At 43.4% G+C, this 288,358-nt stretch overlaps 3 protein-coding genes across 4 annotated transcripts; 1 reads left to right on the top strand and 2 right to left on the bottom strand.

Moving 5' to 3' along the window:
* Positions 1–60,160: 60,160 nt before the first annotated feature.
* ARSB (arylsulfatase B) lies at positions 60,161–112,490 on the bottom strand. The gene is made up of 8 exons (XM_073623807.1): positions 112,146–112,490; positions 102,999–103,185; positions 98,088–98,278; positions 83,476–83,683; positions 75,740–75,983; positions 66,102–66,172; positions 65,126–65,254; positions 60,161–62,311 (listed from the first exon to the last, which is right to left on the bottom strand). Exons 1-8 carry the CDS (start codon positions 112,395–112,397, stop codon positions 62,055–62,057), a joined length of 1,539 nt encoding a protein of 512 aa, XP_073479908.1. The 5' UTR covers positions 112,398–112,490; the 3' UTR covers positions 60,161–62,054.
* Positions 112,491–128,017: 15,527 nt separating this feature from the next.
* DMGDH (dimethylglycine dehydrogenase) lies at positions 128,018–230,678 on the bottom strand. Of its 2 annotated transcripts, none has more exons than XM_073623765.1 (16): positions 230,445–230,678; positions 205,559–205,733; positions 202,998–203,096; positions 200,968–201,132; positions 195,512–195,716; positions 152,405–152,653; positions 150,989–151,187; positions 150,125–150,294; positions 147,510–147,663; positions 146,140–146,305; positions 141,514–141,644; positions 140,106–140,323; positions 139,873–140,030; positions 137,919–137,978; positions 134,348–134,482; positions 128,018–130,302 (listed from the first exon to the last, which is right to left on the bottom strand). In XM_073623765.1, the coding sequence occupies exons 1-16, from the start codon at positions 230,606–230,608 to the stop codon at positions 130,084–130,086; spliced, it is 2,667 nt and encodes an 888-aa protein (XP_073479866.1). In that variant the 5' UTR covers positions 230,609–230,678; the 3' UTR covers positions 128,018–130,083. The 2 variants fall into 2 exon arrangements, with proteins under 2 accessions (XP_073479866.1, XP_073479859.1); XM_073623758.1 differs by having other exon boundaries at positions 205,559–205,736; positions 230,445–230,677.
* Positions 230,679–231,098: 420 nt separating this feature from the next.
* LOC141134188 (betaine--homocysteine S-methyltransferase 1) lies at positions 231,099–251,636 on the top strand. Its single transcript, XM_073623773.1, has 8 exons — positions 231,099–231,252; positions 238,051–238,183; positions 239,489–239,607; positions 240,783–240,974; positions 243,253–243,400; positions 244,269–244,451; positions 246,999–247,227; positions 251,325–251,636. The coding sequence occupies exons 1-8, from the start codon at positions 231,229–231,231 to the stop codon at positions 251,506–251,508; spliced, it is 1,212 nt and encodes a 403-aa protein (XP_073479874.1). The 5' UTR covers positions 231,099–231,228; the 3' UTR covers positions 251,509–251,636.
* Positions 251,637–288,358: the final 36,722 nt, after the last annotated feature.

The raw sequence follows: 288,358 nt of genomic DNA, 5'->3' as shown, positions 1-288,358 counted from the left end.
TGGTGTGGCGGTGAATAGAGACACTGTGACTGGCTTCACTGGTCTGATGACATAGTACTGCTGTGGTGGGGATCAGAGACAATAGCTGGCTGCACTGATATACAGTAATATCAGAGCAGCCAACCACTGTACATGATCACTGCCACAGCATAGTGACACTGCACTGCTCAGGGGTAGATGATCTTTTTTTTATTTTTGTTTTACATTTTGAATGCTTACTATAGTTCTGGTGACTCTGGTAAGCACTCAGTTGCCCCTCAGACAGCTGATTGTAAGTAAAATTAATTCCCCGCACCACTATCCTGTTTTTCCCTGGCAACTTAAGTCCAGGTTCACACTTGTGTGATGCGGGAAACCCTGCGATTCCTGTGCGGGTTCTCGTACCTCACCTGAATCGCAGGCAGTTCACACTGACATCTGTGAACCACTGCGGGTGTCAATGTAAAGTTAATGATACCCCCCTTCTACCTTCTGTCATTGATTTAGGAATTATTATTATTATTATTATACAGGATTTATATAGTGCCAACAGTTTGTGCTTTACAACATCGGGGAAGACAGTACAATTACAATACAATTCAATACAGGAAGGTTCAGAGGGCCCTGCTTGTTAAAGCTTACAATCTAGAAGGGAGGGTCAAGTGGAACAAAGGGTAGTAGCTGTGGGGGATGATCAGATGGACAAAATGAAAATACAGTTGTTAGGTGTGGGTAGGATAGGCTTCTCTGAAGAGGAGGGTTTTCAGGGATCGTCTAACAGCCAATAGAGTGGGAGATAGACGGACAGATTGGGTAAGGAGTTCCATAGGCTTAGGAGTTCCATAGGCTTAGAGAGGCATCTTTGATGACGCCCTGGAGGAGGGACGAAACACACCGACGCAATATCCGGCTCACGTTACTAACCAGTGATGCTGCTTCCTGTCTCCCGTGGAACGCACGCTAATAGCGGCGATTGCAGAAGTTTTTCTGAATGCCTGTTTGCAAGCCTGATTTCGTGAGTAGCGCTGTTATGCGCATTTGAATCTTTCCCCACAGTACTTCACCAAAGTATCTTCTTTTGTTTTTTGGGTGGAACATGATGTCCAAGCACTTATCCCATTGACCACGATCCAGGGCCATCCTCTTTGCCTTTTTGAACTGCAGTATATCAGGTGACTGACTGTTATCATAGGCTGAAGGGTTGATATCCTACTATTGCTGACCATCGGGACTGTTCTTGGGAATTTGCACAGCATTTCAGCTTATGTCACACATGTGTGTATATTTACTGTCACTCTGTTCATAACAACATCATGTTTTTTCTTGCTAACATATTCAATTTTATGTCACTCATTTATGTCTAGCACTTATGCAATAGGTGTTATTTATTTATGATCACATTGTCATACCATAGTGTTTTTCCTCACCAATTATCTCATCTACTTTTATAGTGTTTTTTCTATTGCCAGCGCTGTATTCACACGTTTTATATAGGATTTATATAGCGCCAACAGTTTGCGCAGCACTTTACGTCATGAGTTCAATACAATTAAATACAGGAGGAATCAGAGGGTCCTGCTCGTTAGAGCTTACAATCTAAGCATATTTTATCTTAGGTTCAATGAGAGTATTGCCACACTCGACACTGCCAGGTGTCACATAGAGTTGCTGAGGGGCCCCATTGAAGTTTTACATTAAGACCCTGTGATCTCTAGTTACACTGCTTTTAGTTGGTATGGTTTTCTAAAATCCTGCAACATAGGAACCAATTAATAAGCTTGCACTGTATAAAAATATAATACTGGTACAACTGAAATTAGAATAATGTATGCACATACTGTAGATGAAATAAAACACTCTATAGTTGATCTTTCCCAGACATCCACGAAGAAGGGCTGAAAATTCTCAGGCTAAAAATATGTTTCTACCAGCCGAACATAAAAAGAGAGAGTGAAACATATGGTGAGATAATTGGGTAACAAAGCAAATAAGAGAGCGCAAGCAGAGACAACCTGTAATTACCATGTTGTGAGGTGAACGTTGACCAAGATTTTGAACCTGGGGGAGAAAGTCGAGGCATGAAAGTTATAAGTGTACAACCTGGATGGAAGAGAATAGTTCCAGAAGGTCCCATAAAGAGCAGCGAAAACAGATGCACAGACCAAGCTATCAACATTCTTAACCAGCTAAAGGTATAATTTGATGACACATATACAATATTTGAAGATACACATAGTGGGAAAAAGCTTGAAAACCAGCTGTGCAACTTTTCCAGTCCGCTCATTTACTGTAAGTTGTTGCATTTTGCCTTACACAGATTTATTTAATAAGGCAAAGAACAATGTACAGATGTGCCTTTAACCTATTTAGCAATTAGCAATTAAACTTCCATATTCTGCCTATATTAACCCTTATGAATGGTGGAATTTAAATGATCAAAGATACTGGTAAATGACATCTGGTAAACTAAATACAATTTCACAAACTTCTGAGTCATTATTAAACATCAATGAAAAGTATCTTGTTGTCTTGCTTACAAAAAAAAAATGTGCAGAGCCGGATATTCATTCCAAAATTCAATCATCAAAGCCTTGTACCCAAAAGATACCCCATAAGTTTAATTTAACGTAGTGTAACATAATTGTAAATCTCAAAGCTAAAGTTTGCATTTTACTAAATTAGACTTTTTCCCTCTTAATGTTACTTTGCAATGCAAATATGACAAAATTGACCCGTAAGGAGAGACAAATACAAATGCCCAAAGCTGCAATTATATTGCAATCTGTAGCCTTTGTGGTGCTCCACAATTGTAAAGAAAAAATCCAAATGTCAACCAAAATTCCTATTTCATGTGTGTATTATTGACTCACTGCTTCACCTGAGAGTCTACACTGAGCTACAAGTCAAATTACCAGCATTCCCTGCAGTTTCATTTTTGGATAGTTGCTTTCTTCCATGCCTAACAGGACGTGGACACTACTGCTTTTTTTACTACACTTGAATTGTTCAGGTGGTTATACAATGGGGAAAAAAAATGATTTGATCCCCTGCAGATTTTGTAAGTTTGCCTACTTACAAAGAAAGGGTCTATAATTTTTATCATAGGTGTATGTTAAATTATACAGACAGAATATAAACAACAAACCCAGAAAAAAACACATGATATAAATATCATAAATTGAATTGCAGTTCAGTGAGTAAAACAAGTATTTGATCCCCAAGCAAAACATGATTTAGTACTTGGTGGAGAAACCCTTGTTGGCAAGTACAGAGATAAGACATTTGTTGTAGTTACAAAATTTGTACACATCTCAGGAGTGATTTTGGTCCACTCTTCTTTACAGATCTTCTCTAAATCCTTGTGGTTCCTTGCCTGTCACTTGGCAACTCAGAGTTTCAGCTCCTTCCATACATTTTGTATAGGATTAAGGTCTGCAGACTAGCTAGGCCACTCCATGACCTTAAAGTGCTTCTTCTTGAGCCACTCCTTTGTTGCCTTGGCAGTATGTTTTGGGTCATTGTTATGCTGGAAGAACCATCTACGATCCATCTTTAGTGTTCTGGCTGAGGGAAGAAGGTTCTCATCCAAGATTTTACAATATGTGGCCCCGTCCATTGGCCCCTCAATGGGGTAAAGTCGGCAAAGTCAGCCTGTACCTTTAGCAGAGAAATGGCCCCAAAGCATAATGTTTTCACCTCCGTGCTTGACTGTAGGGATAGTGTTCTTAGGATCATAGCATTTTTCTTCCTCTAAACATGGTGAGTCGAGTTATTGCCAAAGAGTTAAATTTTGGTCTCATCTGACCACAGCACCTTCTCTCAAACCTTCTCTGAATCATTTAGATGTTCATTGGCAAGCTTCAGAGACAAAAATTAAGCTCTTTGGCTTTAACTTGACTCGCCCAGTTTGGAGGAAGAAAAATGCTGACTATGACCCTAAGAACACCATCCCTACAGTCAAGCACGGTGGAGGAAACATTATGCTCCAGTCTCCAAACCTTAATCCTATAGAAAATTTATTGAGGGAACTGAAACTAAGGATTTAGAGAAGATTTGTAAAGAAGAGTGGACCAAATCCCTCCTGAGATGTGTGCAAACCTGGTAACCAACTTCAAGAAACGTCCTTTCTCTGTTCTTGCAAACAAGAGTTTCTCCACCAAGTATTAAGTCTTGTTTTGCTTGGGGATCAAATACTTATTTTACTCACTGAACTGCAACTCAATGTATAACATTTATATCATATGTTTTTTTCTGGATTTTTGGTTTATATTCTGTCTCTATCATTTAATATACATTAAAATACATTATATGATAAATATTAGAAACCCTTCATTTCTTTGTAAGTGGGCAAACTTACAAAATCTTCAGCAGGGCTAGACTGGGACAAAAATTTGGCCCTGGACTTCATCCAGACTGGCCCACTTTGACAGGTCTCTCCCATGACGGCTTGCCACCCAAGCCCCCCCCCCCACTAGCCATTAGCCGTTCTACATTATTTCTCTTATAGGCAGTACCAGTGGGGAAGCTAGACATTATTTCACCTGGGGCAAAGAATCAGTTTGGCGCCCTCCCCCCCCCAATGGGACAAGATTAGGCAGGAAAGTGAGGCCGCCCTCCTTCCAGATCGTATGATGAGCTTCTCAGTGTTGACTCCTGAGCATCATGTCTGAATTCAGGCGCGCTGCATAACTAGCCAGGGAGAGGAGGTGAGCACTGCGGGGGGGGGGGGGACAGAGGACCGGAGGGAGGCAGCGGTCCACTGTCACTGAAATCGGCCCACTGAGCCATCGGCCCACCGGGAAACTCCCTGTAGTCCCAATGGCCAGTACATGCCTGATCTTCAGTATAAGAAAGGACATGATAAAGCAAACAGGACTGACAGCTGAAGTGAGGGAGGGGTAATGAACTATAGTGCCCTCTAGCTAAGGCCCCTTTCACACTGGGGCGGTTTTCAGGCGCTATTGCGCTAAAAATAGCGCCTGCAAACCGACCTGAAACTGCCGCTGCTATTTCTCCAGTGTGAAAGCCCTCGGGCTTTTACACTGGAGCGGTGCGCTGGCAGGAGAAAAAAAAAACTCCTGCAAATAGCATCTTTGGAGCGGTGAAGGAGTGGTGTATTCACCGCTCCTTCACCGTTCCTGCCCATTGAAATCAATGGGACAGCGCGGCTATACCGCCGACATAGCGCCACTGTAGCGCCGCTTTGTGGGCGGTTTTAAGCCTTTTTCGGCCGCTAGCGGGGGTTAAAACCGCCCCGTTAGCGGCCGAATACCGCTGCTAAAACGACGGTAAAGCGGCGCTAAAAATAGCGCTGTTTTACCGCCGACGCCCGCACCGCCCCAGTGTGAAAGGGTGCTTACAGTATAATTGCAAGGAAATGCTATTAACCCTTTTGAGTTTTTTGGATTATTTGTGATCTGAGATTATTAAAGACATTCCTGTTAACAGTCAACAAATGTTTACACCAGGTGTTACCAAAGTATTTAGTGTCAGGACCCAAATAAGAAAATCATTAGTGTAATTTAATTTACTATTTATTTATATATTACAGGTTCTTATATAGCAGTGTCAATTCCGCAGCACTTTACACATAAACATTGTACATTCACATCTGTCCCTGCCATCAAGGTGTTTACAATCTAAGGTCCCTAACTCACATTCATACATACACATACTAGGGCCAATTTAGACAGGAGCCAATGAACCTACCCAGCATGTCTTTGGAGTGTGGGAGGAAACTGGAGTGCCCAGAGGAAACCTACTACCAAAATGTCAGCAAAGCCATACAAAGTCAAAGAAAAATGGCTGTATTTGTTTCTATTCAAGTATAGATCTCAACATTTTCCTATTCGTAAGGCCCCTCTCACACTTGCGGACAGTATGTCCGTATTTCATCCATCCGTTTTCGGATGAAATACGGACATACATGCATCCCTATAGGATAGCGAGTGTCAGAGGGTGAAGATCCGCTGACACCCGGTATCATCCGTCCCCGCTATGGTCCGATTCTGCAGACGGAGGAAAATCCTATTTTTCTATCCGTCTGCAGAGCAGATCGGATGAACACAGACAGACGGTCCGTGTTCATCCGATCCCCCATAGGGGAGAGCAGAGATCTGACAGGGCGGTCCCTGCACAGTTTGCAGGGACCACCCTGTCATCCGCCAGCTCAGCGGGGATCAACGGAGTGATCCCCGCTGAGCAAGCGGATGTTAAAGCAGAAAAGCTAACATATTATTAATAACGCAAAAATTATAATTCAAACCAGAGAAAAGATTCCTAAGTATCATTCCAATGTTAATGCTGGCAAGAAATATTTAAGGAGGTACATCAAACAGATATATCATACATAAATAAATGTAGCTTCATTTTTATAATAGAGAAGGATTTTTTTTTTTTTTATGCAAGCAGTGTAAGTGCTCAAATTTGACCTGGTATTAGCCTCCTGTGGACCCTGTGCAAAAGATCTCAGAACTGGTCTATGTAATTCCTTATACCACACACACACACACACACACACACACACACACACACACATGCACCTATTACACAGTGCTCTTGTTGCCTATACGTCTCTGTGCTCTTGGATAAGCAAGGCTACACAGTCATGTTGTGACCCATAATAAACATGTCCGCAACTCAGTTTGGGTCCCAAATAGTTTAACCACTTGCCGACCTCTGCACGCCGATATACGTCGGCTCAATGGCAGCAGTGGGCAAATGGACGTAACTGTACGTCCCCCTTTAATTGGCGGGGCTAGCGGGCGTGCCCGCTGTGTACAGCATGACAGTGCCCATGGGACCCGCAGACTTGATGTCCGCCGGTATCCTGGCAATCATGTCACGAAGCTGCAGAACGGGGAGATAAACAAGGCATTTCCACATACTGCCTTGTGACATGACAGAGATCACTGTTCCCTGTCATCAGGAGCAGTGATCGCTCTCATGTGAGTTGAAGCCAACCCCCCCCCCACAGTTATAATCACGCCCTAGGACACATTTAACCCCTTGATCGCCCCCTAGTGTTTAACACCCTTCCCTGCCAGTATCATTTACACAGTAATCAGTGCATTTTTATAGCACTGATCACTGTATAAATGACAATGGTCCCAAAATAGTGTCAAAAGTGTCCGACGCATCTGCCCAAATAAGGTCGCAGTCATGATAAAAATCGCAGATCGCTGCCATTACTAATAAAAAAAAAAGAATAATAAAAGGGCCATAAAACTATACCCTATTTTGTAGACACTATAACTTTTGCACAAACCAGTCAATATACGCTTATTGCGATTTTTTTTTAATCAAAAATATGTAGAAGAATACATATCGGCCTAAACTGAGGAAAAAAATTGTTTTTTTACATATTTTTGTGGGATATTTAATATAGCAAAAAGTAAAAAAATATTGTTTTTTTTTTTCAAATTGTCGCTCTTTTTTTGTTTATAGCGCAAAAAATAAAAATCGCAGAGGTGATCAAATACAACCAAAAGAAAGCTCTATTTGTGGGAAGAAAAAGTATGTCAATTTTGTTTGGGTGCAACATCGCATGGCCGCGCAATTGTCAGTTAAAGCGACGCAGTGCTGAACCGCAAAAAGTGCTTTGGTCAGGAAGGGGGTAAAATCTTCCAGGGCTGAAGCGGTTAAGAAGGACTGGTTAAAACTATTGTATTTTTGTCAAATGGTCTTGGACTAAAAAATGATGTAATACCTTGAATAGAGACTAATTGAGTCAGAATGAATGAGAACAGCATCCAAGTTGAAGAATTAAAGCGGGGGTTCACCCACACCGCCAAAAAAAAAAAATATTAAAAGCCAGCAGCTACAAATACTGCAGCTGCTGACTTTTAATACATGGCCACTTACCTGTCCCAGGGTCCAACGACGTCGGCAGGGGACGCCGAGAACCCGCTCGGTTCTCAGCAGCTGCCGCCGCCATCCTAGGTGAGGGAATCAGGAAGTGAAGCGTTGCGGCTTCACTTCCCGGTTCCCTACTGCGCATGCGCGAGTCGTGCTGTGCGTCCCAAGTGGTCCCCGCTCTCTCCTGGGACATGTGTGTTCCAAGGAGACAGCGCGGTGGGGACGGGAAGAGGCGTAGACTCCCATGGGAGTCTATGCCGGAAGTGGGTGCAAATACCTGTCTTAGACAGGTATCTGCACCCCCCTCCCCCCTGAAAGGTGCCAAATGTGACACCGGAGGGGGGAAGGGTTCCGAAAAGCGGAAGTTCCATTTTTGTGTGGAACTCCGCTTTAAGTAGGGCATGCCCTGCCATATTAAAAAAAGAAACACAATTTACAGTATGTTACCTGTTCTGTATAACAACATTCAATTGAAGTACAATAAGGCCCACTTGAAGAATCTCAGTCCTTCAGGACTGTATGAGGTTCAGAATAATTTCCAAAGGTTTCAGCAGTCGACAACTAGTAAACTTCAGGAGAAATTCAACACTTTGCTTCTCTTCCGAGAATCAGGTATACTACAAGCATTAGAGCAAGGGCATGCTAGAAAAGGAAAGAATTTTTAGGCATGTCTTGAAAATGTAATAACGTTAAGGGACGTAGTATAGGACTGTGGTGGAGAACTTTGTCACATGCTGTGAGGATAATCATCCGTATCTAAATGTGACAAAGATAAAGGCACTGGTTGTGGATTTGAGATGGAAGAAGGCACCAGTGACCCCTGTCTCCATCCGAGGAGTAGATATAGATGTAGTAGAGACGTTTAGGTACACATAGATAATAAGCTGAACTGGAGCAAGAACACTGAGGTGCTCTATAGGAAGGGCCAGAGCTCCCTCTAAATTTTGAGGAGACTGAGGTCTTTTAACATCTGCCAGAAGATGCTGAAAATGCTTTATAAGTCTGTGGTGGCCAGTGCTCTCCTGTATGCAGTGGCATGCTGGGGAAGCAGGCTTAGGGTGACCAACTCCGACAACCTCAACAAACTGATTTTCAAGGCCAGTGAAATCGGATTGTAGTTTGAGTCTTTAACAACAGTGTTGGAGAGGGAAATGCTCAAAGTATGTTCCATCTTGGACAACTCCTCCCACCCACTCCACAATATGCTGGTCAGTCTGCAGAATACAATCAGTGACAGATTGTTACAACCAGGCTACACCACATAGTGACACAAGAAATCACTTTTGCCTGTGGCTATCAAATTATGTCTGTCTTCTCTGTGAGTGCTGGATGTGAGGATTTCATCTGGTTTATGATCTAAATGTTTATGTATTTTTTTATAGTATATTGGTATTAGGTTAATTATGAATTTGGGTAATGCTTGAGAAAGTGGTGTACTATTTTCATTTCGGTAAATTGATTTTCTGTTATTTTTTCAACCTGTGTTATTTATTCTTTATTGTATTTTAAAAGTATGGATGGTTTATTAGAGTATGGTTTTTAATTTAGTTTTATTTGGTACTAATTGCTGTTATTGGTAATGTTATTGTGTCATTGAGGCTGATGTACTATAAATAAGGTAAAGCAATAGACGTTAGACTCCTAATTGCACCTAATTAAAACAATTAAGACTTTGACATGGTGAATGGAGAAGCACCATCAAAGAGGTGAACGCCTATTAGTAAATGTCAAGTATTGTGTCTTGTTTTGTTGGTTATTGTGATCTTGTGTTGTCTTTGTTGAATGTAACTGTATCTTGATAATTTCCCTTTGGGATTAATAAGGTATTCTGAATCTGAATCTGAACCTTTTGTGCTCATTCATTTACCTACTATATAAAGGACTGAAAACGCCTGATGTTTGTTATAGGTTACTGCATAGAAAACTACTGCTTTAAAAAAAAGAAATGCCTGCTTTGCTGGAAGTGCAATTTTTAGGCAATCTGAACCACCTGTTATAACTGCAAAAATAACTGAATGGCTAATAGTAACCTACCACCAACATTTTCCTTGATTCAAGTTTGGTTTGATACATTCAGTTTTTAAAAAAAGGTTGGTTTTAACTATTTAAAATTGCCTTGAACACTGTTATATGCATATACAGTTTACAATCATTGAGCAACCAATGAATTTCATGTTTTGTCAGGAAACTCTACACAGAAAGTGAGCACTAGGGATGATTCTGACTGGTTTGCTCTGAGCCAGTTTGGCAACTTTGCTGTTCAACCTGATTCCTTAAAGTGAGCTGGTTAAGTGGTCCAAAGTCACATTGGAGTCGCAGCAGGCCCTGTTCCCATCAATTGAATAGTTCCCAAATTAATTCAATAGGAATTGTGCTTTTAACATTGCAAGGGGTTTGGGTGTGAAAATCCCCGACACATACAGTATTTTGTACAGTAAGTAATTCATCAATGATCTAAAAACACAACAATATACTAAACACAATCCACAACCTGAACTGAAAATGTTCTGGGAAGAGGGATGGCCCAACATCCTTACTAACTGCTGAACAGATCTGATCATTAGCCTTAAGGAAGTGATTAGTTGAGGTTATTGCCAATAAGGAAGTTTCCATCAGTTATCAAATATGCAAGTTGCCATATTTTTTTAAATAATTCTTTGTTTGTTTAAACCATTTTCCAGTAAAGATATGTAAAACATGTCTTGTTTGTTACACTGGGCTGGCCATACATGGTTCAAATGTCGGCCAGTTCAGCAGGAACTGGCTGAGATTGGAACTGTTAATGGGCAGGCTGAATGTAGCAAGTTGATCAACTTGGGTACAACGAGCCTACCAGATTCTTTTACTATTATCAATAGAGGCTGCTATAGCCGTTAGCAATATTCACTGTCTTCTCCCGGCAGGGATGGCTTCCCCCCGCTCTCACCTGCCCTCAACCGCCACCCCCTAGGAGAACACAATTGCTGATTCCCCTGTCAGCACTGTCTGTGTTGATGGGGGAATTGTGTGTGTAGCGCTACCCCGGAGGAGCCACTTGAGTATGTTTGGCTCCATACCCTGACTCTCAACTCCAAGAACAGTCTCAGCCCCTCTGGCACGCCTTGCAAAAGTGTACACAGAAATTGTCTTTTACTGTAAGGTTTCTGTGGAAAAGTGACAGATAGTAACAGTATATTTTCAAATGAATTACCTGAAGAGCAATAACGGAGATCAAGAGCAATATACAGTAACTCAATATATTATATCAGGCTGCTTTCAGGGCATTCCACAACTGCGAATAACCCCAAGAGCAGAGGTAAACATTTTAACAGCAATAAATCACAATATGGCAACTCTATACAGGATTGGTTACCTCTACTCAAATTGACTCTAAGAGTCCAGGCAGGAGGAGAGCAGAAGAATGACCCTCTCTTATGTCAGACTTCTCTCTTCAGTCCGCTAACACCACAGGCCCAACTACAAATACTGCACCCAATCCAGTATTCAGTGGTGTAACTCCCAAGTCAGACTATCCCGCAGATACACTACATATACAGAGCCCTGAGTATATGTGTGTGTGCCCGTATGGCCCCAGTAACTTCAGTCCCTTGGAAGAAGAATGAGGCCTTGTATCTTCGGCTAGCCAGTTTAGTTAATTCACTTAAATTCCTGCTTGACAAAGTGTAACTATGGTATGCTGACAGTATCTGGATAGCAAGGCGGATACTGTGACTGCTTAACAAGGCGTCAATGAGACCCAGGTTCTGGCAAGTGTGGGCAAAGTGAAGTAACTCTGTCTGTGTGTGGTGTCCTCATTTCCTGCAAATGGGCAAGTGCCCTCTCACCAATCCTGTGGTCGAGGCCGAAAACAAAAGCCCTGGAACAGGCAGGCTCTTCTGGTAACCCGACTGGTCACTTCACACTGGAACGCTTCATGCCGTTGGTGCAGGTCGCCTGGATATGCACCTGGGATACCCTCTCAGGCTGGATGTCCCTGACCGGCCGTGGATTGCTGGAAAGAAGCGGTGGACTGACCCAGGAGGCAACACCTCTCCCCTGGGTGCAGTATCTTCTCCTGCCTTGTGGTAACTAACTTCTCCTCAGCAGACAAGATGGTGTCCTTGATTCTTTCCTTGCCAGAGAATGCTGGGGTGTGTAGTCCTGTCACCATACAAGGCTATGGGGCCATTTTTGGTGGGGACTACATGTCCCAGAATGCTTTGTTGCTGATGATGTTTGGCTCCCTCCCCCCCTGCCAATGAGGATGCAGGGGAAGGAGCAGAACAAACGGAGTCAGTGTCAGTGAGGAGAGGGAGAAATTTCCCGCAGGGGCTAACAGCCACACTGTCCCTCAGTGAGAGCCTCGGCCAGCTTGACAGTGTTGCAGAAAATGTGGGCCTCGGTCAGCTTGGCATAGTTGTGGGAGATGCGGGGCACCCGCTACATGCGTGTATGGCCAGCCTTAGACTGTCTTTGTTATTATGACTTACAGTATCTCACAAAAATGAGTACACCCCTCACATATTTGTTAAAATTTGATTATATCTTTTCATGTGAAAACACTGAAGAAATTACACTTTGCTACAATGTAAATTAGTGAGTGTACAGCTAGTATAACAGTGTCAATTTGCTGTCCCCTCAAAATAACTCAACACACAGCCATTAATGTCTAAACCGCTGGCAACAAAAGTGAGTACACCCTTAAGTGAAAATGTACCAGTTGGGATGAAAGTGTCAATATTTGTGTGGCCACCATTATTTTCCAGCACTGCCTTAACCCTCTTGGGCATGGAGTTAACCAGAGTTTCACAGGTTGCCACTGGAGTGCTCTTCCACTCCTCCATGATGACATCACAGAGCTGGTGGATGGTAGAGACCTTGCGCTTCTCCACCTTTGAGGATGCCCCACAGATGCTCAATAGGGTTTAGGTCTGGAGACATGCTTGGCCAGTCCATCACTTTTACCCTCAGCTTCTTTAGCAAGGCAGTGGTTGTCTTGGAGGTGTGTTTGGGGTCGTTATCATGTTTGAATACTCCCCTACGGCCCAGTCTCCGAAGGGAGGGGATCATGCTCTGCTTCAGTATGTCAAAGTGCATGTTGGCAGTCATGGTTCCCTCAATGAACTGTAGCTCCCCAGTGCTGGCAGCACTCATGCAGCCCCAGACCATGACACTCCCACCATCATGCTTGACTGTAGGCAAGACACACTTGTCTTTGTACTCCTCACCTGGTTGCTGCCACATGTGCTTGACACCATCTGAACCAAATAAATTTATCTTGGTCTCATTAGACCACAGGACATGATTCCAGTCATCCATGTCCTTAGTCTGCTTGTCTTCAGCAAGCTGTTTGCGGGCTTTCTTGTGCATCGTTTTTAGAAGAGGCAGTGTGCAGCGTATGGTCTGAGCACTGACAGGCTGACCCCCCACCCCTTCAACCTCTGCAGCATTGCTGGTAGCACTCATGCGTCTATTTCCCAAAGACAACCTCTGGATATGACGCTGAGCATGTGCACTCAACTACTTTGTTCGTCTATGCCGAGGCCTGTTTTGAGTGGAACCTGTCCTGTTAAACCGCTGTATGGTCTTGGCCACTGTGCTGCAGCTCAGTTTCAGGGTCTTGGCAATCTTCTTATAGCCTAGGCCATCTTTATGTAGAGCAACAATTCTTTTTTTCAGATCCTCAGAAAGTTCTTTGCCATGAGGTGCTATGTTAAACTTCCAGTGACCAGTATGAGAGAGTGAGAGCGATAACACTAAATTCAACACACCTCCTCCCCATTCACACCTGAGACCTTGTAACACTAATGAGTCACATGACACAGGAGAGGGAAAATGGCTAATTGGGCCTAATTTGGACATTTTCACTTAGGGGTGTACTCACTTTTGTTGCCAGCGGTTTAAATAATATAAGAAGTGCTGCGCAAATAAAAAAGTCCTTAAATCGACATATGAAAAATGTAGTGACAGGATCAGAAGACAGGGACCACCAGTGACAATATGCACGCTGAGATCAATATCTGGATAGTGACTATTATCCCTCCACCGGGCATGGATGGCCCCTCACCTCAGATATTCGACCTGAAACAGGTCACACCGCTTAAAAACATAGATGGATCAATCTGTATGGTTGGTGATTCCTCCTTCACTTCCCAGCACTCAGTACAGTAACGAATGGTACATATAAAATAAAAGGCAAAACATAGTGCTCTCCGTAGCTAGTTTATTGAATAGTAGAATAGTAGAAAAGCAAGTAGATAAAACACTCACAGAGACCGGCACTCCGATCCGAGTGCCGGCTGACAGGCTTGTGATCGTGTCTAACGAATGACCGCGGGTGACGTCATGCGCTCCTTCCCCCGTACGCGTTACGTCCTATGGGCAGGACTTCATCGGCGTGGGACGGGATGCGCAGTGACGGCCCGCACTGTTTATAATCTGTGCCATGGTGACGGTAGCACCAATCAAAAGATCAGGAGCAATACTCAGGGAGTCTGGCACCTCCCACCACTGCATCTTAACTCATGGTTGCTATTACACTTCCCTTACAAATGGGAAACAAGAAATTCAACGCCACCAGCGGCAAACAGGTGATAAAAAATAATAAAATCATAAGTATAAAAAACTTTACCTGCAATACCCGGATGACAAATCTCATTAAATGCAGTAGAATATATTCATCTTGAATTTAAAAATTAGCAGTATTTACTCTTAAACACGCATAAACTCATGCTATAAAATCGCATGTAGAAAAGTCGCATATAAAAAATCGCATATATAAAATATATGGAACATATAAAACAATATATAAAAAAAAAATTTTTTTATATAAAAAAGAAAAGACATCAGGCCACGGGCATCGACTAAACACGATCACATGTACAAAATAAAATAAAAATAATAAAAAATAATAAAAAATAATAAAAAGTATTATCTATTAGAAATAAAACAATTCAAATCAAAATCGACATTCATTCCAAAGGGGGAGAGAACTTTTGTCTCATAGGGGTGTACTCACTTTTCATAGGGGTGTACTCACTTTTGTTGCCAGCGGTTTAGACAAATTGACACTGTTATACAAGCTGTACACTCACTACTTTACATTGTAGCAAAGTGTCATTTCCTCAGTGTTGTCAGATGAAAGATATAATAAAATATTTACAAAAATGTGAGGGGTGTACTCACTTTTGTGAGATACTGTATATGAGGATCTGATTACATTTGGAAGTCATTCATGTAAAATTCCAGCAACTGCGCAGAAAGCATGAGCAGAGTAATTATCAATTTTTTTTTCGCCAAAGCCGCTATTATCAATTTTGCACACATTGGTGAAATTTGTTATTAAATTAAATGTAATTAAATGTATTTGTTTTGAAACAATGCATTTTGCAAAAATTTACCAATTTCCGCCAAAAGTGCAAGGAAATTAAAACTCTTTAATTTAACTCCCTTTTTTTAAGGGTTCATGAATTTCCATACAACTTGACATCTTTCTTAACAAACCTTTATGCAAGCATGCCTGTGTTATTTACTTGCCAGAAAAAGCCTGATAACCCAAAATAGGAATAAAAACATAATGTTGGTGGAATTTTTCTTCCAGTGATACTCTAGGACCGCTCATCAGACACGTAACTGTCACATTCTTTCAATGAGTGAAACTTGATAGGTCTGAAAGGAGACCAGATATGATGTCATATCTCACGATTTAAGGCACCACACCATTACAAAGCACAATATATGCCAAGAAGAATGAGCTGCATTTTCCCCAGCAAGAAAATATCTTTATAACGCCAAAAAAAACCTTCTGCAGCAGAGCACTGCTTTTGAGAATAACTTTGTAGCCAAAAAAAGCTTATTTTAAGATCCATTGGGGTAAAGAAAATAAACAAATGAATTTATAATTACATGAACCTTAAAAAGAAAACATGACTATGATCACACAAAAAGACATGAAATAAATTCATGAAAAATGTTGGTGCTTTCTATGAAAATTAAACTTTGAAATACATTGAAGGGATGCACAGGCCAAAAAATGTCCGAAAATGGTGGGTTTAGCAGTTAAAGTTCTCTTGTTGCTAGTTATCTCGTAGAGGTCAAGTATTCTCAACATTGCATATTCAGACTTCTTGCTGGTTCTCAGACAGAAAAGTGGATAGCGCAGCACTATATCATATAACAAGCCCAGCCATATGTGAGAGCTTGCTGCATTTGACCTCAGTATACTGTATAACACAAAACTCAATTTAAATTTGAAAGCCTATCTTTACCCTCAGATTAAAAAAAAAGGTTCCCTTTATGGTAAACATATGTTTGTTGTTTACCTCTTCATTGTACAGAAATCATTGAAAAATATTTTTTTGTGAATTTGACCCCCATACTTTTGCTGATAGGAATACAATATTGCCTTTGCATACACTGTATAGAGGGGCAGTGTTGTCACCCTTCTATGCATACTTCTACATGGCCAACAGCCACCATGATCTGCTGTTGGGAGATCTTGCCATGCACAAATGCCTGGCACAGGAAGTCTTTGGAACTCTGCTGTGGCAAGGTTCACTATTCTGGAGATAGGAAAGTTTGCTCTTGCAATTTGGATATGGGGAATTATAATTTGGGTCATTTACTTGTGCGAGTTGGGGAGTGCTTTAAGGAATTTCTAAGTATACTACAGTCGTCATGTTCCATTACAGCTGTAAGAGTCTACAGATTGACTTCACTTGTTGCCCATTTAGTCTTTAAAGTGTTGCCCAGTTACAAGGCAAAGCAAGAAGTTTACTTTAATCGCCCTTCCATGCTAACACATACTCACTTTTTCTTCGATTCCCTACCCCTCTGTTAAACTGCTGAGAGTGAAGAGAGTACTTACAGGTATGGAGGGGCATGTAACACCACTGGGCCAATCACCATGCATCAGCTCTGCCCCAAGGAAAAGTCCACAGCCCTTTGTTAACTACAACTTGAGAGGCTCACAACCACTCCTACGCCTAACAGCTGGTGGTTCTGGAGAGGAGTCTTTAAAGGAATGACTTCTATGCATTAAGATAAAAAACCTTCTGTGTGTAGCAGCCTCCTCAGCACCCCCCAATTACTTACCTGAGGTCCATCTCTCTCCAGCGATGTCCACCAGTGTCTTAGCCATCTGGGACTCTCCTCCTGATTGGCTGAGATACAGCAGCAGTGCCATTGGCTCCCACGGCTGTCAATCAAAGTCAGTTAGCCAATCAGGGGAGAGAGGGGACGGGGTCGGGTCAGGGCTCCGTGTCTGAATGGACACACGGAGCTGTGCCTTGGCTTGGGTGCCCCCATAGCAAGCTGCTTGCTGTGGGGGCACATGACAGGGGGAAGGGGCCAGGAGCACAGGCAAGGGACCAAAAAAGAGGAGGATCCAGGCTGCTCTGTGCAAAACCAACTACCCAAGCAGGTAAGTATGACATGTTTGTTATTTATTTTTGCTGTGCTGGGATGGGATTGGGGTAGTGGATGGAGTCGGGAGGGGGATCTGGGTGGTGGATGAAGCTGGGATGGGATCGGGGTGGTGGATGGAGCCGGGATGGGAACAGGGTGTTGGATGGAGCCGGGATGGGATCAGGGGGGGTGGATGGAGCCAGGATGGGATAGGGGGGATGGATGTAGCTGGGATGGGATCTTTGATTTGGGGGGTTAGAGGATATGTGCTAGGGGGTTCTTAGGAAGGGGAGAGGAATTGTGCTGGGGGGCTAAACTTCAAAGCTGGGCCCCTCCTTTTACTTCTAGCACAAGTCATTTCTGGTTACATTACGTTATGTTCCCCAGTGTATGTGCTTTAGAAAAAACATGTAGGTTTATACCTTATTTCAGAGCACTGCTCGGCGCTCACGTGACCGCTAGACATGTGTAATTAGTTTAGTTCCAAATTCGTTTTTTAACGAATTTCATCAAATTTGTCAATTCGGAAATATCCGAATTAACGAAAAACCATTTAACGAATCTTTCCAAAGATTCGTAAATTCTAATATTCGAAAATGTGTAAATTCGTAAATTTGAATATTCGGAAATTCAGAAATTCAAAAATTCAGTAGTTGTTGTTGTTTCAGTTGTAAGTGTTGTTGTTGTAGTTGTTGTTTCAGTTGTTTTTGTTGTATTCAGTTGTTGTTGTTGTAGTTGTTGTTCTTTTCAGTTGTTGTTGTTATTTCAGTAGTTGTTTTCAGTTGTTGTAGTTGTTTTCAGTTGTTGTATTCAGTTGCTGTTGTTTCAGTTTCTGTTGTTGTTTCTGTTGTTGTTTCAGTAGTTGTTGTTTCAGTGCTTGTTGATTCAGTGGTTGTTGTTGTAGTTGTTTTCAGTTGTAGTTGTTTCAGCTGTAGTTCTTTCAGTTGTTGTTTGTTTCAGTTATACCTTAACTATTGCTAGCTATTAAATTATAGGTATTGGAATTTCCTTTCAAATTTGGCTGTTAGAGAACGTAACGAATACGTATTTATCCGAAGTTACGGATTATCCAAAATAATGAATGCCGTATGTAAACAAATGGAACGTAACAAATTATAATAATAAATAATAATAACTTTTTATTATTATTATTATTATTATTATTATTATTATTAATAATAATAATAATAATAATAATAATTCATTCTGTTTCTTTTGTTTAGATGCGGCATTCTTTATTTTGGATAATCTGTAACTTCGAATAAATTCGCATTCGTTACGTTGACTAACAGCCAAAAGTTGACAGTAAATTCCAATACCTATAATTTAATAGTTAGTTATTATTAGTTAGTTATTATTTAGAATGTTCAGATTTTTGTTCTTTTGACTTTTTGAATCTTCTTTCTTATTTTGGATTTTCACATTTTTTGATTTTCAAATTTCTGAATTTTCAAATTTTATGAATTTACAAACTTTCGAATTTTCGAGTTTTCAAATTTTTGAATTTACAAATTTCTGGTTTTTTGAATTTTCAAATTTTTTCATTTACAAATTTTCAAATTAACGAGTTTACAAATTTTGATCATAACGAATGACCGGAAAAAAAAAAAAAAAAATGAAACGAAAATGAAAATGAACACATTGTTTAGTCTTTTTTTTACATGCAAGAAATGTTCCTATGGAGATGTTCTTCATAAAATTTTATTAGCGAAAATATATGTCTAAAGAAAGGATTTCGCTCCAAATTCACTCTGAAATCCTGCCCACTTCAAAGTGTAATTGGAACTAAAGTATCTTTACATAACAGAACAACATAAAATACATTCCTTGGGGTAACATAACAAACCTTTTGTTATCACTTCATAGAAAATTCTGAAGTTATCATCTATGATCTCATTGGACATATGTGTCATATCAGTGAAATATGGACATACTATTTCTTCAGGTTCCTAGATTTGTACAAAGAAGATCTAGTTTAGTGTTCTTATATGGAAAACTTTCAAATAGTTCTTTTGTTGGCCACAATCATAGGTTATTTTTAATCTGACAAAAAGCCCAGTTCCACAAATGTTTTTGTTCTCTATTTAAAGTTAATCGGCTCAATCACAAAGCTTTTTCACAGCCACACTATTTTTAGCCACGAGACTAATTTTCAAATTTCTTTGGACTGAACTGAAAATAACTGTCACGCACCCATACAGGATAGGTGTGAGTGAGGCCTTAGTTTATTGCCCTACCTATGTGCACCTAGCCTTTGCTAGTTGTAGGATGATTTGAGCAATTGACATTTTTTGCTTTATGTAGAATAGCTTACTTCCCTACCCACATGCACGTTGCCTGTGCTAGTTATTTGATGTGAGTGGCTGCCATTTTTTGCATTAATATAGAATAGCCTTCTTTCCTACTCAAGTGCATACTTCATTACTGCACATCCTCTTTGGCACCTGACAAGCCAGATAGCTTGGTGCTTTGAGAAAGGTGGCCCCTTTTTGCCCACCTCCTTTGACACACCCTACATATTCGACTTTCAATCTCTTTATTATTTTTGAACAAGCAGAGTACAAGGATACATACAAAAGTGGGGCCAGAACACTGGCAGAACATAGCAAAAACACAGCATGATGCAATACCAGCACAAAAAATGTATAAACCTGAAAAATGCCCAAGTAACACATTGTCGGTGAAAAACCATATAATCAGCAAAGAACAATCCATCCCAAGTAGAAAAACATTAGTACCAATAGTTGAGATTAAAACCTGGATACAAAACAGTACTCTGTGCTCTCACAAAATATACCATAACAAAAGAGTATCTGAAAGGATATATGCAAAGAGAAAGAAGAAAGGAAGAGAAGGAGCAGAAGGTAAAAAAAAAGGAAAAAATGGTGAATAGAGCCTGGAGGAAAAATTACAAAGCATATTAAGTGAGAAAGAAAAGCTAACTACACTGCATACTGTATCTCTAAAGATCAATGTGAACATAGCTGGCTCATGGGCTCCAGACCCTTTCAAAGCGTTTAGAAGCATCATTGATTTTGCTGGCAAGATGCTCATTTCCTATGATCCAAGACACCTTGCGCCTAAATAGAAATTTAAACAGAAGGTCATTTCCATGAGTGAGCTATGGCACCCTACAAATTCTATAAGGCATGTGGGCCAAAAAAATAATAACGAGAGATCTACTTTGGAGTCCCCAGCCATTGGGTTACATATTTTGTTTACCAAGTTGATGTTTTTAGGTGGAGACCTCATTTTTTAAAAACACATAAAAAACCAAAAACAAAAGTGTATTCGCAGAGCAACAAAAAAAACAAACTATGAGAAATACCAGGGGATTGACGAATATCCTATTTCAGTAAAGTAGATCACTGGAATGGACGTTTGGACCAGAGCTGTCTTAATGAGAGGGCCCACCTGGGCACTGACCAGGGGTCCCAGCTGCATGGGGGGCCCCTGCAGTTTCCCCAAAGAAGCTGCTCCTTGAGCCCACACTGCCTGGAAATTGGGGGCCCCATGATGGCACTGAGAGTGATGGATACACAGGGGAGACAGGCTGGCAGAACCATACCTATTATTTCACAGCGAGCAGGAAGGGGTAGGGCCAGAGCGCCAGTGATGCTCTGACCCCGCCCTATGCAGCTTGAATGCTCGGGACTCGGAGGCCACGGGGTAGGAGCTGGAGTGGGAGCTGCTGAGTCAGCAGCACTGAGAGCCCACCTTGCAAGGTGGACTTCCCCAATAACATGGGGCTGTTTATCGGTGTGGGACAGAATGAATAGAACTGGCAAATATGCCCCTTGGGTATCTCCGCTGGCACCATTAGGAGGGTATCCTTGGTTCCCCCCAGGAGAAGAGGTGGGGGCATGGGTCTCATGGGGATCGGAGGGCAATACAATCTGTGCCCAGTATGCCCTGCAAGGAACCCTATCTCCCTTTGAGGAGGTGGTGGCATCCCTGGGGAACATACCTATGGCAAGGTGGAGATATTGTCAAATATCTAATTTATTTGTGAAAAACCAACTAAGGCCTTTGAGTTCTCCTACTATATTTGAGAAGATGTGTGTGAAAAATACAGAGACTAATCATTTGTTGTCGAGAATGTATAAGATTGTATTTAGTGGTGAAAATAGCCCAATTCCCTATTTTATTAGGGAATGGGAAAAAAGAACTAAATTATATGTTTACCTCGTCACAGGTGAAGTTATTGGAGGCAACACATTATACCTCAATAAACTCTTCGACACAAGAAATGTCATATAAGTTTATGGCCAGGTGGTATAGAACACCAACACGATTGGCACAAATATATCGGACATCAAATGATAACTGTTGGAGAGGCTGTGGTCAGAGGTTCACGTATATTCAAATATGGTGGGATTGCCCAAGAATTCGATCTGTCTGGGATCAGGCTGGCAGAACTATACTTATTATTTCACAGCCAGCAGGGAGGGGCAGGGCTGGAGCGCCAGTGATGGTCTGACCCCACTCCATGCAGCTTGAATGCTCGGGACTTGGAGGCTGCAGGGTAGGAGCTGGAGTGGGAGCTACTGAGTCGGCAGCACTGAGAGCCTACCTGCGGAAGTGGCATTGTGGATCGTGTCATGGTGAGCCCAGCTGTTCAGCACTGTTTGCACCAAAGGGCTTGGAATGCCCAGAGGGATGCTCCCTCCTCCACCCCTCCTTCTGCCTGCATGAGTTGATTGGTATAGGTAAGTCCTTGTCCCAGTGCTGGAAGTGGGCACATAGCCAAAAGTTCACATGCACTGTATATCCACTGGAAAAGGGGGTACTACATGGATGAAATGATGGTTCTGGGTGATATCAAGGGTGTATGAGGCGAAACAATGCTGAGGGTGGATCTGGGGTGTATAGGGGGTAGCAATGCTTGGGGTATATTTGGTGGCGATAGTGCTAGAGGTATCAGGTGGTAGAGAGGCCACGGTGTAGGGGGTATCAGGGATGTAGTGGGGTCACAATACAGGGGGTATCTTATGATATATGGTAACAGTGCTGGGGGAATATCCAAGGTGCAGAGAGGGATCAGAGTGATGGGGGAATATCTAGGGTGCAGAGAGAAATCAGAGTGCTGGGGGGTATATCTGGGGTGTAGAGGGGTCAGAGTGCTGGGGGGGATATGTGGGGTGCAAAGAGGGATCAGAGTTCTGGGGAAATATCTAGGTGAAGAGAGGAATCAGAGCGCTGGGGGGGGGATTTATGGGGTGTAGAGGGGTCTGAGTGCTGGGGGGGATATCTGGGGTGCAGAGAGGGATCAAAGTGCTGGGGTGGATATTTGGGATGTAGAGGGGTCTGAGTGCTGGGGGGATATCTGGGGTGTAGAGAGGGATCGGAGTGCTGGGGGAATATCTAGGGTGCAGAGAGGGATCAAAGTGCTGGGGGAGATATTTGGGGTGTAGAGGGGTCTGAGTGCTGGGGGGATATCTGGGGTGTAGAGGGGTCAGAGTTCTAGGGGGATATCTGGGGAGTAGAGGGGTCAGAGTGCTGGAGGATATCTAGGTTGTAGAGGGGTCAGAGTGCTGGGGGGGATATCTAGGGTGTAGAGGGGTCAGAGTGCTTGGGGGATATCTGGGGTGTAGAGGGGTCAGAGTGCTCAGGGGATATCTAACGTGTAGAGGGGTCAGAGTGCTGGGGGGATAGCTGTGATGTAGAGGGATCAGAGTGAGGGGGGGATATCTGGGGTGTAGAGGAGTCAGAGTGCTGGGGGGATATCTGGGATGTAGAGGGGACAGAGCGCTGGGGGGATATCTGGGATGTAGAAGGGTCACAGTACTGGGGGGGATATCTAGGGTGTAGAGCGGTCAGAGTGCTGTGGGGATATCTGGGGTGTAGAGGGGTCACAGTGCTGGGGGGGATATCTGGGATGTAGAGGGGTCACAGTGCTGGGGGGATACCTAGGGTGTAAAGGGGTACAAGGTGCTGGGGGGATATCTGGGGTGTAGAGGGGTTACAGTGCTGGGGGATATCTAGGGTGTAGAGGGGTCAGAGTGCTAGGGGGATATCTAGGGTGTTGTCAGGGCTGGGCTCAGCCATTCCTTCTCTGAGCTGGCCACTCAGCTGTCGGCTAATTGCCAGCTCCTATCTCTCCACAGGTACCCAGCTGTTGATCATATCCTGCTCGTCAGTCCTGCCCACTTAAGCCGTCCAGCCCAGAGGATCTCTGCCTTCGCCTTAGTCAACATCACAGAGACGCTTTCCTGTATTCCTGTTAAAAGACTTGTTTGGTTGACATCCCTTCTGGCTCCAGATCCTGCTTACTGTTTTACTACGCTCAGCTCCGGCTCCCTGACATTTGGCTTGTCTGACTATCCGTTCCGGTTCCTGAACTCTGGCTATGTTTTGACTAAGTTTGTTCTATTTACTTTTATTATTAAACAAGTGTGATTTAACTGTACTTTTGTATCGGTCTGATTTCATGGTTTCTGACAGGTGTAGAGGGGTCAGAGTGCTGGGGAGTTATTTATTTGGAGTTGAGAATCCAGGGGTGTGGAGGTGGTAACAGGATAACAATGGTAGGGGGAAACCTGGTGTGTGTGTGTGTGTGTGTGTGTGTGTGTGTGTGTGTGTGTGTGGGGGGGGGGGTTGGTTGATTGGAGTTAGGAGTGCTGAATGTATATAAGATGAAGAGGTGTTACAATGTTGGGGGTATGTGAGGCCCTGAAAGGCTGGATGGTGCCTCATGATTTTTATTGGCGCCCGTGTCTATACTTGTTACAACTGTCCTGAGCATCATTCTAGCAGATATATTATATGCACAGGACAGCTTTGTTACTTTATGTATGTAGTATTTTCCCACTGTTTCTTTGCTGTACAGAATGATTGTTCATGTAGTTAAAGCGGAGCTCCACCCAAAAGGGGAAGCTCCGTTTGTCTGCCTCCTACCTACTTGATGTCTGTTTACCTGCACTGTCTCCATTGTAGGGGCCCCAGAGCATTACTTTGCCCAGGGGCCAATGATGCTATCAAGACGGGCCTGGTTCGGACTGCCAGAAGAGTACATTTTAAAAGACTCACTCATCTCTTCTTTGTTAATGGCTTTACCTACATAGAAGCTTTTTCTAATACAGATTCCTGCATTTCAAATGACCTGATTTTAATCTGTTTGGCCATGACCTCTCCGCCACCATAAATAGTGTCATCTCTCAATTTTCTGCATATCAGCCAGAGCAACAGTTAATTTGTTATCACAGTGGACGTGGTCAGGCTGAATTTTCTAGAGCTACCTGTGGAGCTTCTAAGAAAGCTCTGACACAGAGGCTACGGTCCGCGCTCAGCATGCAGACATAGAGAACTCCGGCCTTCTCATTGTTTCCAGAATATCAGAGCGGAACATCGTGTGTCAGTGACTCTCAATACTTTCCACCTGGTGAGAGTCACAATACGTCCGCTGCTCAGCAGGTGACATTGTGTTCTGACAATTATTAGAGCCCAGCGCCAAGCTACTATTAGAAAATGCATTGTGTGTCATAGATTACTAAAATAAGAGCAGAGGTATATTTGACTATACACATATGAACACAAGATAGGCTTACATTTACTAATTATTATAATGAATTTTGGTCAAGTTATTCCTCGTTAAATGTATACAGATGTATAAACCTTTTTAACCACTTGCCTACTGGGCATTTTCACCCCCTTCCTGCCCAGGACAATTTTCAGCTTTCAGTGCTGTCACATTTTGAATGACAATTGTACAGTCATGCAACACTGTACCCAAATGACATTTTTATAATTTTCTTCACACAAATAGAACTTTCTTTTGGCTGTATTTAATCACCACTGGGTTTTTTATTTTTTGCTAAAAAGAAAACAAAAAAAGATCAAAAATTTAAAAAAAAGAAAAGTTTTTCTTAGTTTCTGTCAGTAAATTTTTTAAATAAGTAGTTTTTCTCCTACACTGATGTGCGCTGTTGAGGCTGCACTGATGGGCACTGATGAGGAGGCACTGAAGGAAGGACACTGATGGGGTGGCAATGATGAGGAGGCACTAATATGCAGCACTGATGGGCACTGATATACAGCACTGATGGGAACTGATGGGCGGCATTGATGGGCGACACTGATGGGCCCTGAAAGGTAGCACTGATTGGCATAACTGATGGGCACAGACTGGTGTCATAGATGGGCACAGACTGGTGTCACCGATGGGCACAGAGTAGCATCTGATTACCTTTACATATTTTTCCTGTGAGGAGATGCTGCTTATCTGCTCTCTTCACCTCACACTCTGTCAGTGTGAAAGAGGAAAAGGCGATAAACGGCACTTCTTTGTTTATCAGCTGTGTTTGGGCACTCTTTGCCGAGATCCCAGGAACACGTCACGCCCGTGATCGCCGCGGCAACTGGGCACCGTCATATGACATCATCCCAGAACAAGATCCGTTCCACCGTCATTTGACGGTGGGCGGGAAGTAGTTTTTTATATTTTAGTTACTTAGTTACACTGAGCAAAATTATAAATCCAACACTTTTGTGTTTCCCCATATTTCTCTCAAATATTATCCACAAATCTGTCTAAATCTGTGTTAGTGAGCACTTCTCCTTTGCCGAGATAATCCATCCACCTCACAGGTGTGGCATATCCAGATACTGATTAGACAGCATGATTATTGCACAGGTGTGCCTTAGGCTGGCCACAATAAAAGAACAATCTAAAATGTGCAGTTTTACTGTATTGGGGGTCGGGGGGGGGGGGGGGGGGTCCAAAGACCAGTCAGTATCTGGTGTGACCACCATTTGATCCAAAGCATCCCAAACATGCTCAATGGGTGACATGTCTGGTGAGTATGCTGGCCATGCAAGAACTGTAATGTTTTCAGCTTCCAGGAATTGTGTACAGATCCCCAACATGGGGCAGTGCATTATCATGCTTCAACATGAGGTGATGGTCGTGGATGAATGGCACAACAATGGGCCTCAGGATCTCGTCACGGTATCTCTGTGCATTCAAAATGCCATCAATAAAATGCACCTTTGTTCATTGTCCATAGCATACACCTGCCCATATCATAACCCTACTGCCACCATGGGCCACTCGATCCACAACATTGACATCAGCAAACTGCTCACCTACACAACGCCATACACGCTGTCTGCCATCTGCCCTGTACAGTGAAAACCGGGAGTCATCCGCAAAGAGAACACCTCTCCAAACTGCCAGACGCCATTAAATGTGAGCATTTGCCCACTCAAGTCGGTTATGATGACAAACTGCAGTCAGGTCGAGACCCCGATGAGGATGACGAGCATGCAGATGAGCTTCCCTGGGACGATTTCTGACAGTTTGTGCAGAAATTCTTTGGTTATGCATACCGATGGTTGCAGCAGCTGTCCAGGTGACTGGTCTCAGACGATCTTGGAGGTGAGGATGCCGTGTGGTTACACGTGGTCTGCAGTTGTGAGACCGATTGGATGTACGGCCAAATTCTCTGAAACGCCTTTGGAGACGGCTTATGGTAGAGAAATGAACATTCAAATCAAGGGCAACAGCTCTGGTGGACATTCCTGCAGTCAGCATGCCAACGCTCCCTCAAAACTTGTGACATCTGTGACATTGTGCTGTGTGATAAAACTACACATTTTAGAGTGGCCTTTTATTGTGGCCAGCCTAAGGCACACATGTGCAATAATCATGCTGTCTAATCAGCATCTTGATATGCCACACCTGTGAGGTGGATGGATTATCTCGGCAAAAGTGCACACTAACACAGATTTTGACAGATTTGTGAACAATATTTGAAAGAAATAGGCCTTTTGTGTACATAGAAAAAGTCGTAGATCTCAGCTCATGACAAATAGGGGCAAACACAAAAGTGCTGCATTTATAATTTTGATCAGTGTATATACAGTCTTTATTTTACTAATAAGTGCTTATCACAAGGTGCATTCACTTTTATTTTATTTTTGTAGAGGATTCTTAAAAAAAATGACTTACTGAGCCTGCTCACTTTTTGACTGTCCCTCTCTAACTTAGAATCCACGGAACTCCAGGGACAGGAAGGGGCTGTGTGCTTCCTCTGAATCATTCAGCTGTGTATGAATAGAGATGAAAAATAGGAGATCAAATTATAGGTATAAAATACACAGCATAGTAAAAGGGAGCAGAGAAGAGAACTTCCTCAGGTACAGCACCTGCTGGCTGCAAGTTGTAAGTATGAAATAATAAAATGCAACAATCGTATTTTTCTGACCCAAAACAAATATTTTTATTTTAAATACATTAATTAAAGTAATAAAGAATAGACGTATATATACAAAAACATTATATGTACCTTTTTTTCACAATATATTTGCACTTATCACTAGAATATAGGTGTATATGACAGTGAAGGTCAACTTACAGAGGTAGTCAGTGGCAGTGTTTTTCAACACCCCTCCCCACCACCCACATTGGTGGTCAATGACAGTGAAATTTACCCCCTTACTACTTGCTACCTACCCTACTGATTTCTCGCTCTCTCACCAAAAAGGACAGTACTTTACTTGTAGATGTAGCACCCTCCTAGGTAGGTGCTAGGTATTGGATAGGTCAATTTAGTTGCCACACTGTAGGCAGTGTGACTAATTTGTGTTAGGCAAAAGCAAATTTTGGGCGCAACTACATTCTGCTAGTTAGGTCTGATCCATGTGCTCTGCTTCTGCCAATCTGCATAAGCTTCCTCTGTATCCAGGAGACTGGAGAAGTTTTTAGATAGGAGGTGTGAAGCTATGTAGATGGTGGCATTAATATGGATACAGTCCTGGCCTTCCAGACAGGCAGGCTCTTAAGCCGGGCTGGGTGACTGTATTTATTCTTTGAGCACACAGAGCCCTGGGTCCTGTCCCAGAGTGGAAGAGTCCAGCCTGGGGGAGGCACGATGCCTCCCCAGGCACATGCTGCTGAAGAAGGTTATTAGGTGGGCAACCTGAGGGGAGGAATGCAGAGTGATTAGACCTAGATAGCAAGCAATTGTGCTGCAAGTTTGAAAATGACTTGCTAAGCTATTGCTAGACTTGCTAGACTTCACAAGTTTGTTGCACAATTGCAGCAAGTCCGCATTGCACGACTCCAGATCAACGTTCTTTGCAAACATTCTGCAAGTCCGCTGCAAGTTCTATTTTAGTTATGTTGTGCAATAGTCATCCCACCACAGGCAAAAATGTATATATAATTATTCCTGCGCTATCATGTGTGTTAAAACAGAGCTATAGGGAAAAGCTGCCTGCACCGAGTAGGGTACAGCCAGACCCTGCCAACCCACCACAGGGGTCACTGTGACTTGAAGAGCTCTTGCTGTAGACTCACCACTGTAACTTGGCTCTTGCTATAGACCTGCCATGCAAATTTGCTACAAATTGGAAAAGTGTCAACTAGAACTTGTGCTTCAAGTGCTCCGCAAGTATACAACTTACTAGTGAAGAAAAAGGGGGAACGAGGAAATGGGACTTTGTATGAAGCACATGGAAGCGAGAAGATAATTGAGTGGAACAACGGGATTTATTCATGTCACAATAAATTGTACACATAATGCTGATACACAATAACAACAGTAATATAATGATAACGAATTAGAACACTAATGTCAGAGATAAAACAGATAAGCACGGTAATAAAATATAGACAATAAAGTGGTAACACTATCTCAATAAAGAGCGTTGTAAATTCCATGATACAATCCAAAGTTCCACCCGAACATAATTGGGTAAAATAATAATTACAAGGTAAAACCTGCAGGACCTATGGCCTCACTGTACATGTAGGGGAAATTATAGTATGTAGACTTGAAACAGGTATAGATAGGTAGAAACACGGCATCATGTAGCTCTACGCGTTTGGTGGCTGATGCACAACTCGTCAGGATTGTCTGCCGGATTGTCTGCCGGTGGGCCTTCCACCACGGCTCCCGTTTGGAGGCTTTCCGGACGCCTAGGCACTTCGCCACCGCACCATTAGCCCGCAGACCTCAATTAGTAAGTATGCACTCATGTGCTGCTAGTGGTGTCACCACACCCCTATTCATGGTTTTAATAATTACTGATTACCTCTCTATCAACTCTATCTTAGATTACCACACGCATGCTCCTGACGAGTGGCGCATCAGCCACGAAACGCGTAGAGCTACATGATGCCGTGTTTCTACCTATCTATACCTGTTTCAAGTCTACATACTATAATTACCCCTACAGGTTCAGTGAGGCCATAGGTCCTGCAGGTTTTACCTTGTAATTATTATTTTACCCAGTTATGTTCGGGTGGAACTTTGGATTATATCATGGAATTTACAACGCTCTTTATTGAGCGTGTTTCCACTTTATTGTCTATATTGTATTACCATGCTTATCTGTTTTATCTCTGACATTAGTGTTCTAATTCATGACACTTTCGTTATCATTATATTACTATTATTATTATTGTGTATTAACATTATGTGTACAATTTATTGTAACATGAATAAATCCCGTTGTTCCACTCAATTATCTTCTCGCTTCCATGTGCTTCATACAAAGTCCCATTTCCTTGTTCCCCCTTTTTTTTTGACTCAATAGGGATGGAAATATGTGACCTTACCGGGCCACAATTTCATTTAAAGTCCCATAGGGATGGAAATACTTACCTTACCAGGTTTAGGCTTCCTGAAAGTCCCTAAAAATCCCCTTCCTTTCAAATCAACATACTAGTGAAAATGTGCAGCAAGTTAACAGACTTTTAACAGACAATTCAACACTGCCACATATTTGTGGCAAGTTATTCTTGCTATCTGGGAAGAATCTGACTGAGGGTAGCTGTCTGCCAAAGATCTGTCTGGTATCACTGGAAGACATCACTTGGAATATTGGAAGGCTGCATTCATCTGTCCTTGGGCCTTGAGAGTACAAACATTGCTGGATCTTGGGGACCTTGTGCTCTAGCCAGTGGTGTATTTAGGTTTTGTGCTACCCTAGGCCTGACTGAACTCGTGCACCTCCTAATTTAAATATGACCCACCCCTTCCTGTTTAAGACCAACCCTATAATCTGTAAACCACACCCCCTCCTCCGCCGCACCATTCCGAAAGCGCAGCGTGCTTTGCCTGTCTGTCACTTTTTCAGGACCTGATCGGACCCTTTATTCACTCCTATGGAGCGGTGGATGTCAGCAGTGACATGTCTGCTGACACCCGCTGCTATCCAATCCGATCCTGTCTGCAAAATGCAGACAGATGGAGACCTGATTTTCCATCCGTCTAGCGGATCGGATTGGATGAAAATGGACAGGCGGATCCATTTTCATCCGATCTCCCAATAGAGGACAGCGGGGCTCTGACAGGTCCGTCTCTGCACAGTGAGCGGAGACGGACCCGTCATCTGCCTGCTCAGCGGGGATCAATGGATCGATCCCCTACTGAGAAGAGCTGAGTCCAACGGGAGGACCGGTCGCATGAAAGAGACCTTTTAATTTTTTTCACGGGGGGGGGGCCCAACTCCTCTTTAATGAGTTTGCATTTATTTCAGCATGCATGGGGCACTTTGCACATGCTGAAATCAATGCAAACTCATTAAACAGTCCACATTCAGTGAACGTTCATGCAATGCAAATTTTGCAGTACCTGAACTTTCACTGAATGTGAACTGTTTAATGCGTTTGTAGCATGGTTCACTTTGCAATTTCATGATCTGTATATTTACATATTGAGCACTATGTGATTGGCTGCTTGGCACACACACATTACAATAGTAATATAAATTAATTGAAATAAATGTGAACAAAATGTGGCCCGCACACTCAATCGCTTTAGAAAATAGTGGAAATAATAAGGATTAAACGTATCAAATGAGTATGAATCAAATAAACATCCAGTCTATATGCAGCTGCTAAAAAAATCCAGATGAGATCCAAACATTAAAATATAGCAGAAATGAGCACTGCTCATTTCTGCTATAGTAATAGAAATTAATTTCACCTGCTGTCCTGGCCGCTGCCTGGGGTTCCCCCCATGCTCCTCTCTCTCTACTCCTCCTCCTCCTATCATCACAGACACACCCGAGCCGGGGGAAGATGCAGCCAGTGAACGAAAGCCGCACGGAGGAGGGTAGGCGGAGCATTAGGCTCCACCTCTGCCAGTCAAATGGAATGCAGCCAGTCACCGGCCGCTTATGGGGACACCAGTCGCTCCACCCCCCTCGGCCAAGCATGCCAAAACTACTGCTGCCCATAATATTTACTAGTGCTGCACTACAGCAAGACGGGAGGCGGGGGGAGGCTGCGGGAGCCTGGACTCGGTAGGACGGGTCGGGGGGCTTTTTCTCGTACTGGGGCGGCTTTCTTGCAGCCCCCCACATAGTGCCGCCCTAGGCCTGGGCCTTGTTGGCCTAGGCCAAAAGACAGCACTGGCTCTAGCTACCCCACTGGTGCCTAGTTATAGTTAGTTGTGAGTCTGCTAAAGGGGACACCAGCTGGTGAATGTCCAGCGGTGGACTGTTCCTGCTGTCCTCACATCCAGAGCAGGACATGATGACGTCAGGAATAGTCCACTGCACAAGACCGCTAGACCACCGGGGGCAGGAGCATCATGGACCGCTCTTGCACTGGGAGGATCAGCAGATTAGGTAAGTATATCTCCGTTCTCCTATGAGCAATTAACCCATGGAGTGCGGGCACAGCCCCACTGCATGGGAAATTTTTTTTTACCTGGAATTCTTTTTTAATATTGCTTTGACCTCCTTTTGCAGCTACAACAGCCTCCACTCATCTGGGAAGGCTTTCCACAGGAATTTGTGCATTGTGTTAAGTGCTAATGTTTCAGTTTATCCCAAAGACATTAAGTAGGGTTAAAGTCAGTGTTCTCTGCATGACGATTCAGTTTCTCCACATAAAACTTGTCAAACCATGTCTTTGTGGATTGTGCACCTGAAATCAATAATTTGGGGGCATGTCATGATGTCCACATATTTTTGGACATATATGGTAGATGTTATTAATAAGGGTAGAGATGTTATATGGACAGTATAGTAATCTGTATGGTAGTGTATTGGATAACATGGGAAGTGGATGTATTGGAAGTATTCTAACATAAAGCAAATCTAGCAGTATAGAAATATGGAAACCTCTAATTCTGATTGCCTTTGCAGGTTTATGTTCTGAAAAAGGGATGAGCTTGCATTTGTTGTTGACCTAATATAGCCAAATTGCCATATTAGGTCAATAATGTCAGGAGCATCCCTGCCCCTTTGTAACAAATCCAGCTCATTGGAGTGACAGCTGATCTCAGGGGCCCAAAACTGGTTCTGAACAAACACAAGCTCATCCCTATTCCAAAGAACCCATCTTTGTCTTTCCTCAATTCACTACTTTGTGAGTCACTGACCTGGAATACTCATTCACCTATTAAATGACCCAGCACCCAATAGCCTCATGACTGCTCAATGTCTGCAAAATGAAAGAACAGAGATGACAGCTTGAAAACCTGTGCCTTCAGAAACAAGTCAGCATGTGTAGCTCCTATATTTCTGTTCTGACAGGTTGACTTTTAAGCAGCAATGGAAAGATGTAACTGGATTAAAAATGGTTAATGTGATCTCAGCATTCTAGAGGATATGACTTGGCTCTTCCACTGAACTTTCCAAACTACAAGAAAAGTCCTTTATTTTCCAGAAATGTTTGGAGGGATCATTACCTCTTTGTCAGGAATAATTGAAACCATTAACCGCAGAAAATCTCAAAATATCCATACTGCTCTTGACCGATTTCATTAATACTGGAGTAAATTTCACAGGGAACCTAATTTACTGACAACATGGTATTAAGCTATTAAAAGCAGCTACCAGCCAGATTGTCTTTGATGCACTTCATTCTGTCTGTGCGTCCACATAATGCTACTGAAGAAGTCTCTACTCCCACACATCCAGCTGCAATATGATAAATGCCAAAATGAGAACACACATGATTATACTTTTGCCATCTGGCTTTGCTGTGCAAGTAAATAACCCGCTGTGTGCTGGGGAGTCGAGTAATTAGGGTGGACGGGTCAGAGATCGTATCCGGGACAAAAACACATCTTTTTTTTTTTCTCGGGGTGAACGTGTTTAGGCTGCTGCCGGATCTTTGGAAGCAGGCCAGAAAATACTGCCAGATAGATGTCTTCCAAAATATATTTTTTGAAGCCTGCATTTCCTCTGGCTACACTATAGGCTGTAAAATATTGGCAAGAAAGCGTGGTTTCCCTTATAAACGGCCATTGTTACATGAGCCAATAGAACCTTTTGATGTAGCTATAGCAGAAATTACTACACAAGATATACAAATACTGTGTATATATATATATAGATATATATATATATATCTATATATATATATATATATAGATATATATATATATCTATATATTTTTTTTTTTTTCCCCCTGTAATACCATAGTCACAAATATGTATGTAATAGTATAAATAACTACACAGAAAAAGACACATTAGATATGCATTAAAGTGGACCCATGATGAAATATTAACTTACAGTGATACTAAAGACTTTATTTTTTTATTTAAAAATAACAAACATGTTATACTTACCTGCTCTTTGTAATGGTTTTGCACAGAGCAGCTCAGATCCTCTTCTTCTCGGGTCCCTCATCGGCACTCCTGGACCCTCCCTCCTGCCCCCACAGCAAGCTGCTTGCTATGAGGGCACCCAAGCTGAGTCGCTGCTCTGTGTGTCCATTCAGACACAGAGACGCGGGGAGGCCAGCCCTGCCCCCCTCTCTTCTCTGATTGGCTCACTGACTTTTTTTTTAATTTCAATTATAGTTTTATTTCAAGAGAGGGTAAAGCTCCAACAGAATAACATAGGCATACAGATATAGAAAAATTTGAGGTCGCAGCCTCCATCAATGCAGTATCATGGAATTAAGGTAATAGAATTACCATCATATTAGTTATTCATTATTAATACATAACAACGAAGCCTTATATTGTAATATTACACAATCGAATAGGGTCAATCCCCCCTATTTCCCATTTTCAAATCCAGAAGAGTCAAGATTATGTGATTTAAGAGGAAAGAAAAGGAAAAGAAAAGGAGGAATGTAGAAAAGAAGGCAAGAAAGGAAATGTTAATAAGAGAGAAGGAGAGAAGAGAGGAGACTGGAGGATCTAGAAGAGTGAAAAGAAGGACGCAAGGGAAAAAAGAGGGAAAAAGGATTCAGCAGGGAAGAAAAGGCTCATGGAGGCGGTGAACGCGCACGGCACGTGTCGTCAGTACCTGTGAGCACAATTATACAGCGCCAACCAACGTTCCAAATCAACATCTCTTCATGAAAGATCTATACTAGACAGGTGAGCTCCCTCTCAGGAGCGCCTGACCCTCATCTGAGAATATAAACATATTCCACCTGGTCCATGTTTTGATGAACAATTTGTTTTGGTGTCGGGCTGTCAGAACCAGATCTTCCATTTTTTTTGCTATCCTCCACCTTACTAACCCATGCGCCCACGGTCGGAGCCTGTGTAGACTTCCACAACAGGGGGATGCATGCTTTAGCAGCATCCAGCAAGTGGCAAATTAATGATTTTTTATAAACTTTACTGGATGTGTGGGCAGCATGGAGCAGAAAGAAGGCTGGATCGTTCGCGATGGGGCATTCAGTAAACTTCTGTATCGTATTTTGGATAGTCTTCCAGAACTGCCCCAAAACGGGGCAGGTCCAAAAGATGTGAAGAATTGTTCCACGATCACTCTGGCATCTCCAGCAGTGGTCTGAGGAAGATGGGAATATCCTCTGTAATTTCATATTGTACCACCTAGTAACTAGTTTATAGTTAGTTTCCTGCATTTTTGTACATATCGAGGATCTGTATGTGAAATGGATGATATTTTTCTTTTGACGTGTCGTGAGGGTGCATTGTAAATCCTGTTCCCAGGCATCTAGGCAATGGAGATGGAAGCCATCTGGTGGTGTAATCAGCAATTTATAAGTAGCAGATAAAGCATGTGGAATAGTACCCTCTTCAGAGCAGTAAGTTTCAAACGTGGTCAGAGTTTGGTCAAAATTTCTGGGAGGAGGTAGAGTTTTAAGAAAATGGTTGGGCTGGAAAGCTCTCCAAAAGTCTAAATGGAACCATCTGGTCGGGCTCATGAGTTCGGATATAGTAGGCCACTGGTCAGTTAGAAGAAAGTGGGAGGCTTGAAAATAATTTGAATGTCGCAGAGAATGAAATATGGAGTCTGTGTAACCTGGGGTGAACTCTGGTGTTCCTAGGATCGGACGGAGTGGGGAATCTAGTGACATAAGACGGTGACGTGTGAAGAAAGACGTGCATGTGCGCGCGGTCACATCTATCAGGGGATGATTTTTTATGATCCTCGGCAGTACATCATAACACCAAGGTGATCTGTTCAAGGGTATTTCACACTGAGTCTGTTCTAATTGAGTCCATAATTTAATGGATTGGTGTCGTTTCCAGTCTATGAGCCTGGTCAAATGGGTTGCATAATAATATTTGCGGAGGTCTGGAACTGCCAATCCTCCATATAATTTAGGTAGTGTAAGTTGGCGTCTATTAAGTCTGGGCCTCCTATGAGCCCATATGAAGTCAAAGAACAGAGCACTGGTCTGGTCAAAATAGGAAGAGGGAATTTGGATCGGCAGGGCTTGTAGAAGGTATAAAAATTTTGGGAGAATACACATCTTAAGGATATTGCATGTACCAAACCATGAATGTAGTCCTGTATGCCATTTGGTCAGCAGGTCACGGACAGTTGTCAGTAACGGAGGGAAGTTTAGTGCAAATATCTGAGACATTTTGGGGGGAATATGTGTACCCAAGTACTTCAAGTCCGTGGTGGTCCATTTGAATTGAAAACTAAATTCAGTTCTGTAAAAAGACGTGGAGGCAAACCTATGCCCATCGCTTCAGATTTATTGAAGTTGATTTGCATATTAGATATACCACCATATGTTCTAAATTCCTGTAGAAGATTTGGAAGGGAGACCACCGGATTGGTAAATGAGAACAGCATGTCATCCGCGTATGCGGCGATCTTCTGCTGTGAATCTCCCATAGCAACACCAGTTATGTCAGGATTGGATCGTATAGTACACAGGAAGGGTTCCAATGACAGGGCGGGGATAAAGGACATCCCTGACGTGTTCTGTTCCTAATCTCAATTGAGTCAGACAGGACACTGTTAGCTTGGACCCGAGCTGTGGGGTCGGAGTAAATTGAATTTATCCAATTTAGCATCGTGTTGCCCAGTCCTATGTGACTCAGAACGGAAGTCATAAATTGCCAATTCACCCTTTCAAAGACCTTCTCTGCGTCCGTATTTAAGAAAACACAGGATCTTATTCTGGTTGACTACATGTAGGAGGTTCAGAACTTTAATTGTATTGTCCCTTGCCTCCCTGGTTGGGACAAACCCCCCTTGATCCAGGTGGATCAGGGACGGAAGATATAGTTGGATCCTGGTGGCCAATATTTTGGTAATGATTTTTAGGTCTACATTTAGAAGTGAGATTGGCCTGTAGTTCCCACAAGCAGTAGAATCCTTCCCATCCTTGGGGATCACCGCAATATGTGCAGAAAGAGTGTCCCGCGGGATAGTCGCGCCGAGGCCCAGTGAGTTGAAGAATTTGTGCATGGATTCCCCCAGGGATGGTAACAAAATTTTGTAATATTGTGCAGTTAACCCATCCGGACCCGGGCCTTCCCTAATTTAATGGCACCCACCGCCGACTGTATTTCTTCAATGGTTATGGGTTCATCCAACAATTTGCCGGCTTCAGCAGGCAAAGTGGGTAAGCCTGATTTGTACAAATATTCCTCAATTTGATTTTGTGAGGAAGGTGGTTTCTGTAGATTGTAAAGGGACGCATAGAAATCCTTAAATTCTCGTGCAATGTTGTGAGGAAGCGTAATCTTCTGACCCAAAGATGTTTTAACGTGTGGGATGTAATTCGCTAGTACCTGTTCTCTCAGGGAATTGGCCAAAAATTTACCGCATTTGTTCCCCGATTCATAGGAGATGCGTCGGCAAATCTGGATCGCAGCTTTAGCGCGAAACTGCAGTAGGTCAGTAATTTTGTTAAGCAGAAGCAGAATTTCTGCCTCTGCGGAGGGTGTTTGGGCATGTTTGTGTCTAGCTTCAGCTCTATGTAAGTCATCAAGGAGCGACGTCATCTGTGCCGAGCGCTGTTTCTTAATACGTGCCCCATGTTTGATTAAAACTCCACGAATCACCGCCTTATGGGCTTCCCATACCATTCCTGGGCTACTGTCAGTTGTGTGGTTGGTCGTAAAGTAGCATTTTAACTCCCTTACAAATCTCTTCATCTTATAAGAGACTTTCATTTAGTCTCCAGGTCCATGTTTTAGAAGTGAGATTGTCAGTCAAAGCATACAACAGTATAACAGGGGCATGGTCAGACCACCTGATACATCCAATCGAGGAGATACGTACAGCGTGCAATTGAGCGTGAGGGATTAGGAAGTAATCAATCCTTGAATACAGCTTATGTGGAGTAAAAGGTTTAATCCCTCTCGGTTGGGTGAAGGAGCCTCCACGCATCAACCAGTTGCGCTTTGTGTAAAGAGCGCGTTATATGTTTCCTAGCTGTTGGTGTAACTGAGGAATGTCCCAAAGAAGTATCCTCGGTGGGGATCAACGGGACATTGAAGTCCCCCCCGAGGATCAGCTGACCTCAGTGAATTCAACCAGAGCATCTAATGGCTTGGTTATGAAGTGATCTTGTTGGCTGTTAGGAGCATAGATATTTGGCAGAGTCACCTCGACACCTCCAATATCTCCCCTGAGGAACAGAAATCATCCCTCTAGGTCAGTTTTCACGTCTGCGCATTTCCAAGGAACAGAGCGAGAGATAAGTATGGATACTCCCCGCGACTTAGCAGATCCGAATGTAGAGTGGTACACCGTCGGAAAAAAATTGTTTTTCTGGATCGGAGGAGATTACCTCCCCTAAAATGAGTCTCCTGAATGAACCCCAAGTTAGCTTTATGACGGCGGAGGTCATTAATCCACATACGCCTTTTTTCAGGCACATTTAGGCCCTTTGCATTTAGTGAGAACACGTTCACCACCTCCATGACCCCCAACTGTAGATAGTGAGCCTTGTATAAGGGTAAATGTAGGGAAGGAGTAAAGCTTAGCGTAAGGGGAGAGAAAGATGAGAGAGAAGTAACAGAGGACAGCGAAATAAGAGGAAGAAAAAGGCGAAGTGTCAAGATCGCACTTAGAGAATGCGATAAGAGAAATCTAAATAGGTAGAACACTAGTGCTAGGATGCTCACCAGTACAAAGCTGGTAACTGAGCGCAGACCTAGGTGGAAGCGTGAGAAGAAACAGCCAGTGGTGAGCCCACTAACCCCCCCTCCCACCCCATGGTGTAATAATACATGACATAACTGGGATGACAAGGGCTATAATTCGTGATTGAGGAAGAAAGGATTGAAGAGGAAACATCTAAACTTCCTTCATTGGATTAGTACACAAAATTATAACATACTTATAACGATCAACCAGTCCCCAATCTTAATCATATCAACAACTGTACCCATATGAACCTTGTTAAACTGCAGACCTGAACTAGAGATTTAGGACCGTATTCTCAACATCCGGTATGTGACCATAAATCATACCCACTATGGAGGAGGAGGATACTCTTGAGGTCAGGGACTATGACCCCTTTCAGTTACCCATTCGTACCTCTCCCAGGAGACATCTCCCCAGACTGGTTGAATATAGTGCAGTAAGTTTCTATTTATTCGATCCTCTCAGCACCACATAGTGTGTCAGAAATACAGGACATCAGCACAATCTGTGTTCTGGGCTGTTGGCATGGATCGGTCCGTTCCCCCAGGGTCCACCCATCTAAATTTCCTCCCCCCGTAACGTCAGCTCAGGGAGAGACAACTCTAGGATCCATTTTGTCATCCTCCTGGGACCATCTTGCTTGTGAAGATAAGGTATCAGGGGAGGTAATACTCCTGTCACCCCCTCCCCAAGCCCCCATTCAGCAAGCCCAACCAGTATAACCAGTATGATCAGGTAGAAAAGGGGGCCAGAACCACAGCCCCAACCATCCCACCCTGCCGCACTAAGAGCGACACATCCATCCCACATCATCACTTATTAAAGGCTGTTACAACCTACATAATCTGAGAGTACCCATTACCTCATCACAGTAAACCTAGTCCTCTGTGGGAGCATTGATCTTTTGTAAATTGGCATAGTGAGCTCGTGTTGATACTTGCGAGCATAAGAGGGCGGTGAATACTAACCCCGTCTATGTGCGGTAATGGTGTATGGCTTCTCCCAGCAAGTTCCAGTCATGCCCCCAGAATACATTTGCGGTACCATTTAACTGGGAGCAATCCCACCAGGTCACCCCAGATCATAGGGCCAGCAGCATAGCAAGTTCCATCTCTCCTTGCCGAGCACCTAAGATTGGCGACGTTCAACAAATGTGGCGGTAAATCCAGAACACATAACAGTACTACTCTAGCCGTCAGGAGGGTGAGGATGGTATGGACATACCGGCATAGGAGAACGATCAGGTATTAGTAATTGAAAGGATAAAACTGATGATCAGGCTACAACAAAGGCTAGTGACAGGCTTGAAAGTCAAGACTCACGTGTGCCCTCAGCGGAGGATGCACGGGGTCTCCTTCTGGAACGCTGCTGGCGGGGAGGTTGATAGTTCTGTTGAGAGGAGGGTCTCGGGCATCCCGAGGGTTGAGGGACCAGAGCAAGCCAATTTGGGACCGGGACCGGTTCCACTCCTAGGAAGGTGAAAAAGTCTGGTAACTCCAACGGGGTACGTAAATTAAAGGAGACAGCACCGTTGCGAAAATTCACCGCCAGGGGAGACCCCCAGCGATATGTGCAGCCTTGACGTCTAGCAAGATCCAGGATCGGTTGCAGTATTGCTCTTCTCTGTAACATGGCCCTGGACAAATCCGGTAAGATTTTTATAGCCGCACCATCAAATTCCACCGTTCCGTGATCCCACGCCTTGCGGAGGATGATTTCCTCCTGAGTGTAGCGGTGCATCCTGCAGATCACATCACAAGGCCTGTCTGGATCTGATGATCTAGGGCCCAGGGATCTGTGAACCCGGTCTAACTCAATTGATGGTGGGGGAGTAGCCAGAACCTTCTGAAAGATAGCCACCACCGTCGCCTCCAGGTCCTCAGCTCCAGTGGCTTCAGGGAGACCCCGCAGTCGCAAGTTATTGCGACAACTCCAAATCCTCAAGACGTAGCTGGAAATCCACGGCTGTGACCGCCTGGGATCCCTGGGAATGTTCCAAAGCAGAGACCCGCTGTGTGAGTGATGTAATCGAGCCTTCCCCGACTTCCACCCGATCCGAGATTGTCTGTATCTCTGCCTCTACACGGAGTATAAGGGCCTCGATATCCGACTTGAAGGGCAAAGCCTCAATGTCTGCTTTAGTAGGAAGGGCCTGCAGGATGGCGCGGAGCTCATCGTGCATGCCGCTTTGCCGCTGTGATGAGCCCGCCATAACAGAACAAGAGATAGCTGGGGATTCCGAGAGGCAATCCGACGCCATAGATGGATCTGGGGAGACAGGTAAGTCCAGCGGGTCAGTCTCTGCCATGAATCGTCCACGTGGTGCTGTCACAATGGCGCCCGGCGAACCCCGCTGTGAGTAGCGGAAATATCTCCTAATACCGCTCCTTGGGGAATCCCTTGGGGCTCCCCAGGTCACGAAAACTAGTGTCCCTATTGGAAGATTTCCCCTCTATCACAGGCATGAATAGGATCTTAGGGATGGGGAGGGTCCTTTTGATTTTGTATATGCCCTGCCACTGGTTAGGGGAACATTTCCCAGGTAACATGCAGATATACCAAGGTTGATGGCTTCAGGATTATCATGAGCTTGGTACAGTGGTTTAGGTTGTATGCACATTTGCCCACCTGCTTACTGTGAATAATTGTTGTTATTCAGTCCTTCCCTTCCATATTTTTTAATTTTCTCTCTTCTCCTTGTCTGTCCCTCTGTTCATTTATTATGTTTTTGTTATTTGTGGGTCTGTATACCTCTTTGTACTGCCATAACAATGGTCTACTATTCTATTGCACTTTGGAACAGGTGGGCTATTTGGTTATTTTGGTGCAATTCCACTGCAGTATATGTCTCAGTGCATCCCTGAAACTGTACCTTTTGGAATCTTTGTCTTTTTGTAATGCTTTAGACCTTCTACTATTGTAAACTGAGGTTATCAGACCACTGTATGTTAATTTGAAAATTTTCAAAAAAAAACTAATAGGTGTTTTAATCCAGCTTCATTCTGTTCAAAACTCAAGTTTTTTCTTTAGTTATACTTTAAGTATATATAGGTAACTCATATCTGATGGGTTGCTGGGAAAGCTGGCATTCACTGTCATAGCTGGTGCTACTACAGCAATCTTCTGGTTCCTCTGCTCCTTTGGCACCGGTGCCAGTCACTCAGCACCCTGTATTCTTTTAACCGCTTAAGGACCAGAAGATTTGCCACCTTAATGACCAGGCCATTTTCTGCGACATGACGTTGTACCCAAACAAAATTTACGTCCTTTTTTCCCACAAATAGAGCTTTGTTTTGGTGGTATTTGATCACCTCTGCGGTTTTTATTTTTTGCGCTATAAACAAAAAAAATTTTTTTTTACTTTCTGCTATAATAAATATCCCAAAAAATAAATGAAAAAAACAATTATTCATCAGTTTAGGCCAATATACAGTATCTCACAAAAGTGAGTACACCCCTCACATTTTTGTAAACATTTTATTATATCTTTTCATGTGACAACACTGAAGAAATGACACTTTGCTACAATGTAAAATAGTAAGTTTTAATGTCTAAACCACTGGCAACAAAAGTGAGTACACCCCTAAGTGAAAATGTCCAAATTGGGCCCAATTAGCCATTTTCCCTCCCCAGTGTCATGTGACTCGTTAGTGTTACAAGGTCTCCAGTGTGAATGGGGAGCAGGTGTATTAAATTTGGTGTTATCACTCTCATTCTCTCATACTGGTCACTGGATGTTCAACATGGCACCTCATGGCAAAGAACTCTCTGAGGATCTGAAAAAAAGAATTGTTGCTCTACATAAAGATGGCCTAGGCTATAAGAAGATTGCCTAGACCCTGAAACTGAGCTGCAGCACGGTGGCTAAGAACATACAGCGGTTTAACAGGACAGGTTCCACTCAGAACAGGCCTTGCCATGGTTGACCAAAAAAGTTGAGTGTATGTGCTCAGCATCATATCCAGAGGTTGTCTTTGGAAAATAGACGTATGAGTGCTGCCAGCATTGCTGCAGAGGTTGAAGGGTCCGCCTGCCAGTGCTCAGACCACACACTGCATCAAATTGGTCTGTGTGGCTGTCGTCCCAGAAGGAAGAATACAAGAAAAAGAACCACTGCTCCAGGTGTATAAAGATAAGGCTGATTGGAGTATCTTGCAGAGTGCTAGCCACAGCCCGCCTACATGCGAAACTTGGAAATTAGAAAGAAATGGCTGCGCATCCAGAACTTCTGATTGCCTTTTATTTTGTTTCACAAAGGTAACGCCAAAGACACCAAACTGTGGTCACATAGACCTGTTTCACACATACATCTTGTGCTTGATCATTGGAAGGAAGTCTCTTCTAAAGATGAACAAGAAAGCCCTCAAACAGTTTGCTGAAGACAAGCAGACTAAGGACATGGATTACCAGAACCACGTCCTGTGGTCTGATGAAACCAAGATAAACTTTTTTGGTTCGGATGGTGTCAAATTTGTGTGGCGGCAACCAGGTGAGGAGCACAAAGACAAGTGTGTCTTGCCCACAGTCAAGCATGGTGGTGGGAGTTTCATTGCCTTGGGCTGCATGAGTGCTGCCAACACTGGGGAGCTACAGTTCATTGAGGGAACCATGAATGCCAACATGTACTGTGACATACTGAAGCGGAGCATGATCCCCTCCCTTCGGAGACTGGGCTGCAGGGCAGTATTCCAACATAACGACCCCACACACTCCAAGATGAACCACAGAATGGAGTTTAACAAGACTCGTGGCCACTCATTAAAATTAGAAGAAAAGAGGTTTAACCTTAAACTACGTAGAGGGTTCTTTACTGTAAGAGCGGTGTGGTCTCAGCAGGGGGCATTGATAGTTTCAAGGAGCTATTAGATAAGCACCTGAACGAACAACATAGAGAGCTATACAATGTAATACTGACATATAATCACACACATAGGTTGGACTTGATGGACTTGTGTCTTTTTTCAACCTCACCTACTATGTAACTATGTAACTGCCTTGCTAAAGAAGCTGAAGGTAAAGGTGATGGACTGGCCAAGCATGTCTCCAGACCTAAACCCTATTGAGCATCTGTGGGGCATCCTCAAACGGAAGGTGGAGGAGCGCAAGGTCTCTAACATCCACCAGCTCAATGATGTTGTCATGGAGGATTGGAAGAGGACTCCAGTGGCAACCTGTGAAGCTCTGGTGAACTCCATGCCCAAGAGGGTTAAGGCAGTGCTGGAAAATAATGGTGGCCACACAAAGTATTGACACTTTGGGCCCAAATTGGACATTTTCACTTAGGGGTTTACTCACTTTTGTTGCCAGCAGTTTAGACATTAATGGCTGTGTGTTGAGTTATTTTGAGGGGTCAGCGAATTTACACTGTTATACAAGCTGTACACTCACTACTTTACATTGTAGCAAAGTGTCATTTCTTCAGTGTTGTCACATAAAAAGATTGAATAAAATATTTACAAAAATGTGAAGGGTGTACTCACTTTTGTGAGATACTGTATATTCTTCTACATATTTTTGGTAAAAAAATTGCAATAGACATATATTGATTGGTTGGTGCAAAAGTTATCGCGTTTACAAACTACGGGATAAATTTCGGGACTTTTTTTTAAATTGTTTTTACTGGTAATGGCGGCAATCCGCAATTTTTTTTTGCCGCGGACAAATCTGACCCCAAACTACTCTTTTTGAGGACCAGTGACATTATTACATTGATCAGTGCTATAAAAAGCACTGATCAATGTAAAAATGTCACTGGCAGGGAAGGGGCTAACACTAGGGGGCGATCAAGGGGTTAAGTGTGTTTCCTCAGTGCGTTCTAACTGTAGGGGAGATGGGCTTACTGAAACATGACAGAGATCCCTGCTCCCGATCACTGGGAACAGTAGATCTCTGTCATGTCACAAGGCAGAACAGGGAAATGCCTTGTTCACATAGGCAGTTCCCCGTTCTGCTCTCCTCACATCGATCGCGGGCCACCGGTAGACACCGATTCCCGTACGTACAGGTACGCCCATTTGTATATCGGCGTGCGCTAGTCTGCAAATGTTTAATGAATACAACACGTTCTTTGATTGGACGAGGTAAAGATCATGACATCGCCACCCCTCCTCTCCACCTTGTTCAATCAGAGAATGTCTTGTATTACAAATGTCTGGTAATACGAATGCCCCGTACACACGGTCGGACTTTGTTCGGACATTCCGACAATAAAATCCTAGGATTTTTTCCAACGGATGTTGGCTCAAACTTGTCTTGCATACACACGGTCACACAAAGTTGTCAGAAAATCCGATCGTTCTAAACGCGGTGACGTAAAACACGTACGTCGGGACTATAAACTGGGCAGTGGCCAATAGCTTTCATCTCTTTATTTATTCTGAGCATGCGTGGCACTTTGTCCGTCGGATTTGTGTACACACGATCGGAATTTCAACAACGGATTTTGTTGTCGGAAAATTTTATATCCTGCTCTCAAACATTGTGTGTCGGAAAATCCGATGGAAAATGTGTGATGGAGCCTACACACGGTCGGAATTTCCGACAACAAGGTCCTATCACACATTTTCCGTCGGAAAATCCGACCGTGTGTATGGGGCATAAGAGTTCTATGAATGGCAGCCATGCTGAATTAGCAACCCCTGTGGTCAGTGTGCAGAGGGAAAGATGCTTGTACAGAACCCAATAAGGACCTGGAAGACTGCAATCACTACTGTAGTAATGCTGACTACTACAATGATTTCCCAGCAACCCATCAGCTGGACTTCTGTTTTATGTTAATGAGGGGAGACGCAATGTTTCCCTATTTCTTTGTCTGAGGACAGATTCACTTTGTAATTGTTCAGAGCAGCTTCCAGTCTGCCCAAAGACCTACTAGAAAAGAAACATCTACTAAGTAGGAAATATAGATAAAAAGTATGCTGTGTAAATGGAAACACATAACAAACATATAGCAGGGTTTTCTTAAATTTTCACTGCAAAAGTAGAAATACAATTCAAAGTATGTCTAAACTCAAGCACAAAATCATATGCATTGAAACTTACCAGTCCTTAAATGTGGTAGCTGCATTAGTTTGCTTATTTCATTTTTTTTTCCTTTATTATGACCTGGTGAACCTCCCAATAATACACTTTGTGCCCTAGGGTGACAACGCTAACTCATAATACTGTATGTACTGTAAGAGTTTATTACCCTAGGATAGGACTATAAAACATTTCCCCTCTCATCCTCTTTATAACATAGGGGGAAGGTGTTTTGTAAGCCACTAAGAAAACTAAGAACAGTGCTAACTGATAACAGGGTAAAAGGGAACGTGTAAGAGAAGTTCATTGTTTGGGATTTTATATATCATTTAAAGCAGAACTTCAGACAATATTTTCTGTATTGGATTGAGTTGGGAAAGGTAAGACTTTTTTTTATAAATCTTATAGCCAATCACCAGCACGTGCTCTAAATTACAATTATTTACAGCAGGAGCCTCCAAACTTTTCAGTACGAGGGCCACATTGTACATTTTACAAATTTTAAAAATATTCATAAAATGTAAAGTAATTAATACATTTTACTTGGAGTTTTTACTGTAATCAACTGTCCCCTTCAAAGTCCTCCTTACATCAGAGTCCCCCTTTACATGAGAGGCCCACCAAAGTCCCCCCCCCCCCCCCCCCCCGCACATTATAGTCCCTCTTACATCAAAGGGCCAGATAAAATCTTGCAGCAGGAATTATTTGGCTGATGGGCCATGGGTTGGAACCCCTTCATTACAGAAACATCAAGCTTGTCACATTATATGCTTTGAAAGCCACGATACTGATGAATTACATAAGCACGGTGGAGTCAGAACCTACCTAATAGGTGGAAACAGCATGCTAATGGTTACAGGTCACATAACGTGAAGCAGACATGGTGTGATTTACTAAAACTGAAGAGTGCAAAATCTGGTGCAGCTCTGCACAGAAACCAATCAGCTTCCAGATGTATCGTCAAAGTTTAATCATTTCCCATCCAGGCCAATTCTGGCACTTCGCTCCTACATGTAAAAATCATCATTTTGTTTTCTATAAAATTACTCAGAACCCCCCAAACATTATATATGTTTTTTAGTAGAGACCCTAGGGAATAAAATGGCAGTCGTTGCAACTTTTTACTTCACACAATATTTGCGCAATGATTTTTCAAACGTGTTTTTAAAAAAAACCTGTTTCATGAATTAAAAAAAACTAAACAGTAAAGTTAGCCCGATCTTTTTATATAATGTGAAAGATGGTGTTACGCCGAGTAAATAGATACCTCACATGTCATGCTTTAAAATTGCGCACACTCGTGGAATGGTGCCAAACTTTGGTACTTAAAAATCTCCATAGGCGACGCTTTAAAACATTTTTACAGGTTACCTGTTTAGAGTTATAGAGGAGGCCTTGGGCTAAAATGGTTGCTCTTGCTCTAACACACGCAGCGATACCTCACATTTGTGATTTGAATGCCATTTACATATGTGGGCGCGACTTACGCATGCGTTCGCTTCTGTGCGCGAGCATGCGGGAACAGGGGCGCTTTCAGTTTTTTTTAGATTATACTTTATTTTACTTTTATTTTATTATTTTTACACTTTCTCTTTAAAAAAATATTTTTATAATTTTTATTCCTTTTACAAGGAATGTAAACATCCTTGTAATAGAAATAGTGAGTGACAGGTCCTCTTTACGGAGAGATGTGGGGTCTATAATACCTCTCACCTCTCCTTCAAGCTGGAAAGAGATAAAAAAAAAATAAGTAAACTGTCTTGGCCTTTCCAGCGGCATCCCCGGCATTGTTTACTTCCACCGACCTGGACGTGATGTCATAACGTGCCCCCCCCCCGCTGACCTCCGAGGGTCATAAAGATGATTGGGGAAATCTCTATGCTCAACTTCCGGCGGTGACCGATTAGTTCTCCAGCTCACCGATCGCACAAGCCAGTCAGTAGAAGTATTGGAGGGTGGCGGGAGGGGAACTGCCGCTATGATTGTTCTTACAGTGCACAGAATCGCAGGCTGAAAAAGATGATATCTGAATGATGCCTGCAGCTGCACCCATCATTTAGATATCCCCACTAAAAATCCAGGAAGTCATATGACGTACCTTGGGTGGGAAGTGGTTAATTGAACAAGTAGAAGCTGTTTGGCTATCATGCACAGCTGCACCAGATTCTGAGTGCTCCAGTTTTAGTAAATCTCCCCTATTGGGTCATGAATCGTAGCAGCTCTCCAACATGGATGTTGATATCAAAAGAACTCTGCTGAGGGTACACTGTTGCTGAAACCACCAAGTCACACCAGCTAAACTCCTCCTTTTACTGGTATCATTTTAAGCACTTGCCAACCGTGCTATAGCCGAATAACGGCTACAGTGCGGACGGCTAGTTCAGGGAGGCCGTCATATAATGGCCTCTCATGATCACGCCTGCTGTGGGGCATGGGCAGAGGGGTCCGGAGGACACTGCTGTTCACAGATTGAGTGGCTCTTTACCACGTGATCAGCTGTCTCCAATCACAGCTGATCACGGATGTAAATAGAAGCCAGTTATCGGCACTCCTGTCAGCATGAGAAGAGAACAAAGTCGATAACCGGCTTCTCTAAAAGGGACATGTACACTTATAATCAGGGCACTGATTATCAGTGTCCTGATTATCACTGCAGTCCCAACAGTGCCCACCAGTGCTGCCAATCTGTGCCCACCAGTTCTGCCAATCTGTGCCCACCATTGCTGCCAATAAGCACCCATCAGTGCCTCCTCATCAGTGTCGCCCATCAGTGCCATCTATTAGTGGCCATCAGTGCCGCCTATCAGTGCTGCCTCATCAGTGCCCACCAGTGCCGCCTCATCAGTGCCCATTTGTGCCGCCTATCAGTGCCCATTAGTGCCACCTATCAGTGCATCCTCATCAGTGCCGCCTCATCAGTGCCCATTAGTGCTGCCTATCAGTGCCCATCAGTACAGCCTCATTAGTGCACATCAGTGACGGAGGAAAACTAAGTTTGCAAAATCTTATAACAAACTATGAAAAAGTTCTATGAAAAGTTTTTTTTTTTTTTTTGTTTCTTTTATGTTCTGTAATTTTTCATTTGTTTAGCAAAAAAAAAAACCAAAAAAAAAAAAAACAGTGGTGAATAAATACCACCAAAAGAAAGCTCTATTTGTGTGAAAAAAAATTATAAAAATTTCATTTGGGTACAGTGTTGTATGACCGCGCAATTGTCACTCAAAGTGCGACAGCGCTGAAAGCTGAAAATTGGCCTGGTCAGGAAGGTGGTGAAAGTGCCCAGTAGGTAGGTTGTTAAAGTGGTCCATTTGTAAGAAAATTATTGAGGCTGCCATTGCTGACTTCTTTCTGGAAATGTTAGCTGTCCATCTGCTGTGATAAACCACTGCATTCAATACTTTCTGATTCCTTTTCCTGTAAAAAGGATGCATATTAGGAAAGTGGGAATAAAGCTAAAGTCCTTAGCTGCATATTTGATCACTAACTTAAAGTGTTTGTAACCCTAAAATAAATTTTAAAAGACATCCCGTTCCCTTATAGCACATTAAACAACACAGTGCTTGTGCTGTCTATTTTACCCCTCTCTAAACTGTAAAAAAAACCCTGGCTGATCCTGCCACTTCCTGTGTGCTGACCACGGTAATCAGGGCTCCTGAGCCCTGATCACTGTGGTCAGTTTACCTGCCTCTATCATCCGCCGCTCTACTCTGTTCCCCCCCTCTTCCCTCCATGCCTGTCAGTTTAAAATTATCACTGCCAGCCCTTCTGTTTTATCCAGGCATACCACACTGTGTAAGTGTTTTTAAAAACAAAGCCACTAAATACCTTTTTCAGATATCTTCCGGCTGCTTACGTGACTCCCGGCTGCTCTGCTACTCCAATCCACGTGCGCGGAAGGGGTTGAGCAGCCAGCATTGTGGTCACGTGACCTTCCCGGCTGACATCAGAGGGAGATCTCGGTCCCTCCCACTATAGCCCTGGATCCAGGGCCGTCTTTACTATTGATTGGGCCCTGGGCAAAAAAAATTCTTGGGCCCCCCCCCATGCAAATTGTCTCTCCACCCCAACATTCTAAAAAACAAAACACACACGTAAACTTATGTATTGTATTGTAACTGTACTGTCTGCCCTCATGTTGTAAAGCGCTGCACAAACTGTTGACACCATATAAATCCTGTATAATAATAATAATAATGATGGGGGGAAGAGATAGAGAAGTCCAGGATTATGGGTGTGGGGGGGGGGGATACGGGAGTCCAGGATGATTGGGGGGGAGAGATGGGGGAGTTCAAGATGATGGCGGGAAGGGGGAGATAGGAGTCCAGGATGACACACGGGGATTGGGGGTGTGTACTTTGAGGTGTTTGTATCATGCAGGGCACAGAAAAAAATCAGCACAAGGGGCAGTACTTGCATATCCTCCTCCCTCCCGCAAAGTTACCATCTATTGGTCACCTCTGCACATCACTTTGCTTACCTCTGCTCCCTCATCCACAGCTCATCTCTGTACCCCCCTCCACCCACAGCTCACCTCTGTATTCCACGTTCACGTCTGTACCCCTCCATCCACAGCTCACTTCTGTATTCCCTGTCTACCTCTTTCTCCCCCCCCATACACAGCTCACCTCTGTACCCCTCTATCCATAGCTCACTTCTGTATCCCCCATCCACCTCTGTACCCCCCCCATGTTCACCTCTATATCTTTCCGTCCACCTTTGTACCCCTCATCCAACTCTGTGTTCACCTCTGTACCTCCCCATGTCCACCTATGTACCCCCCATCCATGTTCACCTCTATATCTTTCTGTCCACCTCTGTACCCCCCCATGTCCACCTTTGTACCCCTCATCCACAGCTCACTTCTGTATCCCCATCCACCTCTTTATCCCCCCATCCATGTTCATCTCTATATCCTTCCGTCCACTTCTGTACCCCCCCATCCCCCTCTGTACATCCCCATGTCCACCTTTGTACCCCCGTCCACCTCTGGGTTCATCTCTGTAACCCCCCTCCACCTCTGTACCCCCCATGTCCACCTTTGTACCCCTCATCCACCTGTGTTCTCTACTCTGTACCCCCCTCCACAGCTCACTTCTGTATCCCCCATCCACCTCTGCATCCCCCATCCACGTTCATCTCTATACCCTTCTGTCCACCTCTGTACCCCCCCCCGTCCACCTCTGTACATCCCCATGTCCACCTTTGTACTCCCGTCCACCTCTGGGTTCATTTCTGTATCCCCCCCATGTCCACCTCTGTACCCCCCCATGTCCATCTTTGTACCCCCGTCCACCTATGTTCACCTCTGTACCCCCTCATGTCCACCTCTGTACCCCCTCACCACCTCTGTTCCCCCGTCCACCTGTGTTCACCTCTGTACCCCCCATGTCCACCTTTGTACCCCTTCCACCTCTGTACCCCCCATGTTCATCTCTGTACCCCTCCCATGTCCACCTCTGTACCCCTTCCACCTCTGTACCCCCCATGTCCATCTCTGTACCCCTTCCACCTCTGTACCCCCCATGTCCATCTCTGTACCTCTTCCATCTCTGTACCCCCCCATGTCCACCTCTGTACCCCCCATGTCCATCTCTGTACCTCTTCCATCTCTGTACCCCCCCATGTCCACCTCTGTACCCCTTCCACCTCTGTACCCCCCATGTCCATCTCTGTACCTCTTCCATCTCTGTACCCCCCCATGTCCACCTCTGTACGCCCCATGTCCATCTCTGTACCCCTTCCACCTCTGTACCCCCCCCCCCGTCCACCTCTGTACATCCCCATGTCCACCTTTGTACTCCCGTCCACCTCTGGGTTCATCTCTGTATCCCCCCCATGTCCACCTCTGTACCCCCCCATGTCCATCTTTGTACCCCCATCCACCTATGTTCATCTCTGTACCCCCTCATGTCCACCTCTGTACCCCCTCACCACCTCTGTTCCCCCGTCCACCTGTGTTCACCTCTGTACCCCCCCATGTCCACCTTTGTACCCCTTCCACCTCTGTACCCCCCATGTTCATCTCTGTACCCCCCCATGTCCACCTCTGTACCCCTTCCACCTCTGTACCCCCCATGTCCATCTCTGTACCCCCCCCCCATGTCCACCTCTGTACCCCTTCCACCTCTGTACCCCCCATGTCCATCTCTGTACCCCCCATGTCCATCTCTGTACCCCTTCCACCTCTGTACCCCCCATGTCCATCTCTGTACCCCTTCCACCTCTGTACCCCCCATGTCCATCTCTGTACCCCTTCCACCTCTGTACCCCCCATGTCCATCTCTGTACCCCTTCCTCCTCTGTACCCCCCATGTCCATCTCTGTACCCCTTCCATCTCTGTACCCCCCATGTCCACCTCTGTACCCCCCATGTCCACCTCTGTACCCCTTCCACCTCTGTACCCCCCATGTCCATCTCTGTACCCCTTCCATCTCTGTACCCCCCATGTCCACCTCTGTACCCCCCATGTCCATCCCTCACTTCTGTACCCCCCCCCCATGTCCACCTTTGTGCCAGCAATTCTCTGCAGTCTGCACATATGGATCCCCTGCCCCTTCTCTCCACGTTGTTATTTTTTACCTGGTCACACGGCGGTGCAACACAGTCTCCGCCTATCAGACCCAGCACACAGCCAGAAAACTTCACTCGGCTGTGTGCTACACAGGTCTGCCAGGCGAGGGTGGGGGCGGGAGGAAAACAGAGTGCCGCTCTCGCTCTGTCATTGACTCTGGTGCTCAGCTCCTGACAGAGGGAGAAGCGGGACGAGCAGGCTCAAACACATGAAGCCCGCAGCTGTCCCGCTCTCCTGTATAATTAATGTAGCCGCTTGGGAGAGCAGGGGGGGGGATCGGCTCCCCCCGCTACTCCGCAAAAACTGCGGGCAGCGCAGGGCTTAAGTGGCAGCTGCTTTGGGCCCCACAGCAATGACAGGGCCCAGGGCAACTGCCCCTTTTGCCCTGCGTTAAAGACGGCCCTGCCTGGATCGGAGTAGCAGAACAGCCGGGAGTCACGTAACCTGGCTAAATATAGCTGAAAAAGGTATTTACATGCTTCATTAAAAAAACAAAACACTTATACAGGGTGTTATGCCTGGATACAAGAGAGGGTCTGGCAGTGATTTAATGTTTAAAGTTACAAACATTTTAATGCTGAAGTTTAATCCACTTATATTTTGTGTTCCGTGTTCCTTGTTTCCCCCCTGATCAACGAGCTAAAAACATTTAAAGAAAAAAAAAGGTTTTCTATTTCCAATACACACCTTATGCCAGACCCAGTGATGTCATCATTGGGTTTCTGTGCTTCTCTATGCCCTTCAGGTAGATCATGGCTGGTGGAAGGGGTTTGCCTCAGTAGTCCTCTCAAGAGACCTCAGCCATGATTCTAGCAGTGGGCTGAGTCTTGGGAGAAGTTATGCAACATCAATTACCTTGATAGATGGATGTCAGTCTGGAGAAGTGGGCTTTCCTAAGTAGGCTGCATTTGCAAGCAGACCACCCTAGGTAGCACCCACGTGTCATGTTGAGCTTCCATGGAGAGTTTGGCTGGGGAGAAAAGAACTAAATGATGCTGCAGGCCCTCAAGCCAGGAAATAAGGTTGGCTCTATCTGACTTGCTGCAGTAAACATTTTGAATACAGGAGAGGAGCCTGTGCACAACACTGAATGTAAGGGTGAAGCTCAGGTTTAAAGCCAGGGGGTCAGTATGGCAGCCAGGAAATGACTGTAGCTTTTGCAGAATAAGGAGTCAGCAATGGTAGCCTCCACATTTTTCCCATAAATTTAGTCTGGAGATGGGCTTTAAGCTTAACACTAATTAATGTTGAATATACAATAAAACTCACCAGAATGTGTGTAGTAAAATACAGTATACTTAATAACCATTTTAAACGGGTTTCTATGATTCCATTGTGTATTGACTGCTTTTAAGACATGCTGCATTGTCAACCCTTACTGACCATGTGACCACTTCTAAACTGTGTACAACTCCTAACATGCATTGCACCAGTCCCATGTTGAGGGAAATGTAAGAGGGGGTTAAGAGGGTGTTGATATACTGTATTTATTGGCGTATAACACTCACTTTTTCACCAAGAAAATCAGGTGCAAATAGTGTGTGCGTGTTATACGCCAATACTTCAATTTTAGCTGCCTCGGAGGGGACAGGGAGGGAGCGGGAGGAGCGCCATCAGATTACATACAGTGAGAATCTCCTGTTTACTTGGTGTCCTCTGTAATAGGAAGTCCCGTCTCCTGGGCCGCCATTGGACCACTGTTCTGTCTATTATAGGAGATTCTCACTGTATGTAATCTGTCGGTGCTTGTCCCGCCCCCCCTCCCCCATCCCCTCTAGGCTGTAGATGGGCATCGATCAGACAGCACTGATGGCAATGGTGAGGCTTCTGCATTGAAGGCAACGGTGAGGCTGCTGCATTGAAGGCATTGGTGAGGCTGCTGCATTGATGGCAATGGTGAGGTTACTGCATTGATGGTGAGGCTACTGCATTGAAGGCATTGGTGAGGCTACTGCATTGAAGGCATTGGTGAAGCTGCTGCATTGATGGCAATGGTGAGGCTGCTGCATTGATGGCAATGGTGAGGCTGCTGCATTGATGGCAATGGTGAGGCTGCTGCATTGATGGCAATGGTGAGGCTGCAGATGGGCATTGATCAGGCTGCATTGATGGCAATGGTGAGGCTGCAGATGGGCATTAATCAGGCTGCATTGATGGCACTGGTGAGCCTGCAGATGGGCACTGACCCTTATTTTGTTTCAAAGTTCCTTATTTAAAATGTAAGATTTTTTCCTGAAACTTCTCTCTTAAAATGAATGTGCGTGTTATACCCCTGTGCGTGTTATACGCCGATAAATACGATAGTTAGAGATTGCATGTGCTCCCTTTGTAAATGTAGGTGAGTATCTCACAAGCAGATAGACAAGATATTGATGGTGGGAGACAAGAGGGTTGATCCTGTAACCAAGGAGGTTATTCAGTGTATGAGATTTCTAGTGTGCACAAGCAATGAATATGTAATAGGGCAGGGCTGTTGTTACAAATCAGGAGGCCCAACAGCCTACATGGCAGCGCCCCGACCCCCAGCCTGGGGCTGCGATTAGAAATAATGGTGCCTGTACAGTGTGAATCAGCATTTCATTAATTTGGCTGGAGCTGTGTGTATGCAACGTATGTTATGCTATGGAGATGCAGCAGCTGTATGAACAAAGGTCCTAATTTGACAGACATCTGGATGCAGGTATATGGCTCCAAACATAGACATTGTACATTTGGGGCCACTCACCTGCACCTGCATACCTGACAGCTGCATGAACAAACCACTTAATCGTATGATTCCTTAGGACCCTTTCTGCTCTCTGCTCCCACCCCCTGGGCCCCTCTGTCAAACTGATAGGGCCCAGGCAAATGTAATTGAAGTCCTGGCAAGCCTAGTGGAAGCAGTGGTCATCTATTTATAACTGCTGCACTATATGTTCTTGAATGCACAATAAAGCTGCCTGGGCCTCCCTGTTGAGCTGATAGGGCCTGAGCCTGGTACAGAAGGGCTCCTCCCAACCTAGTTTATATGTGGGCACTTACTCACCCATTATTACATCATTCTCTATCTAAAAGGAACCTAGCACCTGATGACACTATTCTCTGTAACCAGGACACTATTCTGGAACCCAGTGGCAGAATGGCTACTGCACCTGCTTACAGGGCTGTATAGCCTTAGGGGCAGCCCTGAAAAGAGGTCAAATGTTTGAAACACCTGCAGCAAAGGGTCACTACTACAAAGGTAGTGTAATCTTTTAACTCATAGTTTATGCAAATTAGACTACTTTATGTATGCTGGGAATCTACCATTGCAGTAAAGAGGCTTCTCCAGTAACATTTAGTTTCAGACTTTAAAACTTAAAATGATGACATATAGGAAAGAGATATTACTATATACACTTTTCCATCCTTGTTCCACTAACCATTATTTGGTGGTGTAACCCTTTAATCAGCAGCATACCTACAGGGGTTGCAGGGGTCACAATTGTGACCCAATCCCATGCTGCAGGGGACCTGTGTGACCCCCCTGTACACCTGGATAGGAGGAGCGGTGGGGGTGGCGGCATATAGGAAAACCAATCTCTCCATTTGGAGAAAATGGAGAGATTGATTCCTCTATATGCAGCCACCCCCACCGCTCCTCCTATCCAGCTTCTTTCTGCTGCCCCCTGTGTGCGCTCTTTCCTGCCCCCCCCCCCTCGCCCCCTCCCCTCTCGGGCGATCTGTCAGGATGGAGAGTGGGGAAGGGGTAGGTAAATGTGTCATTTACCAGCCCTTTCCTTTTCTGAATGGAGAGTCAATGATCCATACTGATCACTGACTCTGTCCATTCATAACTGAAACATATGCTTCAGTTCGTGAATGAACGGGAAGCTCTGTATAGAGCTATTCCAGTCCATTAAATCAGTGCAGCTGAGCCTGCAGAGAAGGAGATTGAGGGCTGTGTCCTCAATCTCCTTTCTCTGTCTCATAGGTAAAACATCAGAGGTATGTTTAGACCCCTAATATCTTACCAAAGCCTGTCAATGGGACGCCTAAAAAAATGATGAAAAGTAATAAAAAAAAATAATGTGAAAAAAAAAAAAATAATAAAAAATAATAAAAAATAAAATAACAAAAATAAAAAAACTACTGACACCTGTGGCAGAACTACCAGGGTCACAAAAGTCGCACTTGCTACTGGGCCCTGGCGTTCCACCACCAGGCTCGGAGGGAAGGGCCCCGGCCGATGGTCAGGGGGCCCTTCATGGTTTTTTGCACCAGGGCCCTGAAGGGCCTAGTTAGGCCACTGTCATTGATCTGCACACTGCAAAGTACAATAGCTCCATCTTGATTCCCAAATAAGTACTATAGAAGAAAATACATAGAACCACACTTTTTAAAGCAGTCCATTACTTGTATCAGCTAATGGGAGAGTATAATCATACAGATTAGGCCCCATGCACATGGGGCTCCAGCTTTTACCTGCAGCCATGAGAGGCTGACAGTTGCTTCGGCTGGACGGGTCAACTAGTAGTACTTACATTTAGAGCAGTATGCACCCAGAGATGAATGCCCAAAATGCAAGAAGTCTTGGTGCATACTGCGCTAAACATTTGTAACATTTAGTGGACATTCCAGCCCTGTCCAGCCTAGACAGCTGTCAGCCTCTCAGAGGTTTACAGGCTGCTTGCAGCGACACTAGATGACTTACCTGTGCCCTCCACCTGCAGTTAAATGGCAAAATCTCATGCACCAGGGCTAAACGCCCAAAAAGTACTAAAGCGATCAAAAAGCTTTCACTCTAATAAGTGCGTAGCACAATAAAGTCTTCTTAGAAGACATGGTATTCGCATGTCTCTTTCTATCACATATCCCAAAAATAAGAGGATTTTATTTTTCACGACAGTGGGTGGAACTATATAAATCATTCCTTTGCACCCTATTGGCCAGATGCACATCCAGAGCCACTGGTGTGTAGTGGAAATATAACCTGAGCAATTTATTCTAAACTGCATACAGCCAAAAAATGATGGGAAATTCTACTTCGGTGCGTATTACATTCAGATTGTGGTTTGATGGTGACCTCTAGGGGTTAGCAAGGAACATAACAACCCAGCTTGAGACACTTGATCTGGACTTGATTTTATTTAAAAATATTCACTTTTCTTTTCCTTACACACAAAGTTTAAATGTGAATTATGCATTAGTGCCTATGCTGGTTTTGTACCATATCCCTGATGTGCTGAACTGGATCCGGGGGATTAACATAGGCTGGGAATCATTTTTCAAGCTGCCATGGCACTGGTCATGTGACAAGCCATCAGAGAAAACCTATAGACTTCTTATTTGGAGAAGTGGTTTTAGTACATATGGCTATAGGGCTGCAGTGAACAGCAAAGAGTTAGGTATCATATTATATGACAACTCCGGTTTTGCTGTGAAAAAAGCAATCCCTCTAGATAAATGGTAAATTTGCAAGGATGTTTGCAAACCTTTTTTCAAATTCATATCTTTCTCAGTTCTAAAGTCATTTGTGCTTGCTTTGCCATGTCCTATCTCAAACAGGTTTCTGAATGGGAGGGCCAGCACTCATTATCGTCAGATGAACAGTTTTAGTGTTGTAATAAAAAAAACTGCAGTGTCAGCATTCCTTTAGGCAAGCCTAATGCCCTGTACACACGATCGGACATTGATTGGACATTCCGACAACAAAATCCGTCTGATTTTTTCCGACGGATTTTGGGCCAAACTTGTCTGGCATACACACGGTCGCACAAAGTTGTTGGAAAATCCGATCATTCTGAACACGGTGACGTAAAACACGTACGTCGGGTCTATAAACGGGGCAGTAGCCAATAGCTTTCGTCTCTTAATTTATTCTGAGCATGCGTGGCACTTTGTGCGTCGGATTTGTGTACACACGATCAGAATTTTATATCCTGCTCTCAAACTTTGTGTGTCGGAAATGCCGACGGAAAAAGTCCGATGGAGCCCACACACAATCGGAATTTCCGACGACACAATCCGATCGCACTTTTTCCATCGGAAAATCTGACCGTGTGTACAGGGCATTAGAGGTATATGACATGCAATGGAGAAAGAGCGGCCTCACCATCCTTTTATTCTAAAGCTGGCTATACACTAGTGGAATTTTGCTTGAAATTTTACTTTAAGGAATGCTCATTAGCGGGGTCAAATCGACATTTGTTTTCGACTGAAGTGATATGAAAATTTGAAGAATCTCAAACAAACAAATTCCTAATGCCGCGTACACACGGTCGGACTTTTCGTCTACAAAAGTCCAACGGACGCTGACGGACTAAAGTTGGCTGGTAATCCGATTGTGTGTGGGCTTCTCCGGACTTTCAACGGACTTTTTCAGCCTCAAATCCGACGGACTTTAGATTTGAAACATGCTTCAAATCTTTCCGACGGACTCGAGTCCGGTCGAAAAATCCGCTCGTCTGTATGCTAGTCTGACGGACAAAAACCCACGCTAGGGCAGCTATTGGCTACTGGCTATCAACTTCCTTATTTTAGTCCGGTGTACGTCATCACGTAAGAATTCGACGGACTTTTGTGTGATCGTGTGTAGGCAAGTCTGTTCGTTAGAAAGTCCGCCGCAAGTCCGTCGAAAGTCCGTCGAAAGTCTGTCGGACAGGCTGTCGGACTTTTGTAGCTGAAAAGTCCGACCGTGTGTACGCCCCATTACAGTTAACATGGTTTCCATTTGGAAAAGTCCATTCCCTTCAAAATTAAAGTTAAACTAAGCACACACGATTTAATGTACATTGTCCATTCTTTTTATGTATGTGGATGATGGCACTGTAATTATTTTAATATATTAAAAAAAAATCTAAGTACCTTTTTCCTAATCGATATACAGCTGTCACATGACCCAGATCTTTCCCAGCCTGTATGCAGGGAAACATAAGCAGGAGGAGCTTCTAGTCCTCTGCTACTGGTCATAAAATAAAAATAAAAAAACAGCCTTTGGAATACGAGAATGGAGTAAAAATAAATAAATATTATCAATAAACTGTTTTAAATTGGTATGCAAATATATATTTGAAATCAAATTTTTAATATTTCGTGGAAATAACATGGTGTGAGTGAATTTCTGCCAGTCCTAAAATAAGAGGTAGGCGAAACCTCCATCAAACTACATGTGATATCCTGCCCCCATTGTGTTTAGCTGGTTTGTGGACACATGTGTGACTCTATAGTCACATGGGCTGCTCATATGCGATAGGGAGGAAATACTCAGCATACAAACTCACTTAAAACGGAGCACGAAGCACGAGTTGCCACTGCTGCAAAATCCCTAGCTGAATTGGGGACATGAACAGAAGGTGGAGATAGAGAGCATCAGGATCAACCAGGTTTTTTGCAGAATGCAGAAAACAAATCTCATAGTGACTAAGTGAGTATGAACAGCATGCAATACGCCATTTATTGATATTTTTTATGATGTGGGTTTAAAGACACTTTACATGTTAAGCAAACTGGATTTTGAAGTACTTTCAAATGACATTTGTCAAGGCATCAAATGTACTGAGCATACGTATACAAATTTTTGTACAAAAATCTACTATTGTATCGCCAGCTTAATTCTCCCACATATGTATGACTTTTTGAGTAATTTTTTCATAAAAAGGGTTATTTTTGAGCTTCTAAATTTGCACTTTTTTGTGTTAAGTGGTCCATTTAGATGCAACCAATGCTAAGAACAGTTTGTTGAAGCTGAAGTAAACCAAAAAACAGTGTATACTTCCCTCCTTTCATGCTATGTGCCGGCAATGATGTAACCCCTGTGGGCATATGCAGGAGTTACATTAGGGGCCATTCAATGGGCAAAGAAGATGGCGGGCGACCTGGAAGTAGCAGCAAAGGAGATGGCGGAAGTGAGGGATTGAGCAGCGACTGACAGCACAGATTGATCAGCACTGGAGGAGGGCACACTCATATGGTAAGTGTGCCATAATGTGGAAGTATGCTGCGCTCACTCACCTTACTTCCGCTTTAAGGTGTTAAGGGTTAGTAAAGCTAAAGAACACAATATCCTGGACTTTGCAAATCCATTCTATGCACTGTGTTACGTACAATAAGTTGTGGCACTTTTTATTGCAATGTATCAATACAAACATCAAATGGGCATGGACAACACATCTGCATTGACTGTTTCCCATATACTCATTTAAAAATTGACAGAGAAAAATCTATTCTATCTGAGGTAGAAAATACAAATATTACTTCATTTCCAAGGAGATATTCATTCATATTATACAATACGTTACATTATATTTTCAATCTATTTCCAACAAGCAGAGCCAAAAGGGGCCATCCTTCCTTGCAAGACATTGTTGAAATTCAAGTCTTCAAGTAGAATGTTGATATCTGAAGAAAAATGGAAGTGTAGCCTCTAGCAACCAATTAAGTGTTACCTTTTCTTTCTAATGTGCTTTAGCAACATTTTAGCTGTATACTGATTGGTTGTTAAAGAGGCTCTGTAATTTCAAGAATACTGAAGGCTGCTGATAGGCATGGAGATCTGCACGTAACTGTAGAAGCTTTCAGTTAGGGGATTTACTAAAACTGGAGCCCACAGAAGCTGGTGCAGCTGTGCATGGTAACCAACTAGCTGCTAAGTTTTCCTATTTAAATATTTTATTAAATCGAGTATCACAATACCTATCACATGAAATATAACAGCCATCATAAATAGGGAATGCTTCCATGTAGAGAGTGGTACATTAACACAGTGGTTTTTAGCCCTGTCCTCAAGTACCCCCAACAGGCTATGTTTGCAGGTTTTCCTTTATCATGCTTTAAATCAGAGTCAATGGCTTGGTATTTTGGACAGCTATTTTATCGAAGACAAATTCACAAACAATGGCTTGTTGGGGGTACTAGAGGACAGGGTTGAGAACCGCTGCATTAACAGGTTCCATTAACATGTCAAAACAAGCGACAACTGTACACAATAGGCCAATCAACTTATGGACAAATATTTTTCGTCAAATGATGGCTTGTAGCAACCTAATAGCTAAAGTAGAGGTAGAAAAAGATAAAAGAGCTGACATTTGGGTGGCCCACCCCAACCTTGGAAACCTAGGACCAGCTTATAAGTTTTATTGTCCAATTGTCCAAACTAAAGCTGAAGTTAGAAGCCGATTGTTACTGTGCACAGCTGTACCAAATTTTGTTTACTTCAGTTTTAGTAAATCCCCTTAGAATGTGCTTCTTCGCCCAAATTTTAAGCAGTCGGTCAGGCTTATTTTTGACACTTAAAGGTAATGTCGGAGCTCGCTGCTAAGTCCTGCCCCCACATATTCCTATTAGTCCTTCACTATGATGGATTGCTTCAATGGCCAGTAGGAATGTCTGGAAGAATGGTGGACACTATTATGCAGACATGCAGAAGCTTTGTCTGATCAAAACTGCCTGGCATTTGGGTGAAGCAGAGGATACTGAAAGCTGCTGGCCATAATGCACAACCACCTCTGGGTTTCTGCGCTTCATACTGTCAACAGTTCTCAGTATTCTTAAAGTGAAAGAGTCTCTTTAAGTGCAAAACCACCCCTTTCTTTTCCTCCAGTTACAGTACAGTTACGTTTTGGAGACATCTGATAGAGTAGCCCCAAAATCACTTGTAAAAGAGATAGTAAAAAAATGGTAGAGCTACAGAAAAATGGATAGTGTGAGCTACCAGAGAATCACTAAGTTGTTGACAAATATTTTGCTATAAACTTTTTTTTTTCATTCAATATAAAACCCAGCAAAGCCTCATGTAGGCTCTTCTTCCAGCTGTGAGACAGTAGGCAAATATGGCAGGAAAGAATTTTCTTTTGTTATAGTAGTCCAACATATCTGGTTCTCACAGAGCTCCTATCTGTGAAAAGATATTTTATCAGATATCATTCTTCAGTCTTATTCCAAAGACTTTGCTTAAAATCATAATCAAGTAAAATTTTTCCTGTAAGAAGCCATTATTCCCAGGGCCCCCAGACACCAGAGGCTCCGGGGTCACACCTCGGATCATCATCTGGATAGTAAATAGAAACCGAATTGTTGTAGTAATACTCCAGACGGGAAAGAAGTTTCTTCACCACACCAGGGTGTTTGTCCGATAAATCACGAGTCTCTTTGGGATCACTGATGATATCAAACAGCCAGAGAGATTTTTTCCAAGAATCCAGAGAGGGAATGTCTGTGGCATTTGGTGGAGGAAACCAATGGTCACAACCTTTTCAGACAGAAGGTAGAAATAGAGAAAAATAAAACTATAGTACTAAAATGACACAATTGTGGATGTCACAAACATCTACTGTATTAAATCACAAGACTTGATGAACACATTGACTAATACATGCAACTCTGTGCAAAACTCTGTCAAGTTCCCTTTTCCCATAGCTTGGAACAAATATGTAAATTCTCCCTAACATGGCACATAAAATGTATGAAATACAAAGTGGAGACCAAGTGTAGGTACACAGCGATTATAACCAGTAAATGTCACCTCCATCTACAACCAAGCTCCTAGTTTATTGTGTACAATATATACAGTTAGAGCCATGGTGTGGGCACTCCTGACAACAATCCACCAAATCACCCTGCTGCCAGACCCCCATCTATCACTTCTTAGACCATGAGCAGTCATTTGCGTAGTTTTGTTGCGTTTATTGCAGGATGCAACATGGTTGGGGTAAAGGAAGATATGGGATGCCCATAGCACTCACTGAATTGTCATCACATTTGTAGAACATTGATTAGCAGCTTTAGCCCTGAAAAGTATGCACTTCTAACATTCACAGTCTGTCTCCCCTGCATATCTCCAATGCAGACTATTGCTCCTCTTCCTCTGCACTCACTCCTGCAGACTATCGCTCCTCTTGTACAAATCCTCTACTGCAAAAATGTTAGATTCCTGTTGCTTCACTTCCAGTATTACAAAAAGGGACCACTCTGAATAATCCCAGCTTGCTAGCTGTACTTGAATGGTGTTGCTTCAACAAATCAATAAGCCAGAGGCATGCAATTAACTCTTCCCAGTGGATCAGTGAATTTGGTAGCTACACAGTCTTTTGGAAGGTATCACCGGAGTGCTTTACCAGGCCAGAGATACTTGGTACCTCTCCCCGACAGCGTAGCACACAGTAATAAGCGAACTACTGTTCCCAGCCAGTCCATAACTGCAAACACTGCGTTCCCTGGCCACAGCATTCTGCACTACTCTCAACACTTCTCTTATTGCTTCTTGTACACTGACCTTCTCCAAAGGGCAAGCTCAGTGTTCCCTGGTCACAGAAATCTGCTCTTCTCAGTCCTACTGTTACTTCTCCTTCACCGATCTTCTCCTGTGTGAAAGTCCTGTGTTCCCTGGTCACAGCAGCCTGACACCAACTCCATAATGAAGATCTTTTTTCCAGGAATACATCCTAGCAGCTCCTCCATCCCTCCTCCGCGCTTGGCACGCCCCCCTCGTGGGGACGTCCTGTGGCAGCTACCTAATACTCCATTCTCCTTTTCTCTTGCACCATTCGAACTCCCGGGCAGCATGTGACCCCAGCTTACCAGCTTATATGGGAGGCCTGCCCCCTGCCAATACCGAATGGTAATTGGTCAGAGCTCCTCACATGAGCTGCCTGCCACTCAAACCTTAGGTCCAACCTCTGTTCCAGAACAATCTTCCTGAAAGCAGGGGAGGTGCTTCTGAGTCAGAGCACAGGTGGTCATACCCACCACTACACTAAATACTCCCAATCTCAAATCAAAACAAACAGGCCTAACCTACAGCACAGGCCTGTATAAATTTGCCTACACTGTTATCTTAAACCCTGAAATTCCTATTCTAGCACCTACCTTCTGGTAGAAGGTGCTACACAGTATATAGCTTTAACACAGCAAAATATTGTAGGACTTCTCATAGCTCCCAACTATCACTGATTTAAAGGGAATGTCCCTGATTTGGAACACAGTCCCTCTGCTCCTCTTTCCTCCTCATTTCTCCCTCATTTTAGTCTGATCTATATAGTTGTATATAAAATGCACTACTTATCTTTCAAAACGTGCAGGAGAGAGGAGTATGTTAAAAAATGCAGAAAGGAGGAGTATAGTTAAAAAATGCAGGAAGGAGGGGTATGGATTTTAAAGAAGGTGTGAGAGGTATGGATGTTAAATGCAGGAGTGAGGAGTATGGATATTAAATGCAGAAGAGAGGGATATGGATGCTAAATGCAGGAGTGAGGGGTCTGAATGTTAAAGCAGGGGGAGGGATATGGATATTAAATGCAGGGGGGGGGGGGTGTATGGTTAAAATATGTAGGAGGGAGGAGTATGTTAAAAAATGCAGAAAGGAGGAGTATAGTTAAAAAATGCAGGAAGGAGGGGTATGGATTTTAAAGAAGGTGTGAGAGGTATGGATGTTAAATGCAGGAGTGAGGGTTATGGATGGTAAATGCAGGAGTGAGGAGTATGGATATTAAATGCAGGAGAGAGGGATATAAATGTTAAATGCAGGAATGAGGGGTCTGAATGTTAAAACAGGAGGGAGGGATATGGATATTAAATGCAGGAGGGGGGTTTATGGTTACAAAATGCAGGAGGGAGGAGGATAGATATTAAATGCAGCAAGGAAGAGCATGGATATTAAGTGCAGGAATGAGGAGAATAGATATTAATTGCAGGAGTGAGGGGTATGGATGTTAAATGCACGAGGGAGGGATATGGCTGATAAAGCAGAAGGGAGGGATATGAAGGTTAAAGCAGAAGGGAGGGGATGTATGGATGTTGCATGCAGGGAGTTTGTGTATTGAAGGTCTATAGGGAGATTGTATATATTGATGCTTTTCGAAGCTACAGGGAGGTGGCAGAGGACAGGGTCCTGATGCACTTCTTGGGTGTACATTATGGCTCAGAAACTACAAGCCATACCAAAGCAATTCAATTCCATAGACATTGAAAGCAAAGAATTTTAGTGCATGAAACCACAGTCCTTATAGTTGAATGTTTTGTGTAAATACTTCCTAGTGAAGCCCACCGCCCACTGCCAAAATGATACCTGGATATCCAGTCAGTAGTTTCCATTTCCCATGTCGAATAGCAGCATGAACTGATATATTGAACAGTGAATAATCATAATCAGGAATGGTGCTGGACAAGGGCATCCTGGTTTCATTATTTGCAGAACCTAAGAAAGAATAAGTATGTAAAGAGCTTTCAGCATGTTATCCTTATATTTGCTGTCAATGACAAGGTTAAGCTATCAAACCATCCCCAGCTAATCACGGTTTACATTTCAGTTGTGTATATACACTGAACAATACTAATTAGATACACATAGTACCCCCATAACCACAGTCAGGGCTGGACTGGGATAAAAATTTGGCCCTGGACTTCATCCAGACCGGCCCACTTTATTTGTGCAAACAAGCACAAAAACAGTATATAAACTATACGCAATTGTGCAAAAAAACATAAGTAGCATAACATAAGGAGTCCTCACTAACCTCTTGTACTATTTCACTTATTCTCCTCTGTATTTTTCTCATCTTTCTCACATCACTGTGTGAAGTTGAGGGTGAACCAAGAAAGCCATTACTTTGACAGGCTGTCACTGAAACCAGCCCACTGAGCCATCGGCCCACCGGGAAACTCCCCGTAGTCCCAATGGCCAGTACAGGCCTGACCACAGTTGGGCCCCAGGACTATTTTTTATAATTTGAATGTCACTACTGGCATCAAGCACTATGTGCCCATAGTAGGCCTCTCTAAGGCTGCCCAAATGGCTTCCACACCCAATATATATTGTTGTTCCCACCTGTCATTAAGCAGGAGCCAAAGTGGTGCCAATGAATTCCATTAGCTGCTTCTAGCACAAGGAGTATGATCAGATGACTGCAGACTGTATCACATGCAGGGGTGCTTGACCAGTGCTTATCACAGCAGCTTATTAGCGCAGGGCATCCAGAAAAGACCCTGACGCAGCATTCAAGAAATGTTCACAGACCACTGAATGGAAAGAGTGTGTTACTTACATGGGGAAGTGTCCACAAATAAAGGGTCTATATTATGCAGCAGCTCTTTTCTCGGGGATGGTCTTCCTTCACTAATGACAAATGCAGAACGGGAAAAAACATTACTTGATTAATGTATGCTAGCAGTATTATATTCTATGTATGTACTCTACCACAATTGGGGATTTCTTTTGACAAGAAACTAGTTAAAGAGACAAACATCACAGTGACTATATACTATACAAGACACATAATCTACATCTATATGAGCTGTAAGATTTCTGCAGGATCATTTCAAGTTGGTACAAAATACATTATTAATGCTCTGTTGTCAAAATCAGATAGGGGATTTCCAATGAAACGTAAAATCCTCAGGTATTAAAATCATGCTACATTAGTGCTACCCATAGGTGCGTGCATGGGGATGTGCCTGGGTACACCCTAATCACCCTGTGTGGTGCAGATTCCCCCTGCTGATATTTCACCAAAGCCCCCCAATGGAGCTCCTGAAAATTTTTTAAAAAATAATACAAATAAAAAACTACTGACACATCAATCTCTGCCCTACTTACACATCCACTGCTCTACTGACACTGTCTATGTTTTAATACATTTATTTATAAGTGTGTGTGTGTGTGTTTGTGTGTATATATACTCTATATTGTCAAATGTATTGGGACACCTGCCTTTACACGCACTTTACACAAACTTTAACCACTTCAGCCCCTGAAGGATTTGCCCCCTTAATGACCAAGCCATTTTTCTGAAAAGGCACTGCGTCGATTTAACTGACAATTGCACAGTCGCAATACCCAACAAAACTGACGTCCTTTTTTACCCACAAATAGAGCTTTTGTTTGGTGGTATTTGATCACCTCTGTGATTTTTAATTTTTGCGCTATAAACAGAAAAAGACCGACAATTTGGGGAAAAAACAATTGTTTTTACTTTCTGCTAAAATACATATCCAAAAAAATAAAATATAAAAAACAAATGTATTCATAAGTTTAGGGCGATATATATTCTTCTACATATTTTTGGTAAAAAAGAAATAGGCGTATATTGATTGGTTTGCGCAAAGGTTATCGTGTCTACAAACTATGGGATAGATTAAGGGATTTTTATCTATTTTTTTATTGTTTTTACTGGTAATGGCGGCAATCTGCGATTTTTAGTGGGACTGCGACATTGTGGCTCACAAATCTGACCCTAAATTACACTTTTTGGGGACCAGTGACATTATTACATTGATCGGTGCTATAAAAATGCACTGATCAATGGAAAAATGTCACTGGCAGGGAATGGGTTAACACTAGGGGGCGATCAAGGGGTTAAGTGTGTTCCCTGGGTGTGTTCTAACTGTAGAGGGGATGGGCTTACTGGAACATGACAGAGATCACAGTTCCCGATCACTGGGAACAGTAGATCTCTGTCATGTCATCTGGCAGAACGGGGAATCGTCTTGTTTACATAGGCAGTTCCCCGTTCTGCCTCTCCTGACCGCGATCGCGGGTCGCTGACAGACATCGAGTCAGCGGGACCCGCGGGCACACTCCCGTGGCGCCCATCAGGCTCGCACATGCCCGCTATCCTCCTTGCAAAAACCAACGTACAGGTACGTTGGTTCGCGCACGAGAGCCGACCTGCCGCAGTATAGCTGCGTGAACTGGTCGGCTAGTGGTTAATGGCATCCCAGTCTTAGTCAGTAAGGTTCAATATTGGGTTGGCCCACCCTTTGCAGCTATAACAGCTTCAACTCTTCTGGTTAGGCTGTCCACAAGGTTTAGGAGTGTGTCTATGGGAATTTTTGACCATTCTTTCAGAAGCGCATTTGTGAGGTCAGTCACTGATGTTGCATGAGAAGGCCACGCTCGCAGTCTTCACTCTAGTTCATCCCAAAAATGTTCTAATCGGGTTGAGGTCAGGCCTCTGTGCAGGCCAGTCAAGTTCCTCCACCCCAAACTCGCTCATCCATGTCTTTATGGAACTTGCTTTGTGCACTGGTGCGCAGTCATGTTGGAACAGGAAGGGGCCATCCCCAAACTGTTCCCACAAAGTTGGGAGTGTGAAATTGGAGTGTGACGCCTTAAGAGCTCCCTTCACTGGAACTAAGGGGCCAAGCTCAACCCCTGAAAAACAACCCCACACCATAATCCCCCTATACCAAATAATTTGGACCGGTGCACAAAGCAAGGTCCATAAAAACATGGATTAGCGAGTTTGGGGATGGAGGAACTTGACTGGCCTGCACAGAGTCCTGACCTCAACCGGATAGAGCACATCTTTGGGATGAATTAGAGCGGAGACTGCGAGCAAGGTCTTCTTGTTTAACATCAGTGCCGGACCTCACAAATGTGCTTCTGGACGAACGGTCAAACATTCTCATAGACACACTCCTAAACCTTGTGGACAGCCTAACCAGAAGAGTTGAAGCTGTTATAGCTGCAAAGAGTGGGCCGAATCAATATTGAACCCTACGGACTAAGACTGGGATGACATTAAAGTTCATGTGCGTGTATACTTTTGGTAATATAGTTTATGTCTCTTGGGGAGATCCCCTTTACTTCCTGTACTCAAAAAGAATCAAGAGAAAAATTCCTTCGTAGACAGTTGTCCTTGGAACAGGAAGTTTCCCTCACCTCAAAACTCAAAAATTTCAGCCTCTATGACAGTGGTCACCAGGACAAATACAAGTAGTACGTCTACCTTGCAAGGACACAAAGAGCAATAAAAATACCACAGGGGCTCTTAAAGCAGAACTTAACTGTATCTAAGCACCACAAACCAAAAACGTTATTTAATACATTTTTGATATTCAAAGCAAACTCACTCGTCCATTAATGTTTCCATGCTTTTTTTCGTTGAGAAATCACTTTGAAAAAACCCCCCTGCCATTTGTAGCTGTGGCCATCTTGAGTGAGGGCAGATGATTCAAGTAGCACTTCCGGGAATCCATCTGCCCTTAGCTTAGCCTTTAGGCAAGCAGGCAGGAGGGTGTGCTTAGCTGAGAAAGCCCCTCCTCCAGATGAAAGAAAAAAACGCCCATGAAGACTCCTGGGATGTATTACATCATTTTGGTCTAAGCCAGAACCAGAAAACAACTGAAGATGTAAAAAAATGAAATGTAAAAAAAAAAAAAATCTATATACTAATGCTAACAGCATAATAATTAAAAAATAGCTAATGTTGATTGAAAGAACAACATTCCGGGGGGGCAGGAGGCGGAGCCTAGCAGAGCAGACATGCATTGTTAGAGCTCCACACCGCTGAGGAGAGAAGAGAAGGACAAAGCGGAGCCTGCAGGCTCAAAAGGTATCCATTTGAACCTTTTTGCCCCAGGGAACAAACTGTGAAAGTTTGGGCAGGAAATATGGTACTGGGAGGAAACCGTGGCAGAAATAAAAATCACCTCACAAAGAGCTCACAGGCACTCACTGCAGCTGAAGCAGCTCCAGTCACCTCACAATATACAGCACCAGGGCGCTCTCACAGACAGAAAATGTCACAGCAAGACTCTCCATTTGAGTCAGATACAGAACAAATCCTCTCACAAACTTCTCCACAAGACTCCTCAGCATCCCCAATAATATTATTACAATTTGAAAAGATGCTTCATAAGGCTTTAAAACAAACCTCAGACCAAATAACAAAAAGCCTAACCAAAGAAATAAGAGAGCTGGGAAACCGCACCGCAGCCTTAGAAATAAAAATGGATGAAATTGAAATTACAACCCAAGAAAATATAACAGAATTGGAACAATTAAAAAAAGAGAATTTAATACTTCAAACTAAGCTCGAAGATTACGAAAATAGAGCCAGACGTTCAAACTTGCGCATAAGGGGAATACCTGAAACTGTGGCAGACCTGCAATCTACTATTACTGCTCTATTACAAGAACTAAAGCCAGATATCCCTATTGAACATTTAGAACTGGACAGAGTACACAGAGCCCTCACAGCCAAAAAGAAAGATGGACCCCCACGTGATATAATCACAAAATTTCATTATTACAGAACGAAAGAACAAATACTAATTGCTGCAAGAGAAAAAAAGGAACTTAATTTTCAAGGACACAATTATCAAATTTTTGCTGACCTATCCCAACTTACTATTACTAAAAGACAATCCATGAAACCCCAACTAATGGAACTGCAACGCCACAACATTATGTATCAATGGGGCTTCCCCTTTTCAGTCAGATTTAACTACCAAGGTACAATTTACAGAAGCAGATCAGCAGATGAACTACAACAAACCCTTTTAAAATTAAATCTGACAGAACCCACAAGCAGCAACACTCCCACACGCAGAAGAATAGCATCATCTTCACCTTCAGGCAGCACCCAGAAAATTTCAGAACAAAATGGGAAGCATCACAAAAGAGGCCGTTATGCCACATCATCCATGGACCAAGAAGATTCAATGGACTGACATCCTAATTCCTGATATCTCTTCATTTATTATACTAAGAGATGGTTCTCTATAAAAAACCTATATTTATAACTGAATGTAACTGCATTCTGATAGTCACACACTGTGTGGGATCATGTTACATTCCAGTTATATTTCTTATTACTTCTGATTCATATAGCCTTAGAATATATAAGTGAAATACGGAAATTCTTGTTCAGTTATATATTATCAGGTAATAACAATAGATTTATTACTTTTTAAGACAAATATGTTCAATAACCCAGAAGTAATGGAAGCTTTTTCTTTCTTTTCTTAAAACAAATATATTATTACCTAACTAGTTCCTAGAATTATGTTTTTGTTTATTCTAATCTGAAGCAATACAACCTCAATTTTATGAGTTAACATATCTAAACAGTTACATATGAATAAAATATGTAATTGTTTACTCTAAAAGGGTTAAAATCCCAAAATAATTCAAACTATCTTCATCAATACCAAAGTTATTAACAGTACCTTTCTAACTGAATTATTTAGCCTAGGGCAAGACTAACCATATACAACCACCCTGGAATAAATAATTTCAACAAAAACTATATTCTGCACTCCAATTAATGAAACATCATTTTGATGTCTTTTGACATAGCACTTCTCTCCTGTAAGCGGCAGATCCGTGTACCCCCATTAGCCCTTCTCATTCTCCCAACCATATTATGTGGGAGTGTGACGAAGGCACTTATTCCCCTGAGAGAGATATTTATTCTCTTTCACGGGTAAATTGTGATTACTTGCAAAAAATAATTTATACAATGTATCATCTAATCTCATATGTTTTTTGTTTACTCTTTACTCCAGAATTCACTGGTTTCTTTTCTATCTATTCATCTCTTCAGTCCACACAGGTTGATCTACGCAGTCAGCTCTGCAGAACAAAAAGTAAGTCAAAACTATTTGATCTGTTGCCATGGCACCACTGAATATACTTTCCCTGAATGTTCAGGGAATAAATGTCCCTCAAAAAAGGACCAAAGCCTTCCGTACTTTTCATAACAAGAAGGCTCACATAGTATGTCTCCAAGAAACACACTTCACCAAAGATTCTACTCCAAAATATATTTCTCCTTTTTATCAACAAATTTACACAGCTTCTGCCTGTACCAAGCAAAGGGGAACTCTAATTGCATTTCACCGATCCACACCATTCACCTTATCATCAGAAATTAAAGACCCAGAAGGTAGATACCTGATACTCATGGGTTATATAATGGATACAGCAATCACGGTGATTTCCTACTACGCTCCTAACAAACAACCTACACCATTCCTCTCACATATATTACAAGTGATTAATACACACAAAATAGGAACAGTGATAATGTGTGGGGATTCGAACCAGGTCCTCCTCCCATTTCTAGATAAATCACCTTTTACACCATCCAAAATAACCTCTAGATTACCTTTTTCTCAACTTCTTTCCAAATACAATCTGGTAGATTCGTGGAGAGAAAGTAACCCAATGAAAAAGAAATTCACTTATTTCTCGCACCCTCATCAAACCTTCACCAGAATAGATCATATTTTTCTAACAATAGGAATGATACCAGAAATTATTGCATCAGATATAATTCCGATTCCGTGGTCTGACCATAATGCAGTATACACTACTATAGCCTCAGCCATACCAAAAGCGCATGACCCAACGTGGTACTTACCGGACATAATGCTCAAACACCCACTACATCAGATGGCCATTGAACAAGCTTTAAAGGAATACATATCAATTAATAATACAACAGACATCTCCCCAATAACACTGTGGGAAGCTCATAAGCCTGTCTTGCGTGGTACAATACAAAGACAAATGGCACTATTTAAACGGGAACGCAAAAATCTAGCAAAAAAACTAGAACTCAATTTTAATGCAGCCTACATATCATTTCAAGATAATCCATCTCAGAGTACAAAATCTCATCTGGAAAAATCTAGATTGGAATACGATCTATTTCTCACTGAGTCAGTTGATAAATCCCTCAAACGCTCCAAACACAATTTCTACATGAATACAAACAAACCAGGTACATATTTGGCTCGGGCATTAAATTCAACTAACAAATCTTTCAAACCAATACGTTTGAAATTATCAAAAAATGTTTACACTTGTAATCCAGTTAAAATAGTCCATAAATTTCACTCACATCTCGCAACTTTATACAAGACAAACAATGAATTTAATCCTACAGAGGCTGAATCCTTCTTCTCAAAAATAACCTTACCTGAGTTATCTCAGAATCAAAAAAGCAGTTTGGATGAGCCTATAACTATAGATGAAGTTGCTAACGCCATAAAAGACCTAAAACTTAACAAAAGACCAGGCCCAGACGGCTACTCGGCTTTATACTATAAAACATTCTCAGAAATACTCTCTCCCATTCTCACTGAAACTTTTAACAAACTTCTAGATGGACATTCTTTTCGGCAAGAAACACTAATGGCAATTGTTTGTATGATCCCAAAACCCCTTTCTGATGATACTTCCTGTGTGAATTATCGGCCTATCTCTCTGTTAAACCTCGATATTAAATTATTAGCAAAAATAATAGCAAAACGCCTCAATAGCATTATAGGAAAATTAATACATAGAGATCAAGTAGGCTTCATGCCAAATAGACAGGCAGGCGATAATATACGCAGGGCAGTGTTATTGGCACATATTGCTAAAAAACGGAAAATCCCTTTATGTTTTCTATCTCTCGATATTAAGAGGGCATTTGACACAGTATCCTGGCAATATATGCAATATTCATTACAAAAATGGGGTTTTGGACCCCACTTTTTAACATGGATCAAAGCATTATATAATCAACCCAAAGCCTATATAAAATATGCTGGATACAAATCTGAAGCCTTTAATATCGAAAGAGGTACCCGACAGGGTTGCCCATTATCTCCCTTATTATTTGCCCTTATACTCGAACCCATGGCCCAATACATCAGAACAAACCAAACTATAACTGGCATTGAAGTAGGAGGTATTACACACAAATTATGTATATTTGCAGACGATATATTACTTTTTCTATCATCACCACAGGTCTCTGGTCCTAACTTAATACCAGCTCTTGATGGATTTGCAGCCCTATCCGGCCTTATGATTAATCCTAAGAAATGCCTAGTGCTTAATATTTCACTCACAAACATGGAATTGATCCCGGCTAGGGCTGCACTCCCATTCACATGGGCAGAAAAATCAATCCCATATCTTGGAATTCATTTAACAGCATCTCATTCTGACTTATTCTCAACCAATTATCCTCCTGTATTAAGACAGATCACAAATCTAATAAAACAATGGTCGCAACTTCCTTTATCCTGGATAGGGAAGATTAATGCAATCAAAATGACTATTCTACCCAAATTGCTTTATCTATTCAGAGTCCTCCCTATTCCAATTCCTTCCTATTTTTTGAGAATAGTACAAAAAAGAGCAACTTCGTTTATATGGGGCTCTTCTAAACCACGTATACCTATACACACACTACATCTTCCCAAAAATAAAGGAGGCCTAGGATACCCTAATTTTACTAACTACTACAGAGCAGCACATTTGGCTAGTCTGTCCAAATACCATGCAAAACAGGAAATCCCATTATGGATATTTATAGAGGCTTCAGAAAATGACCCTCTATTAATATCAAATTTATTATGGCTTGATCCTAAAGACCGCTTTAAAATTCATAATCCCATAACTAAACACTTCTTATCTCTCTGGGATAAACTAAAAACCAAATATCAGTTACAATCTCCACACAATCCTCTCCTTTCTTTTATCAGAAATCCGGCCTTTTATCCGGCATGGATCTACCCAAATTCTTTTAAAGCTTGGACAACATCAGGCATTCAGACACTAAATGACTTCATAGCATCTAAATCATTCCTTTCATTCCCATCGCTTAGAGAAAAATATGATCTACCAAACTCTGAGATATTTAGATATCTCCAAATCAAAAATTTCTATACACCATTCCTAAAGGGGGATACACCATTATCCCAATTATCCATTTTTGAATCAATCTGTACAAAAGATCCATTTGCTAAAGGTACAATTTCATCACTTTATAATCAATTATATGGAGTAGCAAATCTTAATAGACCCTCTTACGTTCAGAGGTGGGAGGAGGACCTGGGACGAACTTTAGAAGAAACGGACTGGTCTAACATATGGCTCACATCTAAGTCATCTTCACCCAACATCTTAGCACTGGAGACAAATTATAAAGTCCTAACTCGCTGGTACCTTGTACCCGCTAGAGTGGCAAAATATTCACCTAATACCTCAGCTCTTTGTTTTCGAGGATGCCCAGAAATAGGCACATATTTACACATATGGTGGACGTGCCCAGTAATCCAAACCTTCTGGAAGGAAGTCTTCGTGATTGCATCTAAAATATTTAAAAAAATAATACAACCAGATCCATATTTAACTTTACTTAATCTAAAACCGGAATGGTTAACACTCTCTCAATTCAAACTTATGATCCAACTAATAACGGCTGCAAAACAAACAGTGGCCAAGGCATGGAAATCTCCTACTTTGGTACTAGCAGAAACAATTCACAGAATGAATAATACAATGTCCCATGCTAAGATGGTTGCCATCGATCAAAATCAAATTCCAAAATTTGAAAAACTTTGGCATCCTTGGATAAAACAACAGTTCCTGTCAAACTTCAATGACTCTGTCCTGTTGCCATGGTAACAGATTAAATGACTTACAGAGACACCCATTCTAAGGCTTCAAAGAGAACTAAAAAGAATAATAAACTGACGAGCGGGACAACCTTGTGGACCATACCTCTACCTTTCAACCCTTTTTCTTCTTTCTCTTTCCTTTTCTCCACCTTACGATTAAAGCTCAGTATCAGAATTTATTTGACCTATATACACTCTACTTGTAAACAATATGTATAGTAGGTATAAATCATTTAAATACCTACAAAAGTAACTAAGGAAATGATATATATCTTTAATTTAGGTTTACGTGAACCCAATGTTTAATATTTGAAATTTCATGATATTTACCTATATAAACCCTACTGTAAAACAATGAGCTTACTTTATAGATCCTTGTAAACTTACTTTATGTATCTTTATAACATTGTATACTCAATAAACTTCTTTTGACAAGGAAAGAACAACATTCCACTTTAATGTTCACCACTGTATCTGCTTTGTAAAGAAAAAATACCTGATTGTCTCCCATACATCAAACCCATCAAGGGGCTTCGTCCCATTGGTAGATCCTCCTGCTAGGTGCACTAATGTGGGCAACCAATCTGAAATATGGATCAGCTCTGGGCTTGTGACTCCAGTCTGTTTCAACAAGGGGCTTGTAACAAAGCCCACTCCTCGCACTCCTCCTTCCCAGAGCGTCCACTTCCTCCCACGCAGAGGCCAGTTGTTTCCCCCTTCTAAGGTCTGACCACCGTTATCTGTAAGCAAAATGTTATCCATCAACCAGGATGCTGAGACATAAATGCAATTAAAAAAAATATCTAATTTTGGCAATATTTGACACAAAATAGGCTATGGAATTTACAGTCACTGGGACACTCTTAGCCATTTCTTGTTAAATATTGTTAAGGGGTAGGTGGTCGGAGTAGCGGAAATTGGGATCTATTTAGCCATTGTGGCTGCCCTGCAGCTCCAAAAGTCGGTGGGAGGGCAGAGGAGGGAAGCCAACAGCTGCAGGGCATCGGGTTTGCGAGGGGGATTAGTGCAGTGGGGTGAAGTGGCAGGGAGAGGGAGCTGGGGGCGTCACCCCCCTGAAAAATGCCACCCAAGGCAAATGCCTTGTTTGCCTCATGATAGCATCGCCCTGCCTATGCTAATGGGATTATTTTATAAGTTGGTGTAAAGCTGAAATTCAGCCACCCCTAGAAATCATAAAGCAGTGAAAAATGTAGAAATAAATGATCTGAAGTTTATTTTAGCAGTTTAACTAGCCTCTCAATGTCTGTGTCACAAGAAAAAAGCTCCAAAATTGAAACTCTTGGAAAAATCTTAAAACATTGCAAGCAAACAGCTCTTCCTTGCTGTTACTAAACCTGGCTTCAGGTATCTGCCTCTCCTTCTAACTCTCACTCTGCTTCTCCAGCTGCCCTCTCTCATGGTGACCTCCACTGGACTCATACACTCGGAGGGATGTGGATTCGGAATCCTTCTATCCCCACAAAGCAATTTGAAGATTTTATTACATCTCCCTCGCTATGCCACTCCTTTTTTGAAGCTCATTGCATTTCTGCTTTTTTCTCCAGTTTCTCTCAGGATTTCCCTGTCTGCAACAGCTCACTCTCATCCTCATTGGACAAACGTGTCCTCTCACTACACACAGAATTAGGCCCCGACCACTACAACTTTGGCAAACAGATGACAGCAGAAGTCTCAAAAGACATAACCATGCTCTTGTGGTGTAAATCTAAGTCCCTGCAAGATATAAATCTGGCCCCCAAAAATAAAATTCCTACCAAACAGACCTATTCACCACTCCCATCTAGTCCTGGTTAAAACTCTTTTCTACCTTCTAAAGCAAGGTATACATGCAGTTTTTTTTCTTTAAACCACTGACCCAGACGATTTTCAGGGCACATGTGTACCCAGTTTAACTCACCACTTCCCCACCCACTGTGTCCACCCACTAACTCATTCAAGGAGATTTCTAGTCATTTCAAAAACAAGACTGGTGCGTAATGAGATCTCCACTGTCCAGATATCTCCCCCACCTAACATAACATGTCTCTCACCATATTCATTACTTTCTTCTTTGACCTCTTCAACGCATACTTTTATTTGATGCCGACCTAACCACCTGCCCCCTTGGACCCCACTCTCTTACACCTACTAAGGTCACTCTTTTGCTCTAGTTTTCAACACGCATCTTCAATCTCTCCCTTTCTACCGGCATCTTTCCCTGACCTCTAAAACATGCACTAGTCTGTCCCATACTTAAAAAGTGCTCCATGGACCCCTCCAGTCTGAAGCCCATCTCCTTGCTCTCCTCTCTTTGCACCTCCAAACCTTTAGAATACCCAGTCTACAATTGTCTGAGATGTCACTGCACTGTTAACAAGCTTCTCGACCCCTTACAATCTGGCTTACAGATGCAACAACACACCACAGAATATGCCCTACCAAAACTTGACAACGACTAACTACTAAAACCAATGGCCACTATTATTATTATTATTATTATTCAGGATTTATATAGCGCCAACAGTTTACGCAGCGCTTTACAATACTCTGTACTTATAATCTTAGACCTTTTTGCTGCCTTTGCTACAGTTGACCACCTGCTTCTCCTAAAAAAAAAACACTCCCTTGACCTCCAAGACTCTGCATTTTCCTGGTTCTCCTTCTACTAATCTCAGAGCACAGTGTCACCTACAACTGTATTGTCTCACCATCTCCATTCTGATGACACCCAAATCTATTTCTCTAATCCTCTTCTTAACAAATGACACAATAAAGCCACTTATGCACTTCCTTGTTATCTCTCTCCTATATTATTGCAACTCCCTCCCTGTTGGCCTACCTCTGCATAGGCTCAGTCTATCTTGAAGGCTGCTGCAGGACCTGTTCACCCTACCGTTCGGTGGTCGCCGCCCCGCTCTGTCAAAGCATCATAGAAGCTGCACACAGAGTGCAAACACTCTATTAATGGAGGAGACTGGTCTTTCATTCATTCACCTATCCTCAATTCATAGAGTGCTTTTCAGTGTCCATGAATGGAGGAAGGGGGGAGAAAGGGTGAGCATGGTCAGCACTCTTGACAAGTTATATGACAGGTCCCTTGGTTTATGTTAGCCCCTGCTGCACCAGAAGATTATGGTTGCAGGGGAAAAGGGAATCAGTGGACACAGGATTTCAACTAAAACCACAGCCAGCAGCAAAAGGAACACTTTACTTTGATTGAAAATATTGTCCCTTGAGCTGATTTTTTATTTTAATTTTGACTAAACTTAGGCTTTAGCTCACTTTGGGGCAAAAGTACTTCAAGGGTGCAGGTTAAATGAAAACCTCCATACACACCATCCACTGACAACGCTATATTTATGTGTTCTTGATCATGATGCCACTCACCTGGTCTAGGTAGGTTATATTCCCTTTTCCCTCTGGACTTATCTTCTTCCCCTCCTTCCTCTCTACCCCAGCCCTTTCCTTGCCTTCATTAAACTTAGTTGCACTATGCTCATTATGCCTGTTTAGATTATGGTTTTGCCTCATAAACTACACTGTACTTTTCTGTTTATCAGAATATAAACCCTCCTATATAATTACCCCTGATGAAAGGACTTTGAACCTGAAACGCTTTGGGTACCGCTAAGACTTATCCCAAATGTTGGGCACCGGAAAGTACTATCGGACATTGGAGTGAAACCACTTTGTATATGTATCGTCACAATTCTATTGCAAGATACCATTGTTTTTCATGTGCAATTGTGTTATTGTTAGTGTTTGTTTTATCAATCATCATGTGCAGATGTTTTTTTTAGCATAGTCTTCTTGTCTTTCTTGTGTAATAAATCAAAAAAATTTTTAAACAAACTTACTAGTGTCTTTGTCAATTTAAAGTCCCATTTTTCTCACTTTGTATATGTATCGTCACAATTCTATTGCAAGATACCATTGTTTTTCATGTGCAATTGTGTTATTGTTAGTGTTTGTTTTATCAATCATCATGTGCAGATGTTTTTTTTAGCATAGTCTTCTTGTCTTTCTTGTGTAATAAATCAAAAAAAATTTTAAACGAACTTACTAGTGTCTTTGTCAATTTAAAGTCCCATTTTTCTCGGGGGAGTTGCAAATCACCTTTTCTAGGCTTTAGCTCATGTCAGAGCATTAAAATATAAATCCAGATTTGCTACGAGTTACTATAATTTGCACATTGTTCTTTGCTGATAAATAAATTGTTTATTCAAGGAAAAAACTTTTAGATAGTTATCTTCCATTAAAAGTAATTTTACCTGTATCTACAACCCAGCATCCTACAAATAAAATATCCTTATTTACAGGCACATTTAGCTGTGACCTCTCTGCCACCTGTACCTTCAATAGAGTCTTTACATCATCTGCACAAATTCCTGCATATTTTTAAAAACTAAAAATTATCTATTGTCACACTGAACGTGGCCAGGCTTAAATTACTTGCGCTGCCTGTGGAGCTTTAAAGACAGCTCCAACACAGAGGCTGCGGTCCATTCTCAGCGGGCAGACATAGAGAGCTCCGGCCTCCTTAATGTTTCCAGAACATCAGAGCGGAACACCGTGTGTCAGTGACTCTCAATACTTTCCACCTGGTGAGAGTCACAATACGTCTGCTGCTCAGCAGGTGACATTGTGTTCTGACAATTATCAGAGCCCAGCGCCAAGCTACTATATGTTTTGTGTGTCAAGATATTATTAATAAAAGAGTCTTGTGTGGGCTAAGTTAGATGTGACAGATTGTCACTGACTTTATAATGTACCTCTCATCTTTACAAAACCATTTTATGGGCTGAATCTAGACCCTCAGTGATGTCACCCTAGACCCTCAGTGATCTCAGCAATTCTGTTCTGCAGATCTGCCCTAGGGTGACATCATTGCTCTTCCATTAATTCAGTATGTAAACAGGGCATTAATATACCTTTGTGGAAATTCCTACCTCTAGGAGTGATTGAGGGTTGAGTCTTCTTCTCCCTATATAATGCCACTGTAGGATTGGAGTGGCAGAGGATAATGGAAGATGTGACCCCGAAGCAATGAAAATGTGAGCTAAAAGGAAGTTTGAGAAACACTCCTCTAGGGTAGACTCCAGGCATAAATGGGATTGGGAGTAAGGAAGAGCTGGACTGCTCCCCTTTATCCAATACATTACCTGCCAAATACATTATATCTGGAGAGAGACTGAAAGTGAATGTGATAGAACTGCTCTGTATAATGTTCCAAGTTTATAAGTAATGCAATGAAAGGCTGACAATCGCTTATTGGGAACAAGTTCCAAATTATCCTGTAAGAGAGGGTCTCCAACTGGGAGTGTATGAGTAGTCAATATGACAGAGTTTTTTTTTAGCAAGGTGTGTCAAAAACCCTAATCCATTAATGTCACATCAAGATGAAGGGAGGTGCACTGGGCCAGCATGGTCATTGCTGCTAGTCAGCCTGGGGCCTGTTTACATTTGGCATAGTCAGCAGGATGGGGTATGTGACCACATGTGGAAAAGGTGTCAGCTTTGCCAGTTGGGCCTTGAGCAGAAGGCGGAGCTAAAGAAAGAGTAGAACTCCAGCATCAATTGTTAGATGTGTTGGTGTTCGGCCATATATTGTGGTACCAATAAGTCTGGGATCAACGGTGGATACTGGGTTATGGTTTGTGCCCAGGAACAGACTGGCTTTGTGCTGCTATGATATCAGCAAAACGTTGGTGGCGATAAGCCCATGTGGTAACCGGCTCTGAGCTTACGGGTGGGACGGGAGAGCTCAGGACCCCTTCTGCTGCTTGTAGTAAACAAGCAGCTGTTTAGCTTGCTTTTACCAGAAAGGGCATGACTGTATCTAAAGAATGGTATCTGGATGATGACTGTAACTGCAGCCATCATCCATATATCACCACCAATTTCCGAGGACGCACATATGCGCGCGTCCAGAAGTGGTTAACGTTTATGCTGTCACACAACAGATAAGGCTGACTCTAAAGTAAGCTGGCAGAGGTTGTTTGCTCAACGTGATTCTTCCTGCCAATAAAATGCCAATAACCCACCAATAAGTATATTAAATAACAAAAACATTTTTGTACTCAGTAATCTGCATAGCTATTTAAGCACCTGCAGATATTAGATGATTGTATATATATATATATATATATATATATATCTATCTATCATGTGCATGTTTTCAGATTTTCTCAATCTTATACATAAAAAAAATATTTATTATTTTGTTTTTTTGTTTTAGAAGCACATATCGGGTTTCTTTGGGTGAACAATTCTCAAACAAATGCCATTGGAGACAATTTACAAGTTGTCCTCTAATACAATGGGGAAAAGATACTACTGTTGTATGTTGGGCATTCAGGTGACCAAGGTCAACAATAGCTTGACCTTTTGGCATATATGACTTATAGCATGTATGATACAATAGTGCCATCTAGGGATTGAATTGGGAAATGTTTCACTCATAAAAGACTAATATAAAGAAAGAAGTGGGAAAGAATATGCCTGTGTGGGATTGTCTACCTAAATATTCCAAATAAAAGCCCAACAGCATAAGCTGACAGGAGGACTCCATGATGACATAACAACAAAAAATGTTTGTGCCAGACGAAACATCACCTGGGGATGATGCTAGCACCCAATATCTGCAATCACTTGAATAGCTGGGAATCCTGGTTGCCTATAGAGATCGTAAAGCCGCTATAACCTGAGCTAAGTAATGTTTAGCGTATTTCTATTGTATAGATAGATAGTGTGTGTTTTATGTATAGCTCTCAGTATTGTATTGTATTCCTATAACTGAAAATAGTTTGTATGTAATAATGCACATTAATATACCACAGAAGTTTTAATGCTTCCTTGTGTTTAATGAAAAGAATCTTAAAAGACACAAAGCAAAACAGTTGGGAAATTATCTGAATATTGATTATTCCTTATATGCCACACCTCCTCCCATTTTTCCTATAATGTATGCTGTGAAGAGCAAAGTTGGACTTTGACAATTTTAGATGCAGCTTTTCACAGATTGGTGAACCTCTGCCCATCTATATTTCTGAGACTCTTTTTATACCCAATCATGTTACTGACCTGTTGCCAATTAACCTAATTAGCTGCAAATAGTTTTTTCCAGCTCTTCCTTGTTAGTACCACTTACTTTGCAATCTTATTGTTACCGTGTCCTAACTTGACATTTTGCTGCCATCATTTTCAAAATGTCCCTATTTATTTTCCTAAAATTATACATTTTTTTTCATTTTAAACATTTGATATGTTTTCTATTTTCTATTGTGAATAAAATATGGGTTTATGAGATCTGCAAATCATTGCATTCTGTTTATATGTAGATTTTACACAGCCTCCCAACTTTTTGGGAATTGGGGTTGTACTTAATAATTGTTAAGCTCAAGCATATTTCACTCATCACAGTAAGTTGTATGCCACTGTGTGTAATATGTGAACGCTGTACAGTGATTTCTGTAGCTCACACCTACAATGGTGCTGAATTTATTTGATAGCATCAAAAACGCTTCACTGTAAAATATGAACATTATGGATGTTTGGTGCCCTCCAGTGGTAAGTAAGGAATGTAACAACTATGCATGAAATCGCCCTCAACATAAATTGGTTCCTCTACACTTTAACTGAAATACAGAAAATTTAATTTCAACAAAATTTTATTCTGTGATCTTATTTTAACGCCAAATTCCACTCTGCAATCTTTTTTAATTTTAACCAAACCAAAACTTATCTTAGTTTTCAGTCCAGTGCCTGGATACATCTACACTAAGGCCTCCATCAGTGAGCTCTGTATATCACAATTCCTAGCTCCAGCAACCTGTCATGCAGTGGAGGCCCGTGCATTGTGGATGCACGGGCTCTGCCCCCCAACACCTCTGCCGCCCTCCCTATTCATGTGCCCGGCCCCTTTCAGGACGCCGAACACATGAAATGCTATGGTGGGGATAGGCGGGGGGTGTGTATTTTGAAGCACGTGATTAGAGCCAGAGGCTCCAATAGGCTTCAAAATTGGGTGGGCGGGGGTAGTAGTAGTGTCATCAGTGGGTGGGAGGAGTTAGTAGTGTCACCATCACTAGGTAGGTGGAGTTATTAGTGTTGTCATCACTGGGTGGGGGGAGTTAGTAATGGCGTTATCAGGTTTACCATATCTGATCTCAACTAAATCCCACTTCTCCAACATCTCCATTGGTTACCATGTTTTCTAAACTTCAGGTTTACCTGTAGAGAAGATGAGAACGGTGTTGTCCCAGAGTCCTTTCTGCTGCAATGCTGCTGTGACGTTTCCCACCGCCTCATCCATGGCGGACACCATCCCTGCGTACTGACGTCTATTCTTGTCCTGGATGGAGCTATAAGGCTCAGTGTACTCCTCAGGGACTTGTAGAGGAGAATGGACAGCCTGGAAGGCCAGATAGAGGAAAAGAGGCTGCAAAGAAGGACGCAGACATGTAAGAACCAGACACACTGTCTGGAATTTATTACAGGAAAATCAAAATTGCATACACTGGGCCATCTTGTCTTGCTGTCAGTATAGATAGATGATATCCAGTGGGCCGGTGCTAGACTATTTTGCGCCCTAGGCAAAACCAGCTACTTGAAAAATTGGGGAAAAAACTCCATGCTTAGGATCAGACAAGGTGTGCAGCCTGTCCTAATATACCCCCTAGGGGGCTAATTCATATGAGTAAGTAAAGTGGGGTAGATGGCGATACCTATACTTGGGGGAAAAAAACTTCTCCCTGATGTTGCAAAAAATATGCACCTTTACATGTTACAGTGCTCAGATAATCAAATAGTGATACTACAATTATATATAACAACATGTGATCTACAAATTAAAGTGCAGCCAAACCAAATCAGTAATGACATATAAGTGATAAGTGTCAAAATGAATTACTCCTGTGTATAAAAAATAATATATTAAATACCATAAAAAAAGTACCAAATTCATCAAAAATTCATAAAAAAATTAATATGTGTATCAACAAAAAAGTCCAAGTGATAAAAAGTCCCAAAAACAATAATAATTTGGAATTGGTAAAGCTCCAAAATAGCCCAGTGTTCAAACGATCAGGTGACTCATGTGCTCCCCCTTATGGGTCCCCACTCACCAGCTCCTGTTACCCCTGCGGGGGTGATAGGCATATGTGGATAACCGTGGGTAATCTCCCTTGATGGCTCTAACAGCGCTCCGCCCACAGCCTATCGGGCCTCTACAGCTGCTCCACCGGGCCAGGGCATCCAAACCGGTCTCCTGCTCAGCACTTCACCAGTCACCGTATCCAGAAAAATGTTCAGCAACTTCCCAAGGCTAGGTCCTGTGCCATTCTTGATAATTCTTTGTGTTATATAGACTTGGTCAACAAACCTGAGGGAAGAGATGGCACCAGGATGCACTATGGGAAGAAGGTAATCCAGCGGAGGCAGTGTGATGCTTTGTCTAGTGGAGTCCATGCAACAACGCTATCACACTGTTAATGTGGAATTGCCAACAACGCTATCACACTGTTAATGTGGAATTGTTAACAACGCTATCACACTGTTAATGTGGAATTGTTAACAACGCTATCACACTGTTAATGTGTTAATGTTAACACTGTAACACTGTTAAAGCAATTCCACATTAACAGTGCAATAGCGTTGTTGGCAATTCCACATTAACAGTGTGATAGCGTTGTTAACAATTCCACATTAACAGTGTGATAGCGTTGTTGCATGGACTCCACTAGACAAAGCATCACACTGCCTCCGCTGGATTACCTTCTTCCCATAGTTTGGCTGCACTTTAATTGGTAGATCACATGTTGTTATATATGATTGTAGTATCACTATTTGATTATCTGAGCACTGTAACATGTAATGCCCCGTACACACGGTCGGACTTTGTTCGGACATTCCGACAACAAAATCCTAGGATTTTTTCCGACGGATGTTGGCTCAAACTTGTCTTGCATACACACGGTCACACAAAGTTGTCGGAAAATCCGATCATTTTAAACGCGGTGACGTAAAACATGTACGTCGGGACTATAAACGGGGCAGTGGCCAATAGCTTTCATCTCTTTATTTATTCTGAGCATGCGTGGCACTTTGTCCATCGGATTTGTGTACACACGATCGGAATTTCCGACAACGGATTTTGTTGTCGGAAAATTTTATCTCCTGCTCTCCAACTTTGTGTGTTGGAAAATCCAATGGAAAATGTCCGATGGAGCCCACACACGGTCGGAATTTCCGACAACACGCTCCGATCGGACATTTTCCATCGGAAAATCCGACCGTGTGTACGGGGCATAAGGGTGCATATTTTTTGCAACATCAGGGAGAAGTTTTTTCCCTCCCAAGTATAGGTACCCCACTTTACTTACTCATAAGACCAGCTACTTACACCACCCCCCCAAAAAAAAGTATTAAAGCAACAAAACATGAAAACTGATAAATTTCTCCAGCTAACATCATCCAATCCTGCAGCGCGCAGTCAGAAGCAGGCCTGAACTGGGACGAAAAAATAGGCATTGTAGACTCAGCAGACCATTTTTTATTTATTTTTTTTTTATACCAAATAATGACAATTACAGTTTTTCAATATCGTTTACTTACATTTAGCCTGCTTCACTCCATTGGTGTCAGTAGTTGTTTTTGTTATTTGTTTTTTAATTATTATTATTTTCTAACATTGTATTTATTTATTAATTTTTTTTACAGTTTTATTATTTGTTTTTTTAGGACCCTCGTTGGCGAAATATCAGGGGTCTAAGAGACATCTGATATGTCACCTTTAAGACAGAGAAAGGAGATTGAGGACACAGCCCTCGATCTCCATCTCTGGAGCCTCAGCAGCACAGAATGAACATTCATAAACTGAAGCATAAAGGAGAGAGAGAGAGAGAGAGAAAGAGAGAAAGACAGAGAAAAAGAGAGAAAAAGAGAGAAAGAGAGAGAAAGAGAGAGAAAAAGAGAGAAAGAGAGAAAGAGAGAGAGAGAGAGAGAGAGAGAGAGAGAGAGAGAGAGAGAGAGAGAGAGAGAGAAATGGGAGGGAGAGGAGAAACCTGCATTCAGCAGCTGCAGGGGAACGATTTCTGTACGTGCCGCTGTCTTATTACGACATGCCATGGCTGCCTAGTTTGCCTAGTGGTAGCACCGGGACTGCTGCCGGGGAAGCTGACAATCACTGTAGTAATTAGCTGGTTCATTCAGTGCAGAGGCGTAACTAAAACCTTCAGGGCCCCGGTGCAAGAAACCATGATGGGCCCCCCTTCCATCTGAGCCCCGGGCTTCCAATTTTGGGAGGGTGTCCATGGACTCTTCAATTCTGCCCATCAAAGTCCATCAATACTGCCTGAGTTCTGCCTATCAGTGTTCCTCAGTGCCCATCAGTACCACCTATCAGTGCCCATAAATGCCACCTATCATTGCAGCCTACCAGTGCACATTAGTGCCTCCTATCAGTCCTGCCTGTCAGTGCTCATCAATGTGGCCTATCAGTGCTCATCAGTGCCTCCTATCAGTGCTTATCAGTGCCTCCTATCAGTGCCCATCAGTGCCTCCTATCAGTGCCCATCAGTGCCTCCTATCAGTGCCCATCCGTGCCTTTTATCAGTGTCCATCAGTGCCTTCTATCAGTGCCCATCAGTTCTTTCTATCAGTGCCCATCAGTGCCGTCTATCAGTGCTCATCAGTGCCTTCTATCAGTGCTCATCAGTGTCTTCTATCAGTGCTCATCAGTGCCGTCTATCAGTGCTCATCAGTGCCGTCTATCAGTGCTCATCAGTGCCTTCTATCAGTGCTCATCAGTGCCCATCAGTGCCTTCTATCAGTGCTCATCAGTGCCCATCAGTGCCTTCTATCAGTGCTCATCAGTGCCTGCTATTAGTGCTCATCAGTGCCTGCTATTAGTGCTCATCAGTGCCTGCTATTATTGCTCATCAGTGCTCATCAGTGCCTTCTATTAGTGCTCATCAGTGCCTTCTATTAGTGCTCATCAGTGGCCATCAGTGACTTCTATTAGTGCTCATCATTGCCCATCAGTGCCTTCTATTAGTGCTCATCAGTGCCTGCTATTAATTTCCATCAGTGCTGTCTGCCTTCTCAGGACAGCACAGCTCTGAGCGGAGATCGTGTATCATAGTTAATAGCACAGAGACACCGGCGGCATTAATGTTCTATTTGTCAGTCCTCTCTGGCACAGATGAGAGAGGAGGACACACAGCTGATCTCACTGCTCCCCCTTCTCCCCCCTCCCCTCTCCTCTGTGCTCCGCGGGAAATGTGAGCTCTTTAGCTTCACACCAGACTGCCCGCGGAGCACAGAGGAGAGGGGAGGGGGGAGAAGGGGGAGCAGTGAGATCAGCTGTGTGTCCTCCTCTCTCATCTGTGCCAGAGAGGACTGACAAATAGAACATTAATGCCGCCGGTGTCTCTGTGCTATTAACTATGATACACGATCTCCGCTCAGAGCCGTGTGTGAAGATCAACCCCGCTGGGCCCCCCCACAGTGGCGAAATGCTGGGCCCCGTCGCAACTGCGACTGTTGCGACCCTGGTAATTCCGCCACTGATTCAGTGATAACATTGATCTTTTTTCTTTTTCTTTTTTCTTTCGTTTTTAAAATTTGTTGATTTACAAGAAACTTAGTAATAGTTTAATGTTATCAATTATGTTAGTGTATAAGTAATCACTTCTATCTATATCAGTGGCAGCCCATCCATTAGGGGCGCACAGGCACCACCCCCCCCATCCTTGAGTCCGGCCCCCTATTCTGCATGCAGGGAGCGGCGCATGGATTCCAATGGGGGGGGGAGTGTTATTTTTTGAAGCACGTGATTAAAGCCAGAGGCTCTAATAGGCTTTAAATAAGGGTGGGCTTGGGGTGCAAAGCACTGTGCTCCGAGCCCACCCCGTTGTGTGAGAATAGCGAATAAATATATGCTATTCTCACACTGATCCACCTCCCGGCCAATCAGGAAGCAGGTCCTGAGACCTGTCACCCGATTGGCTGAAAGGACAGTCAATCCTATTAGATGCTTAGGAGGAGGTGGGAGGAGACGCACGGCGGAAGCTGCCATGATGCAGAGGAGGAAGAGACACCCGTCCGCCGCTTATCGCCTGTAGGAGCGCTGCCCGCTGGGAACCTAGATGTGGTAAGTGCGGGGCTGGATGACTGACCACGAGACCCCCGGGGGGGATGGGGGGGTGCAGGGATCTTGTGTTCGGTCATCCAGCCCTGCACCCCCGGAAGACCGGGGGGGTTGTTGGGAAGTTGGGAACCTCTGATCTTTCTAGTCTGTGGTGTGGCTCAAACCGGTTTTAACTATTGTTTTGGCCTGGGATACAGTGTTAATTTCGTGGACTAAAATATTTTTGTCGACTAAATTAATACCATTGAGATGACTAAAATACGACTAAAACTAAAAAGGCATTTAAGTCAAAAGACTATGAATAAGACTAAATTGAAATTTGATGTCAAAATTAACACTATACTACCACATTAGCCACTTCAGCCCCGGAAGGTTTTACCCCCTTCCTGACCAGAGCACTTTTTACAATTCGGCACTGCGTCGCTTTAACTGCTAATTGCGCGGTCATGCAATGCTGTACCCAAACGAAATTTGCGTCCTTTTCTTCCCACAAATAGAGCTTTCTTTTGATAGTATTTGATCACCTCTGCCGTTTTTATTTTTTGCGCTATACACGGAAAAAGACCGAAAATTTTGAAAAAAAATGATATTTTCTACTTTTTGTTCTAAAAAAAATCCAATAAACTCAATTTTAGTCATACATTTAGGCCAAAATGTATTCGGCCACATGTCTTTGGTAAAAAAAATGTCAATAAGTGTATATTTATTGGTTTGCGCAAAAGTTATAGCGTCTACAAACTAGGGTACATTTTCTGGAATTTACACAGCCTTTAATTTATGACTGCCTATGTCGTTTCTTGAGGTGCTAAAATGGCAGGGCAGTACAAAACCCCCACAAATGACCCCATTTTGGAAAGTAGACATCCCAAGGAATTTGCTGAGAGGCATGTTGAGCCCATTGAATATTCATTTTTTTTGTCCCAAGTGATTGAACAATGACAAAAAAAAAAAAAAAAAAAAAAAATTACAAAAAGTTGTCACTAAATGATATATTGCTCACACAGGCCATGGGCATATGTGGAATTGCACCCCAAAATACATTTAGCTGCTTCTCCTGAGTATGGGGATACCACATGTGTGGGACTTTTTGGGAGCCTAGCCGCGTACGGGGCCCCGAAAACCAAGCACTGCCTTCAGGATTTCTAAGGGCGTACATTTTTGATTTTACTCCTCACTGCCTATCACAGTTTCGGAGGCCATGGAATGCCCAGGTGGCACAAACCCCCCCCAAATGACCCCATTTTGGAAAGTAGACACCCCAAGCTATTTGCTGAGAGGCATGGTGAGTATTTTGCAGCTCTCATTTGTTTTTGAAAATAAAGAAAGACGAGAAAAAAAATTTTTTTTTTTTCTTTTTTCAATTTTCAAAACTTTGTGACAAAAAGTGAGGTCTGCAAAATACTCACTATACCTCTCAGCAAATAGCTTGGGGTGTCTACTTTCCAAAATGGGGTCATTTGGGGGTTTTTTTTGCCACCTGGGCATTCCATGGCCTCCGAAACTGTGATAGGCAGTGAAGAGTGAAATCAAAAATTTACGGCCTTAGAAAGCCTGAAGGCGGTGCTTGGTTTTCGGGGTCCCGTACGCGGCTAGGCTCCCAAAAAGTCTCACACATGTGGTATCCCCATACTCAGGAGAAGCAGCAGAATGTATTTTGGGGTGTAATTTCACATATTCCCATGGCATGTTTGAGCAATATATCATTTAGTGACAACTTTGCGCAAAAAAAAATAAAAAAAATAAAAAATTGTCTCTTTCCCGCAACTTGTGTCACAATATAAATTATTCCATGGACTCAACATGACTCTCAGCAAATAGCTTGGGGTGTCTACTTTCCAAAATGGGGTCATTTGGGGGGGTTTTGAACTGTCCTGGCATTTTATGCACAACATCTAGAAGCTTATGTCACACATCACCCACACTTCTAACCACTTGAAGACAAAGCCCTTTCTGACACTTATTGTTTACATAAAAAAATAATTTTTATTTGCAAGAAAATTACTTTGAACCCCCAAACATTATATATTTTTTTTAAAGCAAATGCCCTACAGATTAAAATGGTGGGTGTTTCATTTTTTTTTTTCACACAGTATTTGCGCAGCGATTTTTCAAACGCATTTTTTGGGGAAAAAACACACTTTTTTACATTTTAATGCACTAAAACACACTATATTGCCCAAATGTTTGATGAAATAAAAAAGATGATCTTAGGCCGAGTACATGGATACCAAACATGACATGCTTTAAAATTGCGCACAAACGTGCAGTGGCGACAAACTAAATACATTTTTAAAAGCCTTTAAAAGCCTTTACAGGTTACCACTTTAGATTTACAGAGGAGGTCTACTGCTAAACTTACTGCCCTCGATCTGACCTTCGCGGCGATACCTCACATGCATGGTGCAATTGCTGTTTACATTTGACGCCAGACCGACGCTTGCGTTCGCCTTAGCGCGAGAGCAGGGGGGACAGGGGTGCTTTTTTTTTTTTTTTTTTTTTTTTTCTTTATTATTATTATTTTTTTATCTTATTTTTAAACTGTTCCTTTCATTTTTTTTTTTTTAATCATTTTTATTGTTATCTCAGGGAATGTAAATATCCCCTATCATAGCAATAGGTAGTGACAGGTACTCTTTTTTGCAAAAATTGGGGTCTATTAGACCCTAGATTTCTCCTCTGCCCTCAAAGCATCTGACCACACCAAGATTGGTGTGATAAAATGCTTTCCCAATTTCCCAATGGCGCTGTTTACATCCGGCGAAATCTAAGTCATAAAATGCTCGTAGCTTCCGGTTTCTTAGGCCATAGAGATGTTTGGAGCCACTCTGGTCTCTGATCAGCTCTATGGTCAGCTGGCTGAATCACCGGCTGCATTTTCAGGTTCCCTGTTGAGACAGGAGAGCCAGAGAAAAACACGGAAGACGTTGGGGGGGAGGGGCATTCCCTCCCACGGCTTGTAAAAGCAGTCTAGAGGCTAATTAGCCGCTAGGATTGCTTTTACATGAAAGCCGACCGCTGGCTGAAAAGAATGATACCAAGATGATACCTAAACCTGCAGGCATCATTCTGGTATAACCACTCAAAGTCGTGAATGGCGTACCTGAAGACAAAAAAATGGTTAACAATAAAGCACAGTAAACGGTAAGGTATAAAAAATTGCATACCTGAAAAGCAAACATGATAAAACATAATAACAATAAAACATTGCAGAATAGCATACAGTAAAAAAGAGCAGAACAATAGAGAGAGAATAGAGAGAGAGAGAACAATAAAACGACAACTATTTTTTTTTATTTTATATTTTTGTATGTTTTTTTTTTTGTTTTTTTTTTTTACACTTTTTTTGTAACTGTAACCGGTTCCAGGTTCGGGTCTCTCAAAATGCGATGGCATCTTGGGAGACCCTGTGAAAGTGTGCCTAGTCTGTGCAATGCTGTACCCTACGCTAATACTCAACTAGTGAATGGTAGCGTTCAAAACATTCACCAATGCAAAGACCAGGATTGTCAGGACAGGAGGGACAATAATAGAGGGTGTCACGCCTATATCCGCGCTTGCTGCAGACACGACATCTTTTTTGGGGGTTCGTTGGGTAGGGGTACTCGGGAGGACATAAAGAAAATGCCTCTCATGCAGCCGACTGCATTTGGTTGGGGATGTGAATGGGGGAAGTACGGGCGCTGCAGAAGCGGTGGGTTCCCAATTAGGATTGGCGAATGCAGCAGGAAGGGCACTATGGGCACAACGGGCCTGTGTTTGTCTTCTTGGTGGCAGCGGGACACTACTTGTGCTTGCCACCTCACCAGCTTGAACTGCACTTATGGGACTCGCCACGTCACCAAGTGTTACTGCAGTGCTGGTTTGACTACGACCGGGGTGTACTAGGCCGCTGGTGCTTGCCAGTTCACCAAAACGCTACCAAAAAAACTGTTAGCGATCGCAGGGATCAGGCCTGACTCTGCGAACGCTGCAGTTATGCATTTAGTGTTTTGTAAGTTTCAGTGATCGATCGATACTGCACTTGGGTGGGCTGGGCTGGGCCGGGCGGAGGGGCAAAACGCAGGTGCTAGCAGGTATCTGGGCTGATCCCGCTAACACTGCGTTTGTGGGAACCCTAAACTGCTGGGGACGCTAGTATAGATCTGATCGGATCAGATATTGATCCGATCAGATACTATACCACTAAGGGAGGCGTATGCTGCGTGCGTGGGTGTTAGCGGTACTGGCGCTAACCTGACACTGCTTGGGGCTGGTGCTTGCCAGTTCACCAAAACGCTACCAAAAAAACTGTTAGCGATCGCAGGGATCAGGCCTGACTCTGCGAACGCTGCAGTTATGTGTTTAGTGTTTTGTAAGTGACAGTGATCGATCGATACTGCACTTGGGTGGGCCGGGCAGAGGGGCAAAACGCAGGTGCTAGCGGGTATCTGGGCTGATCCCGCTAACACTGCGTTTTTGGGAACCCTAAACTGCTGGGGACGCTAGTATAGATCTGATCGGATCAGATATTGATCCGTACAGATACTATACCACTAAGGGAGGCGTATGCTGCGTGCGTGGGTGTTAGCGGTACTGGCGCTAATCTGACGCTGCCTGGGGCGACGCATATCACCGCCGGGCGATCAGGGGGCTAAACTTTTATTCGGTAATAAACGGCGGGTGCCCTGACACTATAAAAAATAAACGAACTAACCAGCGTCACCCGTAACAGTTATACGGTGATCAGTGGTGAAAGGGTTAACTAGGGGGCAATCAAGGGGTTAAAACATTTATTAGGTAGTATATGGGGGTCCCTGTCGCTATAAAACGCTGACGGCAAACCTAAATATTTACCTCACTAACTAGCGTCACCAGCGACACTAATACAGCGATCAGAAAAATGATCGCTTAGTGACACTGGTGACAGGGGGTGATCAAGGGGTTAAAACTTTATTAGGGGGGGTTAGGGGGGTATCCTAGACCTAAAGGGGGCCTAACACTCACTGCCCTAACACTGTAACTGTCACAAACTGACACTATGCAGTAATCAGAAAAAAAAAAAAAAAAATACTGCTAATGTCAGTTTGTGACAGGGGGGGGGGTGATTGGGGGGGGATCGGGGGGGGATCGGGGGTGTAAAGTATGCCTGGCATGTTCTACTGTGTGTGTTTGTGTTGTGTGCACTTACATGTCTTCTCTCCTCGGCGCTGGACGGAAACTGCCAGACCGAGGAGAGATGACATCACATCCTCTGCCTGTGTGAAACTACACACAGGCAGAGGAGGATTCCCATTGGCTGGGAGCGATCGCGAGGGGGGGGCCACGATCGGATGGTCTCCCCCTCGCCTCCCGACGCTCCCAGTCAGATGCCGACCGCCGCTGGCACCGGGGGGGGGGTCCGATTGGACCCCCCGCCCGCGGGAGGCAGATCACGTATATATACGTGATTCTGCCTGCCCGTGCCACTCTGCCGACGTATATCTACGTTAGGCGGTCGGCAAGTGGTTAGAATAAGTAGGGAAGCATGTATTAAGCTGCTAAAAGAAAAAAAAATTAAGAAAAAGGCTTTTCTTATTTTTTACCTTAATATTTAATGTTGGTGATATATTCAGGTAATATGTGGAATGGCATTACAGTCAATCGAGTTTACAGTTTTTTGGGTTTTTTATATTTTCAAGTTATACTTCTGCTTGTCAAAAAGCAATATTTTGTTTGTTTATAAAACTTGGTTTTATTTATAAAGATGGTATATTTTGCAATGGCTAAATCTGTGTCTGTAGTGCATGTTCAAACCTTAATATTATAAATAATAACGTTATTAGAGTTTTACTCCAGGAACATATAATGAGTTTGGCAATTCTAAAGATTTTTTTTTTTTAAATGGATTCAAATTTAACTAAACCCATTAGATTCTAGTCGACTAAAATGTACTGGAGATTTTAATCTACTAAAATATGAATAAAACTAAAACAATTCAGATGACTAAAATGCGACTAAAACTAAAATGGCATTTTTGTCAAAAGACTAAAATACGACTAAAACTAAAATGGCATTTTGGTCAAAAGACTATGACTAAAACTAAATCAAAATTTGATGTAGAAATTAACACCACTGGGATATACACTGTATTGTCAAAAGTATTGTGACACCTGTCTTCACAAGCACATGAACTTTAATGGCAGCCCAGACTTGGTCCGTAGGGTTCAATATTGAGTTGGCCCAAACTTTGCAGCTATAACAACTTCAACTCTTCTGGGAAGGCTGTCCACAAGGCTTGTAAATGCTTGACTATTCTTCCAGAAGCGCATTTGTGAGGTCAGGCACTGATGTTGGATGAGAAGGCCTGGCTCGCAGTCTCCGCTCTAATTCATCCCAAAGGTGTTCTATCAGGTTGAGGTCAGGACTCTGTGCAGGCCTGTCAAGTTCCTCCATCCCAAACCCGCTCATCCATGTCTTTATGGACCTTGCTTTGTGTACCAGTGCACAAAGCAAGGTCCATAAAGACACAGATGAGCGAGTTTGGAGTGGAGGAACTTGATTGGCCTGCACAGAGTCCTGACCTCAACCTGATAGAACACCTTTGAGATGAATTAGAGCAGAGACTGTGAGCCAGGCCTTCTCAGAATGGTCAAACATTCCCATAGACACACTCCTAAACCTATAGCCGGAGACATTCGGGGACACACGCAACCCACAGGATATGTTGCAGTTTAATATCCCAACCAACCTGCTCTGTGGTTCCCACCCTGCTGTCATTCACTTACACAGCTTAAATAATCTGGTCCTGTGGCCACCTGCAGGCTTTGAAGTGGATTTACTGTAGCACTTCATCATCTATTGAATAAAAATAGTGACTATTGCTCTAAGTGTTATTTGGGAAATACAGGTAGGCTGAAACCCAAAGCGAATACCATCCCCTGAAGAAGCCCAATACATAGGGCGAAACATGTCAGGATTAAACTTTATGCCGCTCTAAAAAGTTCACGGACCACATTAATGGGTTTTAGCTTATGTTTTTTAACATGACTTTAAAATAATTTTGGTAATAAATTTTGAAGATTTTATCATAATATTATTTCTCGGTTTGATTCTTGCACCGCTATAGTCCCATTCTTTTTGCTCTACTTGACTCCTAAACCTTGTGGACAGCCTTTCTAGAAGAGTTGAAGCTGTTATAGCTGCAACTCAATATTGAACCCGACCGACTGGGATGCCATTAAAGTTCATTTGCTTGTAAAGGCATTAGATTAGTGGATTCACTCTCAGAGATCTGGGGACGGGGGCCACAATTAAAATCTGGGGAGGCACAGCCCACCCCAACACCCCCTGTTATCCGGGTCTGGATTGTAAGTTCCTTGAAGGCAGGGACTGATGTCAATGAGTAAGTATGTAATTGATGGTGAGAGATATATATACAGTATTTCACAAAAGTAAACCCCTCACGTTTTTGTAAATGTTTTATTATATCAGAGTATTACAGATTGCCACTGGAGTCCTCTTCCACTCCTCCATGAAGACATCACGGAGCTGTTGGATGTTAGAGACCTTGCGCTCTTCCACCTTCTGTTTGAGGATGCCCCATATATGCTCAATAGGGTTTAGGTCTGGAAATATGCTTGGCCAGTCCATCACCTTTACCCTCAGCTTCTTTAGCAAGGCAGTGGTCGTCTTGGAGGTGTGTTTGGGGTCGTTATCATGTTGGAATACTGCCCTGCAGCCCAGTCTCCGAAGGGTGGGGATCATGCTCCGCTTTGGTATGTCACAGTACATGTTGGCATTCATGGTTCCCTCAATGAACTGTAGCTCCCCACCTGGTTGCCGCCACACACGCTGGACACCATCTGAACCAAATAAGTTTATCTTGGTCTCATCAGACCACGGGACATGGTTCCAGTAATCCATTTCCTTAGTCTGCTTGTCCTCAGCAAACAGTTTGGAGGCTTTCTTGTGCATCATCTTTAGAAGAGGCTTCCTTCTGGGATGACAGCTATGCAGACCAATTTGATGCAGTGTGCGGCGTATGGTCTGAGCACTGAGAGGCTGACCCGCCACCCCTTCAACCTATGCAGCAATGCTGGCAGCACTCATACGTCTATTTTCCCAAAGACAATCTCTGGATATGACGCTGAGCACGTGCACTCAACATCTTTGGTAATGAACTGTAGCTCCCCAGTGCCGGCAGCACTCATGCAGCCCCAGACCATGACACTCCCACCACCATGCTTGACTGTAGGCAAGACACACTTGTCTTTGTACTCCTCACCTGGTTGCCACCACACGTGCTTGACACCATCTGAACCAAATAAGTTTATCTTGGTCTCATTAGACCACAGGACATGATTCCAGTCATCCATGTCCTTAGTCTGCTTGTCTTCAGCAAACTGTTTGCGGGCTTTCTTGTGCATCATTTTTAGAAGAGGCTTCCTTCTGGGACAACAGCCATGCAGACCAATTTTATGCAGTGTGCAGCATATGGTCTGAGCACTGACAGGCTGACCCCCCACCACCCCTTCAACCTCTGCAGCAATGCTGGAAGCACTCATACGTCTATTTCCCAAAGACAACCTCTGGATATGACGCTGAGCATGTGCACTCAACTTCTTTGTTCGTCCATGGTGAGGCCTGTTTTGAGTGGAACCTGTCCTGTTAAACAGCTGTATGGTCTTGGCCACCGTGCTGCAGCTCAGTTTCAGGGTCTTGGCAATCTTCTTATAGTCTAGGCCATCTTTATGTAGAGGAACAATTCTTTTTTTAAGGTCTTTGCCATGAGGTGCCATGTTGAACTTCCAGTGACCAGTATGAGAGAGTGAGAGCGATAACACCAATATTAAACCACCTGCTCCCCATTCACACCTGAGATCTTGCAATGCCCTGTACACACGGTCAGATTTTCCGACGGAAAAAGTGCGATCGGATTGTGTTGTCGGAAATTCCGATCGTGTGTGGGCTCCATTGGACCTTTTCTGTCGGGATTTCCGACACACAAAGTTTGAGAGCAGGCTATAAAATTTTCCGACAACAAAATTTGATCGGTTAAATTCCGATCGTGTGTACACAAATCCGACGCATAAAGTGCCACGCATGCTCAGAATAAATAAAGAGATGAAAGCTATTGGCTATTGCCCCGTTTATAGTCCTGACGTACGTGTTTTACATCACCACGTTCAGAACGATCGGATTTTCCGACAACTTTGTGCGACCATGTGTATGCAAGACAAGTTTGAGCCAACATCCGTCGGAAAAAATCCATGGATTTTGTTGTCGGAATGTCCGAACAAAGTCCGACCATGTGTACAGGGCATAACACTAACGATTCACATGACACCGGGGGAGGGAAAATGGCTAATTAGGCCCAATTTGGACATTTTTACTTAGGGGTGTACTCACTTTTGTTTCCAGCTGTTTAGACATGAATGGGTGTGTGTTGAGTTATTTTGAGGGGACAGCACATTTACATTGTTATACAAGCTGTGCACTTACTACTTTACATTGTAGCAAAAAGTCATTTCTTCAGTGTTGTCACATAAAAAGATATAATAAAATATTTACAAAAATGTGAGGGGTGTAGAGTTGGGCAAGTGTAAAGAATTGCTTTTAATTGTTTATCTTTATCAATTACAAAATGCAAAGTGAATGAACAGAAGAAAAATCAAATCAATAGTTGGTGTGACTATCCTTTGGCGTCATTTTTTTAGAAAATGACAGTTATACACACCTTCTCAGACTTGTGATTAGTGATGAGATCCACAGCTCTCTCTGTAAATAGGTGAGTGGAGTATTTCTTGTCATACCCTTTGGCTGGTGCTTCTCCATCTCGAAAGTCAAGAGCACACATGGTTTTGTTCAGAGCAATAATTTCATAGCATCTCTCATGGCTGTAATAATCTTCACTGCCAAGAAGATATCCTGGAATACAGAACAAGATGCAATACATAAAAAACAAAACTCTAGCAGTTACTTAACTCCTATGTGGTCAGTTGATCTGTGCTTTCACCTAAGTTTCACAAAACTTTCACCTAAGATTTACCCAATTTCAAATAAGATTCATGGAGAAAATTGGTAATTCTTGGGTGAAAACACTGATAACTATAACTCGGCGTGTTTTCAGAAGGTTAGGCTACATATGCAATTGTGACTAGCCCCGGTGTGAATTAAAACACTAGGAAACTGCTGATTCCTGCTGCTGTTTTTGCCACTTGTCAGCAGCTAGCTGCGGCCACCGATCCCATACACTTTGATGACAAGTCGCCAGCGGCCGCAGCTATCAAGGCACGGTAAGTGATTACCTGCAGTGATTGCTGCTGGACACATACAAAGTGCAGGTGCAGGAATCCTGCCACTGCCATCCACACCAGGGCGAAACGCCAATGCGAATGTAGCTTTATTGGCACAGTCAGTTCCCCATATTAGGTCAGAATAACTTTTCACATTGAGTTTAAAATAAACCCACGTTGGTCTGCCAGAAATCCAGAGTGTGGCTAATTTCCTGAACCGACGACACAGTACCAAATCCCAAACAATGGCGTCAGCGCTGTCTGCTGAACTACAGAATTACACCTATCATCCTATCATCTCTGTTCCTCTTTACATGCATACCATTGATTTCCCTGCAAAACAACATTGCTGCCACTATGTAAATTTTTGTTTATTAAAAATCTTACAAACATACAACATAATACATAAAACATTAAAAACATATTTAAATATATGCAAAAAATAAATAAAAATGAATATATATATAAATAAACAAAAACAAACAAGCTTACATCCGCAAATAACAGAAAAGAAAATGTCTTTTTTTTTTTTTAAATTAACATAAAGAGAATTATATACAAAAGAAACATAATTTTATTATCCGTAAACTACTAAATTAAGCAAAACACAACCCTACTTCAACCTAATTACACCCTCAGGCTAAGAAACGATCAGACACTTAACCCATATATGCAGCCTTTTTCCAAAAAAAACTTTTTTCCCGAGTGGAAACCTGACACCATTCATTCCAACGGACTATTAAATTGGTAATAAACCGCAAAAAAAAAAAAAAATCTGCAAGACAATAGCATAATGTGCTAGTATGCATCGCATACTAGCACATTATGAAATACTTACTTTACAACGAAGCCCTGCAGAGACGCACAGGTCACCGCTGAGGGAGCTGACATGTTCCCTTGCGTTTCTTCTGGGATCGCTGGCTCCGGCACTGTGAGCAGACGGAGCCACGAGAACGTCACTCCCACGCATGCCCTCCCCTCCGGCAGGACACGCCGGACCTGCAGAGCGGCTGCATGAATGGTCAATATCTCCTAAACCGTGCAGGTTTAGGAGATATTATTTTTACCTACAGATAAGCCTTATTACAGATAAGCCTTTTTATAGGCTGTACGTAAAAATCACCAATCGGGGTATACAACCGCTTTAAGCTAACTAGAAAAATTGACCGTATGACCACTCCGCATGACTCAAGTGGAAAAGGAAAGGGATACCCAGAGCCCCAGCCACCAACCTATAGACTTCTACACTGAAGAGGCACTGAAGCAAGAAACACTGTGCCACTGTGTACTTTCTTACTGTGTTTAGGGAAAGGACTCTTGAAAGGGGGTGTACCAATGTCCTTAAGAACTGAGCAGCAGTGCATGGAAGAATTGTACAAGGCTGGTGATGATGTCACAGAGAGTTAAGAAAGGGTTTTCTTACTACAAAAACAAGATAAAAGAAAAACAGGAATGCTGGGACATGGTCTAGATCAGGGGGTGTCAAACTCAATTTCATTGTGGGCCGCATCAGCAATATGGTTGCCCTCAAAGGGCCGGGTGTTTGTGTGATGGGGCGTACACACGGGCGAACTTTCCAACCGGACTGGTCCGACGGACTTTCCGACGGACTTTTGACAGACTTCCGACAGACTTTTTTTTACGAACGGACTTGCCTACACACGACCGGACTTTCCGGCAGACTATGTCCACCGGTCTTCCTGACGGAGTTACGACGGACTTTCCAAATGAACGGACTTGCCCACACACGAACAAGTCCGTTCATTTTGAACGTGACTCGGGTACGACGGGACTAGAAAAGGAAGTCAATCTTGCCGCTTTTATCGGTGAGATTGACACCTTGTGAGCCCCGTCGTGGGGCATACCAGGCCCTTAGGTCTGGTATGGATTTTAAGGGGAACCCCCTACGCCGAGAAAAAGGCGTGGGGGGCCCCCAAAATCCATACCAGACCCTTATCCGAGCACGCAGCCCGGCCGGTCAGGAAAGGGGGTGGGCACGAGCGAGCGCCCCCCCCTCCTGAACCGTACCAGGCCGCATGCCCTGCGCCCCCCCACCCCAAAGCACCTTGTCCCCATGTTGATGAGGACAAGGGCCTCTTCCCGACAACCCTGGCCGTTGGTTGTCGGGGTCTGCGGGTGGGGGGCTTATCGGAATCCGGGAGCCCCCTTTAATAGGGGGGCCCCCAGATCCCGGCCCCCCACCCTATGTGAATGAGTATGGGGTACATCGTACCCCTACCCATTCACCTAGGGAAAAAGTGTCAATAAAAAAACACACTACACAGGTTTTTAAAGTAATTTATTAGACAGCTTCTTCTGACTTCGGGGCTCTTCTTCCGACTTCGGGGGTCTTCTTCCGACTTCGCCGCTTTCTCCGGCCTCTTCTCCCGGTGTCCTGTTCTTCTCCTGCTCTCCGGCCTCTTCTCCCGGTGTCCGGTTCTTCTGCCGGCTCCTCCGCTATCTTCTGCCGCTCTTTTGCTAGCGGTGGCCCGGACTTCTGCGTCGTCTTCTTCCCTCTTCTCTTCTTCTGATGTTGACATGATGCTCTCTCCTGCTGTAATGCTGTGTGAGCGCTCCGCAATGGCTTATATAGGCGGTGACCCCGCCCCCTTATGATGTCACAGTACCAGGGCATGCTGGGGAAGAGGCCCTTGTCCTCATCAACATGGGGACAAGGTGCTTTGGAGGAGGGGGGGCCGCAGGGTGCTCCCCCTCCCCCAAAGCACCCACCCCCCCATGTTGAGGGCATGCGGCCTGGTACGGTTCAGGAGAGGGGGCTCTCGCTCGTCCCCACCCCCTTTCTTTAACGGCCGGGCTGCATGCTCAGATAAGGGTCTGGTATGGATTTTGGGGGACCCCCAAGCCGTTTTTTCGGCGTAGGGGGTTCCCCTTAAAATCCATACCAGACCCAAGGGACATCGTTGCCTCCCCCTCGCGCTCGCCGCAATAGGAAAATTTGTTTTTCCTATTGCAGCGAGCGAGAGATGTAGTACCCTGCCCTCGCGTCGTATCTGGTCCGTCCGGCCAGCATACAGACGAACGGGCTTTCCGTTAGGAACTGAGTCCGGTGGAGTTACGACGTAAAGATTTGAAGCAGGTTTCAAATCTAAAGTCCGTCGATTTCCGACCGAAACGGTCCGTAGCAAGTCCGATGCAGCCCACACATGGTCGGATTGTCCGCCGGATTTGGTCCGTTGGACCAGTCCGTGTGTACGCTGCATAAGAATAGATGTACAGAGCACCCCACACTCACTTACATCAGACGTCAAGAGCCCCCCCAACCATTAGAAGTCAAGAGTCCCCCACCCTCCCTTACATCACAGTGCACTCCCCTTGTGCTGCTGCCAGAAAGAAGCTGGGAGTGCAGGGTCTGGAGAAGGACCAAAGGAGGGCTGGAGTCAGCAGTGTGCACTGACACACCGAAGAAAAAGCGCTATTTGACTTCTTTTAATTTAGAAGCCAAAATTGTTTGGCGAGTGTGGTGTGAGTGGTTTTTCTTAAAGACACAGAGGGAAAAAACTCACTTTGATCAGGCACAACGCATGTTTCATTATTTGGACTGACGCTTCATGCACATGAGCACTCAATCACAAGCAATACAGTAAATAAATTTGTGTTAATATGGTAGCCCTGTCTTCATCTTAAAGGAACTTTATTCATGGATCTGAACAGAAGATCGATGTTAGTCTGTGGGTAGGCCAATGTAAATGGACGCACGTTTTTTTTTTTTTTTGGACAAAAACACGTTTGATCGGCAGTTAAATGATGTAAACAGGTGCACATCCATTTACACCTGCCTGCCCATAGACCTAACATGGGTCTGTGAGGGAAAAAACTGAACACACACATTTCTGTTCTGTTCAGCTAACATTCATCGGGGCCTTGAAAAAGTATTTTGCAAAGAAGAATGGGCAACAATGTCACTCTCTAGATGTGCAAAGCTGGTAGAGACATTCCCAAAAAGACTTACAGCTGTAATTGCAGTGAAAGGTGGTTCTACAAAGTATTGACTCAGGGGGGCTGAATACAAATGCATGTCATACCTTTCATATTTTTATTTGTAAAAAAAATTAAAAACCATTTATCTTCCACTTCACAATTATGTGCCACTTTGTGTTGGTCTATCACATAAAATCCCAATAAAATACATTTATGTTTTTGGTTGTAACATGACAAAATGTGGAAAATGTCAAGGGGTGTGAATAGTTTTTCAAGGCACTGTATGTTCACAGATCACCTGCTGATTGGCATGGACGCCGTCCACATGAAAGGGTCCTTATTGAGAATGTAGTCCTTCAAGCCATATTTCAAACAGAAATCTATTGATAAATAATTAAATATCATCATCTCACCAAAGTAAGTGTCAAATCCTCTTCGGGTTGGCAGACAGTCTTTCTTATACATGCCGAGGTGCCATTTTCCCACCATGTGTGTGACATAGCCAGCGTCTTTCAGTAGCTCGGGTAGAAGCTTCTCATCCAGAGGTAGGCAATGGGGCTGACAGGGCCAAATGATCTCATGCTGCAATCCTGTGTGAATCTATGTATAAGAAAAACAATGCAAAAAAAAAAAAACCCTGATTGGATAGCAAATAAGAATAATATCAATGTATAATGACTTAGTGATTAGCTTAAAGAAAAACTCTCACATTTTTTCAGTGTTCTGTCCCCCTATGTACACTTTGTTCCTATCCGGGGCTTTTTTTCTTAGAGAATCGGTGCAGGTACTCCCCCCCTTCCGAGTCATCTTGTCTTCACCCCCTTCCCACCTCCAAGCTCTGTCCCTTGGTTCCACTTCCTACCCACCCCCCTGCACTGCCCCTTTTGAAGAATACAGAACGTTCATTTTTTTATGCTAATTAGTTTGTATGGAATTTGCTTATGAAAAGCAGTAGGTCCCCTGCAGCCAGAAACAACCCCCCCCAACAACAACAGACCCCCTCAGGAACAATAGATCCCCCTGATCAACTATATATTCCCCAGCAACGATAGATGCACCTCAGCAATAATAGAACCACTTCAGCAATAATAGACCCCCACCAGCAACACTAGATCTCCCAGTAGCCAGCATTAATAGACCCCCCAGCAGCCAACAATAGACCCCCTCCCTCAACAGTAGATCTCTCCCATCAACAATATATCCCCCCAGCAATAATAGTAAAAGATCCCCCCACCAGCAGCAACAGACCACACAGTGCCAAACAATGGCGTCAGCGCTGTCTGCTGAACTACAGAATTACACCTATCATCCTATCATCTCTGTTCCTCTTTACATGCATACCATTGATTTTTTTCCCTGCAAAAAAATGTTGCTGCCACTATGTAAATTTTTGTTCATTAAAAATCTTACAAACATACAACATAATACATAAAACATTAAAAACATATTTACACATATACAAAAAATAAATAAAAATGAATATATACATAAATAAACAAAAACAAACAAGCTTACATCGGCAAATAACAGAAAAGAAAATGTCTTTTTTTTAAATTAACATAAAGAGAATTATATACAAAAGAAACATAATTGTATTATCCGTAAACTACTAAATTAAGCAAAACACAACCCTACTTCAACCTAAACACACCCTCAGGCTAAGAAACGATCAGACACTTATCCCATATATGCCTTTTTCCAATAAAACATTTTTTTCCCGAGTGGAAACCTGACACCATTCATTCCAACGGACTATTAAATTGGTAATAAACCGCAAAAAAAAAATAAATCTGCAAGACAATAGCATAATGTGCTAGTATGCATTGCATACTAGCACATTATGAAATACTTACCTTACAACAAAGCCCTGCAGCGACGCACCGGTCACCCCTCTTCCGAGTCAACTTGTCTTCACCCCCTTCCCACCTCCAAGCTCTGTCCCTTGGTTCCACCCCCTACCCACCCCCCCTGCACTGCCCCTTTTGGAGAATACAGAACGTTCATTTTTTTTATGCTAATTAGTTTGTATGGAATTTGCTTATGAAAAGCAGTAAAATAGGTCCCCTGCAGCCAGAAACAACACCCCCCCAACAACAACAGACCCCCTTAGCAACAATAGATCCCCCTGATCAACTATATATTCCCCAGCAACGATAGATGCACCTCAGCAATAATAGAACCACCTCAGCAATAATAGACCCCCACCAGCAACACTAGATCTCCCAGTAGCCAACATTAATAGACCCCCCAGCAGCCAACAATAGACCCCCTCCCTCAACAGTAGATCTCTCCCATCAACAATATATCCCCCCAGCAATAATAGTAAAAGATCCCCCCACCAGCAGCAACAGACCTCCCCAGCAGCAATAGATCCCTCAGCAGCCAGCATCAATAGACCTTCCAGCACACCCCAACACCCTTTGGCATTATATACATTCAGTGCTGGAGGTGCTGGAACTGCGTTCCCATTCGTTCCTGCTGAAAAAGAGCCCTGTCCCTATCTGCTTTCTAAGCCAGGCCTTGCTGCGAGGTCGAATAGGGCCCCCTCCCTCTTCTGCTGCAGCCGCCCCACAATGTAGCTTTCAAGGAGAGGATTGTTTGACGACCAGTGCTTGTTTCAGGTTTAAGCACCTTCCCTAGACAAGTGCGGGGAGGGGAATACAGAGGGGTGGGAGGCTGATACGTCCCCTTTCTTTCTGCATTCCTCTTGCTACCATTGACTTGGGCAAGTGCCAAGACAAATGCTGGTTATCAAGTGCCATTTGTCGGACAACAGCAATGTCAGACCTCGTAATTAGGCTTATAAAGCACAAAGGAACATGGGACAAATTGCTACATGTACTTTGTCACTTGGGGGACAGAACACTGAACAAAAATTGAAGTTAGAGCTCTTCTATAACATTATTACTTATTACAAATAGAATAACATACTAATTGTGACATGAATTTGGTATTTACTGTAAATACCCGATTCCATACCTTCTTCCAGGACTCTGCATGGAAACTGGAGATAGAAAAACGGGACTGTTACTACAGTTTGTATCTTCAAGTAATTCTGCCACAGAGGCCATCTCTTAAAATGAAGCAATGCAACATTTTAATATTTTAAAAGTAAAAGTTCTGCCTAAGAGAAGACAATATAAGATGTCTGGAGCACTAATGCGCAGTCATGTTGGAACAAAATGTCTTGGTATGCTGACGCCTTAAAATTCCCTTCACTGGAACTAAGGGGCCAAGCCCAACCCCTGAAAAACAACCCCACACCATAATCCCCCCTCCACCAAATGATTTGGTCCAGTGCACAAAGCAAGGTCCATAAAGACATGGATGAGCGAGTTTGGCGTGAAGGAACTTGACTGACCTTCACAGAGTCCTGACCTTAACCCGATAGAACACCTTTGGGATGAATTAGAGCGGAGACTGTGAGCCAGACCTTCTCATCCGCATCAGTGCCTGCTTCTGGAAATATGGTCAAACATTCCCATAGACACACTTCTAAACCTTGTGGACAGCCTTCCCAGAGGAGTTGAAGCTGTTGTAGCTGCAAAGGGTGGGCCAACTCAATATTGAACCCTACGGACTAAGACTGGGATGCCATTAAAGTTCATGTGCGTATGAGCCAGCATCACAGTACTTTTGGTAATATAGTGTATTTATTATATTGCAGCTTACAAATTCATAGATGTGATGGCTGTATTTATTTTATTAGGCTTTCTTTCCTTTTTCACCTGGTGATCTGGTCAGTAAGTCTGTTGTTTTTCAACAGAACAAGCTGTCCTGCAGATATAGCAGTTAGAAGGTTGAGACAAACTATTTACTGCTGACAGGGTTGCTCACAATGATCAGCTTTTATTTATGTAAAACTTTTATCTCAAAAGGGAAAAAAAATATTTGCTGTATCTTCTTTTAAAGTGTTAGCTGGAGTCAGTGGCAGAATTATAGGGGTCGCTGAGATTGCCATGGCGACTGGGCCCCTTGCTGCAGGGGGCCCCCTGTACTCTTCGATAGGAGGAATGGCAGGGGCAGCTGTGACCGAGCGCCCCGTCGTCAGCTGAATTGTAATTGGCACTGACTGCGCAGGGAGCTTGTCAAAGTGAAAGCACAGTGCTGTGCTCTTTGTCTCCCCCTACAGTGCAGTACCCGGCAGGAAGAGCTAAGTTAAAGGTCTGCCGTTTTTTTTTATAAGACTATCTATCTACTGTATAATGTGTGTTTATATGTGTGTGTGCATGTATGTATGCATATGTATGTATGTGAGTGTTCTTGTATGTATGTGTGTGTGCATGTATGTGCATGTGTTTATCAGTGGCAGTGCTTCCATAAGGGCGCACATGCGCCGCCCCCAAACTGCGGGTACCATTCTTGGCGCTCACAGTCCACGCAGGTGTGTTAGAAAAGCGAATTAATATTCACTTTCCTAACACTGAACCGCCTTTCCGCCAATCAGGTGCTCGGGTCTGTTACCCGTCACATAATTGGCTGAAACGATAGGCACGGCTATTGGATGCCTATCAGGAGGAGAGGAAGGGAGATGAGGACGGCAGGAGAGGCATGGAGGACCCCGCTCGTGGCCGTCACCTGCTGCCCCACCGAGACAGGGTAAGTGCTGGGCAGACAGCGAGCGGGCGGGGGGGGGGGATTCACAGTGGCAGCATTCGATGGCACAGTTGCAGCATTTGATGGCACACTGGCAACATTTAATGGGCAGAGTGGCAGCATTCAATGGGCACAGTGGCAGCATTTGATGGCACACTGGCAGCATTTAATGGGCACAGTGGCAGCATGTGATGGGCACAGTGGCGGCATTTGATGGGCACAGTGGCGGCATCTGATGGCACAGTGGCAGACTTCAATGGGCACAGTGGCAGACTTCGATGGGCACACTGGCGGCATTTGATGGGCACACTGGCGGCATTTGATGGGCACAGTGGCGGTGTTTGATGGGCACAGTGGCTGCAATTGATGTTTTTTTTCTCGGTTTGCTTGCGCCTCCCTAAAAATTTTGAGCACCAGCCACCACTGGTTTATATGTGCATTTATATATATATATATATATATATATATATATATATATATATATATATATATATATGTGTTTTTATATATGTGTGTGTGTATTTATACGTGTGTGTGTGTTTACATGTATGTATACAAATTTTAGGTATACGCTTTTAATCCTGACCCCCTAAATGTGTACAATCAGAACTGATTTTTTTATTTTTTGTTGCTTGTTCATAGTACCAGCAAAAAAATGCTGTTCCTCCGAAAAGCGATCCATGCTCAGTTCGCTTTTCGGAGGCATTTGACAGCTGGTAAAGAGGCAATATGTTGCCTACTGATATGTTGCCTGTTTTAACCCCTTAAATGCATCATCACTATCCCATAACTGTATGCAATGCACACAGTTGCAGAGTGGTTACAGTTCTGCCCCATTCACCTAGGGGTATACTTCAAGTTTGCCCTGACTAGAAAAAGATTGAGAAACACTGGCATAGAGGAACCGATCTCTCCATTTTCCTCCTGCAGCCGCTGACTGCCTGTGGGAGGGAGAGGAGGAGAAGCAGGGGGCAAATGGAGAAATCGATTCCTTTATATGCAGCCACCTACTTGTGACTGGGCCCTGTTGTTCCGTCATCGGGCTCGGAGGAAAGAGCCCTGCCCGGGGGTCAGGGGGACCCTTCATGGTTTCTTGCATCGGGGCCCTGAAGGTTCTAGTTACGCCACTGGCTGGAGTTCAGCTTTAATTTGTTAGTTTATCTAGATCTGCTAGTACTTGTACTTGTGCAAATGCTCTGATACCTAAAACAGATACATATTTTAGCCTGCGGTATGTTTTGAGCCCATACAAAATGAATTGGCTCAAATCGCACTGCAAAGAATCGCATGTGATTTGTATAGGAATGCGATCCCTGTCTGAACCAAATGCGGTTTCACGCACCGCTCTTGTGTGAACCCAGGCTCATAGAAAATAATTTACATTGTTCCACCCACTCAAGAACACACTGACTACATGGTAAGATTTGTCAACTACCTCCACAATAGCCAGTCAATTGGGTGCAGAAGTCGGGACTGCTAACTCAATAGGAGATTTATAGTACAGTGTATATAATGAAGCCACTCACTGTTAAAGCCGAGCCACCCCAGCAAAAAATTAAAAGTCAGCAGCTACACATACTATAGCTGCTGACCTGTCCTGGAGTCCAGCCGATGTTTCCATTGGCTCTCAGGTGCTGCCGACACCATTGCCTGTAAAGGAAACTGGCAGTGAAGCCTTGCAGCTCCACAGCCAGTTCCCTAATGCGCATGCGCAAAGCGCGCTGCGCTCTCTGAGTGACCCGGCAGCGGGGGAAGGAGGAGGGGGGGCCGTGGCGGGATCTCTCGGAAGTGGGTACAGGTATAAGCGAAGCTTCCACTTTTGAGTGGAACTCTGCTTTAAGTCAAATATTTGTGCTGACATGTTGTGTACAGTGGAGGAAGAGCCTCAGCACAAATTCAGGAAGTCCTGTATGAAACGTTTGAGGAGCCTAAATAGGAATGCACTGATACCAGTTTTTAAAGACCACACAGGAGCGGTGCGGGAAACCACATGTGATTTGGACAGGTCTCATTCATTCATTTTGTATGGGCTCAAATCGCACTGCACTGCAGACTAAAATAGGTATCGGTAATTGGTATTGGCAAGTACTTGAGAAAAAGTATTGGTACTCATACTCAGTCTTTAACTCCTTGGCACCGATGGTATGCAAATATGCGACCACACTGGACTGGGATTTTTTCCGTGGGGCCGCATATTTGTGTATCTGTGACCGCATGGTGCACTGCCAGAACAGAGACCAGGGTCTCATGGAGAGCCCCAGGCCCCGTACTAATGATTGGGACCTGGAACTCCCGATTCCAGGTCACCTGATCGCTGACTGGCTATCACAGTGATCAGTCGCTGTAAAGCCTGCCCTCGTGTTTTCTCTCTCTGTGAATGGAGGAGAGAGATACATCGTATCTCTCTCTGTCCTTGCAGAGAGGAAAAAAAAAAAAAAGTGTGTGTAAAAAAATAAATAAAATAATAAAAATGAATAAATAAAAATGCCTAGATCAAGGTTTGATCTAGGTCAGTGCCAGTGTTAGTGTTTGGGTCAAAGTTCAGGGTCAGCATTTTTTTGGATAGGATTTTTTTTTAAATTAGTACCAGCTAGACCCCTTTCACACTTGGGTGGTTTTCAGGCGCTTTAGCGCTGGAAATAGCCTCTGCTAATAGCCTGAAAACCGCCTCCCATTTATTCAAGTGTGACTTTTCATTCACACTCGGCCGGTGTGCATGCGGGACGTTAGGAAAAGTCCTGCAAGCAGCATCTTTGGGGCAGGTTGGGAGCGCTGTATTTATCGCTCTCAAAACATCCTGCCCATTGGAATTTTCAGTGGCTTTGGAAGGCGCCACAACACAGCAGTTTTTAACCCCTTCTTTGAGTTTAAAAGCACCCCGCTAGCACCCAAAAAGCGCCGCTAGAACAGGCGGTGCTTTACCACGATTGCGGCCGCGGCCCCAGTGTGTCTAAGGGGTCTTAGTGTCAGTGTCAATGTGTTTTAGGTATGATAAAAAAAACAAAAACAAAATACGTACTATTGCTTCTGGACTGTACTACGGGGACATACAACAACTAACATACACATATGCTGTATTTCTGCGCTCATTAGGAGCAGGAGAATTTTATTTTGGGTTGTTCTTTGGTGAAAGGTTATTGTAGTACCAAGAAATATACAGCTAAATTAAAAAAAAAATGTCCTTAATATTTTGGGCCAGTTTTCCTTTGATAATAAAAAAAAATCCAGAGATATCCATTATCATTTAACATCAAATGAAAGCCTAATTTGACCTGAAAAAAACACAGTATAATCCACCTGGATGCACAAAGTAGTTGTGATCATATGTACAGTTTTACTAACAACATGTCAAAGTTGCAAAATTGTGCTTAGGCATTAAAATTTTTTACCCTTAGGCACAAAGGGGTTAAAAACTGGTACCGATGCATCCCTAGTTGACATGTTAGGTCAACACTATATACCAATATAAAGAGCAGATAGTGGGAAATACTCATGTATTAGAGGTTTGATATATATATATATAGATATATATATATATCTATATATATATATAATTTTTTTTTTTTTTTTTAAATGAGATGTTTGTTTTTCTTTTTGTACACTAAGGCTCCATGCACACTGAAGCTCATAAACGGCCGTTTTTGGGGGTTTGGGCATTTTTTTTTTTTTAACGGCCCATAAACTCCCCTCTATGTTATCCTATATGTCCATGCACACATGGACGTTTTTGGATGTTTATCAACAGTGGAGTTTATGAGCTGTTTTCTGAGCGCCATAAAAATGCATTCAGGAGTCGTTTTTCTGACCACAAAAAACGCCAAACGCTCATAAATGCTGATAAACGTAGATAAATGCTCAAAAACGTGGCTCACCAGCGTTTTTTAATGTTTTTGATCCATTGAAAAAAATAAATATATATTTTCAAAAAAAAAGATGCTAAAAAACACTAATAAACGCTATTGCAAAAACATTTAGGCTCCATGCACACTGGAGCTCATAAATGGCCAATTATTGGAGTTTGGGCGTTTTTTTTAACAGCCCATAAACTCCATTCTATGTTATCCTATGTGTCCATGCACATTCAAAGTGCTGTTTTTCTGACCACAAAAAATGCCAACGCCCATAAACGCGCATTACCGCACCTTAATTAGCTTTCGGCGTTCTATTTTTGCAATGCATTGTGGGAGTTTGGGAATGCATTGTGGGATTTTTGGAGTGTCCTTTATGTATTTTTATTAAAAATGCCCATAAATGCTAAAGAACACACATAAACGCTGTTAAAAGCGTGTTTTTCAACCAGCGTTTTCTGCCAGCAATCTGGTGTCCAGAAAAAGCTTTTTTGAGCGCCAGTGTGCATGGAGCCTAAAAAATGTTGAAAGACTCACTGCAAAGCTACTTCCGTTTTTATAAAGTTATTTTACCGTCCATTGTGTATTAAGCCTTGGTAGAACAGCAATGACATAGAACCTGTGTCTAGAACAAGGCCTAAGAATTGGTCCCTGCAAGGTTCTGATAACAGGAAAACATTGAAAAAAAAAAAACAGACAAAAGCCAATACAACCAGACACACAACATTCAGAACTTGTCTGCTGCCTTTCACAATCACCCAGAGTCATGTGACCAGCCTCAGTCATGTGACTGTGAACTGAAAATACAGTGTACACAGAGACGGCACCATGAGCAAGCTGCAAGAGTAAGACGGACGGATAAACGAAGACAGACATACAGATGAATAGAGGCGGACAGATACATGCTTATTTGGTATTACCAGACATAACACAGGAGAAGGAAATATACTATTGAACGAGCATCAGACCAATCAGCTTCTAGCTTTCCTTTTCAAAGTTGAACTAACTGGTTGAAGAAGGTAAGGCTAGAAGCTGGTTGGTTACCATGCACGGCTGCTCCAGATTCTGTGTGCTCAGTCTTAGTAAACCTCCTACCCATATAATAGGGTCACTGACCTGGTATCTGCCGCTCATCAGCTGGCTCCGTGATGGGGTGCACAGAGGCTGCACATAGTACCCCCCCAGCTTCACCCCCTGAGCGGACAGCCGGTCCAAATTGGGGGTTCTGATTTCCGATCCGTGGAAGCCGACATCGTTCCAGCCCAGATCATCGGCCAGTATGAATAGGATGTGTGGGGGGGAGCCGAGCACAGCCTGGCACAGCGCCAGCCCCATCCACCCGCAGAGCAGAGCCCGAAGACCGAGCATGGTTCTGCCACTGACTGCGGATGGCTATTCTATTTCATTCAGGAACTGTCTGCTGAGCCCAGGGACCGCCCTGCACCCTCCTCCCTTCTGACATGTCACACATGGTCGGAGGAAGCTGGGTTGTCACGCTGGGATCCTGCTCGGCAGATGTATACAGCAGCTTTTCTCAACCTTTTTACCACAGAGGAACCCTTGAAATCATTTTCTAAACTCAGGAAACATTGAAATAATTTTCAAAGCTTGTATGGAAACAGAATCAGGAAGTTGTAATAGAGAACAGGACAAAGGCTAACATTCACCTTTCTAAACAAGAATTTCCAGACTGTTTTTTCCTGCACACTAATTCAATTCAATGTAAAGAACTTGTCTGCATTTGAGTTTAGTGGCAAAGTATACATTTATATGGGTGTTCTGTTCACTCTGTACTGCGCTGCAGAATATGTCAGCACTATATAAATACAGGGGTTAAAGTGGAAACTAAAGTCTTGATTGAAAAAGCTGTGAGCAGGAAGCCTTTTTATTACATGCAATATCTCTTCTGCATTAAAGAATACACATAACTTTATCTCGCAGTTGTCTATAGAATGTACACTGAGTTGTGCATGCGCAGCTCAGTTTGCATTCTGGCACAGTGTCTGTGTGTCAGGATGACTGTGCTACCACGCATGCGCAGGAGTGATGTTATACCGCGTTGGCCAATCAAGATGACTGAAGACCAGCACTCGTAAGATGCTGGGGAGCAGATTCCGGTGCTAGGACCTTTGAAGCAAAGGTAAGTAAAGTAGACTTTTTTTGGGGGGGGGAGGGGTTCAGCCAGCTGGCGGGAAATCACAAATTACCAGGTCACAGGTGGGGGTGTACAGATTAGTTACATAGTTATGCTGGCCATACATTATTATTATATGAAATTGAAAGGTAATGTGTTTCCCGTCCGAACTGTTTGCACTAGGTATATATAAAAAAACTAACAAATTGATTAATTTATACTGAACGATTTATCGGTCATTACATGATGGCACTATCGTTTGCTCTCACGGCCGAATGTTCGTTTTTCGAAAATGGGTTCGGACAATTTTTCGTATAGTGTATGGCCAGCATTAGTCTGGTTAAAAAAAAGAAATAAGTCCATCTAGTTTAAGCAATAAAAGGTTAAAAAAAAGTGCAAAACTATATACACAATCCTATACCCACAATTAATCCAAGGAAAGGCAAAAAAAAAAAACTCAGCAAAGCATGATCCAATTCGCTCCAGCAGGGGAAAAAAATTCCTTCCTAATGCCCCGATAGGCAATTGGATATTCCCTGGATCAACTTTATAAATGTTAGTATCCAGTTACAGTATCTCACAAAAGTGAGTACACCCCTCACATTTTTGTAAATATTTTATTATATCTTTTTTATGTGACAACACTGAAGAAACGACACTTTGCTACAATGTAAAGTAGTGAGTGTACAGCTTGTATAACAGTGGAAATTTGCTGTCCCCTCAAAATTACTCAACACACAGCCATTAAGGTCTAAACCACTGGCAACAAAAGTGAGTACACCCCTAAGTGAAAATATCCAAATTGAGCCCAATTAGCCATTTTCCCTCACCGGTGTCATGTGACTCGTTAGTGTTACAAGCTCTCAGGTGTGATTGGGGAGCAGGTGTGTTAAATTTGGTGTTTTCGCTCTCATTCTCTCATACTGGTCACTGGAAGTTCAACATGGCACCTCATTGGAAAGAACTCTCTGAGGATCTGAAAAAAAAACAGTTGCTCTACATAAAGATGACCTAGGCTACAAGAAGATTGCCAAGACCCTGTAACTGAGCTGCAGCATGGTGGCCAAGACCATACAGCGGTTTAACAGGACAGGTTCCATTCAGAACAGGCCTTGCCATGGTCGACCAAATAAGTCGAGTGCACGTGCTCAGCATCATATCCAGAGGTTGTCTTTGGGAAATAGACGTATGAGTGCTGCCAGCATTGCTGCAGAGGTTGAAGGGGTGGGGGGTCAGCCTGTCAGTGCTCAGACCATACGCCACACACTGCATCAAATTAATCTGCGTGGCTGTTGTACCAGAAGGAAGCCTCTTCTAAAGATGATGAACAAGAAAGGCCGCAAACAGTTTGCTGAAGACAAGCAGACTAAGGACATGGATTACTGGAACCATGTCCTGTGGTCTGATGAGACCAAGATAAACTGTTTTGGTTCAGATGGTGTCAAGCGTGTGGGGCGGCAACTAGGTGAGGAGTACAAAGACAAGTGTGTCTTGCCTACAGTCAAGCATGGTGGTGGGAGTGTCGTGGTCTGGGGCTGCATGAGTGCTGCCAGCACTGGGGAGCTACAGTTCATTGAGGGAACCATGAATGCCAACATGTACTGTGACATACTGAAGCAGAGCATGATCTCCTTCTTTCGGAAACTGGGCTGCAGGGCAGTATTCCAACATGATAGCGACCCCAAACACACCTCAAAGATGACCACTGCCTTGCTAAAGAAGCTGAGGGTAAAGGTCAAGTATGTCTCCAGACCTGAACCCTATTGAGCATTTGTGGGGCATCATCAAATGGAAGGTGGAGGAGCGCAAGCTCTCTAACACCTACCAGCTCCATGATGTCGTCATGGAGGAGTGGAAGAGGACTCCAGTGGCAACCTGTGAAGCTCTGGTGAACTCCATGCCCAAGAGGATTAAGGCAGTGCTGGAAAATAATGGTGGCCACACTAAATATTGACACTTTGGGTCCAATTTGGACATTTTCACTTAGGGGTGTACTCACTTTTGTTGCCAGCGGTTTAGACATTAATGGCTGCGTTGAGTTATTTTGAGGGGACAGCAAATTTACACTGTCTGTACACTCACTACTTTACATTGTAGCAAAGTGTCATTTCTTCAGTGTTGTCACATGAAAAGATATAATAAAATATTTACAAAAATGTGATGGGTGTACTCACTTTTGTGAGATACTGTATATTATATGTATCTAGGAAATACTCCAGGCCTTTTTAAAAGGAAGCGTCTACTCCATATTTTCACAGCTCTTGCTGTGAAGAAACCTTTCCGTATTTGGAGATTAAATCTCTTTACCTCCAGACGTAAAAAGTGCCCCCTTGTCCTATGTGATGACCTCAACACCAAGTTCACTATGTGGATCACTTATGTATTTGTACATGTTGATCATATCCCCCTTAGTCGCCTCTTCTCAAGGGAGAATAAATTCAGTTCCTCAAATAATTCTTCATAGCTGAGCTCCTCCATGCCTCTTATCAGTTTGGTTGCCCTTCTCTGCACTTTCATCAGTTCCCCGATATCATTTTTGAGAACTGGTGACCAAAAAAAAACTGTATATGAAGTCTTACTAATGATTTGTACAGGGGCAAAATTATATCTTTCTCTCTCTCTGGAGTCTATATAGGGTGCAAATTATTGGTTCTTGATCTCTCCCTCTCATCATTCTTTAATCACAAAGTCCCATTATTCCCATCACACGGCACTGCCCTGGTCTACAGCTGTCCATCTATGCTCACCAAACACTATACAATCTGATTGTACAATGTCCTTTAGAATTACCAAAACTTTGTACTATGAGGACGAACCCAAACAATCCGATCAATAAATATCAAATCAGGCAGGCTCTTGCATTACATCGTTGATGGTAGACCTAAAGGAGATTGTACAATCAGATTGTACAGTGTATTGTCAGCATTAAATGGACCAGGTCATGAATGAGAAATAATGATGTTACTATATGTTGCATGATAGATCACTCCTGCAAGGTGACAGTGGAAACAAAACATAGGTATACGCTGCCTTTCCCATCGTGTCGGGGTGTGTTCAAGGCAGCCACCTCCACATTCCATGCTGTTCTCTCCTTCCCGGACACTCTGCTCTTCCAGATCTGCCTTCCAGGGAGCCACTGTTCCTGTGCCCGAGGACATTCAGCCCTCTGCATGTACATCAAGGCTTCACACTGAGGGCCTTTTCATACCATAACACACATAAAATCTCACAGTAATGTCGCGTACACACACGAGCGAACTTCTCATCGGACTGAACTCCGAGGGACTTCCAACGGAGTTCCGATGAAACGGACTTGCCGACACACGATCCCACCAAAGTCCAATCGTTTCGAACGTGATGACGTACGACCGGACTAGTAAAGGAAGCTCAATAGCCAGTAACCAATAGCTGCCCTTGCGTCATTTTCGGTCCGTTGGACTAGCATACAGACGAACAGTTTTTTCAATAGGAATCGAGTCATCGGAAAGATTTGAAACATGTTCGATTTCTAAGGTCTGTAAGATTTTTCAACAGAAAAGGTCCGATGAAGCCCACACACGATCCGACAGATTCGTTCCGTCTGACCTTTTCTGCCGGAAAGTCCAGTCGTGTGTGTACGCGGCATAATGGTTTAAAATTGCATGTTTGTTGATATGTATTCAACAAGGGTTTCATGTGTGTTCCATTTTTATACGCATTAGTGTGAGTTTTCATGTCATACATTGTGAAACGACAATTCCCTGGAAGGGTCAAAATACTAACAACTATTGAATTTATTTTTTTACTTAATTATGCTGTGTTTACATACTTTCATAGATGCTACATGTAAATGGAGTACACTGCAGCAAACAACTACACAGCGTTGTCGCATGAACGAGGTACATAGAAAATCGTTGTTTTCTATGTGTCCTTGCAGTCACTTGTATTGATCTAGTACAGAAAAGCACAGGTTACTCACCGTACATGGTGTGAACGGGCCTTACACCATGGTTGGTGTGTCATTTCCAAGTGCACCAAGCCTTTTTTACACATAAGCTGGTTGTTTTTGCCTACAGTGATATCCTGGATGATCATTTCAAGGATTGGTCCAAAGAACCATCCTCATTTGAAGAACAAATTGGTCAGGCGCTCCTGAGACGCAGTGTCTGCATTCCAGCATTTTAACCAGAGTGCTTTGCACATGTGTATACACAACAGATCCATATGGGGACAAACCAAGATGCTTTCACTAGGCCATCACAGCTGAAGTGCAAGGCCCCAGACATCTACTTCACACACTCTATCAGGAAAGGATCCATTGCTGCAGTGGCGAGATCCTTTTTCAGGAATTTTGACCATTCGGTCAGGGTTTGACAAATTAAGGTCACAGACAGAACGAGGCAAAGAGCAGAGCCTGCCAGCAAGAACTGTGTTTTAAAGAGGGATTCTAATTGTTGGCCAGCAGAACCCTTAAATGTCAGAAGGCATTCTACTGGCCTAGTCATTTCCATGTTAAGGTAGATCACTGGTGGATAGGGATGAGCTCCGGCGTGTTCGCATGGCGCACGTGCCGAGCCCGCCAGGAAGTCGGCACGGCGCAGCGCTAATCACAAGCAGTGAGACATTTCCCGATGTGCGGCTGCAGAGATCGGGAAATGTCTCCCTGCCTGTGATTAGCGCTGCGCCGTGCCGACTTCCTGGCGGGCTCGGCACGTGCGCCATGCGAACACGCCGGAGCTCATCCTTACTGGTGGATTCACAGTGGGTGCAGACCACTGTGTAATTAAATCATTTCCAAATGTGAACAAATTCAGTGTTCAGGGGGTGTCCAGGACCTAAGGGGGGGGGGTACTTCCAGTCCCCATAGAGAAGTATCATGAGGTGTAATTGGAATGTCTTTTCAGCTGTAGGAGCTTTGCAAAACTCAAGACAGAAGGTTGGTCCTCCAGGTGCAGAGTAGTATGTAGTGCATCAATAAGAACTGAAACAGTCTCTTTTAAAGCTGAACTAGTACCAGAAGACTGCAATTCCTCAAAAACAGTCACATCAGGGAGAGACTGAAATGACCCAGGCTCAGATATTTAAATGGTTACTGCGGCAAATGGCCTGCCTCTTAGGCCTGCAAGCAGATCAGAGGAAGGTGCGGGGGTGCACTTAGAGCCCCTGCAGTCAGAGCCATCCGGGAACTTGGTGAATTTGGCCACAAAGTTATGTGTGCCTGTCTTAGGGACCCAAGTCAATAAAGAGGACTCCGATGCCTCACCCAGAGGAACTGAGGACTCCGATGACAGAGTAGACCCTATAATCATAAGGTAGGAAGATTTCAGACTGCAAACATCAGCACAGATCCAATATCCCTGGAACCATTAGTGCCGGTTCACACTACCGCGACTTGGGATCCGACTTGTCAGACCTCAAGTCGCCCCAAGTCGCTTGACATCTGAAAGTCCATGTAAGTGAATGAGAGCCGTCTATATGTACGCTACTGAAGTCGCTCCGACTTCAGAAAAGGTCCCTGTACTACTTCAAGGCGACTTGTAGGCGACTTGTACCCATTGATTTCAATGGAAGTCGCCTACAAGTCGGATCGTGGTCTATAGTGAAGCGACTTCACAGGAAGAGAAGATGTTTTTTTCAAGCAAACCCCTCCCTCCCCCAGAGCAGATTGTAGTTTGATTGGCCACTGGAAAGTCGCCTGTCTTGGAGGCGACTTGAAGTCGCCTTGTAAGTCGCCCCAAGTCGCGCTGAAGTCGCCTTGCTAAGTCGCGCTGTAAGTCGTGTTGCCCCTGTGTGAACCAGCGCTTAGGCTCCGTTCACACTTACGTGTACTGCAGTGACACCTGCTGTGCCATGTTTCTTTTTAGCATTTTTCTGCACATTTTTGCAGTGGCACCATTCATTTGAATGGGCCTCCCTTTGCTCCAAAGAAGCTCATGTACCAAATTTTGACACAGACAGGCGCGTTTAATGTTGAGTTTTTTTTGCCACAATTTTCATGCATTTTGTCACACGACACTCGTGGCAAAATCACATCACATTTGGGGTGCCATTAAAAAAATAATATCATCGCAAATGCGTCCCGTATTTTACTGCGATTCCAAAATGCTCAAGTGTGAATGGAGTCTTAAAAGTGAAGTTTGGGAATTTTTTTTTAAGAATCATACTTACCTTAGTGGATGCAGCATTGATCCAATGCTGCATCTGTCCCCCGCCGACTCTAAGACTGAGAACCGAGCAATCAAACACTGCTGATCACTTAGTTCTCAGTGCTCTGTGAGCAGGGAGCTCACTGAAGGGCTTGGCTGTGGAGGGAGGCTCTCAAAGGCTCACTGAGGGGCTGAGCCAGGTGCCGGTCCAGGCATCTGGGTGGATCCCGACCATATGGCCGTGATTTTTCCCCAGCCTGGACCAGCTCTGGGACGTCAGTCGACAGCGGCCTTCAGTCTGCTGTTGGCTGAAAACAGGTTACAGGAGTGCAGTACTGCACTCCTGTGATCCACAGAAGTACAGCCAAATGAGCTTTGACTGTTCTTCTCCTTTAAGGAAGTGTGAGATGAAGTCACACGTTGCAGGGGGCACTTCACTCTGTGTCTAGATACAGACATGTTGTGACCACATGGCAGTAAGGCAACTAAGCTCAGCGTACAAGCCAAGACCTCAAGTACTCATGAAACCTAGACAGCTGGCAGCCAGTGAGGGTCATGTGGCCACTGGCCAGAGGTAATCAAAGTCACTGTAGGTGAGCACTAGAAATGTACCAGAGATCAGTAGGAGCAACAGCGAGGAGATACTTCCTCAAGAGTGAAGGGCGGGAGAGAAAAGGTGGAGCACATGTGCCAAACTCCACCCAGTGGATGACATCAGCCCTTAATGCCCCAACATTAACCCCTTCTGTGGTAGGAACCAGCAGAGGGTGGGATTTTAAAGGTGCCCAGCAATCCAAACAAGCAGGTATCTCCTATCTCCAATCCTATCTCCAATTAGCTTGTTTACAGAGTGAGTCTTCAGAGAGGGCAAAAGCTGAGGCACCTGAAAAGCACTCTGCAGGTAACTTGTTACCAGAATGAGTCTGTGAAGCACTTTACGCATTGCCCAAAGGTCACTACCAGGCTAGCCCCACGGTGTCCAATGCAGAAGGGTCTGTTGGCGCCTCTCTAAATACTAAGACACACCAGGCCTCATCAGATAGATAAAATTTTAGAGACCAGCTTTTGAAGTGAAGTAGAAAATAATCTTGATTGAAGAATAAAGAAAAATGCTAGCAAAAAATAGAGCAGAGTTGAAGAGAAGGCTTCCATCCTCCAAAGGACACTAGTAAAAAACGGAGGCATGATGGTAGAAAAAGGGGTTATTCTGGGCTGCTCTACAGTTTATTGGTTATCAATTCTCCTGTACGTGGCATTGTAGCCCAAAGGTATAGACTTGTGTGTCTCTCAACTAATGAGAATGAGGCAGAGGTTTCCGCCATTGAAAACAGCATCTCAAAATGCTCTGTAGAGATCATAGGGTGTGCACCCCAAAGGTCAAACATATACTAACGATCGTGTGCAATGTTCATTCAGAAAGAGAAGGGGCTGATAAATACAGGAGAGGAGGAAAGCCGGCAGTGCTGCAGAGGGAAGGAGGGGGAGCCAGGACAGTAGGGGGAATCTGTGCTGCACAGGGTGATTAGGGTGTGCCTGGGCACACACGACACACCCTGTGCGCACGCCTACGGTAGAGATGTAGGCAGCTGACGAGAAGTGAAGATCTTATATTTTTAAGCAAAATTTGGGCAGTGCCCTGCCCACTGCGCTTCCCTATTTGTCCTTTAATGTAATTGACAGACTTACTTACCAATGGGAAGCTCATGGTTTTGGCAAATAGTTTTCAACAAATGTAACCTCTGCATATGTATTTCTTTATCTTATGCTTAGGTGAATTGCCCAGGATTGTGACAGGTTTACTTTAATATCTTTGAGGATGCTTGAGGTTGTTCTTTACTTGTGAGGTTAGGATTGCTGCTGCTGCAAAAAACAAAACAAAACAGTATATATAAAGAAAAGAAAATGCTGGCTATTTTGTATATAAATTGTATTGTGTAGTTTAGGTTAATTAATAAATGCATTTGTTTCCTCTGTGTTACTGATCACAAGGACCTTGACAAGTACAAGCTGCACAGGAAGACAGCCTGAAAGAATATCAAATAGCAATAGTTTGATTGTATCAAAGGATGGGATATGCGCAGTTTTAATTTGTAAACAAACGTTATTCTAACTTGAATGTACTATTTAAAGAGGAAGTAACTATTTAATATGTTTGTATTCATTAAAGCTGAACTATATCCAAAACTTTTTTTTATTTTTTTCAGTTTGGACAGTGCAGTTGTGCTCTGTTTTGCTGAAACTTTGACTTTCTAAATATTTACTTTCTAAAACGTGGATTGCAAGCATAATTTGTTCTGGAAACATGCTTGTAATCCAAAGCACTCATATATCAAAGCGAATTTCCCCATAAGAAATAATGGAAACTCAGATGATTTGTTCCACAACCATTTATTCATAAATCCTTCAGTTTATAGTCCATATAAAAAGATTATAGCAATGTTATAGGTTGTGTAACCATAAAATGTCCATCCACAAGTGGATTAGAAGTAAAATCCAGCAGGAGCTACAGAATATAAAAGAGAAGAGAGGCACCTCTAAGTGTAGCAATATGGTTACATTTAATGAAGGTACAACATTTAGCAACTCACATGCTTGATGAATAAAAGAGGCACATCTAATTATGCAGGCATCCGGGGTAAAGCTGTCCACATAGACCGTCCTCCGCACTGCCGGCTCTCACTGCTATCAGTCTGCAATTGTGACCAGGAAGACTAACCTGCAGTAGAGCGATCTGAAAGCGAGGCTTGAACCAGTTGTGGAGTGCAGCGTGGAAGGGATGACATCGATGGCCGTGCGGAGGACAGTCTATGTGATTGTTACTCGCAATCCAAGGTTTTATTGTATACTTTAATGTTTTTGCAATTTGTAACAAGCAAAGGGAGAGGTCACATGGGCAGCCCTACCAATTATACAAGCCACCCAGACCAAAAGATTGGTGCATGAGGGGCATACATCAAATTTTACCACATAAGGGGTCCTTTGTATGTTAGGTAATAAAATCATAAAAAGAAAATGATTACTTACAGCACATACAATAAAGAATAGTAGTGTGGGTACTAGCTGAAATTGAAATTACAGTCTCTTTTATTGTTGTTTCTTTTATACAGGGCTTTTTTTCAGCTGGAACTTGGTGGAACTCAGTTCCACTACCTCTGGATCAGGCCCTTTGCTCCCTGCTCACCACTATTACTTGTAAACACAGAAGTCCGGCTTCTGTGTTTACCAGTGATAGCTTGTCTCCAACAGATCTGCAGAGTGCAGGATGGGATTAAGGGAGATGCAAGTGCCCGGGGGTTCATTGTGGATGCTGACACCCCCACTAGATGATCTGCAAGCGAGGGAGGAGGTGCCATCTACAGTGTGCGTAAAGTTACTATAAGACATAAGACGTGGAAGATGGTGGAGCTTTTAAGGAGGGGAGGTTGCCTGCAGAGATCAGAACTGAAGAGGGGTGAAAGTGAGATGTGGATGGGAGATGCAGAGGTGAGCAGTTGTGGAAGAAGGCTGAACTCAGCACTCTATATGCAGCGCACCCCTGAACTTGGCACTATGTACGTAAAGCTACCCCAAACTCTGCAAGAAGTGCACTCCTGAACTCTGCGGGAACCCCCCGCCCCCCGGAACTCTTACACGGTACGTAATGCACTCCTGGTATTTTATACCCCTTTAAGGCCCTCCCACTGTGGTGAAATTTGACCACACCCACTATTTGATGCGGATTAGAGGGTGTGTGGGTGTGTTTGTATAGGGGGTGTTTTGGGTGGTCGTGGTTGAGTTCCTGCACCTATTTTCTGAGAAAAAAAGCCCTGCTTTTAGACATGGGGGAAGCAGGTGACCTTCTCCCTTATAGCAGTGGCCCATTGCCAGGCCTGAACACCATCATGTGGCAGAGGTGGGTGACATCATCAACTTTGTGTACGTTCTAACACCATCCATCATAGAACTTACAGGTTAGGACTACAGAGCAATGAAGCAGTGAGGAAGCACAGAGAAGGTGGGTGTATGTGGATTGAGTGTGGGCTTTAAAGAGACTCCTTCACTTTGCCTATTCAAGGTTCTTTAAGGAACAGTATGTCGGTATGACGTTTGGTATGAATAATACGTGTCTTAGAAAATTTCACACCCCTTGAAATTTTCCACATTTTGTCATGTTACAACCAAAAACGTAATTGTATTTTATTGGGATTTTATGTGATAGACCAACACAAAGTGACACATAATTGTGAAGTGGAAGGAAAATGATAAATGGTTTTCAACATTTTTAAAACAGATAAATATGTGAAAAGTGTGGCGTGCATTTTTGGGGATGTCTCTACCAGCTTTGCACATCTATAGAGTGACATTTGTGCCCATTCTTCTTTGCAAAACAGCTCAAGCTCTGTCAGATTGAATGGAGAGCATCTGTGAGCAGCAATTTTCAAGTCTTAAATCTCTAAAAATGTATCATAGCACAGAGTGGTACTGTGGATACATAAAATAGTATAAAAGTGCCGCGTCCTGAAAACGATAATTCAGTAAAAGAAGGGAAAGGGACTTGTGGACTTTGTAGGCACAGTAACACCAATTATCTTACAAAAATAGTTTATTGAAAAGACATAATAAAGCAATAATTATTAAAAAACCACAAACAATTTTTGTACAGAAAATATTTCATGTAGTTGTTGCTATACAAAACCACCTCTACATATAAGACCTCGGATATAGGGATAGCTTATCCAGAGTAAGCAGATATCCAAGGACGTGGCTGGACAGCAATTTAACAACAGATAACTTCATGTCCAAGAATGCTCTACATGTTCCGCGTGCCTAGACGCTTCTTCAGGAGAAGGGACAGTTGTGGCTAACAAATTGGATAAAATTAATATACAAAAATCAAACCAAAAAATAATAATAATACACAATGTAAAAAGGGTGTAAACGGTTCAGGAACCTCAAGTAGTCAGGCAGCAAAGGTAAGTCAGCCCTCCTGAGTCAATACTTTGTAGAACCACCTTTCGCTTCAATTACAGCTGCAAGTCTTTTTGGGTATGTCTCTACCAGCTTTCCACATCTAGAGAGTGACATTTTTGCCCATTCTTATTTGCAAAATAGCTTAAGCTCTGTCAGATTGGATGGAGAGCGTCTGGGAACAGCAATTCTGGACTTTGACTGGGCCATTCTAACACATGAATATGGTTTGATCTAAACCATTCCATTGTAACTCTGGCTGTATGTTTAGGGTCGTTGTCCTGCTGGAAGGTGAACCTCCACCCCAGTCTCAAGTCTTTTGCAGACTCCAACAGGTTTTCTTCTAAGATTGCCCTGTATTTGGCACCATCCATCTTCCCATCAACTCTAAACAGCTTCCCTGTTGAAGAAAAGCATCCCCACAGCATGATGCTGCCACCACCATGTTTCACGTTGGGGATGGTGTGTTCAGGGTGATGTGCAGTGTTAGTTTTCCGCCACACATAGTGTTTTGCTTTAGGCCAAAAAGTTCAATTTTGGTCTCATCTGACCAGAGCACCTTCTTCCACATGTTTGCTGTGTCCCCCACATGGCTTCTTGCAAACTGCAAATGGGACTTTTTACGGCTTTCTTCTTGCCACTCTTCCATAAAGGCCAGATTTGTGGAGTGCACAAATAGTTGTCCTGTGGACAGATTCTCCCACCTGAGCTGTGGAGCTGTGGAGCTGTAGCTCCTCCAGAGTTACCATGGGCCTCTTGGCTGCTTCTCTGATGAATGTTCTCCTTGCCCGGCCTGTCAGGTTAGGTGGACGGCCATGTCTTGGTAGGTTTGCAGTTGTGCCATACTCTTTCCATTTTCAGATGATGGTTTGAACAGTGCTCTATGAGATGTGGACTGAAGGGTGGTTACAGATAAGCATGGTAGCAGGATCGCTGCGTAACCTCTCACAAATTGAGGCTCAAGAGTGAGCAAACCGAGTGCAAAACAAAAATGAGGATACTAGGCTCTCTGATGATTAAAACGGGAGAAAAGGGGAGGTGATTACAACACTTAGGTAGGGCCATGGGTCTTGTACAGCAGGGGTCCCCAACCCCCGGGCAGCGGACCAATACCAGTCCGTGGCCTGTTATTGAGTGGGCTGCCGTCAGAGCAGGTGGTGAGCCCTGTCACAGACCATGGGACAGTTAGTAGCCTGTGTGTATTCTGTCCGATGTCAGCCTATGAACAAGGCAAGGGGAGGGAGCAGCTGCAGATCATGACAGAGAGCAAGAGACGCTTCAGAATAACAAGTGGGTAATTGTCCGCTTGTTAATATAAGTTTGGCAGCTCTCGCTCTCTGTCACGCTCTGAAGCTGCTTCAGCCCCCTGACTTGCTCATAGGCTGACATCTGACAGAATACACACAGGCTACTAACCGTCCTCACTCATGACAGGGCTTGCCTCCTGCTGAGGCATGAGAGAATACACAGGCTGTAGGAGAGGCAGAGATTAAAATGGGCACTGTGCAGGGAGGACTGTGATTGGAGGGAGGGGGGGCGGGTGCATAACTGCATGGAGGACTGTGATGTGATGGGGTATGACTGCAGGGAGGACTGTGATGGAGGAGAGCATGACTGCAGGGAGGACTGTGATGGAGGAGAGCATGACTGCAGGGAGGACTGTGATGGGGGGCCATGACTGCAAGGAGGACTGTGAATGGGGGGCCATGACTGCAGGGAGGACTGTGATGGGGGGAGAGCATGACTGCAGAGGACTAGTGATGGGGGGGAGCATGACTGCAGAGAGGACTGGGATGGGGGGAGAGCATGACTGCAGGGAGGACTGTAATGGGGGGAGAGCATGACTGCAGGGAGGACTGTGATGGAGGAGAGCATGACTGCAGGGAGGACTGTGATGGGGGGCATGACTGCAGGGAAGACTGTGGTGGGGGGCCATGACTGCAAGGAGGACTGTGATGGGGGGCATGACTGCAGGGAAGACTGTGGTGGGGGGCCATGACTGCAAGGAGGACTGTGATGGGGGGGCATGACTGCAGGGAAGACTGTGATGTGACGGGGGCATGACTGCATGGAAGACTGTGATGAGGGGGCCATGACTGCACGGAGGACTGTGATGGGGGGCCATGACTGCAGGAAGGACTGTGATGGGGGGCCATGACTGCAGGAAGGACTGTGATGGGAGGTCATGGCTGCAGGAAGGAATGTGATGGGGGGTGATGACTGCAGGGAGGACTGTGATGGGGAGCCATGACTGCAGGGAGGACTGTGATTGGTGGCCATGTCTGCAGGGAGGACTGTGATGGGGGGGCAATGATTGCAAAGGGCACTGTGATGTGGGGAGGGGTCAATACCTGCAAGGGACACTGTGATATAAAGGGGACTGTAATCATTGCGGTACAGTCCCCTTTATATCACAGTGCTCCTTTACAGTTCAGTGCAGGGGGGGGTTGTGAGACTCCGTAAACTGCCCGCCTTCCCCGGGCCCTGAAAAAAGTGGCTACACCAAAAGCGGTCCCTGGTGCCAAAAAGGTTGGGGACCACTGTATGTAGAGTAGTTGCAGATGGTGTCCTGTCAAATATATACATGCTAGCGAGCCTATGCTAGTAAGATAGGCCCCTAGTAAATAAAAACTAGTGGGAATAAGAAAGTTGTAAGAGAGAGGAAGAGGAGTAGGAAACAGAGGATAGGGGGAGAAAAAGAATAGAATCAGTAAGACAAGGAGGGATTAGAGCCGGTTCCAAGGGGAGGGAATGTGGAGAGCCCTGAAGGGGGATGGGGCTCTGATTAGCAATATTGGAAATATTCAGGGAAATAGTAGTGTTTTGTCAAAATCAACAGGGAGGTAATGATCCACCCAGGGTTTCCACATGCTTTTTCATATTTCTTTACGCTATCAAACAAAATTCCTTTTAGTTTCCGCAATGCTAAGGTGAGGGATTTTCCATGCCTTGGCTCCTTGGCTATAGTTTGCTTTGCGGTGGTGGTGACCTGCAAGGGAAGTTTGAATTGTTGTCTAGTCACAGCTAACGGTTTTTGGTTGAGTATAGCCATGACTGGAGAAGGGTCGAGAGTACAGCTAAATAGGGTAGATAGAATGCGGAAAATCTTTTGCATGCTTTTTTCACACCTGCCTTCTAGGCTAGCCCTTTTGGCTGAAACTGGAGAAGGCTAGTCATTGTTTTACACTTTGGCACCCCCGAGCAATTATTTATTTTTGCACTCTTTTGCATAGCATGTATGTACTTTACTCACCTCTGATTAGTAGATTGAAAGTCTTGGGGGAGGGCATGTGACCTTATGGTCAGCTTCCCCCCCTCCCATGGGGTCTCCCTTCAGGGGAGCCCCACCTAGTTCTTGGGTGGACCTTGCTTTCGGGAGGTCTACTGAGGAATGGGGTCCATCTGGTTTTGGTCAGGTGTACAACGAGTACCACAATCCTCATCAGGAGCCTTGTGGGGATCAGGGCCAGAGTCTTTTCTCTTCGGAGGAGGACCATGTGTACACCCGGTGAGCTTTATTGTGTGATTCACTTTTGCGTGTTCACTTTTTTATTGCACCTGGTTCTAGTTTCAAGTGTGTGCACTGCACCGTGGAGAATTAAAAAATGAATATTATGAACCATTTTGGACTTCCTGAACTATTTCATGTTTATGGGTGATCAATAAAAGTCAATTTCATCTTTTCATCATCATCATCAACCTATTTTCAGTGTTTAAAGCATAACAATATACTTTCAGTGTTCAAAGCATAACAATATAAACAGCATGAAAACACAACTGAGTTATACATAGATTCCATTTATTTTTGTATTTATTCAGTACCACAACTGTTTACAAAGCATAAAGTACATTCATTTACCAATATTTGCATTAACATTAATTAATGTCCTCACCAAGTTATGTGGACGGAATATCAGACAAAGTGAACTGAATTGAATCTGAGAAACTGATATAAAAGATAGACATAAAAGTAAGATTCCAGTCAAGCATTTTTTTTAGTTCTGGATAGGGTGGGAAGGAGTTGTTAAAAACAGGAAGTGAGGGGATGGGTCTCCAAAAGGGACACACCAGCAAAAAAACCCAAAAAAACTGCTTTTGGTACCGTAGTTAGAAGCGTTTGAATTGTTCCCTGTGTCACCACTGGAACTTTCTTTGAACTTTCTGTCAGAGAGGGGGAGTTCTACAAACATAATTACACACAGAAATTAAAAAAAAACTTAGCAGTAGAGCTAATACTCCTCTTTTTTTCAACAAATAGAAGTGTATGGTAGAGTTATACACTTTAAATCTGAACCAAAGAACAAAATCGTAATATATTGCGGCATACCAGTCCTTAGGTGTGGTAACTGCATTCATTTTAATTTCTGATGCTAGGAATATTTTCAGCAAGTACAGAGAATACCTGTTGATCTCAGTGTACTTGCAACTTCCCGTGTGCTGTATTTAAAGCACAAACAATGTTGTTATCTTCATTCCAAGCTATCTTCTGTAAACTACAATTTTCCCACCCTGTGTAAAGGAGATGAAGAAAGGAAGAAGTGTTTGTAGGGGATCAGCCTGGGTAACAACCATAGCTCTCCCCATAGATATTGAGTGAATTTTGTCACATTAGGACAGGAAGTGTGCCTGTTGCAGAATCACCAGATTTAAATAAAGGAAAATGCCTGAAAAAATTAAACGAAGTCAGCCAACACATCTAAGCACTGGTAAACAAGCATTTACAAATAGACACACACTGTCCTGCCCGACTTATAGGCAGAAAGGGATAGGTTGCATGATTGGATTTGTGTAGTTTGTATGTATTTGAAGGTCCAGATGTGATTGGAAGCTGCTTGGGTAACGATCAGGCAGGCTGGCCTATTGTTTGAATAACCAGGGTGATGATGGGATTGATTAGGATGATAGATATATCCTGGCTGCTGATTTTGCTAACCCAGAATTCCAGTGCCTTAGTCACTCTAGAGCAGCCTTTGTCCATCTTTTGAAGGCTAAGTTCACCATTTGAAAAAGAATATACATGCACATTTTTTTAACAGGTTAAAAAAATGTGCATTTTTTTTTTTATCTAGGGAGCCTGCAGAGAATTGCACCTGCGATCAGCATATTGCGGGTGCAATCTCAGGCTTCTGTAAACTCTCGGGATAGCTGTCTGCTCGTACATCATAAGGGCAGGCAGTTACCTGAGAGCATGAAGAATCCATGAACTACCAAAGCGCTCACCAGCGCCCTTGTAGTTTGAGAACCGCGATGGCTGACAGTACTTGTAGTCTATCCATTCATAGAAAACTGTGTATGAATGACGCGGATGTGTTTTCAAATTGTGACAACGGGTGCGGGGAGAGGATCCCCTGCCCGCTGTCACAGGGAGGGCTACATGTTCCACCCTAAAAACGTGTGGTACATGTAACATGTTTCCAAAGGAAAACTTATCCTTTAACATGGAGGAACCTTTGAAATAACTTTCTGGTCTACCTTCTAATAATGACTTTAGCTACAGCTCACAGTATATTAGTGTGATTGTCAGTGAGAAGAATGCTCCTTACATTTGTGTTTTGTAGGATGTATCCCCACCTACAGATAGCTAAAAAGATAATTGGTGTAATTGAGAACTTATCTGAGTGGTAAAAATTGCTCAGAGCTCAAGGAACTCCAAGCAACCTCTGGAGGAACCCTAGGGTTCATGGAGCTATGGTTGAGAAAGGCTGCTCTGTATTAACAGCATAAAGAAAGGTAATGCAAACCACCAGCCATACCTCCTGTTTTCAGAGCAGCATTGGCAATACCATTGTGAAAAGCATGGGGAGAGGTAAGCGAAGTACACAGATGAGTGTTCATAAATTCACTTATATCATTTAGTTTTAGTACTGCCACTTTTTTTCTGCATGCGGTTCCTGGTTGGCTCGGTGAACACGAGGGGCTCCTGGACTATTGTGGCAGGGTAATGCTTTCCTAGAAGTTCCACCTCGAGTTTCTGTCCTTCTGTACTGAGCTCTGTAGGCACATAGGCAAAAGCCAAGCTTTTGTTGGAGCTGTAGCTGTAGGTCCCTGATGTAGTGTTACCAACAACCTGAAAAATAAGAATTTATTTATACAATTAAAGCCATGCTTGAGGAACCCTTAACTGTAATCAGAAAAATAGTACAACAGGAAGTTAATACAAAAAGCATTTGATGAATGTTACTCAGTTTTCACTCTAGTCTTCATCTGATCATGGACTGGCTTTGATCCCTTGGTCCTCTTATGCACCTATTGAAGTTTCTAGACTGCCCTTACTTGTAAATCTAAAGGCAGGTAATCATCTTTAATTACCTTACCAATGAATCATCCTTCTCTAGTAGTTGGTTCTACAGTATGAACCACATTTACCAGAGCTCAACAGATGTGTCACATTGGTGTTAGTTCTGTGATTCAACCTTTGCCTGTCACACTGCACTTTGTTCAACTAGGTTAAACACAATTTATGTTAGAGAATAATGTGTAGTAAATAATTTAGCATTTTTTTCCTGCCATTCAAATATAAATCTCCAAACAAAGTAAATTGACTCATTTATATGAAACTACAAGGCCTAAAGATACACATTAACCCTTTCATAGCCAGAGATCATTGATGTCAAGCTGCCCAGGCCAAATTAAAGTGGATATCCAGGTTTTTCCTAACTATGCTTAAACCGCCTTACACCACCATTCTAGCTCTTATTCTTACTACAGTGTGATACGAAGATGTGTACACTTACCTATTCTGAGGGCGCTCTGGTCCAGTAACGTTATTGGCTCCCAAAGGTGGCTTCGGGGGAGAGGAGGGACAGCCAACTATGGACGCCCCATAGCAAGCTTATGGCTGACGTCACCAGCCAGGCATTTCAGCCATTGTTGGTGAACTCTCCTCTCCCCTGAAGATGGCCTCTGGGGTGATCATGTGACCGGACCAGAGCTCCCTCACCATAGGTAAGTGTACACGTTTCCATAAAGACATTCTGCTCTGTAAGCTGAGAAATGCTCAAAAATGTAAAAAAAATATATTTTCATAAAAATTACTAATATTTTAACTAAAATATCTAAATGAAATTACTGGTATATATCGTGTTCTGGAAATACTAGTTTTTTTACTATTTTTCTGTGTCCCTGCCTTGGAACATGTAAGAGGTGGGCAGGTGGGCCTGGAGGTAGCCCAGTCCTCCTTAAAAGGCACAGGGGCACACTGGACACCCAGCACATAGCACAATGGCAGCAAAGGTGTCTTGCGTGTGTTGCAGGTTTTCTCTTGCATGTGCTCCTTGCTGTGAAGGCCATAGGTGGGGGCAGGGGCCATTTGTTTTTTGCTGGTGTACTGTTACTGGACACTTTACTGCCATTGTGCTATGTGCTGGGTGTCTGTGCCTTTAAGGAGGATTGGGCAACCTCCAGGCCCACCTATTTGGAGAACAGGCGGTAATTCTTTAAGAATTTGTCGCTGCCACAATGATGGATTCTTGTAGTGGCGGCAGTAAGAACGACCTGAATTTGCCGCATGTCAGTAATGTTACCAACACCGGGGCAAATTGTTGTCTGAATTACTGTAGGTACATGAACCTCCACCATAAAACTGTCATTGGAGCTAGTTTTATTATCTTTATAGAAGCTACCAACAGCTCCACGTGGATAAATCATAATTCTGTCATCTGACTGTGATTCACTGCTATATGGATTTTTCCAGTGACCTTAATCTGTTAATGTTCCACTGACCAGAATGCTTCCTATTAGCTGCGTATTTCTTCAAAATGCCAACAAAATAGTGCTATCCTCTAAGCATATACTGTATATACTATCGTCAAAATAGTCCTATCGTCCGAGCATATACTGTATATACTATCGTCAAAATAGTGCTATCGTCCGAGCATATACTGTATATACTATCATCAAAATAGTGTAGTGCTATCGTCTGAGCATATACTGTGTATGCAGAAACATAAATATAATAATTTAAAGTGGATCGGATTTTCTTTTTCATTATAGGAGCAGAATGCTAAGTAATGTGTAAGTGTGACCCATCTAGGTATTTATTACCTCTAGCAGAGATCACAGTACTTACTTCCTTTACAATGCCATCCTCTTCCAGAGGATGGATACATCTTTTCTCAGTTATCATCCATGGTCAGCATCTACATTCTGGACTAGGTTAATTGTTGAGATATGATACTGTTACTGATCACAGCAGAGCGGGTGAATGAAAGGTCCGTGTCTGCTCAGTTTCTGCAGAGTGGTCACAGGCACAGCTCTGTGGGCAGCCAGGAGTAAACGGACTCCGCTGTCCATTTACACTTGACTGCCCTCCGATCTTATCCATCTGCATGGAGGAGAATTGATCCTCTTCCGTTGGTTTTTAGTGGACCGGATCTGATCGGAAGTAAGCAAGTGTAAATAGACACAAGTCAGTTTATACCTGCTGGTCCATAGGGTTGAATTTACTGCCCAAAAACTGACAGCTGGACCTGATCAGAACGGTCATGTGAAAGGGGCCCCAGAGGGTGTGTGTGTGTGTGTGGGGGGGGGGGTTGGATAGTTTAGTTTATTTAATGTTTTGTTTATTTATTGCAATGAGGGCTGTTTTTCTGGCACAACAGGTTTCGGACAGCTTCCCTAAGCCTCCAAAGACATTTAAAGGGCTAGTTCACCTTTATCTCCTGAAGCCTTGCTGAAAAACCCCCAGAGATGGCATCATCCTGCCCTGCCTTATTGTTAGGACATTGCTGAGACACTCACAGCTGATTCAGACCATGTGCTTTCTTCCCTGTCATAATACTGAAGCTCAGAGCTCAGCGATTCTGCTATGGAGAAAATAGTGGATCACACACGGGTGGGGGTTTGAGAGCTTGCTCCTATATGATTGGGGATGAGCAGTAATGGCTGGGAGTGTCTTAGCAACATCCTAGCTACAAGTCAGGACAGGATGATGCCATCTCTGGGTGTTTTTGAGCCAGTCTTCCGAGGTATGTAAATGGCCTACATCTATAGCAAGGATATTTTATGCCAATTTAGTCAAAGCTGCAGTTTGTTTTTATCTGTAGGTGACCCTTACCTGGATAGGCTGTTTTTTTTAGTAAATGTGATCTAACCTTTTAAAGCTCACTGCACTCTTAAATCCCAACTCCAGGAATTGGAGAAAATCTACCTTTGCAGTAGGGTCCCCCACATGTCAAGGGTTAAATGCTCATTAGGTCTAGGGGGAACTGAAGAGGCTGCATTACTTACCCTACCCCCGCTCCAGCAAGCTCGAGCATGATGGTTCTTTCCCTTTGTTTGCAGTCCCTCACCATCATCATATACAATGCAAGGCTATTAAAGGGGAACTGTATGAATTTTACAACAGAGTGTGAGCAGGCAGGCTTCTATTGCAAAAGAGACATGCAAAGTCTCTTCTCTAATAAAATACACCTACCTGCCCACTTGCAGGTTTCTATGGCATATAAACTGAGCTACGCATGTGCAGCTTATCTTACATCCTTGCCTTGGTCCCTGTGTGTCTCACTCCTGTAGCAGAGATGCCCAAAGACTGGCACCCAGGGAGAAGATGTCGATGCCAGTGAGGGACTCTGACCATTAGAGAGGAGCTAAGAAAAGTGCCTTTAGTTCTGCTTCAACCATGCACATGGAGGAGACAGGAGTGCCTTAGAGGGGAGAACGCGGGGCCAGTTGCACCATTGGAGGGACCCTGCTGGAGGAGGAGTAAGGTTAGTATTATACCTGATCCCCACACCCCCAGACTGAATGAGTCATTAACCCTTGCATTGAGGGTGGGGAGGCACGTTAAGGGTCGATTTTGTCAAATTCCTGGGCTTTAAAAACCACCAGAAACCACTTTAAAGTTGCTTTCTCCATTTACTACATTTCATCAATAGAATTTTAACAAAATTTTAAGATGTTCGCCAAACTTGCGGTGAAATACAAACTCTCATTTGTACTGCGTAGCATTCAATATGAGAATGGATATACTAATAATTGTTTTGTACTTTAACATATAGCTGCCATGTAATACGATAAATTGCTGCGACTGCTCATCCTGCTCTCAGTTCAGGTTTCCTCGCTGTGGCAGGAAAAGATTTCCAATCCACTTCTAATGATTAAACTCTTCTCACCTTCCCATTGTGCCAGATGCTTTCATTTCCCTCAGGATCAACATTATCTGTTTCCAAGGTGAGATACACCAGCTTCCTCCGAAACCCCTTTTCCTTAATTTGCTGCAGCGCCTGCTTGCCAATGAAGTCGGCTTGCTGAAATCACAGGAAAGGAATGATGATAAATGACTATGGTGTGTAGCATCATGGCCGTCTGGCAGAGATTTACATACATGAACGTCTTTACTGCTAGAAGCCATACAAACGTCAAAACAACATTATAAATGTAATTTTCCCGTTACTGTGTCAGCACCGCTAAAGTATTCAGAGCCACAATGAGGCTTAGACATAGTGGGGGTTATTTACGAAAGGCAAATCCACTTTGCACTACAAGTGCACAGCAAGAACACTTGGAAATTCAGTCCCTGTAGATCTAAGGGGGACTTGCAAGGAAAATTAAAAAAAACATTTTAGCTTGAACATGATTGGATGATAAAATCAGCAGAGATTCCCCTCATTTCAGATCTTCCCCTCAGATCTACAGTGACTGCACTTCCAAGTTCACTTGTAGCGCAAAGTGGATTTGCCTTTCGTAAATAACCCCCATTGTTTGATTACAAATCATATACTTACAATATATTATAAGATTTGCTTGAGTACCAGCCTGTAATACCCCTTCATTACCTTCATTTTATTTTTCAGTTTTCAGTGCTCTGACAGGTTGACTGACAATTATTATTAATAATAATAATAAACGTTATTATATATAGTGCCTTTAACCACTTCAGCCCCGGAAGGTTTCACCCCCTTCAGGCCATTTCTTGTGATACGGCACTGCGTTGCTTTAACTGACAATTTCGCGGTCGTGCGACGCTGTACCCAAACAAAATGTATGTCCTTTTTTTCCTACAAATGGAGCTTTCTTTTGGTGGTATTTGATCACCTCTGCGGTTCTTATTTTATGCGCTATAAACAAAAAAAGACTGGCAATTTTGAAAAAAAAAAACATTTTTTCTGTTTTTGGCATTTCTATTTTTACTAGTAATGGCAGCAATCAGCAACTTTTAGCGGGACTGCGACATTGACAAATTGGACACTAAGTGACACTTTTTGGGGACCAGTGACACTAATACAGTGATCAGTGCTAAAAAAAATGCACTGTCACTGTGTAAATGACACTGGCAGGGAAGGGGTCATTCAAGTCAAGTCGGGAGAACACAAATGTATGGATCAGCTTTTCAGCTACAGTGTATGATAGCATAGTACGGAGCCAAGCAATGTTTCTCAAGTGGAAAAAAGATGATCTGACAACATTTTGTACATGTGATTTTTCAATTTAGACTGAAGCTCAAGTACAGTGCCATCTGTAGATAAGCTATTAAGACTGGCCTTACGTAATTGATGGGGGGTGCCAATGGAACCCTGAGGAACACAGCACTTGACTGAACCTACTTCAGACTGGAATCCAAGAGAAACAAAGTGACAGCGATCAGTCAGATATGACTTAATCCATTTCAGAGCCAATTCTGATGCCGCGTACACATGAGCGGACTTTACGGCAGACTTTTCCCGGCGGACGGGATTTCGTCGGACAATTCGATCGTGTGTGACTTTGTGTTTTCAAAAGTTGTACGGACTTAGATTTGAAACATGTTTTAAATCAATCCGTCGAAATCGAGTCCGGTCGAAAAGTCCGCTCGTCTGTATGCTAGTTCGACGGACAAAAAGCCACACTAGGGCAGCTATTGGCTACTGGCTATGAACTTCCTTATTCTATTCCCAATTCGACGGACTTTGGTGGATTGTGTGTAGGCAAGTCCGTTCATTCAGAAAGTCCGTCGTAAAGTACATTGAAAAGTCCACCGGGCAAAGTCTGCCGTAAAAGTCCGCTCGTGTGTACGCGGCATGAGACTCCAAATATGGTTTCAATGTGAGAGATTAAAAGATTGTGGTCTACAGTATCAAAGGCAGAACTAAGATCTGATAGAATAAGAATAGTTAGTAACCCAGAATCAGAAGCCAACAGAAGGTCGTTGACTTTGACCAAGATGGTTTCTGAGCTGTGCAGTTGCCAAAGAAACTGATTGGAGGGGTTCAAATAGATTATTTAAAGTCAGGTGATTATGTATGGAGATATCACAGCCTGCTCGAGGATCATGGCAAGGGAAGGAAAGTTAGATATTGAGCGAAAATTGTTTAAATTGTCCAGAGCCATGTTGTTTTTTTTGGTATTGGGGTGATGGCGGCAGTTTTGAGGACTGTTGATACAAAACTGGTGCAAAAGGAGTAATTTATGATATTGAGAATAATGGGGCATAGAGAACTAAAACAGGATTTAAATAAATGGGTGGGAATGGGGTCAAGTATGCAGGTGGAGGATTTCATATTAGAGACCAATTTAGTTAGAGATGCCGAGTCAAGTAGAGAGAAGTGGGAGAGAGAAGAGCCAGTAAAACTAGCAAGTGATGTGAATAAAACATGTGGTGTGGTAAGAATAAGGTGTCTTAGTTTGTCAATTTCTGAGGAGAAAAAATCTAGGAATGTGTTGAAGCAGGTGGTGTGGAGGGACTGTGAGGTTTTAATAATCTGTCAATGGTGCAGAAGAGTTGTCTAGGGTTGCTAAGATTTTTTTCAATAGCATGGGAGAAAAAGTTTGATCTAGCAGTCTCAATTTTACCCTTATAGACACACAAATAGTCTTTCCATGCCTGATAATGTACAGTCAAGCCGGATCGGCGCCAATTTCTCTCCAGTCTCCTCGAGACTGCTTCAATTACTCGGTCATACAACACTGTACCCAAATGAATTGATGTTTAATCACCACTGTTTTTTTTTTTTTTTTTTTTCATTATTTACGGCAAAAATTTAAAGAGACCAACTCTAAAAAAAGCAGTTTCCTTCAGTTTCAGTTAAAAAAAAAATATATCAGGACAGTACAAGAACCCCCAAAATTGCCCTTTTAGAAAGCATACACCACAAAGGTGATCTCATGTTTGACACTATTTTTTGGATGCTGGTATTGAGAGGGTTAAACACACAGCTTGGTAATGGTAAGGAGTTAATGTTCAGGTCACATACAGTGGCAGGATGGAGATGAAGGGATTAATGTTCATCTGTGCAGGATTCGGGGGTGAGGGGTTATAATCCAGATTACTAGAGTTTGCATAAAGTGTGTAGGAGAGGAGGGGGCAGGAAAGGTATCAGTGTATCACTGTATCAGTGAAACAGACTAAATGAATCTGCAGCTGCTGATCCATTCATTCTTTTCTCATTCACAAGTATTACAATCTCTCTTCCTCCTCTGCTGTTAGAGAAAGGGGGAGGGATCAGCACTGCAGACAATGAGCAAGGGAATTGTCAGTAACAAACAACCTGCTTCACCCTTTTTAATGCTTAAAAATGTAAGAATCCTGGATGGTCACTATGCGCAAAAGACTATTGGCGTTGCACTTTTTCTGTTCTTTACTTAATGAAGCAGCCACAAGGTGGCAGTGTGGTACACACGGTTTGACACTACTTGGCAGACATGCTGCACCCGCATATTTTTAAAATTGTTATTAGCAGTAGCACAAGAACTTTTTTTTTCACTTACCTTGTTTAACTTTATAAAATATTGTAACCCAGCCTCAAGTGGGTTTGTGTCACAGTTCATCTAGCCAAAATATAAAATGTAGGATTAGTACAACTCACTGACAATACAAAACAAAACCCATACACACAAACTGTATTTCTTAGTTTTTGTGAGATGCTGCTGTGCCCACACAAATACAGATGCAGAGAAATCACATAAGTCTAGGTTCATACGTATGCGGATTTCCTGTGGCTGCATTTTATAGTGTGGTTCAGTACAGTGTGGTTAAGAATTAATGGCGCTCCATGCGTCTGCTATCAGCAGCACGTTTTTAATGCGGCCATGCAGGTGTGGCTCCCTTTTATTTCCATTTCACAGAGACTGTATTAGACCTGAGCAGGATGAATATAAATTATAATATACTGTGTGTGCTGTTACTGATTAAAATTTTCATGTTTGATTAATCGATTTTTTTAAAATCGATTAATCGACTAATTTTGATTTATTATAACGCACATACAGATCCAACTTTTTTTAGCTGATTTAGCACCGTTGCTATGGCAACGGCCAAAGCCAGACATAGCGGGGCATGGCTAGGACGTCACACGTCATAAACTCATCCTCATCGCGCCCATAATCTCTGCCTTACTGTGCCCATAATCACAGCCTCACTGTGCCCATAATGCAGTCTCACCGTGCCCATAATCGCAGCCTCACCGTGCCCATAATGCTGTCTCGCCGTGCCCATAATCACAGCCTTGCTGTGCCTATAATCGCAGCCTCACCGTGCCTATAATGGCAGCCTCACCATGCCCATAATGCAGTCTCACCGTACCTATAATGCAGTCTCACCGTGCCCATAATGCAGCCTCACCGTGCCCATAATCGCAGCCTCACTGTAGTCAGTGCCTGTATTACACAGTCTGCGGGCATCTCCCGCTGTGTGTCTCGGAGCTGAGTGTGAAAACTTTGGCCACGCTGTGAGAAAAGTCCCGCCCTCCTCCTAGATCAGCTCGTGTGATAGACAGAACGCTGCGTCTATCACACGAGCTGATCTAGGAGGAGGGCGGGACTTTTCTCACAGCGCGGCCAAAGATTTCACACTCAGCTCGGAGACACACAGCGGGAGATGCCCGCAGACTGTGTATGACATATAGTGGAGGAGGAGGGAACGGAGCGCTGCAGCCACAGCTTAGCCCAAAGCGGCCCCAGGGCAGGCAGCCTCCCGATCAAAAAAATTTTGATCGATCAAAAAAAATAACGATTAATCGAGGAATTAATCGTTAATTTCTGTAGCCCTAATATATATACACACATACTAAACACACTTATTTTTGCTTATTAACTGCAGCCTAGGTAATTTACTTTCAACACATCTGTCTATAATAGAGGCAGGGACAACCTAATGTAAAATGTAAGAGCATGTCTGCCCAATCTATTAGTCATCTTAGAAAAGGCAAAAATAGATGGCAGCTCTATTTTTTTAGTCACATTAACCACTTCAGCCCCGGAAGGATTTGCCCCCTTAATGACCAGGCCTTTTTTTGCGATACGGCACTCGGTCGCTTTAACTGGCAATTGCGCTGTTGTGCGACGCTGTACCCAAACAAAATTGTCGTCCTTTTTTCCCACAAATAGAGCTTTCTTTTGGTGGTACTTGATCACCTCTGCTGTGTTTATTTTTTGCGCTATAAACAAACAAAGAACGACAATTTTTTTACTTTTTGCTATAAAACATATCCAAAAAAATATATAAAAAAACGAATTTATTCATCAGTTTAAGCCAATATATATACTTCTACATATTTTTGGTTAAAAAAAAAATCGCAATAGGCGTATATTGATTGGTTTGTGCAAAAGTTATTGCGTCTACAAACTAAGGCATAGATTTAGGGACTTTTGTTTTATCTTTTATTACATTGCGGCGGACAAAGAGAAACAGATTTGTATAGGAAAAGAGCAGTGTTACCCTTACCTCTGCCCCCCAGGCACGAAATGCTTTCTCCAGCCTTAGTGCATTCATGGCATAAGTGCCAAAGTTATCAATGCTTTCTTCCTGACCGGCCTCCATGATCTTACTATAGAGCGCAGAGGTGTCCTGTCTCCTGTGATACAACTCCCAGCCCAGTTCACCTAGGAGCACACAGCATTATATTCATCATTACTACAGACATGGTGCCCATGTTTTTTCAAATATTTCATCCTCACCTGTATAGGATATTCGTATGGCGGTTACAGGAATTCCAGCAATATTCATTCTTCTGCTATGTAGAAATTTAAAGGCTTCTTCACTCAAATCTTCCGAAGCCAGTTTCTGCAAAACCTTTCTAGAAAGTGGTCCTGCCACACCTAGAACTCCAACCTCATCTGTCACATTGGTGACCTCCACACTGTACTGGCCTTGGGTTGCCACCTCTTCTATCCACCTGCAAGCACAGCAAAGTCAGTGCCATATAGTACAAGTGAGGAATAAAAACAGCATCTGCCTTGTGCATATGAATGAAAAGATATTAGCTTCACCCCCCCCCCCAAAAAAATTGGTTTCTTCTGCCTCCTCCTGGTAATTTTTTTTACTTAATTGTGTTTCTGTGCTGTGGACAGATGTGTTGCATGGCTTCCAGTCCTGGAATATCCCTGCAACACATCTGTGCACTAGGCCAGTAAGGAGATTTCAATACTCGGCGTGTCTGTTCATGCCCGGTACCCCTCTTGCCGCCCTGAATGTGCGCGGGTGTATCACAGGGCTCTACAAGGACCTGAATGCTGATCAGAGGACTTCAGCACATCTGTGTACACCCTAGCTTAAAAGTTTGCTCATGGGGACTGAAGTTCCTTATTGATACATAAAGTCCATGATCATCATCACTGAGCAGTGGTGCAATTCACAACCTTAGAGGAGCTTCAGCATATAGTTAGACACTTAAGGGTGTATTTATAAAACATTTGCAGAGCTGTTCGTCCTATGAAACTATAAGTACATTCAAGCTGCATGGTGCCAGATACCTGACTGCTTACTGCAACTGAACTCATTGGTTTACAATGATTATCTGCTTTATAAGCACACAAAAACTTTGTCTCATCAAGGGCTTCAATGTGATTACTGGAGGTTTTTCTGTATGCAGAGTTCTTTGTATTGCTGTTTGTACCCACTGCTGAGCCCAATTACCAGAGCATGAATGGAGCCCCTTTCTGACATTGGAAATGTCCATGAAAAGCACCAGCAGGTATGAGGCCTGATCAAGAAAATGTACAGATCCCGCACTGGTCAATTTTTACAGTAAAACAATCCATTATGTTTGAGGCAATATTTTTTGGCATGCATTAACAAGTATTGATAAATCACATACAAATAGGTTCTGGGTCAAATAACATTATAATGTCAATAACAGGCTACACACTCCTTGGCCCTCATTTTTATATTCACCTGAAGCCCTCGTTCTGTTAAGATACCTAAAATGATGCCTGAAATGAATTCTAAAATTGAACTCAGGCTTCACTTATAGCAGTATATAAAGGGCCTTTATGATGGGTAAGAAGTACATGGGTACCCAAGCTCATGCCAATTGTGTTAACTACCAAAAAAAATAGAATACATGGAATAAAATGCTGGACACACCTGAGATCATGCAGTTCAGATCCAGAGCCAGTGATCAACAGGAACTCTCCAGGAGACAAATGGGACACCGTGAGCTCAGCATAGACCCGCCCTCTAGGGGTCAACATGTGGCTTATGTTGGTGAATCCCACCTGTATACACAGAGTACCAATTATTTTCTCCCAATAAAACATGAGCACATATCATCATAATAGTCATCGACATTCCAAGATAAATTTCTACTTCTAAATAATGTTTACCAATCACCAACGCAGAAACAAAGTAATTTTATATATTTAGCTATTGTGGCCAGGTCATTTTTGGAGAGATAACCCCAGTAGGAAATTATGTCTAAAGGGATGCATGCCCTGCTGCTTTCCTCATTACTGCCCTGCAGGTGCTGCAGCTGACTGATAATTATGAAACCACTCCCATTAGATTCACTTTCCCACATGGACACAGTCAAAAACACTGACACTGATTTCTTCAGAATAACAAAAGGTAGGAATCTGCAATAAAGTTTGTTAAAAACCTTGAAATGTACATAGATCACCCAGAAGGGAATGTTTTTTTCTCAACAAAAGTGGAGTTACTCTTTACGTATTTATATTTCAATATTTTTTATTGAAAGAAGAACAAAGTCTAGAATGACCAGACACATTGACAGAATGGAGTTAATTTTTCAGATCGTCAACATCACAATACAGAGAACTAGAAAGTATGGCCATAATACATATCCATCATCTATCACAATAACAGAACATAACATGTGTGATATGTATCTAAATACCAATGAGGTTTAATAATAGTCTCCCAGCTATGATCCGGAGTACCCCTATTTGAAAGAATGGTAGAGATCCGGAGTCACAGGGAATCCCGGTCGCGATCCCTGAGATGATCTCAGGACTCACGGTCGTATGAGGCCCCATGTGCGATCATCTGTATTGTGTATAAAATTTCTAGAAGAGGAAACAAGTAATGAAGAGAAGGGAAGAGAGAAGAGGGGGAGAAAGAAAGAAAAAAAAAACCACGAGGGAAATAGAGGGAGATGAGGAAAGAGAGGGTCATCCTGGAGTTCTCTACCGAGTCGAGATGTAATTGATCCACGGGTCCCATACCTTGTTACATTTCTTGGTTTTATTACAAAGTATATGGGTGAGTTTATCATTAATCATAATCCAATTGAGTTTACTTTTAACCTGGTCAAGAGGAATTACAGATTTTCCAGTGTCTAACGATTGTGATTCTCGCTGCCAACAATAAATAATTAATCAATTTTACCAATTTTTTGGGTGTCTCTTCAGGTAGTTTGTGAAAGAGAACGGCTTCTGGAGATCTGCGAATGTTTACTCCCGTTACTGAGTTGATTAAATTGAAAATCCTAATCCAAAACCTAGTTACGAGAGGGCATTGCCACCAGATATGGTGCATCGTCCCCAACTGTCCACATCGTCCGAAGCAATTTGGCGAAGTAGAAGGATGCATCTTAGCTACCCTAGTTGGTACCACGTACCAACGTAGGAGCTTTTTATAGTTGGCACCTATAAGAGTGGTATTGATGGAAATTTTGGATAGCTGACAAGCGATATCTTGCCATTCAGTCAGATCAAAGGTAAGGTTCAAGTCCCTTTCCCACTAGTCCATATAGGCAAGTTTCGGATCTGGCTCAGTAAGAAAAGTGTATATCGCAGATATCCGACCCCTTTGGAAGCCTCTGGCCTGGCATGTCAATTCAAATGTTGTAAGCGTAAGGGGGCCCACCACTTGATTAAGTTTGGATCTGGCAAATGATGAGATTTGGTTGTATCGAAATATTTCATTAGGAGGCATTAGAAACGTGTCTTTGAAATGTTGTATAGTATATAACTGATCCCCAATAAGGAAATCGCCGATTCTCAGTAGCCCCTTATTAAGCCACCATTGGTAAAATTGCGGAGTCAAACCAGGTGGAAACTCCGGGTTACAGAGAATGGGAGCTAGTGGAGTATGAGGGGATGATAAAGGACTGCGATGGCGTGTTCTGTCCCATATTGCTAAAGAATGTGATAAAGTGGGGCATAGTATAGGCGGGCGTAAATGACTAGGAAGCCACATTAAGGATCCTATCGCAAACAGATGGCAGTGCTTCAGTGGAGACCTAAAGGGGGACTGAGTCTTTAGCTGTGGTGTAGGCTAGCTGGGCAATCTGGGCTGCTTGGAAATATGCCTGTAAATTGGGAAGACCAAGCCCCCCCATAGGTTTATGTGTAGAAAGTGTTCGCTTTTGTATCCGAGGTCTCTTGTTACTCCACACGAAACGCAGGACTTCAGCTTGCAAATGTTGTATGTCTCCCCTTGGGACTGCCACCGGTAAAGTTCTAAAGTAATAAAGGAGTCTAGGCCAGAATGTCATTTTTATTGAATTGACTCTGCCAAACCATGAAGGGGAATAATCCGCCCAACAACGCAGATCCTCCTTAAGTCTTTTAAATAATGGGGGGTAATTTACCCTATAGATAGTGTCTATAGAGGAAGTCAGCTGGACCCCTAAGTATGGGAGAGAGCGAGGAGCCCACTTCAAACTATATGTATTTTGAAGAGTCTGCACCATAGCAGAGGGAAATGATATGTTAAATGCTACTGTTTTTTGAGAATTCAGAGACAGGCCGGAGAGTTGTGAGAAATGATCTACTCTTTACGTATTGTGCATCCTGCTTTGCAGTTCCACATAGTGGTTGTGCTTTACTGCTCCTTCTCACGAAGCAAGTCTTTGCAGTCAGCCAAATCCTTGAAAGCAATACACTCTTTGTGGGGCCAATATCTTATCTCAACAGCTGCTAAACAATACAATTGAATCAAATACAGAGCCCCCACTGCAAATCTCTATATTAAGTACAATAACAAATAAAAAAAGAAAGGGCAATCATTTAGAAATGTGAAAGTCATATCAAATGCTGCAATAATACGCATCCACTAGAAATACACTATAATTTCCCTTTAAAGCAATGGGTTACATTCAGTGACAATCAATACCAGCCAGGGGCGGACTGACAACTCATGGGGCCCCCGGGCAATAGAAGATCATGGAGCCCCCTGTGTCCCCACCCACATGCAAGCCATACCTACACAAAGCCCCACCTACATAAAGGGGGACACAGGGGGACACCATGGGGGGAGAGGACACAGCGGGACGCTGTGGGTGGGGGGAAAAGACACAGGGGGACACCATGGGGGTAGAAGGCACAGGGGGACACCGTGGGGGGGTAGAAGGCACACAGGGGGACACCGTGGCCCGGGGGCGTGGACAAAACAGGGGGACACTGTGGGGGGGTGGACAAAACTGGGGGACACTGTGGGGGTGGACAAAACGGGGGACACTGTGGGGAATGGGGGATGGAAGGCTCAGGGGGAAACTGTGGGTGGAGGACACAGGGGGACACTGTGGGTGGAGGACACAGGGGGACACTGTGGGTGGAGGACACAGGGGGACACTGTGGGGGGGTGGAAGACACAGGGGGACACTGTGGGTGGTGAAGGACAAAACAGGGGGACACTGTGGGGGGGTGGACAAAACAGGGGGACACTGTGGGCGGGTGGAAGGCACAGGGGTACACTCTGGGTGGAGGACACAGGGGGACACCGTGGGTGGGGAACACAGGGGGACACTGTGGGTGGAGGACACAGGGGGACACCGTGGGTGGGTGGAGGACACAGGGGGACACCATGGGTAGGTGGAGGACACTGGGGGGGCACGGTGGGTGGAGGACACAGGGGGACACTGTGGGTGGGTGGAGAACACAAGGGGACACCCTGGGTGGGTGGAGAACACGGGGACACCTTGGGTGGGTGGAGGACACAGGGGGACACTGTGGGTGGAGGACACAGGGGGACACCGTGGGTGGGTGGAGGACACAGGGGGACACCATGGGTAGGTGGAGGACACTGGGGGGGCACGGTGGGTGGAGGACACAGGGGGACACTGTGGGTGGGTGGAGAACACAAGGGGACACCCTGGGTGGGTGGAGAACACGGGGACACCTTGGGTGGGTGGAGGACACAGGGGGACACTGTGGGTGGATGGACGACACTGTGGGTGGGTGGGGGTCTGGAGGACACTGTGGGGGGACACTGTTACTGGGTGGAGGTCTGGAGGACACTGTGGAGGGAGAGAACACGGGAGGACCAGGAGAATATCATGGGCCTCCTGCGGTCCTGTTGGGGCCCGGGCCCCCTACACCACTGTACTGTCTGCTGCCTGCTCCCACCCCGCGATGGCTGCCATGGTACCTCCAGTCTCCAGCAAAGAAAAACGGCGCCTCACGGTCACCCGATGCCCCTCCGCTGGCCCCTCTCCTGTTCTCGTCCGTCCCAGGTGATGTCATGTACAAGCAACTGGGGTGGACGGGAGGGAAGGAAGAGCCAGCATGGAGCAGCATGCTGTGAGAGGTATTATCACAGATGCATCCTAATCCCTGCTAGATGCTGCATGTATTGCAGATGCAGAGGCTCTCACAGGCCCACTAGCGGCACAGGCCCTCAGTCCGTGCCTGAGTGCCCGATGGGTCAGTCCGCCCCTGATACTAGCCTTTAAGAATTCAAATTTTGTCAAGAATTCAAGCATGCTGCTTTGCCTCATTAAATAACTAACAAAATGACATACACACATACCTTTGGAATGATATTGGCAAGAAGATGGTCCAGTAAATTAATGGCATCCTTTCCTTTCACAGTAAACTTGCCAAATGGAGTCAGGTCAATCACCCCCACCTTCTCCATGACTTGTCTATATTCTTGTCTCACTGGTTCAAACCAATTTGTCCTCCTAAAGCTTGGTCTATTAGAAGAAAAATGGATAAAAAATAGTGAAGTCAAATAAACATGTTATCCTTAGAGTATGACTCCAGACAAGGGTTATGTTTTTTATTGGTGTCCTGATTTGGAAGATTTTCCTTATTCCTTGTCCCAGTGACTGTGGTCACTAGGAAAGAACGTGAAAAGAAATTCAAAATTTTACAGTTGTCACCAGAACTGAAACAATTGGGACACATGCCAATAACAACTGTCAAAGATGGGATTTGTCTTGCTCTAGGGAATTTTTTTTTAATTTCTTGTTGTGTCTAAGAAGAAGTGAGGATAATTCTCCCCAACAATGAAGCATAGAATATTACAAGCCTGACAGATATTCTAACTCTAACCCACTCTCTCCAAAACACAAGTTCTTGGGTTTCTACTTTAACATTTGCACCTTCTTATCCCCTGTGTTCTATGGGAACTTTCTAAAACATGTATCGCATGACTAAAATAAATTCTAGTTAAATAAGTTTGACAAAAAAACTTCCATATAAATTTATGAAAAAATGAAATGAAGTGAGAAATGCAAAAAAAAAAGTGCTGACAATTTGTCTAGAAATAAAAATAAAATAAAAAACTTGATGAAGGTTTGTTCTCAATTCCCACAAAACAAAAAAGGTACAAATTGTGATTGGTTGTTATAAGTTTGCCCTGTACTGGCTTCCTGAACACATCTCAAAATGCATAGACCCATTTTGTTTACTACCTTATTGTAGAGTAATTGATGAGATAGACAAACTATTACTGGCAGTTGACAATGGATTTAAAATGGGAAAAACGAAAATATACATATAAGATGTAATGTCAATAAAAATGTCAATAAAATTATCAAAGCAGTTTTTATTTTTCCCAGACGTTTGTGCCTGATACAAATAGAAGCAACGGTGCTGCTACCCACACAACATATTGATGAAAAAGCTCCTGGGTGCCCGATCCACAGCTGTTTCACTGAGTGCATATATAGAAAGATGATCCGCACAGTTGCTCTTAAAAAATCTTCATCTTTATTCAGAAACAACAGTCTACATCAGTTGACGCGTTTCGTTTGAGGCCTTAGGCATAACACATTGTGCCCGATAGCTTTACACATCAGCAATTATTTACTCGCTTATCTTTGTTGGGTTTTTTTACATTTTATGGATAGAAAGTTTCCCAATTTTAGCAATGTCACGAAAATGAACACTTACTTGTATCCAGTATCATTGCCAGGCTTGTAGAACCAGTGAGGCTGTTCCCATCCCGCATGGAAGCCCATGGAACATTTTGTCTTCAGCTCTTCATATATTCCACTCATCCTTTCTGTTGGTCTTCCTGCAAATCTTTCTTCTTTGGGATAACCAACTAAAAATATACAAATATTTCATTTCACATAGCAGTATTAACAAAAAAAAGGGAAGAAAGAAAAAACTGGGGTCCTCTCCATCCCCTCTTTCTCATCAAGCCTACGTTAAATGATTACCGAGAAGGAAGCCTCAGACACCCAGGACTTTCAGCCCATTTCTTTACTCAGTGTGGACCTGAAAGTGTTAAACAATTTGTTGAGAAATAGGAGTAATAGAAAATCAGATCTCATAATGTACAGGTACCCAAGATCTTATCACCGCGCCAAAGAACCACTTATCGTAAATAGAGCAGCTACTTTAAAGAGACAAATGTATATAAAAAAACATCTACCAGACATAACATTGAAGGTAAATAGTAGCGCTAGAAAAGCAATAGCATAAACAATATATATTACACACCCAGTGAATAATAGTGTATAGAAATGCAAAAAAGTCCATAAGATATAACATCCAATACTGGGTAATAAATCCGTTGATAGGTATTCAGTTGCTTGAGTGATCAAAACTGTGTCTCCACTCCCCAGTTAGATGTAAACTCTCAGAGTCATGGATATCCCATCAAACGTTCCAGGCATCCAAAGACCACAAGATATCTCCGAGCAGACATCTCCTTTGATGGGATATCCATGACTCTGGGGATACAATGCTTTACTAACCGAACATGAGAAAGTGAGACAATTAGTGCTGGTGAGTTTACATATAACTGGGGAGTGGAGTCACGGTGTTGATCACGTGGTGTGGTGTCAGATCATTCAAGCAACTGAATACCTATCAACGGATTTATTACCCAGTATTGGATGTTATATCTTATGGCCTTTTTTTGCATACTTTGCATTTCCATACACTATTATTCACTGGGTGAGAAATAGAATTAACAAACATCTACAGTTCCTCATACTCAGAGAGAAAAAGCAGGATTTGTTCCCGGGTGCCAAGCTAGTGCTAATCTCTGGAAGGTGGATCACCTTACCCACTTGTTACACTAACACAGAGTTCCTGGGTTCCTTACTTCTTTGGACATGTCATGAGATTATATGATTTATACACTCTTTAAATCGAGATTTGAGAATTCCCTGGTTGCCTGGGTGACAAGCTGTGCATTCCAGACCTATGGCAAAGATCCAGTATGCAAGCTCCCTTTCTCAATTTTTTTTAATCCTCCATGAGATGAGGCAAGGTTGCCCTCTTCCCCTTATTGTGTTTATATTGGCCCTAGAGCTCCTGGCGATTTCTTTTATGGGGAATTGGGACATTTCCAAGGTTGTATGCACAGGCCTTGACTTCAGAATCAGCTTGTCTGCAGACAACACCCTCCTGACCCTAAAGTCATGTAAACACGGGAAATATTGGCTTCTGTCAGACCAGCATGCTGTGTTCTGGCAGGGGGGCTGTCCCTCTGTCAGAACACAAAACAGTTCAGCAGGAAAGATCACTGTACTAACTTTGCATAGTTAGTACATCGGCTTCGACCGGAGCTGACAGTTTTTTTTTCATTCAACCTACTGTGTTAAACAAAAAAAACTCATAGTGTGTATTAGGCTTTACCAATCCCCACATTCCCCACCACAATTTTTACTGTGTTCTCAGGTTTTAGAAATAATCAAGCCAAATCCACTGTTCTAAACAGGGGATATCCAGAAAATTACCCTAGAATAGCTCTTTACCACCTCACTATCCCAAGTCTTACTAACCCCAAGCAAAAGCTTGCTACCTTCCTTTCTGTAGTAGCTAAATGGACTATTGCCAGAAGTTGAAAAAAACCTACAGTGGTCTTGCAAATGGTTAAAACATATGAATGCCCCCCCCCCCCCTTTTTATTGTTTGTATTTCCGGGCTTTGCCCAAATTCTTGGAAAAAATTAATAAAATATATATTTGAAAAAAAAAAAACATATGAATGTGCTGCTTGTCAATCAGAAACTTTATAGCATTCTTACAGGCTCAAGACAAATTCTTTAAAGTCTGGGAACACTGACCTCGGTAGTCTATAATTGTTTTGTATTGTCTTATGTTCCCAGCCCTTTGGGGCTGTTAGAGCAATTAATGGCATGTGGATCAGGGAACATGGGTCAACAAAAATTCTATGAAAAATTTGAATCAGGAAAAAAAATATTTACAGAAAACCTATTCCAAGAAAATATGGAGGCTGCCACTGCAGATCTATCTTTTTAAAAATGCTCATTTTCTGATTGTTATGCTGTGCCTGTGCCAGGCAAGACCCGAATCCCTGGCCTATGCAGTTGTGGTCTCTCTGAATTTTAAAATATGGTTCAGAAGGGAAGTATTTTTAATATAATGCTTAGATTAAGAAAATTTTGCTAGCTGCAGACAACCAAAAAAAATTAGGACATTAAACAAACCAACATAGCTTGAGTAATGCTACAGACCTATGGCTTTAAACACCAGAAGCACAAGCATTCTTTAGTCATACTTATTTTTATCAATGCAAAGAAGTTGTACCAATGTTGTTCAGTCCATAAGATTCTCTTGCTTTCTGTGCTGTATACTGTGTAGTGGTCCATTTGCCATATCTGTTTGGGTCTAGTTCAATGAGGTCGAAAGGAGGTTCTCCGTCCAGGATCCAGTCACTTAAGAACTTACCAATGCCTCCAGCATGGATGACACCATACCTGAAAATAGAAAAAAAAAATAATGATTTCAAGGCACTGACCAGATTCAAAAACAGAGAGAAAAGCTGCAAAAGAAAGGGATGTAGGGATGTGAATAAACACATTGTTAATACAAAAGCAAAGCTCTACCAAAAATGTCCAGCTTTGGATGAGACAAGGCAGGGTTTAATCAGCCTTTAAATGTCTTCCTATCACCCCCAGCACAGCCAAGACAGACCAGAGTGTTTTTAAATGTCATTCATAAATATCTACTGATTGCCGAAAGGGGGTGTGTGATACAATGTTTTGTGGCCTGCCCTTTGGTGGGTTCTGGGAGAATCCACCAACACCAGTAACAATGTAAGTTTGGCTTTAAAAGGAGCTCTCCCCACTTAAAGCAGACCATGCATGCAAATGTTGGCCCACCACCTCATGTGTAATCATTGCATTACAGCTGGATTAAAAAAATATACTCCCCTTACACCTGGCTTTTGTTCACGGCTCCTAGGCAGGGGTGACATCACAATTCCTCCTTTAAGATTCTGGGAACACCAAGAATCCCAAATCATATTAAAAGATGATCCTACGCTTTAATGGGGTGATTATGCATGGGGGGGGGGGGGAGCGATAGAATGTACTAATCTGAACCAACAAAGATCATTTATCAAGAGTCTTCACATCATAAACCAACATACTATATAGTGTATACACTTACCCAAAGCCAACAGCAACCCAGTAATTTCGGACACCTTGATGTGGCCCTACCATTGGAAGGATATCTGGAGAGTACGTTATGGGTCCAGAAACTATATTGATAATCTCGGCATTTCTCAGCACAGGAACCATCTCCATTGCAGCTTCTACATGTTCCATAATTCTGTCAAGATCAGACTCAAACAATTCTTTCCCAAAACCTACAGAACATAGAGTGTTAGTTACAGGCTAACCTTGGTTATTGCCAACAGTGTAAACAAAATAACTATTAACAGTTATAATGTTTGTTAAAGAGATTCACTTTAATGGCAGCCCCACCAGCAACCCATACCGTACCCTCCCTTCACTCCCATGCTGCTCAGTTTGGTTGCTAGGAGCAATGAAAAGTAACCTGTACTCTTGGGTCTGGAGAGCGTTTGACCCATGCCCCTTCTTCCCAATGTGATAGTGTTGGAACAGAGAGAGTCTTCAGCCCTGTTTTAAGCTCCAAGTTTTGACTTACACAGGGTTAACTCTCCCTCACTCCCCATGACTGAATGGAGTGTCAGGGAAGTGAATGGAAGAAAAGTATGCAAAGCTGGTGGAGCCAGCATTAAAGTACAAACACACTACAGGTGCAGACTAAAGCCCTAAAAAAGCATCTATACTACTACTGGTTTGCATTGACACCCATGATGAAATCATACACTTTTTGTTCTCTTTGCTCAGCTCCCCCTCCAAGTATTGACTTAGCAACCTTCCCGTCTTCTAATCTTTATTGGAAACACAGAGCATGTGCTCTGGGAAGGAGCTGCTGACAATAAGGACTCCAGCGATTGTGGTGTGAACATTAGGGATTAATTGCTCTACAATGTATGCAGTCACAGAGGTTAGTGGGAGCTTGTTTTAAAGCTTCACTACTTTTGAAAGCTAAAGTTTATCTATGGTTTTTATAGCATAGTTACATTGCTCCAGTTTGCACCAAATGTAAGTATGCATATCTCATACCTGACTGCCACTATTCAGAGAAAGCCTTGTATTTCTTAAAAACTATAAGGTATTCTTTAATGAGGTGGGGAGGCAGCAGAAGTACCTTGTATTCTTTTGTTACCTAGGAATCTTGCAGTGGACACCCACAGAACCAGACACCTTGTTCTCTCTGCAGCTCAACTTCCCTTTCCCAGAACTGATGTACCATACTTCTAGTCTAATGTAATCACAGAGCTTGCACTGTGGGGATGGGGAAGCTGCTAAAAGATAGGACTCCAGTCCATACGTTGTGAACTGAGAATGAATTGCTGTACAGTGTCTGCAGCTACAAAGGTCATTACGGGCTTGTTTTAAAGCTTCTCTACGTGTTAGGAATGCAGTATGCAGTACTGTCCACAGCCTGACTAGAGCTTTACTTTATTATGTCAACTTAAGTATGAAGTATTACCTGGTGGGACTCCATTTGTTACCCAGGAATCTTGCAGTTTCATTTTTTCATGGCTTTCATATGGTCCTAACAAAAGTCCATCCCGTTCCTGTCGTAAATAATATGATCCCTCCAAGTCTCGGAGGACTGGTAGTTCCTTCTTTAAAGCTTTCACCTCAGGAACAGAACCAGTGACAACATACTGATGGTGCACAGGAATAAGAGGATGTTCCAGGCCTATCAACTTTCCAACCTCTCGTGCCCAGAAACCTAGGAGATAAATTCATTGTCAGGTGCTAATCAAATAAACAGCACATATTTTGCTTAGCTGGTCATAGAAGGACAGATTTTTATGGATATAAAACAGACAGATATTTGACTGTCATTGCTGTAACTGCAAAGACTCCAAGGGCACCCAAACATTTCTAGTGATGCATACCACAGATGGCATCATGTTTTGGGAAAAAGGAAAGAATATTCTCATTTCTGTGGGGAACAATGAGCAATTGAAACTTGCATGCCTACTTGACATTTAAACTTATTGGGTTCAATATTAGGAAATGGATCATGTAAGACTGATGTTTTTCATGAGAAATAAAGATGTCCGTTTTTTCCCCCTTTTTTGTCCTTGAAAAAGCAGACTTTGCACCTTCTGTCCTGAATGTTCGTACAGGTAGGTGCACCATCTAGCTGCAGCAGCTGTCAGACTCTTATATAGTTTGACAGGCTACCGGTAGCAGGGATGCACCTGTGCCCTCCATACACAGCTAAATGCCAGAACCTCATGTACCTCTGCTAAATGCCCAGTGTGCATAGGGCCTTAAGATCAAAGGAAAACAAACAGGCAATCTGCTTAAAATAAAAAAGCAGACAGCAAGTTATGGGGGTGGCATAAAAAAGTTGTTTTATCTAACATTTATAAGTCAGTAGTGCTAGCATGTAACTCTTTGGAACTTTAAAGTTATATACTATAAAAAATTTTGGGGACTGCACCTAATTACACGCTGAGTTTTCTGAAAGGTTTCTAAAAGCAGCGAAGCTGCTCAGAAGCTGTCTGATCCAGTTAATTCTGGTTCTGCTGCCTGATCTTGGCTCTGAATAGACTTTACTAAACATTTTAGCTGTTCCAAGCCAGGAAACATGAAGCCAGCTCTACTTGGCACCAGCGCTACATAGACAAGAATCCAAGTGGGAGGGGCATGCTAGAAGAGCAATGCATAGTAAAAGCTGCACCAAGACCACGCTCATAGGGTCTATTTTTCTACCATAAAATGTTTTAACTTCATATTCACAATCCCTGCTTCCATATTGTCCTGCTTAAAGAATACATCATTCTTCTTTACATTTTCTTTATGACTCGGGTTAGCTAGCTCATTTGGTATTATTATTATTATTATTATACAGGATTTATAGAGCACCAACAGTTTGCGCAGCGCTTTACAACATGAGGGCAGACAGTACAGTTACAGGAGGACAGGAGGAATCAGAGGGCCCTGCTTGTTAGAGCTTACAATCTAGAAGTATTTATATTTATTTGAATAATTAATATTTAAAAACATTTTTTTAATAACTTTTAAATACTAGTTAATGAAAATCATACTGTTATGGCCAAAGCTGAAGAATGGTAAGTGGCAGTACAGTACTATCACAACTAGTAATTGAAGGCACTAATGTATATAAGTATAACCCAGCAGTGAGATCAGATACACTCTAGCAAGTATTAAAGAGAACCTCTCACCTACAAAGGAATGCTTGGCATCAGTTTTTCTACGCTATCCAGTATCTATATTGCTGTATTGCTATATATTTGCTATATTGCTATATATATTCCATATTGCTGACAGGCTGCTTTGTGCAAATAAAACCCATGTATTTTTTACTGCTATTTGGAATTGTCATCAAGAATATAAAAAGAAGACAATTATCACCAACTTGGCTTTGTTAGAAATAAACATATATTCAATGAGGACATGAATTAGCTACAGCTGCCAATACACTTGCCCACAATAGGAATCACATGCTTCTGAAACTTGATGGCAAAAAGGCTTTCAGCAAAATTCTTTCTCCTTATCTTAATGAAGATTTAGGAGGTTCATTTTGAGAATTAATTTGTTTAATTTTTACCTCACCTTCCATTTCTCTATTAATAAATGTAGCACACCCCCTAGGGAGCTGCTTCTGGGATACTGGGAACCCCCACCCTTCACAGCCAGGCACACCGAATTTCCACAGGCACTCAGAGTCCGAGAACAGTCCGTGATTTTGTTTTTGTTATTTAATGAGGGATAATAAATTGGATAGGGATTGGAGATTATGGGATGCCCACTTGACTTCAGAACAACTTCAGGGACAACTCTTTATATATACAGTCCTATATACATAGTCACTTAGTCAGGTTGAAAAAGACACAAGTCCATCCAGTTCAACCAAAAAAAAAAATATCCACAGTTGATCCAGAGGAAGGCAAAAAACCCCAGCAAAGCATGATCCAATTTGCTACTGCAGGGGAAAAAATTCCTTCCCGATCCCCCGAGAGGCTATTGGATTTTCCCTGGATCAACTTTACCTATAAATGTTAGTACCCAGTTATATTATGTACATTTAGGAAAGAATCCAGGCCTTTTTTAAAACAATCTACTGAGCTTGCCAGAACCACCTGTAGAGGGAGTCTATTCCACATTTTCACAGCTCTTACAACTTTTCCGTATTTGGAGATGAAATCTTTTTTCCTCCAGACGTAAAGAGTCCCCCCTTGTCCACTGTGATGACCTTAAAGTGAATAACTCAACACCAAGTTCACTATATATTATATATGTACATGTTGATCATATCCCCCCCTTAGTCTTCCTTCTTTTCTCAAGAGGGAATAGATTCAGTTGCTCTAATCTTTCCTCTTAGCTGAGCTTCTCCATGTCTCTTATTAGTTTGGTTGCCCTTCTCTGCACTTTCTCCAGTTCCCCGATATCCTTTTTGAGGACCGGTGCCCAAAACTGAACTGCATATTCCAGATGAAATCTTACTAATGATTTGTACAGGGGCAAAAGGATATCTTTCTCTCTAGAATCCATACCTCTCTTAATACAAAAAAGGACTTTGTTTGCTTTGAAAACCGCAGCTTGGCATTGCATGCTATTATTAAGCTTGATGATCTACCAAAACCCCCAGATCTTTCTCCACCATTGATTCCCCCAGTTGTACTCCCCCTAGTATGTGTGATGCATGCATATTCTTAGCCCCAAGTGCATAACTTTACATTTATCAACATTAAACCTCATTTGTCACTTAGTTGCCCAATTAGACAGTGCATTGAGGTCGACTTGTAAACTGGAGACATCCTGTAAGGACGTTATTCCACTGCATAGCTTGGTGTCATCTGCAATCCCAGACCCTATATAATTTATAAAGATTTTAAAAAGTAAGGGTCCCAGCACTGAACCTTGGGGTACACCACTAATAACCTTAGACCCCTTCAGAGTAAGAATCATTAACCACTACTCTCTGAATTCTGTCTTTTAGACAGTTTCCTATCCATTTACAAATTGATCTTTCCAAGCCTGTAGACTTTACCTTACACATGAGCCATGTATGGGGAACTGTGTCAAACACTTTTGCAAAATTCAAGTATACCACATCCACAGCCACTCCTCTGTCCAAGGTTATACTAACCTCCTCATGAAAATAAATCAAGTTTGTTTGACAACTTCTGTCTTTCATGAATCCATGCTGTCTGTTGCTTAAAATATTTTTTTCCTGCAACAACTCATCTATGTGGTCTTTTATTAAACTCTCCAGTATCTTCTCAACTATAGAAGTTAAACTAACAGGTCTATAGTTACTTGGTAAAGACTTTGATCCCTTTTTAAATATGGCCACCACATTGGCCCTACGCCAATCCAGTGGTACTATTCCAGTCATTAACGAGTCCCTAAATATTAGAAACAATGGCCTTGAAATGACAGAGCTCAATTCTTTTAGGATCTGTGGGTGGATGCCATCTGGTCCAGGTGCTTTATCCACCTTTATTCTGTCTAAATATTTCTGAACCATATCACTTTTGAGCCATTGTGGATCATTTGGGGCTGTGTCACTACCACCCCCATTATGAACATGAGCTGCCCCATGCTCCTTTGTATACACAGAGCTGAAGAAAGTATTTAAAGCGGTTGTATAAACATTTTTTTTATTTTTACCTACAGGTAAGCTTATAATAAGGCTTACCTGTAGGTAAAATTAATATCACCTAAATCTGTACGGTTTAGGAGATATTCACTTTGCATGCAGCTGCTGACGTCAGCGGCACATGAGCTGTGACTGCCCAGCTGAAGGTCCGGCAGACGCTGCCGGACCTTGCCAGGAAGAAGACTCCCGCGCGCATGCACGTGATGTCTTCATGGCTCCGGCCACTCACATCGCCGGGACTGCGAACACGGAAGACACGCCGAGGGCAAAATGTCAGCTCCCTTGGGATTAGGTACAAATGCCTCGTTCTAAGGTGCATACTAGCTCATTATGCCTTTGCCTTACAGGTTTTTTGTTTTTTTTTTCATTTGTTTTTTTTTCTGCAGGTATACAACCTCTGTAATAAATTTGCCTTCTCTTTGTCCCCAGTCACCCACTCTAGATTATTTTGTAAAGGGTCCACATACTCAGACATGACCTGTTTACTATTAATGTATTTGAAGAATTTTTGGGGATTTTGTCCTACTATCTTTTGCAATCTGTCGTTCGTTTTGAATTTTTGCATCCTTGATTTCCTTTTTACATATTCTGTTATATTTTTTGTAACATTTAAACAATGATAACGTTCCTTAATTTTTATATTTTTTAAAAGCTTTTTTTATTATTTATAGCCAGTTTAACTTTGGCCACATAGGTTTTATTTTTAGCCTTTTAAACTTATTGCCCATGGAATTATACTTTGCAGTGAGTTTACATACAGTCACTTTGAAGAATTCCCATTTCTGTTCTGTGTCCATTGATGCTAATATTCCCTCCCAGTCTAAGTCCTGGAGAGCAGCCCTCATCCTTGTAAAATTTGCTCTCTTAAAGTTAAGTGTTTTATCTTACCTGTATGCGTTTGTTGCTTATAGCTAACATTAAATGAAATCATGTTATGGTCGCTCAATAAATTGGACCATAAAATTGTCTTGTAATAGGTTTATAAATTTTTGCCCTTTAACTGTCCCAGCAGTGCCAATACTCCAGTCAATTTCTGGGTAGTTAAAATCCCCCATTATTATCACTGTCCCAGCCCTTGCAGCCCTTTCCATCTGTGCAAGGAGCTGAGTCTCCACCTCCTCACTAACACTGGAAGGTCTATAACAAACTCCAATGATAACCTTTGTAGTATGCACACCCATGCACAGTTCCACCCATAATGCTTCAGACTCATCACACTCTCCATCAACTAGATCCTCTTTCACACTCACTTTGAGATCACTTCTCACATAGAGACAGACACCAACCACCCCTCCGTTTTACCTTGTCTTTCCAAAAGAGAGCATAGTCAGGAATAGGGATGAGCTTCGTGTTCGAGTCGAACCCATGACAGGTCAAGGATAAAGTTGTAGAGAAGTTTAAAGCAGGGTTAAGTTATAAAAAAAAATATCCCAAGCTTTGAACATCTCACGGAGCACTGATCAATCCATCATCCAAAAAAGTAAAGAGTATCGCACAACTGCAAACCTACCAAGACATGGCCATCCACCTAAACTGACAGGCTGGTCAAGGAGAGAATTAATCAGAAAAGCAGCCAAGAGGCCCATGGTAACTCTGGAGGAGCTGCAGAGATCCACAGCTCAGGTGGGAGAATCTGTCCACAGGACAACTTTTAGTTGTGCACTCCACAAATCTGGCCTTTATGGAAGAGTGGCAAGAAGAAAGCCATTGTTGAAAGAAGTCCCATTTGCAGTTTGCGAGAAGCCATGTGGGGGACACAGCAACCATGTGGAAGAAGGTGGTCTGGTCAGATGAGACCAAAATTCAATGTTTGGCCTCAAAGAAAAACGCTATGTGTGGCGGGAAACTAAAACTTCACATCACCCTGAACACACCATCCCCACTATGAAACATGGTGGTGGCAGCATCATGCTGTGGGGATGCTTTTCTTCAGAAGGTACAGGGAAGCTGATCAGAGTTGATGGGAAGATGGATGGAGCCAAAAACAAGGCAATCTTAGAAGAAAACTTTTTAGAGTCTGCAAAAGACTTGAGACTGGGGCGAAGGTTTAGTTTCCAGCAGGACAACAACCCTAAACATACAGCCAGAGCTACAATGGAATGGTTTAGATCAAAGCATATTCATGTGTTAGAATGGCCCAGTCAAAGTCCAGATCTAAATCCAACTGAGAATCTGTGGCAAGACTTGAAAATTGCTGTTCACAGAAGCTCTCCATCCAATCTGACAGAGCTTAAGCTATTTTGCAAAGAAGAATGGGCAAAAATGTCACTCTCTAGTTATGCAAAGCTGGTAGAGACATCTCCAAAAAGACTTGCAGCTGTAATTGCAGCAAAAGGTGGTTCTACAAAGTATTGACTCGGGAGGGCTGAATACAAATGCATGCCACACTTTGCAGATATTTATTTGTAAAAAATTTTGAAAACCATTTATCATTTTCCTTCCAGTTCACAATTATCAATTATGTGTCACTTTGTGTTGGTCTATTACATAAAATCCCAATAAAATACAGTTACGTTTTTGGTTGTAACATGACAAAATGTGGAGAATTTCAAGGGGTATGAATACTTTTTCAAGGCACTGTATGTACAGACATTTTTTTTTTTTTACAAAACTGAAGATTAGGGATGAGCTTCGTGTTCGAGTCGAACCCATGTTCGACTCGAACATCGGCTGTTCGATCGTTCGTCGAATTGCGAACGATATGGGCCGTTCGCGCCAAATTCGTGTGGCGCGTCACGGCCCATAATTCACTGCGGCATCGCAGTGCATTGCTGGCTGATGATTGGCCAAGCATGCACTATGACCCGCATGCTTGGCCAATCACAGCGCCGTCAGTAGAGAGAGCTGTAATTGGCCAAAGCCAGGGTGGCTTTGGCCAATTATGGCTCAGGGGATTTAGTACACACCCCACACTATATAAGGCCGCCTGCACGGCGGCCCTGTGTAGTGTGTGTTCCGGTGTGCTGAGAGATAGAGAGAGAGAGAGACAGTGTCATTTGATTTGAGTTAGATAGATTAGGCAGAACAGTCAGTCAGTTAGCTGCACTTACAGTGTATTGTGTATATATATGCATCCCAGGTGTTGCATATATATATATACACTGTATTCAGTTTAGCTAGATCCGTTCCTGTTATCTTCTATCTAGACTATTTACATTTAATGCAGTGCGTCCTGCTCACAGTGTTCAGCTAGATCCGTTCCTGCTATTTACATTTAGTGCAGTGCGTCCTGCTCACAGTGTTCAGCTAGATCCGTTCCTGTTATCTTCTAGACTATTTACATTTAGTGCAGTGCGTCCTGCTCACAGTGTTCAGCTAGATCCGTTCCTGCAATTTACATTTAGTGCAGTGCGTCCTGCTCACAGTGTTCAGCTAGATCCGTTCCTGCTATTTACATTTAGTGCAGTGCGTTCTGCTCACAGTGTTCAGCTAGATCCGTTCCTGCTATTTACATTTAGTGCAGTGCGTCCTGCTCACAGTGTTCAGCTAGATCCGTTCCTGCTATTTACATTTAGTGCAGTGCGTCCTGCTCACAGTGTTCAGCTAGATCCGTTCCTGCTATTTACATTTAGTGCAGTGCGTCCTGCTCACAGTGTTCAGCTAGATCCGTTCCTGCTATTTACATTTAGTGCAGTGCGTCCTGCTCACAGTGTTCAGCTAGATCCGTTCCTGCTATTTACATTTAGTGCAGTGCGTCCTGCTCACAGTGTTCAGCTAGATCCGTTCCTGTTATCTTCTAGACTATTTACATTTAGTGCAGTGCGTCCTGCTCACAGTGTTCAGCTAGATCCGTTCCTGTTATTTACATTTAGTGCAGTGCGTCCTGCTCACAGTGTTCAGCTAGATCCGTTCCTGCTATTTACATTTAGTGCAGTGCGTCCTGCTCACAGTGTTCAGCTAGATCCGTTCCTGCTATTTACATTTAGTGCAGTGCGTCCTGCTCACAGTGTTCAGCTAGATCCGTTCCTGTTATCTTCTAGACTATTTACATTTAGTGCAGTGCGTCCTGCTCACAGTGTTCAGCTAGATCCGTTCCTGTTATTTACATTTAGTGCAGTGCGTCCTGCTCACAGTGTTCAGCTAGATCCGTTCCTGCTATTTACATTTAGTGCAGTGCGTCCTGCTCACAGTGTTCAGCTAGAGCCGTTCCTGCTATTTACATTTAGTGCAGTGCGTCCTGCTCACAGTGTTCAGCTAGATCCGTTCCTGTTATCTTCTAGACTATTTACATTTAGTGCAGTGCGTCCTGCTCACAGTGTTCAGCTAGATCCGTTCCTGCTATTTACATTTAGTGCAGTGCGTCCTGCTCACAGTGTTCAGCTAGATCCGTTCCTGCTATTTACATTTAGTGCAGTGCGTCCTGCTCACAGTGTTCAGCTAGAGCCGTTCCTGCTATTTACATTTAGTGCAGTGCGTCCTGCTCACAGTGTTCAGCTAGATCCGTTCCTGTTATCTTCTAGACTATTTACATTTAGTGCAGTGCGTCCTGCTCACAGTGTTCAGCTAGATCCGTTCCTGCTATTTACATTTAGTGCAGTGCGTCCTGCTCACAGTGTTCAGCTAGATCCGTTCCTGCTATTTACATTTAGTGCAGTGCGTCCTGCTCACAGTGTTCAGCTAGATCCGTTCCTGCTATTTACATTTAGTGCAGTGCGTCCTGCTCACAGTGTTCAGCTAGATCCGTTCCTGTTATCTTCTAGACTATTTACATTTAGTGCAGTGCGTCCTGCTCACAGTGTTCAGCTAGATCCGTTCCTGTTATTTACATTTAGTGCAGTGCGTCCTGCTCACAGTGTTCAGCTAGATCCGTTCCTGCTATTTACATTTAGTGCAGTGCGTCCTGCTCACAGTATTCAGCTAGAGCCGTTCCTGCTATTTACATTTAGTGCAGTGCGTCCTGCTCACAGTGTTCAGCTAGATCCGTTCCTGTTATCTTCTAGACTATTTACATTTAGTGCAGTGCGTCCTGCTCACAGTGTTCAGCTAGATCCGTTCCTGTTATCTTCTAGACTATTTACATTTAGTACAGTGCGTCCTGCTCACAGTGTTCAGCTAGATCCGTTCCTGTTATCTTCCTACTGACAGGCAGGCTTGTCTGGTTACAGTATATAAAGCTACCTGAAGAAAATTACAGGTGTTCTATTTGATCCTATTAGTACCACGGTCAGGCAGCTAGACTATTTACATTTAGTACAGTGCGTCCTGCTCACAGTGTACAGCTAGATCCGTTCCTGTTATCTTCCTACTGACAGGCAGGCTTGTCTGGTTACAGTATATAAAGCTACCTGAAGAAAATTACAGGTGTTCTATTTGATCCTATTAGTACCACGGTCAGGCAGCTAGACTATTTACATTTAGTACAGTGCGTCCTGCTCACAGTGTTCAGCTAGATCCGTTCCTGTTATCTTCCTACTGACAGGCAGGCTTGTCTGGTTACAGTATATAAAGCTACCTGAAGAAAATTACAGGTGTTCTATCCCAGCTTAGTGCAGCTACAGGCCATTAGTATGTCTGGAAGGCCAAGAAGGAGAGGCAGACAGTCACAAGCCAATAAGAGAGGGCAAGCAGGCTCTGTGTCTAGTGCTGGTCGTGGAGACGGTGCATCCTCATCAGCACGTGGCCATGGGACACGCTTGGCCTTTTTTTCGGCAGCTGGCCGTGTTGAGCCGCAACATGCGGAAGACTTGGTCGAGTGGATGACCAAGCCGTCCTCATCCTCCTCATCCTCTCTCACCCATGCCCAGGGTGCTTTGTCTGGCAAAGCAGCGGCCTCTTCCCTCAGCTCAATGTCATCAGTGACTCCTTCCCTAGCTCCACCATGTCCTCATGAGGATTCCCTCGAACTGTTTGACCACAGTGTTGGGTACATGCTCCAGGAGGATGCCCAGCGTTTGGAAGGCTCTGATGACGATACTGAGCTCGATGAAGGCAGTAACATGAGCACGGACAGAGGGGGTGCCCAAGAAGGACAGCAATCTGGCAGTCATGCTCCCCCTGCTGCAGCATACTGCCAGGTTTGCTCCAGTGATGAGGAGGGAGGGGATGATGAGGTCACTGACTCAATGTGTGTGCCTGATAGGAGAGAGGAGGAGGAGGAGGAGGAGGAGGCGGCGGCACATCACCAACGAGGCAGGATGCCCTCCAGGGGCCAGCCTAAGGGCAGCACATTGACTGCATCACACCCCAAAGCTCCACATGTGCAGGGCGCTGCAGTCTCTGCGCGTTATTCAAAAAGTTCTTTGGTGTGGGCCTTTTTTGAGACGAGTGCATCAGATCGCACCGCTGCTATTTGCAACATATGTCTCAAGCGTATCTCGCGTGGCCAAAACATCTCCCGCTTGGGTACCACATGCTTGACCAGACATATGTTGACCTGCCATGCAGTTCGTTGGCAAGCGTATCTAAAAGACCCACACCAAAGAACAAAGAGGATCTCTCCTTGCTCCTCATCAGCTGAGATTTCCAACCCCACTAGACCTTCAGTCCTCTCTGAGACCTGCAGTGAGAGGAATGAAGGTGTAGAATTAGGTGTGTCACAGCCAAGTACTTGTGGGCAATCTGCTTTTGGTACACCGACGTCAGATTGTACCAGGCAAATTTCCCTGCCCCAGCTGCTGCACCGCCGAAAGAAGTTTGCTCCCAGCCATCCACATGCCCAGCGGTTGAATGCTAGCTTGGCAAAATTGCTAGCACTTCAACTGCTGCCTTTTCAGTTGGTAGACTCTGCCCCCTTCCGTGAGTTTGTGGAATGTGGGGTTCCTCAGTGGCAGGTACCCAAACGCCACTTTTTCTCACGGAAGGCGATTCTGGCTCTCTACCGGCATGTGGAAGGCAATGTCCATGCCTCGCTGGACAGGGCGGTCAGCGGTAAGGTGCATATTACCGCTGACTCATGGTCCAGCAGGCATGGACAGGGACGTTACCTAAGTTTCACGGCGCATTGGGTGACTCTGCTGGCAGCTGGGAAGGATGCAGGACAAGGTGCAGTAGTGTTGGAGGTTGTTCCGCCACCACGCCTCCAAAATGCTGATTGTGACACACCTCTCTCCTCCACCCCCTCCTCTTCTTCTTCCTCCATGGCCTCTAACTCGGAACCAGCGGTGCTCCGTAGGCGTTCAAGGGGCTACGCAAGTACGCAGGCCAAAAGATGCCATGCGGTGCTTGAGCTGGTGTGCTTGGGGGACAGGAGCCACACTGGGGCAGAGGTTCTGTCAGCTCTGCAGGGGCAGGTTCAGAGGTGGTTGACGCCACGCCAACTTAAGGCAGGAATGGTGGTTTGCGACAATGGCACCAACCTCCTCTCTGCCCTCCGACAGGGACAAATGACCCATGTGCCCTGTTTGGCTCACGTCCTTAACTTGGTGGTGCAGCGGTTCTTGGGCAGGTACCCGGGCTTACAGGATGTCCTGAGGCAGGCCAGGAAAGTCTGTGTGCATTTCCGCCGGTCATATAATGCCAGTGCTCGGCTGACGGACCTCCAAAAGGAGTTTAACCTGCCCAAGAACCGCCTAATCTGTGACATGCCCACCAGGTGGAACTCAACGTTGGCCATGCTGCAGCGGCTGCACACGCAGCAGAGGGCCATCAATGAGTACCTGTGCGACTATGGCACCAGGACAGGGTCAGGGGAGCTTGGTTTTTTTCCCCACGCCAGTGGGCCATGATCAGGGATGCATGCACTGTCCTGTCACCATTCGAGGAGGCCACGAGGATGGTGAGCAGTGACAGTGCATGCATCAGTGACACTGTCCCCCTTGTCCACCTGTTGGAGCACACGCTGCGTGGAATAATGGACAGGGCACTTGAGGCAGAACAGAGGCAGGAAGAGGAGGACTTCCTTAGCTCTCAAGGCCCCCTTTATCCAGACAGTGTTCCTGCGTGCCCGCCGATCACACAGGAAGAGGACGAGGAGGAAGAGGAGGAGGAGGAGGAGGAAGATTGTGTCAGTATGGAGGTGGAGCCTGGCACTCAGCATCAGCAGCAGTCTTTAAGGGATCAGTCCCAAGAAACACATGGACTTGTACGTGGCTGGGAGGAGGTGGCTGTGGACCATGTCGTTCTTAGTGACCCAGAGGACTCCGGACCGAATGCCTCAGCAAACCTATGCTGCATGGCCTCCCTGATCCTGCAAAGCCTGCGTAAGGATCCTCGTATTCGTGGTATCAAGGAGAAGGACCAATACTGGCTGGCAACCCTCCTTGATCCACGTTACAAGGGTAAGGTTGCGGACCTTATCTTGCCATCGCAGAGGGAGCAGAGGATGAAACATCTTCGGGAGGCCTTGCAGAAAGGTCTGTGCAACACGTTCCCAGAGACTGGGAGGTTACAAACTCCTGTTTCTGGACAACGTGTTGCTGAGGCTTCGGTCAGTCAAAGAAGGAGCGGTGGAGAAGGTGGCCGTCTGACCGATGCGTTCAGACAATTTTTTGGTCCGCAGCCCCAAGGTATGATCGGTTCCAGCAACCATCGCCAGCGTCTGTTTTACATGGTGCAGGAATACCTAGGGGCAAGATCAGACTTGGACACCTTTCCCACCGAAAATCCTCTGGGTTACTGGGTCTTGAGGATGGATCACTGGCCAGAGCTTGCACAGTATGCAATTGAGCTACTGGCCTGTCCTGCATCCAGCGTTCTTTCGGAACGCACATTCAGTGCTGCTGGAGGCGTGGTAACCGATCACAGGGTGCGTCTGTCCACCGACTCGGTCGATCGGCTGACCTTCATAAAAATGAATGAGTCTTGGATCACCACCAGCTACCAAGCACCTGATGCTGATGTAACCGAATAATTTTTTTTGAAATCTCAGATCCCTTCAAAGACTGCCTATGCTGATGCTGAGTGACTATCCCTGAGTAATTATCCTCTTCCTCCTCAATCATCACGCTGATAGCTTGTAAGAACATTTTTGGTTCTGGGCGCCACCACCAGTGCCTAAGGCACAATTTTTCAGCCCCTGTTTAACAGGGGCGTGTAATTACAATTTTTGATGTAATACTTTGCAGCAGGGCTCGTTCCTGCATTCCAACTAGAGTGTCTGTGAGGGGTTGCAGTGTTGTGGCACCAGCACCAGTGCCTAAGGCCCAATTTTTCTGCCCCTGTCTAACAGGGGCGTGTAATTACAATTTTTGATGCAATACTTTGCAGCAGGGCTCGTTCCTGCGTTCCAACTAGAGTGTCTGTGAGGGGTTGCAGTGTTGTGGCACCAGCACCAGTGCCTAAGGCCCAATTTTTCTGCCCCTGTCTAACAGGGGCGTGTAATTACAATTTTTGATGCAATACTTTGCAGCAGGGCTCGTTCCTGCGTTCCAACTAGAGTGCCTGTGAGGGGTTGCAGTGTTGTGGCACCAGAACCAGTGCCTAAGGCCCAATTTTTCTGCCCCTGTCTAACAGGGGCGTGTAATTACAATTTTTGAAGCAATACTTTGCAGCAGGGCTCGTTCCTGCGTTACAACTAGAGTGTCTGTGAGGGGTTGCAGTGTTGTGGCACCAGCACCAGTGCCTAAGGCCTAATTTTTCAGCTCCTGTTCAACAGGGGCATGTAATTACAATTCTTGATCTAATATTTCACAGCAGGGCCCTGTGAGGGCTTACAGTGTTGTGGCCACAGCAACACCTAAGGCCCAAATTTCTGCTGAGTATATAGGGCAGGACCCTACTTTCAAACATCTAACTTACAAACGACTCCTACTTGCAAACGGAAGGAGACAACAGGAAGTGAGATGAAATCTACCCCTAGGAAGGGAAATTCTCTCCTGTAAGAGTTAATATGGGAAAACAATTTCTCCTTTCCACTGATGCTTTCCGATCCTTGTTCCACAAAAAAACCCAAATTTTCAAAAAACATTTTTCATTGGGACAAAAAAGTGAGGTGAAATCTTCTGAAGAGGAGGAAAGACAGCAAAACAAATGTCACAGGGGTGATAACCCTTCCCTATGTTTTCCAAAAAGCTTAGAAAAGATTTTTTGGCTGGAGCTAAACACGTTAAAAATGTTCAAAATTACAAAGAGATTCTACTTAACAACAAACCTACAGTCCCTGTCTTGTTTGCACCGCCTGTATACTGCTGTTCAGAGTATATAGGGCCTGGTGGCCCCACACCTTTCCTTATTTTAATTTGGGTGCGGGGTTCCCCTTAATATCCATACAAGACCCAAAGGGCCTGGTAATGGACTGGGGGGTACCCATGCCGTTTGTCTCACTGATTTTCATCCATATTGCCATGACCCGACATGACATTAAACCCGCAAGCAGTTTTAAATGAGATTTTTTCCTTTAAAAATGACATTTGGTGCAGGGACTGTTCTAAACATGGGAAACACGCGTCACTTTACAGGCATACTATAGACACCCCCCAGGTACGATATTTAAAGGAATATTTCACTTTTTTTTTTTTTTTACTTTAAGCATCATTAAAATCACTGCTCCCGAAAAAACGGCCGTTTTTAAAAGTTTTTTTTGCATTGATACATGTCCCCTGGGGTAGGACCCGGGTCCCCAAACCCTTTTTAGGACAATACCATGCAAATTAGCCTTTAAAATGAGCACTTTTGATTTCGAACGTTCGAGTCCCATAGACGTCAATGGGGTTCTAACGTTCGTGCGAACTTTCGGTCCGTTCGCGGGTTCTGGTGCGAACCGAACCGGGGGGTGTTCGGCTCATCCCTACTGAAGATACAAAGTCAGTTGTGTTAAAGCTGAAATCCAAACAAACAAATACCTAAACACACTCTTGAAGTACACGTTTTTCTGTATTTCTGTCCAATCAGTCCTAATATTTACACATCCATTCAGACAGTTCAGCCAGGCTGGTGAGCAAACTTTTTCTCTGCTACAGCTCAAAAGTAAAACTAGATCATCATCCCACCCATAATTTTGTCAAAGAAGGAACAGCAGCAGTTCACAACTCTGCCCACCTTGCGCTTTTCTCCTGTTAGCATGTTCCTTGTCAGCAAATGAAAATGCAGCACACTTAATTTGCTTTTAGTACCATCTCTTCTCTCAAGTCTAATGCCGCATACACACGACCGGACTTTCCGGTAGAAAAGGTCCGACGGAATCATTCCATCGGACATTCTGATTGTGTGTGGGCTTCATCTGACTTTTTCTTTCGAAAAATTTTGAGGGACCTAGAAATAGAATATGTTTTAAATCTTTCTGACGGACTCAGTTCCTATGGGGAAAACCGCTTGTCTGTATGCTGTTCCAACGGACCTAAAACTACGCAAGGGCAGCTATTGGCTACTGGCTATTGAACCTCCTTTTTCTAGTCCCATCGTATGTCATTGTGTTCTAAACGATCAGAGTTTGGTGTGATCCTGTGTAGGCAAGTGCATTTCAGCGGAACTCCGTCGGAACTCCGTTGAAAAAACCGTCAGAGTTTATTCTGATGGAAAAACCGGTCGTGTGTACGCGGCATAAGGGGTATATTTCTAAAAATATTTGTAGAGCTATCCATCCTGTGAAACCACATGTGCGAATGGAGGAACTAATTGAATGTTCATAGACTATTTTCTTTTCAGGTCAAATGTTCTTCATAACGTGAATCAGGAAAATACTGCATTAGATGGCACTAACAATCATAGTAAATAAGTGTTACTTATGATCATTAAATCTGTTTAGAACCCGGGATTTTTTCTGATTCATTTTATTCTGTATGAAGAACATTCGACCTGAAGAGAAAAAAAAGCATAATAATGTTTGTTTTTGCCTTCATTCACACAGAACGAAAGTACATACAGTTTTACAAAAATAGCCGCTCTGACAAATCTCCACTACCTAGTGCAGCTAGAAAGCGTTACTCGTCATTGGTGAACACCGTCATACAGCCACGCCCCAACATGTGAGTAAATCACTGTGTGACGAAACATGTCGGGGCGTGGCTGTACGACGATGTTCACCAATGACGAGTGACGCTTTCTAGCTGCACTAGGAAGTGGAGATCTGTCAGAGCGGCCAGCCATCGAGGAGTAGGTGAGAGAAGCGATCTGACGCCTGCATACCTCGGGCCCCCTGTGACCGCAACTCTTCACTGTGGTATCCAACTGTTTGCTGTGCTGTGCTTTGGAGTTCATTTTGCTGTGGAAGTTTTACTCTGCTATTTTAAATTTGGAAAGTGTGAGTTTAAACATTGAAGAGTGTGCGTCTTTTTCAATAAACTGGTTATACGATTTACACTATTGGAGCACTATTTTCATTTACATGTGGAACGATTCCTGCACACATGTTTGGAAATTTGCCGTTGTGACCCTTCCTGTTGGGGTATAAAAGCACTTAAGCCTTACATGAGAGTGTAGGCAATTGGAGTCGGTGAGTGAATTTCTTTAGGGAGTGGGCTCACTCAGCACTTTAGTGTGGTGGAAGCTGCTAAGAAGACATCACCATTTTAAAGACTTTTATTTAGGATCTTTTCATGCATTTAGTCGCAATGTAATCATTCGTTGTGTACTGTCTGTATATTTTTCACTTGTCACTTGGTGGTTATAATGTGTATTTGAATTTTCATTTATTTACATTATCACTTTAAGGGTGAAAAATTAGTTTATTTAGGATAGCGCCACTGTTTTTTTCATTTTTTTGATTATTGTTTAGGTTAATTGCACGTCACAGAAAAAAACACCATATATATATATATCAATATTTAAGGTGGCAGCTTTAGATCATCTGTTTAATATATTGTATTCCTAGGCGCAGTGGTGGTAAACGAAGTAAGGGGGGCAGTGATACTTTGAATACCAACCTTTGGTGTTATATATAATAAATATACAGAGAGCAGTTCAAGAGATTTTACATTTCTAAATTAGAGTTTGAGAATTGAACTTGTGAGAAGAATAGGGAGGTTCTGAATGGGATAAAGGAGACAACAAATGGTCACCATTTTTACAGGTGATGCTCTGCCGAGATAGGCCAATGTAAGACTATACTTCATGTAAAAATCCCTTTTAGTTTAATGGGAAATAGGAAAGTATTACTCCAGGAGAATTTGTGTTTTAGGTATAGGTAAAGCTCTGTTGATTTTTCAACGTTAATAGAGTACTAGGAGACTTTCTGAAATAGAGTGATTAGGTGTATACTTAAAGGTAAGGATTGAGCAGTGTTAGGAATTAAGAGCAACACGTCATCAGAAAACTGAAATTTTGAGTGTATGAGGGCCAAGTTGGATACCATGGAATTCCAGACTAGTTTTCAAGAGGCTGAGTTTAGGATCCAAGGTTAATTTGAAGTGGTAAGAGGGGGCAGCCTTGTCTGGTACCGCTGTACATCTGTAAATTTGAAGTGAGTTGATTGTTAATGTAGCACCCTCTAGTGTGCTAGATGTAAATAGGTTAATTGTTAGAGTAGGCAAATTGGCTTGGCTGAGAGCCAGGCCTGGGTTGTGAATCTGGGTCAGGGTTTAGTGACTTGAGGCTGGATGACTTATTTAGACAGCTCTTCTGGTGCCTCCCTCTGTTTTTTGGAACCTTGGAGAAGGTTCTAGATGTAGTAGGTGGAAGCTAGGAGGGCTGTTTGGCTTATTTATGAGGTCCTTGACCAATCCCCAGCAAATAGAATCTGGAAGGCCGGCCACCTCATAAATAGGCATGGGTCATGACAGCAGGGGCAGTCAGGTGGAAGATGGAGTGCTGAGGAGGCTGTCGGGGGCCCTTGAGGGTGCCCCGTAGTCTGGGGGGGGTGACCTCAGGCCTGGGGCTGGGGTGCTGGAAGATTTGCCCTACAACACACAGAGGAAGCCCTTCCTGGAGGCATGGGAGTAAGTGAAAGGACAGCAGGAGCAGCTCAGCACGTCCGGGAGATTTCCTAAGAGTCAGCTGGGTGGGCTGGTGAGTGTCAGTCTGCAGCACTGTGGGGGGAAGTTAGCCTGGATGGGTAGTAAAAGGGGCAGCTGCAGCCTGGTGGGCTGGCAGTGCCTGAAGAGGTGGTGCTGGGATCAGTAGCCATAGGAGGAATGTAAGCTGGACACTGAACTTTTGCTACACATCCAAGGATGCTGGATGTGTAGCTTTCTTTTGCTCCTGCCTATAACAGGCTATTGCTCTGTCAGATTTTTCACAAGTTTCCCAGCTGGGTTTCTGCAAGAAAGTGCTGAAGGAACAAGCGGAGTGTACATAGAGAGCACTGGTCTGACTTTTCATTGTATTTAAGAATTCGTATCACCACAAAGTGGTACTGTGGATACGACACACTTATAAATATTGCCATGTCCCGATAATTGAGAATATTGAAAGATGAATTTTTGGATGATGGACTTTGTAGGCATAACACAGGTATATTAAAAAAGTATTTTTTACAAAAATAGAACTAAAAAACAAATACATAAAATTTCATATATTCACAGATTGTGCCTAGGAGCATATTTAACACACCATCTACATAATCAAGACTATTATTGAAAGATTCGGAAAACCGAGCAATTCACTTTAACAGTACTATGAAATTTTGAAGAGGCATGTGTGTCATATAAAAACTCAGCTTTCTCTACATGTTGCACATTCAATAACGCTTCTTCAGGAGTAGGGATGAGCCGAACACCCCCCTGTTCGGTTCGCACCAGAACATGCGAACAGGAAAAAAGTTCGTTCGAACATGCGAACACCGTTAAAGTCTATGGGACACGAACATGAATAATCAAAAGTGCTAATTTTCAAGGCTTATATGCAAGTTATTGTCATAAAAAGTGTTTGGGGACCTGGGTCCTGCCCCAGGGGACATGGATCAATGCAAAAAAAAGTTTTAAAAACGGCCGTTTTTTCAGGAGCAGTGATTTTAATAATGCTTAAAGTCAAACAATAAAAGTGTAATATCCCTTTAAATTTCGTACCTGGGGGGTGTCTATAGTGTGCCTGTAAAGGGGCGCATGTTTCCTGTGTTTAGAACAGTCTGACAGCAAAATGACATTTTGAAGGAAAAAACTCATTTAAAACTACCCGCGGCTATTGCATTGCCGACAATACACATAGAAGTTCATTGATAAAAACGGCATGGGAATTCCCCAAAGGGGAACCCCGAACCAAAATTAAAAAAAAAAAATGACGTGGGGGTCCCCCTAAATTCCATACCAGGCCCTTCAGGTCTGGTATGGATATTAAGGGGAACCCCGGCCAAAATTAAAAAAAAAAAATGACGTGGGGTTCCCCCTAAATTCCATACCAGACCCTTCAGGTCTGGTATGGATTTTAAGGGGAACCCCGCGCCAAAAAAAAAAAAAAAAACGGCGTGGGGTCCCCCCAAAAATCCATACCAGACCCTTATCCGAGCACGCAACCTGGCAGGCCGCAGGAAAAGAGGGGGGGACAAGAGTGCGGCCCCCCCTCCCTCCTGAACCGTACCAGGCCACATGCCCTCAACATTGGGAGGGTGCTTTGGGGTAGCCCCCCAAAACACCTTGTCCCCATGTTGATGAGGACAAGGGCCTCATCCCCACAACCCTGGCCGGTGGTTGTGGGGGTCTGCGGGCGGGGGGCTTATCGGAATCTGGAAGCCCCCTTTAACAAGGTGACCCCCAGATCCCGGCCCCCCCCCTGTGTGAAATGGTAAGGGGGTACATAAGTACCCCTACCATTTCACGAAAAAAGTGTCAAAAATGTTAAAAATGACAAGAGACAGTTTTTGACAATTCCTTTATTTAAATGCTTCTTCTTTCTTCTATCTTGCTTCATCTTCTGGTTCTTCTGGCTCTTCTGGTTCTTCTGGTTCTTCCTCCGGCGTTCTCGTCCAGCATCTCCTCCGCGGCGTCTTCTGTCTTCTTCTCCTCGGGCCGCTCCGCACCCATGGCATGGGGGGGAGGCTCCCGCTCTTCTCTTCTTCTTTTCTTCTTTTCTTCTTTTCTTCTCTTCTTCTCTTCTTCTTCATTTTCTTCTCCGGGCCGCTCCGCAATCCATGCTGACATGGAGGGAGGCTCCCGCTGTGTGACGGCGCTCCTCGTCTGACAGTTCTTAAATAACGGGGGGGCGGGGCCACCCGGTGACCCCGCCCCCCTCTGACGCACGGTGACTTGACGGGACTTCCCTGTGGCATTCCCCGTGACGTCACAGGGAAGTCCCGTCAAGTCACCGTGCGTCAGAGGGGGGCGGGGTCACCGGGTGGCCCCGCCCCCCCCCCGTTATTTAAGAACTGTCAGACGAGGAGCGCCGTCACACAGCGGGAGCCTCCCTCCATGTCAGCATGGATTGCGGAGCGGCCCGGAGAAGAAAATGAAGAAGAAGAGAAGAAGAGAAGAAAAGAAGAAAAGAAGAAAAGAAGAAGAGAAGAAGAGAAGAGCGGGAGCCTCCCCCCCATGCCATGGGTGCGGAGCGGCCCGAGGAGAAGAAGACAGAAGACGCCGCGGAGGAGATGCTGGACGAGAACGCCGGAGGAAGAACCAGAAGAACCAGAAGAGCCAGAAGAACCAGAAGATGAAGCAAGATAGAAGAAAGAAGAAGCATTTAAATAAAGGAATTGTCAAAAACTGTCTCTTGTCATTTTTAACATTTTTGACACTTTTTTCGTGAAATGGTAGGGGTACTTATGTACCCCCTTACCATTTCACACAGGGGGGGGGCCAGGATCTGGGGGTCACCTTGTTAAAGGGGGCTTCCAGATTCCGATAAGCCCCCCGCCCGCAGACCCCCACAACCACCGGCCAGGGTTGTGGGGATGAGGCCCTTGTCCTCATCAACATGGGGACAAGGTGTTTTGGGGGGCTACCCCAAAGCACCCTCCCAATGTTGAGGGCATGTGGCCTGGTACGGTTCAGGAGGGAGGGGGGGCCGCACTCTCGTCCCCCCCTCTTTTCCTGCGGCCTGCCAGGTTGCATGCTCGGATAAGGGTCTGGTATGGATTTTTGGGGGGACCCCACGCCGTTTTTTTTTTTTTTTTTGGCGCGGGGTTCCCCTTAAAATCCATACCAGACCTGAAGGGTCTGGTATGGAATTTAGGGGGAACCCCACGTCATTTTTTTTTTTTTTAATTTTGGCCGGGGTTCCCCTTAATAACCATACCAGACCTGAAGGGCCTGGTATGGAATTTAGGGGGACCCCCACGTCATTTTTTTTTTTTAATTTTGGTTCGGGGTTCCCCTTTGGGGAATTCCCATGCCGTTTTTATCAATGAACTTCTATGTGTATTGTCGGCAATGCAATAGCCGCGGGTAGTTTTAAATGAGTTTTTTCCTTCAAAATGTCATTTTGCTGTCAGACTGTTCTAAACACAGGAAACATGCGCCCCTTTACAGGCACACTATAGACACCCCCCAGGTACGAAATTTAAAGGGATATTACACTTTTATTGATTGACTTTAAGTATTATTAAAATCACTGCTCCTGAAAAAACGGCCGTTTTTAAAACTTTTTTTTGCATTGATCCATGTCCCCTGGGGCAGGACCCAGGTCCCCAAACACTTTTTATGACAATAACTTGCATATTAGCCTTTAAAATTAGCACTTTTGATTTCTCCCATAGACTTTTAAAGGGTGTTCCGCGGCATTCGAATTTGCCGCGAACACCCCAAATTGTTCGCTGTTCGGTGAACTTGCGAACAGCCAATGTTCAAGTCGAACATGAGTTCGACTCGAACTCGAAGCTCATCCCTATTCAGGAGATTTTGGCGTATTCTATGAACAAAAAAATCAGCATAAGTTCATCACATTCTATGTGTATATCAAACATTAATGTATAATATTATTGCCCCAGTGACCGTCACCCCCAGCTAGAACCTCAAACACCATTACCACAAGAAACCACATGAAAAAACAGAAAAAGGAATCTTAATGCTGACAAATTCCCTATTTACTGCCCATTTATCTAACAATCCAAATGTTACACCCGTTCCCATATCCCATGCCAAGGTTTTTTTGTCCTTTTTCTGTTTTTTCATGTGGTTTCTTGTGGTAATGGTGTTGTGGGAGGTTCTAGCTGGGGGTGAAGGTCTGAATTGCCAAGGTCACTCGGGCAATAGTATTATACATTAATGTTTGATGTACACGTAGAATGTGATGAACTTATGCTGATTTTTTCATTCATAGAATACGCCAAAAGCTCCTGAAGAAACGGTATTGAACACGCAACATGAAGAGCAAGCTGAGTTTTTATATGACACACTGCCTCTTCAAAATTTCATATTATTGTTAAAGTGAATTGCCCGGTTTTCCAAATCTTTCAATAATAATCTTGATTATGTAGATGGTGTGTTAAATATGCTTCTAGGCACCATCTGTGAATATATGAAATTTTTTGTATTTGTTTTTTTAGTTCTATTTTTGTAATAAATACTTTTTTAATATACCTGTGTTATGCCTACAAAGTCCATTATCCAAAAATTCATCTTTCAATATTGACTTTTCTTTGTGGTGCAACCTAAATACTAAAGATGGTTTGCAGCTAAATGGAAGGAGGTCTGTGCTGGGGGAGAGTTTTATGGGAAGGCTGGAGAAGTATTTAAACTAGGATTGTGGGGGGAGGGTGAATTTGATTTAATGGGGCAGACAGGTCAGACAGGGGCGAGCCCTTATTGGTGGGTGGAATGGGGAAAGATGTGGGGAGAGCTACGGCAGATGATATGAAGGATCCTATTTTACAATCAACCATTGAAAATTGTACTATGTGTACTAAAATAAAAAATAGGCAACATACATTTGCAAAATGTGAAAATGAATTAAAGTGTTTGTTCAGCAATGCCAGCAGTCTGCCAAGCAAAATAGGTGAGTTGGAAACTCTGGTGCACGTGGAGAACTATTATCTAATTGGTATTGCTGAATCTTGGCTTCATTCTTCTCATGACTGGGCTATTAATATTCCTGACTAGGGATGAGCCGAACACCCCCCGGTTCGGTTCGCACCAGAACCCGCGAACGGACCGAAAGTTCGCACGAACGTTAGAACCCCATTGACGTCTATGGGACTCGAACGTTCGAAATCAAAAGTGCTCATTTTAAAGGCTAATTTGCATGGTATTGTCCTAAAAAGGGTTTGGGGACCCGGGTCCTACCCCAGGGGACATGTATCAATGCAAAAAAAACTTTTAAAAACGGCCGTTTTTTCGGGAGCAGTGATTTTAATGATGCTTAAAGTAAAAAAAAAAAAAGTGAAATATTCCTTTAAATATCATACCTGGGGGGTGTCTATAGTATGCCTGTAAAGTGACGCGTGTTTCCCATGTTTAGAACAGTCCCTGCACCAAATGTCATTTTTAAAGGAAAAAATCTCATTTAAAACTGCTTGCGGGTTTAATGTCATGTCGGGTCATGGCAATATGGATGAAAATCAGTGAGACAAACGGCATGGGTACCCCCCAGTCCATTACCAGGCCCTTTGGGTCTTGTATGGATATTAAGGGGAACCCCGCACCCAAATTAAAATAAGGAAAGGTGTGGGGCCACCAGGCCCTATATACTCTGAACAGCAGTATACAGGCGGTGCAAACAAGACAGGGACTGTAGGTTTGTTGTTAAGTAGAATCTCTTTGTAATTTTGAACATTTTTAACGTGTTTAGCTCCAGCCAAAAAATCTTTTCTAAGCTTTTTGGAAAACATAGGGAAGGGTTATCACCCCTGTGACATTTGTTTTGCTGTCTTTCCTCCTCTTCAGAAGATTTCACCTCACTTTTTTGTCCCAATGAAAAATGTTTTTTGAAAATTTGGGTTTTTTTGTGGAACAAGGATTGGAAAGCATCAGTGGAAAGGAGAAATTGTTTTCCCATATTAACTCTTACAGGAGAGAATTTCCCTTCCTAGGGGTAGATTTCATCTCACTTCCTGTTGTCTCCTTCCGTTTGCAAGTAGGAGTCATTTGTAAGTTAGATGTTTGAAAGTAGGGTCCTGCCCTATATACTCAGCAGAAATTTGGGCCTTAGGTGTTGCTGTGGCCACAACACTGTAAGCCCTCACAGGGCCCTGCTGTGAAATATTAGATCAAGAATTGTAATTACATGCCCCTGTTGAACAGGAGCTGAAAAATTAGGCCTTAGGCACTGGTGCTGGTGCCACAACACTGCAACCCCTCACAGACACTCTAGTTGGAACGCAGGAACGAGCCCTGCTGCAAAGTATTGCTTCAAAAATTGTAATTACACGCCCCTGTTAGACAGGGGCAGAAAAATTGGGCCTTAGGCACTGGTTCTGGTGCCACAACACTGCAACCCCTCACAGACACTCTAGTTGGAACGCAGGAACGAGCCCTGCTGCAAAGTATTGCATCAAAAATTGTAATTACAGGCCCCTGTTAGACAGGGGCAGAAAAATTGGGCCTTAGGCACTGGTGCTGGTGCCACAACACTGCAACCCCTCACAGACACTCTAGTTGGAACGCAGGAACGAGCCCTGCTGCAAAGTATTGCATCAAAAATTGTAATTACACGCCCCTGTTAGACAGGGGCAGAAAAATTGGGCCTTAGGCACTGGTGCTGGTGCCACAACACTGCAACCCCTCACAGACACTCTAGTTGGAATGCAGGAACGAGCCCTGCTGCAAAGTATTACATCAAAAATTGTAATTACACGCCCCTGTTAAACAGGGGCTGAAAAATTGTGCCTTAGGCACTGGTGGTGGCGCCCAGAACCAAAAATGTTCTTACAAGCTATCAGTGTGATGATTGAGGAGGAAGAGGATAATTACTCAGGGATAGTCACTCAGCATCAGCATAGGCAGTCTTTGAAGGGATCTGAGATTTCAAAAAAAATTATTCGGTTACATCAGCATCAGGTGCTTGGTAGCTGGTGGTGATCCAAGACTCATTCATTTTTATGAAGGTCAGCCGATCGACCGAGTCGGTGGACAGACGCACCCTGTGATCGGTTACCACGCCTCCAGCAGCACTGAATGTGCGTTCCGAAAGAACGCTGGATGCAGGACAGGCCAGTAGCTCAATTGCATACTGTGCAAGCTCTGGCCAGTGATCCATCCTCAAGACCCAGTAACCCAGAGGATTTTCGGTGGGAAAGGTGTCCAAGTCTGATCTTGCCCCTAGGTATTCCTGCACCATGTAAAACAGACGCTGGCGATGGTTGCTGGAACCGATCATACCTTGGGGCTGCGGACCAAAAAATTGTCTGAACGCATCGGTCAGACGGCCACCTTCTCCACCGCTCCTTCTTTGACTGACCGAAGCCTCAGCAACACGTTGTCCAGAAACAGGAGTTTGTAACCTCCCAGTCTCTGGGAACGTGTTGCACAGACCTTTCTGCAAGGCCTCCCGAAGATGTTTCATCCTCTGCTCCCTCTGCGATGGCAAGATAAGGTCCGCAACCTTACCCTTGTAACGTGGATCAAGGAGGGTTGCCAGCCAGTATTGGTCCTTCTCCTTGATACCACGAATACGAGGATCCTTACGCAGGCTTTGCAGGATCAGGGAGGCCATGCAGCGTAGGTTTGCTGAGGCATTCGGTCCGGAGTCCTCTGGGTCACTAAGAACGACATGGTCCGCAGCCACCTCCTCCCAGCCACGTACAAGTCCATGTGTTTCTTGGGACTGATCCCTTAAAGACTGCTGCTGATGCTGAGTGCCAGGCTCCACCTCCATACTGACACAATCTTCCTCCTCCTCCTCCTCCTCTTCCTCCTCGTCCTCTTCCTGTGTGATCGGCGGGCACGCAGGAACACTGTCTGGATAAAGGGGGCCTTGAGAGCTAAGGAAGTCCTCCTCTTCCTGCCTCTGTTCTGCCTCAACAGCCCTGTCCATTATTCCACGCAGCGTGTGCTCCAACAGGTGGACAAGGGGGACAGTGTCACTGATGCATGCACTGTCACTGCTCACCATCCTCGTGGCCTCCTCGAATCGTGACAGGACAGTGCATGCATCCCTGATCATGGCCCACTGGCGTGGGGAAAAAAAACCAAGCTCCCCTGACCCTGTCCTGGTGCCATAGTCGCACAGGTACTCATTGATGGCCCTCTGCTGCGTGTGCAGCCGCTGCAGCATGGCCAACGTTGAGTTCCACCTGGTGGGCATGTCACAGATTAGGCGGTTCTTGGGCAGGTTAAACTCCTTTTGGAGGTCCGTCAGCCGAGCACTGGCATTATATGACCGGCGGAAATGCACACAGACTTTCCTGGCCTGCCTCAGGACATCCTGTAAGCCCGGGTACCTGCCCAAGAACCGCTGCACCACCAAGTTAAGGACGTGAGCCAAACAGGGCACATGGGTCATTTGTCCCTGTCGGAGGGCAGAGAGGAGGTTGGTGCCATTGTCGCAAACCACCATTCCTGCCTTAAGTTGGCGTGGCGTCAACCACCTCTGAACCTGCCCCTGCAGAGCTGACAGAACCTCTGCCCCAGTGTGGCTCCTGTCCCCCAAGCACACCAGCTCAAGCACCGCATGGCATCTTTTGGCCTGCGTACTTGCGTAGCCCCTTGAACGCCTACGGAGCACCGCTGGTTCTGAGGAAGAGGCCATGGAGGAAGAAGAAGAGGAGGGGGTGGAGGAGAGAGGTGTGTCACAATCAGCATTTTGGAGGCGTGGTGGCGGAACAACCTCCAACACTACTGCACCTTGTCCTGCATCCTTCCCAGCTGCCAGCAGAGTCACCCAATGCGCCGTGAAACTTAGGTAACGTCCCTGTCCATGCCTGCTGGACCATGAGTCAGCGGTAATATGCACCTTACCGCTGACCGCCCTGTCCAGCGAGGCATGGACATTGCCTTCCACATGCCGGTAGAGAGCCGGAATCGCCTTCCGTGAGAAAAAGTGGCGTTTGGGTACCTGCCACTGAGGAACCGCACATTCCACAAACTCACGGAAGGGGGCAGAGTCTACCAACTGAAAAGGCAGCAGTTGAAGTGCTAGCAATTTTGCCAAGCTAGCATTCAACCGCTGGGCATGTGGATGGCTGGGAGCAAACTTCTTTCGGCGGTGCAGCAGCTGGGGCAGGGAAATTTGCCTGGTACAATCTGACGTCGGTGTACCAAAAGCAGATTGCCCACAAGTACTTGGCTGTGACACACCTAATTCTACACCTTCATTCCTCTCACTGCAGGTCTCAGAGAGGACTGAAGGTCTAGTGGGGTTGGAAATCTCAGCTGATGAGGAGCAAGGAGAGATCCTCTTTGTTCTTTGGTGTGGGTCTTTTAGATACGCTTGCCAACGAACTGCATGGCAGGTCAACATATGTCTGGTCAAGCATGTGGTACCCAAGCGGGAGATGTTTTGGCCACGCGAGATACGCTTGAGACATATGTTGCAAATAGCAGCGGTGCGATCTGATGCACTCGTCTCAAAAAAGGCCCACACCAAAGAACTTTTTGAATAACGCGCAGAGACTGCAGCGCCCTGCACATGTGGAGCTTTGGGGTGTGATGCAGTCAATGTGCTGCCCTTAGGCTGGCCCCTGGAGGGCATCCTGCCTCGTTGGTGATGTGCCGCCGCCTCCTCCTCCTCCTCCTCCTCCTCCTCTCTCCTATCAGGCACACACGTTGAGTCAGTGACCTCATCATCCCCTCCCTCCTCATCACTGGAGCAAACCTGGCAGTATGCTGCAGCAGGGGGAGCATGACTGCCAGATTGCTGTCCTTCTTGGGCACCCCCTCTGTCCGTGCTCATGTTACTGCCTTCATCGAGCTCAGTATCGTCATCAGAGCCTTCCAAACGCTGGGCATCCTCCTGGAGCATGTACCCAACACTGTGGTCAAACAGTTCGAGGGAATCCTCATGAGGACATGGTGGAGCTAGGGAAGGAGTCACTGATGACATTGAGCTGAGGGAAGAGGCCGCTGCTTTGCCAGACAAAGCACCCTGGGCATGGGTGAGAGAGGATGAGGAGGATGAGGACGGCTTGGTCATCCACTCGACCAAGTCTTCCGCATGTTGCGGCTCAACACGGCCAGCTGCCGAAAAAAAGGCCAAGCGTGTCCCATGGCCACGTGCTGATGAGGATGCACCGTCTCCACGACCAGCACTAGACACAGAGCCTGCTTGCCCTCTCTTATTGGCTTGTGACTGTCTGCCTCTCCTTCTTGGCCTTCCAGACATACTAATGGCCTGTAGCTGCACTAAGCTGGGATAGAACACCTGTAATTTTCTTCAGGTAGCTTTATATACTGTAACCAGACAAGCCTGCCTGTCAGTAGGAAGATAACAGGAACGGATCTAGCTGAACACTGTGAGCAGGACGCACTGTACTAAATGTAAATAGTCTAGCTGCCTGACCGTGGTACTAATAGGATCAAATAGAACACCTGTAATTTTCTTCAGGTAGCTTTATATACTGTAACCAGACAAGCCTGCCTGTCAGTAGGAAGATAACAGGAACGGATCTAGCTGTACACTGTGAGCAGGACGCACTGTACTAAATGTAAATAGTCTAGAAGATAACAGGAACGGATCTAGCTGAACACTGTGAGCAGGACGCACTGCACTAAATGTAAATAGCAGGAACGGCTCTAGCTGAATACTGTGAGCAGGACGCACTGCACTAAATGTAAATAGCAGGAACGGATCTAGCTGAACACTGTGAGCAGGATGCACTGCACTAAATGTAAATAACAGGAACGGATCTAGCTGAACACTGTGAGCAGGACGCACTGCACTAAATGTAAATAGTCTAGAAGATAACAGGAACGGATCTAGCTGAACACTGTGAGCAGGACGCACTGCACTAAATGTAAATAGCAGGAACGGATCTAGCTGAACACTGTGAGCAGGACGCACTGCACTAAATGTAAATAGCAGGAACGGATCTAGCTGAACACTGTGAGCAGGACGCACTGCACTAAATGTAAATAACAGGAACGGATCTAGCTGAACACTGTGAGCAGGACGCACTGCACTAAATGTAAATAGTCTAGAAGATAACAGGAACGGATCTAGCTGAACACTGTGAGCAGGACGCACTGCACTAAATGTAAATAGCAGGAACGGATCTAGCTGAACACTGTGAGCAGGACGCACTGCACTAAATGTAAATAGCAGGAACGGATCTAGCTGAACACTGTGAGCAGGACGCACTGCACTAAATGTAAATAGCAGGAACGGATCTAGCTGAACACTGTGAGCAGGACGCACTGCACTAAATGTAAATAGTCTAGAAGATAACAGGAACGGATCTAGCTGAACACTGTGAGCAGGACGCACTGCACTAAATGTAAATAGCAGGAACGGCTCTAGCTGAACACTGTGAGCAGGACACACTGCACTAAATGTAAATAGCAGGAACGGATCTAGCTGAACACTGTGAGCAGGACGCACTGCACTAAATGTAAATAGAAGGAACGGATCTAGCTGAACACTGTGAGCAGGACGTACTGCACTAAATGTAAATAGTCTAGAAGATAACAGGAACGGATCTAGCTGAACACTGTGAGCAGGACGCACTGCACTAAATGTAAATAGCAGGAACGGCTCTAGCTGAACACTGTGAGCAGGACGCACTGCACTAAATGTAAATAGCAGGAACGGATCTAACTGAACACTGTGAGCAGGACGCACTGCACTAAATGTAAATAACAGGAACGGATCTAGCTGAACACTGTGAGCAGGACGCACTGCACTAAATGTAAATAGTCTAGAAGATAACAGGAACGGATCTAGCTGAACACTGTGAGCAGGACGCACTGCACTAAATGTAAATAGCAGGAACGGATCTAGCTGAACACTGTGAGCAGGACGCACTGCACTAAATGTAAATAGCAGGAACGGATCTAGCTGAACACTGTGAGCAGGACGCACTGCACTAAATGTAAATAGTCTAGAAGATAACAGGAATGGATCTAGCTGAACACTGTGAGCAGGACGCACTGCACTAAATGTAAATAGCAGGAACGGATCTAGCTGAACACTGTGAGCAGGACGCACTGCACTAAATGTAAATAGCAGGAACGGATCTAGCTGAACACTGTGAGCAGGACGCACTGCATTAAATGTAAATAGTCTAGATAGAAGATAACAGGAACGGATCTAGCTAAACTGAATACAGTGTATATATATATATGCAACACCTGGGATGCATATATATACACAATACACTGTAAGTGCAGCTAACTGACTGACTGTTCTGCCTAATCTATCTAACTCAAATCAAATGACACTGTCTCTCTCTCTCTCTATCTCTCAGCACACCGGAACACACACTACACAGGGCCGCCGTGCAGGCGGCCTTATATAGTGTGGGGTGTGTACTAAATCCCCTGAGCCATAATTGGCCAAAGCCACCCTGGCTTTGGCCAATTACAGCTCTCTCTACTGACGGCGCTGTGATTGGCCAAGCATGCGGGTCATAGTGCATGCTTGGCCAATCATCAGCCAGCAATGCACTGCGATGCCGCAGTGAATTATGGGCCGTGACGCGCCACACGAATTTGGCGCGAACGGCCCATATCGTTCGCAATTCGACGAACGATCGAACAGCCGATGTTCGAGTCGAACATGGGTTCGACTCGAACACGAAGCTCATCCCTAATCTTCAGTTTTGTAAAAAAAAAAAATGTCTGTACATACAGTGCCTTGAAAAAGTATTCATACCCCTTGAAATTCTCCACATTTTGTCATGTTACAACCAAAAACGTAACTGTATTTTATTGGGATTTTATGTAATAGACCAACACAAAGTGACACATAATTGTGAACTGGAAGGAAAATGATAAATGGTTTTCAAAATTTTTTACAAATAAATATCTGCAAAGTGTGGCATGCATTTGTATTCAGCCCTCCCGAGTCAATACTTTGTAGAACCACCTTTTGCTGCAATTACAGCTGCAAGTCTTTTTGGAGATGTCTCTACCAGCTTTGCATAACTAGAGAGTGACATTTTTGCCCATTCTTCTTTGCAAAATAGCTTAAGCTCTGTCAGATTGGATGGAGAGCTTCTGTGAACAGCAATTTTCAAGTCTTGCCACAGATTCTCAGTTGGATTTAGATCTGGACTTTGACTGGGCCATTCTAACACATGAATATGCTTTGATCTAAACCATTCCATTGTAGCTCTGGCTGTATGTTTAGGGTTGTTGTCCTGCTGGAAACTAAACCTTCGCCCCAGTCTCAAGTCTTTTGCAGACTCTAAAAAGTTTTCTTCTAAGATTGCCTTGTTTTTGGCTCCATCCATCTTCCCATCAACTCTGATCAGCTTCCCTGTACCTTCTGAAGAAAAGCATCCCCACAGCATGATGCTGCCACCACCATGTTTCATAGTGGGGATGGTGTGTTCAGGGTGATGTGAAGTTTTAGTTTCCCGCCACACATAGCGTTTTTCTTTGAGGCCAAACATTGAATTTTGGTCTCATCTGACCAGACCACCTTCTTCCACATGGTTGCTGTGTCCCCCACATGGCTTCTCGCAAACTGCAAATGGGACTTCTTTCAACAATGGCTTTCTTCTTGCCACTCTTCCATAAAGGCCAGATTTGTGGAGTGCACAACTAAAAGTTGTCCTGTGGACAGATTCTCCCACCTGAGCTGTGGATCTCTGCAGCTCCTCCAGAGTTACCATGGGCCTCTTGGCTGCTTTTCTGATTAATTCTCTCCTTGACCAGCCTGTCAGTTTAGGTGGATGGCCATGTCTTGGTAGGTTTGCAGTTGTGCGATACTCTTTACTTTTTTGGATGATGGATTGATCAGTGCTCCGTGAGATGTTCAAAGCTTGGGATATTTTTTTTTATAACTTAACCCTGCTTTAAACTTCTCTACAACTTTATCCTTGACCTGTCTGGTGTGTTCCATGGCCTTCATGATGCTGTTTGTTCACTAAGGTTCTCTAACAAACCTCTGAGGGCTTCACAGAACAGCTGTATTTATACTGAGATTTACCTACACACAGGTGGACTCTATTTACCAATCAGGTGACTTCTGAAGGCAATTAGTTCCACTATATTTTAGTTAGGGGTATCAGAGTAAAGGGGTCTGAATACAAATGCACGCCACACTTTTCAGATATTTATTTGTAAAAGATTTTGAAAAACATTTATCATTTTCCTTTCGCTTCACAATTATGTGCCACTTTGTGTTTGGTCTATCACATAAAATCCCAATAAACTACATTAATGATTTTGGTTGTAACATGACAAAATGTGGAAAATTTCAAGGGGTATGAATACTTTTTCAAGGCACTGTATGTATCCGTGTAAGTGTTTAGCAGAGTTTAGGAGCTGCTGCGGTTAGGTGAGGTTCAACCTCCTACAGCCTCCCTCTTTTGAACGTGGTAGAATCACATTCATGATAGGAACGTTTTGACCGGCAGCTGCGGAAAAATGCAAAATGCGGCAAAACCGCTGCACTATTTTTTTTTTCAATTTTGTAATCATCAGTGAGGTCAAATAATGATCAAATTGTTCCACACTAAATTTCTGTATAGATTTGGAAGAAATACACAAAGCACACTAAGATTCAAGTAAGAACACACGACTCTCATATTTAGACAATATTTGCCTATCCAGGAGTTCAGCTTGTATTAGTTTCTATAGTGTCATTTAATAATTAACACGCTATGGAAAGTTTCTCTGAAGTTTCTGTCCAGCTGCCTTACTGAGCAAATATCACTGTACAAAAGGTAGTGCTTATTTTTAATAAATTACAAAATAATGTAAACTTACCAGATGTTGGTAATGTCCCATAAAAAGTCTATTGTAAGGGTGGAGGTGATGTCAGTAGGTCACTGGTGTAGCAATCAATCTCTTTACAGATGGAACAAATAGTTCCCTATTGTGTATACTATACAAACAGCAAAGTAATTTTAGTAGTTCTAAAGTCATAAGGTTTTTTTAATGTAATGCATTCTATGCATTAATAAAAAAAAAAAAAACACCTTTAAGTGCCTGTTTATCCCCCTCAAACACTTACCTGAGTCCTGTATAGATCCAGCGCTGTGCCCACCTGCTGGTCTTCTCTCCTTTCTATCCTCTCTCACAAGCTTGGATGAGAGCAGCGGGGGCCATTGGCTCCTGCTGCTGTCAGTCAAACCAGGGAGCAGAGAGAGGAGGCGAGGCCAAGCTGCACTGTATGTGTCTATGGATGCACAGAGTCCTGCTCGGAAGTGAGACTGCATGTGTGCCACTGTAGGAAGCACACACAGAAGTGGAGGAGCCAAGAGCACCGGTGAGGGTCCCCAGAAGAGAAGGTTCAGGGCAACTCTGTGCAAAACCTTTGCACATAGCAGGAAAATATAATATGTTTTTTTATTTTTTTTTTGAGGGAAAAAAATTTAACTTTACAATCTTGTCAAGGAGTCCTTGTTCCCAGACCATTCATTTCAACAAAAATCTTCAAATAAGATTACATGTATTTTTGCATGTTTTCCCTAATATCTACCTGGTGATCCTGCCAGTAAAACAATTCTGATCCTAGGGTGAAAACGCTAACTCACTCCATTATGGCAGGAGCAGTGTTGACACTCTAGGATAAGACTACAAATACCACCCCCTTTCCTCTTCTTAACGTAGGGGAAAGGTTTTCTGTAGTTCACAGAAAAAAACTGGGAAGGACTGATGAGACCAACTAAATTGATTGTAAAGGATCGCCTTGTAAAACAACAGTTTTAAAATGAAAGGCAAAACATTTTTGTATAGATATAAAAAAAAATTGTAAATACCTTTTGTCCCTTTTTTTATAAATGAACATATTCCCTCTATTCTCAGCTGCATAAGAGCTGGGGGGAGGAGAAGCACACTGAGCTTGCCAGTGAATGGCTGTGCAGCTGGGGGTGTCGGGACAAGTCTGATCATTGGAGGAGAGAACACTGAGTTCCCAGCACAACTAGAGAACTGACCATGGTGTGCTTTCCTGTTTAGTGTGGTCAGGTTTTAATAGGAGAGCAGAGGGGCTGTCTGGAACACCAGGGATTTCATACAAAGGAAGCAATACAAAGAACATGATACTTTCTCATACAAGTACAGCAGGCACACTCAGGAATATGAAGTGTTGGGGTAACAAAAGCTTTAAGACTGCAATGTACACAGGAACTTGCAAGGTCACTGGATTTCTGGCAAAATCAACAAGTTTCCTTGTTAACAAAACACTTTCCCTCATACATTTAGTAAACTGAAAAGGATCAAATAGGAGAAGTTCATTGTTAGGGCTCATTCACATGGACGTACTACAGCATATACCTGTGTGAGGGCCATGTTTACCCGCACAGGGATGCACAGGTGTTCCATGCATCCCTGTGAAGGCAGTCCTGTTGATGTCTACTCTGGGATGCAGAGGGTGCACAGACACAGCCACTGCACTCAAAGTGACATCCATGCGGGGGCACAGCAGAGCCATGCATCCACACCCACACGGATGTGAAATTGGGAGCAATGGCCGTGTCCATGCAGCTGCTGCGTTCCAACAGACATGGGCCTTAGGGCCTAAAAAATGTGTTGCGTGTGTTTTGCAAATGGTTTTTGAACATGCATGACTGCCCATGGTTTGGAAAGTTGGAATGTTGCCCCTCTGAAGTTTATGGGGTTTTTTTTAGCATACAGCACTATACAGCTGTGTGTGAGGGTGTGTATCCCATTACCTAGTAGGTGGTTGCTTCTGTTACAAATCTGCAGTGTCTCCTTACAGCCACTGGACACTGTCTTGAGCATCTGTCTTCTGTTGCTATAAAGGTTAACAGCAGGCGCTGTGACTGAGAAAAGTTGCGCAACTTGCCTGCCCCTTTCTGCCCCCTTGTATTACTACACTCCCACAATGCATTTTTGTAAAAGGGCAATGGAGATTTTGTCATTCAACTACTCCTTCTTCATTCACAGAACCCACATTATGGGAATGTAGTAATAAAAGTTCTGTGAATGGAAAGGAGGGCAGGAGGGGGCAGGCAACTGGGCCAACTTTTCTCAGTAGCAGCAGCTGCTGTTAACCTTCACAGCAGCGGAAGACGGACGCTCAGGGCAGTTTTCAGTGGTGGTGAGGAGGCATTGCAGGCAGAATCTTTAGCTTAAGCAGGTGCCTGTAGGTAGAGGGATACAAACCGCTGCACATAACCAATATGTAACTAATATGTATGGTGCTTTATCGCTAGAAAAAAAAAAAGCTTTAGCTTTAAATGCTGTATTTTTGATGGCCATTTTCATGGGTACTGTGTCTATCGATTGCATTGTCATGCTTCTATGACATAGTATTTGGGCTTTTCAAGGGCAGAAAAAATGCACGAAAATCAAAGTTTGCTGTCAGTGGAGACAGGCCCTTAGGGTTTACACTTTAAGGTGAGCATGGTGTTGTTTTGTTAATGTATTGGGGGAGTGAAAGAAGAGGAGCTTTGGGGTGGGGGAGAAAAGATATACACCATGCACATTTAATAGGCTAAAGCAGAGGCTGCTTCTGTCATACACATTTTAAGTCACAATATACTGACCATGACTGAGTTTAATAAGTAATAAAAAGTAAATGTCCTGCCAGACACTGCTGTTATTTAATCTCGCTCTTGCACATCGGGTTCATCTTAGTGCATGCATCACAGAGGTTGTTTCTGAGAACTGGGACCTCAAACACGCACATTTTTTGGAACCCTCCCATTGGTTACACAGAAAAGTTGACTTGGCAGGGAGTATGCAATTGTCTGTTTCATGAGGAATGTGAAAAGCTCACAGATTTTAGCTGAACTGTCCTCATGATTTTCTTGTCAGAAGCAGATGTTATTTTCAGTCAAAAGTAAAAAAGACTCTGTGGATTTTCTCTGCAAGTAAACGCTGCAATACAGACACTGATACTGTTCTAAGGATGTTCCCAGAATCACATTATACATTGTGGGGATTATGGCACCCAACTGCATATCAGATAACCCAATTCTAGTTTAGAATATTTCTCATTTCTATATCAGGATGCCCACATTAAACAGTAAAATACAGCTCTGAAAGGAAATGTAATGAGAGCCTGCTATAAGGTGACTACTCTTTCGGAAATTGCTAGCTGCTTGGCTGTCATGGTTATCCAATAATTTCAATACAGATATTCCGAGTTAGGAGTTGTGACTTAACTTAGATTCTGGTGTCAGCAACCAATAAGCTTTAAGGCCAGAGCCTCAAGTTTTTATAAAGTGGTTAGCAATGACAGCTTCATATATTTACTCCTTGAGGAAATTATTATTAGTTTTGATTAGAAGTGATATCAAAAGTTAATATAATACATTGGACAAGGATTATATCCAAATTCTAATTTTAGCTAGTTTGCAAACACTTTGCTACTCCAGCAAGGTTCCAAAGTTGCTATCCCAGTAGAGTTCCAGAACAACCTACACTACATATACATAAGTCCAGATGTATCAATGCTTTTCCAAGCAAATACAATTCCCCTTTCAATCTCTCTCACCCACTCAACTTTCACCAATTACCAATTTAAAATACATTTAAAAAACCTTCTAATCTATTTTTTAATCACCTGAGTCTGGCGTCACATGATCCTCTGTGGACTCTCTTACAACAATGCAAACCGGTGACCCACTTCTGCAGTTTGGCCTGCCACAAACTGTTATTCTTTATGTCACTTATTGCAGAGCCATGAGGACCTTGCAGTGGGACTTGTCTTTGATCCAATAGGAAGTGTCCATGTCACCAAGGGACATGGACACTCAAAGAAGGATCCTCTTAATCTGCAGTAAAGAAGGAGTCAGGTCCCAGTGTGTCACGTGACCATGGACTTGGTGTCACGTGACCATGGACTGGTTGCACAGTTATAATGCAGCCACTGGTTTGTGGGAGAGGTTCAGGAAAACACACAGCCCATGCTCTGCTTATTCAGTAACACCCACTCAATTGTTGGTACATGTAAGGTGGTGTGGTGAGAGATAAAAGTGTGTTGGTGGCTCACTCAGATAAGATTGCATAATGTATTTACCTTTACTTCTGTACTCAATTGTCACCCTGGACTCAGTGCTGCATGGTCTATCACTAGGGGAGACTTGAAGTGATTTTCTAGACAAATCACTTGAATTCACAGGTAATAAATACATTTCACTACATAAATAGGTACCAGAAATATTATTATGACTTTATTGAGCTGGCTACAAATAAGCTTTATTTATACTAGAGCCACATGCTCAATAATAACATAACAGACTGTACTCCTACACTGAGGCCCTCAAGTTCTTTTCCAAGTCATTCTCAACCATTTCTAGAGGTTGCCAGGGGTTTCTTGAGCTGTGGCACACTGACCTTTCCTCTGATGTGCCGGCATAGTTCCAAGGTCAACACCTCTTGGCAAAGCAAGTAATACATGAGATCTAACAATCTTTTAAGCATTATTTTCACTGACCACAAATGTAAGGAGACATCTCTCTCATCGACCATAATGTAAGGATGCCCTTCTCCTACACAGTCCTAATGAAAACTCCTAGAGAATAAAAAAAAAATTTCACTATCTACCAAAGGAATGGGTATTTAATCTCCCACTGAGCACATATAACTTCTTATGCCGCGTACACACGATCGGACTTTTCAGCTACAAAAGTCCGACAGCCCGTCCGACAGACTTTCGACGGACTTTCAACAGACTTTCTAATGACCGGACTTGCCTACACACGATCACACCAAAGTCCGACGGATTCGTACGTGATGACGTACACCGGACTAAAATAAGGAAGTTGATAGCCAGTAGCCAATATCTGCCCTAGCGTCGGTTTTTGTCCGTCGGACTAGCATACAGACGAGCGGATTTCTGGGTCTGGCGGAGTTACGACGTAAAGATTTGAAGCATGTTCCAAATCTAAAGTCCGTCAGATTTGCGACTGGAAAAGTCAGCTGAAGGTCCGGTGAAGCCCACACACGATCGGATTGTCCGCCGGATTTGGTCCGTCTGACAAGTACGGTCGAAAAGTCCGACCGTGTGTACGCGGCATTACTATTGTACTCTGAGCTGTAGATATAATCTGAAGCAGGAGTTCCCTGATATCTGTAAATTATTTTAAGGGTCCCCCAGGGTTAAAAAATTTGAGGAAGGCTGTATTACTCTGTAATACTAATGTATGATTGTGGGACAACAAACACTTATTTCAACATTGGCAGGAGAATTATTGTACATACATAATATCCATTAGCATGAAAGCTGTAGAAGAGTGATCTCCACATTTACAGCTCTCCATAGACCAGGGGTGGGGAACCTTTGAGAGGTGGAGCTCTACATGAACAACGTGAAAAAGATTAAAGATCACCGGGGTTTGACGCCTTTTTTTTTTTTTTTAGAAATGAACTAGCAAAGCTCAACTAAACAGTAAGGAAAACTGAGAAAAATTAAATAAAACAAACATCACTGCAAAAATATAAACCTAAGCACCGTACACACAAGCCGAACATCAGGTAGTATTGGCCCATGTGTACAGCAACTGGTATGAGAAAAGCCGGCTGAATGTTCGGCTTCTGTTGAAGAGGCAAGACTGAATAAGGTCTGCCGATCAGCTTGCAATGGCTGAGAGCGCTGACCGGTGTGTTCTAGTGGTGGTGGTGGGGGGCTCCCTCTGTCAGAACACAATAGCTCAGTGGGGGAGATTGCTGTGCTAACTTCGGATTGTTAGTACAGTGGCTCCTCTCAAGCTCTTCAGTTTTTTTTTTCATATAGCCCGCTGGGTTGAACGAAAAAAAAAAGTGGACGGTGTCAGTGGACAGTGTCAGTAGCGCAGAGGACAGTGTGTGTATGGGGTCAGTAGGGAAGTAAACGGTGTCAGTAGGACAGTGGATGTGTCAGTCAGAGCAGTGGACAGTGTGAGTAGGGCAGTTGACAATGTCAGTAGGACAATGGATGATGTGTAGATGGTGTCAGAGTAGTGTGGACGGTGTCAGTGGGCAGTGGATGGAGTCAGTCATTTTTTATTTGTATTTTATTTTCCAATTTTTAATCTTTGTATTTTTTACTGCATTATTTATTTATTTTTTACAATTTTTTTAGGAGCACCATGGAAGGGCTTTGGTAAAAAATCATGGGTCTAAACAGACAGTCATTCACAAACTGAAGTATAGGATACACAGTCTACTATGCTTCAGTTATGAATAGACAAAGTCATTGATTGGTACTGATCACTGATTGTATTCGTTCAGAAAAATATAGTAAATTACATATTTACTGGCCCCTTCCCTGCTCTCCATCATGACAGATCCCCTGCAGCACACAGGGGCCAGGCAACACAAAGGAGAGGAACCTGGAGAGTAGGTGGAGGCTGCATTTAGTGGAACCAATTACTATATTTTTCTCCCTGCAGCAGCTGAATGCCGACAGTGAGGTAAGCAGGAGAAGCGGGCGTTGCAGGCATTCAGCTGCTGCAGGGAGAAAAATACAACCATCAGTTCCACTAAATGCCACCCCGCTGCCCCTCCTCTCCAGGTTCCTGGGTCAGCAACCAAGGAACGTGATCTTCCCGTAACTCAAGCCCCACCATAGATATATTTATAGCTTGTATCCTACCTAAGATTCTCCAACTACCCACTAAGTGGCAGACATAAAACGAATGAAGGTTGAGTGGCTGCACAAGGCTTTCTAGGACTTTAAAAACCCATATATGCGAGATGTAGGTGAACCCCCTCTCACTATCACATAGACTGCGCTCTGCTCACTTCTAGGGAAAATGAAAAGCAGAAGGTACCCTTGTTGATGCCATAACCATGCCTCTGGTTTGTATTTGCCCAGTGGTGTCAGGCAGTAAACTCCTCCACTTCCAGCCTGAACAACAATGAGACATAGAGAATGCTTTTTTCTCCTGACACTATCGTCAGAAATGATCTTTGCACATTATGAGCGATGAGAGTTTTATAGTATCACAAAAAGCACTCTTTTTTTTGTGTTTATCCACAGTTAATAAATGTTTCTAATTCAAAAAGTTTTGGTTGCACTGATTAATATTCTCTAAGTGGTAATACCAATAGAATGACACAAAAACACATTAACAATCCTGTGAAAAAAAGGTGATACAAAATAATGCATTTGATTTTGGTGGTTAACTGTCCCTCGGCGTCCTCACACCCAGTACAGGACCCTGGTTTTGATGACGTCAGGACCCTAGACTACTGTCCAGTGTTGTCTTCCCTCAGCCGGTTCTTACTGCTGCAGGTTGCTGGCACCATTATCTTGAATATGGGAGCCAAATGTGGCTTCCTAAGGAACCCTAGGTGCCTTTCTCAGAGAAAGGCACCTAGGGTTCCTTAGGAAGCCACAGTTGGACCTATTGAACGCATCTGTACATGAGGCTTTTTACTTGGTGAGGACGCTGGGAGAATTGGTGCACTGTATAGAGACCCAAGGAGGGGGAATAATCCACAAGTGTATCTGATCTCCAGTGATAGGAGATCACTTACAGCTGGTAAGCGGCAGTGTGTGCAGAGGTGGAGGCACTATCCCATTTTCTATATTGTACTTTTCTTGTGGTGTTATGTTTGTGTGCCACCGTGGAGGAATATATTGATGTACCCTTTTCAGCATAAGAACTTTCTTGGCTCTTTTTTCTATCAAGGACTCAATAGTGACTTTTTCATCAAATGCATTATTTTGTATCACCTTTTTTTCACAGGATTGTTTATTAATTTGTTTTTGTGTCATTCTATTGGTATTACCACTTAGAGAATATTAATTGGCGCAACCAAAACTTTTTGAATTTTATACTATTGTGTGTCTCACAAGAGGTTGCAGATTTTTGACCTATATATATGAATGTACTGTATATCACTTTTTTCTACACAGATAGCACAGTATATATATTTTTTGTAATAAATGTTTCTACTTGTACAGTAGTTGAATCAAAATTGGTCTTTCACACAAACCAAAGTTTGGTGGCAAAGTCCACCTCTATTGTGGTGGAAATGTCCTCTGCAATCCAAAAAATGTATTTGGTCTACCCTTGTCTTTCTAAGTTCACATTTTTCAGACTTTCTTCTCTCTGTATATGCCTTTCAACCGATCATCCTTGGTAGATAATCAGATAATCATAATCTGGATGACCAAGTCTTTCTGGGTGTCAACTAATCTTTCTTTCTCCAAATACGTACCCAGTCTACCCATTAGGGCTGTATCAGTGCCAATACTAAGCATTTGCATGAGTATCGGTACTCCGATACCTGAAACCAATACTTTGAGGCTTTGCCGGCTTTTTCTTTTTACATTTCAGCTGTCAGAGGGGGAATCCCGCTGACAGATAAAATGTAAAAATAAAAAGCCTGCAATTATTGGTTGTTGAGGAGTGGGGGCCACCACGTCCTTACCAACCGATGATTCATTCAGCTGGCAGTGGGGTTCCCCTGTTGACAGCTGAAGTGTAAATGAAGTCCCGAACAATTGGAGCTGTCAAAAAAAAAAAAAAAGCAGCCGGGATATGTTTATCAACAACATTTCTCAGCCGCTGAAACAGAAAGATAAAAAGAACCATGGTTTCTTTTTGTATCTTTCAGTTTATTCATCAACAGATCAAAGGGACGAACTTCGATCTGCAGATGAATTCAGTTTAAAGCAACCTGTCAAGTAAATAAACATTTTTTTTGTTTGTTTTTTATTAAATATTCCTCTGTTTAATCCCTTATTAACTCTATTTAGTCCTAATTAACTCCTTTGTCTCCTCCATTTAATTATTATTTTCCTGCTGATTTTTTTTGTACTTTATACTACTTTATAAACTATTAATAATTAAAACTTTTTTTGTTTGCTTTGTTTGTTAATATTTTTATACCATTAACATATATTTACACGTTTCACATTGAAAAAAGGACAAAATAAAAAAAATGTATTTCATTTGTAAAGAATTTTTTGATGCTTTGTACAATTGCTGACAGCTGAAGGGAAAACAAAACAGTTGCGGTAGGGATCAGTAATTGGTATCGGCGAGCACTAAAAAAAAAGTATTGGTACTAAAAAGTATTGGTACTGTAAAAATATGGTATTGCTGCATCCCTACTAACCATGCTTATAAAAGACTAGCAATTCCTGCCTAGATCTTGTAGGCAAGTTCATATTCTACACAACCATTAGTGACAACTGAATGACACCAAAACTTTAATTTCCAACTTGTGGCAAAGGAATGGAGAGGTGTGAAATAAAATATGCTGTTAATTCCTTTACTAGTAAGGTACACTAGTAACTCACTAGAGATGTACTAACATCTCTACCCATAACTGAGTAGTATAGGAAATACTCAACACCATCAGTTACAACATGCAGCGAGGTAATGTCTCCTATATTTGAGGTGTGCTTTTGCCTTCAGTCGACCCCAAGTTGGTATTTAGGTTTTTGATGGAGCTACACTACCTGACAGTTTCTGATATCTTGGGGACTCCACTGGTGAGATATCTGTTCTTATGTTACCTTACATAATATTGTTATCTTACAATTGCTGTAAACTTTATTATTTATATTAGAGAAAATGTAACAGGATTAGCTTGAACATGCAGAAGTAGGAAAACCTAGAAGACTTAAGTGGACAGCAACAGAATCTGGAATTAAAGGAGAAGTCCAGCCAAAGCTTGTTTGGCTGGGCTTCTCCTATGGATCACATGAGTGCAATTCATTTTGCCCTCCTGTGACCTGTTTTCAGCAGAGAGCAGACTGAAGTTTGCTCTCTGCTGACGTCACCAATGTCAGTTAAGGCTCCGTGTCATGCAGACAATGGAAGTCTGGATCCGCCAGCTGCCTGGACTGACACCTGCCTCAGCCTTTTCAGCGACTCGCTGAGAGCCTGAGACGCCCGTTCCACCCCTCCACAGCTCATAGCTCCAATGTGCGAGGAGGGAGAAGAGCAGAGAGCTGCAGACTGTCAGTCACAGCTCACAGAGCTGTGAGAACTGAGCGATCGGCGGCATTCGATTGCTTGGTTTTCAGTGTAGAGGCGCCGGGGGACAGATGCAGCAATGGACTGATGCTGCATCCACCTAGGTAAGTATGAATGGGGGAAAAAAATACCCATACTTCTCTTTTAAGGCTGGGAGCCCTTGTTGGAATATCAAAACATATAAGAAGGCAAGGGCTGGCCCAACCCACCATGCCCCCTGTATAATTAAAATCACTGCTGGGTATAGGGATCCTATGATAAGTGTTGGGGACAGAATATACATTTGAAGGAGAGTTTTTAGCTTGTAGGTTTCAAAGCATTAGAAAAATGTGTGTGGATACCTGTAGCATTCACAATCCTTTTGGCATGAATTGTTCCATGAGGTGTTTCCACATTCCATGTACCGTCAGATTGAGGTGTTAAAGCAGTCACTTGTGCTGGAAAATATAATTGGGCACCATACTTCCTGGCTCCAGCTGCAAGGGCCATAGTGAGGGAGTAGGGGTCAATATGTCCATCTCCAGGGTTATAGAGGCCAGCTAGGACCTACAGTATAAGACATTGCTGTATGTATACAGAAGCACTAAATACATAAAAAAACAGTAATAAAGAAAAGCTATGGGTTGCAATTGCACTCATTCAAAAACAAGCATTTTTCCATATTTACACAACAAAAAATCCTTATCATATTTCAGTCATTAGCAGTCAGATATTGCCTCCCTTAATTTCAGTTTATCCAAAATGGCAAACTGGTCTCTACCTTATTTTCATAGTTTAGCCTCCTTGTCTTCTAATGGGCTTCTTCAGTTAACCTGTATCAACCAATTGGATTTTAGACTCCTGTAGCCAGATAAGCCACTGGTGTTATTGCTCTTTGGAGGTGCCAGATAATATGGAAACAATGAGTTTGTGATTGTTCAATTACCTTATGGTAATCATTTCAAAATAATATTGTCCAACAGAAAGATTTACACTTCTACAATTTTTTTTGCCAATTGTCATCTCAGAAAGATTCTTTGTATTTCTGTGAAGTTTACCACTTATCTAGGTTATGGTATATCCAATAGTAGTCAGTCACATTCAACTGGACTTATTCCATAATGTTGATGATGTTTTTTAGCTCATCCAAGCTACGTCGTCAGTTCATTAGAACAAAAGAGGACTGGATTAAGAATTAGAAAAAGTGAATTGTATAAGCTTCGAAATGTCTATTAGATTATAGAACACATCCGATTGAATGTCCCTAGATATTATTTGCATGAACATCTTTACATAATTAATTAAAGGACAATAAACTAAAAATTACCAGTTTCTTATTAATGTGGGCAGCTGTACTGAATATACAGTTGTGCTCATAAGTTTACATACCCTGGCAGAATTTATGGTTTCATTTTTCAGAGAATATGAATGAATGATAACACAAAAACTTTTCTTTCACTCATGGTTAGTGTTGGGCTGAAGCCATTTATTATCAAGCAAATGTGTTTACTCTTTTTAAATCACAATGACAGCAGAAACTACCCAGATGACCCTGATCAAAAGTTTACATACTCTGGTGATTTGGGCCTGATAACATGCACACAAGTTGACACAAAGGGGTTTGAATGGCTACTAAAGGAAACTATCCTCACCTGAGATCTGTTTGTTTGTAATTAGTGTGTGTGTATAAAAGGTCAATGAGTTTTTGGACTCCTGACAGACCCTTGCATCTTTCATCCAGTGCTACGCTGACATTTTTGGATTTTGAGGGGCAAGCAAAAGAATTGTCAAAGGATCTGCGGGAAAAGGTAGTTGAACTGTATAAAACAGGAAAAGGATATAAAAAGATATCCAAGGAATTGAGAATGCCAATCAGCAGTGTTCAAACTCTAATCAAGAAGTGGAAAATGAGGGGTTATGTTGAAACCAAACCACCGTCAGGTAGACCGACTCAAAAGTTTTAGCTACAACTGCCAGGAAAATTGTTTGTGATGCAAAGAAAAACACACAAATAACTTCAGGTGAAATACAGGACTCTCTGAAAATGTGGTGTGGCTGTTTCAAGATACACAATGAGGAGGAACTTGAAGAAAGATGGGCTGCATGGTCGAGTCGCCAGAAGAAAGCCATTACTATGTAAATGCCACAAAGTATCCAGCTTACAATACAGACAGCACAGAGACAAGCCTCAAACCTTCTGCCACAAAGTCATTTGGATTGATGAGACCAAAATTTCGCTTTTTGGCCACAACCATAAACGCTATATTTGGAGAGGAGTCAACAAGGCCTATGATGAAAGGTACACCTTTCCTACTGTGAAACACGGAGGTGGATCACTGATGTTTTGGGGATATGTGAGCTACAAAGGCAGAGGAAATTTGGTCAAAATTGATGGCAAGATGAATGCAGCATGTTATCAAAAAATACTGGAGGAACATTTGAATTCCTTAGCCAGGAAGCTGCGCATGGAACTTACTTGGACATTCCAATGTGACAATTATCCAAAACACAAGGCCAAGTCAACCTGTCATTGGCTACAGCAGAATAAAGAGAAGGTTCTGGAGTGGCCATCTCAGTCTCCTGACCTCAATATCATTGAGCCACTCTGGGGAGATCTCAAACGTGCAGTTCATGCCAGACAGCCCAAGAGTTTACAGGAACTGGAGGCTTTTTGCCAAGAGGAATGGGCAGCTTTAAAAAACCTAGAAGATAAAGAGCCTCAACCAAAAATACCACAAAAGACTTCAAGCTGTCATTGATGTTAAAGGGGGCAATACACGGTATTAAGAACTGGGGTATGTAAACTTTTGATCAGGGTCATTTGAGTAGTTGCTGCTGTCATTATGATTTAAAAAGAGTAAACACAGTTGATTGATAATAAATGGCTTCAGCCAAACTCTAACCATGAGTGAAAGAAAAGTTTTTGTGTTATCATTCATATTCTCTGAAAAATGGCTAGGAAATCATAAATTCTACAAGGGTATGTAAACTTATGAGCACAACTGTACCTGAGCATATACCCACCCTTCAATTAGGAATAAGCAGCACTGAGTATGCTTAAGGGAACCATTTAAAAATAAATTTGAAGACCACAAACATAACTTGTGCGTATGAACCTGAATAAAAATGCCCAGGATAATGTACAACTGAAGGACGTTGTATTAGATTATCAGTAATTTCCCAGATTGCAGTTGCTGCCACTTCTCCCACACATTGTAGGATTCCTGCCAGACTGACTCAATATACATTAATCAATGTAACAGTAATCTGTTGCAGTTGATAAGGTCCCTGTTCTTACCTCCTCTGCTCTTTTGTACTCGTCATCTGTGCGTAACTTTGCTGCTAAGTATTTCCCACCTGTTATTTTCTGTTTAAATCTTTTTCTTGCTTTTAGGCTTGGTTCACACTACCGCGACTTGGGATCCGACTTGTAAGCCCTCAAGTCGCCCCAAGTCGCCCCAGAAAGAGATTCACATTACAGTGCATGGGAGCGTCTTAATAGACACTACTGAAGTCGCTCCGACTTCAGAGCGTACTCCCTGTACTACTTGGATCCGACTTTGATCCGACTTCAGCCTATTGACTATCATTGAAGTCGGATCGCCGTCTCGCATGATCCGACTTCGGCATGCGACTTGTGCTCAAATGATCTTGAGGGGAACTCCGCGCCAAATTTTAAATAAAAATCCGGCATGGGTTCCCCCTCCAGGGGCATACCAGGCCCTTGGGTCTGGTATGGACCTTCAGGAGAACCCCCTACGCCGAAAAAACGGCATGGGGGTCCCCCCCAATCCATACCAGACCCTTATCCGAGCACGCAGCCCGGCCGGACAGGAATGGGGGTGGGGACGAGCGAGCGCCCCCCCCCTCCTGAACCGTACCAGGCCGCATGCCCTCAACATGGGGGGTTTGGTGCCTTGGGGGAGGGGGGCGCGCTGCGGCCCCCCCCCACCCCAAAGCACCTTGTCCCCATGTTGATGAGGACAAGGGCCTCTTCCCGACAACCCTGGCCGTTGGTTGTCGGGGTCTGCGGGCGGGGGGCTTATCGGAATCTGGGAGCCCCCTTTAATAAGGGGGCCCCCAGATCCCGGCCCCCCACCCTATGTGAATAGGTATGGGGTACATGGTACCCCTACCCATTCACCTAGGGAAAAAAGCGTCAATAAAAAACACAGTACACAGGTATTTAAAATAATTTATTAGGCAGCTCCGGGATCTTCTTCCGACTCCGGGGGTCTCTCCGGCGTCTTCTCCCGGTGTCCGCATCTTCTGCCGGCTCCACCGCTATCTTCTGGCGCTCTTTTGCCAGCGGTGGTCCGGACCTCTGGATCATCTTCTTCCCTCTTCTCTTCCAGAGATGTTGACACGACGCTCTCCCCAGCCAGAATGGTTTCTGTGCGCTCTGCAAGGGACTTATATAGGCCGTGACCCCGCCCCCTTATGCCGTCACAGTCCCTGGGCATGCTGGGTCTGTGACGTTTTAGGAGGCGTGGTCACCGGGTGATGACCACGCCCCCTTATGACGGCACAGCCCCAGCATGCCCTGGGACAGTGACCTCATAAGGGGGCGGGGTCACCGCCTATATACGTCCGTTGCGGAGCGTTCAGAGACCATTCCAGCTGGAGAGAGCGTCGTGTCAACATCTTTGGAAGAAAAGAAGAAGGCAGAAGTCCGGACCACCGCTAGCAATTGAGCTGCAGAAGATAGCGGAGGAGCCGGCAGAAGATGCGGACACCGGGAGGAGACGGCGGAGAGACCCCCAAAGTCGGAAGAGGACCCCCGAAGTCGGAAGAAGATCCCGGAGCTGCCTAATAAATTATTTTAAAAAACCTGTGTACTGTTTGTTTTATTGACGCTTTTTTCCCCTAGGTGAATGGGTAGGGGTACCATGTACCCCATACTCATTCACATAGGGTGGGGGGCCGGGATCTGGGGGCCCCCTTATTAAAGGGGGCTCCCAGATTCCGATAAGCCCCCCGCCCGCAGACCCCGACAACCAACGGCCAGGGTTGTCGGGAAGAGGCCCTTGTCCTCATCAACATGGGGACAAGGTGCTTTGGGGTGGGGGGGGCCGCAGCGCGCCCCCCTCCCCCAAGGCACCAACCCCCCCCATGTTGAGGGCATGCGGCCTGGTACGGCTCAGGAGGGGGGGGGGGCGCTCGCTCGTCCCCACCCCCATTCCTGTCCGGCCGGGCTGCGTGCTCGGATAAGGGTCTGGTATGGATTGGGGGGACCCCCCACGCCGTCCTTTCGGCGTAGGGGGGTTCCCCTCAAGATCCATACCGGACCCAAGGGCCTGGTATGCCCCTGGGGGGGGAACCCATGCCGGATTTTTATTTAAAATTTGGTGCGGAGTTCCCCCTAAAGATTCATACCAAACACAGTGGCGGGGATCCAAGTCGGATCCCCGTTCATTGAAAGTCGGATCCACAAGTCGTGTTGAAGTCGGGTTAAAGTCGCGTTGCAAAGTCGCGTTGAAGTCGTGTTGCCCCTGTGTGAATCGAGCCTTAGGGAAACCTATTAGAAGTTGTCAAGAACTTAAAGTGATTGTAAAGGCTTGATTTTTATTTTTTTTAAATAACAAACATATACTTACCTCCACTGTGCAGCTTGTTTTGCACAGACTGGCCCCGAACCTCGTCTTCTGGGGTCAACGGTGGCTCTCTCAAATTACCAGAATGCTCTGGTTATTTGTTGCACATCTGGTAACAGGTTTTGCTAAATTCCAGAAAATTCTGAAATGTTTCTGATTTTTTAACCTTCACTAAAATACAAAATAAACCAGGGCTGAAGACATCAGCAGAAAAGTTTTGTTACCTTGTCCATATTCAGTAATGGAAATAGTTCTTCAACTTTTTCTGGCCCAATGAGATACTGCGGATTTGGATGCCATCGAGCACGGGTCATCTGGTATTTTAATTCATCCACTCGTGTTGGAGTTGAGGCTATTCTGATACTTCCTGGCTGGTGAAACCCAACAGCCTGCATAAGACAACAGTTGAATAGTGATTATCACTGCTGACAGGGGTAGCATCTAGCTACCTTAGGGGTGCTTAACCTTTTTGAGAGCACCACTTAAGTGATTTGGTAACCAGTCATGGCAATGATTTTTTATTTTATTTTGAATAGCATAATAAGGATCTTAAACAGCAATCAGGATACTCATTTTCCATGGGACCAATCCCCGTTGGATGTTTACCCACTGTTTAATCACAATAACAAAAATCAAATTTTTTATTAGCCAGATCACCATTAATCCCACTCTCGTGTTCAGGTGTGACTAGCCAAAAACAGCGGACTGTGGACAATCCAAACAAAAAAAAACAACAGTCTGGGGAAACGCATGCCCTAGTAGTGCAATGAAACTTCTTTATTAGACAAAGATAAAATGACACATAATCACATGCTCCCAGAATGACACCAAGCTCATCACACAACTGTGAGAACCCACCTTCAGAACCCTGTATGAATGCCACTAGATGTAATCCACCCAGCTGTTTGTGTGTTAGGAAGGAAAGAGAACAGCGGGGAGCTGGCCACAATAGCACCTTGTGTATGACAGCCACAGGGATTATGGAGGACTGATAATCATTCAGTAGAGCTGCAGGCACCCAAAGGTGGCTGTGCGGGTTGCCATAGGTTTGAGGTCGATGACCACATCAGATGGCTCCGTGGGCCACATTTGGCCAGTGGGCCATGGGTTGAGCATGCCTAGGATAGAATGTCGAGATTTAAAGGGTCAGTCCACCCAAAAGGATTTATCTCTTTAAAACTGATGTGATCCTTTCACACTGGGGTGTCGGGGCCGTCGGCGCTAAAGTGCCGCTATTTTTAGTGGCGCTTTACCGTCGTTTTTGCTGGGGTTTTCAGCTGCTAGTGGCTGAAAAAGTGTTAAAACGACCCGCAAAGTGCCGCTGTAGTGGCGCTTTGCCAGCGGTTCTGCAGCGGTGCCCATTCAGTTCAATGGGCAGGAGCGGTGAAGGAGCGGTGTATGGAGTGGTGTATGCTCCAAAGAAGCTGCTTGCAGGACTTTTTTTAGCGTCCTGCCAGTGCACCAGTCCAGTGTGAAAGCCCTCCTGTAACAGTGGAGTTATGACTAAGGATATTTAGGTTATTGGTACCATGTCTATAGGACTTCATATATGACTATATCTAAGTCTGTGACCGCAACTGTGAAGCCAAAATCTATCGTTTCCAGTAAGCCTCATTTATGTCAACCTGTTATATTGGTAAGCACTGAGTGAAGATGGAACATGATGCACTACATCACAGCTTAATGGGCTGCAACACACATTAAAGAAAAAGAATAAAGTATTTTAGCTCCTGCTGCAAAAAAAAAAAAAAAGAGAGCCCTGTTCTGTGTTTCAACGCCCTGTATCATTAGGTCCCTTTGTCCTTCACTTCACCATCAGACCCACAGATGTCAATGGAAAATATATGACACTAGTGTGGACGATGCTACAGGACACTATACAAAGAAGCACAATTTAATACCAATCTGGAAGATGACCTAGAGTGAAGTTGCATTTTCCACTTCAGGGGTCTATTTATAAGTCTTTTCACGTACGTTTCACACATATTTCCAAGTGAATCCAATTAGAAAAATGTGTGAATCCTGCATGAATGTTGTCTGAACAAAAGCGATTTGACCCCTTAGTATTGGAGCCCTTTCATTTTTCCTTAATAACAAAATGAGTGCACTGATGGGGTCCCTCAGGTTGATAGAAACGGTGTTTGTGTGTGTGTTGTGTACAGGTATGGGCAGAGGTGATGTAAATGTACTCAGTAAGTGGCCTGGTTATATATTGATGATATATAGAAAAGTTGAACTGTACTCCTGGACATACCTGATCTGTCTCCTCTTCCAAATCCTCATAAAGTTTAATACTGTAATAATGGATCTTCTTTAGGTTTATTCCAGGGTGGTAATATGTAGTTAAACCAGCCTGCGAAAATTGAAATTACAAAGTATAAACACGTTAACATCTGAAAAAGTAATAAAAAAAATGTTACAATGCCCTGTGTGTGTTGAGGCTCAGTAGTAACCCCACTAAGCAAATCCCCAGATTCTTAGTACTCCTGTTCAGCAATGGTACCCTTGTACCCTTGTACCTCTCAAAAGCTGCAGGTGCTGTAACCGAGTTTTATTATTGACTTCTTTGGAGGCTTTGAAGAAGCTTTGAAGCGCCAAGAAAGCAATGTGGGGTATATTTTTTGAAGCAAAACAAAGCAAACACAATGTGTGAACAGGACTGTAATGTAACCATTTTATATAAAGACAGGTGGTTAGACTGGCATTCAGAGTGCTTTAACTGCTTCAGCCCCGGAAGATTTGGCTGCTCAATGACCAGGCCATTTTTTGCTATTCAACATTGCATCGCTTTAACTGACAATTGCGCTGTCGTGCGACACTGTACCCAAACAAAATTGATGTCCTTTTTTTCCCCACAAATAGAGCTTTCTTTTGGTGGTATTTGATCATTTCTGCGGTTTTAAATTTTTTGCGCTATAAACAAAAAAAGTGTGACAATTTAGAAAAAAAAAAAAACACAATATTTTGTACTTTTTGCTATAATAAATATCTCCATTTTTTTTTAAAAAAGCTATTTTTTTCCTCAGTTTAGTATTCTTCTACATATTTTTGGTAATAAAAATCGCAATATTGATTGGTTTGCGCAAAAGTTATAGCGTCTACAAAATAGGGGATAGATTTATAGCATTTTTATTATTATAATTTGTTTTTACTAGTAATTATCGGGACTGCGACATTATGGCGGACACATCGGACACTTCTGACACATTTTCGAAACCACTGACAATACAATTATACAGCGATCAGTGCTATAAAAATGCACTGATTACTGTGTAAATGTCATTGGCAAGGAAGGGGTTAAGACTAGGGGGCAATCAAGGGGTTAACTGTGTTCCCTGACTGTGTGTTTTAACTGTGGGGGGAGGGGATTGACTATAGGAAATGACAGATCGTGGTTCCTAGCTATTAGGAACTCACGATCTGCCTCTCCTCAGCTTACAGAACAGGGATTTCTGTGTTTACACACGCACACGTCCCTATTCTGCTTCTCGTGCACGCGACCGCTGGCCACGAGCATCGGCACCCCCGCAATGCAGCAAGCGTGTGCGCGCCTGCTATCCCACTTAAAGGAGCCGACGTACAGCTATGACGGTTCGTGGGATCGTGCCGACCTGCCACAGTATAATGACGGCGGCTGGTCGGCAAGTGGTTCAAAAAGCATGTCCAATGCCACATTTTGAAGTGTAAATGAGTGGATCAATGGAATATTGGAAATGTCAAACTAGTTTATCTCTTTTTAAAAAAGTAAAATGGAATGTCAACCTCTACAAAATAAAAAATGTAGCATGTCAAACAATAGAGAAGCAGGTCTTGTTGCATTACCTCCTCTATGATGCAGTCCCAAAGACTTACCGCTCTGAGGTCTAGGATTAAACAGCATTTCAATCCTCTTCCTGTGTGCCCATGCTGTTATGGACTCACCTCCTTAAAGTGTGTCAACAAGCTGGCCTTGGCTTACAGAGGGATGCTCTGGAGCATTCAGGACCTGCTCACCACTGGAGCCAGATGAAAATAAGAAGGAGCTGTGATGTTATGGTGACCATATTAAACAATGACTATTCGTGACTCTTCACACAGCCAGCAATCTGCATGTGGTGGTTTTGGCTACATGCACACAATGCGTCCAGTCATGATCGCCTCAAGTAATCGCTGGTTGTGGGAATAGTAACAAGTAGCTGTGGCCGCCATTGTCCTGTCATTGCAGCTCCTATTTGAGCATACCTGTCACTCCAGATGCAAGATATTGCTGATGCTTGCCGTTGGAAATTGTGGGGCATTCTAATTCCTTGTCTGAATGTAGTCTAATAGGTGGCGGTCCCCAGAACCCATGTCTATTGTTGTGTACACACGGGTGGACTTTTCGGCATCAAAAGTCCGACGGTCTTTCCGAGGGGCTTTCGACTGACTTTTGATGGACTTCCGACGGACTTTCGGACGAACGGACTTGCCTACACACGATCACACCAAAGTCCAACAGATTCGTACGTGATGACGTACGACCGGGCTAAAATAAGGAAGTTGATAGCCGGTAGCCAATAGCTGCCCTAGCGTCGGTTTTTGTCCGTCGGACTAGCATACAGACGAGCGGACTTTTCGACCGGACTCAAGTCCGTCGGAAAGATTTGAAACATGTTCCAAATCTAAAATCCCTCTGATTTTCGACCGAAAAAGTCTGCTGCAGGTCCAAGAAGCCCACACATGATTGGATTGTCCGATGGATTCGTCCCGTCGGACCAGTCCAGTCGAAAAGTCCGCCCGTGTGTACACGGCATAAGAAGTCTCTCTTGTGTTGTGTATCTGTAGATATTTACTTACTGCATGCCAAGTGGATCCAGCTGTGAGTTCTGATTTCTCCAGGAGAACCACATCTTTCATGCCTGCTTTGGCCAGGTGATATGCCAAGCTCACCCCCACACATCCACCGCCAATGATTACTGTGTCCGCGGTGTCCTTCCATCTCTTCCTCAAACTAGAAGACGGGTTTTCTGAACTGCTATAAACAGAATACTTCAGTAAGTTGGAAGTCCAGTTGATGTTTTGAACCAATATGTAGAAATTGTGACCCATCTAGCTAGTTCAGTTAATGTCAGAGGATGTAAACACGACCCATCAGACACACATTCCTGTGACTTTGATGTCAATATGGCCAAGGTCTGTTAAATTATAACAGAAATCTACAACCAGTATACACTATATTATACACAAAGCAAGGTCCATAAAAACATTGATGAGCGAGTTTGGGGTGGAGGAACTTGACTGTCCTGTACAGAGTCCTGACCTCAACCCGACAGAACACCTTTGGGATGAATTAGAGCGGACACTGCGAGCCAGGCCTTTTCATTCACATCAGTGACTGTCCTCCCAAATGCGCTTCTGAAAGAATGGTCAAACATTCCCACAGACACACTTCTAAACCTTGTGGACAGTCTTCCCAGAAGAGTTGAAGCTGTTATAGCTGCAAAGGGTGGGCCAACTCAATATTGAACCCTACTGACTAAGACTGGGATGTCATTAAAGTTCATGTGTGTGTAAAGACAGGTGTCACAATATTTTTGGTAATATAGTGTATTTGGGAAACATACCCAAGGTTTAGAGGGGAAATTGTGGTCGGCATAAAAATTGGCAAAAAAAATATCATTGATTTCCTGCAGGAGGATAGGTTAGAGCCTAGGTAGGAGCCGCTGTCAGATTGAGGGCCGTTTTATACCAGAACATTGTGAGGGAAAGGTGTGTTCCATGTGCGTTTCCTGCACTGCTCTAAAAACATGAACAACAATGACATTTTCAGATTTGCTTAGTAAATATGGCAGTAAAGCGTTTTTTTTTTATATTTGAGAAATACGTGCAATAAATACCTGTCAGAAATTCTCTGAGTTTAAAACTTTCTGCTGCACTCTTATCAGTTAGCATTGTTCCCAGCTTTCTCTTTAAACTTCAAAACACCTCCCTTTGCGTTTTAGAGATGAGGAAAGGGGAAGGTGTTCTGTAGTCCCAACACACTTCCTGCCCTAGGATGACACAGCTGTTCTTCCATAGATGCAGTAAATTGAGAGAGTGTTGTCATCCTAGAACAGGAGGTATGTTACTGGCAGGAAAAATTGAAAAAATGAATGCAGCCACCACTTCTCAGGACTGGTAAACTAATATATATTACATTTTTGTTTCTGGGTTTAGTTATATTTTCAGGAGCCCTACTCCATAATGGGACAGTTGTGTACTCTGCAAATGTTTTTTAAACCTATCTACTTTAATTGTTTTATTTGAGAAACTGCACAGAAGAAGGCCCACCAGATTGTGGACCCAGATTACATGGAATATGTTAGCTACACAACCCATACAACAAAAACCTGTCTACATCTGACCAAGGATTTTCGCTTGTAATGGTTACAGTGCTTACTAAAAAAAATCAAGTGTAGTTCTGATTGGCTACACGTATCTGCTTGTGTAGTCTAGGGCTAGGCCTTGGACCCAAATCGTTGGCCCAGTAGTCATTTTGCTTGTGGGAAGGGTCATCTGCACCTGTGCATATGGGAGTACCTCTTGCGTGGATCAGAGTCATATGAAGAATCTAACATTAAAGCGGTTGTATACCCGCACGTCAAAAAAAAAAAAAAAAAGGAAAAAAAAAAAAAAAACCCTGTAAAGGCAAAGGCATAATGAGCTAGTATGCACCGCAAACTAGCTCATTATGAAATACTTACCTTAGAACGAGGTCCTATCGCAGCCCGGTCCACGCAGAGGGAGCTGACATTTTGCCCTCTGAGTTTCTTCCGGATTCGTGGCTCTGGCGCTGTGGGTGGCCGGAGCCACGATGACGTCACTCCTGCGCATGCACGCAGGAGACTTCTTCCTGGCAAGGTCCGGCAGCGTCTGCCGGAACTTCAGCCAGGCATTCACAGCGCATGCAAAGGAAATATCAGGTGTAGGAGATATTCATTTTACCTACAGGTAAGCCTTCTTCTAAGCTTACCTGTAGGTAAAAATGTAAAAATAGAGGTATACAACCACTTTAAGGCAGTTCCCTGACTTACAGATGAGCTGTCACTGTGTGCAGTAACAAAGTGCAGCGTTCCTCTGAAAAGCGACTTTTCCCATGTCACTACACACTGTAACTTGTATGTTGCATTAGGAGGGACAGACAAATAATGTCCTGTTTCTGATACTAAAACAGTTACAAAACATGGCAGCTAGATCGCTAGTATTTTCAGAAAAAGTCTTTTCAAAGAGGGATGTCAGCAATGGCAGCCACCATATGGTGTCTACACTCACTCCTCCACTGTATCTATGGAGGAACAATGTGGCCACCCTTAGACAACATCACTATCAATCTGTGGAGAGGGGGGTGTTGTGTTACATGGACTAGTAGGTTTACAGTAGATGGACTGTTTGTAAGTGACTAAGAAATGAAAGCCTAGTAACCTAGTAAATGAAATCCAAATAAAATTATTTAGGAACTTACAAAAAAGTTTTTACCAATTATTAGATGTGATGGCTGCATTTGTTTTAATTTTTAAAGGCTTTCTTTCCTATAGTTTCCCCTGGTGATCCAGCCAGTACATCTGTTGTTTTTCAACAAAATAAGTTGTTTTGCAGATATAGCAGTTAGGGCTCATGTACACAGGGCAGTTGAAAACCTTTTCTGAACGCTGGAAACCGATGGTGAAAAACGTCAATTTTACAGGTTATACATAGGAGTTTAGCAGTAGTTATGAGCATTTGAGGTTAAAAGCGTTTTTTAACCCTTTCGCTGCCAGGGCCGTTTTTGCGTTTTTTGCACACATGTTTAAAAAATCATTTTAGGCCTGAAGATTACACAAAACCCACAAATATTATATATTTTCTGAAAGCAGATACCCTAGAGAATTAAAAGTAGTTCCAATTTTTTATGTCACGCAATATTACCGCAAAGGTCTTGGAAATGCAAAATTTCAGTAAAAAACACACTAACATGAATTTTAGGGCAAACAAACACTAAATCACCCAAATTTTTGGTAAAATATAAAAGACGAGGTTGCACCGAGTAAATAGATACCCAACATGCCAAACCTTAAATTTTTGTGCACCTGTGAAATGGCGTCAAGCTTCAGTACCCTATATTTCCTATAAGCGACGCTTCAAAATCCCCCTATAGGTATCAGTTTAGTGTTACGGAGGTGGTCTTGTGTTAGAATTATTGCTCTCACTCCGGCGTGTGCGGCAATATGTAACATGTGTATCGCAATCAAAGTTTTCATGTGTAGGCGCCCCAACGCATGCGTTTACGTTTGTGCGTGTGGGGGTAGGGGGGCCTCAAAATGTTTGTATTCACACACAATCCTGCAGCCACTGGATTGTGTGTGATACCCCCCTGCTGTCAGGTCCATACCATGTACAAACCCGGCGGGTTTTTCTAGCGTCTGCAAAGCGCCAGAAAACTGCCTCCCAAAGTTAAAAGCACCCCGCTAGCGACCGAGAAGCACCGCTTAAACAGTGGTAAAGCGTTGCTAAAACAAGCCGCGCTTTGCTGCGAACGCACGGCCGGCCCCTGTGTGACAGGGGTCATAGAAAATTGTGTGAGAGGACCAGAGTTTGTCGCTACTGGACTCATCCAGTGATGTAGGCAACTAGAGTTCGACCAATATATTGACCAGCCGATATTGGCCAAATTTTGCCATTTTTTAATTAATCGGCATCGGCTAATTGTGTTGCAAATTAGGCCGATTAATTTATGCACTAACCGGTTCACACAGGGACGATCCAATTTGCGGGGTGACTCAGCGCGACCCCGCACAGCACGACTTCAGCGCGACTTGCAAATTATTTCTGTACTCAGTCAATGCAAGTCGCCTGACGTCTCCCTGTTGGAGCGACTTGAGTCTCTCCTATCTGGGCAGCCTGCCAAGTCTGAGAACATTGCTGATAAAAGAAGCAAAAGAGATACAATGTTTCTACTTATCAAAGAAATGAACTCTGGTGTGTAGAAGATCTCAGTTTAACCATTTAAAGACTAAATCTTTTCTGACATGTGTTGCTTACAAGTAAAAATCCTGTATTTTCTGCTAGAAAATCACTTAAAACCCCAAAACATTGTATGAATAAAGTGAGTGGTGATTGCGCTGTGATAAAAAGGGGAAGGGGACTTCATCCTCTGATGAAGTCACGTGACGTGACGATACGCGTCAGGATTGGAGCACGGGAACTGTCACAGACTGAAGATAGGATACGAGCTCGGTGCTCGTGGATATTTTTTACTATAGCCTTCTTCTAAATGTAAGTGTACCATGTTGTTTTTAACCTAGTAAACTGATTTATATACGGGATCACGCTATGTGCACTCTCTTCCAACACTCCACATATATTCATCCCATTGTGACGAGCATTGAGGAAATGGGGACAGTTTGAAGACAGCCTTTTGAGGTATACGAACTCGGCGTTCGTTGGATTGACGCCCACACTCATTTTACAAAAGTGAGTGCATCCCCCTTCTGTGTCCTGTCCCTTTTTCCACTCTGGCCGCCACAGAGTTATACTATATACTGTCTGCTTATGTTTTTTATATACCATCCTGCACACCCACCACCCGAATCGCCTGAACTACTGGATGGGACCTTTGCCTGCTGGTGATTTGTTATTGGATTACAAGCTGTTGTCTTGCAGCAGTAAGGTGAGCTGCTTGCGAGCACAGAGGTGTCCCCACTGAAGACTTTTTTTCCCTTTCCTGTGGCTTGTGGACTTGCCTTTTTGGAACTGTTGACTCATTGTTTGAGCACTTTGTACTACTAGGTGGTAGGATTGTTCACCATTTATTTATTTACTTGAAGTCACCAATAATTATTTGCTGAGTTACCACATATGTGCTAGTATGATACTAGCCCTTTTGCACTGAGATTTTTCTTCTAATAAGTATTTGCTGAGTTACCACATATGTGCTAGTATGATACTAGCCCTTTTGCACTGAGAACTTTCTTTTCTTTTGTTTCAGTATTTACAATATTTTTCATGTGCTAGTATGATACTAGCCCTCATGTTTATTATACTTTTTTAAATAATTTTTTTTTTTTTCACTCACCTCTCTATACATTTGAGCTAGCCCCTTCCCCTTCCTCTTCCCCCCTTCCCCTTTTTATCACAGCGCAATCACCACTCACTTTATTCATACCACTTTTGTCTGTTTGGATCAGCCATTTAGGTGTTGCAGCAGTGCCCCTTAGCATAGGTATTTCTGACAGTGCAGGAGTTTCTTCATCATTTATCCAAAATATTGTATATTTTATTAAGGCAGAGACCCTAGAGAATAAAATTGTGGTTGTTGCAATATTTTTTGTCACACGGTATTTGCGCAGCAGACTTTTAAACGCATTTCTTTTTTGGAAAAAAATACTTTAATGAATTAAAAAAAAAAAAAACTAAACACTACAGTTAGCCCATTTTTTTTCGTCCAAAAGTTTTGTGTATTTAATATTTAAGATTTCTGGTGGTAGGGAACTCAATTCTTAGAAGGACAGAGAGGGCAATCTGTAACAAAGACCTGAAGCGCCGAACTGTATGTTGTCTACCGGGCGCTCGGGTTTTGCACATCACGGATCTTGTGGACAGATTACTGGGAGGGGCTGGGGAAGACCCAGCTGTCATGGTGCACGTTGGCACCAATGACAAAGTCAGAGGCAGATGGAGTGTCCTAAAGAATGATTTTAGGGACTTAGGAGCTAAATTGAGGAAAAGGACCTCCAAGGTAGTATTCTCAGGAATACTACTGGTACATCGAGCCACACCAGAAAGGCAGAGGGAGATTAGGGAAGTAAACAAGTGGCTAAAAAGCTGGTGTAGTAAGGAGGGGTTTGGGTTCCTGGAGGACTGGGCCGACTTCTCAGTCGATAACCAGTACTATAGAAGGGATGGACTGCACCTAAATGAGGAGGGTGCAGATCTTCTGGGAATGAAGATGGCCAAAAAGTTAGAGGGGTTTTTAAACTAGGCGATGGGGGGGAGGGTCCAGAGGTAGACATAGTCAGCGCGGAAGATGTTCCAGAGGGTAGTATTGGGGGCATTAGTGGTAGGTTGACCAAAGCACAAAAACACAAGGTAAGTATAGTAGCAAGTCCTAGTTGCAATCTCGAAACACCCAATACGAGGACAATATGTGACCGGTCTAAACTATGTGGCATGTTCACCAATGCCAGGAGCATGGCGGACAAGATGGGTGAACTAGAGATACTGTTGTACGAGGAGGATTTGGATTTTGTGGGAATTTCAGAGACCTGGTTCAACAGCTCTCATGATTGGCTGGCAAATATTCAAGGGTATACCCTTTACTGCAAGGAGAGAGAGGGTAAAAAAGGGGGAGGAGTATGCCTATATATCAAGAATAATGTACAAGTGAAGAGGTGGAATCCTTATGGGTAGAGCTCCAAAGGGATGAAGCTAAGGGGAAAATAATGCTAGGAGTATGCTATAGGCCCCCTACCTGAGGGAGGAAGTGGAGACAGATCTCCTATCACAATTTGGATTAGCAGCAAGGATGGGAAGTGTTATCATAATGGGGTATTTTAATCAACCAGACATAGACTGGGCGGAGGGAACCGTGCATTCATTTAAGGCTCACCAGTTCCTTAATGTCTTGCAGGACAATTTTATGGGTCAGATAGTGGACGCACCAACTAGAAATAAAGCATTACTGGATCTACTGATTACCAACAATACAGACCTGATCACGGATGTGGACATACGGGGCAATTTAGGTAACAGCGATCACAGGTCAATTAATTTCAGTATAAATCACACAAATAGGAAACATAAAGGGAATACAAAGACACTGAATTTCAAAAGAGCCTACTTCCCTAAACTACAAACCTTGCTAAAAGGCATACATTGGGATAAAATATTAGGAACAAACAACACGGAGGAGAGATGGGTTTGCTTTAAGAGCATATTAAATAAGGGCATTAGCCAATGCATCCCACTGGGTAATAAATTTAAAAGAGCGAACAAAAGTCCTGGATGGCTTAACTCGAATGTAAAAATGCATATAAAAGCAAAGGAGAAGGCCTTCAAAAAATACAAGGTTGAGGGATCATCCTCAGCATTCAGACTTTATAAAGAATGCAACAAGAAATGTAAGGGTGCAATTAGGACGGCTAAGATAGAACATGAAAGACACATAGCGGAGGAGAGCAAAAACATTCCCAAGAAATTCTTTAAGTATGTAAACAGTAAAAAAGGGAGGACAGACCAGATTAGCCCCATAAAGAATGAGGAAGGACATCTGGTTACAAAGGATGGGGAGATGGCGACGATATTGAATTTATTCTTCTCCTCAGTCTTCACAAGTGAATTGGGGGGCTTCAGTAGCCAAAACTGCAGTGTTTATCCTCATGACACAACACAGGATGCACCTCCATGGTTAACAGAGGACAGAATTAAAATTAGACTTGAGAAACTTAACATTAATAAATCACCGGGACCAGATGGCTTGCATCCGAGGGTACTTAGGGAACTCAGTCAAGTGATTGCCAGACCGTTGTTCCTAATTTTTACAGACAGTCTACTGACTGGAATGGTACCAGCTGATTGGAGAAAAGCCAATGTAGCACCAATATTTAAAAAGGGCCCAAAATACATCCCTGGGAATTACAGACCAGTTAGCCTAACATCAATAGTATGTAAACACTTGGGGGGGGTGATAAGGGACTATATACAAGATTTTAGTAATGAGAACGGTTTCATTAGCAGTAATCAGCATGGATTCATGAAGAATCGTTCTTGTCAAACCAATCTACTAACCTTCTATGAGGAGGTGAGTTGCCATCTAGATAAAGGATGGCCCGTAGATGTGGAGTATGTGGATTTTGCAAAAGCATTTGACACAGTTCCCCATTAATGTTTACTGTACAAAATAAGGTCCGTTGGCATGGACCATAGGGTGAGTACATGGATTGAAAACTGGCTACAAGGGCAAGTTCAGAGGGTGGTGATAAATGGGGAGTACTCGGAATGGACAGGGGTGGGTAGTGGGGTTCCCCAGGGTTCTGTGCTGGGACCAATCCTATTTAATTTGTTCATAAACGACCTGGAGGATGGGATAAACAGTTCAATCTCTGTATTTGCAGACGATACTAAGCTAAGCAGGGCAATAACTTCTCCGTAGGATGTGGAAACCTTGCAAAAAGATCTGAACAAATTAATGGGGTGGGCAACTACATGGCAAATGAGGTTCAATGCAGAAAAATGTAAAATAATGCATTTGGATGGCAAAAATATGAATGCAATCTATACACTGGGGGAGAACCTCTGGGGGAATCTAAGATGGAAAAGGACCTGGGGGTCCTAGTAGATGATAGGCTCAGCAATGGCATGCAATGCCAAGCTGCTGCTAAGAAAGCAAACAGAATATTGGCATGCATTAAAAAGCAGATCAACTCCAGAGATAAAACGATAATTCTCCCACTCTACAAGACTCTGGTCCGGTCGCACCTAGAGTATGCTGTCCAGTTCTGGGCACCAGTCCTCAGGAAGGATGTACTGGAAATGGAGCGAGTACAAAGAAGGGCAACACAGCTAATAAAGGGTCTGGAGGATCTTAGATATGAGGAAAGGTTGCGAGCACTGAACTTATTCTCTCTGGAGAAGAGACGCTTGAGAGGGGATATGAGTTCATTATACAAATACCGTACTGGTGGCCCCACAATAGAAATAAAACTTTTTCGCAGAAGAGAGTTTAACAAGACTCGTGGCCACTCATTAAAATTAGAAGAAAAGAGGTTTAACCTTAAACTACGTAGAGGGTTCCTTACTGTAAGAGCGGCAAGGATGTGGAATTCCCTTCCACATGCGGTGGTCTCAGCAGGGAGCATCAATAGCTTCAAGAAACTATTAGATAAGCACCTGAATGACCGCAACATACAGGGATATACAATGTAATACTGACACATAATCACACATAGGTTGGACTTGATGGACTTTTTTTTCAACCTCACCTACTATGTAACTATGTAAGATACATAGTTTTTTTTCATCTAAATTATACATACTAGTGTACTGATTGGAGGCTGGTTGTGTTTAATAAATGTTTAATTTAAGAAATTTTCTGTATCACTTCTCATTACTTAACTGTTAGATTTTATGAGATGAAGGGAAAAAAAAAAAAATCAGCCTAACATATCGGTCCAAAAAAATCAGCATCATACATCGGCGAGAGAAAAACCCATATCGGTCGACCTCTACAGGCAACAGCATGTGGTGAAATTTGAGTTTTATCAACATTTTTATATGTCCAAAAAGTATCAGAAATGTTTTCCCACGTAAAAAACGCTTATAAATGCAAACACTCATAAAAACCGTTTACCGTGCTTACAAGCATTTGGCGTTTGAAATGGCAGTAAACTACAGTCCTGGACACCTTTAACCTCAACTGCCTCTAAACTATTGTTTCCTGAATGAATGAGTGACTTGTATAGCGCTACCTATGCGAATTGAATCGCCTTAGGTCGCTTCTTAGCTGCCGGTGTCCATTTGCGGTATAGCGCGGTCCTTTGCCCCATGGGGTCCTGACATGCTTACAAACACATACACATATTTGGCCAATTTTTTCGAGAGGATCTAATTGACCTACCAGCATGTCTCTGGAATTTGGGAGGAAACCCAAGCAGGGACAAGGAGAACATGCAAACTCCAGGCAGATGGTGTCGTGGTCGGGATTGAACCTATTGTTGCTAGGTGAAAGTGCTAAGCACTACACCACTATGCTTCCTGATAGACTCCATGGCAGCATACGTGTTAACTGCCTCCTCTCCAATGTTATAGGACCCCATTCCCATAAATTTGAGCTCACAGCCAGAGACTGCATTCCTTTTTTGTCCTCCTCATTGGACCTACAGGGATGCACTTACATTTTATGACGTCCAAGATTGAGCCCCGAGTGGGTTGGTGTCGGTCATACGATGCAAGCAGTGTTAAATGATGGCCCAGGACCCAGTCATGGGCAGGTGTGTGGCTTCAGGCATTTATGTCCAGTGGTGGGGATGGCCTGCGTATGCCCAGGAGTGAGACGTCTTGCATGGATCGGCTGGCAAGGTCTGGGGCTCTCTGGATTTTTTTCTCCATGGCAGCAGTTTTTGTCTTTTGTGTTGTCTGTCCTCCCTCATGGTGTTCCTTGGTTCTGTCATTCTCATTTCACCTGGAATGCTTCTGCGTTCCAGGATGCGTGTCCCACCTTCTGGGTCGCGGCCACGACGAGCTTTCGCGCATAAGCGAAACCACTGGTGAAACCGAGGCTTGGTTCCCGCATGCGCAGCTCAGCGGGGGGGACCCGGCGGACGCACAGGCGCCTGACGGCAGGTCGCCACAAAGCAGGCGTGAACGGGGCATGGTGTTGACGTCACTACGGGGGGGATTTAAAAACCCGCTAGCCCCTGTCACTTTGGGATTATCTGCGGGCAGTGTGCGGCCTGTTTCCCCAGGCACCGCAGGATAAGGTAAGCACCAGCCCAGGATCATGGTGCGGGTGGAGGAGGGGGAGAGGCGGCTCTTAAAGGAGAAGTACTTTCCTTGTGCTGCCACCTTACTCCTTTCCTTCTAGGACGTGGGGTGTTCATACAAGGTGCAGGATTGTCGCCTATTCGTCCTCCATGGTGCCATGGACAGGTCACCACCTCCATGCGGCCAGCCCTCACGCTCTAAGTAAGCAAGGGTGAGAGGATATACCTAAATATCATAAGGGGGCCAGGTCCCCTAATGGGTGGACACATGCCCTAATGACATGCTCTCTTTTCCCTACCCTTCTTTTTTTTAACCCTTCCAGTTCGGATCGCCAGTTCGTTGTACGGGCCGACAGGGACCTTGTCAGGCCGCAACATCAGCCTTCCTCATCCAGGTCCAGACGTGACTCCCCGTCTGGAACCCATCAACAGAGGAGATGTTCCCATTCCTCCTACAGACACCGCACCCACCGCAATGACAGCCGCTCTGATCGCAGAGCCTGCTGGGGATGTGGGACACAAGTCCTGGAGGGAAAATCCTTATGCGACTCATGCTATGCCCAGAAGGTTGGGGAAAAAGAGACTGAAAATCAAAACATGGAGTCTCTAGTTAAGAATGTGATGTAGCAATCCCTGAAGGAGTGGGGTACGACCCGCACACGGAGCCAGTCCACCACTCTGTCAGGCTCCCTGGCTGATGAGGCCCAAGAGGATCCAGGCCTATCCCAGTCTTATGAAGCATCTCCCGGGTCTTCAGACAGCGAAGTACAGATGAATTTATTGGAGGCTTCGACTTCGCCCTAGTCTCACCACTATTTAAAGCGGTCAAAGAGGCCCTCAAGTGGGAAGATTCTTCCACCCCCAGCTAAGCAAAGGAAATTCTTTGAGCACCTGGGGAAGGAGTGCTCCTATTTCCCACTCCTTTCAGAGTTGAAAGATATTATTGATGAGGAATGGAGCAAAAGTAGACAAGAAGACCTCTTTGTCAAGTAAAACCTTCAGATTATACCCCTTCAAGGCAGAGAAAGTGAAGCATCTGGAAAATGCTCCCTTGGTAGACGCAGGACTAATGCAACTGATGAAGCAGTCAAGGACCTCAAGAGGATATACGGGCTAGAAGGTATGGCTTGCAAATCTGCCTTGGCCCTCGCGGCCATGTCCAAGGCTATGGAAGCCTGGACAAAAAATGTGGATTCCATGCTCAAGGGCATTTCAGAAGAACTGGCCAGTGGCTCGGCCAACCAAGAACTGAAGCTGGCAGCAGCCATCCTGGGGGAAGCTTCTGTGGACCTGATCCGCCTGCTGGCCTGGACTATGCTATCCTTGGTCACGGCTAAGCAGGCCTTATGGTTACGCCCTTGGCTCTCTGATCCAGCATCTAAACAAGCCTGTTGTACGATCCCCTTTGAAGGGCCCTCGTTGTTTGGCAACAGGTTGGATAGCGCTATAGCCCGGGCCACGGGTGGGAATTCGGGCTTCTTGCCCCAGAATAGGCATCTGTTCAGCCAGAAGAGGCCACAGCAGAGAAAATGCAGTACTGAGCGTTCAAGGGAAGCATGCTCCTACAGGCCCGGCCGAGATTTCAGAAGGAACTGGAACAGGGATCAGACATCCTTCCAAAAGCCAGCTAAAAGCCAGGCGTCCAGCGGATGTGAGCCGGCTAAGTCATTTTGAGATTGGGCCCACCTAGGCGGGTCGAGTGGGGGCATAGAAAGGAAAAAGATTTCCACGCTCACAGACCAAGGCTTGCAGCCTCCCCTTACTCACCCCCACAGGGATGAGGTAGGTAAGAAAGCTATATGTGAATAGGGGCAAGTGGCGCTACCTATGTTGGATACGTACCCGTTGTGTGTTAGCTGTACAGCTATGTATTAACTGTGTACTCTCCTAGAAATGAGCTAAAAAATGCACTTATTCAAAAAAATATTACTGTGTATATGTGCCCAATGGGATTAATATCCCATACCAGAGGGTGCACACAAATATGTGAATCTTATAAAGTGTATATGTGCCCAATGGGATTAATATCCCATAACATCCTCGATGTTATCTTGGATTCCAATGGGGTCGTCCCTAGGGGGCTTCCGCTCCAGGTGTAAATATCCTTCAGGGTTACGCTTTATCCTCATATAAAAGAAAATAGGGCTCCCAAAAGAAAACAGGGCTCCCTGTTTTCTTTTATATGAGGATAAAGCGTAACCCTGAAGGATATTTACACCTGGAGCGGAAGCCCCCTAGGGACGACCCCATTGGAATCCAAGATAACATCGAGGATATCAGAAGCCTATTACCCCTGCAGGGGTGCAGGGAGCTGGTGAGTGGGGACCCTTGAGGGGGAGCACCTAAGTCACTGGATATCAATTGCTGCCATCACTAAAGTCACTTCACGCAGGAACTCTTGAATGAATTGTCTTCAAGTTAGGACTTTCACAATACTGATTTTTATTAACTATATTTTTTTGTTTTTTATATTTTTGTCATATTTGGTATATTTCTGGCACATTCGATTTTTTCATTTTTTATTTTTGTTATATATATATTTTTTGTCACATTCTACACCTGGTCCCTATTAATACTGTTTGTTCCCCATGGTAAAGAAGGGGGCTGTGATTGTTTCACCAGCATAACATGTTATTTGTGCACAGTGGAGATACTGTGTTAATACCCAACTAGTATATTGTACTTACTGTGGACTGATTATAGACTCATTACTAGTTAGTGCAACAGCCGGAAGGACGTTTTGGTTATTATATGGTTAACCCCTTATACATCAGTAGTAGGCTGTGTACTGCTACACTTATTTATTATTTTTTATAATTATCGTCACCACCACTGATGATTTTTTAGTTATACCTGTATATATTATATTTCTCTTTGCTATACCTGTATATATTTGTTTGCACCCTCTGTTATGGGATATTAATCCCATTGGGCACATATACACTTTATAAGATTCACATATTTGTGTGCACCCTCTGGTATGGGATATTAATCCCATTGGGCACATATACACTTATAATATTTTTTTGAATAAGTGCATTTCTTAGCTCATTTCTAGGAGAGTACACAGTTAATACATAGCTGTACAGCTAACACACAACGGGTACGTATCCAACATAGGTCGAGTGGGGGCATGTCTGCTTCTCTTCCGGCATGTCTGGGTGGCCTCAATCTCGGACTGCTGTACCATCAGGACAGTTTCCATAGGCCACATTCACCAGTACCCCCCCCCCCAGGTTTATTTCTACCCTGCTACCACGGTCAGAAGAAAAGACTGTCCTATGTGGATTTGCGGATGGTATAGGGAGCCGTGGTGCTTGTCCCGAAGGAAGAAGAGTCCCAAGGGGTGTATTCCCCTCTCTTCCTAGTGCTGAAGAAAAACGGTTCATGGCACCCCTTGATAGACCTAACCTATTTAAACAAGTTTATAAAATACAAACGATTCAAAATGGAGACTCTGTCTACCATTCAGCAAGCCATGCAGCTAGGCAACTGGCTAGTCTCAGTCGACCAAAAGGATGCCTATTTTCATGTGCCTGTAGCGGAAAAATTTTGCAAATACCTCCGGTTCAGGGTCAGGCAAAAACATCTACAGTTCATCTGCCTCCCTTTTGGGCTGACAACCTCACCTCGAGTTTTCTCAAAGTTCTCCCCGCCCTCATCAGAACAAAAAGGTATAAGGCTGTACCACTATTTCGATGACCTCCTGTTACTGTCCCAAGACAAGGAGCAGCTGCTAATCCACAGAGCTCAGGTTATCACCACACTGCTCGAGTTGGCTCCTAAACTAAGAGAAAAGCCATCTGGATCCAGCACAGCACCTGGTTTACCTAGGGACCCTAGTTCGATACTGTGGAAAGTACCATCTCTCTGCCAGTGCGGAAGATACAAATCATTCGAGAAAGAGTGTCACATGCTCTAACCTCCTCACGTCCGAGGGCCTCACAGTGCCTAAAAATTATCAGCACGATGGTCTCTACGACCCCCATGGTCAAATGGTCTCTGTGGAGGCTACACCCTTTCCAGATAGGGTTTCTCCAGGAATGGAAATCAGGAGACAACCAAACCATTTACATAACAACAATAATGAGGAACAGCCTCTTCCGGTGGCTTCAACGCAGGAATATGCTCACATCCCATTCCATTGCCCAGTCTCATGGGTCACGGTCACGACCCATGCCAGCGGTGCTGGTTGGGAAGCCCTTTGCAGGCCAGAGCTTGCACAAGGCAGGTGGGAAACTCGTCTCCACAATCCGGGTTGGAATGTCCTGGAACTGCGGGCAGCCTGGTGTGCCCTTCAAGCCTATAGTCATCTCCTGAAAGGGGAATCAGTTTCATTGAGAATGGACAACACAGCAGTCTCCTATGTGAAGAGACAAGGGGGAACTCAGAGCTCCACCTTGCTCCAAGAAGTCGAGCCCATCATGTCATTGGCCCAGAAAAACCTGGCCAATATCTTGGCAGTCTTACTTCCCGGAGCCCAAAACGTCCAGGCGGATTTCCTGTTCTGTACCCTTGCCCGGTGCTGTTGAGACTGATGATCTGGTTCTTGAGAGAGAGAGGCTGGAAACCCTCGAATGCGCGTCAGGAGTAATTTCCACCCTCATGAGCTTGAGAAAGGCAAGCACTAATAAGGTTTACAGGAGAATATGGGCCAAGTTAGCTGAATTCTCATCCTCTACAGGTAGATCATTTAGAGATCCGGGTATCCAAGACATCCTGGAATTCCTACAATCTGGTCTAGATCTGTCTCTGTCCATCAGCTCCCTCAGGGTCCAAGTCTCAGCCCTATCAGCCTTCTCCGGAACATCATGGGCCGTGCACCCTTTAATCCGACAGTTCTTTCGAGGGGCGGCAAGACTCAGGTCCCAAAGGAGGCCAAGATTCCCCAAGTGGGATCTTCCCTTTGTTCTCGACTCACTGGCTGGACTCAGTACCACAGGAACCGTTCTGGTTTCTATCAAAGACCTTTCTTCAAAAGTCGCTTTCCTCGTGGTCATCACTTCGGTCAAAAGGGTCTCTGAGATCAGGTCCTTAGGTCATAAAGAACCATTCCTGACTTTCTACCTGGACCGGGTGGTCCTTATCCCAATGCTCGGCTCAAACTAGCATAGGGACTTATGTCAATGTTCCTTGAGAACCAATAAGTTGTCCTACCTACATTCAGGGTCCCAGGGTCCACTGTGGCTCACCCACTGGATGTAGGGGAAATACCGAAGGAATACCTGCAAGTTACTTCCTCCTTTAGATGCTCAGACTGCCTGTTTATCCTACACTCTGAGAATAGCAAGGGGAAGCGAGCTTCGACCAGAACCTGGATCGTCCAATCCATCCAGCAGGCATACAGGGCTAAGGGCTTGGCTCCTCCAGAGGTGGTGACGGCACATTCCACCAGGGTCATGGTGGCTTCTTGGGTGGCAGCCCGACATGTTGCTCCAGATGTCATCTGTAAAGCGGCCTAGTGGGCCTCCATTAATACTTTCATGACTCATTATTGCACAGAACCTGTGGTTCTCAACTCCTGTCCTCAGGAACTACTAACAGGCTAGGTTTGCAAAATAACTGAAATACATTTCAGGTGATAGCATTTGCTGCTCAGTGATTGCAGTATTTTAGTCTGCATCTCCCCAAGGTAATACTTAAAATCTGGCCTGTTAGTGGGTCCTGAAGACAGGAGTTGAGAACCACTATTGTAAGGGCTCATTTACACTTGCTTAGGCTTCAACACACATTAACGGCTAGTTTACACTTGCTTCAAAACAAGGCTTTGGACAGGTTTTGTTAAAGCTCTCTGAATGCTAGTCAAAGCCCATGTCACTAAATAAAATGGTTAGCTTACAATCCCATTTACACCTGCTTTTGCTTTGCATTGCTTCAAAAATTGTACCCCATGTAGCTTTAGAGGTGCTTCAAAGCATCTTACATAGTTACATAGTAGGTAAGGATAAAAAAGACACAATTCCATCAAGTCCAACCTATGTGTGTGATTACATGTCAGTATTACATTGTATATCCCTGTATGTTGTGGTCATTCAGGTGCTTATCTAATAATTTTTTGCAACTACTGATACTCCCCGCTGAGACCACCGGCTGTGGAAGGGAATCCCACATCCTTGCCGCTCTTACAGTAAAGAACCCTCTATGTAGTTTAAGGGTTAACCTCTTTTCTTCTAATTTTAATGAGTGGCCATGTGTCTTGTTAAAGTGAATGGTATGGGAATAAAGACGGCGCTGCCCTCTAATTGATTGGGTGCTATAAACTAGTGTGGTAAGTGAACCCTGATAATAAAATTATGTGTCCATAGTGCAATCTCACAGAATTTTCAGAAATAACCAAAGAGCAAAAAAACGAAAAATCAAAAAACCAAAAAAAAAAAACCCAAAAAAAACCAAAAAACAAAAAACCGTAACCTCAGTACATGAGACACTAATAAATAAATAAAATCCCCCCGGTGGGGTAGATACGTATGTCAAAATAGAGAGTGTAAAGATAAAAGTGAACTCTGTGATAAAATAGAAAAAATACAAAATATTATATTTCCTCAAAAGTTTTGGGACAAGATGGCGCCAAGAGTGATGTGAATTATGTGATAGAAAATAATTATTTATATGTGTATGTAGTGCTACTGTGGTATCCGTGTTGCCGTTACCATGTGTATATACAAATTAATAACTAGGGTCATGGATTACTCTAATATTCAAAAGTATTGGGACACCATGGCATTTGTGAACCAAGAAAAAAAAAAAAAAACTTAATTATGAACCATGAAAAAAAAACTTAATTATGACACCCTATTAGTAAACTCCCTATGAGTTAGATGCGAATATATAAAAGCATACAGCAGCCATAAAATCCAGTTCTATAAGTGCATGATAAGCAATCATTAGCTTCTAAAAAGTCCATGCAAGGGGTCATATATTAATGACCAGGTGGAGAAGACAAAGTTCAAGTATAAATGCTGTTTATTTCATCCTTGGGGACACACTACAGTGACTTCTGTGCCTTTCAATCAAGATGGTGACTTTGAGGTGCTCACCCCCCAATAATACCCCACTCACCAGAGATGATCACCCCTGCAGGGGTACCGAGCGACAGAGTGGGTGTCCCAGGGCAGGTGATGTTCAACCTAGTGTGCTTCCATTCCTCTACTGTGTGCGGTCCTCACAGCTACTCCAGGGAAAAGATGTGCTCTAATATGATCAGGCTATTCCAACGATTTGCCACCTTCAACTCTGTTTCCATGTGTTCATCTCCAAAAGTTTTGGAGATGAACACATGGAAACAGAGTTGAAGGTGGCAAATCGTTGGAATAGCCTGATCATATTAGAGCACATCTTTTCCCTGGAGTAGTTGTGAGGACCGCACACAGTAGAGGAATGGAAGCACACTAGGTTGAACATCACCTGCCCTGGGACACCCACTCTGTCGCTCGGTACCCCTGCAGGGGTGATCATCTCTGGTGAGTGGGGTATTATTGGGGGGTGAGCACCTCAAAGTCACCATCTTGATTGAAAGGCACAGAAGTCACTGTAGTGTGTCCCCAAGGATGAAATAAACAGCATTTATACTTGAACTTTGTCTTCTCCACCTGGTCATTAATATATGACCCCTTGCATGGACTTTTTAGAAGCTAATGATTGCTTATCATGCACTTATAGAACTGGATTTTATGGCTGCTGTATGCTTTTATATATTCACATCTAACTCATAGGGAGTTTACTAATAGGGTGTCATAATTAAGTTTTTTTTCATGGTTCATAATTAAGTTTTTTTTTTTTTTTTTTCTTGGTTCACAAATGCCATGGTGTCCCAATACTTTTGAATATTGGAGTAATCCATGACCCTAGTTATTAATTTGTATATACACATGGTAACGGCAACACGGATACCACAGTAGCACTACATACACATATAAATAATTATTTTCTATCACATAATTCACATCACTCTTGGCGCCATCTTGTCCCAAAACTTTTGAGGAAATATAATATTTTGTATTTTTTCTATTTTATCACAGAGTTCACTTTTATCTTTACACTCTCTATTTTGACATACGTATCTACCCCACCGGGGGGATTTTATTTATTTATTAGTGTCTCATGTACTGAGGTTACGGTTTTTTGTTTTTTTGTTTTTTTTGGTTTTTTTTGGTTTTTTGATTTTTCGTTTTTTTGCTCTTTGGTTATTTCTGAAAATTCTGTGAGATTGCACTATGGACACATAATTTTATTATCAGGGTTCACTTACCACACTAGTTTATAGCACCCAATCAATTAGAGGGCAGCGCCGTCTTTATTCCCATACCATTCACTTATTCAATAATTGGACCCTTTGGGGTACCAATCAGGAATAGGCAGCAGCTCTCACACTGTCCTAAGCGTGGACCTATCTACCTATATGTGTCTTGTTAAATTCCCTTCCGTGAAAAAGTTTTATCCCTATTGTGGGGTCACCAGTACGGTATTTATAAATTGAAATCATATCCCCTCTCAAGCGTCTCTTCTCCAGAGAGAATAAGTTCAGTGCTTGCAACTTTTCCTCATGACTAATATCCTCCAGTTCCTTTATTAGCTTTGTTGCCCTTCTTTGTACTCGCTCCATTTCCAGTACATCCTTCCTGAGGACTGGTGCCCAGAACTGGACAGCATACTCTAGGTGCGGCTGGACCAGAGTCTTGTAGAGCGGGAGAATTATTGTTTTATCTCTGGAGTTGATCCCCTTTTTAATGCATGCCAATATTCTGTTTGCTTTGTTAGCAGCAGCTTGGCATTGCATGCCATTGCTGAGCCTATCATCTACTAGGACCCCCAGGTCCTTTTCCATCCTAGATTCCCCCAGAGGTTCTCCCCCCAGTGTATAGATTGCATTCATATTTTTGCCACCCAAATGCATTATTTTACATTTTTCTACATTAAACCTCATTTGCCATGTAGTTGCCCTCCCCATTAATTTGTTCAGATCTTTTTGCAAGGTTTCCACATCCTGCGTAGAAGTTATTGCCCTGCTTAGCTTAGTATCGTCATCTGCAAATACAGAGATTGAACTGTTTATCCCATCCTCCAGGTCATTTATGAACAAAATAAATAGGATTGGTCCCAGCACAGAACCCTGGGGGACCCCACTACCCACCCCTGACCATTCTGAGTACTCCCCATTTATCACCACCCTCTAAACTCGCCCTTGTAGCCAGTTTTCAATCCATGTACTCACCCTATGGTCTATGCCAACGGACCTTATTTTGTACAGTAAACAATTATGGGGAACTGTGTCAAATGCTTTTGCAAAATACAGATACACCGCGTCTACGGGCCTTCCTTTATCTAGATGGCAACTCACCTCCTCATTGAAGGTTAATAGATTGGTTTGGCAAGAATGATTCTTCATGAATCCATGCTGATTACTGCTAATGATACAATTCTCTTACTAAAATCTTGTATATAGTCCCTTATCATCCCCTCCAAGAGCTTGCATACTATTGATGTTAGGCTAACTGGTCTGTAGTTCCCATGATGTATTTTGGGCCCTTTTTAAATATTGGTGCTACATTGGCTTTTCTCCAATCAGCTGGTACCTTTCCAGTCAGTAGACTGTCAGTAAAAATTAGGGACAATGGTCTGGCAATTACTTGACTGAGTTCCCTAAGTACCCTCCGGTGCAAGCCATCTGGTCCCGGTGATTTATTAATGTTAATTTTCCCAAGTCTAATTTTAATTCTGTCCTCTGTTAACCATGGAGGTGCTTTTTGTGATGTGTCATAAGGCTAAACACTGAAGCCCCCCGATTCCCTCGTGAAGACTGAGGAGAAGAATCAATTCATTACCTTCGCCATCTTCCCATCCTTTGTAACCAGATGTCCTCCCTCATTCTTTATGGGACCAACATGGTCTGTCCTCCCTTTTTTACTGTTTACATACTTTTTTTTTTTTTTTTTGCTCTGCTCCGCTGTGTCTCTTTCGTGTTCTATCTTAGCGGTCCTAATTGCACCTTACGTTTCTTGTTGCATTCTTTATAAAGTCTGAATGCTGATGATGATCCCTCAACCTAGTATTTTTTGAAGGCCTTCTCCTTTGCTTTTATATGCATTTTTACATTGGAGTTAAGCCATCCAGGACTTTAGTTAGCTCTTTTCAGGTAAAAAAGAGAGAGAGGAGCGCCACTAAGTAAAATCATTTATTCACAAATATAAAATCAAAGTATCAACTTACATTTAGGAGCGGTATGTAGAACAGACAGGTGTAATTCCAGATGGAAGAGGGGGAAGGAAGCAGTCAGTGATTCCCCGGGGATGCCTCCAAACACAACGCAGTCTGGCGGGGAAGCCAGGATGGTGCAAAGCCTGTCTCTGTGGGAGGACGGAGCGGCAGCCCAGGAAGCAGCTGGCAATGTTGTCAATGAGGAGAAAAAAACACAATGCGTTTCTGAGCATGCGCAGGGTCCATACGGCACAAGCGCGCTCCTTTATCAAGTCTTGGCTTCCCCGCCAGACTACGTTGTGTTTGGAGGCATCCCCGGGGAATCACTGACTGCTTCCTTCCCCCTCTTCCATCTGGAATTACACCTGTCTGTTCTACATACCGCTCCTAAATGTAAGTTGATACTTTGATTTTATATTGGTGAATAAATGATTTTACTTAGTGGCGCTCCTCTCTCTCTTTTTTACCTGGATGGATCTGAGTTTGACTTCTCTCTACAAGAAGAGCTGCCTTTCGTGAATCTGGCCACACAGTACCCCACAAAGAAAAGAAAAGTTTTATTCTGGTGTTTTGTTTACCTATGACTTATCCTCCAGGGATCCTCTCCTGCATTATAGACTGCTTCCTGGCTCCTGTCCAAGACTTCCAACACCATCCTGATTACACCGCTTTTGATCCAGCTTTTAGACTTTATAATTCTATTAACTTTTATAGTCATTTGCCTTATAGCCTCTGAGCACCAGTCTTTAGTTTAATTATTTTAGTTAGCTCTTTTAACCACTTCAATACCTGGCACTTAGACACCTTCCCGGCCAATTTTCAGCTTTCAGCGCTGTAGCAATTTGAATGACAATTGCGCGGTCATGCTACACTGTACCCAAACAAATTTTTTATCATTTTGTTCCCACAAATAGAGCTTTCTTTTGGTGGTATTTGATCACCTCTGCGGTTTTTATTTTTTGTGCAACAAATAAAAAAAGACCTAAAATTTCGAAAAAAAAAAGTTTTTCTTTGTTTCTGTTAAAGTTTTTTGTAAATAAGTACGTTTTCTCCTTCAATGACGGGCACTGATATGGCTGCACTGACGGGCACTGATACGGCGGCACTGATGGGCACCAATGAGGTGGCACTGATGAGGTGGCACTGACGGGCACTGATGATGGGCACTGATAGGCGGCACTGATGGGCACTGATAGGTGGCACTGATGGGCACTGATAGGTGGCACTGGTATGCAGCACTGATATGCACTCATAGGTGGCACCGATGGGCACTCATAGGCGGCACTGATGGGCACTCATAGGCGGCACTGATGGGTACTCGTAGGTGGTATTGATTGGTACATATGGGTGGCACTGATGGGTACTTATGGGTGGCACTGATGTGTGGCACTGATAGGTGGGCACTGATGGGCACAGATGGGCACTGACAGGTGGCACCGATGGGCAATGACAGGTGGCACCGATGGGCAATGACAGGTGGCACTCATAAAACATATTGGGGGCATTGCTGGAACATAATGGTGCCAATCAGTGCCCATTTGTGGGCACTGATTGGCACAGATTGGGCACATTGGGCACATGTGGATGGCCATGGGGTACATACCTGGCCATCCACATGTTGCCCCTTCCCTGGTGGTGCTAGTGGAGATCCCTGGTGGTCCAGTGTGGTGATCTGAGTGAGGGCTGCGCTGATAAACAATCAGCGCAGACCCCCCCATCAGGAGAACTGCAGATCGTCTCTCCTCTACTCGCGTCTGTCAGACGCGAGTGAGGAAAAGCCGATCAATGGCTCTTCCCATTGACAGTGTGATCAGCCGTGATTGGACACGGCTGATCACGTGGTAAAGAGCCTCCGCCGGAGGCTCTTTACCAAGATCGGTGGAGCGGTGTGTCAGGCTGACACACCGCTCCACCGATCGCTGCGATGCGTGCCCCCGGGGGCGCGCTGCGGCATGTTATCCTGCTGGACGTCATATGACGCCCAGTCAGGATAACGGAACCACTTCCTGGACGTCAATCCGCTATAGGGCGGGCGGGAAGTGGTTAAATGTATTACCCAATGGGATGCATTGGCTAATGCCCTTGTTTAATATGCTCTTAAAACGAACCCATCTCTCCTCTGTGTTCTTTGTTCCTAATATTTTATCCCAATTTATGCCTTCTAGTAAGGTTCGTAGTTTAGGGAAGTTGGCTTTTTTGAAATTCAGTGTCTTTGTATTCCCCTTATGTTTCCTATTTGTGTGATTTATACTGAAGCCAATTGACTTGTGATCGCTGTTTCCTAAATTGCCCCGTATTTCCACATCCATGATCAGGTCTGTATTGTTGGTAATCAGTAGATCCAGTAACGCTTTATTTCTAGTTGGTGCATCTACCATCTGAACCATGAAATTGTCCTGCAAGATATTTAGGAACTGGCGAGCTTTAGGCAAATGCGTGGTTCCCTCTGCCCAGTCTATGTCTGGATAATTAAAATTCCCCATTATGATAACACTTCCCATCCTTGCGGCTAATCCGACTTGTGATAGGAGATCTGTCTCCACCTTGTCCCTCAGGTTAGGGGGCCTATTGCACACTCCTAGCATTATTTTCCCCTTAGCTTCCTCCCTTTGGAGCTCTACCCTTAAGGATTCCACCTCCTCCCTTGCTCCCTTAGTTATGTCATCTCTCACATTCACTTGTACATTATTCTAAGTCTATGGCAAGGGTCATTCATCCAAGCTCCACCGAAGCCTCATTGAAGCCTCATTGAAGCACCAGGCAAGCAGGGTGTAAACAACTGTAAGCTAACCATTTTATTTAGTGACAGGGGCTTTGACTGGCGTTCAGAGAGCTTTAACAAAGCCTGTCCGAAGCCATGTTTTGAAGCAAGTGTAAACTAGCCCTAAAGGTGCACAGTGAAAACCTGTGGCTTTATGTAACTAATAGGCAAGCTCAAGCCATCTGCTGACTTGTATACATTTGGGCAATTTTCAGGCATTTTGCCAAAGCACCCCTAAAGACATCTGAAGGCACCCTGGTTAAAAAAAAGGCTGCTCTAGACCACCATAAACACCTAAGATAACATAGAGGAGAGTTCAGGGGCTATTAAAAAAAATGCCCAGCTGCCCCTAAACATCAATTTAGCAGCTGCAGCAGGGGCAGCCTGTCCATTAAGGGATTAAGGGTGCACAACCCCCCCCCCACCCATTTCAGGACGCCGGATGCATGAATTCCAATGCATGGTGGGTGTTTTTTTTAAGCACCTGATTAGAGCCAAAGGCTCTAATAGGCTTCAAAATAAGGTATTCTTGGGGCGCAGAGAATGAGCTTGAAGCCCACCCAGGTGTGTTACAAGAGCGAATGAATATTCGCTCTTGTAACACTGATCCTCCTCCCGGCCAATCAGGAAGCGTGTATTGAGACCTGTCACCCGATTGGCTGAAAGTTCAAGCGATCCTATTGGACACCTAGGAGGAGGGGAGGAGCCACACGCTGGAACCCGCCAATGGAGGAGAAGACATGAGCCGCTGCCCGCCACCCGTCCAGATGGGGTAAGTGCAGGACCGACCAGCAAACAGCGGGGGGGAGGTACTTCCGGCAGCTTGGGGGGGTTGTTTGCCCCCCCCCCAAAAAAAAAAACACCAGCCGCCACTGAGCTGCAGTGTACATGAGGCCTTAGGTTGAGACAAACCATTTATCACTGACAGGGGTGCTTATAGTGATCAGCTTTTATTTATTTATGTAAAATTAAATGTATTTATGTAAAACCTTTATCTCAAAGAAGAAAACATGATTTGCTGTAACTGCTTATAGAGTCTTAGCTGGAATTTGGCTTCAATTTGTTAGTGTATCTAAATCTGCTAGTACATCTAACACTCCTCTCCGTCCAGACTGACAATGCTGCTGTTCAAAGGTGTCTCTGTTGCTCCTTCATCCAATGGAGGAACTCAAATAAAAGGCGTGTTACAGGACAGATCACCAGGTGAAAAAAGAGGAAAAAGCAATCCAGAGACAAAGCAACCAACCCCAGCATTGAGATCAGGAGATCCTGGAGTTTTATTCCTATCACTTACCTGTCAGGGGTGGTGGATCTCCTGGAGTCCTGCAGGCAGCAGGTGGCAGTGTGTAGCCTGTCCCTGGGGGGCAGTATGTGGCCCCTGTTGTGCAGTAGGTAGGTCAGGCTGCGCCTCATCATGCTGGGCAGATTCTGATGGATCATAAACAGCCTGCTGATCATAGAAATATGGGAACAAGACCCGCCTCCTCCACAGTCAGACCCGACTCCTCTGCCAGACCCGACTCCTCTGCCAGACCCGACTCCTCTGCCAGACCCGGCTCCTCTGCCTCCCCTGCTGCAGCTGCTGCAGAACTTTGTACAGCCCGAGCACACTCACATGTCTACTCATTGACTATACCGATCTGTAAACATTTCAACCAGCTCAGTTCTTGGTTTACACCCAGCAGGCTGTGACTGTAGATTTGCATTGAACTTCTGCAGATGTATGTCCATTCTTTTACCCTGTGCTGGGATTATAGGGGTTACTCCTGACTGCTCCATCCCCCCCTAATCATCATCAGAGGGGGGCACTGGGGGAGGCTGGGGTCAGTGTACAGGTCTGCCAGGAACAGGTTAACATCTACTAACTAAAGGACATCCCTGTTTGCACAGCAGATAACTGTCCGATCTGTGTATTTAGCGGTCCCTGGCAATGCTTAGCTGTATAAAATAACAGGAGAGGGCGTCAGAGGATCCCACCAATCAGAGGGAGGGAAATGGTTTGATTCTGGCACACCCTATTCCCATTTCTATATAAGAGACACCCGCAGGCTGGGCAGAGCTTCTGAGACATCGCAAGCATGGCACCACCTGGAACTAAGAGGGTAAGTGACCTCCATCTATAGACAGGGCAGAGCACCACAAGTCTCAGCAAGCCCTGTCTTCTGCCATTCCATGTTGGGGTTTGTAGTTCATCTGCAGTAGGGAACACAGTGACATTATCTTCTGCCATGACATGTTGGGGCTTATAGTTCATCTGCAGTAGGGAACACAGTGACATTATCATCTGCCATGACATGTTGGGATTTGTGGTTCATCTTCTGGGGAGGTGGACAAGTGACAAAATCGTCTACTTTTAAATGATGGGGTCGGTAGTTTATCTTGGGAGGAAGGAGACACATCTTCTGCTGTGACATGGTATAGTATGGGGTTCATCTACTGTAAGGAACACGGTGACAATATCTTCTAAAATAGCATGTTGGGGGTTGTAGTTCATATATAGCAGGGTAACACAGGGACATTGTGTTCTGCCATGACATTTTGGGGTGTTCCCCTTCTTCCTCCAAGAAGAACTTCACACATCAAAATGTCATGGCAGAAGATAATGTCCCTGTATTCCCCTTCTTCCTCCAAGAAGATGAACTTCACAGCCCAAAATGTCATGGCAGAAGATAATGTCCCCATGTTCCCCTTTTGGAGAAAGAAGGGGAACCCAGGGACATTATTTTCTGCCATGACATTTTGGGGTGTGAAGTTCATCTTCTTGGAGGAAGAAGGGGGGCACAGTGATCTCTTGCCATGACATGATGGGGTTTATCTTCTGGGGGGGGGGATTTGACATGACATATTGGGGTTTGAAGTTCATCTTCTGGAGGAATGGGGGTACACCAAGTGACAATAACTTCTGCCTTGACATGTTGGAGTTTGTAGTCCTTCTACAGAAGGGCACACATTGACAAAATCACCTGCCATGGCATGTTGGTGTTTGTAGTTCATACACAGCAGGGGGATGGGGAGACAATATTTTCTGTCATGGCATTTTAGGATTGGAAGTTCATCTTCTGGGGGGGGGGGGGGGGTGACAGTGAAAATATCTCTCTCCATGACATATGGGGTTTGTAGTTTGTCTTCTGGGGAGGGGGGACACACAGTGATAACATTATCCGCCATGACATGTTGGGGTTTGTAGTTCATCTGCTGGGGAGGGGGCAGAAAGACAATGGGGGAGATATACTAAAACTGGGAAGTGCTAAGGCTGGATTCACACCTATGCATTTTTTAGTGCATTATACAGATTTGCATTACAGAACATGTTCCATAGGAAACCATGTTAGATGGACTGTAGTGCAAATATGCAAAATGCACTAAAAATGCATAAATGTGAGTCCAGCTGTAATGTGGTGCAGCTCTGCATAGAAACCAATCAGTTTCCAGGTTTGTTGTCAAAGCTGAACAAGCTGAAGTTAGATGATTGGCTTCCATGCAAAGCTGCACCAGATGTTGCACTCTCCAGTTTTAGTAAATCAACCCCAATATCTAACTTTAAAGGCTAACTCCACTTTCATTTCGAAAAAAATAGCAAATAAAAATTATAGCATATACAATTGGGACACAAGTCTTATTGTAATTGAGTGTTAATAAAAATTACCTTTCCTTTTCGATCAGCAAATCTTTAATTTTCTGTAAAGTGCAATGCAAAACAGAATGTGTACAGAATGCTCCCAGAAACATAATTTCCTTTCCTTTGTGATTGGCTCACTGATTTTCCCAGAAGTCTGCACTAAGATACAAGTCAGATTTTTGTCATCCCTTGCTACAAAAATTTAATTTTTGGTAAGATCCTCTCAATAGGAAATAACGTCTAAAGGATTGCAAACCCAGCAATTTTCCTCATTAGAGCCCTGATTCTGCAGCAGCTGGTTGATAACTATGAAACCATCCCCATTAGACTCTCAACACTCGGCACATGGGCACAGAGAAATTAATAGGGATTTCTTCAGAATAACAAAAGGTGGAATCTGCAACAAAGTTTGTTAAAATCCCTGCAATGTACATTGTCCTTTTTTTTCAACAAAAGTGGAGTTGCGCTTTAAATGTTGCAGTTTGTAGTTCATCTACAGTGAAGGAAAACGGCAACAATATCTTCTGCCATATGTTGGAGTTTGTAGTTCATCTATAGGAGGATAAGTGACAATAAGCATTGAAGAGTGATTTCCAAGGACAGTCACAAATTCTGGTTTTCCCATTGACTAAGCTTACATGTTCTATCAGTTCTCAAATATTTTAAAATCATGTTAAATTGTTTTACAGCTGTGGATTGATGTACTTAAAGTGATTGTAAAGTCTCGCTTAAAAAATACATACAAATAACAAACATGTTATACTTACCTCCTCTGTGCAGTTGGTTTTGCAAAGAGCAGCCCGGATCCTCCTCTTCTCTGGTCCCTCTTCTGTGCTCTTGGCCCCTCCCTCCTTTCGAGTCCCCCCACAGTCAGCAGCTTCCTATGGGGGCACTGGTGCCGAGTCACAGCTCCATGTCCATTCAGACAGGGAGCTCTGATCTGGCCCTGCCCCCTCTCCCCTGATTGGCTGACTGACTTTGACAGCTGCGGGAGCCAATGGCACCACGGCTGTGTCTCAGCCAATCAGGAGGTTTGTCCTGGATGGCTTAGACACTCATGGACATCGCTGGACAGAGATGGGGCTCCGGTAAGTATTAGGGGGTGCTGGGGAGGCTGCTACACACAAAAGGTTTTTTTATCTTAATGCATAGAATGCATAAAGATAAAAAACCTTCTGCCTTGACAACTCCTTTTTAAAGTGATACTAGACCCACAACAGTAAGTTTGTATATGCAGTAAATCATGCTTGTTATACTCACTGTGGAACCTCAGGGGTAATCCTCCGTCTAAAAAGGCTGTTTGAGCCTGTCTTCTCTGATCCTTCCCCTCTTCCACTGTCCCCTAATAATTTTCTAATAACAGAGTCAGTATGGAGTCACTATGCACATGCTCAGTTTAGTGTGTATTGCTAAAGAGGTTTTTTTTTTTTTTTGGGAGGGTGCATGTGATCAGCGCAGGACCAATCAGCACTGTCCAGACAGAGGGGCAGGGTCATGCAGCCTCATAGGACAGTCAGAAAACTCCTTCTTCAAGCTTTAGGCCTTATGCATACTGTACGTTATAAAAATGTTAGTAGCGTAGCTGTAGAAGGCTGTAGAACGAGTCCTTTATTAAAAATTTTTCTCCGGTCTTCTTCTGTCCCTGCTCTCCCATCGTTGTGCCAGCTCCACTCTCTGCCGGTTCTTATTTAGCCATGGGGTGTGCCCATCCATTTATATCATCATGAGACCCCACCCACTCGTGACATCAGCTAGTCAGCGTTTTTGAGCCATAAGCTTTTGTGGGAGTAAAGTTTTGCTAAAAAAAAAGATAAACACTACAGCTAAAAAGTGATGAAAAACGCTACTGCAAAAACGCTGCAAAAATCATTCTACAGCTACAGCTTTCTACAGCTAACGCTACTGGGTTTTTTATAACATACAGTGTGCATGAGGCCCAAAACCCCACTAGTTCTGTTTTTTTTTCCAGCCAGAAAACGCCCCTGCCAAATAACAGCCTATGTGTGCATGGACACATAGGAAAACATGCTGCGGAGTTTATTGGCTGTAGAAAAAAAAAACTGAAGCCAAAAACAGCAGCTGTACAAACATCCAGTGTGCATGAGGCCTTAACCAGTGCTCAGCCAGACCATGATAGAAGTCACAAGACTGCTATATATTGCTGATGAGAAAAGGTATTTAGCAATTTATATTTACTAAAAAAATGGAATTTCCATGTTCTGTGTGCTGTGGGAGACCAGATATAGTGAATGCAGGGTCCTGGGTTTAGTGAAGTCATGTAAGTAGTGTTTCTATGATGGCACTGGTGTAGAATTGATGCCACTTATGCAGATGTTCAGAACTGTGACAACGGGGATTTGGCAGTAAAATCGGGACTGAGATGTATTGTAGTGACACCATGTGATGTGACTCTGGCTGTTTCGTTTTGAAATTCACTTATTTTTAAATCTGTCAGTTTTCAGACCACAAAGGAGTATGTTTATCAATAAAGGCAACAATGTTGCAGTTACATATTTGTTACAGCTTACAATGGTTGTTAACCCACTTCCATAACGTTATATAAGCCGCTCTGTGTTCTAACAAGTGCTCCTGTCTCTCTGTTTTTTTTTTTTCTAAAAAAGCCTCCTTTACCTTGCTTCACAGCGGGTTCTCCACGATCACGTTACCGGCCGCGTCTCCTCTCTGCCTGGCTGACAGATGCAGTGGGCAGGGCCAGGATCCCCCCCGCTGACCAAAAGCCAAGATGATAGGAGGAGAGAGACGGCCGTCATGTGATCGCAGGGAACCGCTGTGATATATGGTAAAAGAGGCATTTTTTGAATAAAACGTACACAGGAGCACTTGTTATTAGAACACAGAGGGGCTTATATAATGTTATGAGAGCAGCAGGAACAGAGGGGGCTGGCACTAACGCGGGGCAGACAGGCAGGACAGGAGGGCTGCAGATGACGGAGGCACGTAAAGGGACCACGGTGTCAGGGTATAAGCAGCCCTGATTTATTGTGGTCAGTTTACAGAGGGGAGGGTATAGCCAGGCAGGATCAGCCAGGTATTTCAGGTGTTACAGGGGCCAAATGACACGGCACAAGCACTGTGCTGTATAACATGCTTTAAAGGGACAGGATCCATTTTTTTGGGGGGTTAACAAATGCCTTAAGTGGTAAAGCCATGAAGATTGCAATGTTTTAAAAGAGAGGTTTGGCCATACTTCTCATGTGGCTCACAGGAGCGCTAAAGTGTGTTCTTCCTGTACCTGTGTGTTTCCTCCCACATTCCAAAGACAGGCTGGTAGGTTTATTGGCTCCTGTCTAAATTGGCCCCAGTATGTGTATGTATGAATGTGAGATCGGCTGGGTTCACATATGAGTACGCAGTGGCTCACAGTCCAGTCCTGCTCGTTTACCGTTTCAGGTCCGATTTCAGCCCGAATTTTGCCTGAATTTGGACCTGAAATGAACCAAAAGATGCACAGGGCTCCTGTGCAAATCGCACCGGAGCCGCTGCGAAGATATGTGAACCGGCTCCATAGTTGGTCACAATCTCCTGCTGTGCGAATTGGATGCAGAGAAACCCTCATCCAATTTGCAATAGTGTGAACCCAGCCTTAGGGACCTTGGATTGTAAGTTCCTTAGAGGGTAGAGACTGAATGAATAATATAAATATGTAAAAGTGCTGCATAAATTGATGGTGCTACATAAGTACCTAAAATAAATAAATCTTGAATGCCATTCTTTCACTCTTCTTAATGGGGAAGACTGAGCTTGACAACTTTAGGCCTGGAGTGAATAAACTATATGCTGCATCAACACTTCAGGTCACTAAATCTAAGGACCTGGTATTCTTGCCCTCTCTGCCAAATCTACCAAAGATAAACCCCAACTCAGCCCCTAACATTAGTACATACAATTCTGAAATGACTTATTTAGTAGGTCAATGATTGATGTCTGAAGTGCAATAAAGCATAGTATTTAGCCACATTTTGGCTTCCATCCATATTTTTTGTGATTGCTTGATGAATTACTGTACAGTTAGTCCCCTACATATGAACTTTCAAATTGCAAACTTTCAAAGATATGAACATGTGTTTGTATGTCCAATCATGTAAGATTGTTTACATTTCTGGCATACATTCTTATGCGTGCATCCTCTACAAGTGGTTGTGTTTCTGTGTAATTTACTGTATACAGTACTTTATCTTTATTTCAACCTTTTTTACCATGTATTATTTGTGTGAATGTGTTATAAACCTATTACAATCATTTATTGGGCCGATTGTGTTGGTTGGGTACTTTGTTGGACTTACAAACAAATTGAATTTACAAATGTGTTCTCAGAATGGAAAACGTTCGTATGTAGGGGACTTGCTGTACTCTGCTTATGGTTACTTCTTCGCTACAAAATAGGGGAGATTTTTTTCACGACTTCTGGACCACTCGCTGACGTTATACGTCGACACTTTGATGTTAAATACCGGGATTATGGTAGCAGATAGCTGCCACAACCCTGATATTTTCTTAAACGGCGGGCGGTGCGCTTTGGGATAAAAGTGGTCTCCGCGGAAGATTCGCTGTGAGATCACTTTTATTGGCGGCGGGAGAGTTGTCCATTCCTGCCGCATCTAGGTCATCTCTGTCGCTTACTGGAGCCGTCGGTAGCAGCGGAGACAATCCGATCCTTTCCCCTGAGAAGCAGGAAGTCGAATGAGGGAATGATGCCCCCCCCCCCCTTGACTCAGTGCCATTGGATGATAGAAGTGACGTCATACGTCACTTCTGCTCCAATGGCCTTAAAGGGACAATTTTTTTTTAATTGCATTTAAGTGTAAATGTGAGATCTGAGGTCTTTTTGACCCCAGATCTCATATTAAAGAGGTCCTGTCATGCTTTTTTTCTATTACAAGGGATGTTTACATTCCTTGTAATAGGAATAAAAGTGATCCAAACATTTTTTTTTTTTTAGAGAGACAGTGTAAAAATAAACAAAGTAAAATAAATAAGAAAAAAAATAGATAAAATGTAAAGCACCCATCGTCACGTGGAGAAGTGACCGCATACCTAAGTCGCGCCCGCATATGTAAACAGTGTTCAAACCATACATGTGAGATATTGCCGCGATTGTTAGAAGGAGAGCAATAATTCTAGCAAAAGACCTCCTCTGTAACACCAAACTGGTAACCTGTAAACATTTTGCCTGTAAAATAATTTATTTATTTTGCATCAATAAATGACTATCACATTGCTACATATTCAGCTCATACCTAATTACCATAACTGTTCTCAGGGCCTTTTGGAGCGCCTGGATGCAGGAGAGGTTGTGATCGGAGATGGCGGCTTTGTGTTTGCCCTGGAGAAGAGAGGCTATGTCAAAGCTGGGCCCTGGACACCAGAAGCTGCAGTAGAACATCCTGAGGCTGGTATGCATATTGTATATTTATCAATCTATTTCACTTAACCTACAATATATCACATCACCAAAAACTATAGTAACCAATCTATTGCTGATCTGCTTCTTTGCTATGGGTTACAACGTTGTCTACACTGCCTTTGCTCTCTGCACTGCTTTATTAAAAAGCCTTATGTGTGCTATACTTTGTGGATAACCAAAGGAGAACTGTTGCTGCATGTTAATAGTTTTTAGGCTAACCACAAATATACCATGGTGGTCAAGCAAACAGGAACAATCTAAACTACTTCTTTCTTCACTTTTTGTTTAATGAATCACTTTTACAGTATACTGTATATCTATAAAATAAAACACAACAAATGGTTTCCCAGAGCACTATGGGTTAGTGTAAGCAATAACACAGAAAAATGACTTGCTATGAGGCATCATTTGTCTGAATACAACTTGAGGCTGAATCGTCAAGTAAGGAATAAGACAATTGGGAATCAGTTTTTAAAATGTGATTAGAGGCCCCAAGCTCCACTTGCTCACTCATACAGTAAGCAGAAAGTTCAATGTTGGTATATAATCCTTTATTTTACTAAATATTAAAATGCTAAACGCTCCAGCTATAAATAAATGGCGTTTTAAAAAATCATTCATTTTAGAAATTAAAATATTTCTGATTTCTAAAACACTACCGGGTCTGTTAGAAAGATGTGCGAATCTTGATTGTAAATCTTAGGCACAAACATTTATGAATAGACCCCTGTGTATCATTAACAGTTGCCTTTTTGATTACAATTTTTGTTTTACCATTTTTTACACATCTTGGTGCTGCTGGTCTCATGCAGCCTCTTTGCACTTATTTCCTGTCTATAGGGTGGATTTCCTGATGGGGACAACAGTGGACCATGTCTGCATAATGTGTATTGAAACAGTCACTTGTATTTTGCATAGGCAGCCTGAAGACAGGGATGGAGCACAGTGACGGCCTAGTAGGAGGTCCCGGAACAAGTACACACTATGAAATGTACAGCTCCCCTCAAACAAGGGGAACCAAATAAAATATATTTTGCAGCACAGCAGTGTTGTGTCCACAGACTGTGCTGTGACAATCGTTCCATTAATTAAAATCTCTTGTTCTTATACAAGAAGGAAGGCGTCAGTTACGTGTGTATAATGCATTTTACCCATATCTATCTAAATTAAACCTTTTAGTTTAGGGTGGACAGACCAATTATCTTCTAGGTGTTTTGATTTTAAAAAGAATGATGTTTTTTGTAACTTGTAGCACACTAACTCTACCTGTATTACTTTCTGCTCTTTCTTACAGTGCGACAACTACATAGAGAGTTCCTCCGAGCTGGGGCAAATGTCATGCAGACCTTTACTTTCTATGCCAGTGATGACAAGCTGGAGAACAGGGGCAACTATGTAGCAGCGAAGATCTCAGTGAGTGTCTGTTCTTTGTGGTGCATTGTAATTGTAAATTAATATCACTTGTTCCTTACATCTGTAAAGAAAAGGTTCTGCCCAGGGATCTGAAAAAGTAGGTAGAATCTATGTCAGGGATTGCTACTTGTGTAAAGAATTCAGCCAGATGCAGGGTTCTACAAGCCGATCCCAAGAGAGCAGCTGGGAGACATGAAAAATCTTTGGCGACTCTGGTGTTGATGTACTAAAACTGGAGAGTGCAAAATCTGGTGCAGCTGTGCATTGTAGCCAATCAGCTTCTTATTTCAGCTTGTTCAATTAAGTGTTGCCAAAAAAAAAAAACCTGGAAGCTGATTCATCTGCACCAGATTTTGCATTCTCCAGTTTTAGTAAATCAACCCCACTGAGTTGGAAAAGGAACACAAGGAGACGCCAACTGCAGTATTGAAACACACGTTTATTAAAAAGCCCACTCGCTTTTCAATAAATGTATGTTTTAATACTGCACTTAGTTGGTGCCCTCTTGTGTTCGTTTTCCAGATTGACTGACAGTTTTCTTCACTGTGGGGCTGCTACCTCTATCTGCTATGAAAGCCATGGACTATTATGGACTTTAATGCATATGGACTTATTTAACGTGTATTGGGGTAGTACCCACCTCCTCCAGTGCCATTTATATCTATTGCATGAGTACATGAGTTGGAGCTGTTAGGCTCATTATACACTTTACAATCTGTGTACAGTCATCTTTGGGTTTACTAAAACTATGTAATATGAGGACCTAATCTTCCCAGTCAATTAGTATCCAATCAGGCATGCCTTTGCACTACATAGTAGTTGGTAGATCCAAAGTAGACTGTACAGTATAATATAACGTGTTGGGTAAGCATTAGTTGTGGCTGTATGGTGAGCTGTGGAGGCTGCTTAAACCATCAGGATGTAAAGAATGTCCATTGCAAGAAGTCGACCTAGTCGAGTGGTGATGGGGGAGAGCCTGTGAGAATTCTGGTTTGTGCTCCCCCAGGTGCTGAGGACAAGATTTGCATCATCTTTGTGTGAAACAAAAAGATTGCTCAGACAAACACATGAAGTATCTACCATACCATAATTAGCCCTGTAGAGCCCAACTGTATAATATTTCCAAACTATGAATGTATATTTGAACGTACCTGACACTTCTGTTCTATTTGCAGGGCCAGAAGGTCAATGAAGCTGCCTGTGACATAGCACGGGAGGTGGCAAATGAAGGTGATGCCCTGGTGGCAGGTGGGGTCAGCCAAACTCCATCGTATCTCAGCTGTAAGAGTCAATCTGAAGTCAAAGCAATATTCCGAAAACAACTTGACGTCTTTGTTAAGAAAAATGTTGATTTTCTCATTGCTGAGGTGAGGAGAGCTAGTATCAAATATAATGATGTTTTCTCATTGCCCAAATGATGATGATCATTCTATGTAGGGACAGATTCCACCACCTGAGTTCTTCCACCTACATTAATGTAAGGTTCTAGTATTGTACATAAACTGAAGCCATTCCCATCTCTATCTCTATGATTTTAGAAAATTTACCCTAACTGCTTCACTTCTGTATGTACTGGTGTAGCACCTACTTTGAAAGGTTTCAACAAGTTTACCAGAATGACCTGAGAGCGGATCTGCCTTTGTATTCGCCTGATCAGCCCCAGTGCTGTGTTAAACAGTGCACCCCTGGCTTCCCTAGTAGGCCCCTTACACACGCACATCATAATTTTACTGATGTTTACTTAGGAACTTGAAAGTCCCTGAGTAATGTTGAGTATAGACATGTAAATACTCATTTATACTCTCGTAAACATGCTTATGCAAGTAAATTACCACACTCATGTGTAAAATTTTCTGTTTTAAGGCTCTGTACTCATCGCTGTAATAATGATCTTTACTTAGCTGTGTGCATTGTCCATAGACAACAATGCATCTCTTTTTAAATCGGTAAAAAAACATGGCTTTTTTTACTCCTGTGTGCAAGAGGCCCTACACATTAATAAAACTCAAACTCCAAGTGCAGTAATCCTGTAATCCTAGGGAAATTACTGGGGATCATTTATACCAGGGGTCTTCAAATTTTCTAAACAAAGGGCCATTTTACTGTTCATACCTTAGGGGGGGGGGGGCTGACTGTGTCCTGTGGGAGTAGAAAATGTCCCAGTGTCAGTGGGAGGAATAGTGTCCCATGTATAGTATTAGGGGGAGAAGTGTCCCATCAATGGTATTAGTGGGAGGAATAGTGTCCCATGTATAGTATAAGGGGAGAAGTGTCCCATCAATGGTATTAGTGGGAGGAATAGTGTCCCATGTATAGTATAAGGGGAGAAGTGTCCCATCATTGGTATCAGTGGGAGGAATAGCGCCCCTTGTTTGGTGTTAGGGAAGAAGTGTCCCATCATTGTTATCAGTGGAAGGAATATTGCCCCATTATTAGTATCAGTGGGAGGAATGGTGCCCCATCGTTGGTGTCAGTGGGAAGAATAGAGCCCCATTGGTGTCTGTGGGAGGAACAGTGCCCAATCATTGGTGCAAGTGGGAACAATAGTGTTCCATAGTTTCACTGGAAGGAATAGTGCCCCAAGGGTCAGAAAAAGACAAACAAAGGGCCGCATCTGGCTACCCAGGCCACAGTTTGGAGACCACAGTTTTGAGACTACTATTCAATGGGGGGCTGTTATTTAATTTAAACGTCTATGCATATGTCTGGGAGAAAAACAATGAGCCAGTTCAACAAGGGGGGACGAGGAGCTCCTTTCTGCATCCTTAGTACCGATTCCATGGTTTCAAGGAAGATAAAACTGAATCAATCACATTTTTTTAGGGGAACAACAAAACAGACTAAACAGTCAGGTGAGAAGGACCGAAAAGATTTAAACGGCCTTCTGCTAAAACACTGAAGTACAGTATCGCCTTGCTAAACAGAAGTTATTTCATGTAGTCATTTCTGACACAAGCGTTTTTTGAAAAAGAATAAGATGTATTCCACCCTTAATGCAAACCTCCACGTGCCAGCATGCTTAACTACTTTTTCTGTTATGCCCTCTGCTTACTGAAAAAACTGGGCTTTGTAATAGAGGAAGAAGCAACCTTCTTACTGATCGAAATGTAGCCTGCCTGTCCTTGCCTTTCCTTGTGTCCCTATGGATACTGTATTTGATGGGGCCAAGCGTACAGGCACTAACTGTGATTGTTACAGGTCGCCTGAGCATGTAACAACCACAGCTTTGCTTTCTGAAATGGTGAGTAGAGCCATGCCTTGGTCTCACTGCTCTTTGGCTCTTTAGCTGTCCAGATTCCCCTCCATTGCCTGATCACATGCATTCCATTTCTTTCTTCAGACAGGCCGTCTACCTGGGGAGGCATGACCAAACATCACTAGCCATCATTATCCTGATCATGCTCTTTTTCTAAGGATAACTTGTTTTACTCACAACTAATAATTTAACTTGTGAAAGCAACTTTTTGCTGCATCTCAGATTGACCTTCATTGCTAACCTGACCTTTAATAAGCTCTACCTGGGCTAACAATTGCTTGATATGCATACAGGATGGGAAGGTACATATAGTTGGCAGGCAAGTAGGAAATCCTGTTTTCTATAAATGGACTTTAATTTTAATATATCTATCACTCTCTTAATTTTAGTACTTTGAGCATGTGGAAGAGGCAGTGTGGGCTGTGGAGGTGCTGAAAGAAGCAGGAAAGCCAGTGGCTGCTACATTATGTATCGGACCAGAAGGAGACATGAATGGGGTGTCCCCAGGACAGTGCGCAGTCAGACTGGCAAAAGCTGGTAAGTTTGATGAGACGAAATTATAGTCCTGAAACCACATGGTTTTACCCTTTCAGCTGGCAGGCTGAAATGGGTCTTGATACCACTAATTCATTTTTATTCTTGCTCATGATCCTCCTTGGTTCCCTTTGGAAAACAGTTCAACTTGGTCATGCATACCAATGACAAAAAGATGCTTTACTTTGAAAGGGAATTTTCCCTAGAGCTTGCTGAATGAGGATACACTCTGTTGACTTCCATCATCCAATCATGTGCAAGCAAAAATGTATTTTTTTTTTAAATTTTCCTTAAATGTGATTGAGTCATTTTTACAGTTAAATTTCACCATTCCACTGGCACCAAGCTCTGAAAAAAAAACTGGCAAAGTGAAACTTCTCTTTCAAAATGAACAGCCTGTTTGCCTTTAATAAATCAACCAGAAGGAGTCTGATCTCTTCCGTGTTAGGCGATTAGATCTGGCCAAACTCTGCTCACTGATACAAGGACTGCTAGGCCAAGAATCAAGAAAACTTCAGTGACATCCGATGTAGGAGATGTTTATCAGCTTGTAACACACTTTCATTTACAGGTTTTAAACTTTTTAACCAACTATCCTGCATCTTGAAACCCGTGCTCTGAGAAGGCAATTAAACCACCGAACTATAGTACATTATTTCTTCAGTTTTCTAATATTGCTTGATTCCTGTAATTTTTTCTCTTTAAGGGAGTCTGGTGTTCCATTTCTAACATGTCCTTGCAGCTATTTTTTTATTAAATGTTGTATTATGTACTAAAATCTAGCTAAAACTAACTTTACATGTCTGTTCTTACCATTTCCCTAGCTCTGTCCTTCTGGCCACTCATATTTGTCTTTGTTCTGTACTCCTAGGTGCCTCTGTTGTTGGGGTTAATTGCCATTTTGACCCAATGACCTGTGTTGAAACCGTGAAGCTCATGAAAGAAGGCTTGGCTGCTGCCAATGTGAAAGCACATCTGATGACACAACCACTTGCATATCACACACCTGACTGTGGCAAACAAGGTTTTATTGACCTGCCAGAGTTCCCCTTTGGTACGTTCACAAATACTGCGGAGATCAGTGCTATTCTGAAAAAGACGATTGCTGACACATACTTTTCTGATAGTTTACCTTGAACCCAGGCTACATACTGGCAGCTTCTCCCCGCACTCTGATTTGTCAACTATTCTCCCAACAAAGAGATGCAGTGTCTGCAAATCTTGATACAGACAAAACTACATGTACTAGACCAGTGAAAAATACTGTTACTGAATGAGGTGCATAACCTGTTCACCAGCAGGGGATGGACTTCTCTCACCGAGGTGCAACTGTAGAGTGATGGGTCTTCTCCAGAGCCATTGAAGGTGTTAGATGTTGTGCTTTGGATATTGATAGAACGTGGCCATGGGGATTGCCAAAATGAAGACAGCTGGCTTGTGTATAAAGGGCCACTATCCAGTGCCAAATTGCAGAGTAGAACAAGGTCAGGAAAGGCAGAATCTTAGGGCCAGAGGCAGGCAAATATAGTCAGGATGCCAGGGCAGGCAAAAACCGAGATTAGTCCAAGTCTTAACTGGAAGCAAAATTAAATACCAGTATCCAAAGTCAGTAGACTTATTAAAAGAACAAGTCATATCTGATAAATCTTACAAACACAGCTTAGCAGAAACAGGAACCTTTGGTCAGGGACTAAGTGATTTTTTCCTAATTTAAACAATGATTAATGCTCGGATCACATTGGCCAACGCCAAATCTGTGTGATTTTCAGTGTGACTTTGGAGTCCGACTTTTATATGACTTTTACACTCTCTGGCACTGAAGCTGTATCAAAATCAAGTAGTGCAGGAATGGCTCTCATAGAGATATGGCATTTCACATTTCCTGTGACTCTGGGTCTCACAAGTTGGATCCTAATGCTGCATACACACGGTCGGAATTTCCGTCAAAAAAAGTGGGATGGGAGCTTCTGGTCGGATATTCCGACCGTGTGTATGCTCCATCCAACTTTTTATGTCTGAATTTAGCAGCAAAAGATTGAGAGCTGGTACTCTATTTTTCCAACGGAAAAAGTTATTGACGGAAACTCCTTTCATCTGTATGCAATTCCGACGTGCAAAAAACCACGCAGGCGCGGAAACAATTCGACGCATGCTCGGAAGCATTGAACTTCATTTACTCGGCTCATCGTAGTTTTGTACGTCACTGTGTTCTTGACGGTCGAAAGTACAGAGAATTTTTGTGTGACCGTGTGTATGCAAGCCAAGCTTGAGCGGAATTCCGTTGGAAAAACCAGCCAAGATTTTTCCGACTGAAATTCTGCTTGTGTGTACGGGGCATTTGAGTGTGAACCGAGCCTAAGACCAGGTGTGCCACATACGGTGTGCATATTTTGGCTTTATATTAGAGAAAGAGCCTCATTTTACCTATGTGCCACTGCAGCATTACTACACTGTGGTGGTACACATCTGCAGGGTGATCCAAATGAAACCGTGCCGCTCTAAGCTGAGACAGGGATCTCCCCACTCAGTGGCAGAAGTATAAGGGTCGCCATGGCGATGGCCCCATGCTGCATACCCTTGAGGGCCCCCTGTATACCTCACTAGGAGGAGCGACAAGGGCAGCTGAGACCGAGCTCCCCGATCCTCAGCCGAACCGTAATCGACACTGCAGGGAGCTGGTCACACTGATTTGACCTAAAGTGAAAGCTGTGTGTGCTGTGCTCAGTCTCCCCCTACAGTGCAGTACCCAGCAGGAAGAGGTAAGGTAAAGCTCAGATCGCTTTTCAGACGCATTTGACAGACAGTAAAGTGGCAATATGTTGCCTCCTGACCGCCTGTTTTAACCCCTTAAATGCATCATCACTATGCTGCAACTGCATGCAATGCACACAGTTGCAGAGTGGTTGCAGTGCAGCCTCATTCACCTAGGGGTATACTTCAAGTGTGCCCTGACAGGAAAAAGATTGAGAAACACTGGCATAGAGGAACCGATCTGTCCATTTTCCTCCTGCAGCCGCTGACTGCCTGTGGGAGGAAGAGGAGGAGACGCAGGGGGAAATGGAGAAATCTGTTCCTTTTATATGCAGCCACCCACTTGCGACCGGGCCCTGTTGTTCCGCCACCAGACTCGGAGGAAAGGGCCCTGCCCGGGGGTCAAGGGGGCACTTCATGGTTTCTTGCATCGGGGCCCTGAAGGTTTTAGTTACGCCACTGTCCCCACCGGTTGCAGTGAAGGGAGCTGGCGTCTGTGCTCCATTACCAAAGAGAAGAAAGGGGCGCCGCTCACCAACCCAGTACATTAGTATGTAGATGAACGTGGCCTCAGCCAGCGTTGCTCCAGCCACGTCCCCCAGCGTTGTGTCGCTCACGTCAGGGGGACATGGCTGGAGCAATACCGGCTGAGGTCACATTCATCTACATACTAATGCACTGTATTGTTGAGTGACATCTGCAGACTCGTGATTACAGATACCAATCATAGAGACACAGGAAACTGCCTAAAGTGTTGTTTTTAATGTATGTAGTTAATGTAAATATTTCCTTGCAGTACTAGCATAGACTACATGCTTATTCCCTAACCACCTTTTTTGGTCTATTTTAGCTTTGGAACCAAGAATTGTGACAAGGTGGGACATACACAAGTATGCTCGGGCAGCTTATAATCTTGGAGTGAGATACATCGGCGGCTGCTGTGGATTTGAACCTTACCACACTAGAGCAATAGCAGAGGAGCTGGCACCAGAAAGAGGCTTCTTACCCCAGGGTTCAGAGAAGCATGGCAGCTGGGGAAGTGGTCTTGACATGCATACCAAACCCTGGGTCCGAGCAAGGTGAGAACACCTTTAGCTTTGTATCTGCAGATTCACAGGTAGAGCTAGCAGTGATTGGGGGTTCATCTGCCCTAAGCAAGTAAGTGATATAAATGATGGGGTCCTTTTTATTTTGTTCCTTCTCTTTTGATTGATATTTGAATCCTGTAATTAAAACCATAAGAATTGAAATCAGCAAAACAGTATTTTATATCAATATAACTAGAGTTCCTAGTAATGTATGTGCCTTTTTTTTTTAATGGCTATTTTTTTAGCCTCTGAGACTATAGTTTGCCATCAATGTGTTTTTTTTAAATTTTATTTGTGCACGTTCAACTACAAAGATGCGCATATTTTTGCTTTTTATTATAGTCTCATTTTACATGTAGAGAACACTATCTCACCTGTATTACACTTAATCATGGGGGGGGGTAGTAAATGTTAGGATGAATTCAGACCAGAAAATACAGTTTAAATTTTTTATACATTTTTTTGCCTCGAGCTATTAAGTTATTGAGTAATTTATCAGCAACTTCTTGGGGCGCATAGGTTAGTCCTGTCTCTATGAACGTTGCTTCACTAGAAGCCTCCTGTGTGCGCTCTATAGATGAACATTCCAGGAATGTCTGCTGCTTGTAATGGTGGATGGCACTGGAGTTACTGACTACACAGGGCAGCAACACTATAGGAAAGGCAAAAGATGGCGCCATAATGTTGCCAAATCAAAAGATCAGCCTATGCAATATTTAAAGCTGAACTCCAGGCAAATATGCAAAATGGCAATTAATTCAGTTAATTCAGTTATGTACTTATTAGAAAATAAAAAATATTTTTAATTGCAACTCAAACCCAAAAAATGTATTTAAATAGTGCATTGTACATCAATGACCTTACCCCTCAGTCTTGCTTCCAAACCCCCCTTAACCTGGCCATAGACGGTTTGAATCTCAGCCGGTTTGGCAGGATTTGAAGCATGTATGGGCAGGCTGAATGTACCCAAGTTGATTGATCAACATGGGTACAACCAGCCTACCTGATATTACATATTGGCTTTTATAAGCACTAGCAATAATCGCTGTGTTTTTCCAGTGGGAACGGCTCCCCCCCCCCCAACCCCCACTGGAAGAAAACAATGGCTCTGCTGGAGGGATTCCCCTGTCAAAACTGTGGTTACATGAAAGAAATTCATCCTGAATGGCACCCCCACACATGTAAAATCCCAGTCCGGGGGAGGGACCCGCAGGGAAATTGCATGGTCAAAAAGACCATGCAATTTCCCTGCGGCTGCGTTTTTGAAAGCTCCTAAAGTAAAAAAAAGTGTTTACGTGTTAAAGAAATACAAATAATTGTGCTTGGAGTTGGGTTTTAAGCTGTTTGTCTAGAATTCAGCTTTAACTTTTAAGAAGATGTTGATTTTCATCTTGTAGTCTTTATTATTATTATTATTATTCATCTCAGTAGCAAAATCTCTGAACCTGGGCTCTGCTCCCCTGATTTAAATTTTACAGCCTTTCCAATGTATTTTAGAAATAATGGAGAATGTGGCAGAATCGTTGAATAAAGAAAAGAGACTCCGCAGCATGCAAATTAACAGAAGCAGTAACTGTCAAGGGGTCTTGGCACTGCAGTCCCTGAGGCCTGGTTCACACCTATGCGTTTTTTTGCTGAAATGCATTTAACATGGTTTCCTATAAGACACATTCACAGCTATGCTTTTTTCAGCCGCTACATTTTTGGAAAGGGTCGGGAATTTTTTAAATGCAAAACGGTGCTTTTTTTGTTCAATATACTTCAAAGGAGAGGCTGCAGAAAAGCACGTGGTGCATTTTTGAATTATTTTTGATGCATTTTGCTTTTTTTAATCTGCCCAACAACAAATTGGCCAAAAACAAAAAAGCATACAGAACACGTCTGCAAAAACACAAAGCACACTGCAGAAATAGATCAAAATCAAAGTGTATAAGTATGAACCAGGCCTGAGGGATGGACTTTACCCAGTAACTATAGACCTGTTGGTTTAAAGTAATTGTAAAGGTTTTGCCTGCTCTGTGCAAGCGTTTTGCACAGAGTGGCCCCGATCCTCCTTTTCTGGGGTCCCCCAGCAGCTGCTCTTCGAGTGCCCCCACAGAGAGCCGCATTTCATGGGGGCACATGTGCGGGCATGCACCTCCTGTTGTGTCCATTGACACAGACAGCAGGACTCGGCCCCGCCCCCAGCTCCCATGTTACTAGATTTTGATTGACAGCAGCAATGCAAAAAAACATTTAAAAAAGTTTGTTTTTAAAGGAGCAGTGATTTTAATGATTCTTAAAGTGAAACAATGAAAAGTGAAAAAATCCTCTAAATATAGTGCCTGGGGGGGGGGGGGGGGTCCCCTTAGTCTGCCTGTAAAGTGGCGCAAATGTACCATGTATAGAACCTGCTGCAGCAAAACTGACATTTCTAAAGAAAAAATGACATTTAAATTGCCGGAAATACAATACCTTTGCCGGCATTAGAAAAATCTGAAAAGCGGCATGGGGTCCCCCACCCAATCCATGCAGCAGTTGGTAACTTCACAAGGGGACAGTGCCACCAGTTGACATTTTCAGGTGGCTCAGCCCCTTACCTATATAAGAACTGTCAAATGGCAGAGCCTACAGTAGGTGGTTAGCCTTTTGTTGATGGCGAAATTCCGGTGTTCGTCGAACAGGCAATGTTCGGGCCAAACTTTTGCTTGGCCCGAACCATTCGCCCAGCACTAGCAATGATTCTTACTCTGAACGCTCTAAGGTTATCAGTGGTGTACCCCAAGGTTCAGTGTATGCAGTGGAATAACATCCTTACAGGATGTCTCCAAATTACAAGCTGACCTCAATGCTCTGTATAATTTTGCAACTGTATGGCAAATGAGGTTTAATGTTGATAAATGTAAAGTTGGGGGCTAAGAATATTCATGCATCATACATACTAGGGGGAGTACAACTGGGAGTACAAGCTGCAGTTTCCATAGCGAGCAAAATCCTTTATTGTATTAAGAGAGGTATGGACTCCAGAGAGAGAGAGATATCATCATACCCCTGTACAAATCATTAGTAAGACCTCATCTGGAATCATAGGTGTGTGCAGCCTATTGCATTAGGGTGTGCACCCCAAAGCTCAAACACACATGCGCGTGTATGTATGTATGTATGTGTATATGTATATTACACACACTCTTATGGCAGAGCCAATGCAGTGAGAGAGGTATGGTAGCACTTTATTAATGGCAGAATTGGTCAGAGGGAGATATTTCCCATAATGTTAATGATAATGCTAATGCGCTTGTGGTGATTAGGGTGTGCCCAGGCACACCTGGCACACCCCCTGCACACGCCTATGTCTGGAATATATAGTTTAGTTTTTGGCACCAGTTCTCAAGAAGGATATCAGGAAACTGAAGAATGTGCAGGAAAGGGCAACCAAACTGATAAGAGGCATGGAGGAGCTCTGCTATGAGGAAATATTAGAGGATTCAAATTTATTCTCTCTTGAGAAGAGGAGATTAAGGGGAGATATGTTCAATATGTATAAATGTACACTTTAAGGTCATCACAGAGGACAAGGGGCACTCTTTACGCCTGGAGCAAAAGATTTCATCTCCAAATACGGAAAGGTTTCTTCGCAATAAGAGATGTGAAATAGACTCCCTCAAGAGCTGGTTCTGTCCAGCTCAGATGCTCTAAAAAAGGCCTGGATTCTTTCCTAAATGTACATAATATAACTGGATACTTACATTTATAGATAAAGTTGATAAGTTGATCCAGGGAAAATCCGATTGCCTCTCAGGGGTTCAGGAAGGAATTTTTTACCCTGCTGGAGCAAATTGGATAATGCTATGCTGGATTTTTTTGCCTTTCCTTTGGATCAACTGTGGGTATAGGATTGTGTATATGGGATTGTATAATTTTTTTTCTTTCTCTCCCCCCCCCCCCCCCTTCCATTGGTTGAACTGGAGGGACTTGTGTCTTTTTTTTCAACTAGACTATGTAGCTATGGTTCTCTGTCCACTACTATCCACATAAGTTTGCAATATCAGCTTTGGGTGGAAGTAGCATTTTAATCTCACCTGTATTAAATGATTTCTTTTGTGTGGCAGGGCCAGGCGAGACTTTTGGGAGAAGTTGCCTCCGGCTTCTGGAAGACCATATTGCCCGTCAATGTCAAGGCCTGATGCTTGGGGAGTGACCAAAGGAGATACAGAGCTGATGCAGCAGAAAGAGGCGACCACGGAAGAACAGCTAAAAACGCTATTCGCAAAACAATCCTTCAAATCCAAGTAGAGGGTCTTCTCATAACCTTCAAAAACAGAAACAGATGCCACTGGTTCCGGTGTCCAGCAGTACATTCTGATTCCATCTGATTGCATAAGAATTGCCAGATTTGCTATAATAAATGATTTTTTAAAGAATTTGTTGGCCAATTTTCTTTGTTTATACCTGACAGAAGAGTGAGTCAATATCTAGATCTATATCACACACAAACGCCCCCGATTCCCATCTGCCAATTAATGTTCTGCAGTTATTCACTGTGAGCAGTCAGGCTCTTTTTTACAGTAAAATCCACCTACCTGCCTGCTCTTAGCAGACACCAGCATGTAAACTGAGCTGTGCTTGCGCAGCTCAGCTTACGGTGGAGACCCGATCCTTGTGTGCCAGGGTGCTTTGATCCTGCGAATGCTCAGGAGTGACACCTCACGCTGGCAAATGAGGACAGACCGGCACACAAAAGATGCCAGTGTCAGCAAGGGAAAGGGACTGTTGGAGTAAAGGCAAGTACCTTTAGTTCCACTTTAAAATACATAATAATTATATATAATGTTAACCACTTCCATACCGGGCCATAGACAAATGACGCCGGCAGGAATATCTCTCTCCATGTGGATGTCATATGACGTCCTGTTTCTCGCTGCTCCTGCGGGGACCCACAGTATGGCGATCAGGGATGAGGCGTGTCCCTCGGACACAGCCCATCCCCAATCAGGGTAGAAAGCCAATGAAATTGGCTCTTTACCACGTGACCGGATGTACGTGAGCCGGTCACAAATGTCAACAAACGGCTGTAGTGTCGTTTCTGGGTTCTCCTCAGTCTGTGAGGAGGAGACCTGGCAGAAAATGTACAGTGCCCAATTGTACAGCCGGTCACATGTGCTGTGCTTGTGATCGCCGCCCGCGTGCACCTCCGGGAGCGTGCGGCGGTCGGGGGTGAGGCATGTCCCCCATCCCCGATCAGGGTAAAGAGCCAATGAAATTGGCTCTTTACCACGAGACCCGCTGTGTACATCACAGCCGGTCACAAATGTCAACAAACGGCTGTAGTGACGTTTCCGGGTTCTCCTCAGTGTGTGAGGAGGAGACCTGGTAGAAAATGTACAGTACAGTGCCCGATTGCCCCCAAATAAAGAGGACCTGTCACCAGCCCTTTGGAGTACCTGTGCACCCAGAGTCCTGAAAGGGGCCAGACGCATGAATAGGGGGAGGCATCCATGGATAGAGGTGGCGGTGCCCGGGTGCCCCTAAGAAACACCCAAACACAACACAAACTAGAAGCACTTGTACGTTTGTCAGTGTCCTGCCGGTAGTCAGTCTTTTCTCACAGCAGCAGGCTCCCACAGCAGAGACAGCAAAAGGGAAAGCCCTGAGCATTATTTAGCTTGGATATACAGTATTGAGGCCTGTGGACCGCTGAGACTAATAATGAGGTCTAGCTACCAGGTAAAGATGTGGACCTAGGAATGCTGGCTCTAACCCACCCAAAACTCTACAAAGTCTCTAGGCTCCAGGAGCTAGACAGGACAGAATTTTTTTTATGACAATTGTCTATGGAGATGTTCCTGGGATCCCTCCAGCTTCTCCCCTGGTCTGCTGGACCTAACATACCTCACTGTGAGAGTTACACAGTCATAAGGGAAGCACAAGTAGTCATTTGTACTTTACTGCTTGGTTTATTGTATTAGGTACTTCTCTCTGTAGTTTCTCTCTATTGCAGGGCTTCTCAACCAGGGTTCCTTGAAACCCTAGGGTTCTTCCAGAAATTTCTAGGGATTCCTTAAACAATTTCTGCCTCTCTGATTAAGTTCCCATTAACACCATTGATCTTTTAACCACTTGCTTACTGGGCACTTAAACCCCCCTCCTGCCCAGACCAATTTTCAGCTTTCAGCGCTGTCGCACTTTGAATGACAATTACACGGTCATACAACACTGTACCCAAATGAAATTTTTATCATTTTTTCCCCACAAATAGACCTTTCTTTTGGTGGTATTTAATCACAGCTGGAGTTTTTATTTTTTGCTAAACAAAAAAAGATGGACATTTTTGAAAAAAAAAAAAATCATGTTTAATAGTTTGTTATAAAATTTTGCAAACAGGTAATTTTTCTCCTTCATTGATATGCACTGATGAGGCAGCACTGGTGGGCACTGATAGGCTGCACTGATGGGCACGGATAGGCACAGATAAGGCGGCACTGATGGGCACAGTTATGGCGGCACTGATAGGCACAGTTAAGGCAGCACTGATGGGGACAGATAAGGCGGTACTGATGGGCACAGATAAGGCGGCACTGATGGCCACTGATGGGTGGCACTGATGGGTGGCACGGATAGGTGGCACTGATGGGTACCACTGATGGGCGGCACTGATGGGGGGCACTGATGGGTGGCACTGATGGGCAGTGATGGGCGGCACTGATGGGCACTTATGGGCACTGGTAGGTGACACTGATTGGCACTGATAGGTGGCACTGATGTGCAGCACTGTTGTTGCACTGATGTGGGCGCTGATAGGTGGCACTGATGGGTGGCACTGTGGGCACTGATGGGTGGCACTGTGGGCACTGATGGATGGCACTGATTGATGGCACTGTGGGCACTGATGGGTGACGCTGGTGGGCACTGGTAGGCAGCACTGCTGCCTATTGCTGTGTCACTGGCAGGGGCAGATGATTGCCGTGATGGGGACTCGCGGCCGCCGGTGATCGGGTTTTTTTTTTCCTCCTCACGCTGTCAGCGCGAGGAGGAAAAATAGCCGATTACCGGCTCTGTTGATGTCACATGATCAGCTGTCATTGGCTGACAGCTGATCATGTGGTAAGTGATCAGGCGAGTCTCATAGACTTGCTGATTGCCGAGCGCGCCGTGCGCGCCCTGCAGGGGGCGCGCAGTCCGCTCGTGCATGGGACGACATCAATAGATGTCGTCGAGGTGTTCTGCCGAGAAAGTTCCCCCTCTACTGCTCAGGTGTTGCGCCTGTGCAGTAGGATCCGGCGGAAATAGCTGAAGGTAAAAAGGGGAAAATCAGCTATACACGGCGCCTGTAAGAGGGCCCCTCGCCACGCTTCGGCATGGCCTCGCTTCGCTTGGCTCTTTTTTATTCCCCCTCTAGGTCCACTTGGATGATGGGGAAGGAACCTGGATCTAGGGCGCAGGCGCCATGTACAGCTGATTGAACATTTTGAGCTTCGGCTATCTCCGGCGGCTGATAGTAGCTCTACTGCGCAGGTGCTGCGCCTGCGCAGTACAGAGGGGTCCTTATCCGCCGAGGGAACTTTCTCGGCAAGACACTGGCAATGTAGATCCGTGCTGTTGCCGTCATTTGGCAATGGCCCGGATCTGAAGTGGTTAAGCTATTTGTAAGGGGGTCATTTTTCTCAATGACCACAAGTGCTTCCCACTGACCATGCACTAATGTATCATGAGTTGTAGATTTATTCATTTTTTCAGGGGTTCCCTGAGAGATGAAAGTTATTTCCAGGGATCCTGTGTTGAAAAGGTTGTGAAAGGCCACTCTATGGGGTTTCTCATAGACTGTACTATGCTGCCACCTATGGACCCATTTTAGCATTACTCATATTGGCTCCAGTTTAATAACAGCTTGATTACTTTTCCAACCTGTTTTGTTATCCCTGCTCTGCATTCATTTAGTAAACTCCAAGTTAAACGTATGTCCTATTTATTTAATCGATCACATGTCCTATTACAAGGCTTACACAAGCAGCAGATCACAAAAGACAAATAGTTATACCATAATTGTAATCAAATTTGTGGAAGCAGCTTACAAAAACTCCACAAACACTCCTTGGTTAAAAAGGAAGTAAACACTGTCTTTTTTTTTTTTTTTTTTTGGTGACCTGCATCACATACTAGTACATTATGTGAAACTTACCTGCAAACGAGGTGATGGACTGGCCAAACATGTCTCCAGACCTGAACCCTATTGAGCATCTGTGGGGCATCCTCAAATGGAAGGTGGAGGAGCACAAGGTCTCTAACATCCACCAGCTCCATGATGTCGTCATGGAGGAGTGGAAGAGGACTCCAGTGGCAACCTGTGAAGCTCTGGTGAACTCCATGCCCAAGAGGGGTAAAGTGGATGTAAACCCGAAAATGTTTTTTTTTTTTTATGTCATAATGTAGAGTATAAGATTTCCTATCATTTGAGTCCAGTCTTGCCACAAAGAGTTAATCCAGCTCTGAGCAATCCTCTTTTATTGTTCAGTGAGATAAATCTTGACAAACAGAGAAAAACTTTGTCAAATCCTCCCCCTTGCTGTGAGTGACAGGTGATTTACATATCTCGTGCACTAGCCTAAGACATGCATTATTTTTTAATTCCCACCCCCACTCCTTTCTTCAGCAGCTCTGCAAGGATTGGCTGTTCCACACCTCACCGTGATTTGGCATGCTGAAGTCATGTGGTTACTTTCCTGTCTTTTCACTGGATGTTAGAGATCATAGCAGAAGTTCAGTGTTAGAAATACACAGGAGAAGGGGGCAGGAGGCGGAGCCTAGCGGAGCAGACATGCATTGTTAGAGCTCCACACCGCTGAGGAGAGAAGAGAAGGACAAAGCGGAGCCTGCAGGCTCAAAAGGTATCCATTTGAACCTTTTTGCCCCAGGGAACAAACTGTGAAAGTTTGGGCAGGAAATATGGTACTGGGAGGAAACCGTGGCAGAAATAAAAATCACTTCACAAAGAGCTCACAGGCACTCACTGCAGCTGAAGCAGCTCCAGTCACCTCACAAGATACAGCATCAGGGCGCTCTCACAGACAGAAAATGTCACAGCAAGACTCTCCATTTGAGTCAGATACAGAACAAATCCTCTCACAAACTTCTCCACAAGCCTCCTCAGTATCCCCATTAATATTATTACAATTTGAAAAGATGCTTCATAAGGCTTTAAAACAAACCTCAGACCAAATAACAAAAAGCCTAACCAAAGAAATAAGAGAGCTGGGAAACCGCACCGCAGCCTTAGAAATAAAAATGGATGAAATTGAAATTACAACCCAAGAAAATATAACAGAATTGGAACAATTAAAAAAAGAGAATTTAATACTTCAAACTAAGCTCGAAGATTACGAAAATAGAGCCAGACGTTCAAACTTGCGCATAAGGGGAATACCTGAAACTGTGACAGACCTGCAATCTACTATTACTGCTCTATTACAAGAACTAAAGCCAGATATCCCTATTGAACGTTTAGAACTGGACAGAGTACACAGAGCCCTCACAGCCAAAAAGAAAGATGGACCCCCACGTGATATAATCACAAAATTTCATTATTACAGAACGAAAGAACAAATACTAATTGCTGCAAGAGAAAAAAAGGAACTTAATTTTCAAGGACACAATTATCAAATTTTTGCTGACCTATCCCAACTTACTATTACTAAAAGACGATCCATGAAACCCCAACTAATGGAACTGCAACGCCACAACATTATGTATCAATGGGGCTTCCCCTTTTCAGTCAGATTTAACTACCAAGGTACAATTTACAGAAGCAGATCAGCAGATGAACTACAACAAACCCTTTTAAAATGAAATCTGACAGAATCCACAAGCAGCAACACCCCCACACGCAAAAGAATGGCATCATCTTCACCTTCAGGCAGCACCCAGAAAATTTCAGAACAAAATGGGAATCATCATTCTCACAAAAGAGGCCGTTATGTCACATCATCCATGGACCAAGAAGATTCAATGGACTGACATCCTAATTCCTGATACCTCTTCATTTATTATACTAAGAGATGGTTCTCTATAAAAAACCTATATTTATAACTGAATGTAACTGCATTCTGATAGTCACACACTGTGTGGGATCATGTTACATTCCAGTTATATTTCTTATTACTTCTGATTCATATAGCCTTAGAATATATAAGTGAAATAAGGAAATTCTTGTTCAGTTATATATTATCAGGTAATAACAATAGATTTATTACTTTTTAGGACAAATATGTTCAATAATCCAGAAGTAATGGAAGCTTTTTCTTTCTTTTCTTAAAACAAATATATTATTACCTAACTAGTTCCTAGAATTATGTTTTTGTTTATTCTAAACTGAAGCAATACAACCTCAATTTTATGAGTTAACATATCTAAACAGTTACATATGAATAAAATATGTAATTGTTTACTCTAAAAGGGTTAAAATCCCAAAATAATTCAAACTATCTTCATCAATACCAAAGTTATTAACAGTACCTTTCTAATTGAATTATTTAGCCTAGGGCAAGACTAACCATATACAACCACCCTGGAATAAATAATTTCAACAAAAACTATATTCTGCACTCCAATTAATGAAACATCATTTTGATGTCTTTTGACATAGCACTTCTCTCCTGTAAGCGGAAGATCCGTGTACCCCCATTAGCCCTCCTCATTCTCCCAACCATATTATGTGGGAGTGTGACGAAGGCGCTTATTCCCCTGAGAGAGATATTTATTCTCTTTCACGGGTAAATTGTGATTACTTGCAAAAAATAATTTATACAATGTATCATCTAATCTCATATGTTTTTTGTTTACTCTTTACTCCAGAATTCACTGGTTTCTTTTCTATCTATTCATCTCTTCAGTCCACACAGGTTGATCTGCGCAGTCAGCTCTGCATAACAAAAAGTAAGTCAAAACTATTTGATCTATTGCCATGGCACCACTGAATATACTTTCCCTGAATGTTCAGGGAATAAATGTCCCTCAAAAAAGGACCAAAGCCTTCCGTACTTTCCATAACAAGAAGGCTCACATAGTATGCCTCCAAGAAACACACTTCACCAAAGATTCTACTCCAAAATATATTTCTCCTTTTTATCAACAAACTTACACGGCTTCTGCCTGTACCAAGCAAAGGGGAACTCTAATTGCATTTCACCGATCCACACCATTCACCTTATCATCAGAAATTAAAGACCCAGAAGGTAGATACCTGATACTCATGGGCTATATAATGGATACAGCAATCACGGTGATTTCCTACTACGCTCCTAACAAACAACCTACACCATTCCTTTCACATATATTACAAGTGATTAATACACACAAAATAGGAACAGTGATAATGTGTGGGGATTCGAACCAGGTCCTCCTCCCATTTCTAGATAAATCACCTTTTACACCATCCAAAATAACCTCTAGATTACCTTTTTCTCAACTTCTTTCCAAATACAATCTGGTAGATTCGTGGAGAGAAAGTAACCCAATGAAAAAGAAATTCACCTATTTCTCGCACCCTCATCAAACCTTCACCAGAATAGATCATATTTTTCTAACAATAGGAATGATACCAGAAATTATTGCATCAGATATAATTCCGATTCCGTGGTCTGACCATAATGCAGTATACACTACTATAGCCTCAGCCATACCAAAAGCGCATGACCCAACGTGGTACTTACCGGACATAATGCTCAAACACCCACTACATCAGATGGCCATTGAACAAGCTTTAAAGGAATACATATCAATTAATAATACAACAGACATCTCCCCAATAACACTGTGGGAAGCTCATAAGCCTGTCTTGCGTGGTACAATACAAAGACAAATGGCACTATTTAAACGGGAACGCAAAAATCTAGCAAAAAAACTAGAACTCAATTTTAATGCAGCCTACATATCATTTCAAGATAATCCATCTCAGAGTACAAAATCTCATCTGGAAAAATCTAGATTGGAATACGATCTATTTCTCACTGAGTCAGTTGATAAATCCCTCAAACGCTCCAAACACAATTTCTACATGAATACAAACAAACCAGGTACATATTTGGCTCGGGCATTAAATTCAACTAACAAATCTTTCAAACCAATACGTTTGAAATTATCAAAAAATGTTTACACTTGTAATCCAGTTAAAATAGTCCATAAATTTCACTCACATCTCGCAACTTTATACAAGACAAATAATGAATTTAATCCTACAGAGGCTGAATCCTTCTTCTCAAAAATAACCTTACCTGAGTTATCTCAGAATCAAAAAAGCAGTTTGGATGAGCCTATAACTATAGATGAAGTTGCTAACGCCATAAAAGACCTAAAACTTAACAAAAGACCAGGCCCAGACGGCTACTCGGCTTTATACTATAAAACATTCTCAGAAATACTCTCTCCCATTCTCACTGAAACTTTTAACAAACTTCTAGATGGACATTCTTTTCGGCAAGAAACACTAATGGCAATTGTTTGTATGATCCCAAAACCCCTTTCTGATGATACTTCCTGTGTGAATTATCGACCTATCTCTCTGTTAAACCTCGATATTAAATTATTAGCAAAAATAATAGCAAAACGCCTCAATAGCATTATAGGAAAATTAATACATAGAGATCAAGTAGGCTTCATGCCAAATAGACAGGCAGGCGATAATATACGCAGGGCAGTGTTATTGGCACATATTGCTAAAAAACGGAAAATCCCTTTATGTTTTCTATCTCTCGATATTAAGAGGGCATTTGACACAGTATCCTGGCAATATATGCAATATTCATTACAAAAATGGGGTTTTGGACCCCACTTTTTAACATGGATCAAAGCATTATATAATAAACCCAAAGCCTATATAAAATATGCTGGATACAAATCTGAAGCCTTTAATATCGAAAGAGGTACCCGACAGGGTTGCCCATTATCTCCCTTATTATTTGCCCTTATACTCGAACCCATGGCCCAATACATCAGAACAAACCAAACTATAACTGGCATTGAAGTAGGAGGTATTACACACAAATTATGTATATTTGCAGACGATATATTACTTTTTCTATCATCACCACAGGTCTCTGGTCCTAACTTAATACCAGCTCTTGATGGATTTGCAGACCTATCCGGCCTTATGATTAATCCTAAGAAATGCCTAGTGCTTAATATTTCACTCACAAACATGGAATTGATCCCGGCTAGGGCTGCACTCCCATTCACATGGGCAGAAAAATCAATCCCATATCTTGGAATTCATTTAACAGCATCTCATTCTGACTTATTCTCAACCAATTATCCTCCTGTATTAAGACAGATCACAAATCTAATAAAACAATGGTCACAACTTCCTTTATCCTGGATAGGGAAGATTAATGCAATCAAAATGACTATTCTACCCAAATTGCTTTATCTATTCAGAGTCCTCCCTATTCCAATTCCTTCCTATTTTTTGAGAATAGTACAAAAAAGAGCAACTTCGTTTATATGGGGCTCTTCTAAACCACGTATACCTATACACACACTACATCTTCCCAAAAATAAAGGAGGCCTGGGATACCCTAATTTTACTAACTACTACAGAGCAGCACATTTTGCCAGTCTGTCCAAATACCATGCAAAACAGGAAATCCCATTATGGGTATTTATAGAGGCTTCAGAAAATGACCCTCTATTAATATCAAATTTATTATGGCTTGATCCTAAAGACCGCTTTAAAATTCATAATCCCATAACTAAACACTTCTTATCTCTCTGGGATAAACTAAAAACCAAATATCAGTTACAATCTCCACACAATCCTCTCCTTTCTTTTATCAGAAATCCGGCCTTTTATCCGGCATGGATCTACCCAAATTCTTTTAAAGCTTGGACAACATCAGGCATTCAGACACTAAATGACTTCATAGCATTTAAATCATTCCTTTCATTCCCATCGCTTAGAGAAAAATATGATCTACCAAACTCTGAGATATTTAGATATCTCCAAATCAAGAATTTCTATACACCATTCCTAAAGGGGGATACACCATTATCCCAATTATCCATTTTTGAATCAATCTGTACAAAAGATCCATTTGCTAAAGGTACAATTTCATCACTTTATAATCAATTATATGGAGTAGCAAATCTTAATAGACCCTCTTACGTTCAGAGGTGGGAGGAGGACCTGGGACGAACTTTAGAAGACACTGGTCTAACATATGGCTCACATCTAAGTCATCTTCACCCAACATCTTAGCACTGGAGACAAATTATAAAGTCCTAACTCGCTGGTACCTTGTACCCGCTAGAGTGGCAAAATATTCACCTAATACCTCAGCTCTTTGTTTTCGAGGATGCCCAGAAATAGGCACATATTTACACATATGGTGGACATGCCCAGTAATCCAAACCTTCTGGAAGGAAGTCTTCGTGATTGCATCTAAAATATTTAAAAAAATAATACAACCAGATCCATATTTAACTTTACTTAATCTAAAACCGGAATGGTTAACACTCTCTCAATTCAAACTTATGATCCAACTAATAACGGCTGCAAAACAAACAGCGGCCAAGGCATGGAAATCTCCTACATTGGTACTAGCAGAAACAATTCACAGAATGAATAATACAATGTCCCATGCTAAGATGGTAGCCATCGATCAAAATCAAATTCCAAAATTTGAAAAACTTTGGCATCCTTGGATAAAACAACAGTTCCTGTCAAACTTCAATGACTCTGTCCTGTTGCCATGGTAACAGATTAAATGACTTACAGAGACACCCATTCTAAGGCTTCAAAGAGAACTAAAAAGAATAATAAACTGACGAGCGGGACAACCTTGTGGACCATACCTCTACCTTTCAACCCTTTTTCTTCTTTCTCTTTCCTTTTCTCCACCTTACGATTAAAGCTCATTATCAGAATTTATTTGACCTATATACACTCTACTTGTAAACAATATGTATAGTAGGTATAAATCATTTAAATACCTACAAAAGTTACTAAGGAAATGATATATATCTTTAATTTAGGTTTACGTGAACCCAATGTTTAATATTTGAAATTTCATGATATTTACCTACATAAACCCTACTGTAAAACAATGAGCTTACTTTATAGATCCTTGTAAACTTACTTTATGTATCTTTATAACATTGTATACTCAATAAACTTCTTTTGACAAGGAAATACACAGGAGAAAATGCATATTGACAAGGGGAGTGTAGAGGTGGGCGGGGAGTCTACTGACATCACGACTCCGCCCACCGAGCTCCAGACAACAGACCCACCCACAGAATATGCAGTTTTTTGGATCTTATAACAGACAGAGGGGAGACATTTGACAGGTAAAGATACATGCAGGAGGCTTGTATATCCTTATAGATAACCCCTATGGTAGTAGTTTAGAAAGGATGACATTGGGTTTACATCCACTTTAAGGCAGTGCTGGAAAATAATGGTGGCAAAACATCATATTGACACTTTGGGCCCAATTTGGACATTTTCACTTAGGGGCGCACTCACTTTAGTTGCCAGCGGTTTAGACATTAATGACTGTGGGTTGCGTTATTTTGAGGGGACAGTAACTTTACACTGTTATACAATCTGTACACTCACTACTTTACATTGTAGCAAAGTGTCATTTCTTCAGTGTTGTCACATGAAAAGGTATAATAAAATATTTACAAATATGTGAGGGGTGTACTCACTTTTGTGAGATACTGTACATACAATCAAGGGAAGTTTACTTCCTCTTTAACAGCTTCAAGAGTAACTCCACTTTTTTTGGGAAAAAGAAACAATCCCCTGTAAATTGCAAGGATTTTAACAAACTTTTTTGCAGATTCCTACCTGTTTCTGCTCTGAAGAAAAAGCTGTTCTGAATGAGAGAGACTTTTTCATTATTGATCACTTGCAGGGTTCTAACAAGGAAAGTTGCAGTGTCTGCATCCCTTTAGAAGTTATTAACCCTTTAGGAGCATATCGCCAAAAATGAAATTTGCTGCAGAGGATGTCTAAAATCGGACTTGTATCTTAGTGCAGACTTCTGAAAATCAGTAAGTCAATCACACAAGCGGGAAATTATGTTACTGTGTTGACTTACCATAAACCATGTATATAGAATGCCTCCAGGCAGCCACACTGCATTGCTTTTTACAGAAAATTACAGAACTTCAGATTAAAAGGAAAGGTAATTTTTAATAACATTCAATTACAATATGACTTGTGTTACGATTGTATATACTATAATTTTTTTTTTTTTGATAATTTTTCTTCCCACAAAAATAGGGTTACCCTTTAGGTAAGTAAGGGTAAGTATACAGATGGGTACATTTAACAATTTTTTTTGCCCAGCACGGCGCTGCTAAACAGGAGCATTGGGGCAGATTATGAGACAGATTTACTATAAGGTTGCGGCTTAATTATAAATTTCTCCCCCCTGCTGCCTAACATGACACTATGACAGGATAAAGCCTGTCCCCGACCACTTCTTAATTGTGCGTCTGTTAGAAGTGAAAATCTGCTGCAGATCTTTGCAAATCTTTGTCACTTGACAGCCCTGGATTATAGGTGCAAGGATCGCAAATACTCTACTAGATGAGAAGCAGCTTGATTTGCGGTAGATGTTTGTCTAATTTTATTGCTAATTTGTTTGATGTTCCACTGTAGATTTTTTTCCAGCTTAGTTCTCTAAGCTTGCCATGTACTGCCTTTTCTTCTCTCTCATAGGCTGTGCAATATTATTGATCAAAACGTTCACAAAAATTGGATGACTTCAGAATTGTACATGTTTTTAGGGAACGCATTTCATGCAGTTTTTTTTTTTGCTAGGTGTTCTATGTTTTTATTAACCTCTTGCCGACCAGCCATTGTTATTATACTGCGGCAGGTTAGCACGGTTGCGCAAACCGTTGTAGGTGTACGTCGGCCGCTTTAAGAGCTATAGGGGGCGACCTGCGATCGCTCCTCAGAGAGCCAGAATGGGGATTTGTCAATGTAAACAGACAGAACCCAGTTCTGTCGGGGATGTAGAGAGAGATCTGCTGTTCCTAGTGATCAGGAACAGCGATCTCTCTCTACTCCCAGTCAGTCCCCTCCCCCCCACAGTTAGAAACACCTCCCTAGGGAACCCCTTGATCGCCCCCTAGTGTTAACCCCTTCCCTGCCAGTGACATTTATACAGTAATCAGTGGCTATTTTTAGCTCTGATCGCTGTATAAATGTCAATGGTCCCAAAAAAGTGTCCGGTCTGTCCGTCACAATGTCGCAGTCCCGCTAAAAATTGCTGATCAATGCCATTACAAGTAAAAAAAAAAAAAATTAATAATAAAAATGCCATAAATATATCCCCTATTTTGTAGACACTATAACTTTAGTGCAAACCAATCAATATATGCTTATTGCGATTTTTTTTTTTTTACCAAAAATATGTAGAAGAATACGTATTGGCCTAAACTCATAAAGAAAATTTTTTTTTTTTTACTTTTTTTTGGGGGGGGGGTATTTATTATAGCAAAAAGTAAGAAACAGTTTGTTTTTTTGTTACTAGTGCAGAAAATAAAAATCGCAGAGGTGATCAAATACCACCAAAAGAAAGCTCTATTTGTGGGGGGGGAATGTAAATTTGGTTTAGGTAAAGTGTCGCATGACCGCAAAATGCAGTGCCGTATCACAAAAAAATGGTCTGGTCATTAAGGGGGAAAATTAAGTACACACTGCCACCATGTGGAAAATATCTGTACTGCAGTAATCAAAACAATAATAGATAAGCTGAGTAAGTCGTGAAAACGCTACAATCAGCCTCCTGTGTTTGGTTTAATTTATTGCAGAAGAAATTAAAGGAAAAATAGAAAAGTGACAGCAGAAAAAGAGTAGTCCATTGAGTGTGTCCAGTTTTTTTTTGTTAGTGTTACTAAACCCACAACAGTAAAATCAGTCTGTATATGCAGTAAAGCATGTTTGTTATACTCACAGTGGAACCTAAGGGGTTAATCCTCTGCATTGTGTAAAAAGGCTGTTTGATCCTGTATGCACAGATCCTCCTCTTTTTCCACTGACTTCAAAACATATCCAGATAAGACAGAGTTACTAGAGTCAGGCTGCACATGCTCAGCTTGGTGTGTATTCCCAGAGAGTTTTTTTATCTTGGGAGAGTGCCTTTGATCAGTACAGGGCCAATCAGCACTGTCTAGACAGAGTGTCAGGGGTCCTGGATCCTGATAGGACAGCTAGTGCAGTATGAAAACTCCTCCTACAAGCTTTAACTAGGCACTGATAGAAGTCACAAAACTGCTATATACTGCTGATGAGAAAAGGTGTATTTAGCAGTTTATGTTTACTAAAATGATTGTCCTTCCATGATCTGTGTACTGTGGGAGACCAGATATAGTGAATGCAGGGTCCTGGGTTTAGTAACACAACCAGACTTTATGCTGCTCAGATCAAGTTCTCCCTCTTTTATTTGTACTCGCATTTACGTGCTGTTATGTACATTTAGAAGAGTTTAGAGTAACTAATCTACTCCTGCACAGCCAGACTTCTATTTTCTCTAAACACAGCTATACTCAATGCATTTAAACAAAGATAAACACACAGCATGAATTATACGATTTAAAATAATTCCATGCATTCATGTGCATTTAAAAATGTCCTATGAACACATATAAATGTATGTATGTCACTACCATGGTAAATGAGGCCTAATGCCGCGTACACATGAGCGGAATGTTCGACGGAAAAAGTCAGACGGAAGCTTTTCATCATTTCCGATCGTGTGTATGCCTTATCTGACTTTTTTTTTCGAAAATTCTGACGGACCTAGAAATAGAACATGCTCCAAAAATATCTGGCAGAACCAATTCCTATCGGGTAAACCGCTCGTCTGTATGCTGTTCCGATGGACCAAAAACGACGCATGCTCTGAAGCAAGTGTGAGACGGAAGTTATTGGCTACTGGCTATTGAACTTAATTTTTCTAGTCCCGTCGTACGTGCTGTACGTCACCGCGTTCTGGACGGTCCGACTTTGGTGTGACTGTGTGTATGCAAGACCGCTTGAGCGGAATGCCGTCGGAGTTCTGTTAGAGAAACCTTCGGAGTTTATTCCAACAGCAAAACTGGTCGTGTGTACAGGGCATAAGAGTTCAGATAGTAACATACTTGACTGTTTACAAAGCAAAAGAGACAATTTTACAAGCAATAAACATTTAATTGCAAGAAATCCTTGCTAGAAACAGTGGATTGCCTCTCTGTGTAGTTTAGAATTACTATAGCAAGTACCATAAAAATGACCATTGTTATTTGCTCCCTTTGGCCTGTTACATATGCCATTGAAAGTATTTCATTATATCTGTTTAAGTGCAAGAAATACCTGTTGATTGTGCTAGAAATCCAGTGAGCTCCAAACATTCTGCACACTGCAGTGTTATCATCCCTACCTACACATGTTATCTCAGTGAACTACAAAAACTGGTCTGTAAAATATACCAATGAAAGCGTGCATTCAATATGTGCAAATAGAAAAATACCCGTCTATCCTGCCAGAAAATCAGTGCTGTCCTGTGCAATCTGCAGTGTTGTCCCAGGCAGTGTTAATAGCCTTCCCAGTTTACCTCTGTGAACTACAGAACACCCCCCTCTCCCCCACACCTATATTATGAAGATGATTGGGAAGTGGTGTTCTCTTGTCATAAAACACTTCCTGTCCTGGGGTGAAAATGTTACATAGTTACATAGTAGGGGAGGTTGAAAAAAGACACAAGTCTTCTTTCTTGAAACTATTGATGCCCCCCGCTGAGACCACAGCCTGTGGAAGGGAATTCCACATCCTTGCCGCTCTTACAGTAAAGAAACCTCTACGTAGTTTAAGGTTAAACCTCTTTTCTACTAATTTTAATGAGTGGCCACGAGTCTTGTTAAACTCCCTTCCACAAAAAAGTTTTATCCCTATTGTGGGGTCACCAGTACGGTATTTGTATATTGAAATCATATCCCCTCTCAAGCGTCTCTTCTCCAGAGAGAATAAGTTCAGTGCTCGCAACCTTTCCTCATAACTAATATCCTCCAGACCCGTTATTAGCTGTGTTGCCCTTTTTTGTACTCGCTCCATTTCCAGTACATCCTTCCTGAGGATTGGTGCCCAGAACTGGACAGCATACTCTAAGTGCGGCTGGACCAGAGTCTTGTAGAGCGGGAGAATTATCGTTTTATCTTTGGAATGAATCCCCTTTTTAATGCATGCCAATATTCTGTTTGCTTTGTTAGCAGCAGCCTAGCATTGCATCATCTACTAGGACCCCAGGTCCTTTTGCATCCTAGATTCCCCCAGAGGTTCTCCCCCCAGTGTATAGATTGCATTCATATTTTTGCCACTCAAATACATTATTTTACATTTTTCTACATTGAACCTAATTTGCCATGTAGTTGCCCACCCCATTAATTTGTTCAGATCTTTTTGCAAGGTTTCCACATCCTGCGGAGAAGTTATCGCCCTGCTTAGCTTAGTATCGTCCGCAAATACAGAGATTGAACTGCTTACCCCATCCTCCAGGTCGTTTATGAACAAATTAAACAGGATTATGGACTCCAGAGAGAGAGATATCATTTTGCCCCTGTTCAAATCATTAGTAAGACCTCATCTGGAATATGCCGTTCAGTTTTGGGCACCAGTTCTCAAAAAGGATATCGGGGAACTGGAGAAAGTGCAGAGAAGGGCAACCAAACTGATAAGAGGCATGGGGGAGCTCAGCTATGAGGAAAGATTAGAGGAACTGAATTTGTTCACTCTTGAGAAGAGGAGAATAAGGGGGGATATGATCAACATGTTTAAATATATAAGGGGTCCATATAGTGAACTTGGTGTTGAGTTATTCACTTTACGGTCAACACAGAGGACAAGGGGGCACTCTTTACGACTGGAGGAAAAGAGATTTCATCTCCAAATACGGAAAGGTTTCTTCACAGTAAGAGCTGTGAAAATGTGGAATAGACTCCCTCCAGAGGTGGTTCTGGCCAGCTCAGTAGATTGCTTTAAGAAAGGCCTGGATACTTTCCTAAATGTACATAATATAACTGGGTACTGACATTTATAGGTAAAGTTGATCCAGGGATAATCCGATTGCCTCTCTGGGATCAGGAAGGAATTTTTTCCCCTGCTGTAGCAAATTGGAGCATGCTCTGCTGGGGTTTTTTGCCTTCCTCTGGATCAACTGTGGGTATAGTATTGGGTATATTGTTTTTTTTGTTTTTTTTTTGTTTTTTTTTATGGTTGGACTGGATGGACTTGTGTCTTTTTTCAACCTGACTAACTATGTAACTATGTAACTATGTAGTCCCAGCACAGAAACCTGGGGACCCCACTACCCACCCCTGATCATTCCGAGTACTCCCCGTTTATCACCACCCTCTGAACTCGCACTTGTATCCAGTTTTCACTCCATGTACTCACCCTATGGTCCATGCCAACAGACCTTATTTTGTACAGTAAACATTTATGGGGAACTGTGTCGAATGCTTTTGCAAAATCCAGATACACCACATCTATGGGCCTTCCTTTATCCTTTATCTAGATGGCAACTCACCTCCTCATAGAAGGTTAATAGATTGGTTTGGCAAGAACAATTCTTCATGAATCCATGCTTATTCCTGCTAATGATACAATTGTCATTACTAAAATCTTGTATATAGCCCCTTATCATCCCCTCCAAGAGTTTACATACTATTGATGTTAGGCTAACTGGTCTGTAATTCCCAGGGATGTATTTTGGGCCCTTTTTAAATATTGTTGCTATATGGGCTTTTCTCCAATGAGCTGGTACCATTCCAGTCAGTAGACTGTCAGTAAAAATTAGGAACAATGGTCTGGTAATTACTTGACTGAGTTCCCTAAGTACCCTTGGGTGCAAGCCATCTGGTCCCGGTGATTTATTAATGTTACGTTTTGCAAGTCTAATTTATTTTATTTATTTATTTTTTATTTATTTCAGGTACTTATATAGCACCATCAATTTACGCAGCGCTTTACATATACATTGTACATTCACATCAGTCCCTACCCTCAAGGAGCTTATAATCTAAGGTCCCTAACTCACATTCGCATACTAGGGACAATTTAGACAGGATCCAATTAACCTACCAGCATGTCTTTGGAGTGTGGGAGGAAACCGGAGTACCCGGAGGAAACCCACGCAGGCACAGGGAGAACATGCAAACTCCAAGCAGGTAGTGTTGTGGTTGGGATTCGAACTAGTGACCCTTCTTACTGCTAGGTGAGAGTGCTACCACTACACCACTGTGCCGCCCAAGCTCAGAGATGAGCAGGCTCACAATGAGTCCTACAGAAGGTTATATAGGCCTCAAACACCTGTGACCAATTAACCACTCCCCTTAATTTTAATTCTGTCCTCTGATCTCTACCCATTAGTATTCCACCTCCTCCATAGCTCCCTTAGTGATGTCATCTTTCACATTCACTTGTACATTATTCTTGATATATAGGCATGCCCCTCCCTCTTTTTTACCGTTTCTATCCTTGCAATAAAGGGCATACCCTTGAATGGTTGCCAGCCAATCATGAGAGCTGTTGAACCAGGTCTCTAAAATTCCCACAAAATCCAAATCCTCCTCGTACAACAGTATCTCTAGTTCACCCATCTTGTCCACCAGGCTCCTGGCATTGGTGAACATGCCACGTAGTTTAGACCGGTCACATGTTATCCGCTTATTGGGTGTTCCGAGATTGCAACTAGGACTTGCTGCTATACTTACCATGGGTTTATGTGCTTTGGTCAACCTACCACTAATGCCCCCAATATTACCCTCTGGAATAAGTTCTGCGCTAACTAGCTCTTCCTCTGGACCCTCCCCCTATCGCCTAGTTTAAAAACTCCTCTAACTTTTTGGTCATCTTCATTCCCAGCTGATCTGCACCCTCCTCATTTAGGTGCAGTTCATCCCTTCTATAGTACTGGTTATCGACTGAGAAGTCAGCCCAGTTCTCCAGGAACCCAAACCCCTCCTTACTACACCAGCTCTTCAGCCACTTATTTACTTCCCTAATCTCCCTCTGCCTTTCTGGTGTGGCTCGATGTACAGGTAGTATTCCTGAGAATACTACCTTGGTGGTCCTTTTCCTCAATTTATCTCTGAAGTCCCTAAAATCGTTCTTTAGGACACTCCATCTGCCTATGACTTTGTCATTGGTGCCAACGTGCACCATGACAGCTGGGTCTTCCCCAGCCCCTCCCAGTAATCTGTCCATCAGATCCGAGTTGTGCCAAACCCGAGTGCCCGGTAGACAACATACATTTCGGCGCTTCAGGTCTTTGTTACGGATTGCCCTCTCTGTCCTTCTAAGAATTGAGTCCCCTACCACCAGAATCTGTCTTTCTTTTCCCTTCGCTTCCCCCCCACTCTCACTGGAGGAGTTCCTTCCCTGGCAGCTAGGAGAGTCCCTCCTAGCAGTGCTGGTCCCTGACTGTTTTCACCAATGTCACTCAATGGAGCGTACTTATTGGGATGCTCCAGAAAAAAGAGAGGCTCCCATCATATCACACAGAGCGTGGTGGTCCCATCCCTATAAATAGGAACAAAGACGGTAACCCCCTCAAACGGGACTTTAACAGACCACCCACTCAATAATTAATAAAATATGATTTATTAATGTTTTAATGATTTTAATAATGTAGCTTGTACCTTGCCCTTACAGGCACGGATCAAGCTCCAGCATGCTACACGCCAGACTGTAACACCTGCAAGACATATCCTTCTAGGGACATCTGGATATTGATCCCTTGGTCACTCAGCTAATACTTCAGGCTCCAGTGACTGTTTGTCCCTTATACCCCTACGGGAACTACATTGGCATAGACTACAAGGATGATATTGCAGATACTATACACTTAAAAATTTGCCCAATATTTACAGTCTGAGAGCCATGCAATACTATTACGGATCTTTCTGTCCTCAGTGCCTGCCTATACATGGAATCATCACACTGGAACCAATATATATGTAAAAAACTTTTCGAACCCTCAGCCCCTGAGGAAGGTATTTGAACATTTCATACCGGAAACGCATCGGGCATCAGGGCATTCACTTTGTATGACGTCCATGTGTACAGTTTTTGTTTTGTTTTTCATGTGATACACATTGTGCATTTTTGTCATATGTAGATTTTATATGTTTTTTATTCTACATTATTAAAGATCATATTTTATTCATTATTGAGTGGGTGGTCTGTTAAAGTCCCGTTTGAGGGGGTTACCTTCTTTGTTCCTATTGGGATGCTCCAGCCCTGGATTGGCCTCCCTGGCACTTCCCCCTCTACCCTTCCTGACTGTCACCCATCTACTCTTTCCTAGTGCCTGCACCTCTTTGTCTCCACCCGCCTCTGTGCTGGCCCCTGTCAGCACCTGCTGTGTACGTTCCTGGCTCCCATTTAGCCCTCGCAGAGCTACGTGCCCTCGCAGACCTACGTGCACTCACAATACACAAGTACACAGTACACAATACACAAGTACTAACGATCCACACACACTCAGACAACACTCAGGTACTCACAATACACAGGTAGTACCTGACACTAACACTTAATACAGCAAACAAGCACTCGCAGCACTCATGTACTTACAATACACAGGTACTTTGACCCTTGTTACAACCTCTTGTTTTCAACTCTGGTTTTTAACTCACCACTTAGTCCAGGACCACTTGGTCTATGTTCCAGCAAGCTCAAAGATGAGCAGGCTCACAATGAGTCCTACAGAAGGTTATATAGGCCTCAAACACCTGTGACCAATTAACCACTCCCCTTAATTAGTAGGCTGAAGGAAGCAAAGAAAAAAAAACTGTTTAAAATGTGTCAGAAAAAGGTGTTAAAAAGCTACAAGGAAAAGCCCCAAAAAGAACCTAAAAATGCAATCACCAGCAGTCAAAAAATAAAACTTGTTCACTCTCCACTCAAGGTCCCCACTGTTTAGCTTCCAACAAGCAGTCTGGTTGGAATTCCTCCATGATACCTTAAAGTGAGTGGAGCTGTTACCTTAGGACCGGAAGTGTGTTACTGGCAGGATTACCTGCCCTCCGGGCTGACCTGAATATCTCCGGAATCCCTTATGCAGGCAATGAGTATAAGGTTAACTAGTTTGGGATCCGGCTGACCACCTCATACTCCTCCTTTTTTGTCTCTAATTATTACCCATTGCTACGCTCTATATCTTCCCTTATGCAGTCTTGGCAATTCCCGCACTTATCATGGATAGGTCGTATTAATTCTGTGAAAATGACTATTTTGCCCAAACTTTTAAATAACTCTCGCCAAATACTACCTGGCCCCCCAGATTGCCCAATTATCCCTGCTTCATGCTACATTTGATACTCCTTTGTGAGTTTGCTTGAAATTACCCAACTGTGCTCCCATCACCATGCCAACCCTCCTCTGGCTACCCCATAACCTCTGCCCATCAACTTTGAGCCCGCTCATGCATCATAGCTTACAAGTCTCATGCCAAGTCTCAAGGCCCATGTCGCCCTTTCTGCCCTTGCTCCCAATCACTAATAATCCTCTCTTTCCCCCGGGTCTGGACCAACCACGGGCATTCTCTTGGTGGGTCGCTAATGGGTTCTCACATGTTCAACACTTCCTAACCACCAGATTACTTCCCATGAGGAGCTCTTCCGCTATCTCCAACTTCAGTATTGGCTCACCTCGCTGTGCAGGACCGCTACGTACCCGTTCCAGAAAACTGCATTTGAACACATCTGCCTGCAGTCCCTGGGATCCCCTGCCCTCATCTTGGTTCTCTATGCTTCTCTGAATAATCGTTCCTCTCATACCTCTCTCACTTATGTAGCTCAGTGGGAACAAGATTTGTCGACCGAAACAGACTTGGTGGACTGGAGCAGGGCCTGGTCTTCTGTGGCCAAATGCTCGTTTAATACAGCCATCCTAGAGATGGCATATAAGGTGCTCCTACACTGGTATTTGGTCCCTGCTCGCTTTGCCCATGCCAATCCATCCTACAGTGATCTCTGTTTCCGGGTTTGTGGCCATCAGGGGGACATTATACATATATGGTGGAAATGTCCTAGACTAATTGGCTTCTGGTCTCGGGTATTTGGCCTCCTATTTACATTGTTTTGCCTGCCTGTACCAAAAGAGGCCAAGTTTGCCTTATTACACTGTTCAACTCCAGGCCTGTTTTCTTATCAGCTGAAACTTGCCTCCTACCTATTTCTGTCAGCCAAAAGAACTATTGCCCAAGCCTGGAAAAAACTATCTGTCCCCTTTCAGGGGGTAAAAGATCGCATGACCATGTTGATGCTTAATGAACAGATGTTGGGCATCCGCGGGGACACTCATGCCAAGTTCCTCAAAATTTGGGAACCATGGCTGTCATATGCCTTTCCTACCCTCCCCCCAGCTAGCTTAGGTCGCCTGTGACGGACGGTCTGGATGTTCCAGAGCCCTTCCCTTTTTGCCAATTTACTTTGTCCTCATCCTTCTGGCCTTCCCTTTTCTTTCCTAGACTCCCCTATCCCTTCTCTAGCAACCTACTCGGTATATGAGCGACCTCCCTCTCTTTAGATCCACCTTTCTGCCTATTTTTCTTCTGTTTTCTGCTCCTCTATCCTTGTTAGTTTTTGGTTGTACATTGCACCACCTTTTGGGTTTCTAAGGGCATAAGGGGTGCTCCGGTAGCTATAGGGAGCCTCTCTGGGAGCCCTGGATTATGATGGTATCATTCACACTTAAATTTACTACTGTTGAATTTTTTTCTACTTGTGTCGCTTTATTTTTGCCCTTCTTGTGAGATAATACCTTTTCCAACTTCAATGCATGAGCAGAACTTTTGCATATCAACCACCTGTCAAAACTGAATAAAAACTATTGAAACAGAAAAAAATAAAAACCAAAAGAAAGCTCTATTTGTGGGAAAAAAAGGGCATACATCTTATTTGGGTATCGTCGCACGACCGCGCAATTGTCAGTTAAAGCAATGCAGTGCCGTATCGCAAAAAATGGCCTGGCCATGAAGGGGGTAAAACCTTCCGGGGCTGAAGTGGTTGAGCCTTGTCACAGCAATGACAGCTCTATAATTATTTTCAATTTGTATCCTTTAACAGTCAAAATACAGGGAAAGGCATTTTTTTTATTCTTTAGGTTCAGTACTAAAATTTGTATCAATAGTAATTCTTATCAGGTATATGTACGTAAAACACTGCATATTATTATTTCAATTACTTTATATTATTATTCATAATTACCATTGCCAGCCAGCAGATGGTGAGCTCATAGCTTTCTGGTGGCTCAGGTAACTAGCTTTAAAAGCAGGGAGAAAAGGTTACACACACTGTAGAGTGACTAACAGGTGTGCAAAACGCCCCTTCACTGCTTTCCTAGCAGACTTAAAGGGTAACTCCACTTTTGTGGGAAAAAAGTGAGAAGCAATAAAAATAATATAGCATATACAATTGTGACACAAGTCATATTGTAATTGAATGTTATTAAAAATAACCTTTCCTTTTCAATCTGCAGCTCTGAAATTTTCTTTAAAATGCAATGCAATATGGCTTCCTGCTTTTGTGATTGGCTCACTGACTTCCCCAGAAGTCTGCACTAAGATACAAATCAGATTTTGGGCATCCCCTGCAACAAAAAAGTCATTTTTGGTGAGATATTCTCAAAGGGAGATCACGTCAAAAAGGGATGCAGACCTTGCAGCTTGCCTCATTAGAGCCCTGCAGGTGCACAGCTGATTGATAATTATAAAAACCACCCCCATACAGACTCACTCAACCCATGAGCACAGACAAACAAACCGCTATTCCTTCAGATTAACAAAAGGTAGGAATCTGCAACAAAGTTTGGGAAAATCCTTGCAATGTACATAGATCATCCAGAGGGGAATGTTTTAGAGTTAGGGCTAGTTTACAATTGCTTCTTGGTATTTTATTTTTAGGATTAATGAAGAGGGCCTGAAACAATAAAACTTACACTTTAAAGAGTTAGGGCTCATTTACACTTGTTTCAAAACAAGGCTTTGGACAGGCTTTGTTGAAGCTCTCTGAACGCCGGTCAAAGCCCCTGTCACTAAATAAAATGGTTAGCTTACAGTACTGTTTACACCTTGCTTTTGCTTGGTGCTTCGATGAGGTTTCGATGATGCTTTGGTGGAGCTTCGATGAGGCTTTGGTGGGAGCTTTGATGGGACTTCGATGAGCCTTTGGTGGGGCTTTGGTGGAGCTTTGATGCGACTTTGATGAGCCTTTGGTGGGGCTTTGGTAGGGCTTCGATGAGGCTTCAGTGGGGCTTCAAGCGAGCTTTGCCATAGACTTCTATGGAGGCTTTGAAGACGCTTTGAAGCACCACTAAAGCTACATCGTTTATAATTTTTTAAGCGAAGCTGAAGCAAAGCAAAAGCAAGGTGTAAACAGGACTGTAAGTTAACCATTTTATTTAGTGACAGGAGCTTTGACTAGCGTTCAGAGAGCTTTAACAAAGTCTGTCCAAAGCCTTGTTTTGAAGCAAGTGTAAACTAGACGTTAATGTGTGTTGAAGCCAAAACGAGTGTAAATGAGCCCTAACTCTTTAAAGTGTAATGCCGCGTACACACGGTCGGACTTTTCGTCTACAAAAGTCCAACGGACGCTGACGGACTAAAGCTGGCTGGTAATCCGATCGTGTGTGGGCTTCTCCGGACTTTCAACGGACTTTTTGAGCCTCAAATCCGACGGACTTTAGATTTGAAACATGCTTCAAATCTTTACGTCGTAAGTACGACGGACCCCGAAATCCGCTCGTCTGTGTGCTAGTCCGACGGACAAAAACCCATGCTAGGGCAGCTATTGGCTACTGGCTATGAACTTCCTTATTTTAGTCCGGTGTACGTCATCACGTACGAATCCGTCGGACTTTTGTGTGGTCGTGTGTAGGCAAGTCCGTTCGTAAGAAAGTCTGCCGCAAGTCCGCCGAAGGTACGTCGGAAGTCTGTCGGACAGGCTGTCGGACTTTTGTAGACGAAAAGTCCGACCGTGTGTACGCGGCATAAGTTTTATTGTTTCAGGCCCTCTTCATTAATCCTAAAAATAAAATACCAATATCCTAACTATGCAGATGCAGTGCCCAGTGCCAGGCAGTGTGTACAGGCTGCTGATTTCTGTACACCACTTACACAAGCCACTGCACTCCAACATTTGGTCATCCCTACTCCCTAGATATAATTATTTACAACTGTGCCATCACAGCTCTGAGCGGCTTAGGAATTTCCTGCACTGTAAGGTCTTGGGTGGTCTTTATATACACCTCAACCTTTCAGTTCCTATTCAAAATGGTGAAGGGATACCGCTGTCTGGCGGACACCACGGCGCCTGGATTTATGCTTAATTTATCAAATTCAGGAAGGGGTGTCCTATGGAATGGTCAAACCTGACTGGAGGAGTCTTCACACGACATTGGCAGATCAAGATTCCACTCCTGCCATTTTTTTTTTTTTTTTAATTCATTATTTTCAATTTTCATAGAAGAAACTTCCTGCCTAACATAGCAGAAAATTCAGGCGTGGTGTTAGATTTTAACCATGAACTCAAAGAACTTTTTGGCTGTATAGTATGACAAATTTTTCTACAGGGTGGAGATGCTGACTATATGATTTTACTGAGCTGGACAGAAGCCATTTCTAATACACAACCCAAGAGTCTAATACACAACCCATCTTTAATAGAACAAAGTTCCCAGATACAGCAGAAAACATCCTTTGGAACAATACTAATTGTTCTGTTTATTGTGTGAAGGTTTTGTATTCTTATTAAACAAAAGATCCAGCATTATTTAACATCAGCATACATTACCTTATATAACTGCTACACAAGCCACTTTGTGATTTTATTTTATTAAAAATAAATGTCCCTTTTCAAACAGCCTGCTGTGAGTTTTTGTAACTAAAGAAAAAAAAAAAAAAAATGGCAACTTGTAGTTTGGCTTACAGTGGTTGTAATACGTTATATATATCCAGCAAAGGTACTATGCTCAAGTGATAGACAGAGATGAAACAAATCCTTCTACATAAGTTGTATCTGTCTATCTGCAGTCTCTTGCGTTAAAGCGCCGCTAGTTTTAGCGGCACTTTACCTCTGTTATAGCGGTGCTTTTCGGCTGAGGAAAGGGTTAAAAGCGCCCGAAAAGCACCGCTGCCAAATCGCTTTGCAGGCGCTTTGGCAGCACTGTCCATTGATTTCAATGGCAGGGACGGTGGAGGAGCGATGTATACACCACTCCGGCACTGTCCCAAAGATGCTGATTGCAGGACTTTTTTTCCCGTCCTGCAAGGGCACCGCCCCAGTGTGAAAGCACTCGGGCTTTCACACTGGGGAGGCATGAGAGGCGCCTTTCAGGTCCTATTTTTAGCGCTAAAATGCCTAAAAAGCGCTTCAGTGTGAAAGGGCTCTTAAACTCTATACACAGCCCTGGAAGCAGCATAATGCCAGCAATGGCTAATGAGTCATTGGTCATTGTAGTAATATGACAGCCCTGACCAATTAGAGTTCCTTCTTTGTTCCGGAACAGGAGAAAAGACTATTATTGGTGAGTACTGTCACCTGATTGTGCTGACCAATGACTGACAGCTATTGCCAGAAATATTCCTGCTACACAACCTCCAGGGCTGTGTATGGAGTTTAAAACTATACAGATCAGTATACTGTTTTATCACAGATATGTGATAATTTACATTTTTTGGGGTTGTATTCGATGTGTGCAAAGAGAGATCACACATTTGAATGCTATTTATTACATCTAGGACTGAATCAGGGTTGCCATCATCCCTGTTTTGTTGTACATAAGCAATCTCTGAATTGGGACTTTCTTAAAAGGCAGCCAAATATAACAATATACAATAAAAAAGTATGATTTATTGAAACACGAATAAAAAAATTGCCACATGGGACAATTAAAAACAATTTTGTACACAAAACATGGAAATAGCAAGTGGTGATACCCAAACTCATAAGCTGATTGATTGTACTACAGCAATGACATGGATCGGGTACTGTATCCCAACGTTTCGATTATCTTCTTCAGGGATATGAATCACCACTCTGAAATCAGAGAATTCTACCATAATATAACACTCTTTATATGTATACATATGCATTGCATCATATCAAATATATATATATATATATATATATATATATATATATATATATATATATATATATATATATATATATATACTCACAAACATTGATAAGTATGTCAAATTTCCTGCAGAGCTCCAGTATTTCCACCAAGCAAGGCGCATAGGAGGATTTTCAACAAGAACGCTTTAATCATGCTATATGGGGATTCTTTGATGTATTTTTCCTGTCGCATCATGGCAGCATACACCTATGGGTTGTGGCTCCGCCCCCGCAACCTGATAGGACCGCGTAGCTATTAAAGTCTGAGAGAGCCCCTGCCCCAGCATTCTCCTTTTTTTCCTCACCTGTCAAGGACCGAAAACATGCATCCCTTACCTAAAACATTCGCCCCAGCCAGGTTCTAGCCTCTCCTGGGTGGAAGTCCTATCCTGTACAGCCTCTAAATGAGCTCAATGGAAGGAACCCCACTCTGATGGTCTCAGGGGTATGTTACAATACATTACAAACCTTAAACAGGTTTATGGATCGCAGCGGTCTCCAGCTCCTTTCTGTGCACCTGTGGGTAACTCCCCTCCTGTCTGTCTCCATAGCTCCAGCTTGTCAGGACATTCCACTTTCCAGCTTCCAAAATGGCGTCGGAGGCCTCAGAGCGCATCTGAGCATGCTCGAGCGTGACGTCATCACCCCGAGACGGCGGCAAGTTTAAAAATGCTGTAATGTCAGCATTTTCTTGTCTCTTCTCTCCTGAGCCTGTAAGGGGGAATTTTGACCGGATTACTTTTGCTACTCTACCCAGCTGTTCTACCCTGTCTCTCTCTTGCTATTTCCACGCCCAGGTAAGATCTATGATGGTTTTTTCTTTGCTTGTTTACTATCTGCTATCCCATGCATGCTAAGCCACCTATATAATTATAGGTTGATTCATCACCTTTCATGGAGACCGTTGCCCAGGTAGACCATCGCCAGCCTACTAGGTAAGAGGGGATGATGGGTAAGTATGAAGAGAAGGAAAAAGAGAGCCCTCACTAATGCTGTTTAAATTGAACAGCCCCACCAGGTCTTCCAGATCGTCACATTTAAGACGAGGGGAGCCTTCAAGAAGGAGCCGCTCAAGCCACAGGCAGAGTAGCTCAGAGCGCGGCAGAAGTCGCTCAAGTCGCAGAAGCCGCTCAAGTCGCAGGAGGAGCAGATCAAGTCGCAGGAGAAGCCGATCAAGATCAAGGCATAGTCGCTCCCACCACAAAAAATCCCCTGCGCGCAGGAAATCTCCTGTCACCCAGCCTTCCCGTCCACCCGGGAACTCCTGCTGGATTTGCGGTGCTACAGCACTTCCAGACAAACTGGCCTGTCGCACATGCTTCATTGAGGCAACTAAGGACAGAGAAACAGAGGCAAGAGAACCAATTGATCCATCACCACAAGTCGCAGAGCCAGAAGCCAGCAGACCTATACAAAGTACCTCATCCACTGCCCCATCATCATCAAAGACGTCAGACCCTCTCTCTGACACTGATGATCTAGAGGCATCCACCGGCTTCGACTTCTCATTGATCGACCCATTCGTGAAGTCAGTAAAAGAGGCGATCGACTGGGTGGAAGAAAAAGAAACTCCTCAAAAAGTGAGGAAATACTTTCCAAATCTTAAAAAAGACCCAGAGAACTTCCCGTTCATTGAGGAACTTGAGGATCTAATTAAGGATGAGTGGCAAAAGCCAGAGAAAAAAACTGGCCTCAGCAACAGATTATCAAAACTCTATCCACTTAAAGAGCCTAACGTCAACCCACTAATATCTCCTCCAGTGGTCGACTCCTCCCTAATGCGCCTCGCCAGGCACGTAACACTTCCAATAGAGGATGCAGTCACATTCAAAGACGTCCTGGATAGAAAGATCGATCTGGATCTTAAGAGAACCTACCTCTCGGCAGGTGGCGCTTGCAGGCCAGCAATAGCATTGGCTGCCGTCGGTAAGGCTATCTCAAGCTGGTCCACGATGGCCGAGAAGCTGGTATCGGAAGGAATAGAGCAGGAGAAAGTTATCTCAGCACTCCAAGAACTTAGTCTTGTCGCAGAAGCCTCTGTGGATATAATTAAAACCACTTCAAGAGCAATGTTAAGCTCAGTAATGGCCAGAAGGGCGCTCTCGTTAAAACCCTGGTCGGCAGATCCCTCCTCAAAATCCAATTGGTGCAAAATACCCTTTGATGGTGTAAACCTTTTTGGAGAAAAACTGGACGTGGCTATTTCTAAAGTCACGGGGGGAAAATCGGGACTCACAGGCAGCAGAGACCACCGGTTTCTAGAAGAAATCTGCCAGATAAATACAGAGAGGCAAGTTCCTACAGGCCCAGAAAAGAGTATAGAAGGAACTGGAAGAATCCCCAGTCATCATTCCTCAAGCTCCAAAAGTCTAAGACCCCTGCGTCAGGGGAACAAAAGTCTTTTTGAAGGTGCGTCCGCCCAACCAGCTTTAGTAGGGGCCAGACTCATGAGTTTCAAGCAGGTCTGGGCGGATACAATAAATGGACGATAGACACTGTCCAGTTCGGCCACAAATGGAAATTCAAGACACGGGCTCCAAGAGACCAATTCTCTGTAACCAGACTACCTGCATCTCAGGAAAAAAGGATGCTACTGACAAAGTACGTCCAAGACCTGTTACAAAAGGAAGCCATAGTGGAAGTTCCAATATCCCAAAGGTCAACGGGATTCTACTCCCCGTTGTTTCTAGTGAAGAAGAAATCGGGGGATCTACGCCCTGTCTTAGATCTAAAGAATCTCAATCGCTCAACCTTAGTCGAGACGTTCAAAATGGAGAGCCTCCAGTCAATTCTTCGGGCCATGAATATCGGGGATTGGATGCTTTCCGTCGATTTACAAGACGCCTATCTGCACGTCCCCATTCACATCTCATTCCAAAAATTTCTCCGCTTTGCGGTAGGTCTACATCATTTTCAATTCCGAAGCCTCCCGTTCGGGATCTCCACCGCTCCAAGGACATTCACAAAAATCTTACTGCCAGTAATAGCCTTACTAAGAGAACAAGGATTGAGGGTCCATCATTACCTGGACGACATCCTTTTGCTAGCAGACAATCAGGATTCCCTTCTACTGCATCGATCCATTCTGATTACCACCCTACAAAACTTCGGCTGGATCATAAACTGGGGGAAAAGCAATCTGCAGCCCACTCAGAGAATGATATTCCTGGGGGCGGAACTAGACACCCGTCTCAATACGGTGGAACTTCCGCAGGAAAAAATTCCCAGCCTCATTCAGAAGGCAAGAAAGTTATTAGCCTCTACCACACTACCAGCCCGGGAGTACCTCAGCATACTGGGGTCATTCTCAGCAACCATCCCAATGGTACAATGGGCCCAATGGAACACCAGACCTCTGCAAGCATCATTGTTAAAACAATGGAACGGGGTATCATTGTCTCAGCCGATCATAGTCCAGAAAGAAATAAAACAATCACTCTGGTGGTGGACCAGATTGAACAATCTGAAGAGATGCAGGCATATAGTCCCTCTTCCTCAGGAAATAATCACTTCAGACGCCAGCCTGAAGGGCTGGGGGGCACACTACCGCCATCACGCAGTCCAGGGCCTTTGGACATTCAGAACACAGAACGTGGTTTCAAATATATTGGAGATGAAAGCAGCTTTCCAAGCTCTGTTAGCCTTCAGCCCCCTCCTCAGGGGGAAAGAGGTCCTGCTAAAATTGGACAACAGAGTGGCAGTTGCCTATATCAACAGGCAGGGGGGCACCAGGAGTCGCTCCATGATGCGGGAAGTCCGTCCAGTCTTCGAGTGGGCACAGCTGAACCTGTCGGGATTAACGGCAGCGTATGTCCCAGGAGTCCAAAATCAACTAGCCGACTCTCTAAGTCGGACCTTTGTATCAAACAACGAGTGGGCCTTAAGTCACCAAGCCTTTACCCTCATAACCCAGACCTGGGGGATACCGGATATAGACCTGGCGGCAACACCGGTCAACACGAAATGCCAGAGATATCTAGCCAGAATTCCTTTCCCATCGGCAGAAGGCACGGATTGCCTACAACACGACTGGAACTTCCGTTTGGGGTACATATTTCCGCCAACACCACTCATTCCGAGATTCTTACTCAGACTCAAGAGGTCGAAAGCCACAGTGGTAGCAGTCCTCCCATTTTGGCCGAGACGACCATGGTTTACGACGCTCCTCCAATTGAGCACAGCAGAACCACTGACACTCCCAATGACAGCAGATATACTATCGCAGGGGCAACTCCTTCACCCATTTCCGGAGAGGCTGCATCTAACAGCATGGAGATTGAAAGGACTAGGTTCTTAGTCCAAGGTTGCTCCCAGAAAGTGATAGACACTCTCCTCCAGGCCAGGAAATCCACGACCAATAAAACCTATAAAAGGGTCTGGGAGAGTTTTCTCTTAGTCGCACAACAGCAATCCTGGAACCCGGCATCTCCATCAGTTCCTCAGATCCTCGAGTTTCTCCAGTTAGGTCTAGATAAAGGTCTTAGGTCTAGTACCCTGAAGGTACATGTATCAGCCCTATCCGCTATGACAGGAGTGAAATGGGCTCAAGAACCTCTCATCATCCAATTTCAGAAGGCTTGCCTAAAGCTGAGACCACCTAGGAAACCTTCCTTCCCAACATGGGATCTTTCAGTAGTGTTGGAAGCCTTATCCCATGAGCCATTTTTTCCGTTAGAGAATGTTTCCCTGTGGGACCTAACTCTCAAAGTCACTTTCCTAATAGCAATTACATCAGCTAAAAGGGTATCGGAAATTCAGGCCTTACAGGCTAAGGAACCATACTTGATGTTCTATCCAGACAAAGTAGTCTTAAAACCATCGGATCGCTTCATCCCGAAAGTGTCATCATCTTTCCACTTTAACCAAGAACTATGTCTCCCCACCCTATCCACAGAACAGGGTGATCCACATCCGCTTGACATAAAGTCGAATATCCAGGCCTCCTCCTGGCAACCAGCAATTTAAGGAAGACAGAGGACCTACTGGTCATTCCTCATGGGTTTAGAAGAGGACAAGCAGCAACCTCTCGCACCATCGCAGCATGGTTGGTGAAGATCATTAAGAGAGCTTACGCATCTAACAATGCACGAGTACCTGAGGGCTTAAGGGCACACTCCACAAGGGCAATGGCGACCTCCTGGGCGGCCTACTGCAGGGTATCAGCCGAAACCATCTGCAAAGCAGCCACTTGGTCTTCGAAAACCACTTTTATCTCTCATTATAAAGTTGACTCCGCTAGATTGTCCACGGTAGAATTTGGGAGAGCAATTATTCAGGCTAACTCCTCAATACCTTCTAAATAAAAAACTTATCTTTTGCTCATACCCACCCAGTTTGCGAGTTATTCCCCATAGGTGTATGCTGCCATGATGCGACAGGAAAACGGAAAATTGTATACTCACCTTTCCGTAATTTTCCTTTCCTGTCGCATCTCATGGCAGCATACAAATGCCCACCCATCTGAGGTGAGGTATATATACACGGAGAATGCTGGGGCAGGGGCTCTCTCAGACTTTAATAGCTACGCGGTCCTATCAGGTTGCGGAGGCGGAGCCACAACCCATAGGTGTATGCTGCCATGAGATGCGACAGGAAAGGAAAATTACGGAAAGGTGAGTATACAATTTTCCGTTTTCTCCCTTATATGTAGGGCTGCACTTTGAACACAAGAGGGAGCAGTTGTTTCAAAACGACACTGCAAGCTGAGGGCATGAAAAAACAAAAAAACAAAAAAAATAGTAATATAATGGGAAATAAACAAAAGTAATGAAAAAGATAAAATTAAAATAAAAGCTGCCAATCCATGTCATTGCTGTAGTACAATCAATCAGCTTATGAGTTTGGGTATCACCACTTCCTATTTCCATGTTTTGTATACAAAATTGTTTTTAAATTCCCCGTGTGGGAATATTTTATTCGTGTTTCAATAAATCATACTTTTTTATTATATATTGTTATGTTTGGTTGCCTTTAAGAAAGTCCCAATTCAGAGATTGATTATGTACAAGAGAGATCACACGGATACTTATAAGTATAACATTTAATTAAGCAATGACAGATACAGATAACAAATAATAGAAAATATAACAAGAATACATAACCAAAGATGCTGCTTCCACCATGGATCATTGCCTTCCTGGGAAACTAACCAGTAATTTATTCAGAGTAATTTGGAGCAGATGAACTACTGCAGCCAGCATATAACATTACCATAAGTATACAGATGCACACCAGTATAGAAATAATACGAGCTTTATGAAATAAAAGATGAAACATTATTCATACATCCAATGTGCAGGCATGTATTATCAGCAAGGGGCCCAACAAGAGTCCTGGTGCAATTGTGTACATACTGTATACCTGGGTATATATAGTTATTAATAAAGATACCCACAGATGAATTTTGCAGCAAAAATCTGTTGCGGGGGCCCCTATGGATGATCACAATAGAGCATCCATCTTAGTGTCGAAGACCTTAAGACAGAATCTGCGACAATGTGGAGACCCTCAGACAGTCGTCCAAGCAGCCTGGATTGCAGCTTCTCACCAGCAGAAACCGTGGTGTGATACTGGAATTCAGAATCAGTCTACTAGGGGTGCAACGGATCAAAAAACTCACGGTTTGGATTGTTCCTCGGATCAGGATTCACGGTTCGGATCATTTTCGGTTCAACAAAAAAAAAAACTCCCCCACTGTAATATCCACATCATCTCCCCCCAATGTAATATCCACGTCATCTCCCCACTGTAATATCCGCAATCGCCCCCACTGTAATAATATATTAGCAGGGTATTGCAGAGTATGGCAGAGTATGGCAGGGTGTTGGCAGGTATTGGCAGAGTATTGCAGAGTATTGTCAGGGCATTGCAGAGTATTGGCAGAGTATTGTCAGGGTATTGCAGAGTATTGTCAGGGTATTGCAGAGTATTGTCAGGGCATTGCAGAGTATTGTCAGGGCATTGCAGAGTATTGTCAGGGCATTGCAGAGTATTGGCAGGGCATTGCAGAGTATTGGCAGGGTATTGCAGAGTATTGTCAGGGCATTGCAGAGTATTGTCAGGGCATTGCAGAGTATTGTCAGGGCATTGCAGAGTATTGTCAGGGCATTGCAGAGTATTGGCAGGGCATTGCAGAGTATTAGCAGGGTATTGCAGAGTATTAGCAGGGTATTGCAGAGTATTAGCAGGGTATTGTCAGGGTATTGGCAGGGTATTGCAGAGTTTTATCAGGGTATTGCAGAGTATTGGCAGGGCATTGCAGAGTATTGGCAGGGTATGGCAGAGTATTGGCACTGCTGCCATCTGATCTCTCCCCTCCACTGTACAGATCAGTACACAGAGGGGAGAGAGGAACCGGCGTCATGACATGATGCCGGTTTGTTTACAAGTGATCGCTCCTTCATTTGACGGAGCGATCACGTGGTAAACGGCCGTCGGGTGTACCAAGATGGCCGCCGCTCCGGAGCTAGGCCGAAGCCGTGGCCTTTCCTAAGCGCATTTCCACGGAGCGCATGTGTGCCGATCCGAACAGGCTGAACCGTTCGGATCACGGATCAGTGATGATCCGTTGCACCCCTACTATCTACTCTGCGTCTTAGTCTCTTAGCTTCTAATCTGCCATGCATCTAGATCACCAACTACCTAATCAGCTGTCCGATGCCTAAACTGGCTCTAGCCTATGCTGGTTATTGAGCCCTGAGCTAAAACTAGCTAAGGAATACCAGACCAGAAAGGACAGGGTTAACTAAAATATCAGGAGCTGGATATAAACCTTTTTGCAATAAAACAGGTTCAGCTACTATGCTATCGCAAGATGACTACTGTGCCACAGAACAAACTCTCTGGTATAGTGTGTGTGAGATAACAACATAGGGGACATATATACAGTACAGTAATGTGCAAACAGCATCAATTCTTCTAGGTACACTTGCACACAGTTTTTGAAGGAACTCAACAGATAGGTTGTTCCAAACATTTTGGAGTATTAACCACAGATCTTCTGTGGATGTAGGCTACCTCAAATCCTCCTGTCTCTTCATGTAATCCCAGACAGACTCCGTTCTGTTCAGATCATGACTCTGTGGGGGCCAAACCATCAGTTCCAGGAGTCCTTGTTCTTCTTTACTCTGAAGATAGTTCTTAATGACATTGGCTGTATATTTGGAGTTGTTGTCCTGCTGCAGAATAAATTTTGGGCCAATCACACGCCTCCCTGGTGGCTGATGGTATGGCATTATGGATAATCTGCCTGTATTTCTCCGCATTGAGGACACCTTTGATTCTGACCAACTCTCCAACTCCATTTGCAGAAATACAGCCCCAAACTTGCACAGAACCTCCACCCTGCTTCACTGTTGCCTGCAGACACTCATTATTGTACCACTCTCCAACCCTTTGGTGAACAAACTGCCTCCTGCTACAGCCAAATATTTCACATTTTGACTCATCAGTCCAGAGCACCTGCTGCCATTTTTCCCAGTTCCTATGATTTTGTGCATAGTTGCGTCGCTTAGCCTTGTTTCCATGTCAGAGGTATGGCTTTTTGGATGCAATTCTTTAATGAAAACCACTTCTGACCAGACTTGCATAAGCAGTAGATGAATGTACATGTGTCCCACTGGTTTCTGCCAGTTCTGAGTTAATGACACTGCTGGACATCTTCCGATGTCAAAGAGAAGTAGTAAGCATGGTGAGTCTTGCATCTGCTGCATTAAGTTTCCTTGGCCGACCACTATGTCTACGGTCCTCAACGTTGCCCATTTCTTTGTGCTTTGTTAAAAGAGCTTGAGTAGCACATCTTGAAACCTCAGTCTGCTTTGAAAACTTTGCCTGGGGGAGACCTTTCCGATGCAGCATAATTACCTTGTGTCTCGTAGCTGTGCTCAGCCTTGCCATGGTGTATTAGGCTTGTGCAATTCATTTCGTAACGAATCGAAATTCGGCCGAATTTTGCAGCTTTCGGACATTCGGGTGCATCCAATTGTCCGAATAAAAAAATAACGAATTTCAACTAATACGAAAGAAATTATAGCGGATATAATGAATGAATTCGACATGATTCGGTAATTCGTTAAAGATCCAATGAAACAAAAGGTCAACTCAAAGTAAATCTTACAGTCCAATCAGCTGATTCATTTTGTGCTGGAGGTTGGATTACTGGCAAAGTGCATTCCTGAGAACTGAGTGAGAAGGGTGTTGTATTTTATTTGAGCAGAGGAGAAGAGATATTGTCATTGTGTTAAAAGATTCAATAAACAAACGACTTTCCAAATTATGAATCATTATCACGAATATATACACATACATAAATATCGAATTTCAACTAATACGAACGAAATTATAGCGCATATAAAGAATGAATTCGACATGATTCGAGATTCAGTATAGCGAATATCGACACTCTACAGAAATAACGAATTATCCGAAAACGTATTAACGTAATATAATGAATATAACTGAACGAAATTATGTATTTTATGAATGACAACAAACCAAAACTAAACCAAATTTTCTGTTGTGCACAAGTCTATGGTGTATGACCTACAGTATGACATGAAACTGCCTTCCACAACCTCACCTTAGTAGCAGAGTTTGGCTGTTCCTCACCCAGGTTTAAGCCTCCTACACAGCTGTTTCTGTTTCAGTTAATGACTGTGTTTCAACCTACACAAAATTGATGATTATTAGCACCTGCTTAGTATATTGGTTAATCACACACCTGACTCCAATCCTACAAAATCCCTGACTTTGTGCAAGTGTAATAATTGATGCTGGTTAGAAGCCAAAGGGTAGTTACACCAAATATTGATTTGACATTGTACATTGATAAAAAAACAAACAATTAAAATATATATTTTTAAAAGCATTTTTATTTTACAAAATTTCTTCACACCTGCCTAAAATGTTTGCATAGTACTATACATACACCTAGAAGCTATAGGCAACAATATTAAACATAGAAACACTTGCCTAATATTTC

Source organism: Aquarana catesbeiana, linkage group LG01, assembly GCF_042186555.1.
Source record: "Aquarana catesbeiana isolate 2022-GZ linkage group LG01, ASM4218655v1, whole genome shotgun sequence".
NCBI classification, from domain to species: Eukaryota; Metazoa; Chordata; class Amphibia; order Anura; family Ranidae; genus Aquarana; species Aquarana catesbeiana.
This window is presented reverse-complemented; position numbering and strand designations above follow the sequence as displayed.

Bases quoted from the DNA above. Each gene is read 5' to 3' on its own strand.
- DMGDH (XM_073623758.1), bottom strand. From the start codon at position 230,608: ATGATCAGCAGGCTGTTTATGATCCATCAGAATCTGCCCAGCATGATG. The intron at 141,645-146,139 runs GTATGTGTGTAT...CTGTGTATACAG, and splicing joins TTGCCAATATCATTCCAAAG to GTGGGATTCACCAACATAAG. The intron at 137,979-139,872 runs GTAAGGGTAACA...TATTTTGGCTAG, and splicing joins TTCGTGCCTGGGGGGCAGAG to ATGAACTGTGACACAAACCC.
- ARSB (XM_073623807.1), bottom strand. From the start codon at position 112,397: ATGCTCGGTCTTCGGGCTCTGCTCTGCGGGTGGATGGGGCTGGCGCTG. The intron at 98,279-102,998 runs GTGAGATGATGA...TCTGTATTCCAG, and splicing joins AGGATTTGACACTTACTTTG to GATATCTTCTTGGCAGTGAA. The intron at 62,312-65,125 runs GTATCATTTTGG...CTGTCTGAAAAG, and splicing joins ACTACTGACTGGATATCCAG to GTTGTGACCATTGGTTTCCT.
- LOC141134188 (XM_073623773.1), top strand. From the start codon at position 231,229: ATGGCACCACCTGGAACTAAGAGG. The intron at 239,608-240,782 runs GTGAGTGTCTGT...TTCTATTTGCAG, and splicing joins ATGTAGCAGCGAAGATCTCA to GGCCAGAAGGTCAATGAAGC. The intron at 247,228-251,324 runs GTGAGAACACCT...TTTGTGTGGCAG, and splicing joins AAACCCTGGGTCCGAGCAAG to GGCCAGGCGAGACTTTTGGG.